The sequence below is a fragment of the Hyperolius riggenbachi genome, chromosome 3 (genome assembly GCF_040937935.1).
Source record: "Hyperolius riggenbachi isolate aHypRig1 chromosome 3, aHypRig1.pri, whole genome shotgun sequence".
NCBI classification, from domain to species: domain Eukaryota; kingdom Metazoa; phylum Chordata; class Amphibia; order Anura; family Hyperoliidae; genus Hyperolius; species Hyperolius riggenbachi.
Window position 1 is genome coordinate 137,779,010 of NC_090648.1, and position 288,358 is coordinate 138,067,367.

At 44.3% G+C, this 288,358-nt stretch overlaps 3 protein-coding genes across 3 annotated transcripts in view; 2 read left to right on the forward strand and 1 right to left on the reverse strand.

Annotated features, from left to right (window-relative positions):
* Positions 1-1,931, forward strand: part of LOC137562227 (circumsporozoite protein-like) — a 3,450-nt gene extending 1,519 nt beyond the window's left edge. The window contains exons 4-5 of the mRNA XM_068273559.1: positions 123-209; positions 1,868-1,931. Of these exons, the coding sequence (XP_068129660.1) occupies positions 123-209; positions 1,868-1,931 (151 nt within the window). The remainder of the gene's footprint in view (positions 1-122; positions 210-1,867) is intronic.
* Positions 1,932-37,089: 35,158 nt separating this feature from the next.
* ADRA1A (adrenoceptor alpha 1A) lies at positions 37,090-211,402 on the forward strand. The gene is made up of 3 exons (XM_068272419.1): positions 37,090-37,228; positions 170,022-171,649; positions 210,587-211,402. Exons 2-3 carry the CDS (start codon positions 170,755-170,757, stop codon positions 211,096-211,098), a joined length of 1,407 nt encoding a protein of 468 aa, XP_068128520.1. The 5' UTR covers positions 37,090-37,228; positions 170,022-170,754; the 3' UTR covers positions 211,099-211,402.
* A 72,173-nt stretch (positions 211,403-283,575) lies between these two features.
* Positions 283,576-288,358, reverse strand: part of FAH (fumarylacetoacetate hydrolase) — a 62,117-nt gene continuing 57,334 nt past the window's right edge. Inside the window, exon 14 of the mRNA XM_068272420.1 lies at positions 283,576-283,889. Within this exon, the coding sequence (XP_068128521.1) occupies positions 283,819-283,889 (71 nt within the window). The 3' untranslated portion in view covers positions 283,576-283,818. The remainder of the gene's footprint in view (positions 283,890-288,358) is intronic.

Sequence of the window (288,358 nt, forward strand, 5' to 3'; positions counted from 1 at the left end):
TTATTGAGCATCTGTTGTCCATGTATGGGATCTGCCTACCAGCTGGTTATACAGGATAAGAATTGTATTATAACCATCAAATATTTCCACAGCTTTCTTACTTACCTGTTTCCCTTTTCCAGGCCACCCACTCCAGGACCAGAGGGATCACCACCGGAGGCCCCACCGGCAGAGCCAACACCAGCTCCTCGGAGGACTCTGAGAGCAAGGTAAGTAGTCCTGTAACCTGTCTTTGGGTGTGGCCACCTGTAAGGCTTCCTATAGGCTCCCTCCTTGTGATGTCACTTCCTGATAGACCAGGTTTTAATGTATTGCTGCCCATCCACCCCAGTTCTACCTTCCCAGTCTGCTTCTGTACAGTACACAGTGGAGCTCCTATAGCAAAGTGCATGCGAAAGAGCAACACTGACTACCACAGATCAGTTTGGAGAGTTGGTCCACAATGGGTGACCTCTGCTAAAGGCACTACTATTATGCAAATTGGGTGTGATAAGCTCCTCCTCTTGAATGCTATTCCCCACTGGAATTATCAGGGACAGTACAGGAAGCCTCTGATTGTGTGGTGGGGTGATGGTGGTGGGGGTATTTATTCCTCCTATTAGGGCAGATCTGGACATACTGGCCCTGGGGTGTTTTTTAGCTGTCTAGATGAAATCTGACAGAAAGGTGACAAGTCACATTTAATGGATAAGGGGGCTTTTTCCATCCTAATTTAATCCTAATTAAAAGAACTATGTGAAGAATTCAGTAAAAGTGTTGCCCAACTTTAGTTACTGTAATTAATTTTCAAATACTTTTTCCTTAGCATTTAAATTGCTTCCAAAGATCACTTAAAGCTGCTTTTTGTGCCCATAAAAAGCTATCCTGTCTAAAGGTGACCATCTATCAGGCGACTTGGCGGCCGATCAACCATCTGATTCAATTATAATAATTGAAATTTGATGAAAATCGGTGCCACCAATTTCATTGCCCCCGGACGATTTGGGGGCTCTGTAGCCCTTGTTTTGCGGCAGGGACATGGCGGATTACTTGTAATGGGAGCACTGAAGCAAACTAGAAGGTAAAATAGGCAAAATAGTTCGCTTCAGTATGAATTTGATTTCGAAATAATACAAGGGTCGGGGGGAGAGCTGCTGATTGACTTTTTTTTTTTTAAATCCCTTATGCAGCCCAGCCTCATCCTGACTTTGCCTCCTGCGGCCCCCAGGTAAATTGAGTTTGAGACCCCTGCTCTAATGATCTTTCTAGCAGGTATTAGTCTGAATTATGACCAGAGATAGAATTTGAACTTATATGTTCACAAGTATTGCTGCTGATTATTCCTGAGGCACAAAAAAGTTCTTCCTGTTTAATTCCCGTCCTGGTAAATTCTCCTTTAAAGGGAATCGGAAGTGAGAGGGATATGGAGGCTACTATATTTACATTTATTAACCAACTGTATTGTGGTCCCGGAGGCCCCTGCAGAGTGTTTGGCAGTGTAGTGACCCACCTGTCCTGGCTGACGCACTCCCCATTGGTCTGTGGCTCTGTGAGTTCCCCTCTTCATCCTCACAGGGCTGCCTCTCCTCTGTGACCTGGTGCATGGTAATACATAATATGCCGCTGGTCATTGAGAAGATGCAGCCAGCGCAGATGAAGACGGGAACGCTGGAGAAGAGGAATAATGGAGGAGTGCCTCAGCCTGCAGAATAGAAAGAAAGCAGTGACTTCAGGTACACACATCATCCTGCGCTCTGCACCCACTGAAGGAACTGATGTACTTTTTATAGGCTCCGGAAAGTCATTATTTAGCTTTGTATCTGGGGCATATCCCTGCCACTTGTCCTTAGTCCCCCATGCGACGCAGCCTTCCTTATTTCTTTTTCAGACTCGGCAGGGCTTGGAGACGGGTGAGAGGCTTCCTAACCTGCAGTGCCACCAGGACAGCCTAGGTAAGTCAATGTGTGTGTGTGTGTGTGTGTGTGTGTGTGTGTGTGTGTGTGTGTGTGTGTGTGTGTAAAAGGGGGGGAAGGAGTGGTTAAAAAAAAAGAACACACAAAAAAGTTACTATTGTTATTATGTGTGTGTGTGTGTGTGTGTGTGTGTGTGTGCGCGCGCGCGCGCGCCATCCAACAGAGAAAAAAATGATCCGAATTACTTAGCAATTCCCGGGAGAGCTGATCCAGAGATTCATCTGATTGCCATCTGGAGTCGGGAAGGAATTTTTCCCTTTTAAGGCTAATTGGCCCTCGCCTTGAAAGGTTTTTCTCCTTCCCCTGGATCAGTGCCCACAAAATACACAGGCAGTTTAATAACAAAAATACAAAAAAAAGGAGTGGGTAAGAAAAAAAACACAAAAAAATTACTATTGTTAAAGGGGGGAGGGGGGGGAGGGTTTAGTCCCAGGCAATTTAAAAACAAAAATGCAAAAAAAATACAAACAAAAAAAAAGTACTATTGTTAAGTGTGTGTGGTGTTAGTTTCTACAAAAGGGAAAGAAGAAAAACAACCATCCAAAAGAGAAAAAAATATTAAAATATACAGCTATGGGAAGGGGGGGTGGAGGATCCGAATTACTTAGCAATTCCCAGGAGAGCTGAACCAGAGATTCATCTGATTGCCATCTGGAGTCGGGAAGGAATTTTTCCCTTTTAAGGCTAATTGGCCATCGCCTTGAAAGGTTTTTCGCCTTCCCCTGGATCAGTGCCCACAAAATAAACATAATCTGGTAGCAGTTTCCCCACAGATTAAACACGATCTGGCAGCAATTTTCCCACAAAATAAACTTGATCTGGCAGCAGTTTCACCACAAAATAGACATGATCTGGCAGCAGTTTCACCACAAAATAGACATGATCTGGCAGCAGTTTCCCCACATAATAAACATGATCTGGCAGCAGTTTCCCCACAAAATAGAGATAATCTGGCAGCAGTTCCCCCCCCCCCCCCCCCCCACAAAATAAATATGATCTGGCAGCAGTTTCCCCCACAAATTAGACATAATCTGGCAGCAGTTTTCCCACATAAACATGATGTGGCAGCAGTGTCCCTACATAATAAACATGATCTGGCAGCAGTGTCCCCACATAATAAATATGATCTGGCAGCAGCCCCCCCCCCCCAAAAAAAAATAGACATGATCTGGCAGCAGTTCCCCCACTTAATAAACATGATCTGGCAGCAGTTTCCCCATGTAATAAACATGATCTGGCAGCAGCCCCCCCCCCCAAAAAAAAAAAATAGACATGATCTGGCAGCAGTTCCCCCACTTAATAAACATGATCTGGCAGCAGTTTCCCCACAAAATAGACATGATCTAGCAGCAGTCCCCCACAAAATAGACATGATCTGGCAGCAGTTCCCCCACATAATAAACATGATCTGGCAGCAGTTCCCCCACATAATAAACATGATCTGGCAGCAGTTCCCCCACATAACAAACATGATCTGGCAGCAGTTTCCCCACATAATTAACACGATCTGGCAGCAGCCCCACCCCCTCCCAAAAAAAAATTAGATATAATCTGGTAGCAGTTCTCCACGAATTAGATATGATCTGGCAGCAGTTTCCCCACAAAATAAACATGATCTGGCAGCAGTTTCCCCACATAATAAACATGATCTGGCAGCAGTTTCCTCACATAATAAACATGATCTGGCAGCAGTTCTCAACAAAATAGATATGATCTGGCAGCAGTTCCCCCACGAAATAAACATGATCTGGCAGCAGTTCCCCCTCCCCCAAAATATTGAAAAATATAAAAATAGACATTATCTGGTGACAGTTCCCCCATGAGATAAACATGATCTGGCAGCAGTTTCCCCACATAATAAACATCATCTGGCGACAGTCTTCACACAAAATAAACATCATCTGGCGGCAGTTCCCCTGTACTGCTTTGATCTTCCACCTGTTCACCGTACCACTTACATCTGCCTGCTGCATGCTGTTCCTTCATGCCCTACTTGCTGCCACCTGCTCCCTGATGACATCAGAAGTCCAGCGACGCCTTTCATCTGTGTTCCAAGCACTTTTGTAGATATTTTAAATTCTCAATAAAATTAGGTACAAATAAAATAAGATTGTAACTTGTGTTCTTTGATATGAAAACTCAGTGTGTTACAGCATGTGGGTGCGTGTACACTGCCTGTGTATACAGGATGTGGGTAAGTGTACACCGTATCTGCCTACAGTGCTTGAGTAAGTATACAGCTGATGTGTACAGCATGTGGTTGAGTGCACTGTATGTCAGTATACAGTCATCGGGTAAGCGTACAACCGGAAGCACTCTGCACATGATGTAAGTAGTGACGTCATGTGCATGCACATAGCACTCACGGTTGCGCACTGTAGGACATGCGCAACCAGGGCAGCACAGGCGCAGTGATGCCCGACTTTGGCGACCAGGTAGAGGCTGCTGAAGGAGCTTCAGGTATGAAAGAAGGGGGGCAGAGGAGAACGGGGAGAGCTGTGGGCATCAGGACAGTTCCCCTTACATGCCTGCTCCCCCCATTTCTCCTAGTGTGCTGGGCTCTGGTATCCTTTAACTGTAAGTGGCATATGGTTTTACAGTGTGTGAATAAACAGTGTATTTGTTCACAGCACATCATGGGTAAAACTTCAGTGCATGTGTACAGTGTGCTGATAAATCTAGCTGTGTGTATAGCATACGGGTGAGGGCTCGTCTTCCATTATACAACACAGAGCCGCGTGCTCAGCGCGGCTCTGCATTGCACGTGACTTCCAGGGGGGGGGGGCTTATGATTCCATACATTATACTGAATGGGATCACGGGCGCAATTGCCCCGAAATGCAGGCAATCATGTGCTGTGGTTCAGCACTATAGAGACATGAGAGAGTGCAGTCTATGCCCTCTCTGATGTCCCTGCGATCACGTTTCCAATGGCGCGCCTGAAAGCACGCTATATGGAGACGAGCCCTAAGTGTACTCTGCATGTGTACACAAAGCTTCAGTAAGTATGCAGCACATGGGTGTACAAAGTGTAGGTAACACCTGAGTACACTTGTGCATTGCTGATTTCTGCAACAAATGTCAGTGTGCGATATGCAAGGACACCAGAAAGGACATAGAAAGCATTTAAAAAACGCACTGCAATGCACATTAACTCACTTCAATATACATGCTTTTTATGATGCATCTCTGAGCATTTTTGCTATAATGCATATGTGTGCTCAGACCCTAAGTGAACGCTGCATGAGTTTACTGAACTTAGGTATGTGTAAAACATGTGGATATGGATACAGCACATGGTTTAGTGTAGTTTAATATATACCATCTCACAAAAATGAGTGCACTTCAAACTTTTTTGAAAGTATTATATTTTTTCATGGGGCAACTCTGAAGACATGGCATGTTGATACAAGGTACAGTAGTCAGTATACAGATTGTATAACTTGTAAATTTGCTGTCCCATCAAAATAACTCCACACACAGCCATTAATTTCTAACCCGGTGGCAGCAAAAGTGAGTACATTCCTAAGGGAAGACTGTCAAAATGATGCCCAAAGTGTGGATATTTTGTGTGCCCAACATTATTTACCATTATTACTTATTGTATTTATAAAGTGCCAACATATTACACAGCGCTGGACAATAAATACATACAGTGATACAAAGGATAACAGATGTAACGTAACAAAGTTATACAATATTGGACAAAGTTATACTAGGCAAACAGAGTACAAGATACATGATCATGCGATTCTGGGCTGGTAGGCCCAGTAATACAAGTACGAGGCAGTCATAGGAAAGAAGCACATGATCATGTAGAATACACTAGGGAAGGGAGGACCCCGTCAAAGGCTTACAATCTAATAGGAGGGGAGATGGACACTCTAGGTAGGGCTGTAGAATAAGTATTCAGTAGACCTACCTCCCAACTCGAGATAAGACCAAACTAGGGTATAATCAGGGCCGGATTTACCATAAGGCGCTGTAGGCACGAGATCTCCCTTCAGTCAGGGGCACCTCTATCTACGTAATAATGAGGTTCTTCTAGTCACCTAATACTTGGGGGCACCTCTAGCTACTTAATATTGAGGGTACTACTGGCTACCTAATACAAAGGAGCACCTATGACGGGCAAGGGAAGCAAGGGAAAAGTGACAGCTGGGAGAGCCAGCATTCTTGTGGTGCAGTGTGGTGGGGTTTGTAGGTTCATGGAGGGTGAAATCTAAGGTGCCAGGACATCTGTGCCTATGGGCGCCTGTGAGGTAAATCCTGGCCTGAATATAATAGAAGAGGGGTGCACAGCAATCAAAATGCATAGAGTCAGAGTTGAATATAAAATATAATTTTGAGTAAACAAACTTTAAAAGAAAGACCTACAGGTTGGCCGGCTCACCAATACCTCACCGACCACTCCTACAGCGCAGACATGCAGACATGTAATGGTGATCACCATATAATCAAACACAGGCCTGTATGATGTCCAACTGCCCAACTGGTGTGCCTCAATAATGTTGCTCCGTACTGAACACCTGGAAATCAGAGTCCAAAAGACAAAGCAAACATCACATGCTGGTATAGCAACCGGGCCGTATCAAAGCTACAAGAAGCACAGTTAACAGTTAGTGTATTGCAGAAACTGTGAGCAGAAAGCAGTGACATGCAGGTCAAAGCTCACATAGCAAAAGCACATGAAGGGTGCAGGCAATGTCACAGTGGGAAACGTGATGCTGGCATACTGTACCCAATCAGTTGAACCAGTAAGGTGTGATGCCTGTGTCTTGCTGTAATCCCGATAGTAAGATGATCCTGTGGTGACAGGACAATGTTCAGAGGAATGTCCAGCATATGCGGTCCCAAGGCCGGTAACTGCATGCAGCATGGGTTTCATGGCACACTCCGTGTACCACAGCCCGAGTTGGGTAAATGAGACAAGCCACGACGTGGGAGGCAGTTGACAATGGGCGGATCAGAGTGGAGGAGGTCTGGAGTGGGAGCCGCAGCTCCGGCAAGCACGCCAAATGATTCCGACCTGTTTCGCCGGTACAACTTACAACTTCCTCAAGGGGGCGTGGACAAGTTCTGATGCCGCGCAGCCTTCAATCTCCTCCCCCACAGCAAAGACTCCAGCCAAGAGAGTTTGGACAGGAGGCGGGGTGGCACGGAGATCCGAATTGACCAAGGAAAGATACGAGAAGAAGAAGAATCAGTCAGCTTAGTGCCCACAAGGGCACTCATGCCCAGCATGACATCAAATATAATTTTTAGAGAAGAAAAAAGTGGATAGTATAAAAAATACATTGTACGCTTCAGATTATAAATAATAGGGGCTAATAGCAATATCGCCCCTCCTTCGCTAGTCAATTTCTAGTTGCCAGTAGTGTTGGGCCGAACAACAGTTCGCCTGGCGAACCTCTCTGGGCCTCTTACTACTTCCGGGTCGCAATGACCCGGAGTAGTACGCCTGCGCTGCCCGGCAGAGCGCGTCCTAGATCGCGCTCCTGTTGCCGGGCACTCTCTGCGCATGAGCGTGACGTCACGCACATGCGCAGAGAGTGCCCGGCAACGGGAGCGCGATCTAGGACGCGCTCCGCCGGGCAGCGCAGGCGTACTACTCCGGGTCATTGCGACCCGGAAGTAGTAAGAGGCCCATGGATTTAGAGATGTTCGCCGGCGAACGGTTCGGGAACCGTTCGCCACATCTCTAGTTGCCAGTAAAACTTGCTTATATATTTACTGTTGAGTGTATACTGGGGCCGCGATCCACTAAAAAGACGCCTCAGTCCCCCATACATACAAAAAGGGTAGTCACCGGAATCACGCTCGTGCGATGGTAAAACTCACATGTGATGGACCACCAGGGAGTGCAGAATATTTAGAGATAAAAAAAGAGGGACACTTAAAGGGAACCCGAGGTGAGAGCGATGTGGATGCTGCCATACTTATTTCCTTTTAAGCAATACCAGTTGCCTGGCAGTCAGTCATTTTACATGAATATCTCATGTAAAAATCTGTCCAATGAATTTCATTTAGCGATCCACCATGATAGATGATAAAACAAGGAATTAGCATGTTGTTCTCACTGCTGTGTGTCTCGCTGATCATCCTCATTCAGGGCTGGTGCACACCGAGCGGCTTTTTGGGCGTTTTCAGATCCGCTTGCGGCTGCGGATCTGCTTGGTCAATGTATCTCAATGGGGTGGTGCACACCAGAGCAGGGGGCGTTTTGCAGAAACGAAAAATGCCTGGGTGAGGCATTTTTTGGATTTCGGATGCGTTTCTGCCTCAATGTTAAGTATAGGAAAAACGCAAACCGCTCTGAAAAACGGCACTTCAGAGCGGTTTTGCAGGCGTTTTTGTTACAGAAGCTGTTCAGTAACAGCTTTACTGTAACAATATATGAAATCTACTATACTGAAAACCGCAGCAGCAATCCGCAAAACGCTAGCAAAACGCCTCATAAAAATAAAAAAAAGCGTTTAAAAATCTGCTAGCGTTTTGCGGATCTGCTAGCGGGTTTTGGTGTGCACCAGCCCTTAGTGAACGCTGGATAGAATTGGCTAATGTCGAGTAACGTGTCTGTGCAGCAATTGTTCTGAACTTTCAACAGTGATCAGTCATTTAGAATGAAAAATATTGCCCGTCTTGCTCTGCTGCTGACCCTTTGCAAAGAGTTACATTAATATTGCACACTTTTTTTAATGTCTGTGCGTTGAGCTCTTACTTTCCTATAGATGAATTTTGTTCTGCAGGAACCAGAATTAGCAGGGGCAGGGCTGGATATTTGTAGGGCCTAATCCGATTTGAAGATTAATGGATAATTTCAGTATTATTAATCATTAGCTTTCTGTATCAGATTATCTCCATGCATACTGTAGATCAGGGGTCTCAAACTCGCGGCCCGCGAGCCATTGGCGGCCCTCGATGCAATATTTTGTGGCCCTCGCCGGCAAAAGCTTCCTTATAGTTCGCTTCAGTGCTCCCAAGTCATCCGCCGCATCCCCGCTGCTAAACGAGGGCTGCAGAGCCCCCAAATCGCCCGTGGGGCAATCCGCCGGCATTCCTGGAAGGGGCAGAGCTTTCAGCTTCAGCTCTGCCCCTCCTGACGTCAATCGCCGCACGGATCGCCGCATCTCCCCGCCCCTCTCTGTGAAGGAAGAGTGAGAGGGGCGGGCAGAGGCGGCGATGCGCCGCGATTGTGAAATTCCTTATGCGGCCCAGCCTCATCCTGACTTTGCCTCCTGCGGCCCCCAGGTAAATTGAGTTTGAGACCCCTGCTGTAGATCCAGTTCAATCTCTATTAGGCCTTTTTCAGACGGGTAGCTCAGAATCACTGCTGTCCTGCATCGGCCAGCGGTTGTTAGGGCTCAGTACCAGCGCTGGACAGGCAGTCTCACAGAGTCACATTCGAGTGCAGCTGCAACCACACTCACATGCAGCGTTGTAGTTCTCTGCTGCTAGGTAACGTCAGTACTTGACATGTGGTGTCGCAACCGCTGCCATTCAGGTGCATTTGAATTGAACCCAAATGACGCTCGTAGGCGTCAGCCTGGGGGCTGAACTGCCTGACAAGCGCATAGTTCAGCCTTCTGTCTGAAAAAGGCAGGGCTGCGCTGGCTTCGACTTAGAAGTCTACGGCACGGAACGGAGTTGGCGGCGGGAGAAAATCGGCTTGGGCAGGACCGGCGCGGGACAGGGCGGCTGCTGGGGGCTTAGGGAAGCCCCAGGTAAGTGAAACTATTTGTCTAAAATAACTTTACAGTTCCGCTTTATTTCATCTGACAATTTTGTGCACAAGTGCAAACAGATATGTCTCTCAGAAACAGCCCAGTGATGCCCAGGATACCAGAGCTGAAATAAGCTAGAGAAACGGGGAGAGCAAGCATATACTTTTACCTGATGCCTACCGCTCCCCCATTCTCCTTCCTGCCCTGCTATCAACCTAAATGCCCCTTCGTCAGCCTCTTCCGGTCAGTAGTGACCATGTAATACATAGTCAGCACAATGGATGCCAGACTACATTTCCCAGAATGCTAGACTTTGTAGTTCAAAGCAGGAAGTAAGCATGTCCATTTGCAAAATCTCAACTCTTTACAAAAAAATATAGGCCAACGGTATCTTAAAGAAAACCTAAGGTGAAAATAAACGTATGAGATAATGACTTGTACGTGTATTACAGATAGGAAATAGAACATTTATTGCACAGAAAAGAGTCTGATTTTGTTTTCCCATAAAGGAAGAGTTAAAAAACTTCAGTTGTTATCTATGCAAAACAGCTTCTCTGAGTTATTTGACCCACTGGGTTGAATACAGTCCTGTTTTCTGAAACAGGATTGAAGCCTGATGAAGGCTATACAGCCGAAAGCTTGCTTACTCTTATTTTAAAGAGAACCCCGAGGGGGTGTAGGGGAGGGCGGTCTAGATGGGACACAGGCATGTTCTCTGCCTCATGACATGCCTCTGTGTCCCCCCTCTGCCTCCCCACCGTCATGCTATAGAACCCCGAAAACAATATTTGTCGCTATCTCGAATGGTAAAGGAGGGAGACGGATTGCCTGCTCAAAAGTCCCACTAGGGGCATTCCTGCAGGCTTTCCCCAGCTGCCATTAGGCTGCTCTCTCGCTCCCCGGGCCGCACCACCTGCCGCTCCCTGCATGCAGTGAGAGAAAATCAATCTCTCCTTCCAGCATCGTGACCCAGAGGTCAAAAGAGTGAAAGTGGGCCACTGTGGCCCACAGGAGCGGCGGAAAGAGCTGTGTGGATGGTGGCTACCTGATTCGCTTAGCTCAGGTACCATTATTTTTATTTTATTTTATTTTATGAGGCCACCTCGGGTTATCTTTAAGTTAGCCAATAAATGGTCTCATCCTGATTCAAAACTTCTTGCATTTTCTTAAACAGCCAAGAAACAGTGACAGCTTGTGATAAGGTTTTACTGCAGGAAGGTTCAAAGAGTCATTATTTCTGCTTTGTTTTGTAGCTTAAAGATAGTTTTGAAACTGCAACTGGGACAGAATGATCAATGTTATTTAAAAAAAAAAAAAAGCCATGACTGATAATAAAAATGTGAGACTTTTTTTTATGCTACTAATGTTCTGTTCATTATCTGTACTACACATACAATTCATAATATCATGTTTTCGCTTCAGGTTTGCTTTAAAGAGACACAGCAGCAAAAAAAAAAAAAAAATGACATAATGATTTGTATGTGTACAATAATACAATACAATACAATAACATTTGTAAAGCGCTTTTCTCCCATAGGACTCAAAGCGCATATGTGTAGTACAGCTAAGAAATAAAACATTAGGAGCAGAGACATAAGTCCAATATTGTTTCCAGTATAGGAAGAGTTAAGAAATTTCAGTTGTTATGTATGCAAAAAAAGCCATTGAGCTCCATGTCTTTCAAAGTCCATGACTTTCAAAGTCGCATAGAGCTCTGTCTTCGGAAGCTTATTATCTCAAGTGTCTGGCACTGTATGTTTTGAATGCTGAGTAGTGTGTAAACTGCAACTATTAGAATGCTATGTTATTAGAAAGCAATGTTCTATAATAAAAAAAACTATATAACTGAAAATAAAAATATGAGAAAATTTTCTTTACTACTAATGTTCTAGTAATTATCTGTACTATTCAACCAATTCATTATATCATATATCTCAGATGAGGGGGCACAGCTAGGTCTTATTTTCAGGGAATGTCTTATATTTCAAGCATGCTTGAAATATATAAGATAGGTCTTATTTTTGGAGGATGTCTTATTTTAGGGGAAAGACAGTAAATACAAAATTACAAACTGAATTGTGGAGAAAAAAATGTTGTTTGCTATTTGTGTCTAATTACATAAAAACTTCATGAATTGAAAATGACGAGGTGTCATGACGAGCAATGCTTTGCAAAATTTATTATAGAAACAAGACAACTACCAATTATAAAATAGAACTTCAGAAACTGGCAATAACATTGTACTTTAAAGCAGAGGTCCCGAACCTGGGGTCCGCAGGACAATTCATGGGGGGACGCGGCTTCAGACTCACTTTTAAGACTCACTGACGATATTTCACCGCGCTTGGGACGGCCGCAGCAGCGGTCGCGCACATCATCGGTCTCCAGCCCAGCCCCCTCAATCCGTGCGGCCAAACACCTCCTTCCTCAAGAGGCGACGACATGAATATCAGAGGCGCCAGTCCCGCCTCCTGCATCAGTGGCCGTGTATCTTGGAGGCAGTCAGAGCAGCGTCTGGGCGCCATTAGAATGAGGAGGTGACGCTGAGAGCCTGACATACATCAAACAAGTATGTAACATCCTCACACACACACATATATATATATATATATATATGTGTGTGTCGGTGTGTGTATATATATATATATATATATATATATATATATATATGTGTATATATATATGTGTGTATATATATATATATTTCCAGCCATGCAGGAGTTTTATTACCTCTAATTACTATAGTGCCAATGAGCACAACATGCTTGCTAGCAGAAAACCCTGGCTAGGCAGGTGCTGTCTTTTGACTTGGTCAAGATTAGATACTGGGCTCTATACTAGCTATACTGGGGCACTACCTACCCATAGTGGGACTATACTAGCTATACTGGTCACTATACTGGGGCACTACCTACCCATACTGGGACACTATACTAGCTATACTGGGGCACTATGCTAGCTATCCTGGGGCATTATGCTAGCTATACTGGGGCACTATACTAGCCATACTGGGGCACTATACTAGCCATACTGGGGCAACTAACCCCCCCCCCCCCCCCCCCCGGGTCCCCGGACAAAACATTTTTTCAGAAAGTGGTCCCCGGGCCGGAAAAGGTTGGGGACCCCTGCTTTAAAGCATCCCCGCATTATCTTGGTTTCAGCATGATACACACTATGTCTATATATTGCTGTATATTGTTATGTAGCTCCTCCCTTCCAGTGATGTCACAACCTAGGCTGTTTAGATATGCAGAATTCTCCTCCCAGAGCACTTTGGAACAAACAGTAAATAAACATTTTGCATGGATGCACCTGCCGGCAGTAAAGAATGTCTCTAAGAGAAATTCTCCTTAATAATAGAAGCAGAGGGGCCATAGCTACAGGTATCAAGAGCTAACAGTGTATAAGGTGCGGGATGGAATGTAAGGTAAAGCAGGTGGGGGGGGGGGGGGTAGAGGTAATGGCAGGAAAACTGGACGATAGTGTATAGTTCATATTTAATGTGTAACAGGTGTAAGGCCCAGTGCACACCAAAAACCTCTAGCAGATCTGCAAAACGTTAGAGCTTTTTGAAGCAGATTTTCAGAGGGATTCTAGACATGTTTAGAGAGGTTTTCTGAACATGCCTGGCATTTTTTGGAGCGTTTTGTGTAGTAGATTTTATATATTGTTACAGTAAAGCCGTTACTGAACAGCTACTGTTACAAAAATGCCTGGAAAACCGCTCTGATCTAGCATTTTTTAGAGCAGTTTGAGCTTTTCCTATACTTTACATTGAGGCAGAAACGCATCTGCAAACCGCAAACGTGCTGCAGGAGCCTTGTTTGCAGTTTGCTAAAAAACCTCAAACCGCTGCTGTGCACCATCCCATTGAGATACATTAGCCAAGTGTTTTCACAAGCGGCAGCGGTTTTGAAAACGCTACCAAAAACGATTGGTGTGCACCAGGACTCTCAGTGTGAATGTAAGAAGTTGTGCATTATATGAGCAGCTATACGGTGTGCAATAACTTTTAGCAGGTAAAACTATTTTTAATAACAAAAATAAAGTGATTCTTGTAATATATAGCCAGCGCTCCTCTATTTTTTTTATTTAAAGAACATACAGGATTATTTGCAGATTAGAAATAAGATCATTAAAAAATATGGACAATGATGCAAATATACTGGTGGTCCGGATCACAGAAACATAGTGAAGAAGCCATACTGAGACAGCGCTGCACTATGGATTAAGCTGATGTCCAAAAAATAAGAAAATAAAAAAATATGATGCCATTGAAATACATAGGATGCGTGGTGATCCCAATTTCGGGAAAAAAAGCATATTTGGACGCATATTCTAATAAGTGTGACCCCTGCCTAACTCAAAATAAAATGAACCACTGAATACACTGCAGTGATGCAGCAGGGCAGGCCCATTACCCCCAACATTTATTTCCCAGTAAAAAATAGAATAAACAGGCAAAATTGGATTTGCTGAAATACTTATGTTTAACATGATTCAAATTAATATAAAAAAAAAAACTAAGAAAAAAAAAAAACAATGATGAAGGTGTGACATGCATATTTGGTATTAGTATCAGCCGGTAGTCACACTGGTCAGAAGAAAAAAAAGACATACTGTATATCAGGGGTAGGGAACCTATGGCTTGGGAGTCAGATGTGGCTCTTTTGATGGCTACATCAGGCTCACAGACAAATCAGCAGGGGTTTATTCACTAAGCTACACCGCTCAAGCAGCACAGCTTATTGTGGCAGCGCAAGTAACATTTTCAAAGTAGGCATGCATTCAGTTCCCCTTTAAAGCTCAGATTTGCTTTAAAGGGGAACTGAAGTAAGGGGTATACGGAGGCTGCCATATTTATTTCCTTTTAATCAATATATTTCTCTGCAGTAGTATCTGAATAACACCAGAAACAAGCATGCAGCTATTCTTGTCAGATCTGACTTTAAAGTCTGAAACACCTGAACTGCTGCATGCTTGTTCAGGGGCTATGGCTAATAGTATTAGAGGCAGAAGATCAGCAGAGCTGCCAGGCAACTGGTATTGCTTAAAAGGAAATAAACATGGCAGCCTCCATATACCTCTCTCTTCAGTTCCCCTTTAAAGCAGCAGGAACAGCCATACTATCCCAGGAAAAAAAACACATGTAACCAGATAACTACTTACCATATTTTTCAGAATATAAGATGCTCCGGAATATATAAGAAACACCTAGGTTTAGAGGGCAAAAACCAGGGGAAATAAAAAAATATATATACTAAATCTGGTGCATCATGTTCCAGGAGCGTCTTCTAGATCATCTTCTTGTTTATCTCCAATCATTGTCCTCCTATATCCCTATGTTTCCTCCTTGATTTCCTTTGACAATCCTAGTGTATTTCCTCCCTAACTTTTTTTTTCTCCTAGAAACTGCACTGTCATAGCTAGCTTGCTTTGTAAACACATGTGAGCACAGCTTAGATCAGATTTCAGCAGCTCACTTAATTGCCAATCAGAGAGGAGCAGCAATGTGGGAGGGGTGGTGATGGCAAAAATAGAGCCAGGCTGACTGAGATAAGAATTAATATAGCAGAAACATTTATGAATAAATTGTGCTTGCAATGCAGGGTGAGGTTCCAGGCTGCATATTAAGCACAGAGTGGTAGGTAAATGGAATTTGATTTTGTGGCTGACAATCCCTAAAATAAGACCATACTTCTTAGGCATAGAACTGTCCCATTGCCTGGCTTTTGGTGACCAGTGTAGCAATGGAATATACAACTTAGTAGAGGAAACAAATATGGAAAAAAAAAGTAAATGTTAAATAAAAACACTTAAGTCACAGGCTAAACCGTGTGTCTGTGATAAAATGAAAAAGCTTCAGGGGAGAGAAACATTCACATACTGCATGGCTGACTGGTCTCCCATTTCTTGAATCTGAAACAATAACAGTAGCTATCAGCCGTTCACAGCTGCAGATTCCCGCAATGTTTTCTATTAGTCGCAGCCACATTTCTTCTAATGTAAGGTATATGGGACACTGGCTAGTGGAGAATTAGATGTTTAATAAAAGGCTAACTTAGGCCACTCCCCCTTCAACCTCTGGCCAAGTTGTACTCCTTTCTAGATGTAACCTAAAATCACACCGCCTCTATTTATACATAATCAACACTACCAGAGCAAGATTATCCACCAGGCAACCTAAGCAGGTGCCTGGGACCTAGTGAGTCTCAAGGGGCCCACCAGCCATCTTCTCTGACCTCTCTCCACTTCAGCTTACCTTGAAGACCACGAGGGGACCCTAAATCAACTGCCTTGCCTAGGGCCCCATTACATCTTATCTCTGTGTACTACATATTGCAAACTCACAAGGGCAGGGCTCTCTCGCCCTTTTGTGTCTTGGAATTTGCTATATATTTTTTTCATTATGTTATATTTGTTGCCGTAATAATTATCAATACAAATATATATTGTTGGGACTAAAATAACAAATAAATAACTATTAATCAGTGAGGTCTCTAGTTTGTGTATAGATGAAAAATGTGCTGTGACATTAAACTGATTTAACTGTGATTTTCCTGCTCTTTTCTTTTTTTTTTGTTTTTTCTTGCTTTTCTCTTTTTCTGTTTTTGTTTTTTTTTTCTTTTTTTTTTTTCTTTCTTTTTGTTCTCATTGCTTTCAGTAGGCATAATACTTCTTCACTAGTCATTTGTAATGCAGGCGTAACGTGTGCCTTGTACCATAGGGCTGCGTAATATGTTGGCGCTTTATAAATACAATAAATAAATAGGGCACAGCTTGTCCTCCATTAGGATGGAACTTGACACACCACAGAGCCAATGTGAATGACACTTAAAGAGGCAACATAGTGACATATTGCAGAATGTGATCTGTCATTTAGGATACCCACTTTTACACTGATTAACCAGGTTTCAGCATCTGTATACTGCTGTGTATTGGTATGTAGCCTAGCCCTCTCAGTGACAGCCTGGGCTATTTAGCTATGCAAAAGTCTTCTCCCAGAGAATTCTGGGAGACTAGCTATTATTTTCACTGGCTTTGAATCTCTCGATAAACAAACATTTTGCACTGATGCACCTGCAGTAAAGTTTCCGCCACCTGTGATAAATTTCATAATGTATATCAGGGAGAGAAAAGCGTTTGATCAGGGAGACTACACAGGAGGTAAGTATTATGTGCGTAGGTTTATTTTGACTTGTAATCTTCAGTTCAGGTTTGCTTTAAGGAATGTGAATGGGGTGGGGAAGAGGAGGGAACAGGAGGGCGATAGGAGGGAACATTGCCGCAAGCCTGCCTCTTCCTGTCTAAAAATTTGGCTTCAGCCAAAAGTCAAACTTTTCAGTGAGTGATTATGGGGGCCACGGGAAGGGATGAGGAGAGGAATGGATAATACTCAGGGTTATGTGGATCCTGCATGGACTAGAGATGGCACGAACCTCCGATTTTCGGTTCGCGAAAGCGAACTTCCGCAAAAGTTCGGTTCGCGTGAACCGCAATAGACTTCAATGGGGAGGCGACCTTTGAAAACTAGAAACACTTATTGTATGCTGGACAGAAAAGTGATGGAAAAGATGTTTCAAGGGGTCTAACATCTGAGTTTTTGCACGGAGGAGTGGGATAGACGCCAAAATCTGGATTTGACGCAAAGCAGAGTTTTAAGGGCAGAAATCACATTGAATGCTAAATTGCAGGCCTAAAGTGCTTTAAAACATTTTGCATGTGTATACATCAATCAGGGAGTGTAATTAGAGTACTGCTTCACACTGACACACCAAAATCACTGCGTAACGCACCGCAAACAGCTGTTTGTGTTGTGACGGCCGTGCTGGACTGGTGCGCACCATGTCGAGAGTGCAGGCGATATCGGTGTTCAAGCCCATATGGTCACCAGGCTGAGGTAGCTCAATGACAGAACAACAGTGATTGTCCAGCTGATCGTATTTGGTCTGTCCACAATGAAGCAACAACCTTATTATCTTTGGTGTGCCATCCCCCGAGACACTCATATAGCCGTCGATCATTGCTTCATTGTAATACGCAAGCCCCTTCACCTCGGCAAGGTAACGATCACGAAGGGGAATTGACACATGTACATGACTTTTGGTTTGTTGTTGCAGCCGCAGTGCAGCCAGAAAAATTAGGCAGGCATGTACACGCACCAGAAAAATTATAGTGGCCGCTGCTAGCAGTGTGTGTGGGGACTGACTTAGTCTTCGGGCAGGCCTGAGCGTGCTTTGCAGACCAGGCATCCATGGTCAGATGTACCCTTGACCCAATGCTGTGTGCCAGAGATGTCACCACTTGCCTTTCAACATCACGGTACAGTTTAGGTATCGCCTTTTTTGAGAAAAAATTGCGGCCTGGTATCTTCCACTGTGGTGTGTGGCTTTGCTTTTGTGTGCTGCTTTTCCTCAGATGGTCATCCCATTGCAGTTTGTGCTTTATAATCATGTGCCTTCGTAAGGTAGTCGTCCCTACGCGGGTCTTGGTCTTTCCACGGCTTAATTTTCGGTGGCAGAGAGTACAGATGGCATTGCTCTCATCTGAGGCAGACACACAAAAACATTTCCACACCGCTGAGCCCTGGGGTGATGGCACTTTGGTGATGGCGGCCGACTGAGTGTTAAGTGGGGTGCCAGAATCAGAGCAGGAGGAGGAAGATATGTCACGCTTCTGTGCGGAAGCTGAGAAAGATGAGGTGTTCTGTGTTAAATAGTCAACTACGTCCTGACAATATTGGGGGTTGATAGCACGTGCCTTCTTCTGAACACTGTACTTTGGTCGAGGGCCGCACAAAATCACGACAGCGCGACCTCGAACAGACCTGCCAGGTGGCCTGCCTCTGGCTCTGCCTTTTGTTTTTTCCATATTGGGGGGATGAAGTGAAAGGTATGCACTGACTTGACTAATACAATGTACGTTTACACAGGTGCAGTGAACAGGTATGCACGGAGTGGTATATCACACTGCGTGCGCTCACATAGGTAGGTGGGTGCATTGAACAACAGGTAGGTATATGCAGTGATGGGTATTACAAATTTTCACCTGTCACACACACGCACCATGAACAGGTACAATGACTGGTGGTATTAAATATCACACTGCGTGCGCTCACGTGGGTAGGTGGGTGCACTGAAGTCAACAACAGGTATATGCAGTGATGGGTATTACAATGTGCACCCGTCACACACAGACAGGTACCGGACAGGCACAGTGACACTGCGTGCGCTCACGTAGGTAGGTGGGTGCACTGAAGTGAACAAGAGGTAGTAGGTATATGCAGTGATGGGTATTACAATGTGCACCTGTCACACAAAGACAGGTACCGGACAGGCACAGTGACACTGCGTGTGCTCACGTAGGTAGGTGGGTGCACTGAAGTGAACAACAGGTAGTAGGTATATGCAGCGATGGGTATTACAATGTGCTAGTAACAATGGAGGGTACAGCGACTGGCACTACGGCGGCACTCAAAATATATCACAGCTTGCAAAACAAAAAGGCATAGATTCCACCAGGTATCCGCACATGTACAGCACAGCGTGCTCAGGATCAAGAAACGAAGATATCAAGCTCATTCACAACATAGATGTATGAAGATCCGGCACTGCTTCTAGCTTTAAAAAGAGCTTTATTGCCAGCGGCTCTTTCAATATGCAAAAAAGTTTCCAACAAGTTTCCAACAAGATAGTCAAGAAATATTCATGCGGTAAAAACATGCAAGGTGCACATACCCGTTGTGGTTAGTGAAGGCTGTGGGGCATGGTGGTAAGAACGGCCCGCCTAACGTCCGTTTCGCTTCAGTAGCGTCTTCAGAGGCAGTGTGGCAATTCACGACTGTCCGTTTCCGGGTTAAATACTGCATGAGGAATCATATCCGGGTCGCATCGTCGCTTCTACGCGTAAAAAAGTACGCATGCTCCCACTAACGTACGCGTGAATGCGTAATGACGTCAATGGAGCATGCGCACACTACCGGAACTTCCCTGCGTCGTTTCATGCTTACGTAATTACGCATACAAGCATCGATGTACGCATGCAAGCGTATGGACATCGATGGGAGTATGCGAACCATGCTTAAGATTGCCATTTACAAGTCGGATCTAGCAATCTGCTACATGGCCACAAGGTGGCAGCACAAACGGGTATGGGCTGGTGTGTTAACAATTTAAAAAAATATAAAATATATAGGGGAATAAATCTGCACATCAAGAGATGCAAAAAGCTCCCACCAAAAAATTGTTGAGGGCTTCATGGAGCTAAGACTGGGCAGCGTGCCCCCGCTGTCAGAAATTCGTTTCAGAGAATATTTTCTACTAATTAACATAGTCAAACCAAGTCGGAGACCCACGTCCCAATCAGCCCCATTATAGCACTCCCGATGCGCAGAAATCGCCCATACTCTAAAAACAACAGTACAGACATACAAATGGACCTACTCTATACTCTCAAGTTTTAAAGCTAAACTATACTTTAAGGATCCAGGAAGCATGCCATTTCTATATTTTCGTTCAGGCCTAAAGGGCCCATCGCATCTGTTTTTATGATCCAATTGGATTCCTTCCTTAAGAGTAATCGTTCTCTATCTCCTCCTCTATGTGGCACTGGCATATGGTCTAAGCCAGCAAAGGTTAGGCAGTTCGCATTGCTTCCATGAGCCATCCTGACGTGCTCTATGAGCCTTGGGCATCCTTTCCCTGAATCCACAGATCTGAAGTGCTCCAACACTCTCGTTTTCATTTCTCTAGTTGTCATACCTATATAAAACCGATGACATGTGCATTATATTATGTAAACCACGAACTTTGTTTGGCAAGTAAAAAAGTGTTGTACTTTCGTGTCCACAGGACCTACTCGTACGTTTCTCCCTCTGCCTAATTGTGGGCAAATTGAGCAATGCCCACATCTATAATTACCTTTGGTCTGTCCTCTTTCTAGCCAGTTAAGTTCCCTTGGCATCGTGAACTCACTGGAGGTGACTTTATCGCCTATGGTTGGGGCTCGTCTAAAAGTTATCAGGGGTGGCTCTTTGTAAATATCTTTCAGGGATGGATCCTGTTTTATTATATTCCATTTCTCTAAAATATTGCGCCTTATTGCGTCTGCCATTGGATTATAGTCAAATGAGAACACTAACCTCTCTCCTATGTTTTTATTTGTTTCTTTCCTCTTTTTCTTTTTCACTATATCTTTCCTATCTATCAAGCTAGCTTTTTGTATTGCTTGGTCTAGTTCTATCTGAGTATAACCCCTATCCAATAGCTTTGCTCTAAGGTCCATTGCTTGTTCAAGAAAATCATCAAATGTGGTATTGTTTCTGCGCAGGCGTAAAAACTGTCCATACGGTAGTGATTTGAAGACGTGAGATGGATGATAGCTGGTCCGATGCAAGAATGTATTTCCTGATACTGGCTTCCTGTAGCCCTTTGCTACTAGTTGGTTCTCTACTATGCATAATTCTAGATCTAAGAAGGCTACCTTGTCCTTACTGAATTCATGCGTAAATTGCATGTTTTCTTTACCATCATTCAAGTAGCCCATAAATATTACGCATTCACGCGTACGTTAGTGGGAGCATGCGTACTTTTTTACGCGTAGAAGCGACGATGCGACCCGGATATGATTCCTCATGCAGTATTTAACCCGGAAACGGACAGTCGTGAATTGCCACACTGCCTCTGAAGACGCTACTGAAGCGAAACGGACGTTAGGCGGGCCGTTCTTACCACCATGCCCCACAGCCTTCACTAACCACAACGGGTATGTGCACCTTGCATGTTTTTACCGCATGAATATTTCTTGACTATCTTGTTGGAAACTTGTTGGAAACTTTTTTGCATATTGAAAGAGCCGCTGGCAATAAAGCTCTTTTTAAAGCTAGAAGCAGTGCCGGATCTTCATACATCTATGTTGTGAATGTATTACAATGTGCACCTGTCACACACAGACTGGTACCGGACAGGCACAGTGACACTGCGTGCGCTCACGTAGGTAGGTGGGTGCACTGAAGTGAACAACAGGTAGGTATATGCAGTGATGGGTATTACAATGTGCACCTGTCACACACAGACAGGTACCGGACAGGCACAGTGGCACTGCGTGTGCTCACGTAGGTAGGTGGGTGCACTGAAGTGAACAACAGGTAGTTATATGCAGTGATGGGTATTACAAATCTGCACCTGGCACAGTAGTAATTATACCACCAAGGGGCCAAAGGCCAGCTGCGACTGACTGACAGGGCTGTATAATGCAAGTGGGCCACACACACAAAAAAAAAATAGATCACAACAACAAGATTGGCTCTCAAAAGAGCTGTTGAGGGGTGCTTTTTTTAGCAATGAGAATCAGCAAGGAGCAAGCTAACAAGCCTACAAGAGCCTAACTAACCTTTCCCTATGAGAGTCTGCAGCAGCTCTCCCTTCTCTAATTACTGCAGGCACACAAGTGAGTGAAAAGCCTGACACTGCCTGCCTTTTATAAGGGGGGGGGGGGGGGGCTCCAGGAAGGAGTGTAGCCTGATTGGCTACAATGTGCCTGCTGACTGTGATGTAGAGGGTCAAAGTTGGCCCTAATGATGCACTATGGGGGTGAATCGAACTTCCGGATAAGTTCGCGGTTCTCCGCAAACGCGAACCACAGAAGTTTGCCGGGAACCGTTCGCCGGCGAACCATTCGGCCATTTCTAGCATGGGCATACCTCTATGCTCCACCACACATCGTTCCAGTATAGTGCTAGACCAGGTCAGCAACGCCCATTTGGCACAACAGAAGAAAGGGAAGTCCGCACTTATCCAAAGTCTTACGTATCCAAAGTTAAAATTCCACAAACATCAACACGGCTTGGCTGTGTTCTGTGTTGATGTTCATGGAATTTTAACTTTGGATATATCCAGCAATAAAGAAGTCTTTGGATAAGTGCGGACTTCCCTTTCTTCTGTTGTGACATACCTCATACTAACCTTATATAGCTTTGCCTCAGGTCAGGTGTCCTGTAAATAACATCATTCTTTTACTGCTGCCATGTACATAGCTCCCAACTTTTTGAGATAAGAAAGAAGTACAACAAAGGAGAAAAAGCAGTGAGGCTGACACTCAACGGACTGGACTCAGCAGCTGGACCTTGGTTGCAGTACACCGTGCTCCAGATCACATACAAGTAAGTATCTCCCAATAGAACAAACAGCAGACCTGGCACTGGTTTGCAATAATTCAAAGTTCCTTTTAATCCAGCAGGTACAAGCAATACATTAGGAGCATAAAGAGGCCGACCTCTTTATGCTCCTAATGTATTGCTTGTAAAAGAACGTTGGATTATTGCAAACCAGTGCCAGGTCTGCTGTTTGTTCTATTGGGAGAAGAAAGAAGTACACTTTAAGGCACGCCCCTGCCACACCCCTAACCACACCCCTCTCCATGCATATCACAAAGAATTCAGAATCGAAAAATGTAGTTTTATCACTCAATCCACTCTGGTCATTTTTTTTGTTTCAATTGTTTTTTATTAAAGAGTTTTGTAAAGAATACAGATCAATTTACCAACAAAAACATGTTTCAACATTAGTAAACAGGAACAGTGTATACAGTTGACAATAGGTTCATCATAGATTGAGCAAAGAACATATGACGCTAGTAGTCGTATTGTACGTAGCTGTGAGTAGAGCAGCTATTGCAACATATAGTCAGACAAGAATTTCTTATACGCTGTCTTACCGGATAGTCCATCAACCATCTCTAACCCCTAAGGGGTCGGAAGAGGACTAGCCTACAATAACTTGTCTAGTACCCGTAGCTTTGAAACCTAACATCCAGCGAGGTCAAGTTTTGCTAGTTACCTAGCATAAGCTAGGAACAGCTCAGTTAGGTTCTGACTGCAACAGAAGTGCCAAGGTGTGCAATAGAGAAAGGAATACATGCAAGTACAATCAATTTCACAGTACACTCTGGTCATTTTTATCATCATTAGTTTTTCTTCAATAAAACATTTGAAAATAAGAAATATATCAACTGAATTGATAATACTGAAGTTTAGAGTCATTTTTCAGTAGAAAAATAAGGTTCTTTTCCGTTAGCCGGGCGCATACGGCAGGTGGCGACAAAACTCCACCAGAGTTACATCTTTCCCTACTATCCATGGCGGCCTGGAGGGGGAATAGTAATTAGCGCCACCTGCCGGATGCGCCCGGCTAACGGATAAGTACCAAAAATACATATATGAACACAAATCTGTACATCAATCCAGAAAGAGAGACAAATAAGGTAGACAAATGGTTTAGTTTCCAAAGAGGGACTGTCCCTCTAAAAGAGGGACAGTTGGGAGCTATGCATGTATACATAGCTGATCAGTGGCTGGTTGCCTGGTTAACTTGTTGCTATTTGCCGTTGCTAGGGCCAGAACACTTTGTGTAATTGGCCCAGGAAGAAGCATGTAATACTTTGCTGAAAATTTGAGTCAAACAGATCCCTAGATAATTGTGTTGCAAATTGTTAATGACAGTCACATCTACTGAACAGTGTAACAGGAGAGAGCTACATAAGCTGGTTATAATTCTGCTAGGAAATCTGCAAAATATTAAAATATTATCAAAATATGAAATGGCATACTTGGAAATCCCATTCTTCAGATAGTCGCCATACATGGAACTATAGGCACACACTGCACTTCACCTAAGGCAGAAAGCCTGATGAATTCCATCATAGTAGCTCAGCAAATCCAATGTAAATATTAATATGGAGAAGGGCGTGCAAACAGCATATGTCACAGAACATTATTATGGCTGCATGTGGCTGACACAGATAAAAATAGCAAGAAGGCTGTAAAGGACATGTAAGTTCATGATTATATAGAATGCATATACTTCAGGCCATTTTCTGGATATGAATAAAATATTTTGCATCAGTGTTGTAGCTAGAGATCATGGGGCCCCATAGCAAAACTTTCATGGGGCCCTCAGATGGAGGCAATGTTAAGCAATGCCACCTGCCACTACCCTATGAATATGAGTTAATGGGGCAATTTACATTGCCGTGCGATCAACGCTGCACATAGTTCATGGGCTCTGAGACAAAGTTTGAGGGTGGAGGAACACATGAAAGTTAATGGTGAATACATTAAAGGATACCCGAAGTGACGTGACATGATGAGATAGACATGTGTATGCACAGTGTCTAGCACACAAATAACTATGCTGTGTTCCTTTTTTTCTTTCTCTGCTTGATAGCGTTAAATATCAGGTATGCAAGTGGCTGACTCAGTCCTGACTCAGACAGGAAGTGACTACAGTGTGACCCTCACTGATAAGAAATTCGAACTATAAAACACTTTCCTAGCAGAAATTGGCTTCTGAGAGCAAGAAAGAGAGATAAAAAGGGGAATTTTCTATAAGTGAGGGTCACACTGTAGTCACTTCCTGTCTGAGTCAGGACTTAGTCATTCACTTACATACCTGATATTTAACTATTTCAGACAGAGAAAGAAAAAAAGGAACACAGCACAGTTATTTGTGTGCTAGGCACTGTACATACCCATGTCTATCTCATCATGTCACATGTCACTTCGGGTATCCTTTAAGTACCACCTGGGCTCCCTGTTTTGCATCATGCTGTTGGCCTTGTGCATCAACCATGTGACTAGTATATGTGACTATGACTGTGACTATGTAAAATGAGGGACTACCTAATGTATCCATTCAATGTATTTTCACTCAGTTTACCCTTCTTCTACATTGTATGTATCACTCATTTTACATATTAGTGGTAAGATTGTATAATCAGGACATTAGAGGCACCTACACTCTAATCCCTATGCTATCAACGCATTTTGTATTGACCTGAGGAATCGGGCCATGACCCGTGAAACGCGTTGTCAGATTGCTTTTTGAATAAAAACTTTTTTCCAGTTGAACTGGTGTCTATATCTTCTGGATAGGTAAGCAATTACCCCTCTTTTTATTATATTATTTTTTATTTGTATTTAAAAATACTAAAATAGAACGCACATTGGGTGCCTCCATCCTACCCACTACCAGTCAGACCTCCTTTGGAGATAATAGCTTTGCAGTTTTTCTGGAAAGTCTATCGTACTACAGGAGAGCGACCATCCTGTACCCAGCGGGACCTAGAGTACCAAGCAGGGATGGTTAATTCCCTGCAGGTCTATACGGCGGTTACAGGAACTGCAACCCACCTTTGTGAGTATATATCTATATAAGTTTATCCTCCCTATACCTAACAATACTGCACCATTGGGCTCCCGGTATCTCCCTACTTCTCACCTAGCTATTCTTGGCCCTTACAAGAATCACCAAAGAAAAAAAACCTAGTGTACAATCAAGACTGTATCATTGATGGACATATTCTCCTGCACTCACATACTGTAGTTAAAGTGAGAGCTACTTACGAAGTTGCATATTTGATTTGTGCATGGAGTGGCATCAAATCTGAGTTTGAATAGCGTTTCAATACCATTTAGCCATATCCACTCACTGAATCTAAAACATGCAGCAAAGCAATTCAAACAAAAGTTAATAGGACAGGCTGTGTTTAGATGAATGCAATAAAAGTATCGAGCAGTTAATTAGGACACATGCGGCAAGTGAACCAATTGGGCGCTACCAACTGCACCAATGTAAAATGTCGGTATTTTTGCGACTGAGCAAAAATTTGGTTTAGGTAGCTAGAGTATGGAAGGGGGTGGGGGGGTTAAGGGTTAGGTGTTAGGTAGGTAGTTAGTGCAGGAGGGGGTTAAGGGTTAGGCGTTAGGTAGGTAGTTTGTGCTGTGGGGGGGTTCAAAGGTTAGGCGTCGGGGGGGGGGTGTTTTGTATGAAAGTAGCATTAGGTTTGGCCATGGTTAAATATCGGTATTTTACTATCGGCTTTACTGGGCACCCAAATTTCCGGGCTCCTTTATTTGATGTATGGTAAAAGCATAGCTTGCTAAAAGCATGTACAGGCACATAAATTGTGCAAGCAAGTGGCATACAGACTCAGAGTCTAAGGGTCCTTTCCAACTGTGTCCATTGTGTTCCATTGCGTTGGACAATATCATTACGCAATGCAATGATATTCCTATGGGGCTTTCACACTGAATGCAGTTCTACTTGGGTGGAGTAACGCAGAGGTTGCTGCAGTATTAGTTGCTCCGCACACTGTGGCATAACTACAATTCATGGGGCCCCCTTACAAAAGTTTGATGAGGTCCCCCAATGTTCACAGCCCTTTCCTTGCCTCCCCTTGATGCCCTCCACGGCCTTGAAACCCTTCTCACAAGGGTCATAAAACAAGTGTGGCCATCATGATCTTCACACCCATAACAAGTGTAGCCACAAAAACACCTTATTTGAAGTACAGTCCCCTGTATCGGAGGAAGGTAAGGTTGGTAGTTGCCCCCCCCCCCACCACAGCTCTGGGCCCTGCTGCGTTTACAGGTGCTGCTTCCCTCTAGTTATGCCCCTGTCCACACGTCTTATGTGTGGTGCAACTTTTAGGCGAAGTAACGTGCACAGTGCGGAATGACCCTAAAGGGACAGCAGTTTATTTTAGGGAAATGAGGAAGACTATGTACTTGTGCACGGTAACCTGAAGTGTTTACTATTCAGGGCCGGCGCTACCATAGAGGCAAAGGGGGCAATTGCCCCAGGGCCCCATAGCCTGTGGGGGCCCCAAAGTATGTGCCCCCTTCCTTCCAGCTATGGTAACCCACGAGAGCTGGGATGCTGTGTGTTTACAGCGTATAGGAAAAGGAGGAGGTGAATAATGGGAATCCCAAAAATGCTTTTTAGTGGGTGGACACCTAGTGATATTGTGCGACCGGGGGGGGGGGGGGGGGATTGGATCGGTCCTGAAAGATGGCTCAGGGGCCCTGGGGATGATTTGGTTGCAAAAGGAGTCTCCCAAGTGATTTTTGCCCCGGGGCCCCATTGTGGTTTGAACCGGCCCTGTTACTATTATCAGACAGCCAGAATCAAATGGTTTTCACCCTCTCTCGGTCACACAGGAGAGCTGCAGTGACAGTTTGATTCACTGCTGCATTCTGCAATCATCATTAGTGCGAGGCTAAGTGAAGGAAGTGCAGCACGAGCATTGAGCCACACAGCCAAAATATAAATGTCCTGCAGCTAAATGTAATGATGAGCACTCCATAGGCAAGTGCAACTCATACAACCTGTGTGCGCTGAAGCCCTGCGGATCCCAGAGGATCAGTCAGAACACATTATAGAACCAGCAAAACAGATATATTCCTGTGTACACAAACAGACAAAATACTGCCTATCACGGCCACTGCAAAGTCATTTCACTTCTCCAGTACCTTCTGGGAAAGGCAGGAAGTATTACATATAAATATTTCTCTTGTATATGGTCCTTTGCTATTTTGGTTCACAGCTGTTTATTTGTGTTTTAATTGTGTTTTATATTTGTTTATGGTTAATTTGAGAGAATAATCTGCATTTGTCACAAATGCACACAGGCACCATTTTCCCAATGCAGCAGTTATACAAGGAGATCTATTATAGGCAAAGCACTGTTTAATCTATAATATCATTTGAAGGGTAATAAAAAGCCAAAAGATATATGTGGCTGTGAAAAGCTGGATCAGTGGAAATAGAATGGCTGTGAGCCAAATCATGCAGGGAAATACTCCACCCGTCTATGTGGACTGATTGTCCGCCAAATGGAACAGAGTGGTTCTTATTATTATTATTCATTTATACTGCACCAACATATTCTGTGGTGCTGTACAAAATAAGAAACAAACTTGGGGTACATAGTTAGACTGTGGTATACACAAAATATAGACACTGGTACATCATTGACAATTGATAGACATTGCAATTACAGTGACAAATGTAACATGATGAACAAAATGTATAGAAAATTACAAAACACAAATGTGTGAGAGAGCCCAGCTCAGCGAGCTTACAATCTAAAGGAAAAGGGAGAAATCACGAGGTTACACTATGCATACCTAGGAGAAGTGTGTTTTTAGGTTGTATTTAGTAAGGAGCACACCTTAAACAGAGCTTGAAGGGGAAATGGCCTAAGAGCTTATGCTTGTAGGAAGAGTGAGGTTTGTGGGAGAGCTTAAATAATTTACAGGTTGGTGAGTGATGGATGTGTTTTGGAAGGGGGTCCAGAAGAGGGGTGAGGCTCTTGAGTAATCTTGCTTACGTGAATGTGAGGAAGTGATGCCGGGGAATGTAAGAAGGAGGTAATATGCAAAGCTGAGAATGCAGTTGGACTGGTACCTGGAAAGTAGGGGAGAGAGATTGTGGAGAACGTTGTAAGTCAGAGTTAAGAGTTAAAGCCGAATTGAAGATCATTTTAAAACAAACAGTTTCACTTACCTGGGGCTTCTGGCCTCGACTTGTAAGTCGAGGCCAGCACAGCCCTGCCAAGCGTATCCTTTGTACAAGTTTCCGTCTGCAATAGCGCTTGATTGAGCTGTTACAGAGTGACAGTCATTTGGCTCGTGACCAACTAAAACCAACCTTTGTGACCACCTATTCAGTGGAGTACAGGCGTGTGACCAACATCATTTCTAAATACCTCCCTATTTTGGAACGGGATGTTGGTCTTTCGCCTGCCCTGAGGGGTGGCATGACATTTTCCAGCAGACGGGCTCCCACTTTGGGGCAGATGCTCTCTCCTAGTTTGTTTACATCCGGTACCACTACGGACACTTGGTTGGCAGTTAAGGGGTCCTTCAGATGTGCCGTTGCGACATGTAGATATTGCCACCTACACTACAAAACAAGAACGGCTGTCTCTGCCTCAAATGGCTGCCGTTATGATCTTAAAGAGGAACTCCAGTGAAAATAATGTGATAAAAAAAGTGCTTCATTTTTACCATAATTATGTATAAATGATTTAGGCAGTGTTTGCTCATTGTAAAATCTTTCCTCTCCCAGATTCACACTCTGACATGTATTACATGGTGACATTTTTACTGTGGGCAGGTTATTTAGCTGTTTCTAGCTGTTCTGGCCTTGCAGACAGCTGTAAACAGCCATTTCCTGTCTGTGAACATTGTTACATTGTGGCAGTTTGCCCAGAGTACCGCGTACTCAGAGCTTCTTGTGGGAGGGGTTTCAGCACAAAATCAGTCATACAGCGCCCCCTGATGGTCTGTTTGTGAAAATCATTTTATTTCTCATGTAAAAGGGGGTATCAGCTACTGATTGGGATAAAGTTAAATTCTTGGTCGGAGTTTCTCTTTAAGCAGTTTATTAATTGTGGCACCCGCTATTTATATATTTTTAGACTGCCTTTTTCTCCACCTCCATGTGGCGGTGGAGTTTTGAGTGGCAAGAGTAGGACATCCCACTACTTATAGGGGGTTGTGGCCATTGTTCAATCAGCTATGATTAAGAGCTGAGGTAGCTCGAAACATGTTAGCTTATTGATGCATGTGTGTATTGCTATACTGGATATGTCCTAAATAAAGACTTTGAATCCTGGACAAGTGCGGACCTTCTTGCTGTGTATTGCAGACTGGAGCGCGAAGAAGGATACGCATGGCCAGAGCCGCGCAGGTGCAGTGGCCCGGCAGCGAAACCGAGCTGGATCCATGGGGGGTGAGTGATGTGCAGGTCTGCCGCAGATCTATCTACCGGTATGATTTTTAGAGTCTAAAAGCGTGAGAATAGACTGCACTGCTTTCAAACCCTAAAATGCAGAAATAATCATACTGCCAGGGAGGTTAATTGGCAGCCAGTGAAGAGCTTTAAAGACAACTGAAGCAAAAGGGATATGGAGACTGCCATATTTTTTCCCTTTAAGCAGTTGCCTGCCAGCTCTGCTGATCCTCTGCATCTAATACTTTTAGCCTTAGACCCTGAACAAGCATGCAGCAGATCAGGTGTTTCTGATATTATTGTCAGACCTGACTGGATTAGCTGCATGCTTGTTTCTGGTGTTATTCAGACACTACTGCAGCCAAATAGACCAGCAGGACTGCTAGGCAACTGGTACTGTTTAACCAGCTGAGTGGTCTGGACGAGCTCAGCTCGTCCAACACCGCCAGCGGCTGCCGCTCAGGCCCTGCTGGGCCGATTTTAATGAAATAAAAAGCAGCACACGCAGCCGGCACTTTGCCAGCCGCGTGTGCTGCCTGATCGCCGCCGCTCTGCGGCGATTCGCCGCGAGCAGCGGCGAAAGAGGGTCCCCCCAGCCGCCTGAGCCCAGCGTAGCCGGAACAAAAAGTTCCGTCCAGCGCTAAGGGCTGGATCGGAGGCGGCTGACGTCAGGACGTCGGCTGACGTCGATGACGTCACTCCGCTCGTCGCTATGGTGACGATATAAGCAAAACAAGGAAGGCCGCTCATTGCGGCCTTCCTTGTTTATTCTGGGCGCCGGAGGCGATCGGAAGATCGCCTCCGGAGCGCCCTCTAGTGGGCTTTCATGCAGCCAACTTTCAGTTGGCTGCATGAAATAGTTTTTTTTTTATTTAAAAAAAACCCTCCCGCAGCCACCCTGGCGATTTAATCAGAACGCCAGGGTGGTTAAAAGGAAATCAACACGGCAGCCTCCATATTCTTCTCACTACAGTTGTCCTTTGAGAGAGAGGAACAGCAGAGGAGAAGCAAGAAGAAAGGCAAATGAGTCCAGCAGCCAATTTAGGGTCCTTTCATAGTTAGCATGTTACATTGCAATGACATTGCAATAACTTGTTATTATGTATTTATATAGCATTGCTTTTTAAGACAGGACTTTCCAGAGCCCAGTCATGTCACTAACTGTCCCAATCTAATCCTCACCACATACTTCATCTAATGTCCCTACCATAGCCTAAGGCCAATTTGAATGGAATCAAATGACTTATCTTATGTTTATGGGATATGAGACTAAATTGAAGTGCTCTGCTCAGAAGACTTCTTCCTCACACTAGCCAAAGCCAGAATTGAACCTGAAATGATATTTGGGTTGAATCTCGCTACCGTTATTCAGTCTCTCAGAGACTCCAGGGGCAGTACTTGCACTTGATTTCCCCACTGCAATTTGCATCCGTCTGTCTACCTGTCAAGCCGCAGTGATATGACATCACATTTCATATTTTAAAACTAAAGACTTCTTAATAGCCTGAATCTGAAGGTACAGTATGACTGACTGCTGGCCTTTAAAATGCAAAACCAAAGGTCGATGATTCATTCTTTCCAGAGAAAAATGAAAACCTATTTTCAAACAGCTGTATTAGCTGGTATCTAGAAAATTCTTCCTTGTGCACACGTTTCTTAATTCCATTAATATCACGTGAGGATATACAGTTCAAAGACATGAAAACATGGTGAAATATTTTAAACAACTTCTGGACAGCGACTCTTGAGCAAAGTCTTCTCCACCCTTTGCACAGTCCACTTTTATTATTGACACTCATTAGAAACCCAACTATACAGTGGGTGAAGCCAGACAGTGCTATGAGGTTGCATTCCTACAGAGTGCCGGGCAACTAACAGTAACTAGATTTCTTCAGCCATGGAGAAGCACACCAAATCCTGATACAAGTGCACCAAAGGGGACCAAAAAGGGCTCCAAGCAGGCACCAAACATGGCCTCTGGATTGGAACAACACCTAACCCAGTTCCCAAGTTATTTTCAGGCCTGATAATTTGCAATGCGAAGGCAAAGCCCCCACGGTCTTCAAAACTGCCAGATAAATCCTCAGCAAATTTAGCTTCCAAAAGGTTTGAGGAAATTTGAGAGTTCATGAATGATCTCCCAACTGAACAAGATGTGCCCAAAGAGATGGGCCTGATCTTAACCACCACGAGGCCTTAAAGGAGGACATTACTGGCATCACTAGCAGATTCTCAGCTGTGAAATACCACATTTCTTTATTGCAACAAGAAAACTTGAAAGAGGTGGCTGAAAGACAAACTGTTCTCAATGGCATCCACAGGGTGCACCTAGAGAACCTGCAGAACAGGAGCAGATGTAACAATGCCCACGTGTGGGGTCTGCAGCCAGGTCCGTCTTTCATGCACCACCCTGCATATATTGGATTTCCTCACGGGGTTATGCACATCCAAATGTACTTTTGTAGCTCAGAAATGAACTACCAAAAGCATCTTGACCCTGCATTCAACTCCTACAGCTAGGGTCAGGGCTGATGGTTAGTTTCTGAGGGTCTTTCTATAACCAATGGTACAACCCCCCCCCTCCCCCTCCTAAATATTTGCCTTAACTCTAGAATCGTTCCTGCAAACAGTCCTCAAGAACATGGATATTAGGACAACAGAAGTGCATAGACTTCACTTTCGGATGTTTCCATAATTCGGTGTGGAATCACCGTTTCATGCATTTTCGTGTGTACACGCTGTGATTCCATCCATCATAAATGCAACGGCATTGGGGAGAATGGCATAGCAATGCCTTGATGTGCATTGCAATGTCTACCTCTGGCATGCATCAAAAACAGGTGCCTGGAAATTTAGAGTGCAAATGATGATAGAATAGTAGCGATAAGTAAAACAGATATTTGACTTAAGCTAAACATAACCCTATTCTCACACTGAACCCTCACTTTAGTAATGCCTACCTTAACAAGCCCCCCTCCCGCGACTAACCTTAACCACCACCCCCATGGCTAACTTTAACCCCCCCCCCTCCACTGCTGAACCTAACCACCCCCACCCCCTGCTCCTTAACCCCCCTGAAGCTCTCCTTAAATTTCCCTTCATTTCTGTATTTTGGGGAAATTTGGGAATTTAGGCACTGGGGCCACTCGCAATGTTAAATACGGCTACAAATTTCCTGTTTCCCATCTCTGTTACATGAGCTCTGACATGGAAGTGAAGCCTAAGAAGAACAGAGAATGATGTAACTGATAATTTTACAGTTCTCAGATGAAAAAAAACAGATCAAGGTGCATATCAACGGTACATGTTATAAGTATGTGAGTGTACAAATACAGAGAAATATGAAATGAATCACCATTGGCAATACACTTTGATTTATCTTTCAAGACCATATTATTTTCAACAATAACTCTTAGCGCTATGTTTAAATGTGACATAGTAATGTAGAACCTCATACAATAGAAAGTGATATCAAGTTGGCAAATCAAAGTGAACCAATTGCTGTGTAATCATAGAATAGGCCAAGATTAAATAATAAAAACAGAAAATTTAAACTTATTATCAAAAATAAAGAAAATAGTTATTATCAGATAATCCAGTTTATATTTAGCATCGAATGAGTTAGGATAAGTTCGACAGGTACCCTTAGTGACGTGTAACTATTAAACTTAGCATTTCCTTTTTGTTCTAACAGATTATTTACAGCATAAAATCTTTGAGTCCTGTGGGAGAAAAGCGCTTTACAAATGTTATTGTACTGTATTGTATTGTACTACCACGAATAAAAATTGTATCAGACCAGCATTCAAACAGTTAAACACAACACTTTGTTCTTCAGTGGAAAGCTCCTTGTTTCATTGGAAGGCACTGTTCCCACCTGCTGCCAGATCACGTCCAAGCAGTCAGCGGGAGCGGACAGTGTGGTGTCCGCTCCGATGGTCCACCGTGATCCCACTGGAGTCCAGGGTGGATGTGCTCCTCAATAGGCTATATGAGGGAATGCATCCACCTGCCCAGGATTTTCGTGGACCACACAGAAGTGCTGTCCACTTACTGCTACGGATGTGGGATCAAGTGACAAGTGACCGCATTGGAAGAGGTGATAACATTATCTTTTGTTTACATTCCTTTGGCAGATACATTTAGCAAACATTAGCAAACTGCCAAACTCAGCTGTACTGAGCTGAGAAGCAGAAATAGATGTTAACATATAAATATAGCATCTATACAATAAAATGCAATGGCAACTTTCAGAGCAGATAAACTGTACTTTGGGAATTTGTAAACAGACAATATTAACCACTTAAAGAGGAACTCCAGTGAAAATAATGTAATAAAAAAGTGCTTCATTTTTACAATAATTATGTATAAATGATTTAGTCAGTGTTTGCCCATTGTAAAATCTTTTAAATCCCTGATTTACATTTTGACATTTATTACATGGTGACATTTTTGCTGTTGGCAGGTGATGTAGCTGCTGCATGTTTTTTTGGCAGTTGGAAACAGCTGTAAACAGCTATTTCCCACAATGCAACAAGGTTCACAGACAGGAAACTGCCAAGAGTACGTACTTTTCTTGTTTCTTGTGGGAGGGGTTTCACCACAATATCAGCCATACAGAGCCCCCTGATAGTCTGTTTGTGAAAAGGAATAGATTTCTCATGTAAAAGGGGGTATCAGCAACTGATTGGGATAAAGTTCAATTCTTGGTCGGAGCTTCTCTTTAAGTACCAGCAGTCTCTACTCCCTTAAAGGATACCAGAGCCCAACGCTCTATGATTAAAAAACATGTTGTACACGTGGAAGGGTGTCATAGTTCACTTACCGCTTCCTCTGTTTTAAGCTGCATGGCTCCCTTCCCCCATTTTAAAGAAAACCTGTAACTAAAAAAAGTTCCCCCGGAGGGTACTCACCTCGGGTGAGGGAAGCCTCCGGATCCTATCAAAGCTTCCCCCTGTCCTCCTGTGTCCCACGGCGGTCTCTCTGTGCCCCTCCGAACAGCGGGGATGTACATATTTACCTTCCCGGCTCCAGCGCAGGCGCAGTATCGGCTCTCCGCTTGGAGATAGGCGGTACTAGCCGATCACTGTCGGTGCACTCTACTGCGCTGGGAAAGTCTCCTGCGCCTGTGCAGTAGAGTGGACCTGACGGAGCTCAGCTATTTCCGCCTATCTCCATGCTGAGAGCCACAACAGCGCCCCCGCTGGAGCCAGGGAAGGAAAATAAATCAGCGCTTGTCAAGCTTGTCGAGCCAGGATTGCGGGATGCTTCGGGGGAGCCAGCCCTGGACTGCCTGCAGCTACAGCGGAGGGGGAAGCCTCATTGGGACCCTGAGGCATGCCCCTCCTGAGGTGAGTACCCCCCAGGGGAACTTTTTTTTGTTAACCCCCCCGTTGCGGCTCCCGACCAGAGTGTCCAGTATGGAATTTCTGTGCCGCACATGCACAGTATTTCCTTTTTTCTTCCCGTGAACGTGCTCCTCCTTCTTTCCTAGTCATTCCCGCTCGCTCCCATCCTGCAGGCGTCCTGGCGTGCGCGCGCCACAGCCCTCTGCAGTAGCGAAGTTCACGGGGCAGAAGAAAGGAAATACTGCGCATGTGGGGCGCAGTATGTTCATACTGGACGCTCTGTTCGGGAGCCGCAACGAAGGAATGGAGCTGCACAGCTTGAAACAGAGGGAACTGAACTATGACACCCTCCCACCTGCACAACATGTTTTTTAATCATAGAATGTTGGGCTGTGGTATCTGGTACCAGAAACCGCTGAATACCGACGAATCACCGCACATACCCGCCGCTACTGTCATCCACGCTGCACACCCGGAGCCTCAGGCCACCCACTCTGCCATCTCTATGACCGCAGAGCTCTGTGAGCCGGTCAGGAGCTGCTTCCATTGACTCCTGACCAGAGCAGGGATAAGGTCCTCCAGCACCCAAGGCTGAGACACCAAAGTGCGCCCCTCCATCCCTCCCACCTCAACTGTCACACACGAATTGCTATAAGACTAAGAGGGCCACAGGGCCCACAACCTCCCCAACACTTTACTATCTAGTTATCTGGCTTGCAGTCACTGCTATTTATCCTCTTTTCTTATTTCTTTCTGCTTCATACACAATTAGGAATGACAGCTGAATAAATTGTGCTCCCCCTCCTACACTGCGCCCTGAGGCTGGAGCCTCTCCAGCCTATGCCTCGGCCCGGCCCTGCTCCTGACTGTATGATCTATGTAAGTCAATGGGAGTTGCTTACATTGATGAGAGGGTCTGGAGCCAATGAAATCAGCTCCTGACCGACTCACAGGGCTCTGCCATCATACAGGCGGCAGGGCGATTGAGCTGCGGTGGTGAGACGGCAACCAGATTGGCGGTAGCGCCGAAAGCGTCAGTGATGTGAAATCCATGCCCTGGCAGGTATTAGACAAGCATCAAAACAGGGCATAGACTTCAATCACCGCCGCCCGGAAGTGGTACGTAATTTCAGGGTTTTATCCAACTTAAATCGATTCCATTTCCTGAGCTACTGCAGCTTTGAGAGTAAAAGGAGTCTTGTTCTGATTGAAATGTCTGTTTCCTACTGGTGGATAAAACACACAGTTCACTAGTGCATATAGAGCAGTGGTAATCCTAAATGTTAGTCCTTTGAGTTCCTAAAAATCTGGACATGTGCAGACTTCCTAGCAGCATGTGATAAGCAGAGACATGAGCAGCAGGCAGGCATGGAGAGCAGAGTGCCCCTATACACAGTGTAATACGGCAGCAGCCAGGCTCCGCTCTCCTCTCCTCTCTGTTTTAGCTTCTGGTGGGGATGAGCAAAGTTGCATTCACATAATGCGGGTGTTAATGTGAGCATCAGGCGGAGTCCTGCCACTGTTGGACTATGCACCATGCTGACTGGACTAGCTGCTATCCTACTGAGGAATGGAGGACTGCGACAGAGCAGGTCACATCTGAATAATGGCATCAGGCTTGTGATGATAAGGTGAGTGGCAGATTCTACTTACTGATCTTTAGCATAAAAAGGCTCCAGGACATTGATTTCTGGAAGGTCATTAGTCTTCCAGTGAGCTTTTTTTCTTCTCTTTTACTAAAGCTGTGATTTTTTTTAATTGTTTGGTATGTGGGAGATGCTATCAGATCGCAGTGACAAGTACAGTAAACTGTTGCATATCTGTAGTTTGGTAAAGTGTTGTGTCTTTGGAGCATCAGTCTTTATACCTCAATTGTAACCTCAGCTCTGCATTGCTCTGGTACCTCCTGAATAACTTCAGCTCTGCAGAGCTCTCTCCTCAAGGGCTTACTGGACATTGCATTTTAACAAAATTGTAACAATTGCGATGTGTATTCTAATGGGAATTATTTATCTGGATTACTTAAAAGAGAGACACACTGGTATATTTTCATGGTAAAAATATTTTAGTGGCACAGTAACCATACACATATTACCACATTTGGTCATATAAAGGCATAACTACCAGTTCCATGGCTGTGTGACTCCAACTTTACCCTTGTTCTAAAGCATGGTATAACTGTGAGACCTGAGGACTCCTATCTTTCAGAACAGTGTCCCATAAGGACCATTCTGGTTTGCAGAGCTGTTTTATTAAAGAGCTAATCCCCTGTGTCTCCTAAGAGCTAAACTGCTATTCTACAGTACTGTCTCCTTTAGAACCATACTCCTATTCTGCAGTCCTGTGTCCCCAAATAATTAAACTCATATTTTACAGTTCCGTATCCTCTAATAATTAAAGGACAATTGTAGTGAGAGGATTATGGAGGCTGTATTTATTTCCTTTTAAACAATACCAGTTGCCTGGCAGCCCTGCTGGTCTATTTGGCTGCAGTGGTGTCTGGATGACACCAGAAACAAGCATGCAGCTAATCTTTTCGGATCTGACAATAATGTCAGAAACATCTGACCTGCTGCATGCTTGTTCAGGGGCTGTGGCTAAAAGTATTAGAGGCAGAGGATCAGCAGATCAGCCAGGCGACTGGTATTGTTTAGAAGGAAATAAATATAGCAGCCTCCACATACCTATCGCTACAGTTGTCCTTCAAACCCCTATTCTGCAGTGCTGTGTCCCCTAAGAACTAAACCCCTATTCTGCAGTACTGTGTCCCCTAAGAACTAAACCGCTATTCTGCAGTACTGTGTCCCCTAAGAACTAAACCGCTATTCTGCAGTACTGTGTCCCCTAAGAACTAAACCGCTATTCTGCAGTACTGTGTCCCCAAGTACTACAGCAGTACTGTGTCCTTTTGAACCATACACCTATGCTTCACTCCCATGTCCCCTAGAACTGAATTCATATTTTGCATTACTATGTCCCCTAAGACAGGATTTCTCAGGGTTCCTTGAGGACAATGCAGGGGTTTCTGGGCATTTTCCCCTCTGATGAGAGTGGCCTCAGTCTGTAAAGTTAAAAAGTACCTTTTTGGCTCCTCTATTAAAAAATGGGCTAAATTCTGGGTCAATCAATATAATAAGGAGCACAGTAATGAACAACAGTATGTCAGTGGGCAGTATAAAAAAGATTCCTTTTATAGGGGGGCATTATAATTGCGGGAGCTATAAACACTAAAACTGGCTACCATAATAGGGGGTACTATGGAGGAACAACATGGAATGGGGGCTAAACAAGGAGGTTGTTACAGTTACAAGAAGTTTTCATCCACATCTTCTTTTAAAGACTGCGTTTCCTGCCAAATAAATCCCCATTCCCTCCACTAATGTAGAAGTTCCCTGAGATCAATTATCTGTAGGGTTCCTCCAGGGTGTAAAAGACGCGTATGTTAAAAAAGGGCGCCGGGAAAAAAGGGCGCAGGGTTTTAAAAGTTAATCATGAATAACGTTTAAAAAAAATTGTGTTATATTTCGTTTAAAAATAATGTTTTATAAAGTTATAAATCATTAAATAATGTGTATAAAATCGGCAATTTTAAAAACGTTAATCTTCCCTGTTTAAAAATTGAAATTTATAATAACGTTTTATAAAACATTAATAAGAATTTTACTAAAGCTATACCTAACCCTACTCTCACACAGAACCCTCCCTGTACCTATCCCTAACCCCTAGATCCCCCTGTTGGTGCCTAACCCTAAGACCCCCCTGTTGGTGCCTAACCCTAAGACCCCCCTGGTGGTGCCTAAACCTAAGACCCCCCTGTTGGTGCCTAACCCTAAGACCCCCCTGTTGGTGCCTAACCCTAAGACCCCCCTGTTGGTGCCTAACCCTAAGACCCCCCTGTTGGTGCCTAAACCTAAGACCCCCCTGGTGGTGCCTAAACCTAAGACCCCCCCTGTGATAAGCATTAATAACGTTTTAAAAAAATATGGTGCGGTTTTTCGTTTAAAAATGAAAAAAAAAAAAAAAAAAAAATATTGTACGGTTTTTCGTTTAAAAGTAATGTTTTAAAAAATATTGTACTGTTTTTCGTTTAAAAATAATGTTTTAAAAATTATAAATCATTAAATAATGTGTAATCATGAGAAACAGTTATAAAACATTAAAAGTCTCCGGGCGCCGCTTTTAAAACGTTATTTTTCTCCGGCGCCCTTTTTTCCTGTTGGGCGCCGATTTAAACGATATTTATTATGGGAGTGAATGGCGGCGCCCTTTTTGTCCACCTGCCTCATGCGCCCAAATTTCCTGCTTCCGTAAAAGACTGCCCTAAGAACTAAACCCCTATTCTGCAGAACTGTGCCCCCTAAGAGCTAAACCCCTACTAATTTGTTACTTAAAAACTATACCCCTATTTAGCAGAACCATACTTATGTTCTTCAGTCCTGTGTCCCCTAGGACTAAACCCCTATTCTGCAGTAGTGTGTCCCCTAGGAACTTAACTCCTATTCTGCAATCCTGTGTCCCATACAAACTAAACCCTTATTCAGCAGTACTGTGCCCCCTAAGAACTAGACCCCTATTCTGCAAAACTGTGTCCCCTAGGACTAAATGTCTGTTCTGTAGTAATGTGTCCCCCAGAACTGAACCACTATTCAGCAATTCTGTATCCCATAAGATCTAAACCCCTATTCTGCAGTACTATGTCCCCCAAGAACTAGACCTCTGTTCAGTAATACTGGATCCCCTAAGAACTGAGCACTCTAAAGAACTGAACCCTTACTCTGCAGTCCTGTGTCCCCTAAGAAAAGCTTAAATAGCTTGGATCTTAATATATTTTTGAAATAGTAGATCTAATAACGTATGAATACCTTTTAGACCTGTTACCTAAGGACGAGTCCCTGTTCTCCTTTAATTCCTGGTCTACATGTGGGATAAAAACTTACATCATGCAGGATTGCTCTGCACACCGCGAGCCTTATCTCTGTGGTCTATTCAGTTCAATTAGATCTGAAAGTTTCTACTCTTTCATTCAGTAAAATGACTGCATTTGATTAAAATCAGTCGCAATTGTTCTGCAGTTTGATATTTCACACATGCAATTGTTTGATTAAATTGAAGAGCTGCAAGTGAAAGGCTAGGTTCACACTAGGGCGTTGCATTACTTACAGGCCTTGTAAAAACACAATGGAGGGAGAAAGACACATTATGGTGAACCTGAGATTTATTTGATTTATTTTAGTATTTATATAGCACAGACATATTACGCAGCGCTGTACAGGGTATATCGTCTTGTAACTAACTGTCCCACAGAGGGGCTCACAATCTAGTCCCTACCAAAGGCGCATGTCTATGTATGTATTGTGTAATGTATGTATCAATAGTCTGGGGCCAATTTAGCAGGAAGCCAATTAACTTATCTGTATGTTTTTGGGATGTGGGAGGAAACCAGAGAGCCCAGAGGAAACCCACACAGACAGAACATACAAACACTTTGCAGATGTTGACCTGGCTGGGATTTGAACCAGGGACCCAGCGCTGCAAGCCACCGTGCTGCCCAACCACTACACCACTTATATGGCTTATATTGGTCTCTTTATACTTGCCTGGGGCTTCCTCCAGCCCCATGAAGTGTTCTCTGTTCTCTTGGAATCCTGTCCGGTAATTCTGCACATGTGCGGCTCGGGAACGTGTGCTTTCCCGATCATGCTTCCCATCCCCGGAAGCATTCTGCACCTGCGGGAGTGCGCCAGGGGTGTGAGCTTTGCCGCGCATGCACAGAAGTGCGTTGACTGGCTGGATTACCAGGAAGGATTCCAAAAGAACAGACCGGCTAGAGAAGATGGCGAGGGACCCCACACACCTCATGGGGCTGGAGGAAGCCCCAGGTAAGTATAAATAGAACAATTTAAGCCATCTCAGGTACACTTTAAGGGCGCCATGTGTTCCATACAGTGAAGCATACAGTTAATGAAAAGTATGCTTCACTGCAACTATAAACATGCAACTATGCGGTACCACACCGCACTGCACTGCTAAAACGCCAATGGGAACGTACCTGTGCAGTATCGATGCAACGCAGCTTGCCAGTGTGAGCCTAGTCTAATGTATGTGGCCGAAGAGTGGCGTTACCTAAAAGTGGCCACACATGCTACAATTTTACATGAACCTTAAAAAGGAACATTTTTTTTTAATCTAAGGGGAATATTGATTGTATCTGAAACAGTTTACCAGCAGATCAGGTTAAACTGATGGTTATACTACAATTCAATTAACAATTGACAGAAAAATTCAGACAGAAGGCATAATTTGATTATATGGTCGTTCATAAGCGATCTATAGCACCAATGCTCACATTTAGTTAGATTGAGTTCATCACTATCGATCACTCATACTGTAATTTACCCCAATGTGTCATATCTAGTTTTTCTGCAACATTAAAAGGAACCCAAGGTGTGAGACCTATGGAAGCTGACATATTTATTTCCTTTTAGACTATACCAGTTGCCTGGCAGCCCTGCTGATCTTTCTGGTCAGTAGGGTCTAAATCACATACCTGAAATAAGCGTGCAGCTAATCTTGTCATAGATTTGTCATAGACATCTGATTTGCATGGTTGTTCAGGGTCTATGGCTAAAAGTATTAGAGGCAGTGGATCAGCAGGACAGCCAGGCAATGTGCAAGAAAAGAAACATGTCAGCCTCCATATCCCTCTCACCCAGGGCCGGATTTGGGCCAAGGCCACCTAGGCCATGTCCTAGGGCACCACATAAGTAAGGGCACCAAAGCAGCAGGCTAAACTGGTACAGCATTTGCAAGCTTGCGAATGCTCCAATGCAGGGAGATCAGGAGAGATGGAGGGGAAAAGGAAGCTTCTGTGTTGGAGACGAGCGGAGAGGTGACACTGATAGCTACTGTGGTTTAGAGGCGAGCTGGCTACCTATACTGAAAGGTGGGAATGGGAAAGAAGGATTAAGGGAGTCATCTAGCTACCTATACTTGAGGGGGAGGGGTTATCAGGCTACCTATACTAGAGAGTAAGGGGGAGGGGTCATCTGGCTACCTATAATGAAGGAGGCAGCTGGTTACAGTGGCCTTGGGCGGTAAAGAGTACAAATCCAGCCCTGCTCTCACCTCAGGTTCTTTTTAAGGTATAACTATCTGTAAGGGATATATTGACTTCCTTGCTTCCTAAAGTACGATCAATGGTGGTGAAAGTGGTAAACATTGTAAGTGGGCATTATATACAGACTATTCTGTTCTCCATTGTTCCCAATCAGTCATCCACTATGAATGTGGTGTACTCAATGGGCCTCATATAAACTGATCGCTTCTTTGTGTGGAGAATAGAAATGTGCAGTTATTTCTGCAGTAATAGGCCCGTTCACACCATGTAAGTTGCATTGTGATGAGATTGCAAAGCAACTGATCCAAAAAGACACACCGTGTGGTATTGTTGCAGTGTGGCCATACAGTAAGGCAAACAGTACAGGGAAGCATGCCTCACTGCCAGTGTAACTGCATACGTTACCCAGGTAAAGCACACATGCTGTGTGTTACTGCTTTGCAACTGCCCGCTCCAAACTTAATGTGAAAGCCCCATAAGAATATTGTGTTGCAATGATAATGCCCGTTGCGCCGCAATGCAACAGACTAAAGCTACATACACACATCAGATAAAAGTCGTTCTAAACCTAGTTAAAATGAACAATTAACAATTTTTCTACCGATAATCGCACTGTGTGTACATTGACGACTGACCATCAACGACAGGATTTACCACTTGAGGACCGCAGTGTTAAACCCCCTAAGGACCAGGCCTATTTTTGTAAAATAGGCCACTGCAGCTTTAAGGCCAAGCTGCAGGGCCGCACAACACAGCACACAAGTGACCCCCCCCCCCCCAGTGGCGTAGCTAAGGAGCTATGGGCCCTGGTGCAATTTTTACATGGGGCCCCCCAAGCACTCTATACATAACAAAACACCAAGACCTGCCAAGGATTTCCACAGTGTCAGAGGGGCAAGTAGGGGATGGGAAACGGTTTGTTAATGATCACTACCATTTAAAGCATATATAGAAGTGATTATCAACAGCACAGGGCCAATAGAGAGCTAATATTGTGCCTGAGGGAGGGCCCCTCTGACCCAAGGGCCCCGATGCGGTCGCTACCTCTGTAACCCCTATTGCTACGCCACTGACCACCCCCTTTTCTCCCCACCAAACGAGCTCTCTGTTGGTGGGGTCTGATCGCCCCCAGGTTTTTTTTTTTTTTTAAATATTTATTGTATTTTTTTTTTATAAATATGTTTATTTTTGTTTTTTCTTCCTTACCCTCCCTTCCCTGGCCAGCCTATCACAGCAATCAGCTTCAGCCTATCACAGCGGATTGCTCCTGTGGGACACAGGGGGACAGCCGTGTCACACGGCTGTCCCCAGTACAGTGCTGCTGCAGATCGCAGCACTGTACAGGTAAATAGACGTCTGTTTCGCCGTCTAACAGTTTCCAGAGCGGCGATCGCCCACCAAGCAGGAGATGCATGCACAGCCTGCGCGCGATCTCCTGAAAAACAGAGCCCCAGGACTTTACACCGATCGGCATTAGGCGGTCCTGGGGCTGCCGTCGCGGCCATGCCCATCGGTGTGACGCAGTCAGCTAGTAGTTAAGCGACCGACATTGGGAGTCGGTCATGATCCGACCTGTTGGATACTTTCGACCGACGATCGCTAAGCAGAGACTGAGTATTGAAAATTAGGCAACGGATAACGATCATTTTGTGTGATGTGCAGGTGCAATTATGGCATGTGCGTGTTCCATCATTCATGTCAAATAATCTTCTTTTGTACAACAGCGTATGCGCTTTACAATTGTTCTTTTGTTTGTTCATTTTTCATATTTAATGAAAACCAGCGGTTTATGCAGTGCGTGCTTCCACCTCTCCCCATGTATTAAACAATTGCTGTTGGATTTGCTGATGGTTTGTTGTTGCACAGGTTTGTACAGGCATCGGTCATTCCCTTAATTCACTTCCACATTCTTTCAGGATCCAATCATCTTACAATTGTTCATGTGTGCATGCGGTCGATCAGCCATTCTCGTACTGCTTAAACAGCTGATCGTCGGCCAACGTTCATTTCAACCAATTTTAATCTAATATGTGTACGTAACTTAAGTGTAAAAGGGGCCATAATGGCACTTTCTGTCCATTTGCTTTATCAACAAGAAGCAGTTCAACTCAGCGCACGCTGTGCTTCGCATAATGCCCGGTATCAGTGCGGCTATAGCTGCAATGCCATGGACCGTGGGCATGTACCGGTAATGCGGGTGCCAGCAGTAGCAGGACCCCGAATTACGTCACGTTGGAGGGGAAATAGCATTTAATGCCGCTGGGAATTTTGGTGCCAGCAGGGTGAGCAGTCATTTGGCTCACCCTGCGCCCAACTGCCAGGCGGCGTAATAATAATTTATGTACTCGTCTGAACATGGCATGCCTATATGAGTCACTGACTGACAACAACTATGCAGATTAGGTGTTCGGACTGACGGCATGCTTGTTCCAGGCTTGTGACTCAGTCGTTACTGACGCCAAAAGCATGACAGGTGTGTTGTGTTATTTTTAAATAAAATAAAGATGCCAACCTGCTTATTACTGTCACTTCAAATTTCCCTTGAAGGCTAAGCTCTGTTCTACATTATTGTCTCTATTCCCTGCTGTGCCACTCTCTGTCCTTTACAGAATAAACCCAATTCTGCAGAGCACTGTGTCTAAAACCAGCTGTGAATGTATACTGTAGTGCTGTGTGCCTACGAAGCCTTCGTCAGTGCTGTCCCCCAGGAGTGCCGTCACTTCTGCAGTCTGGAGGGGTCTGCAACATATGTCAGACCTGTAGGACCTGGTGCTAGCTAGAGAGTGTGCTAGCGTCTCTGCAATGTCACTTCTTGAAAGTATGTCTCTTCCGGACGTGTGTACGTGTACGTGTGTGTGTGTGTGTGTGTACTTTGTGTTTTTTGTTTGGTTGTGTGTGTATATGTGTGTGTGTATGCGTGTGTGTGTGTACAAGTTTGCGGTATGTGTGTGGTATGTGTGCGTGGTGTGTGTGTGTATTGTGTGTGTGTGTGTGTGTGTGTACTTTGTGTTTTTTGTTTGGTTGTGTGTATATGTGTGTGTGTGTGACTGTGAATATAGATGACATAGGGCTCTTATTGCTGCAGGCAGTCTGGCTTTCAGATAAACTTACAGCTTTTGCCATCAGTACTTTGCCTATTCATTCTGACACCTGATGTGCTGTCACTGCGCCCTCTAAACTGATTTATTTTGATTCTGCACAGATGCTGAAGCATACCGGTCTGCACATTGCTAACATACACACCACCTATATATACAAATACACCAGTATGTGTCCCACACTGACAGGCATCTGCACAAGCACAACATTATCTTGTGAAGGCACAGCTATATACTGTATACTGTAGCAGCTGTTTTTAGTGAGGTGATGGAGAAATAGCTTTTATATGCCAAAATATGGTAGGAGAGTGATTGCTCTGGAGACTGGCAATTCAGGTGAATTATCATATATCCAGCTTTAGTGATCCAAGGTAGTAGGTGGCCACAATGTGTGCTACATACACTGACTGTATAATGAAAGAAAATAACGTTTATATCATTATATGGATGCAGTTCTCCCCCTGCTTACTTCTGCTCATTCTTCTCCTATTCATTCTTCTTCTGTTCATCTTTTCCTTCTATTCATCTTCTCCTAGGCATTCTTCTTCTTATTCTACTTTCTTCTTCTCTTTCTTCTCATCCATATTCTATTTTTATTCTTTTTTTCTTTCTCCTCTTTCTTCTTCTCATTCTGTTCATTCATCTCCTGCCTCTAATAATTGTTTTTCTATGTGTTCTTCATTTTCTGCTCATTCTTCTACTTGTTCTTCTTCGTTTTCTGCTCATTATTCTACAGGATCTTCTCAAAAAATTAGCATATTGTGATAAAGTTCATTATTTTCTGTAATGTACTGATAAACATTAGACTTTCATATATTTTAGATTCAAATACACACAACTGAAGTAGTTCAAGCCTTTTATTGTTTTAATATTGATGATTTTGGCATACAGCTCATAAAAACCCAAAATTCCTATCTAAAAAATTAGCATATTTCATCCGACCAATAAAAGAAAAGTGTTTTTAAAACAAAAAAATTCAACCTTCAAATAATTATGTTCAGTTATGCACTCAATACTTGGTCGGGAATCCTTTTGCAGAAATGACTGCTTCAGTGTCGCGTGGCATGGAGGCAATCAGCCTGTGGCACTGCTCAGGTGTTATGGAGGCCCAGGATGCTTCGATAGCGGCCTTAAGCTCATCCAGAGTGTTGGGTCTTGTGTCTCTCAACTTTCTCTTCACAATATCCCACAGATTATCTATGGGGTTCAGGTCAGGAGAGTTGGCAGGCCAATTGAGCACAGTAAAACCATGGTCAGTAAACCATTTACCAGTGGTTTAGGCACTGTGAGCAGGTGCCAGGTCGTGCTGAAAAATGAAATCTTCATCTCCATAGAGCTTTTCAGCAGATGGAAGCATGAACCCACTTTTGAACCAGAAACAGAGGCAGAAGTGCCTGACCTGGGCTACAGAGAAGCAGCACTGGACTGTTGCTCAGTGGTCCAAAGTACTTTTTCGGATGAAAGCAACTTTTACATGTCATTCGGAAATCAAGGTGCCAGAGTCTGGAGGAAGACTGGGGACTGGGGAGAGGGAAATGCCAAAATGCCTGAAGTCCAGTGTCAAGTACCCACAGTCAGTGATGGTCTGGGGTGCCATGTCAGCTGCTGGTGTTGGTCCACTGTGTTTTATCAAGGGCAGGGTCAATGCAGCTAGCTATCAGGAGATTTTGGAGCACTTCATGCTTCCATCTGCTGAAAAGCTTTATGGAGATGAAGATTTCATTTTTCAGCACGACCTGGCACCTGCTCACAGTGCCAAAACCACTGGTAAATGGTTTACTGACCATGGTATTACTGTGCTCAATTGGCCTGCCAACTCTCCTGACCTGAACCCCATAGAGAATCTGTGGGATATTGTGAAGAGAAAGTTGAGAGACGCAAGACCCAACACTCTGGATGAGCTTAAGGCCGCTATCGAAGCATCCTGGGCCTCCATAACACCTGAGCAGTGCCACGGGCTGATTGCCTCCATGCCTCGCCCCATTGAAGCAGTCATTTCTGCAAAAGGATTCCCGACCAAGTATTGAGTGCATAACTAAACATAATTATTTGAAGGTTTACTTTTTTTGTTTTAAAAAACACTTTTTTCTTTTATTGGTCGGATGAAATATGCTAATTTTTTGAGATAGGAAATTTGGGTTTTCATGAGCTGTATGTCAAAATCATCAATATTAAAACAATAAAAGGCTTGAACTACTTCAGTTGTGTGTAATGAATCTAAAATATATGAAAGTCTAATGTTTATCAGTACATTACAGAAAATAATGAATTTTATCACAATATGCTAATTTTTTCAGAAGATCCTGTATTTGTTCCTCTTTGTTTTCTTCTCATTTTTCTTTTCATTTTATTCACTATTCATCTTCTTCTGTTTATTCATCTTCCTCCACTCATTCCTTTTTCTTTCTCTTCATTCTTCTTCTCCTTCTTTTCATTCATCTTCTGCTTCTGTTCATTCATCTTCTGCAATTTGTTCTTCTCCGCTTTCTGCTCAGTCTTCTTCTCATTCTATTTACTATTCATTTCCTTTGGTTAATTTATCTTTTTCTAGTCATTCTTTTTTATTTCTCTTCATTCATCTTCTCCTTCTATTCATTCTTCTTTTTCTGTTTGTTGTTCTTCTCTTTCTGCTCATTCTTCTTTCCTTTCTCCTTCAATCGTTGCTGTCTTTATAACAAACCTGAAGTGGAAATAACCTTAAGAGATAAGTCATTGTATTTGTAGGAGTAATCCTGAGTGCAACTTTCTTTGACTCCCATACAGGGGCGTAGCAATAGGGGGTGCAGAGGTTGCAACCGCATCGGGGCCCTTGGATCAGAGGGGCCTTCTCTCAACTTCAGTATTAGCTCTCTATTGGTCCTGTGCTCATAATATTCACTTCTATAGATACTTTGAACAGTGGTAAGCATTAACAAACTGTTCCCCATCCCCTTCTTGCACCTCTGACACTGTAGTTGCCATTGGCAGGTTTTGGTGCGCCGTATGAATTGTTATGTATAGAGTGCTTGGGGGGCCCCAATGTAAAACTTGCATCGGGGCCCACAGCTCCTTAGCTACGCCATTGCTCCAATACTTTCATTTTGTATGTAAGGGTTGAAAATGCCATTCTGAAGTATGAGCTATGTTTAACATCACACTTAAATTCCTGCTTTATAGCTTTAACGAGCTAGACAAGCTGGCGTATTCTTATTTTTTATGGACTTCTGACTTTGTCTAATAAAAGAGCTTTTACTTCACTGTTGATGCTGATCTAAACCTTTTTTTTTTTTTTGCATCTTCCCTTGTAGTCCAGGGACTGCAGGTCTTGTCACATCTTTGTCCCCTTGCATGAGTGCTGCCCTACCCCCTATCATACCTCCCAACTTTTTGAGATGAGAAAGAGGGACACTTAAGCCACACCCATGCCACACCCCTGATCACGCCCCTGCCATGCCCCTAGTCATGCATATCATAAAGAATTCATAAGAAAAATATGTTGTTTTATAATTCATAACCACACTGGTTCTTTCTATCCTGGTTCATTTTCCTTCATAGTAACATTTTAAAATTAGTAGTATATCAATTTAATGGATGGAAATAAAGTTTAGAGTCAATCAAACATATTTTTTAGTAGAGAAATATATATATATACATAAAAAGAGGGACAAATGAGGAGGAAACAGGGACAGAGGAACAGGGCCCCCAAAGAGGGACGGGCCCCCAAAGAGGGACTGTCCCTCCAAAAGTGGGACAGTTGGGAGCTATGCCTATCTATTTTAACTCCAACACACAGAGATACATTTTCATTAATGTCTTGCTATCTCTTTAAAGTGTGCCAGAGACAACAGATACTTACCTTTTTATACATACCTGGGGCTTCCTCCAGCCCCATGTGCTCGGATCGCTCCCATGCCGCCGTCTTCCGCTGCCCGCAGCTCTGGTACTGGGTCCTGCAAATTCCTCCAATCGGGGCCAGTCTGGCGCAATTTAAGTGCGATATTTACGTATCTCTCCAGCAGCTGCTTCAGAGATACGTAGAGAGCACACTTCCTCTTGCGCAGACTGGCCGCGACTGGAGGAAGTTACAGGACCCGGTACCGGAGCTGCAGGCGGCAGAGGACGGCGGAATGGGAGCGATCCGAGCTTATGGGGCTGGAGGAAGCCCCAGGTATGTATAAAAAGGTAAGTATCTGTCGTCTCTGGCTTCCTTTAAAGAGGAACTGTAGTGAAAATAATGTAATTAATGAAATTGCTTATTTGTTTTCACAATGTTCATTTATAAATTATTTAGTCAGTGTTTGTCCATTGTAAGATCTTTCCTCTCCCTGATTTACATTCTGAAATGTATCACTAGTGGTGACATCTTTAGTTCTGCCAGGTGATCTGTATGGAATGTTCGTTACTGAGAGTTCTATGCACAGAGGGAGATATTGCTTGCTTGGCAGTTGGAAAAAGTTGTTATTTCTCACAATGCAACAAAGTTCACAGACAGGAAACTGTCATGACCGCGGTCATGAAATCAAAGTCTGGGAGGGGATTCATCACAATATCATCCATACTGATGTCCATAATGATCTATTTTGTGAAAAGGTAAAGATTTCTGGTGGGAAAGGGGATATCGGCTACTGATTGGAATGAAGTTAAAGTTCCTTTTTAAAGAGACTCTGAAGCGAGAATAAATCTCACTTCATGACTCATAGTTAGCAGGGGCATGTGTGCCCCTGCTAAAACGCCGCTATCCTGCGGCTAAAACGGGGGTCCCTTCACCCCCAAACCCCCCCACAAAATCAACGACCAACTTGGTCATAAATTTTGCTCTTCCTGGAGGCAGGGCTAACGGCTGCAACCCTGCCTCTCAGCGCGTCTATCAGACGCGCATCGCCGCCTCTCCCCCGCCCCTCTCAGTGAAGGAAGACTGAGAGGGGCGGGGGAGAGGCGGAGGTACGCGTCTGATAGAGGAGGGAGGAGGCAGGGCTGCGGTGGTTAGCCCTGTCCCAATGCGGAAGCGCTCCCCCGCTGCACGGAGGGGATTTGGGGGATCAGGGACCCCCGTTAAGCCACGGGATAGCGGCGGTTTAGCAGGGGCACACATGCCCCTGCTATCTATGAGGTCTGAAGCGAGATTTATTCTCGCTTCAGACTCTCTTTAAGTATTTGTTTAATCACCAGAGGTTTTCTGGCATCTTAGTTTTCTGGAAAATCTCAGTGCAGTACTTATATTACATAGACAGTACTGGTACTGGTTTAACCCTCGACATGAAAAAAAATGAAAAAGTAAACATAGGAAAGTTCTAAGTAAGATTGCTACTACTATATGTTCACATGTTAATCTTATCATTCCACATGCCACTTCCGGCACCCTTTAACAATATAGTAAATCAGTACTATGAGGAAATGAGATGGTAATAATTCTGAGTTGATGCAAGATTATGCACATCCTGTATGCAAATGTAAGCAGCTTGAAAATAGACCAATTGAATTCTGATAAGGTGGAATGCAATATGTCCACGTTCAAGCTGCATAAATGTGCATGCAAAGTTTGCATAATCCTGCATCAACTCAGAATCAATGGTGAAAGAGGGATACATGAGTAAGAAAGAGGGGCAGGGGAATTTTGGTCCCATAGAGGGAATGTCCCTCCAAAAAAAGGACAGTTGGGAGCTATGATTATATCTACATAGCAGTTGCCACTATTAGCATCTCAGCAAGGGCTCTTGGATTTATTATTCCATACTTTTTAGGGACTATAAAAGCTCTTTTCACCGAATCATGAAAATAAGGAGAGACCCGAGGACATTAATCACTCCTATTATTTCATCGTATTGATTGAAAAATGCCTTCAAAGGCACATTTTCCAAACAGTGCTCCTGAAAATTACCAGAGGCGTCCCTGACTAAGCGAGAAGTCGTTCCCCTTCACTGTCAAGGATATGGAAAAATCAAGGTCACCTACAAAGGAGGACTGTAGTATGCACATAAATATAAACTGGGATCACTTTGTTTATTGTGCCCTGTCTGTCCACCTCTGCAGCATGATGTAGATACCACCATATGCTATGCGTGAGGTGACTTCTCAGATGGCTGGGCATGGAAATGCAACTGCTTTTATGTCCTCAGCCTGTACGTGGCATGTAAAGAAGGTACAGTTTGTATATCGTGTTTTCTCCAGTCTGTGAGTTTACACCTTATTAAATGTCCTTCAAGTGCAGTACTTCCCAAAGCTCATAAATCAATATTCTGTGCATTGTAAGACATAAGACGTATGCGATTCATGACTTCAGGAATTGTGATAGTGCTGCACTGGTTGTATGAGCTATGCGCACCTCTTGTCCCTGAAATACGATGAGCCCTCATTTGTCACTGCAGTCAGCAGCATTGTAGAGCTATCACATGAGTTTTAAGTTAGTGGTGCATATTTAACCTGAAGACATTCATACGGGCACATTGTGATCCATGGTGTGAATACAACAAGGTCACATTGAGGCTAGACCTTTAAGGAGAGGCATATGGAGATGCTTATGGAACTGAAAGATCTTACTATAAATAGACATTTGTTTTATTTTATTCCTTTCATGTGAGTGAGTGAAAGAGTGTGTGTTTGTGGTGAGTGAGAGAGTGAGTGTCTGTGGTGAGTGAGAGAGTGTGTGTCTGTGGTGAGTGAGACAGTGTGTGTCTGTGGTGAGTGGGAGAGTGAGTGTCTGTGGTGATTAAGGCAGTGTGTGTCTGTGGTGAGTGAGAGAGTGAGTGAAAGTGTGTGTGTCTGTGGTGAGTGAGTGAGTGAGTGCCTGCGGTAAGTGAGAGAGTGTGTGTCTGTGGTGAGTGAGAGAGTGTGTGTCTGTGGTGAGTGAGAGAGTTTGTGTCTGTGGTGAGTGAGAGAGTGAGTGTCTGTGGTGAGTGAGAGAGGGTGTGTCTGTGGTGAGTGAGAGAGTGTGTGTCTGTGGTGAGTGAGACTGTGTGTCTGCGGCGAGTGAGAGAGTGTGTGTCAGTTGTGTGGGACAGTGTGTGTCTGTGGTGAGTAAGAGTGTGTGTGTCTGTGGTGAGTGAGAGAGTGTGTGTGAGACAGTGTGTGTCTGTGGTGAGTAAGAGTGTGTGTGTCTGTGGTGAGTGAGAGAGTGTGTGTCAGGTGTGTGAGACAGTGTTTGTCTGTGGTTAGTGAATGTGTGTCTGTGGTGAGTAAGAGAGTGTGTGTCTGTGGTGAGTGGGAGAGTGAGTGTCTGTGGTGAGTGGGAGAGTGAATGTCTGTGGTGATTAAGGCAGTGTGTGTCTGTGGTGATTAAGGCAGTGTGTGTCTGTGGTGAGTGAGAGAGTGAGTGCCTGTGGTGAGTGAGAGAGTGTGTGTCTGTGGTGAGTGAGACTGTGTGTCTGTGGTGAGTGAGAGAGTGTGTGTCAGGTGTGTGAGACAGTGTGTGTCTGTGGTGAGTAAGAGTGTGTGTGTCTGTGGTGAGTGAGAGAGTGTGTGTGTCTGTGGTGAGTAAGAGTGTGTGTGTCTGTGGTGAGTGAGAGAGTGTGTGTCAGGTGTGTGAGACAGTGTGTGTCTGTGGTTAGTGAGTGTGTGTCTGAAGTGAGTGAGAGAGTGTGTGAGACAGTGTGTGTGTCTGTGGTGAGTAAGTGTGTGTGTCTAGTGAGTGAGAGAGTGTGTGTCTGTAGTGAATGAGACAGTGTGTGTCCGTGAGTCTAACCGCGCTCCCACTACACCCCTAGCCACGCATACTACTAAAAATTCCTAAGCAAAAGATGTAATTTTAGAATTCAAACCACTCTGGTCCTTTCTATCATCACTAGTTTTTCTTCATATTAACATTTGAAATTAAGAAATGTATCAACTGAAAGATGGGTATAAAGTTTAGAGTCAGTTAAACACATTTTCAGTAGAAAATTACATATTTGTATTTACATAAATGAGGAGGAAAGAGGGACAGGGGGATTTGGTTCCCAAAGAGGGACTGTCCCTCTGAAAAATGGACAGTTGGTCGCTATACATATACCTGTGTTGTGTATATGTGTGTCTGTGGTATGTGTGTGTCTGTGGTGTGTATGATGTGTTGTGTTTCTGTTGTGTGTGTCCGGAGTGCACGCGCTCACGTGTGTGTGTTGGGCGTGCACGTGTGTGTGTGTGTGTGTGTGTGTGTGAGAAACTAACTTTGTAAAAGAAGTCTAGTGCCTGAACATGTGGAGCTGATCTTGTTTCCTTCTGCTATTTTAGGATGTTTCATTTACATTTTTATATTAAATTCTTCTTCTTTTACTTTTGTAAAGTGTTATTTTATGTTTAATTTACAGTTCTATATTAAATTATTTTTTCTTTAAGCTTGCAAATCGTGCAATTAAAATCACTTTTCCTTCTAAGTTCCTCAACCAGCTTTGATCGTTTGTATCTGCCAAAAAATACATTTTGTCTTTTCTGTAACTATAGCAACAGTGATATATTTGTAGACATCATTTACCAGAAATCTCAACCTCTTGCCCCTTAGATTGTCATAATCCTTTCTCTAGAAGTCTACCTGGAGCTTCAAGGCTAATATGATGGGTGGCAGACAGGCTGGGATGTGCAGCATTTGCGGACAGCTGCAGTTTCTCTTGGTATAGCAATTAAAGGGAGGCTGAAGTGATAGTAAAACAAAAAACACAGATACTCTCCTAAGGAAAGAGCACAGGTCCCCAAACCCCGGGCCGTGGGATGTTTTGCGCCGGGCCGCGAGTCTAGCATCTTTTTACAGCAGTAGTATAGTTTAGTTACACCAACAAAAATCTCTGTTGGTGGGCAGAAAAGGGGGGAGGGGATTCATTTGTTTGCTCGGTTGTGTGGCTCTGCAGTGAGTCATTAAGGCTGCAGAGCACATATTTGTAAAAAAAATAGCCTGGTCACTAGGGGGGTGTAAGCCTGTGGTCCTTAAAGAAAACCAGAGCTAAAGTAAAGAAAAGATTCTATACATACCTGGGGCTTCCCCCAGCCCCATACGCGCTGATCGATCCCACGCCGCCATCCACCGCTGCCTGCACCTATGAGAACCGGCTCCCTGCTCTTCCGTCAGTCGGAGCCAGTCTAGCGTACCAGAAGTGCGCTCTTTGCGTATCTCTGCAGCAGCCGCTGGAGAGATATGTAGAGGGCGCACTTCTCCAGCGTAGCTCGGCTCCGATGACGTCAGTGACGGGAGCCGGTTCTCGTAGATGCAGGCAGCGGAGGACAGCGGCGTAGGATCGATCAGCGCGTATGGGGCTGGAGGAAACCCCAGGTATGTATAGAATCTTTTCTTTACTTTAGCTCTGGTTCCCTTTAAGTGGTTAATTAGAAACATATGAATGGATGCAGAAAGTATCAATTCTGAAGCTTCACCTCCTGGTTTCACCAGTAAGGTTTTCCAATGAAAAAGCATTATACAGTAAAGAAAAGGCTCTGATATTACAAAAGGCAAATCTGTTTCCTAGGGCTGATAATTAAATTCCGTTATTCTCTGTGGAGCTACGCAATCTTCCCTACACAATGCTTGCCAGTCAGAGCAGCGCGGGAGGCTCCATCAGAAGGCACATTTTCATTTAATATTCTCCTGATACAATTATCTTTTAAACATTTTACTTCGAAACTTTCTAAATGAATAAAACAAACTAAAATATCACTGTAGATTATATATATAAGGCTATAGCAGATAGAATACACCGCTCAACAGTTTAAAACACAAACATCTCAATAGAATAAATAGTACTACTTTATTCAAGTATTTATATAGCGCCAACATATTACACAACGCTGTACAGAGTATATTGTCTTGTAACTAACTGTCCCTCAGAGGGGCTCACAATCTAATCCTTACCATAGTCATATGTCAATGTATGTATCGTGTAGTGTATGTATTGTAGTCTAGGGCCAATTTAGGGGTAAGCCAATTAACTTATCTGTATGTTTTTTTGGGATGTGGGCGGAAACCCAGAGGAACAGTCACAGGGAGAACATATAAACTCCTTGCAGATGTTGACCTGGATGGAATTAGAACCAGGGACCCAGCGTTGCAAGGCGAGAGCGCTAACCACTATGCCACCATGCTGCCCTACTGCTAGATATCTATACTGATATGGATTTGGTAATGTGTTGAATGAAAGAATGCCACATCATTTGATGGATATTCCAATTTTGTTATTGGCAAATGCCAGTTGAGCTCCACAGAGAGGTCAGATCCTCGGGCCACCCTTGTGAAGTCTGTTTCTGATTGATTGGTCAAAGACATTCCTGTAAGTGGCCTGCTAGAGGCCATTGCCCAGAGAAGACCTTCTACGAGCCTATACAGTTCTCCTCGAGTAATTGCCACTTTTCTGGAATACTGGAATCTCTCCCATGCCCTTCAGAATGTACTGGGAGGTGCAGTAAACCTTCTGGTAGTGGGAGGTATTAATGTGCCATCCTGAAGGAATTGGACTAGCTGTGCAATCTCTGTATGGTCCAAGTATTGTCTCATGCCACCAGTGGTGACACATAGCCAAGTGCCAAGTAAAGAAATACAGGAGTTGAGGAGGGAAAATGACAATGGCCTCCACTTGTTAAACCATTCTTGTTTTGGTGGTTGTGCCATTGTTGCCCCTGTAATGCATCTGCCGTTGAGACACCCACATATGAAATGCAGCAATCTTTATCCACACATATGAAATGCAGCAATCTTTATCCACACATATGAAATGCAGCAAATGATAACCCCCATATGAAATGCAGCAAACATTTTTCCCACATGAAACCCCCACATATAAAATGCAGTAAACATTACCTCCCACAAATGAGCTCCACCGAACTTCCCCCTCCACCCTTGGTCCCAGAACACACTGTATGCTCCTTTTGTACTAGAAGTGCCTGTAGTTTACAGCAGCATGCCAATAATAGCATTTACACAGTACATATTCATTAATACCTATACATAGTTTCAAAGTCAAACTCCCCATCACCTGTTAACTACTAGCTGATGCTTAGTTCCAGGGCCGGCGCTACAATTAAGGCAAAGGAGGCAGCTGCCCCAGGGCCCCAGAGCTTGTAGGGGCCCCCAGTGGCTACAAGAGGAAAAAACAATTTTCAAAATTGGCCTTATAGTTTTTGAGAAAATCCATTTTAAAGTTTCAAAGGAAAAAAATACACATTTAAAAACCTGCCGACTTTAATGGTTAATAGCAAATCCACCTTAAATGCTAGAAACCCTAAATTTGCAGGATATGTTAAGGAGATCATTAGGAATAAGAGGAAAAAACAATTTTTCAAAAAGACCTTATAGTTTTTGAGAAAATCGATTTTAAAGTTTCAAAGGAAAAAAAGTATATTTTTAAATGCGGTAAATGTCACTTTTAGTAGCAAACCTAACGGTAGTGTAATTTTACATGCATCAAACGAAAGCGCAATAAATTTCCTGACGGGGTTTCCAGGGGGTCTATACGCAGCCGCAGCGCTTTGGCCAGGGATCGCTATACAGCCGCAATATGGCTGTATGAAGATCCCTGGCATGTTTTCCTATTTTCCCAATTTTTTTTTTTTTATGTTTAGAGTGTGGGAGTTTAAAAAGAAAATTGTGGGGTCCCCCCTCCTGAAACTTTTTAACCCCTTGTCCCCCATGCAGGCTGGGATAGCCAGAATGTGGAGCTCCGACCAATTGGGACTTCACACCCTGACTATACCAGCTGCAAAAAAGGTCCCCTAATGCCGATTTTTGTTCCGGGGTATATGTTGGGGGGGCCCCCCAGGTTTATTTTGCCCTGGGGCCCCATTGTTGCTTAAACCGGCCCTGCTTAGTTCTACTGGGCACGTGTAGACCGTAATTATGCATGACCAGTTCAGACATTCTCCTCCATTGCTGCACTCACACACTGAAGAAACCTACCCAACCTTCTGGGTTAAATTGGTAGGGACCCAGAGCTGGAATGATGGCGTATAAGAAGATATGTGAAGCCACTGGACTAGATTGCATTAGCAATAGCTGGCAATATACAAGATGTTGACTGAAAAGGTGTGGTGGATGTGAATGTGTGTAAAAAATGAATAATACATCTGAGTATCATAGTCTCTTCATCTAAAGCTAGGCATAAATTACATGATGATAACTGCAGAGATAGCGCTACACCAGAACCCCTAATCTTATTTGTGTTTTAGTACACACCAAGGGCCTGATTCACAAAGCGGTGCTAACCCAGTTAGCACGCCTAAAAGACTTTAGGCGTGATAACCATTGCACCACACTGGTGAAAAGCCAGTTTAGGCGTGATAAGTTTAGGCGTGATAAGTTTAGGTGTGATAAGTTTAGGTGTGATAAGTTTAGGCATGCTAAGTTTAGATAAGTGTAGATAGCGTGAAAAGTCCCGCACGCAAAGCAGCGCCATTAAACTCTATGCAAAGTGCACCAGACTTTGCTAGCGCAAAACTTTTGATCAGCTGTGCACTGCGGTGCTAACCCAGTCGGTGCTTAAACTTATCACTCTTAAACTTATCACACCTAAACTTATCACACCTAAACTTATCATGCCTAAACTGAGTTTAGGCGTGATAAAGGGCTTTTCACCAGCGTGCTAACTGTTAGCACCACTTTGTGAATCAGGCCCAAAGTACCCTAAAAGATTTAGCTAAAAGATTGTTGGAGCAGCTCCTTCTATATACATATACATATATATATATACAGAGATAAATTACATGATGACTGATTTGGCAAACAGTCAGTACTGTATTTCCCTGATAGTGAATCAATCAGTTTACTCGCACCACTTCATTCTCAAGCAGATTTCAGTGCTGCTCCTTCTAGCTTTGTACTTCCAGATGCAGTACAAAGCTTTGTAATTGATGATCGCCCCCTTTCCATGCAACTAGTCCCACTGTTTTAATCATTGAGTGGCCTTTTTCTGAGCAATCCAAGAAAATACTTACCTAAAAAGCGGGAAGCCTAAGGATCCTATAGAGGTTTCCCACGCCGTCCTCTAGTCACCCCTCCCCCCCCAGGTTTACCCACAAAAGCTTGTCAGTTGAAACCCCGGTACCATGCTCCTCTTCAGGCACAAGCATGACCTGGGCGAATACGACCCTGCCTGCACAGTAGGCACCATGCTACTGCGCAGGCGTGCCCGTGCTTGCGTGGGTACAGCACAGCCGTGCTCATGCCAGGGGAGCGCAGCCCAGAAGTTAAGGAGGGTCACGGGCAGTGGGGGAGGACAACATGGGAAGCCACTAGTGGCGTCCCTCTTCTTAGGCAAGTATCTGTTGTTTTATTATATATACATTTTTTCCACAGGTTCTCTTTAGTAGATTGTCATTGAAATTGATCTTTTTACTAACGTTGAAAACATCTTTGTGTGTATGATAACATAACATACTTCCAAACACTAATCCATTGTATCAAAGTTCTCCTTGTCCAATAATAGTGTCATTATTATTATTATTATTGTTATTATTATTATTATTATTAAAGCGGCAGAAAGAAAGATGCATACAAATTGGTCCTTACCTTTATAAACATATCTCTGATATGGGCCCTGTGTCTGGGTTTATAAACTAGTATGAGTATTTTTTCAGGAGAAGGTAATTCATTTTAATTTGCTATGCTAGTCCTCACCTCACAAAATATTCCGTTTTCCCTTCTGTTTCTCTCTCTCTTGAGCAGTCATTAGGCTTTGTGCAAGCGGTGCTAGGAGAGATTTCTGGAGCTGTGATACACAGGAATCACTTCTACAAATCACCACTGTAAGCATTCCACAAACCACAGCTTTCCAACGAAGTTCTCTGACCAGTATTGTCATGTTATATTTACTGTATTTAATGATCTACTATCTGTATATGGCCAGGCTATCCTCACTTATAGATAGTGGTAATGCAGCCTGCTTGGGAAAGGGGGTGTTGTGTCAAAACTAAACCCTCATACACAAACTAGACACTGGTAATTATTGGCCAAGATAAACATTTAGGGGCATTTTGGCCTGATATTATTATTATTATTAATTTAAGTATTTAGCGCCAACATCTTCCGCAGGACTGTACAGAGTATATTGTCTTGTCACTTAACTGTCCCTTAGAGGGGCTCACAATCTAATCCATGTCTATGTATGCATCGTGTGGTGTATGTATTGTAGGCTAGGGCCAATTTAGGGGGAAGCCAACTAACTTATCTGTATGTTTTTGGGATGTAGGAGGGAGCAGAAGTGCCCAGAGGAAACCCATGTAGACACGGTGAGAACATACAAACTTAGGGGCGTAACTCGGGGGGAGCAGCTCCTGAGACTGCAGGGAGTCCGGAGGTGTGGGAGGGCCCCAACTACTAACTTTCCCTTTCTCTGATACTCTATATGAGTTGGTTTTGGTATTGTGGCAATACATGTTATGGGTGTGAAGATCCTGATGGCCACACTCTTGTATGATGGACCCCCATGTTGTGAGGGTCATCAAGGGAGGCAAGGAAAGGCTTATGAACATTAAGGGGGCTCCATCAAATGTTGCTGGAGGGCCCCATGATTTGAAGTTACACCCCTGTACAAACTCCTTGCAGGTAGTGCCCTGGCTGGGATTTGAACCGCTGCAAGGCGAGAGTGCTAACCACTATGCCATCGTGCTGCCTGAGAATATTGTTTGTGCGCAATAGCTTGCAATTTAGCGATTGAGTAGTGATAAAATGCGAAACGGAAAGCAATGACCAATAGTTATTGTCTTTTACTTCCTGTGTTGTGAGACATTGCTCGCTCATGTTATGCCCATCATCATTCCTTTCATCCCAGATTGTCATCTGTAGTCATGCAGCATGTCTGTACAGTTCTTGTTCCCAAAAGTGTTGATCTGATGATTGATAGTCTAAGATGACAAAAATTGAGTGGCTGTTAAAGCCTTAACCTCTTGAGGACCACAGTGATTAACCCCCTAAAGACCAGGCCTTTTATTGTGAAAATGGCCACTGCAGCTTTAAGGCCAAGCTGCAGGGCCGCACAACACAACACACGAGTGATTTCCCCCCCCCCCCCCTTCCCCCCACCAACAGAGCTCTCTGCTGGTGGGGTCTGATCACCCCCAGGTTTGTTTGTTTGTTTATAAATAAATATTTGCTGTGTCTTTTTTAATAAAATTTTAGGTTTTTTTTTATATGTAAATTGCCCTCCCTCCCTACCCCCGTCTGCCTATCACAGCGATCGGCTGTAATAGGCTTCAACCTATCACAGCGGATCGCTTCTGAGTCCCCCAGGGGGACAGCCGTGTCACACGGCTGTCCTCAGTGCAGCGCTGCTGCTGATCGCAGCGCTGTACTATAGGTAAAGACGCCGTCTAACAGTCTTCCAAGCGGCAATCAGCGCTCGGAGACTGAAGGCGGCGCGGAGCTTCGCCCTTCAAGCAGTAGATGTGCGCGCAGCCTGCGTGCGATCTCCTGCAGTAGCCGGCCCCAGGACCTGACGCCAATTGGTATTAGGCGGTCCTGGGGCTGCTGCCACGACCACGCCCATTGGCATGGGGCAGTCTTTAAAGAGAGTCTGAAGCGAGAATAAATCTCGCTTCAGACCTCAGAGTTAGCAGGGGCATGTGTGCCCCTGCTAAACCGCCGCTATCCCGCGGCTTAACGGGGGTCCCTGATCCCCCAAATCCCCTCCGTAATGTGGGGGAGCGCTTCCTGGTTGGGGCAGGGCTAACCGCCGCAGCCCTGCCCCACGCGCGTCGGTCAGCGCGTATCTCCGCCTCTCCCCCGCCCCTCTCAGTCTTCCTTCACTGAGAGGGGCGGGGGAGAGGCGGCGATGCGCCGCTGACAGACGTGACTGGAGGCAGGGCTGCAGCCGTTAGCCCTGCCTCCAGGAGTGACCAAGTCTGCGACCAAGTGTCGCAGTGGGGGGTTTGGGGGTCAAGGGACCCCCGTTTAGCGGCGCTATTGCGGCGGTTTAGCAGGGGCACACGTGCCCCTGCTAACTATGAGCTCTGAAGCGAGATTTATTCTCGCTTCAGAGTCTCTTTAAGTAGTTAAAGGACATCCGAGGTGACACATGACATAATGAGGTGTATAGACAGTGCCAAGCACACAAAAAACTATGCTGTTTTCCTTTTTTACTTTCTCTGCCTGAAAGAGATAAAAATCAGATATGCAAGTGACAGTTTCTGTCTGGGTCGAGATTGGGTAGGACTATAGCATAACTTTCACTGATAAGGAATTGCAGCCATAAAACACTTTCCTGGCCGTGAATGGCTTCTGAGAGCAGGAGAGAGATAAAAAGAATCAATAGTTCATAGATTTTAGCTCTGGCATACTTCAATGCATGTGTCATTGAGAAGAGGCAATGAAACAGTAAAAACTTAAAAAGTAGATTTAAATATAAAATAAAACTACAACTACAAAAACAAAGGTCATTTTTAGAAGAAGGAGGATATCCTTTAAGGCTAGGGTCACAGTGAGAGTTGTATTGCATTTCCTGTACTGTAATAGCAATAACGCAACAGAATGGGAAAGCGATGCCGCACATCAGACGCGGGTTGCATCACACACAGTGAAGCATACAGTCAAAAAAAAGTATGCTTTACTGTAAACACTTGCATTTTGCAGTAACGCAATTCGTTGTTGCGCTAGGATGCAGCACGCCATTATACTGCAGTGCACCCGCCGCATTGTGAATGTCACATAGGTGGTGCATTGCGGTGCAGCAAGCTGTGTTACACAGTGGAAGTTACACCGCATCACACTACTGTGGCTGTAGCTTTAGTTTCCACTGAGCTTGAGTATCCATGCAGCAGAACGAAGTAAGGGCTCTTCCACACTGAAAAGCTGCAGGAAGCTTAAATACCTCAAGAAAGGTCAAGAAATTGCAATTCACAAAGTTTAAAGCATTTGGTAAATTAAGTAAAAGTGTTCGGTATTCATCTCCAGCTCTGACCAGATGGTAACTCACAATCTCTGTGTGGTAACATTGACAGATGTAGCAGACAGCCAATAGGGAGAGCCACACAGCCCTGCTTCTCACCCAATTGTATCGGATACTCTGGAGGACGGGACTTGAGAACAGCAGAGCAGGAGAAGGACACATTTAACAAGGCTCTTCTGTATCCCTTTAGATGAGGCTATCTATATGCGTACAGTCAAAAATGGCGTGGGGAAAAAATGGCGCAGTGATAAATCTTTTAAAACGGTATTTATAGTTTTAAGGATATGCAGTAACTTTATTTAAAACGCTATTTATCGTTGGTCTGACCCCCGCCCCTCATGTCCTGCGGTGTCCCCCGGTTCCTGTCTTCTGCCTCCCCCGCACGTCCAATTTTGTCTCCCAGTGATTTCATCTCTGCCCGGGACTGGAGTGTAATGCTACAACAGTCCTACCTAAGCAGATCTTACGAACAGCTGATGGATGTATCTGCTCGCTGCCGCTGATGACTTTCTGATGCACCAATCACGCTGGGGGCGCTGCTCCAGAACTGCCAATCACCGCTGCTCATGTCTCTGCTCCGTCTGCTAATTGGACGCGATGGTCTCGGAGGCGGGAGCATTGGGTCCAATTAGCAGACGGAGCAGAGAAATGAGCAGCGGTGATTGGCAGTTCTGGAGCAGCGCCCCCAGCGTGATTGGTGCATCAGAAAGTCTTCAGCTGCAGCGAGCAGATACATCCACCAGCTGTTCGTAAGATCTGCTTAGGTAGGACTGTTGTAGCATTACAGTCCAGTCCGGGGCAGAGATGAAATCACTGGGAGACAAAATTGGACGTGCGAGGGGGGGCGGGGGAGGCAGAAGACAGGAACCGGGGGACACCGCAGGACATGAGGGGCGGGGGTCAGACCAACGATAAATAGCGTTTTAAATAAAGTTACTGCATAGCCTTAAAACTATAAATACCGTTTTAAAAGATTTATCACTGTGCGCCATTTTTTCCCCACGCCATATTTTCCTGACCCGATCTATATACAGGTACACAGAACAGCTCCCTCTAGTGGCTGCAGCACATCTAAAGGGATGCACTGGAGAGAAAAACCCAAGACTCGTGCACCCCACTTGTGGAAAAACTCACAGCTTCCTGCAGATTGGCTGCACAGCTGGTGAGAATTACCGAGCAGGCCTTAGTGAATTGATGTTTTTTCGATATATTACCAAACTTCTACCGCTTGCAGGAAATCTTAGTGAATTTAGAAAAAAAAAATGTAAAATACCGAATGTGGTATTTTACCAACCTAAATTATTTAACCGAACTGCCCTTAGCGAATTGAGGTCTATGTCTCCCAATCCTGTATTGTGTACCAGTGTCTGTATTATTAGGTACCCCATGTTTGTTTCTCACTCTGTGCTGCGCCACATTAGATGTTGGTGCTTTACAAGTCAATGATAATAATAATGCACAATTTGCATGAAAGATTGCTTATCACCAGTTATCACTCACATGAACAGCTGAGTCCTCTTCCCTTTCTCTGTCAGGTGTTCATTAATGTTCATTCTGTGTTTATAATCTACACCCCTTACTAATTCACTGCACAGCTCTGCACAATATGCAAATGCTTTATATAGAAAGAATGATTATTATTCACATTTACACAGTGCTGACACATTGTCCGCAGCCGCTTACAAAGTACAGGACAAGTGACAGCGCTAATTGTCCCTCAGCAGGGCTCTCAGTCTAATGGCCCTGCGATGTGCAGGGGCTAGTTATTTTTCTCTAATTGCAGGTGAAAGAGAACCAATTAACCTACCGCTATGTGCTCATGCAAACATGGGGAGAACATACAGACATATGGCATCTTGACCAGAATCTAAACATTCCCGCTAACAGTGTAAGCCAAGCCCACAATGCCAACCAAAAGGTAATAACAAAATCATTCCCAATTCACTTCTCATTATATATTAAAAGACCACTCCAGCAAAAAAGTAAGCATTCAAAATCTGACAGTTCTGACAGGTCCATCTCCTCATGGGGGATTCTCAGGGTTTTCTTTGTTTTCAAAAGCATTTCCTGAATGGCAGTGTAACTGCCAAAATAGTAAGACACGGGCCAGCCTCCCTACATAGTTACATAGTTATTTTGGTTGAAAAAAGACATACGTCCATCGAGTTCATCCAGTATAAAGCACAACACCAGCCTGCTCCCTCACATATCCCTGTTGATCCAGAGGAAGGCGAAAAAACCCTTACAAGGCATGGTCCAATTAGCCCCTAAAGGGAAAAATTCCTTCCCGACTCCAGATGGCAATCAGATAAAATCCCTGGATCAACATCATTAGGCATTACCTAGTAATTGTAGCCATGGATGTCTTTCAACGCAAGGAAAGCATCTAAGCCCCCTTTAAATGCAGGTATAGAGTTTGCCATAACTACTTCCTGTGGCAATGCACTTATTATTTGCACACTATTTTGCCAGTTAGACTTAGCAACTGCCGTTGAGGATATACTTTTGAAAACAAAGAAAACCCTGAGAATTCCCCATGAGGATATGGTATATGTACCTTATTTTACACATACAGCATACATCAGGGGTGCCCACACTTTTTCAGCTCGCGAGCTACTTTGCGAACTATCCGGTCACCGTGATCTACTGCGCTACAGCATGCCACCATGCCCCCGCCCGGAAAAAACATTCATTAGTAATTAGGCAGAGTCCCCTATAAATATTTAAATATTCAAATGTATATCAGAGTCTCCCCTAAATCCACATATATATTTAAGAAGTATCCCCCTTGATAAAAATAATTGGGTTAGCTACCTCTCAAATCAATCAAAAATAAACATAGTCATAGTTTCCCCATCCCAACATAGATGCAATCACTCCCCCACAGTCACCTTTCTCAAGCAGAGCAGAGTCCCCCCTACAAAGTAGTTAGACCTCCCTAAACCACGTGAACTAGCCTGGAAGGGGGGAAGGACGGCTATCTCCACAGGAAGTGCTGGAGGGGGAGACGCTGTCTCTCATTCACTTGCATCTCTCCCCTTGCCACGCCTCTCCCCTCCCCTGGCTTTTCCGATTGGCCGTGTGCTGCTCTGCATTGCGCAGCAAAGCAGCACAATATAACAGAATGCGGCGGCCGCGATCAAGAGCAGCGAGCCGGCAGTAAAATATGACAGGCCGCTGCCACGCCACCGCGATCTACCAGACAGTCGTTCGCGATCTACAGGTAGATTGTGATCTACGTATTGGGCACCCCCAGCATACACATTACATTCAGGCTGGGAGCACACTAGGCAGTGCAGAAAACCATGCGTTTTCTGCACTGTGTGGTTATATTTTTTCAGGACAGTACATTTTTGTATGCGTTTGTGATTGTGTTTCAATCAATCAAGAACTTTTTCAATAGTTTCCCTTTATAGATGGAGTAAAATACAGTATCATATTTAAAAAAACAGTCCTCTATGTCTCAATTAAGATACATAATGTGCGTTCTGCATGTGTTTTTCAAAATTATGCAACAAGTTGTACATTTTGAAAAACGTACACTGTTACGTGACTTTCATTAACGGCAAAAACGATGGCAGAAACAAATTGCATTATAGAGTATGACTGAACATCAAACTCTACTAACATCAAACTCTACCTAACGAGACCCTGAGGCCTGGAACTCACTACAAAGCGCAAATCACTATCGCAATCGCTAGCGTTTTTAATGAGCTTTTTGTAAGCGATTTCATGAGCGTTTTCTGGCGATTTTGGTAGCGATTTTAAAAAGTGTAAGCTTTTTGCCAGCGATTGTGTAACGATTTGCGATTAGCGTTTTTAATTCTGATTGGTCCTTTCAATTAATTTAAATTTTTTTTACAGTGTGCAGTAATTTAAAAATAGTAGCAAATCACTCTGTATAATGATTCATGAGCGATTACTCCAGCATTTATATACTTTACATTGCAAAAACGCTAACACTCATAAAATGCTGCATGTCCTGCAATAACAATTTTGCTAATCTCAATCGCTCGAGTGGAATTTGGCCCGTCCATTAACATTAACTGAGCGTTTAGGGAGATCACTAGCATTTTTAATCGCTCCCTAAATGCTCAAAAAATCGCTCTAGTGGGTTGTAGCCTTGAGGCTGTAGACACACCAGAGAGAAAAAAAATATGCTTTCATTGACTTACATTAAAATCACGGTCATGGCAATTTCTTTATAGAGAACCCGAGGCGGGGTTCTCACAACAAAATCCCCATACAGAGGCTGGCTCTGCCTATCGAGCCCAGCCTCTGTTGCTAATCAGATCCCCCCTGCACTCAGCCAGACCCCATAAATCACAGCCGCGCTGCAGTCTCGGCGCTCCCCCCGCCTCCTGCAAAGCTCCGGTCCCCGCCCGCGTCCCTTCCCTCCAATCAGCGTGGAGGGAAGGGACGTGGGCGGGGACCGGAGCGATACAGGAGGCGGGGGAGAGCGGAGACTGACGTTAGGAAGCTAAACACAGCCGCTGCTGACACGCTGCGTGTCGGCAGCGCGGCTGTAATTTATGGGGTCTGGCTGAGCGCAGGGGGGATTTAGGGGGATCTGATTAGCAACAGAGGCTGGGCTCTATAGGCAGAGCCAGCCTCTGTATGGGGATTTTGTTGTGAGAACCCCGCCTCGGGTTCTCTTTAAAAATTACGATCGTGGCTATTTTGCCCCCGATTTTAATGCAAGTCAATGTAAGCGTCTTTTGAAAAAAGAAAACGACCTGAAAAATAAGTGTCCTGCACTTTTCTCTCAATTGTTTTTGTGTTGTTTTTTCCCCATAAGTCAAATACAATTATTAAAATAAATGTAACTTTATTTATAAATAAAAACAGAACATAGTAAAAAGTCAATTAGACAAAAGAAAAAGAAAGATCATCTATGTTGAAAGGTCTAAAAAATGAAATAGGTACTGTATTTGTGAAAAAAATGGTTGTATAAGTTACAGAAAAGTTTATTTATATAATAAAATAATGATCCAAATATGAAATAGTGCCGGGACTCCTACTCCCCTACCTATGTACATATATTCAGAGCAGAAGATCACACATACCAAGTCCAATTTTTGTTGATTATGCAATCCTTTTTCTGAGATTTTTGGAAAAATTAATTAATCGTGTATGGTACCTCAGAACGGTTTTTAGATGTATTCAATCAAGCAGAATAATCTATCTGATTTTTGTGATTGATAAGAAAAAGTAAAAAATTGGACTGTTTATGGCCACCTTATGAGTGATCAGTTTTTAAGAGGCCATACATGGTACAATTTTTCATTTTTTTTTCAATAAGATAATTTAGTACGATTATTCCGTTAGATCGAATATAAAGATTTTTCCAGCATGTCCAATCAGATTTTTCTTGAAAAAAAGGGATAATCGTTGGAATTTCTTGATAGAAAAAAAAATATTTTCTACTTAAATTTGATTCGATCATTTAGATTGAAAAAATGGGAAAATGGAACGTTTTTATTGTATCGTGTATGGGCACCATTACAGAGATTTGTCTGCTACCATGATGTAAAACGGACAGAAGTCAAGATTTCTCTTTAGCCGCTTTGCAGGAAGGCATCTCTGATTCTCCCGATAATCGTTTTTTGTGCACATGAGTGGGGGAAGGGACTCCCCACTGACTACATATCCCTCTGCTACATTGCTTCCATACCTTCCAGTAATATGGAATAATGACTTCCTCCAATCCCCCCTATACATGTCATTTATCACAGCAGCAAGCATCTGTTTTGTGCTTCTTGCAGCTTAATATACTGCAGTCAATACATTATGTCAGTTGCTGTAATTGACCTCACTCGCCAGTAACGTTTAGTTTAGCGAGTGTAAGGGTTATGTCACCTGTAAGAAAACCTTTTGTTATGGGGCAGCCGTAACATTTTCGGCAGTAATTCATTGAGGCATGCTGTCATTTCGTAACCTCAACTCTAAAAAGCCTACTGTGATAGTTTCCATCCCTTCAGTCTGCTCTCCATTCCAGTATAAAGTAAAAGATTAGCAGCTTAGAACTATAGCTTGATCTTTTAATCTGACATTTATGCCTTAATGCCTTATCAAAGGTTCTTTGTAAGTTTAATAATGTAAATGGATGCACAATCATTTACACGTACGTTTTTATATAAGTGTTATGTCTAAACCGCACTACAGAAATGTGTAGGGCCTCGTTCATGCTATACGCAATGCCGTGCGCATTTCAGCAACGCGTATGGAATGCGATCAACAAGAACATCATTCTGATGTCCAGACTACATGCACTAAGCAGCAGTGCGATGCGCTATCACACTGCTGCACGTGCTTTTCAGCGAAGCACAGCACTGCCCCATTCACTGTAGTGTGTGGAATCAGCAACACAATGCACGGCGGCGCAGATGGCGCGCACGTTGCATTCCGATCCAACGGCCATCTGATTTGCCAGTGTGAACGACAGTGTGTCTAGGCAGGGACCCTAATCTCTAACTAATTTCCAAACAAACTTAGTGTGAACCTGGGAGCGGTTAGCCATAAAATGGTTTACACATGGTTTACAGCAGGGCAGAGATGGCAGCGCATCCTAAAATCAGGCCGCATCTGAGTGACTACCAACAGAGGCCCGCCGCTACCAGGTACACTTTATGTTTGTTTGGTAATTAGTTAAAGGTTAGGGTCCATTCCAGAAGCAAAACCTCATCGTGGTGGAAGGGTCCAGTACGGAACACTCTGCATGTAAACTGTTTTTGGAAGCAAATATCCTACATTCATGTTAATTTGGTGCATCTGTTTTGAATGTAAAATAGTTATCCTCCTTTTCCTTATGCTCTGCACACCTATGCTGTTACTAGTCATTCAGATGCAGCCTGTTTTGGGAAGCGCTGCCACCTCTCACATCTGTCCAAATAAATGTTACTTTACCACGTGGCTAGATGCTCCTATTTGTCGTGTTTGCATTCCGTTTTTATTCAGAGTTTAGGGATCCAGTGCGTAGTTAGCATCTGTTTTGAATACAAGGTGTGTTTTTGCCTCTAGGAGGCTCTGCACGTCTCTGTTGGTAGTCACTGAGATGTGGCCTGGTTTTAGGATGCGCTGCCATCTTTCCCCGTCTCCTAAGCATTGGCATCCCTACTGGCAGCATTGTACCATGAGTTATGCTATTAGACAGTCCGCAATACTGGAGTAGCACGAATGTTGCTACAGTATTGCGTGCTACTAACAAGCGTTACCATGTGCATTATCATAGCGACACTTGTGGTACTCGAGTACCCCAGGTTGTGCTAATGGTGTAACTGGTGGTACAATGCTGCTGGGAGTAACAGTAATATTGCCATGCGCTGTCTATGCACAGCAATATTCCACACTCTAGTGCATCAACCCTGTGTCCCATGTCATTTCAGGTACCCTTTAAAAATACTTTGCATTACGGTAAGTCTGTACTTATACATTACCAGCACTGCTATGAGTCTGCCTGGCTGTCTACAAGTGTCTCTGCTCAGTGGCGTAGCAATAGTAGATGCAGAGGGTGTAACCACAGCACGGCTGTTGGCCCAGATTTGCCCACTAGGGACCCCTTTTTCATCCATCTTATTAGCTTTTTATTGGTGTTATGCTGATAATGAACACCTCTGTATGTGCTGTGAATAGTGGTTATCCTTAAAGGACTTACGAGGCGAGACTGTGAAAAACAGTTAAATACCTGGCTGGTAGCTGTAGCCTTAGGGGACGCCATTCGCGTCCTCCGTTCCATTCTGCTGTGGTGTTTTCCCAACTTACACCCTCTATTCTGACATTCAAATCCCTGCACAATCTGGGCCCTGGATACATGAAGGACTTGCTGAAGCTGCACCACACCTCTCACAACCTCAGATCAGCAAGTTCTATAAACTTGGTCACTCCCAGAGTGCACCTCAAAAAATCTGGAGACAGAGCCTTCTGTCATGCTGCCCCTACTCTTTGGAACTCCCTACCACACCCAGTAAAGACAGCACCATCCCTGGAGCTATTCAAATCCAGACTGAAAAGCCACCTGTTTAGCCTGGCATTTCCAGATTTATAAAATTCTTCCTCTGTACCACGATGGTCGGAGCCATGCTTATGCGCTTTGAGTCCCACGGGAGAAAAGCGCTTTACAAATGTTATTTGTTGTTGTTGTTGTTGTTGTTCTGGCCCCGACACCGTCCCTCGGGTCGTCCTGATTTTCCCCAATAAATATGGCCGCCGGTCTCATTGCACGTCTCGCCACACCTGCGCAGTCCATATAACTGCGAGTGCGGCTGCGCAGCCCTAAGTACTCCTCCAGTCCCATCCTCACTCCCAGCGGTCTCTTGGACGTAAAGGCTACAGCTACCAGCCAGGTATTTAACTTTTTTCACAGTTTTTCCTCGTAAGTCCTTTAACAAGCTACAGTGGCTTGCAAAAGTATTCGGCCCCCTTGAAGTTTACCACATTTTGTCACATTACTGCCACAAACATGAATCAATTTTATTGGAATTCCACGTAAACGATCAATACAAAGTGGTGTACATGTGAGAAGTGGAACGAAAATCATACATGATTCCAAACATTTTTTACAAATAAATAACTGCAAAGTGTTGTGTGCGTAATTATTCAGTCCCCTTTGGTCTGAGTGCAGTCAGTTGCCTATAGACATTGCCTAATGAGTGCTAATGACTACATAGAGTGCACCTGTGTGTAATCGAATGTCAGTACAAATAAAGCTGCTCTGTGACTGCCTCAGAGGTTGTCTAAGAAAATATTGGGAGCAACGACACCATGAAGTCCAAAGAACACACCAGACAGGTGAGGGAAAAAGTTATTGAGAAATTTAAAGCAAGCTTAGGCTACAAAAAGATTTCCAAAGCTTTGAACATCCCACGGAGCACTGTTCAAGTGATCATTCAGAAATGGAAGGAGTATGGCACAACTGTAAACCTACCAAGACAAGGCCGTGTACCTAAACTTACAGGCCGAACAAGTAGAGCGCTGATCAGAAATGCAATCAAGAGGCCCATGGTGACTCTGGACGAGCTGCAGAGATCTACAGCTCAGTTGGGGGAATCTGTCCATAGGACAACTATTAGTCGTGCACTGCACAAAGTTGGCTCTTATGGAAGAGTGGCAAGAAGAAAGCCATTGTTAACAGGAAAACCATAAGAAGTCCCGTTTGCAGTTTGCCAGAAGCCATGTGGGGGACACAGCAAACATGTGGAAGATGGTGCTCTGGTCAGATGAGACCAAAATGGAACTTTTTGGCCAAAATGCAAAACGCTATGTGTAGCAGAAAACTAACACTGCACATCACTAAGAACACACCATCCCCACTGTCAAATATGGTGGTGGCAGCATCATGCTCTGGGGGTGCTTCTCTTCAGCAGGGACAGGGAAGCTGGTCACAGTTGATGGGAATATGGATGGAGCTAAATTCAGGGCAATCTTGGAAGAAAACTTCTTGGAGTCTGCAAAAGCCTTGAGACTGGGGCGGAGGTTCACCTTCCAGCAGGACAACGACCCTAAAGATAAAGCCAGGGCAAAAATGGAATGGTTTAAAACATATCCATGTGTTAGAATGGCCCAGTCAAAGTCCAGATCTAAATCCAATCGAGAATCTGTGGAAAGATCTGAAAACTGCTGTTCACAAACGCTGTCCATCTAATCTGACTGAGCTGGAGCTGTTTTGCAAAGAAGAATGGGCAAGGATTTCAGTCTCTAGATGTGCAAAGCTGGTAGAGACATACCCTAAAAGACTGGCAGCTGTAATTGCAGCAAAAGGTGGTTCTACAAAGTATTGACTCAGGGGGCTGAATAATTACGCACACCCCACTTTGCAGTTATTGATTTGTAAAAAATGTTTGGAATAATGTATGATTTTCATTCCACTTCTCACGTGTACACCACTTTGTATTGGTCTTTCACGTGGAATTCCAATAAAATTGATTCATGTTTGTGGCAGTAATGTGACAAAATGTGGAAAACTTCAAGGGGGCCGAATACTTTTGCAAGCCACTGTATCTTATTACTCTGATTACACCTCTCTGACGCTGCAGCTGTCCTTGGTATGTTTTTGGGCTCCATATCAATAGAGTGTTTGGGTCCCCATGTAAAACTCACCCCGGGGCCCCAAGCTCCTTACTTATTTTACTGTCACTGCCTATCCCTGCTTCCTGCATACAGTATGGTGTGACAGGATTATTCACATATCTGTAACATGTTCTCTGTGTATCAGGACTGGTTAGGGCTATCTGTAATCCATTTGTTTCCTGTCTTTGCCCAGATCATTCATTATCAGATCACAGGTGTGATTAATCCTCACACACAGCATTGGGGAGGGTGGGTGTTGCAGGGAGAGCCAGGGAAGCTGTGAGATAGACAGGCAGCTCTTGTACAGAGATGTACTGGTAATTGGCCAAATCAGTAATGAAGTATAATAGCATTATTGATCAGGTAACAGATTGGGATTGTCACGGTCAGTTACCTGTTCAGAGGAGGCGGCCAGTACGCACGGATACTGGCGGTTGTCCTGGTGGGTCTCGGCGGGGCGACCTGTCGATGCTCACCAGTGTGCGCTGCATCGCACGGCGTAGGCGTTGGCGTCTGGAGGCGCTGGCGCAGACTTGTTGTCTGCCTGCTTGTTTGTTCCGGAAACCTGACCTCGGCTTGTCTGACTGCCCGCCTGTTGATGACCTCTGCTTGCCTGACTACCCGCTCTGTTGCCGAACTCTGCCCGTCTGAGAAACCGCTCCGTTGCCGACCTCTGCCTGTTCTGACTACCCGCTCTGCTGCCGAACCCTGCCCGTCTGAGAACCCGCTCCGTTGCCGACTCCTGCTTATCCTGGGATTTGCCTTGCTACTATCCACACTGGTCGTTGAGTCCTTGCACCACCCGACTCAGGCCAGGGGAGTGCCGTGGTTCCAGTCTGCTCAGCTCACTACCGGATCCTGCGAGCACTCCTGCCTCCTGCACACTTTAGTGCTCCTGTTCCCACTCCAGGAGTACTGGGTGTCAAGCTGCAAGAGTTGCTACCCTCAGCACAACGGTCTCCTCTGCTACCAGGTTTGTGACAGGGATTTTTCTGTCTACCTAAAGCAGTCACATTCTATGCGGAAGCCCTCCAGCATTAGAGCAACTGCAAGCAGATTAATCTGAGAGCTAGTACTTAGCAAATAAACCTGTTTATACATGCATTGTCATTATTGAATGCTGATCTATGGAAAATGGGATTTCTGAAGCGCAAATCTATGATTGGAAACTTTCCAAGATATCCGGGAACAGTCTCAGTTTCTGTAATAACATTGTTGGGGTTATTTTGTAGCAGCTGACCCACTGAGAAGCCTTGCAAAGCACGGTAAACCTAGGTTCTCAATGCATGGTGCGGGTACCCCGGGAGTGCTTATGTTGGCCTCAGGGAATACATGAAGTTGCTGCAGCACATTTTGAAATTGATAATTGTTATGTCCTGCATAGACAAATCTTCTTGCATAAAGCAAGAAGTTTTGAATCAGGATGTTACCATTTCTTGGCTAACTTAGAGGAAAACATAAAGTAAGCTTTTGGCTGATAAGCCTTCTTCAGACTTTGTTCCTGTATATTAACAAGACGTTAAAACACACAGTTTACTGTATATTCACTGGACATTCGGAGGCGAAACATTATTTTGCATATGTGTATATTCTGTCAGCTGTGTGTTTTAGCGTCTTGATAACATTCAGGATCTAAGTCAGAAGAAGGCTTATTAGCCGAAAGCTTACTTTTTTTTACCTCTAAGCAAGCCAGTAAATGCTATCATCCTGATTAAAAACGCCTTGCTTTTACTGATGGCTAACACAGTATAACACTCTACTGCTTCTAAAAGCATAAAGGAAAGCTTGAAAAGCATTTATACACAATGAAGGAGTAGTACTAACAAATATACACACATCAAAGGTTGCGATAATGTTACCTACAACAAGATGGTATTGAGCAATCCTTGTATTTCATAATGGGATATGTGCTGTAAAAATACTGAGAAACACCAAACTAGAGGATCAGAATCAGGGGTTTAACTATATATTATGCCTCCCACCAGCACAACTTTGAAGGGGCACCCAATATTCACACCCTTTACCTTGCCAACCCCTTGTGACCATCACAGCCTGGAGGCCCATCTTGCAAGGGTCATAAAACAAGTGTGGACATAGTAATCTTTACACCCATAACAAGTGTAGCCACAAAACATCTGGATGGACCCCTTTATCAGAGGGAGTGAAGTAGTAATTGGGCCCTCTTACAGCTCCATGACTGTCAGACTGGATGGTGGAGTAACAAAACCTCCAAGTTTTCAATAATGATTTATAAATGATTTAGTCAGTGTTTGCCCATTGTAAAATCTTTCCTCTTCCTGATTTACATTCAGACAATTATCACATGGTGACATTTTTACTACTAGCAGGTGATGTCAGTGGAAGTAGCTGCTGCTGGCTTTTTTGGCAGTTGGAAACCGTTGTAAACAGCTATTTCCCACAGTGCAACGAGGTTCACAGACAGGAAACTGCCAGGACCATGGTCCTCACAGTTTCCTGTGGGAGGGGTTTCACTACAATATCAGCCATACAGAGCCCCCTGATGACCCGTTTGAGAAAAGGAATAGATTTCTCATGGGAAAGGGGGTATCAGCTACTGATTGGGATGAAGTTCAATTCTTGGTTACGGTTTTTCTTTAAGGTTAGGCATAAAGTGAGGGTACAGCAACTGGTGAGACTGCAGTTTGTAAAAGGTCCTGTCCAGTCTACAGTATAGGTTAGGGGTACTAAGTGTGAACATTAGTTCAATGATGAAGGTTTTTGTTTGGAGTGGGTTAGGGAATATGGTTTGTGTAAAGTTTTGCTTATGTTTCTAGCACCACTAGAGTGACACCGTTTAACTTTATCCTAAACCTTACTGTTAACCTCATCCTAAACCATAACCTAGACTGTCTTAACCCTCACTCCTATACCAAAAATTATAATGTTGCTCCATTTGGATATCTGCATAATTGTTAATGCTCTATACTATTGACTGCTGTAAGTGGATTACTTGTACTTACAACTGCATAGCTATCTCTGTCATCCGATAAAGAAATTGTACGTTTTGCTAAACATTTTCCAGAACATAAAAAGGTGTCTAATGTAAGTTACCTTATTATCTTTACTTGGATAGAATAGCAGAATAATTGTGAACCATGCTAAGGTATAGAGTAGTTGGTCAGGTACACGAGGTCTTCTTGCTTTTGTTGATCTGTAGAGTCTTTCCTGCCTTCTCCATTTACAAAGATGATATTGGCCTCAATTATTTAAGATCATGCTGGAGATAATAAGGCAAGAGAAAACTTACCACCACACATCATCTTGCCTTATTAAGGTGTAGAGATAAGCTTAGTTTTCACTGTGAGAGAGTTATCTTTTCACTTCCTCTGTAGTTATTTTAACACGCAGTTAATTAACAGCCTGTGTTTAACTTTAGAATTCTGTAGTTATTTTAAGGATTGAAGAGTTAACTTTAGTTATCTCACCTTAACTTAAATACAGAAGTTAACTTTAGGTTTGCCTGAGGTAAAATGTTTCCTGAATACTGCATGCCTTATCACCATGATGAGAACTCTAGAAACGTTATTAACGACAGGAGATAAGCTTAGTGAATTGAGGCCAATGGGCAGTTTATTGTTAAAGCGTGGTGTCGCTATTGTTAAAGTGTGCTCGAGGCGATGTGTGACATGATGAGATAAACATGTGTATGAACAGTACAAAAGATATTAATAATCATGCCTGTTTTACTTGTTTATTTTGCTGCCTGAAAGAGTTCTAGGCATGGAAGTGACAGCTTCTGTCTTGTTGGTAGCTTGAAGGGAATATAGTAAATATCACTGACAAGTAAATTACAGCCATAAAAGTTTTTCTGGCAGAATACAACTTCTGAGGGCAAGGAGAGATGAAATACATGAACTATTGACTTTTTTTTTCTAACTCTGGGGAACTTTATTGGCTGCCACTGATTAGAGACCATCAATCATTCAACCTACTTTGTAAATGTTTAAATATACCGGTAAATGAAAACCCTGGGATACTTAAAAAAAAAAAACATTTTTAGGAGTAGGAAGATAAATACTGTGTAAGTGTTTATCTCATCAGTTTATTTTCACCTCGGGTTCACTTTAAGATATATTTGCATGGGCTGGGGCTGCGTGACGAGATCTTTCTTACAATTTTATAAATTGATATGAAAACACCTCATGCACGAGTGTTTTACATAACGTCATCATTTTTGATAGCTGCAATAACCAGTTAGTAAAGGGTGTTATAGGTTGTTATAGGTACTGATCAGTGGCGTAGCTAAGGAGCTGTGGGCCCCGATGCAAGTTTTACATTGGGTCCCCCTATGCACTCTATACATAACCATTGATATGGGGCACCAAAACCTTCCAATAGCAACTACAGTGTCAGAGGTGCAAGAAGGGAATGGGGAACAGTGTGTTAATGATTACCTCTATTCAACGTATCTATAGAAGTTATTATTATGAGCACAGGACCAATAGAGAGCTAATACTGTGTTTGAGGGGTGGGCCCCCTGGGACCCCTCTAGCCCAAGGGCCCCGATGCGGTCGCAACCTCTGCACCCCTATTGCTACACCTCTGGTACTGATGAGCAGATGGCAGAAAGCTGTTGCTTTTGTATCTTTCCCACTTCAATAAAAATCAATAATGTTTTCTTCTTTCAAGGACAGCCAGATTTAGAAGACAGCACTAGTGGACACCAGCAAAGTACATTTATGGCAATGACTGGCACTGCCTGCTGATGACAGCCTATGATAAATAAAAACACTCAGTCACATTTGAACATACTTGTCAAGTACACACTGTCTAGTATGCTGTATAGTTTGGCACAACATGATCTTTATTTGTGCCTAAAGCTATGGACAGACTGTTTACCTCAAAACATTTGCAGCTGGACACGTAAGCTTGAATTGTCTGAACAAAGTTTTATTTCTTGGAAAGAGGGAAAGGTCATGAAACCTCCAACCGTGGCTTTACCTCAGGGAATAGCGATGCTGATTGGTCAACAGAGAGAACATTTACTATAAATAGTACACAAGCATGCCCTATAGTTCAACTTTAAAGTGGAAGTTCTCACAGCCACAGAATAAAAGTTTTTTAAAGCCATTCTCGATCATTTTTGTAGGTGCAGAGTCCTATTTGACAGAAGGAAGTGTGTTTTCAGTTTGACCACTCCTGATTGGTGTATGGGTAAACAGAGCACTCCAATCAATTAAGGTCTTGCACTTACAGGAATGGTCTGCAGCCCTGGAAGCTGTTCTGTTGCTACTCTTTAACCTCCCTGTTGTTCAATCTCTGCTGGATTTTTTGCAATAAGTGGTTCAAATAATTTTCATGAAATGTTTGCCTATAACTTACCAAAATGTGTCAAGCAAGGGTCTGGTATACATTTTGAGTATAATAAAATTTCGAACACTAAATCTTGTCAATAAATACATTTAATTTAATTTCCCTGTTCTGCCAGGCCACAATTTTCCCACTTTTCAGCTTTTTGGCAGAAAACGTGCAGTTTTTTGCATGTGTTTTTTCTGAGTAAAATGTGCGTTCTTATGCAAATTTTTGCATGCAGATTTCCAGAACATGAGAGAGTTCACATCCTCCTACACCAGTGCTTTTATGGAGAAACCCTATTTTTTAGCTATGGTTTTTAAACAGTTTCAGAGCATCATTACAAAGCATTAAAGAAAGAGGATCATATTGTTTAGTAGTACAGTTTATGGAAATACTAAAAAAAAAAAGCTAAAGTTTTAACTTTGTTTCACTTTGCAGGGAGCACTGAAAGGGTTAATTGTATGAGGAGAGCTGACTCTGCAAAGCTCCTGCAGTCTATTCACAGTTGCTGATGAAAACTAATTAGACATTTTGCTCTTGCACATAGAACACAGAGCAGTGAATTTCTTCAGCAACTATATATGGATTAAATACTGTGCTGTGCAAGAGTTTGGGTCCGCTTTAAACATAAGCTCCGTCAACATGTCCCTTCAACCATTGTGGTCCATTCTGTGTTAACCAAGCCATAGTGTTAACCAAGCCTAAGGGGGGTGTACTTTAGAGCCTGCACAGCAATGTTGGAAGGTATGATCATCATAATAATGCACATACCATAATAGTCCTAGCTTGAAGACCAACCCATGAAAAAGACTTGTAGTATCTATAAGGGCTGTGGAGTGGAAGTCAAGGAGTCGAGGAGTCGGTGGTTTCATAAACTGAGGAGTCAGAGTCGAATGATTTTTGTACCAACTCCACAGCCCTGGTAAGTATTAGATTAAGGAGTCGAAGTCTCAGAGTCAGAGCAGTTTTGGGTACCTGGAGTTGGAGTCAGAGGTTTCAGAAACTAAAGAGTCGCAGTTGGATGATTTTTGTACCAACTCCATAGCCCTGGTAAGTATTAGACTAAGAAGTGTGATGAAATGGGTGTGAACCCGACTCCACTTGGGGTAACCCAAACGGACCATGATGCGGTCGCTCTCCTTGGTGAAACTAACAGGTGTCCACTGTGGTCGAAACCACTTGTGGTCTGTCTGGACCCCTCCAACAGACACTGTTGGGGGATATATAAGCACAACTGTGGGAAAGAGGCACGCTGGTGTTGATAAAACTAATTAAGGCTCCCTATGCTGGATGGCCTTTTTTATTTGGCACTGTTATTGGCCTGATAAAGCCAGCTCAGACCCGCGAGGCGCGTTGCCTGTGCTAATAAAAACTCTTTGTTTACACAAAGATCTCATTACTGAGGTAAGCCACCTCAATTTCTTTATTATATCTGTTTTAAATAGTTTTATCAACACCAGGGCGCCTCTTTCCCACAATTGTGATTAGACTAATGCTGGCCACCAATGATCCAATCTTACCATTTCTATGTAATATTAGGGAGTGCTTAAACAATCCATTCAATATTTTCACTCAGTTTACCCTTATACTACATAGATTTGGTAAAATTGGATGAAAAAGATTGGTTCGTTAGTGGTCACCATTAGGGGTCAGAGCAGTTTCGGGTACCTTGAGTCAGAGATTTCATAAACTGAGGAGTTGGAGTCGTATAATGTTTGTACCGACTCCACAGCCCTGATATCTATGCAGAAAACTCTCTGCCCTGAGCATGATTGGTAAAATAAGCAGATGCACCAGCCTTTGTGCATACAGCGGCATATGGCTGGAGGATTTCTCTGAATGCTAGTTCATTAAGTAAGTCATCTCTAGTGATAAATTGGTACTGTGTTGTCCTGGTGCTCTGTGTATAGCAAAGGCTGAAATGAGCTATGTCTTTCCAGGAATACTGGAATTCATCCACTTATATGAGAAATCATGCATAGCTAAACATCTTCTGCAAACACTGCCACGCTATTTCTTCATGCCATGCTTCTTCTCAGGTAAATTTTGCAGTTTAATGTGCATTGCATATACTTCATCTTCACTTTCATATTACTTCACTCTGAGTTTTTAGAACTAATTAATACATCAGTCTTTGCTACATGTTGCTGAATTCAAATTGTCCTCTCTTTAACCACACTATACTGTATTGTATCGCATCAATGTAACTGCCATGGTATGATGGGAAATATGTATTGGGATTGGCCTATTTGTACAGCATGCAAAGTTAGTTTTGCCAACAAAATTTCATTTAGATGGGTATATTGTCTAGTGACCAATCTTGTTTAAAAGGACTGTCCCTATTCTTTAACTATATCCTCCTTTCTGTGCTTCCTCTTCAAATGTCCCTCTGGAGTCATTTGTATTAGTCTATATCAGGGGTCTCAAACTCAATTTACCTGGGGGCCGCAGGAGGCAAAGTCAGGATGAGGCTGGGCCGCATAAGGGAATCAATCAATCAGCAGCTCCTGCGCCCCCCCTCCTCCCGTCCCTTTTTATTGATTTTTATTTCAAAATCAAATTCACACTGAAGCAAACTATTTTGCCTATTTTACCTTATAGTTCGCTTTAGTGCTCCCAAGTAATCCGCCGCAAAACAAGGGCTGCAGAGCCCCCAAATCGCCCGGGGGCAATCCGCCAGCATTTCCTGGAAGGGGCAGAGCTTTCAGCTCTGCCCCTCCTGACGTCAATCGCGGCGCATCGCCGCCTCTGCCCGCCCCTCTCACTCTTCCTTCAGAGAGGGGCGGGCAGAGGCGGCGATGCGCCGCGATTGACGTCAGGAGGCGCAGAGCTGAAGCTGAAAGCTCTGCCCCTTCCAGGAAATGCCGGCGGATTGCCCCCCGGGCGATTTGGGGGCTCTGCAGCCCTTGTTTTGCGGCGGGGATGCGGCGGATTACTTGGGAGCACTGAAGCGAACTATAAGTAAGCTTTTGCTGGCGAGGGCCACAAAATATTGTATCGAGGGCTGCAAATGGCCTGCGGGCCGCGAGTTTGAGACCCCTGGTCTATATGAATATCAAAAGTAAGTATTTCTAGTCTACAATGTATTATTATTATTTAGTATTTATATAGCGCCAACATCTTCCATAGCGATGTACAGAGTATATCACCTTGTCACTTAACTGTCCCTCAGAGGTGCTCACAAGCTAATCCCTACCATAGCCCTACGTCATTGTATGCATTGTGTAGTGTATGTATTGTATTGTATGTATTGTAGTCTAGGGCCAATTTAGGGAGAAGCTAATTAAGCTAATTAACGTATCTGTATGTTTTTGGGATTTGGGAAGAAACCAGAGTTTTTGGAGGAAACCCATGCAGACACAGGGAGAACCAGGCCCGTTTCTCTCATGAAGCAAGGCGTGTTTGTACTGTGTTTACACTAACAGCATGCAACCATGTCATGTAAGAACAATAAATGAAACAGAGTAAATTGTCGGGTGCTGTGTGATCATTCCAAATCGGGAGGGGGGGGGGGGGGGCATCCTCACAAGTTTGCCTCGGGCAGCGAAAAGTCTAGAACTGGCCCTGGGGAGAACATACAAACTCCGTGCAGATATTGTAATATCTTGTAATATATTGTAATAATTGTAATAATATAATATTGTAATAGTCCGTGTTACAAATTGATGTATACCCACTGATATTGCTGGAGCAATAAGAAAGAAAAGCCTGTCAGACAAGTCTAGCAGTGCAAGAAAGTTTAGGGGTTTGCACAACTTTGCAGTAACATCAATTTAACATGACTCATATCACTATAAAAGCATTACATATTTATTTAGCATTCCAATAACACAATAGGTCATTTTTACTTTTCTTCTTAAAACCTTGGCTATATCAGTACAAACGTAGTGCGTAACAACAACCACTGTCTGAGTCATGTTTTGCGGCTGCACTGCCGCTTCCTCATAGGCTCAGCAAGAAATACAGCTCCACAGGTATAGTATTCTAGCCAAGTGACCATGTATAAAGCATCCCACGAGGTTGGCAGAGGAGGCTGAGCTCGGACCGACCTGACAAGTGTTCGTTTGGGCAGCTGTTTCTGTTGATATGGGGCTGGTATGAGGGTGTGTGTTTGTCGATGGTATGGCGTAAGATGGCTTTTGACTGAGTTCTTGGCTCAATGAAGCTAAAACATTTACTTGTCATCAAGACAAACTCCCTATTTTTATATGTGATTTTATACATGCGTAGTTGGCTAAAATATTATATCTGTGAAACTCTGAGGAAGCGGCGGTACAGCCACGAAAAACATGCGTCAGGCATTGGTTATTGTCACATGTTGTTACGCACTTTGTTTTTACCCTCCTAGCCAAGGTTTTAAGAAGTAACAAAGAAAAAAGAACCTATTGTGTTATTGGAATTCTTAATAAATATGTAATGCTTTTATACTGATATGAGTCATGCTAAATTGATGTAACGGTAAAAACCCTAAACTTTCTTGCGCTGCTAGACTTGTCTGCAGGGCTTGTTTTCTTATTGCTTCGGTCTATATGAATATGTCTACTTTTTCATTTTTTCAGTATTTTTTATTGAAAGTGGGAGGTCCTACAAAAATTCTTAATGGTAGGATTTTCATAGGATGATTTAAATGATTACAAGCCAGGAGCATTATAATCACAATAACAGCTCTCTTCTGGCATATTCATCCCATCCTGCACCTTTGGTGTTATGTTTTTATGTGAGAGCTCCATCAGAATGGTTTCTTTTCTTTTGTGTTATTCTAGACTTCCTTTAGCAATCCTGGGCCCATATGCAATAATTTTTTCACCTGAGTAATCTCCTAGGAGATAATTTTCATAGTCTCTTTAAAGGGACTCCGAGCAGTGCAGAAACTATGGAAAGATGCATATCGTTTTAAAGCTCTCTTTCTCCTCTTTCCAATGATATATAAACCGCTGCCCTACGCCTTTCAGTCTTCGCTATTTTCGCGATTGAAATTGCCGCGGCCGCGATTTCAATCGCGAAAATAGAGAAAACTAAAAGGTGTAGGGCGACGATTTAGGTGTCGCCAGAAAGAGGAGAAAGAGAGCTTTAAAATGATATCCATCTTTCCATAGTTACATTGTATTACACAGGGCGACTTTTTCCTAAAGTCAGCAGCTCCATTCTGCTGAATGGAGCTGCTGACACTGGGGAAAGTGTCGTCCTGTGTAATAAAAGCAACTATGGAAAGATGGATATCATTTTAAAGCTCTCTTTCTCCTCTTTCTGGCGACACCTAAATCGTCGCCCTACACCTTTTAGTTTTCTCTATTTTCGCGATTGAAATTGCGGCCGCTGCAATTTCAATTGTGAAAATAGCGAAAACTAAAAGGCGTAGGGCGGCGGTTTGTATATCATTGGAAAGAGGAGAAAGAGAGCTTTAAAATGATATGCATCTTTCCATAGTTTCTGCACTGCTCGGAGTCCCTTTAACCGTTTTTTCAACCACTACAGTATATCTACATCAGTGGTGCTCAGCAGAGCTCGAATATTCGAGTAGCTCGAATATTCGAGCTCTTTTTCAGCTATTCGAGCTCGGTATTCGAGCTCCGAATAGCTGCAGCTATTCGAATGGGCTATTCGCGTACACTCGCCCATTCACTATTCGAGCTATTCGAGCAAACGGCGCTATTCGAGCTCGGTACCGAGCTCGAATAGCGTCATAGCCCAGATTGATGTCCTTAGAGCCAATCAGAGGGCTCCCAGGCCCTCTGACGGCAGCCAATCACAGAGGGGGACCCTGGCCAGCCCCTACCCTATAAATAGCGGCCGCCATGTTACGTTTCTCCGTCCTTGCCTGAGACTTGCATAGAGAGAGAGTTGCTCCTTTGTGCTTTGGCTTAGCAAGAGCTTTATTGTGGTCATTTACCTAGCGTTTTTGCTCACATACACCTCCTATACACACCTATATTGTTGTTAGTTAGTTAGACATTGTATTTTAGTTAGTAGCTTTTGTGTTACATAGAGACAGACACAGCTGCTGCAGGCTTACAGCTTTAGGCCTCAGGGCCTGCCTGTGTGGGCAGCTGTCCTCCTGTCCTCTGTTTATTTCTCTCTATTCTATACCAGTATTTCTGCTGTCCTTTACTACTGATTGTATTAGTATTGTAGTTATATACTGTAACTGTACTAGGACAATCACTGTCACTGTTCATAGGCTACTAGCTGCTCCTGCGTGTGTGCACTCACTGTCTGTGTACACACTACACACACTCTATTTCCAAGTTCTGATAACTGATTGATTATTGTAATTGAATATTGTAATTAGTTAGTTGTACTCACTGTTACTACTTACTGTACTAGGAGTCTCGGACACTCAGTCACTGTTCATAGGCTACTAGCTCCTGCGTGTGTGCACTCACTGTCTGTGTACACACTACACACACTCTATTTCCTTCTGATAACTGATTGATTATTGTAATTAGTTAGTTGTACTTACTGTTACTACTTACTGTACTAGGAGTCTAGGACACTCAGTCACTGTTCATAGGCTACTAGCTCCTGCGTGTGTGCACTCACTGTCTGTGTACACACTACACACACTCTATTTCCTTTTGATAACTGATTGATTATTGTAATTAGTTAGTTGTACTTACTGTTACTACTTACTGTACTAGGAGTCTAGGACACTCAGTCACTGTTCATAGGCTACTAGCTCCTGCGTGTGTGCACTCACTGTCTGTGTACACACTACACACACTCTATTTCCAAGTTCTGATAACTGATTGATTATTGTAATTGAATATTGTAATTAGTTAGTTGTACTCACTGTTACTACTTACTGTACTAGGAGTCTCGGACACTCAGTCACTGTTCATAGGCTACTAGCTCCTGCGTGTGTGCACTCACTGTCTGTGTACACACTACACACACTCTATTTCCTTCTGATAACTGATTGATTATTGTAATTAGTTAGTTGTACTTACTGTTACTACTTACTGTACTAGGAGTCTAGGACACTCAGTCACTGTTCATAGGCTACTAGCTGCTCCTGCGTGTGTGCACTCACTGTCTGTGTACACACTACACACACTCTATTTCCAAGTTCTGATAACTGATTGATTATTGTAATTGAATATTGTAATTAGTTAGTTGTACTCACTGTTACTACTTACTGTACTAGGAGTCTCGGACACTCAGTCACTGTTCATAGGCTACTAGCTCCTGCGTGTGTGCACTCACTGTCTGTGTACACACTACACACACTCTATTTCCTTCTGATAACTGATTGATTATTGTAATTAGTTAGTTGTACTTACTGTTACTACTTACTGTACTAGGAGTCTAGGACACTCAGTCACTGTTCATAGGCTACTAGCTCCTGCGTGTGTGTACTCACTGTCTGTGTACACACTACACACACTCTATTTCCTTCTGATAACTGATTGATTATTGTAATTAGTTAGTTGTACTTACTGACTGTTACTACTTACTTACTTACTGTACTAGGGACACTCACTCAGTCACTGTTCATAGGCTAGCTCCTGCGCGTGTTTGCGCGTGCGTGCACTCACTGTCTGTAGTGTACACACACTAAATTTACTTGTGATTACTACTGATTATTGTAAGTTGTAACTGCTAGTTGTACTTCCTGACTGTTACTACTTACTTACTGTACTAGGGACACTCACTCAGTCACCTCACCCACCAACCCACTCCATTAAAGTACCCCACTTTTCACCCGCCCTTTTAAAAAACTTTTGTCTATACGCCCAAAACATCGAAGATGTCTGGAAGTGGCAGCCAGCGCGGTTTGGGCAAGGGGAAGGGCAGCAAGGGAATCAGGAGGAGAGGGAGCAGCATTGTGGCAAGCCGCGGGCACGGGCGCGCCACCATGCACAGTTCCGCAGCAGCAGCAGCAGCGTCAGTGGCTAACATTCCTCCCATAGCCACTGGCCGTGGACGCCTTGGGCGCCGCCCAGCAGGAGCATCTGCAACTCACGCTGCAGAGACACAGCAGCAGCAGCGTGTAGCACCTGCTCCGATTTTCCTCCAGCCGGGTCGGAAACGTCCCATTGAGGAAAAGCATGCAGACACTGTGGTGCAACTCATGACGGAGGATGAGCAGCCCGCCATCAGCTCTGCATCTGAGGCCTCCACCCTCACCACCACCACCACCACCCCTGTTCGCAGCAGCCGCCCAGCAGGGTCTGGGGAGGAGGCCAGTTCACCGTCACTCGCCGACCTGTCATTCAGCAGTCTTTTGACCCCAGGCATCATGAGTAAATTGTCTGCTGTTGTTGGCGATCTTGAGGAGGAGATGCTGATGGGCACTTTGGGGGATGAGGGATTGGACAGCAAGACTGTGGCGACAGTCAAGCAGCCCATCCATGCATCAGGAGAGGAGTTTGGGGGGTCCTCATCCCAGCAGGACATGTTTCAGGAGGGGGAGGATGTTGATGACCCGGTGACAGACAGAGACTGGGTGCCACCACCTCCAGGGGATGTCGTCCTCAGCAGCTCTGAGGAGGAGGAGGAGGATGCTCTTGTGGGCCTTGCAAGGAGGCGCATCATTGCAAGCATTGGCAGCAGCAGTAGGCAGGTCCCACAGCCTGCTGGTGTCTCAGGCTCAGCAGCAGCAGCAGCAGCATCTGCCAGTACCACCACCAGCCGCACCCAAGCCCCCCAAGCCCCCCCCCCCCAAACCACCACAGGGAGACAGGCAGCAGCGCTTCCATGCCGTAGGGGGATGTTTCTGTCACCAATCTGGCGCTTTTTCACCATGCCCACAGTGTACAGCAAGTACGCCACTTGCAACCACTGTCAGCGGAAGTTGAGCAGAGGTGCAGACCCCTTAAAGTTCTGCACCAGCTCGCTCATCAACCACCTTGCTGCGAAACATTTCCACCAGCATCAGGAGTTCCAGAGGCTGAAGGCATCTGGTGCTGGCAGTGGCACCACACCCATCACTGCACAGCCTTCAGCAGCAGCAGCAACAGCAGTCACCCGCCCTCCTGCTCCTCCAGCAGCACCAGCAGGAGTGCGGAAACGCACTGCTCCTCCCCCCTCTGCAACTCCTGCCGCCGACACTGAGGCCTGTTCTGGCAGCCAGTCCTCAGTGGCCTCCTCCGCTGTGTCTGCTGATTCCCGTGCCAGCAAAAGGCCACGCCAGAGCCTTTTTGAGCGAGTCCTTCCAGGGGGTGGTTAGGGCTCTGCCTCCCAGCAGCCGTCGCGTGCGGCAGCTGAACGGCTTGCTGGCACGGGCCATGTGCTCCCAACTCCTGCCGTACACGCTCGTGCAGGAGGGGAGCGACATTCGTGCGCTGCTTGCTTGCGCAGCCCCAGACTGGCAGCTCCCCAGCAGACACTTTTTCTCCCGCAAGGCCATTCCTGCACTGCACCGCTTTGTGATGGCCAATGTGGAGCGAGGGCTGGAGCACGCGGTTGGTGAAAGGGTCCACGTCACCATGGACTCCTGGAGCAGCCGCTTCGGGACAGGCCGCTACCTGTCCTTCACTGTCCACTGGGTCAGCTTGGTGGAAGGGGGTGAGGATGGGAGAGCAGCAGCGGGCACAGCAGCAGCAGCAACACAGTGGGTGATGCCACCCCGCAGGGTCAGGGGAACTGCAGCAGGTTCCTCCGATCCTCTGCCATCCTCCGGCACACCTGGCCAAACCCCCCGCCTCAGCAGCAGCGTGAAGGCCCGCCACTGCCAAGCGCTGCTGCACTTGGTCAGCCTTGGGAAGACCAAGCTGACGGCAACCCATGTGTTGGCCAAACTCCAGGAGCAGGAGAGGATTTGGCTGACCCCCAGAGGCCTCAGAGTCGGAGAGGTGGTGGCCGACAATGGGGCCAATCTGGTTGCCGCAAAAGACATGGGAAACCTGACCCACATCCCCTGTCTTGCCCACGTGCTGAACCTGGTGGTGCAGAAGTTCTTGCGCACCTACCAGGGGATGGGCGAACTGCTGGAAACGGCAAGGAACATTGTGCGTCACTTCCGGCGCTCGGCTGCAGCCTGTGCGAGCCTGGAAGACGTGCAAAAGGAGCTGGATCTGCCACGCCATCGGCTGATCCTTGACGTTCCGACTCGCTGGAACTCCACCCTGGCGATGTTGGAGCGTCTGGTTGAACAGAAGCGCGCTGTCAAACAGTACCTTGCCCTGGCCACTGTTTCCGCCGCTCAGAGAAGGGACAAGACCAGCAACATCCCGTCCATCGTCCCCGATGATGACTGGAGGCACATGCAGCAGGTGTGCTTAGTGCTGGCTCCCTTTCTGCAGGCCACTAACATGGTGAGCAGGGACCATGCTATGGTCTGCGAGTGGGTGCCCCTGGTTTGTCTGCTGAACAGGGCCCTCGATGCTTTGCTGGAACAGGGAGCGGCAGCCTTGGACCAGCAGGAGCGGCAAGCAGCTGCACAGTCCACCTCTGAGGGGGAGGAGGAGGAGGACTTGGTGGAGGTCCCTGACCTTGCTGCTGATGAGGGGGATCAGCACAGTGCAGCTGAGTTGGTGCGGGGGTGGAGAGAGGATGAGGCTGACGAGGCAGAGGAGGAGGATGAGGACAGCAGCACTGCCGTCGATGTGCCAGCAGACGTGGCCCGCCTCTTCCCAATGGCAGCGCACATGCTGACGTGCCTGCGCAGAGACCCCAGGGTGATCCAGATGAAGCAGAGGGAGGACATCTGGATCAGCATGATGTTGGACCCACGCCTCAAGGGGAAGTTGAGCCAGTTCCTGCCGCCTGCAGGAGGAGACCCAGCGCAACAAATAAGGAGCTTGCAGCAGGCCCTTGTTGAGCGCTTGGAGGAAGCCTTCCCCCAGCCTTCCACCCCCACTGTCCAGCAGCCAGCACAGAGGCAGCAGCAGGTGCCTGCATCCAGCAGCAAGCGCCCCACAGACCTGCTGTCTCTCAGCCACGAGCTCTACAGGACTGTAGAGGCTCCGGCAGCAGTGACTAGAGAGGAGGTGCATGCAGCAGCATCCTCCACCGGTCACAGCCAGCGCCTGACCCGCATGGTGGCTGACTACATGGGGTCCTACAGCGGGCTTGACAGCGATGCCCCTGTTGATCCCATGGAGTATTGGGTCAAGCGCCTGGAGATCTGGAGCGAGCTGGCGCAGTACGCCCTGGAAGTGCTGTCCTGCCCCCCTTCCAGCGTGCTGTCCGAGCGCTGCTTCAGTGCAGCTGGTGGTGTGGTCACCGAGAAACGCTCACGTCTGTCTCACAAGTCTGTGGACAGACTGACGTTTCTCAAGATGAACCAGGCGTGGGTGGAAGGCGAGTTCCTGGCCCCTGTTGTCGGCGAGAGGGGGACATGAACTGGCTAAGAACCATCGTTAATGTGCCTTACCACCCTTTACCACCTCCTGGCTCCTGCTCACTAAGCCAGCCTGGTTCACTTTGACTATTACGTCGCCTGCAGCCACACATTTTACACCTACAGTGGGCTGCTGTGTACTGCCCTTCTGCTGTCTGTCTGTGTTTCCCACTGCCAGGGTACACAGATTTACCTTCTGCTGCCACTCTGCCACCAGCTATTACGTCAAACAATAGCTATATATCTGTGTAATTTGTTTTACAAACAAAACCAAAAAACCATAAAAAAAAAAAAGGTTTAATTTTTCTGAGGTGCCCGGGTTGAAAACTGTGTTGTCCCAGTTGTGTATTGGACACGATGTGGGCTGCACGACCGCTGTCTGGGACCTCCTGTTGTGTTCATTTACGGCCTGGTATCACCGCTAGGTACCAGGGCTATTATGTCACGCTGCCTGCCTGCTGCCACACTCACACTACTCCTCCATTCCTCCTGCTGATGCTGCTGTCTGTCTGTGTTTCCCAACGCCAGGGTACACAGATTTACCTTCTGCTGCCACTCTGCCACCAGCTATTACGTCAAACAATAGCTGCTCACATTACTCCTCCATTCCTCCTGCTGCTGCTGCTGCTGTCTGTCTGTCTGTGTTTCCCAACGCCAGGGTACACAGATTTACCTTCTGCTGCCACTCTGCCACCAGCTATTACGTCAAAAAATAGCTATATCTGTGTAATTGGTTGTAAAACCCAAAACTACAAAACCATTAAAAAAAAAAAAAAAGGTTTAATTTTTCTGAGGTGCCCGGGTTGAAAACTGTGTTGTCCCAGTTGTGTATTGGACACGATGTGGGCTGCACGACCGCTGTCTGGGACCTCCTGCCTGCTGTGTTTATTTACAGCCCTGGTATCACCGCTAGGTACCAGGGCTATTATGTCACGCTGCCTGCCTGCTGCCACACTCACACTACTCCTCCATTCCTCCTGCTGATGCTGCTGTCTGTCTGTGTTTCCCAACGCCAGGGTACACAGATTTACCTTCTGCTGCCACTCTGCCACCAGCTATTACGTCAAACAATAGCTGCTCACATTACTCCTCCATTCCTCCTGCTGCTGCTGCTGCTGTCTGTCTGTCTGTGTTTCCCAACGCCAGGGTACACAGATTTACCTTCTGCTGCCACTCTGCCACCAGCTATTACGTCAAAAAATAGCTATATCTGTGTAATTGGTTGTAAAACCAAAACTACAAAACCATAAAAAAAAAAAAAAGGTTTAATTTTTCTGAGGTGCCCGGGTTGAAAACTGTGTTGTCCCAGTTGTGTATTGGACACGATGTGGGCTGCACGACCGCTGTCTGGGACCTCCTGCCTGCTGTGTTTATTTACAGCCCTGGTATCACCGCTAGGTACCAGGGCTATTATGTCACGCTGCCTGCCTCATTGACTGCCTGCTGCCACACACTCATCCTCCTCCTCCTGCTGCTGAATTTACCTCCTGCTGTCTGTGTGTTTCCACTGCCAGGGAGCACATACAATGGCGCTTCCAACATGCGTGCGCCACCAGCTATTTGTTACGCTCAAAAATAGCTGCATTTCTTTAAAAAAAAAAATTTGAAAAGAGAAATAAGTGAAGAAGAAGACGATATAGAAGAAGATGAAGAAGATGAAGAAGAAGAAGATGAAGATGATGAAGAAGAAGAAGATGAAGAAGAAGAAGATGAAGATGAAGAAGAAGATGAAGAAGATGAAGAAGATGAAGAAGATGATGAAGAATAAGAAGATGAAGAAGATGAAGAAGATGAAGATGAAGAAGATGAAGAAGATGAAGAAGAAGAAGAAGAAGATGATGAAGAAGAAGAAGATGAAGAAGAAGATGAAGATGATGAAGAAGAAGAAGATGAAGAAGATGAAGAAGATGAAGAAGATGAAGATGATGAAGAAGATGAAGAAGAAGAAGAAGATGAAGAAGTTGAAGATGAAGTAGATGTAGAAGAAGAAGAAGAAGAAGATGAAGAAGATGAAGAAGATGAAGAAGAAGATGAAGAAGAAGATGAAGAAGATGAAGAAAAAGAAGATGAAGAAGAAGAAGATGATGATGAAGAAGATGAAGAAGAAGAAGAAGAAGATGAAGAAGATGAAGAAGATGAAGAAGATGAAGAAGAAGAAGATGAAGATGATGAAGAAGAAGAAGATGAAGAAGAAGATGAAGATGATGAAGAAGAAGAAGATGAAGAAGAAGAAGATTATGATGAAGAAGATGAAGAAGAAGAAGAAGATGAAGAAGTTGAAGATGAAGTAGATGTAGAAGAAGAAGAAGAAGAAGAAGATGAAGAAGATGAAGAAGATGAAGAAGAAGATGAAGAAGAAGATGAAGAAGAAGATGAAGAAGATGAAGAAAAAGAAGATGAAGAAGAAGAAGATGATGATGAAGAAGATGAAGAAGAAGAAGAAGAAGACAATATAAAAGAAGAAGCTATAGAAGAAGATATAGAAGAAGAAGATATAGAAGAAGAAGATATAGAAGAAGAAGAAGAAGATATAGAAGATAAAGAAGAAGAAGAAGAAGTATATACAGTACTGAACAAATTTCTGGACACAATTTCTCTTTTCAACTTTTTTTTTTTAAAGGAACATCCCCACATAATCACTTGCTGTTGTTACTTGGAAAAAAAGAGGTTTCTTGCATCATTCACCCTCAAAACAAGTGTTGGAAGCTATTTAAGGCCATTTCGAATAGTCAGCTCGAATAATGAGCTCGAATACCGACTCGAATAGTGAGCTCGAATTCCGAGGTCGAATCGAATAGTAAAAATTATTCGACTCGAATATTCGACTGATCTCGAATAATTTACTATTCGAATTCGACCTAACTCGAATTTTGAAAAGGGGTATTTGAGCACCACTAATCTACATCCTCTGAGACTTCATCCAAGCCACAAGGTCGTGTAGCTTAAACACAGCTGTGCACAATTGGGCTTGCTCCTGTGCAAAGCCTCCGGCACTATCTGCTGCAGCACTAATTGGTGAAAGGGAATTTATGTTCCCTGAGCTAATAAGATTGATTTTTACTATTAAAAATACTTTTATTTTCTCAGTTTATAGTGAAAAATACACAATGTAGCATTATTTGAGAATTAAATATCTTTACCATAAATTGTGACAGGAAGTATTTTAAGTTAGTGATAAACAGTAGAAATAGCAAAACAAAATTTGTGTTTTTTTTATCTACAATAGCACTTTTTATTTTGAAATCGGAATTGGTACAATGGAGAAATAATGTGTTTTTCAATTTTTTCCGCTTTTTCCTAATAAAATGCAAAGACAACAAAATAGAGGGGAAAAATGCCATACAACGAAAGCCTGGTTAGTCTTGAAAAAAATCAATATATATTTAACTTAGGTATCATAAGTAGGGATAACGATATTGCTGATTAAATAGGGACATAGCTAAAATGTCAAACTGCTCTGGTCCATAAGGGGGAAACAAGATCTGGATGTGAAGTGGTTAAAATAACTTTTAAGCAAGTTACAATTGAAAAAAAGTACCAAAAAGTAGGGGAAAAGTACTATCAAAATAATTTTGAGTATTTTTTTTGCTTGCTGTTGGTTTAAATGGCATTTGACAAGATGTGAAAATATCACCTAGAAAAAAACTCAGGAGAAAAAGTGAATTGCATAGGGGCCCTGATGTTCACTGAAGTTTCTGGCCCATATGCAATTCACTTTTTCTCCTGAGTTTTCTCCTAGGTGAGATTTCCAAACTTTCCAAAAAATGCTTGAAATACTTTTGATAGTACTTTTTTACTTACATTCGTAAATTTTTCCATTGCAAAGTGCTGAAAACTTATTCTAAATCAAAGGTGAAAAATTTAAAAATGATCTCCTATGAGAAAACTCAGGAAAAAAAGGGAATTGCATATGGGCCTCTGTGTTTGTCAGTCTTTTATATTCCTCAGAATCCCAGAAGTTCAACAAGACTGCCCATCCTAAGGAGAAATTGGTGGCTTCTCTCCTGGGATTCAAGCATTAATTTTTCCATATTTCAGGAATCTCCCTCCTTGATCTCTATAGCAAGACTCCACATAGTTTCAACTCTTATGTAATATAGTGTTAAAGAGGAGTTTATATAAATTGGAAATAGTACACTTAGTGGGATTTTTTAGTTTCTGTACATTTTAAGCACTAATGTGTTTAGAGTTTTCATTCTACCTATATATTAACATTACACTGCTTATATTTGTTCCCTGGACATCTTTCCAGGTATTGGACATCTTTCCAGGTATTTAATAATTTGTTGCCCTACAATCTTCTCCTGCCTCTTCATTCCTATCTCTTGCCCCCAGACAGTCTGAAGCCATGATGGGCTGTCAGTCAACAGCTGACAATGCAGTCTTGCCCATAATGCCCATGTGACTAAAAAAAGGGTGTTCCAGGCTGAATGAATGTAAGCAGACAATGGTCAGTAACTAAGGTTCTACTATGTTTAAACTAGAGAAGAGGCACTTCCTGTCCATTTTGATTGATCCAATTCCAAGTGGCATAAAATTTGAATCACATTTTCTTGTAAGACGGACTTATTTACATATTATTTACCATCTCTAGTCCAGGCTCCATGCCGGAAAATGTCAGCTCCCTAAAAGGCTGCACTGGCTGGAAGCATTTTTTAACCGGCGTGAACTTCACCAGGTTAATCAACTTCAGTCAGAAGGCTGTAAATAAAACCGGCGTGTTTAGCTTAGCTTCTGCTCTTAGACCTCAGAGGAGTTCAGAGGAGGCAGTGATGCTGATATGTAATTATTATTGCTCCACCAGACCCGTTGTTGTACTGCAATTCCCTGTAGTGTGCTCATATTTTATCTGACCCCATTTTTTATACTTTTTGACACATTATAGTAAGGATCCAGTATTGCTTCTGTACTCCTTGAGCAGCCTTCAGAAGTACCCACATCCTCAAGGGCTTCTGAAAATGAGAGCAAAATGAGAGCGTGAGCATGGACTCACGTGTGCGCAGTACAGATGCACTCATCTTTGGAAGTAGGGAAGTAATTGCTTCTGAAGGGCCAGCTGCCGAGGAGTGCCAAAGAGGTATTTGAACTAGTAGGTTGAATAAGTTCAATGGAGGACATCGATGGATCAAAGGACGGACTAATGTCTATAAGGGAAAAAGCAGTGAATTTCATGACTCCAAGCAGGGCCACCTGCAGGTCAGTACAGGAGGTACTGCTGTGTGAGGCCCCAAGGCAGTCTGGGGCCCAAACAGTGGCAGTTCCACATGGGCCCCAGCTGTCAATCACTCCCACGGCATTGCCCTTTTCAGCCACATGAACTGTGTGGTGAAACGCCATTGATGCCAGCTGCTGTATGTCCCCTCTCCCCCTCCATTCATGCCGCAATGCAGGGGGTAGGACTACAATGCAATGTTGCCCCACCCCTGCATGTGGCTCCACCCTCTTGTGAGTCTATTATGGCAGATGGAGGAGGCCTGCTACACCAAGAGGCCCCGCTTCCTACACCTGCTGGCCACTATGGTGTGCTTGGTTTTAACGTGACTTTATTCTTTCATGAGTTATTTACAAGTTTCTGATTGTTCAATGTGCTGCCTATTGTGTTGGATTGTCAATGCAACCCTCTTCTCCCACTCTTCACACACTGATAGCAACACCACAGGAGAAATGCTAGCACAGGCTTCCAGTTTCCGTAGTTTCAGGTGCTGCACATCTCGTATCTTCACAGCATAGACAATTGCCTTCAGATGACCCCAAAGATAAAAGTCTAAGGGGGTCAGATCGGGAGACCTTGGGGGTCATTCAACTGGCCCACGATGACCAATCCACTGTCCAGGAAACTGTTCATCTAGGAATGCTCGGACCTGACACCCATAATCTGATGGTGCACCATCTTGCTGGAAAAACTCAGGGAACGTGACAGCTTCAGTGCATAAAGAGGGAAACACATCATCGCGTAGCAATTTTGCATAGCCAGTGGCCTTGAGGTTTCCATTGATGAAGAATGGCCCCACTATCTTTGTAACCCATATACCACACCATACCATCAATTTTTTTTGTCCAACGGTCTTGGAGGGATCTATTCAATGTGGGTTAGTGTCAGACCAATAGCGGTGGTTTTGCTTGTTAACTTCACCATTCACATAAAAGTTTGCCTCATCACTGAACAAAATCTTCTGCGTAAACTGAGGGTCAAGTTCCAATTTTTGTTTTGCCCATTCTGCAAATTCAGTGCGCCGATCTGGGTCAACCTCGTTGAGATGCTGCAGTAGCTGGAGTTTGTAGGGATGCCATTTGTGAGTAGCTAATATCCCCCGAAGGGATGTTCGACTAATGCCACTCTTCAGTGACATGTGGCAGTGCTACCCTGTGGGCTCTTGCTGAATGAAGCTAGGACAGCCACTGATTTTTCTTCATTAGTGACAGATTTCATGCGTCCACATTTTGGCAAATCCAACACTAAACCAGTTTCACGAAACTTAGCAATCAGTTTGTTAACTGTAGCATGGGAGATGGGTGGTCTCGTAGGGTGTCTTGCATTGAAATCTGCTGCAATGACCCAGTTACTGCGTTCACCAGACATCAACACAATTTCTATTCTCTCCTCACGTGTTAATCTCGGCGACATGTCAATGGCTGTAAACAAAGAGAAACTTGTACATAACTGATGAAAGAATAAAGTTACTTTAAAACCAAGCACACCGTTGACTTTCTTGTGAAATTCCCAATAAGTTTGATGTGTCACATGACCCTCTTCCTAGTAAAAAAAAAAGTTGGATTCAAAATGGCTGACTTCAAAATGGCCGCCATGGTCACCACCTATCTTGAAAAGTTTCCCCCCTCACATATACTAATGTGCCACAAACAGGAAGTTAATATCACCAACCATTCCCATTTTATTAAGGTGTATCCATATATCTGGCCCACCCTACACCTATCACTATCTACACAGACACAGAACAGGACAGAGAATATCGTGCTTTTCTCCTGGTGGACTAAAAGCGCCAGAGCTGCAGCCACTAGGACACGCTCTATAGACAGTAGCAGTGTTAGAGACACTTGCCCAAGGTTTCCTATTGAATAGGTGCTGGCTTACTGAACAGGCAGAGCAGAGATTCGAACCCTGGTCTCCTGTGTCAGAGGCCTTAACCAGTACACTATCCAGCCACCTCTACCTCCTTCTACAAGCTACCTTTCAGATTATGATTTGTGAGGCACAGGGGCGTAGGTTTTCCCAGTATGGGGCCCATAAAATTTTGATGGCGGCCCTGACTCCAAGCACTGCACTATGGTCTAGCCTTTTAACACATGCTGGAAAAGATTAACTACATGTATATTCTGTTTTAGAAAGGCATTGCTGTGTGCAGTTTAGATACCTTTTAGGTACTTTTACATCCACTACTTCAAATGTTGATAGCTCTGTTACTCCACATGCTACCAGCTGTTACCAGAATATGTATAAAAGCTTACATGAATTAAATAAATCCTTCTAAATCTTAAATCTGTTGCAACACTAGGCTACTCACTGCAGTCTAATTTCCTCCTGTGCCGCATCTGTTTGTACGGAAGGACTCCCTGCTGCCTACATTAAAATTGGAGGAAATTTCCAGAAGACATGCAATATTTCTTTCCATAAACTCACTAACATACACATAACATACCGGTAAGCTATAACACACTATCATTTTGTCACAGTTTGCCATAGATAGCAGAATGATAAATAGCAGGCTATATCCAGTCATGGCTCTCTTAAAGCTTCCGGAGGAGTGTAGGTTGTAAAAGGTGAGAGATTGGTTCCTGAATGATCAGAGTAATTCTTCAGCAAGTGAGGAAAAAATCAAAGAGGGAAAACCAGGATGCTGTATAGTGTAGTTAGGTATTAAGTAGGGATGGGACGAATCCACAATTTCTTTGAATCCGAATCCGGATCCGAATCTAAAAAGGTTCTCGAATATCTCGAACCTTTCGAATCCCGAATCTAACGAATCCTGCGCATAAGAAGTGTGCGATCCATGGTATAGTTGCCCGCAGTATAAGGTACCCAGGCATAGGTGCCCGCAGTATAGGTAGCTAGGTAAAGGTGTCTTCAGTATAGCTACCAAGGTATAGGGGCCCTTACTATAGGTTGCAAGGTATAGGGGCCTTCACTATAGGTTGCAGGGTATAGTGGCCTTTAGTATAGGCAGCAGGCTATAAAGGGCCTTCAGTATAGGCAGCAGGGTATAGGGGCCTTCAGTATAGGCAGCAGGGTATAGGGGCCTTCAGTATAGGCAGCAGGGTATAGGGGCCTTCAGTATAGGCAGCAGGGTATAGGGGCCTTCAGTATAGGCAGCAGGGTATAGGGGCCTTCAGTATAGGCAGCAGGGTATAGGGGCCTTCAGTATAGGTAGCAGGGTATAGGGGGCTTCAGTATAGGTAGCAGGCTATGGGGGGCTTCAGTATAGGCAGCAGGGTATAGGGGGCTTCAGTATAGGTAGCAGGCTATGGAGGGCTTCAGTATAGGCAGCAGGGTATAGGGGCCTTCTGTATAGGTAGCAGGGTATAGGGGGCTTTAATATAGTTAGCAGGCTATGGGGGGCTTCAGTATAGGTAACAGGCTATGGGGGCTTCCGTATAGGTAGCAGGCTATAGGGGGCTTCAGTATAGGTAACAGGCTATGGGGGGCTTCAGTATAGGTAGCAGGCTATGGGGGGCTTCAGTATAGGTAACAGGCTATGGGGGGCTTCAGTATAGGTAGCAGGCTATGGGGGGCTTCAGTATAGGTAACAGGCTATGGGGGGCTTCAGTATAGGTAACAGGCTATGGGGGGCTTTAGTATAGGTAACAGGCTATGGGGTGCTTCAGTATAGGTAGCAGGCTATGGGGGGCTTCAGTATAGGTAGCAGGCTATGGGGTGCTTCAGTATAGGTAACAGGCTATGGGGGGCTTCCGTATAGGTAGCAGGCTATAGGGGGCTTCAGTATAGGTAACAGGCTATGGGGGGCTTCAGTATAGGTAGCAGGCTATGGGGGGCTTCAATATAGGTAACAGGCTATGGGGGGCTTCAGTATAGGTAGCAGGCTATGGGGGGCTTCAGTATAGGTAACAGGCTATGGGGGGCTTCAGTATAGGTAACAGGCTATGGGGGGCTTTAGTATAGGTAACAGGCTATGGGGTGCTTCAGTATAGGTAGCAGGCTATGGGGGGCTTCAGTATAGGTAGCAGGCTATGGGGTGCTTCAGTATAGGTAGCAGGCTATGGGGGGCTTCAGTATAGGTAACAGGCTCCGGGGGGCTTCAGTACAGTGAGCAGGCTATGGGGGCTTCAGTATAGTTAGCAGGCTATGGGGGGCTTCAGTATGTAGGGCTTCAGTATAGTTAGCAGGCTATGGGGGGCTTCAGTATAGGTAACAGACTATGGGGGCTTCAGTACAGTAAGCAGGCTATGGGGGCTTCAGTATAGTTAGCAGGCTATGAGGGGCTTCAGTATGGGGGGCTTCAGTATAGTTAGCAGGCTATGGGGGGCTTCAGTATAGGTAGCAGACTATGGGGGTGCTTTAGTATAGGTAGCAGGCTATGGGGGGCTTCAGTATAGGTAGCAGGCTATGGGGGGCTTCAGTATAGTTAGCAGGCTATGGGGGGCTTCAGTATGGGGGGCTTCAGTATAGGTAGCAGGCTATGGGGGTGCTTTAGTATGGGGGGCTTCAGTATAGTTAGCAGGCTATGGGGGGCTTCAGTATGGGGGGCTTCAGTATAGGTAGCAGGCTATGGGGGTGCTTTAGTATAGGTAGCAGGCTATGGGGTTGCTTTAGTATAGGTAGCAGGCTATGGGGGGCTTCAGTAAAGGTAGCAGGCTATGGGGGGCTTCAGTATGGGGGGCTTCAGTATAGTTAGCAGGCTATGGGGGGCTTCAGTATGGGGGGCTTCAGTATAGTTAGCAGGCTATGGGGGGCTTTAGTATGGGGGGCTTCAGTAAAGGTAGCAGGCTATGGGGGGCTTCAGTATAGTTAGCAGGCTATGGGGGGCTTCAGTATGGGGGGCTTCAGTATGGGGGGCTTCAGTATAGGTAGCATGCTATGGGGGGCTTCAGTATAGATAGCAGGCTATGGGGGGCTTCAGCATGGGGGACTTCAGTATAGTTAGGCTACGGGGGGCTTCAGTATGGGGGGCTTCAGTATAGGTAGCAGGCTATGGGAGGTTCAGTAGAGGTAGCAGGCTATGGGGGGCTTCAGTATAGGTAGCAGGCTATGAGGGGCTGCAGTATAGGTAGCTGGGTAATCCTCCTCCCTCCCCCCGCAGCCTCCTCCACTCGTCCCCGTGCATAAATAAGGAGAAGCAGCCTCTCACCTCCAGCATCAGCGTGGAGCCCGGAGCGGCAGCCTTCTCCCTTCACTTCCTGGTTCCCCCTAGTGGCCACCTGACCGGCTCTTACTGATGACGCGTAGTAAGAGCCGGTCACTAGGGCAAATAAGGAAGTCTGGAGGAGGTCTGCCGCTCCGAGCTCCACGCTGGAGGTGAGAGGCTGCTTCCTCTTATTTATGCGGCGGGCGAGCGGAGGAGGCTGCAGGGGGAGGAAGGAGGACAATTGCGGACGGGTAAAGCGGCGGATGCGCGGCGATGCAGCGTCGGGATGCGGCGGATTCGGCGATCAGAAAATGGCGTCGGGATTCGAATCCACGAATCTCGAATATTTCCTAATATTCGAGGGATTCGTGGATTCGCCGGATTCGTCGTCCCATCCCTAGTATTAAGTGCATATATATATATACAGTGCTGCCCATAATTATTCATACCCCTGGCAAATTTTGACTTAAAGTTACTTTTATTCAACCAGCAAGTCATTTTTTGACGGGAAATGAGTGACATAGGTGTCTCCTAAAAGGTAATACGACGATGTACAAGAGCAGACATCAAAACAAATGACAGCGCTCATAGGCTGCAACTGAATTGTAGACCAACAGAGGCATGCAGAGCCCCACAGGGCTAAATACATGCCTTCAGTGCAAATCAGATGCAAATCATGTACTAGTCTTAATCTATAATTTGAATGCAAATTGAAGCACATGGATGCAGCTAGCCATAAGTATACTTACATGAGTTTTGTACAGCAGGAGACATTGGCAGCGCTTCCAAACAGAGGCTGCACCCGAATTGACTACATGCAATAGATGTGCAGAGCTCCACTATGTGGACAAAAATACACAACTTGCATTCAAAACAGGTACAGCAAAGGAGGACGTTAGCTTCAGTATAAATAATATGTGCACAAATTATTCCCTACTAGACTTCCCCACGGCAATGACGGGTCCTCTCGGGGAAGACCTACCGCTAGTCTAATGATAAAAACACGATTTTTTCCTAGTGCTGCTAGTCATAAAATGGTATACACATTTCTCTCAAACAGACATCAAACAAATGACAGCACTCATAGGCTGCAACTGAATTGTAGACCAACAGAGACATGCAGAGCCCCACAGGGGCTAAATACATGCCTTGAATGCAAATCAGATGCAAATCATGTAGTAGTCCTAATCTATAATTTTAATGCACATTGAAGCACATGGATGCTTCCATGTACAAGAGCCATTATTGTGGACAAAAAAATTATCATCTTTTATTTACATTTGAGCAAAAAGTGTCCAGTCCAAAATTATTCATACTCTTCTCAATAATCAATATAAAGGCCTATTATAGCAATCAAACGCTTCCTATAATTGCAGACCAGCTTTTTGCATGTCTCCCCAGGTAGTTTTGACCATTCCTCTTTAGCAATGAGCTCCACATCTTTCAGTTTGGAGGGTCTTCTTGGCATCTCCCTGATTTTTGGCTCTCTCCACAGATTCTCAATTAGATTCAAGTCAGGACTCTGGCTGGGCCACTCCAAAATGTTAATAATGTTGTCTGCTAACCATTTCTTCACCACTTTTGCTGTGTGTTTTGGGTCATTGTCATGCTGAAATGTCCACTTGTGCCCAAGGCCAAGTTTCTCTGCAGACTGCCTGATGCGGTCATTGAGAATCCTCATGTATTGCTCTTTTTTGCATGGTGCCGTTTACTGTGATTAGGTTCTCTGGTCCATTGGTTGAAAAACACCCCCAAAGCATTAGGTTCCCACCACCATGTTTGACAGTGGGGATGGTGTTCTTTGGGTTGGAGGCTTCTCCTTTTTTATGCCAAATGAAGGAAACATCATTGTGACCAAACAATTCAATTTTTGTTTCATCTGACCATAACACAGAAGACCAGAAGTCTGCTTCTTTGTCCAGATGAGCATTTGCAAAAGCCAAGCGAGCTTTTGTGTGCCTTATCTGGCGAAGTGGCATCCTCCTTGGTATGCATCCGTGGAACCCAGCAGTGTGCAGTGTCCATTGGATTGTCTGCCTTGAGACATTGCCAACAGCGGAGCCCACATTCACTAGGAAGGCCTTGGTGGTAATCCTTGGATTCATTTTTACCTCTCTCACTATCCTGCTGGCCAGCACAGGTGTCACTTTTGGCTTCCGACCACGTCCTTTGAAATTTCCCATAGTACGGAACATCTTGAATTTTTTATTAATACTTTGCACTGTAGCCACTGGAACTTGAAAATATTTAGAAATGGTCTTGTAGCCCTTTCCTGACTTATGGGCAGCCACAATGTGCAGCCGCAGGTCCTCACTGAGCTCCTTTGTCTTAGCCATGACTAAACCAACTGCAGAAAGCTGCTGTTTTTCACCTGTTGAGTTGATTAAAACAGCTGTTCCCAATTAATCAGGGTAATTAGGATGCTTTACAACAGCTTGGACTATTTGGAATGGTATAGAACTTTAGATTTTCCAAGAGACTGTGGCAGTATAAATGATTTTGGATTGGACACTGTTTGCTTAAATATTAAAAAAAGCGGAGAATTTTTTTCCCACAATAATGCCTCTTGTATATCGTCTTATTATCTTTTGGGAGACACCTATGTCATGTTCCCTCAAAAAATGACTTGCTGGTTGAATAAAAGTAACTTAAAGTCAAAATTTGCCAGGGGTATGAATAATTATGGGCACCACTGTAGATGGGGTACTCACAAAATTGGGTTACCAATAAAGCAACTCCCTTCACAGCCTTGTAAACACGCTTGATTAAAACAGTTAAAAAATGAATGGTGGCCTAACGATAATTGTTGCAACCTCATTGCAAAATTAGCACTGAATGACCCTGACAGACCACCAGGGGCGTTGCTAGGATTCTAAGAGATCGGGGGCACTTTTGGTCACCTCAGCCAGAAAATAGGTGTGGCCATGCACCAGAATGTGGGTGTGGTCATTGGTGGAGCTAAATTTACATGAACTTAACAGCGGTCAAAGTAGGCCTGCCCACATCTCCCAGCATGCCCCCATAGAAGAACCACAACTTCCAGCATGTCCCTAAAAAAGGCATCAAAGCGCCCAGCATGGTACCACAGCACCCAGTATGCTTACATAGAGGCATCACATCACCCAACATACCCCCAATTAACACACCACAGCTGACTCTGCCTGGGAGACATTCGGGGCACAACAAGCATAGCAATCCCAGTAAGGACTCAACCCTCAATGGATAATTATCCAACAATGTTTATTGCATATTACTTGCAGTAGTACAGAGCATAGTAGCCAGCACAATGTTTCTGGCAACCGCCCTTTCTCAAGTGCACTTGCCCGAAACGTTGTGCTGGCTACTATGCTCTGTACTACTGCAAGTAATATGCAATAAACATTGTTGGATACTTATCCGTTGAGGGTCGAGTCCTTACTGGGATTGCTATGCTTGTTGTGGAACTCAGGGAGAATTGATGGACCTCCAGCCCTATTAGGACTCCCCAATACAATTATTATTCACCCTTGAGGCGGGCAGACTCAACTTTTGCTTCAGTGAGACATTCGGGGCACCCCAGAATAGATCCGCGGCACGTGCCGCTGATCTTTAAAGCTAGCAACGTCCCTGCAGACCAGGATTATCGTCCAATATAGTGAACCAACCAGACAGATCCGTTCGGAGTCGGACGTTAATCAGTGGTAGTGGGTACAAAACACAGGTATCGGATTACATTAAATGATCATTCCACTCAAAACCTTTGTGCTACATACTTCCAGATCCTCAGTTTTAAACGTCCGCTAATGATCCATTGGTGGACCATTGTAATGTGGTTGTGGACTTCAAATGTGTTATGGTGTCATCAGATGCCGATAGTTCATCAGTGATTGTTCATTTTTGAATGATGGTTATCAAGTGTGTGTACTAAGACATATGTGCTTGGTTCCAGACCACTGAGACTGTGGGTCAGATGGTCACTCTCCTGAAAGTTTTTTAGGACAACTGTACCAAGAGGGATATGGAGGCCGCTGTATTTATTTCCTTTTAAACAATACCAGTTTCCTGGCTGTCCTGCTGATCCTCTGCCTCTAAAACTTTTAGCCACAGACACTGAACAGGCATGCAGCAGATCAGGTGTTTATGACATGTTTGTTAGATGTGACAAGATTAGCTGCATGCTTGCATCTGGTGTTATTCAAACACTACTGAGCCAAATAGATCAGCAGGGCTGCCAAGCAACTGGTATTGTTTAAAAGGAAATAAATATGGCAGCCTCCATATACTACTTCTCCCTTCAGTTGTCCTTTAAGTAATATTAAAACTAAAACAACCTCCAAAAAAAGGCATGGTGATTAGAATACTTGAAGCCACATTGTATTGAATGGCAATTTATGATTATTGGCCCATGAAACCCCCCTCGTGCTGGGTACACACAATGAGATTCTCTGGCAGATTTACTGTGAAATTGATTATTTCCAACATGTCCGATCTGATTTAAGATCGATTTCCGAGCATTTTCTGATCGATTTCCGACCGTTTTCTGTTCACTTTAATAGGAAATCGATCGGAAAATGTTTGGAAATCGATCTTAGATCAGACATGTTGGAAATAATCGATCTCACAGTAAATCTGCCAGAAAATCTCATAGTGTGTACCTAGCATGAGAGGTTACTTAACTTGGTCTCCCCATCAGCCGGGAGCACCTCTAGCTACCTAATACTTGGGGATACCTCTAGTTACTTAATATCGGGGATAGCTCTGGCTACCTGACACTAAGGGGCACTTGTAGCTACCTATGATGGGCAAGGGGAGTAAGGGTGAAGTAACAGCTGGGACAACAAGCACACTTGCAGTGCGGTTCGGCAGGTGTTTGTTGGTTTGTGGAGGACAAAGTCTAGGGTGCCAAGACATCTGTGCCTATAGGCTCCTGTGATGTCAGTCCGGGCCTGACTACCTGTAAGCTAAAGCCTCTTTCCCAAAACATCCTGCCAAGGCAAGGGATCCGGCAGGGTCGTGTTGCTTGCTGGGACAACTACTACACAGGCTCCCAGAATCGCAAATGCAAACAAAATAGCATATGTTTGCGGTTTGTGTTTGCAAATTCAAGATGGTGGTAGAAAACTTCCCACATTTTTTCAACAGTGAGTGAGGTTTATCGAGATCGAATTGCTGTATTTTCTATTTATATTGCTGCAGGTGCAATATTTTTAAAGTTCTTTTTTAATTCAGTTCCTCTTTAACAGAAAAGCTGCATAGCAGAACAATTAACCATTTAGTAGTCAGTAGCTTTAAAGAGGAACTTTAGCGAACAGAGGGAAAAAATGAATCAATACATTGCAAAGTGAGAAGTTACAAAATAGAAGAGAGATCTAGAAATGATTGATATTTGCCATGTCATTTGCTTATGTTGTTTGATCCACAATGAGCCTGCACGTAATCATCTTTACTACTGGCAGGCATGAAAAAGAACAGACAGCACCAACTGCTATTATTTATAACCACCACACCCGCTAATATTGCGATAGCATAAAATATCGTTTTTTTGTATAGCTATACATATGCACAGAGGGAGATATTGGTTGCTTGGCAGCTGAAAACAGCTGTTATTTCCCACAATGCAATAAGCTTCACAGGCAGGAAACTGTCAGGACCTTGGCTATGACATCACACTGTGGGAGGGGTTTCACCACAATATCAGCCATGCAGATGTCCCTGATGATCTAATTGAGAAAATATATGGTTATGTGACCCCTGTAGATTTGTGGAGCTAGTCGTCTTGGATGCCCATGTCAGAAGCAGCACAATAGGTAGGTCCTAATTTCTGACTCTGAAGATGGTGGTTTTGGGGCTACATTATTATTTTGCAGCTTTCCTGTGATCAACAATAATTAACTGTTAATAGATACTGCTAATAACAACAACAACAACAACAACAACAACAAATAACATTTGTAAAGCGCTTTTCTCCCGTAGGATCGTGGTACAGAGGAAGAATTTTATAAGTCCGGAAATGCCAGGCTAAACAGGTGGCTTTTCAATCTGGATTGGAATAGCTCCAGGGATGGTGCTGTCTTTACTGGGTGTGGCATGGAGTTCCAAAGAGTAGGGGCAGCATGACAGAAGGCTCTGTCTCCAGATTTTTAAGGTGCACTCTGGGAGTGACCAAGTTTATAGAACTTGCTGATCTGAGGTTGTGAGAGGTGTGGTGCAGCTTCAGCAAGTCCTTCATGTATCCAGGGCCCAGATTGTGCAGGGATTTGAATGTCAGCAGTCCTAATAAATACTATTCATGAACTAGATGCTGTCAATACTTGATACTTTTAATAAAATGATTTACCAACATGCCGACTGTAGTCATTGTTTCTCTGCAGTTAGGGCCCTTTTCCACAAGCTACGATCCGTTTTAACAAGTGGATCGCTGGTGCTTTGCTGATCGCTAGTGCACCGTGATTTACATGTAAATATCGGTGCATTTTTTCCATTAGAGAGTTTTGATTTTTCTCTGAACACAATCATAGTGCTGTCTGATTATTGCCACGATTGCGTTTCGCACCCGATGGTGAACATCGCAATCAAGTTGAGTGGAAAAAGAAGCTTTCACAAGCGCAAAGGCATTTGCGATTGCGCTTGCAAGTGGGAAAGGAGCCTTTCTTGTTTTGTCAGAATTTTTTTACAGAGGTTCATCAATCAAGGATCTCTGACAATCTCCCATTTTCTCTTATTCCCAGCTAGTATCTACGGTCAGCTATTTGTATAATTCATGTTTTTATGGCAACCCCCCAAAAAAAAGAGAATACAAAAAACACTGTAAATAATTTAGCAAGCCCCGTTACAGATACACTGGCTTGTCCTGCAGAGCTGGCTACGTGATGGATTGGAGAAACTTTGAAGCAGGAAGTAGCAAGGAGAAGTGATTAGCACAGAAAGAAAAATACAGCTTACGTGGCATCCCCTCAGATGAGCAGGCGTGTTATTTTTGTAACAAATGGGCCATTGCAGTAAAGTTACAGACTATGGGGCTCTGGGAATTATACACCTTGATTAGTTGTTGATGAAGTTGATAAGTTGTCTCGGTAAGCCCTGAACTTATAAAGGTGGCCATGCATCTAGCTATTTTGGCAGCCGAACATCCAAGAGACAGATCTCTCTCTGATTGAATCTAATTGGTCGCCATAAACTGCAGGCTAATTCCTGATCAATTTCAATATAAAATATTTTGGGAATCCGCCTTGTGATGCTGCCACGCCACCTCGACCGATGTCCCCCTAATGTTTTAGGTTCCTCCGCTGGTGCCTGTACAGTTATACTTCACCTGTCCACTGTCCTCATTTGCGCCCCCACATGGTTGCCGGTGTTATAGCACATGTGGCGCGTGTGTGATGTCACAAACGCACCCCACATGCTATATGGCTGTAATTGCGTGGTGCCGGAATGCAGAAATAGGGCACGGACACTCAGCATGGATGGCAGACAAGTAAAGTATAACTACACGGTCGGGGGGGCATACTACATTAGAACGGACAGTGGCCAAGGGTTTTTGTTGTGTTCGTCATCCGCAATTATCGCACGCCATTACCACGGCGCACCCGATCAAGCATGTCGGCCTGAGATTTGCTAGCATATCCGACAGCTACATGCGACCAATTTTTGCCTGAAATTTGACAAATTGCTGGTCGGCCATGCTCTTGGTGGCACCGATTTCCATCAGATTCGATAATAAATATGAAATCTGATGGTCCATCGGCTGCCAAGTCTACAGATGTATGGTCACCTTTACGGAAACCAAGAAATGAGAATTCTGAGACATCCTGCAAACTGATCACTATACTTATGCCCTTTATTCAAGAATGCTTACATTACATTGTTTATCCCTGTTACAACATTAGAGCAGCTGCAGACTGAAGTGTAAAGGTAATTGTTAACAATATTAAATTACAAAATGGTTTGTGTGGCAACAATGTAGGCTAACTAATGTAAACTCACCCTTTGTACTGTAAACCCCCTGTGGCCCCTGCAGTATATGTTTACTTTAGAGATTCTGGGACAGTAATAGATTTATTTCAGAAGGTTTTCTTCTGCAAAGCAGAACAATTCTGTTCTAACCAGGGACCCACTACGTATACAGCAATTTGTATGGTAAATCTTATTTCCTCTTTAAAGAGGAACTGTAAACATGGATTGAACTTTATCCCAATCAGTAGCTGATACCCCCTTTTCCTGGTGAAATCTTTATTTTTTCTCGAATTGATCATCAGGGGGGTCTGTTTGGCTGACATTGGGGGGCTGTTTGGCTGATATTGTGGTTAACCCCCCTCGTGACTTCGCACTTTGCAATGTATTGATTGTTTTTTTCCACCCTTTTCACTAAAGTTCCTCTTTAAATTACATTTTGCCAAACCGGACCTATGGGGTATAGTCAATAGAGTGTGGTGGGGAACGGGGACTTTGGATTGTAAATTATACTGGGAACAGGGAATGATAAGAATGTTTCTACGTACTTAATAAGACACTGGGTAATATAGTGTCGCTATTTAAAGGATGGAAATAAAATACAAGAGGTACAGAGAGTTCTACTAACTGAACTGGTAGCACTGGGATCTTGCACAAGAGAGTCTGAGAGCTGCACATGAGTGGCGCCAAGTATGGCCAGTAATGTGAAAAACAGCACAAATACCAGATCGGGCTCCATTCTTATTCCTGTTCTCACAGACATAAGCTCTAGAAACACAGAAGTTGCCCAATGGTGGAATATGATTTCATCACACAAATCCCTATTTAACTGCATTGTCCAATCTAAACTTAAACCGCACTGAGATCTACTTACATCTAAACAGACCATAATATACTATAATAACCTTGTTCAGACAATATTGTCATATTCTATGAAAACAAGCCTAGATATTGAACTATGGGGAAAAAAACATAAATTGTGGTTTGCTAAAACTATAAAAATGGCAGAATACTTTGTAACATCATAAAACTGTAGCAGATTAAAGATAATTTAATGTCCACAAACAAGTAGATATATAGAGCATTTTCCATTTAGTGCCTTTTCAAAACAGTGTGGAGATATATTAGTCACGTAGCAAGTTGAAAATCGTGTTTAAATTCCACCAAAGAAAGCCATTTTAAACTCTAAAAGTGACTTGCCTTGGGATAGCGTACTGGTCAGGGTGTGGCCTTTGATGTAGGGTTCAAGCCTTACCAGGCTCAAGCCAGTACGTAAAACACTAAGTAGTCTTTCGGCAAGGCTCCCTGATGCTCCTGGTTGCCCATGGAGAGTGCCCTAACTGGCTGCAACTCTGAAGTGCTTTGAGTCCGTCAGGAGAAAAGCGCAATAAAAATGTTGTTTGGCTTGTCTTATCTATTTCATTCCCTCGCATCCTGTTGGCTCCATAGTGCAGCTGGTTTCCCCAAACACCACATGTTGTCTAGGCAGGCAGCAACAGACTGTGGTTGTCAAACACAAAATGTCCCTCATTTCTGTGAACATAAACTGTAAATGTGTATCATTTTATAGGATAAATGGGCATATTTAACTTGGAACCCCCTCCAAAAAACCCAACACATTTTTGCTCCCCACTTTTGTACTTACAATTGCCAATTCTATCAAGGGGTGATAATATTTTGGTCACTGGCAATCAGTTCTTTTTTGCCAGTACTGTAATTTTTCGAAATTGGGGATCTGGTTCCTGAGTATGGAATAATGGATCACCACAAACAAATGTTGTCTTTTTCTGGAAACATTTTTAGTACATGGACCAGAGTTTCATTATGACATATTAGCAAACAGGGTGTTTGACTCAAATAGTATATTTTACATTGTAGTCTGTGGCGTGTTCGTCACAATGCCAGTGGTGATCAGGCTGATTGCCAGTTTATAAATATGGTAATCATAAGTAATAGGCAAGTGGTAATCACTGATAACTGGTGTTTTCGTATAAAATATTTGTTTTTTGACTGCCAAGTTTATAAACCTGGTGGTATAAAAAGAGCTGTTACTTTACCAGAAATAACAATCTGGTGATCAGGCTGATAGCCAGCTTCATACGCGGTGTGGAGATATATTGAGGTGCTGATGATATTAAGGATAACAGGAACATATTCTTTCATTTTTTTCTGCCAGAAGGGAGCAGGTTACCTTGAGTTGCTTGGGGCAAGGAAATGGGTGATTGTCTTGACCATATCAGGTGCTTTGAGTCTGTATGCAGTTCCTCTGAGAGTGCTAATGGGATTATCTGCCTGACTGTTTGAACTCAGGAGACGGCCCATTGTCTCAATACACAAAGCCAGAGGACCAGAGTCTGGAGACATAAGGCCCATACACACGTCGGATTTGCGCGAACGACGGGTCGTTTGAACGTTCCGTCGTTCGCACGTTTCCGCATGAAATCCGGCGTGTGTACAGACTATCGTTCGGGAGATAAGACTGGTTACCAACGATCCGCCGGGCGGATCGCTGGTAACCAGTCTTATCTCCCGAACGATAGTCTGTACACACGCCGGATTTCATGCGGAAACGTGCGAACGACGGAACGTTCAAACGACCCGTCGTTCGCGCAAATCCGACGTGTGTATGGGCCTTAACACAGGAACGTTTGAAATGTACATGACAGGCTATTAGAAATGGGTGAAGTCCTGTTGATACCATTTTTTACCTGTGGAAATTAAATCATTAGTGGAGGTGCTATAGTACCCTTTTCATGTATGTGGATCTCTGGAAATCCCATTTATGTCTGAGAACTGAGACAGGAAAAAGCCGTAATCAAGTTTTCACCTGGAGTTGAAAGGCTCACTTCACAATCTTTGATGTATGGACTTTTACCTGGAAATGGAATATGTCTGAGATTTAATTAAAACCTAGTTCCTCCCCTCCCCAAGGAAGTTGCAGCCTACAGGCGTAGCTCAGAGTATAAAAAGCAGAGGCGGATGCCTAGTGACTGACTTCTCTCGGAGGTAGCGAATAGCTAGGGAGGATCGCGACTCCTGGTCGAAACGGCGTCCTCCCGTCAAACAACGTTTTAACCTAAGCTGGTAACGTTCTTTTTTCCCCCGTTTATTTTTACGCAAATATCCGTGTGTGTTATCTTTGTAACTTTTATCTTGTAACTATTTTTACTTTGTTTTTTGTAATCTTTTTGTATATATTAAGTTCTGCATTGTTCTATGTTTTTCTAGAATATTAAATTATTATTTAATAAGTTTGACTTCTGCCGTACTAAACTAACACTCATAGCCTAGAAGAGACTGAATTGTAACCGTGTATAAGTTCATGCCTAATTGTACGCTTGAGCAACACTACCGTATGAAATTGTAATTGCATTGTGTGTGGGGGCGTTTGTCATACGTTGGCCTAAGCGCGCAGCTGACCCAACGTACGAACAACGCCAGTGCGAGTAGCGACAGCAGAGTGGCTAACAGTATCGTTCGGAACGACTGTTAGTGGGTCTTTGCTTCACGACAGTGTAAGATTGCAACTGTGTGTGTGTGTGGGTGCGTGGCGTTCCCGTATTTGGCCTAAGCGCAAAGCTGACCCAAATACGAAAACGCGGAGTGCGCGCTGCGGACTCGACAGCAGAGTGGAAGTGTCTAGCGAACCGCTAGTGGTGGCAGTGAGAGGTGTTCTGAGGGGTCCCAGCCGTGTTTTAGCTTGACTAAGGCTGCTTCCCCTCTCAATCTGTTCAAACCCGCAGTCGGGAACCGTATACGCAGGCGTGCCGCGGGCCGGTTCCTGACACGCGGGCCTCACAAAACTATAAAGGGCACCCGATGCAAGAGGACAGGATAGTTTCCACTGAGTGCATTTCGCAATCGCTCTTTAATTGCAAACTGAGTGGGTACAACAGAGTGGGTACAATTTTTCCTGATCGCAAACTCCAAACTTGCCGCATTTTTCCCATGATTGGCCTCCTATACAAAGTATAGGGATCACTTGATGCTGGACACATGTACTTGCCAGTTGCAACTGGCCGAAAAAGCAACCGCAACCCCCCCCCCCCCCCCCCAGAAACACTCACTGAGCCTCCAGCGATGTCTTCTAGTCTCCCTGCGGCTCCTAGCTGCTTTCCAGCGGTCTCCATGAACGTAGGCCGGTTTGTCACCTGGCCCACATTGGGTCAGGCGACACGCCAGCTTCTGTGCACTGGGCCGGAAAGCCGCTAGGAGCTGCAGGGAGACTACAAGACATCGCTGGAGGCTTTGTAAGTATTTTAAATGCCTCCAAACCCCCTAAAGACAAAGGTCCCCGTTATCCATCATCAGGCATGCTGGTTAGTTGAGACTTCCAGTTGCCAGAATTCCAGATTACGGGGACTCTGCTGTAATCTGTCAGAAACTTGTTACATGCTAGAGCCACAACAGCCATTGAGGGAGACTGTAGGCCCTTCTTTTGCCTTTTCCATTACAGAAAGTTATTAGAGTTACTCTGCCTTGTGTATGGAATGCTTTCCTTATCTGACTTCACTCCTGCTTTAAGTCATTAGTATTCTTTGCGTCAAAAGAGAGTGATTTATTCACAAAGCCCATCTGGCTCTCCCCATTCGCTTTGGGTCTCACACACGGAAAATTGCATTTGGTTCTTATTGTAAGCTGCATTACAGAAATGTCACGGTACACAGCAACAGATGATATTTCTGGGGAGCAATACAAACACACGCACCATGTGCTGTTTGGGTGGTGTGTGGGGAACATCCATCACTGTATCCAGAGGCAATCCAACTGGCAGAGCTGAAAAAATAATGATCTTGCTCTTTGTACATTAAGAATCAATCTTAAAGAAGATGTGCAGTGTACAGTTGATCTGTATACCTGTTCTGGGTCAGTAACCAAGAAACAAATCGGAGGCTGAAAATTAGCATGAAAGCCAGGAAACTATTAAGAAAGACTTCAGTGACGGTCATCTCTACACTCTTCAAATGACCCTTAAAGGACCTCTGTTGCGAAAATTTTAAAATTTAAAATACATGTAAACATACACAAATAAGAAGCAGGTTTTTTCCAGAGTAAAATGAGCCATAAATTACTTTTCTCCTACGTTGCTGTCACTTGCAGTAAGTAGTAGAAATCTGACATTATCGACAGATTTTGCTGGCCACATTACGATTATTTTCTGGTGAACGCTGCCCACATTACGATTATTTTCTGGTGAACGCTGCCCACATTACGATTATTTTCTTGTGAACGCTGGCCACATTACGATTATTTTCTGGTGAATGCTGGCCACATTACGATTATTTTCTGGTGAATGCTGCCCACATTACGATTATTTTCTGGTGAATGCTGGCCACTTTACGATTATTTTCTGTTGAACGCGCCACAGGTTTTCTCGCCTGGAGTGACAAAATGGTTAGAGACGCCCCTGCTAAAGAATGTTTCTCCTCTGTCAGTGTATATAAGCTGTGTTTTTCAGTATTTGTCAGGAGCCAGTCCGACGAAGCCTTTTTAGAAGCGAAAGCTCACTGTTTATCCATCTCTAAGTTAGCCAATAAATGGTATCATCCTGATTCAAAACTCCTTGCTTTTACTGATGGCTAACACGGTACAACAGTCTACTGCTTCTACTATACATAGGGGATGAAAATAGATGTATTCCCATGATGTGGGATGTGGGAGTTTGAGATACGTCTTTCCTCTGCATTGTGATCTATATCTTGATATTAGTCATATCCCAATGCCAACACTGCTTGTTTTTAAACTGTGTAAACTTTGCAGTGTATATGTGTGTTTGTTTTTTAGTATGTTATGTACTTGAAGTTTAACATTTTAAAACAACTGAGTGACTGATGTGTGCTTGTCCATTTTAAATATTTTTTATTTTGATTAGACAATATACTATCTGTGATAAATCCTGAATTGACTTCTATTGCTAGAACACCTGGTATTAAAAAGGGAGGCAGATTGTTAACATACTTTCTCAATATTCAGCTAGATTTGATTTACCTTAGCCCTTTTAGTACAGAATATATCATTTTCTTCTATAAGACCAAACTGGTTCCTAACCGCTCTCCACTCAAGTACACCCCACGGTGTAAATAAGAAGCTCTGGGCCCCATCCGTAGTGTCAAAGAAGTTTATGCAGGAGGAGAATAGATTGTTACTGATTACCACTATTCGGAGCACATATAGGCAAAGCACCAATGAAGGCCCTCAGGTTCCAGGGCCGTTTTGCAGTCACAACCTCTGTATCCCTTTTGCTACACTGCGTATCCCCATAGCTCCCAACTGTCCCTCTTTTGGAGGCACAACCCCTGTTTGGGAACTAAATCCTCCTGTCCCTCTTTCTTCCTCATGTTTCCCTCTTTCAGGGCTCATGTACAGATCTATGTAAATATATGGAATTTTCTACTGAAAAATGTGTTTATTTGACCCTAAATGTTATTCTCATCCTTTAAATTGATGCATTTTTTATTTTCAAATGTTAATATGAAGGAAGATGAATCAGTATAGAAAGGACCAGTGTGGTTTAAATGATAAAACAACATATTTTTCTTAGAGATCTTTATGGTATGCATAACTAGGGGTGTGCCGGGGGCATGATTAGGGGCGTGGCTTAATGGTCCCTCTTTCTTATCTCAAAAGATTGGGAGGTATGGTATCCCTGTAGCTCCTTAGTGCAATAGGTGGCTAGCCATGATATTTTGCCTTTCATTATCAGCCCATCATAGCAGCCGGGATCTATTGTGCTGTGACATGACATATTCACATAAGATAACCTATAGTTGTACATTTTTCTTCATTGTATTTTTCCTGAGACTGTGACAGGTTTGATTCTTATCTCTTCTTCTCCACAGAAAGTAGACCATCCTTTCAATGCACAACTAAAAATAAATCAAAACTTTAAACCCAGGGGAAAAGTTGTATTGAGTTTAGTTGCTTGTCAATTAAATTATGGGCAGTTCCCTTTCTCTTTTCAGAACTCGTGTCTGTGAGTTCCTCGAGTTACTCATCTGCAGGATAGATCACTGCTGTTTGAAAATATTGCTGTTATTGTGCTGCTATATCTGGCTTTCAGAGGTAGCGTGGAACCACACACACATCTTACACTACAGCAAAGCAAAGGCGCCGGATGTTTTTACACTGCGTTACAGGCTTGTTATCCAATACACACGGGAATACATTTCCTCTATTTTCAAAATATTAATAATCCGTATTGACTTAAAGAGGCACCGTAACGACTTACAGCTGAGCATCATCAATTATTCAGGATACCTATTCTTACCTTAATTATCCTGGTTTCAGCACCAGAAAAGCTCTAATATCTACTGTATATATTGTTGTACATTGGTATTGATTGAACTTCCAAATTATGTTTAGCCTAGGCTATGATGTTACAGATCCTTCTCCCTCAAAGCACTCCTGCTCACTTCACAGAGGGAATAAAACCTTGCAAGCAGTAAAGACACCTGTGTCTCTGATTAAAGTACACCTGGTGCGAGGCAAAGCTAACTAAGATAAGCAAAGAGGTATGTTCATGCTGGATCCACATACCTTTGTGCATTGTCTGTTCCTCTCCTCGTTCCTCCTGGTCCCATAATCACACCTTGAAAAATGTAATTTTTGGCATAAGTCAAATTTTCAGACAGGAAGAGGCAGGCTTGCCATAGTACTCCTTCCCATCACCCTCCAATGTCCTCCTCTACTCTGCCCCATTCACTCCCCATAAGCAGTGAAAAATAGGAGGGTGATAGGAGGGAACATCACAGCAAGCCTGCCTCTTCCTGTCTGAAAATGAGACTTTAGCCAAAATTCAGATTTTTCAAACAGTGATTATGGGAACCATGGGGAACGAGTAGAGGAACGGAAAATGTACACAGGTACATGGATCCAGCACTAAGATATCTTTGTACTTACCATAGATAGCTTACTCTTGGTTCAGATATCCTTGAAGTTAAAAGTGTAAATTGGTGTCTTGTAAGAGTTTACAATGAGCAAACAGTCACTAAACAATTTATAAATGAATATTATACAAGTAAGCCATTTTATTCATTAAGTTATATACAGTAAAGATCGTTTTTAACTTAATTCAGTGAACTGTTGTTGTATACAGCATGTTTGATTAGCATTGGACTCTTTTTCATAATTTATAGCAATCATTGTTTCTTACTGTGTGTTGCGTTTGTAAATGTGCAGTAAATGAGCTGCTAACCCAGACACAATTCTGAAGCAGTTAGGGGGTCAAGAATGGATTCCACGAGGCTTTAGGTCAATGTAAGGGCAAGGCTTAGGTTAGAATAGGTTTACAAGTATGTGTTAGGTGAAAGTCGGTTAGCTTTAGGAATGACTTACAGGATGAAGGTTAGACTTAGGGCAAACATTAGGTTAATGTGAAATGGAGAAAGCCATTGTTCTTCTTGGTACAGAGTCACACTGAAGCAATTACTGGGACTCTCCATTCTAACAAGTGAATATCACACATTTTTGTGGTTAGGAAAGTCGTGACACAGAATATCAGGACCCAAAATTATTGTGCGGTAGGCAAAGGGTAATGACACAAGATTCGTTTTAGAGCTATCAGGGCACTTCTGTGAAAAGGATTAAACTTCGGCAGAGCTGGGTCATCCTTAACGCAATTTAAACAAACACAATTGCTAACTTCCAGTCAGAGCAATATCCTGCCTCTATCTGGCCAGCAGACGCTAGTCAGCCAATCAGGTGCACTGTCATACACCCTTTGCCTGCTGTACCATACCTAGCAGGAATTACATAGATAGGCATTTAGGTGGGAGGCTTCGGTTGGACGCAATCGTGAATTGCATCGTTTAACAGGGAAGCCCCGTGTAGGCACATCTCCCACACGGTCCCCTCCCTAACCACTCACCTGTCAACCGCATCCTAAAAGCTGCAAAAAATAAATTTAAAATCACAAACACTGGTCCACATGACAGCCCAGGCTCTCTAAACTGAATACTAACTGCAACAAACACAATTGCTAACTTCCAGTCAGAGCAATATCCTGCCTCTATCTGGCCAGCAGACGCTAGTCAGCCAATCAGGTGCACTGTCATACACCCTTTGCCTGCTGTACCATACCTAGCAGGAATTACATAGATTAGCATTCAGGTGGGAGGCTTCGGTTGGACGCAATCGTGAATTGCGTTGTTTAACAGGGACCCCCCGTGTAGGCACATCTCCCACACGGTCCCCTCCCTAACCACTCACCTGTCAACCGCATCCTAGAAGCTGCAAAAAATAAATTTAAAATCACAAACACTGGTCCACATGACAGCCCAGGCTCTCTAAACTGAATGCCAACTGCAACAAACACAATTGCTAACTTCCAGTCAGAGCAATATCCTGCCTCTATCTGGCCAGCAGACGCTAGTCAGCCAATCAGGTGCACTGTCATACACCCTTTGCCTGCTGTACCATACCTAGCAGGAATTACATAGATTAGCATTTAGGTGGGAGGCTTCGGTTGCACGCAATCGTGAATTGCATCGTTTAACAGGGAAGCCCCGTGTAGGCACATCTCCCACACGGTCCCCTCCCTAACCACTCACCTGTCAACCGCATCCTAAAAGCTGCAAAAAATAAATTTAAAATCACAAACACTGGTCCACATGACAGCCCAGGCTCTCTAAACTGAATGCCAACTGCAACAAACACAATTGCTAACTTCCAGTCAGAGCAATATCCTGCCTCTATCTGGCCAGCAGACGCTAGTCAGCCAATCAGGTGCACTGTCATACACCCTTTGCCTGCTGTACCATACCTAGCAGGAATTACATAGATTAGCATTCAGGTGGGAGGCTTCGGTTGGACGCAATCGTGAATTGCGTCGTTTAACAGGGACCCCCCGTGTAGGCACATCTCCCACACGGTCCCCTCCCTAACCACTCACCTGTCAACCGCATCCTAGAAGCTGCAAAAAATAAATTTTAAATCACAAACACTGGTCCACATGACAGCCCAGGCTCTCTAAACTGAATGCCAACTGCAACAAACACAATTGCTAACTTCCAGTCAGAGCAATATCCTGCCTCTATCTGGCCAGCAGACGCTAGTTAGCCAATCAGGTGCACTGTCATACACCCTTTGCCTGCTGTACCATACCTAGCAGGAATTACATAGATTAGCATTCAGGTGGGAGGCTTCGGTTGGACGCAATCGTGAATTGCGTCGTTTAACAGGGACGCCCCGTGTAGGCACATCTCCCACACGGTCCCCTCCCTAACCACTCACCTGTCAACCGCATCCTAGAAGCTGCAAAATTTAGGCAAGTGCCTGGGGCCTGGAGAGTGCCAATTTAGGCAAGTGCCTGGGGCCTGGAGAGTGTCCACCAAATCTTACCAAAACCGCCAGGTGGCCGTCAACGATGGGGCCAAAGTTTTTACTTGCTTAAGACCCCTTTTCAACTTAATCCATCTCTGCGTCTTGGGCACAGTAGAATGGAAAGTCTAGAGCCAGTTAGAGGAGAAGGGAATTAAACTAAGTAAGGAAGCCAGGCTCTGGAGAAGTCGGCCCGGTATAGGAGAAAGGAATAAAACTAAGTAAGATAGGATCTGGAGAAGTCAGGTCAGGAATAGGAGAAGGGACTAAAACTAAGGGAGGGAGGCAGGATCTGGAGAGGTCAGGTCAGGTTTAGGAGAAGGGAATAAAATTAAACAAGGGAGTCAGGATCTGGAGAGGTCAGGTCAGGAATAGGAGAAGGGAATAAAACTTAGTAAAGGAGTCAGGATCTGGAGAGGTCGCGTCAGGTATAGGAAAAGGGAATAAAGCTAAGTAAGAGAGTCAGGATCTGGAAAGGTTGGGTCATGTATAGAAGTAGGGAATACAACTAAGTAAGGGAGTCAGGATGCACCTGTAGAAGTCGATGCTACAGGAAGTGACTGGAAAAAGGGGCATCTTCAGATAAGATGCTTTAATAGTGATTTATCGGATATTTGCGAATCAAGGGGATTTTATATAGACTACAGGCCCTGCCAAAAAGTGCCTATACAAGACCAAAAATCATTTTTGACTGGATTTGGCCTTTACACGTCTGGGAACACCAGGAGTTAACCCTGGATCAACGTTTCCCAGGGGAAATAAATAGTAGTTTAAGAAATCCAAAACCGGAGGATTGTTATTTCCCCCTGAGCAGGGTCAGCCAGGGAATTTCACAGAAGTTAAGAAAACATTGATGTTTTACAACCAGCTTGGGAAGACTCATCGATGTCTCTTGGTACATAAAGAACTCTAATATGCCTTGACCGTTACAGAACATTACAAGTGCTTATGGATTTAATTCAAGGTGATCTGTCAAAGGATAAGCCTTGAGTTTGGGTGAACCAACCTTTTAAATAGTCTTAGTATTTGCTTTCTAAAGGTTAGGAGGATTTTTAAATGGTAGCCAGGATGACAAAAGAGCAATCAGTCACAAATGTGAGTGCAGCCCCGTCTGAAGCTCCAAGGATAATGGTGCAATATTAAGCAAGAATGGCGTGAGGTAAGATTCATTCTGTCCTTGGTGGGCTTATAGGCATGAGCACTGGGTTAGTCTCTCCTTGGATTGCTGAACTGTACCCAATTGTGACTAGATGATAACAATCAGAATAAGAAGCATCAGTCATTCTTCCTGGGTAGAAGGTTTCCTGCCCTTTGTGAATAACTGGTATTTACATCTCTTTCTGTCCCTGTGACCATGTGACATCGAGGAATAATCTATATTATTTATCCTGTCACACGTGATGGCTGTTGCTTGTTCCCTTCTGTTTTCCTTTGAAAAAATGTCTCATCTCAGCCAATACAGTAATAATGGAATATACAAGTCAGCTGTGTGTCATTCTCCTGAATTACCTCCCCACATATTTGTATGGGGAGATTACGGGAGATGATCAGGTTCAGATCAGAGAGGGATTGATCTGTTTGCCACATTGGGTGGCAGTCTCTAAATGTGTATGACCACCTTTAGGGTGCCCATCAATGATAGTTTTGATTGTGCATACTTTCCAAATCCATGTAGTAGAAGGGTAAACTGAGTGTGTATAGTATGAATGGATACTTTAGGTAGTTTCTGATGTACAGAAGTGGGGATGCTCTTTTGGATTCCGCAGAACTGAAATGTCCTCATCTCCGATCGGAAAACAGCATTTCCACTTGGAAATCGTAATTCCATGGAATAACGTGTGCAGAAGAGCTGACTGGTGAGACTGAGCCTGGTTACCGGGAACGATACCAGGAGAATGGAAGCACTCGGGAAGGTGGGGAGGGACGCATCGCTGCTCAGGGGCTGGAGGAAGCCCCCCGGATAAGTATCAAATATTTTTAATAACCCATCTCAGGTTTCCTTTAAAGAGTACCTGTAGGGGAAAAAGCGCCCCATACGGGTACTCGCCTCAATAGAGGGAAGCCTCTGGGTAATCCCCTCCACCGGCGCGTTCCAGAGCTATTCACTCTGCAAAACTGTCAACAACTCGTAAATGTGCAGTAGCATGAATTCGATTGATATCAGCTTTTCCCGCCGAAGCCCAAGCAAGTCATTGCTCCACATGCACAGTGCGGCCACACTTTCGGGGTCCCAGCACTGGAATGCACTGGTGGAGAGAGACGGGGAAATCCTCTGGAGGATCTAGGGGTTTCCCTCTCCGAGGCACGTATCAGACTTCTGGGGGATCCAGAGGTTTCCCTCTCCTAGGTTAGTGTCAGACTTCTGGAGGATCCAGAGGTTTCCTTCTCCTAGGTTAGTATCAGACTTCTGGGGGATCCAGAGGTTTCCCTCTCCTAGGTTAGTATCAGACTTCTGGAGGACTCGGAGGTTTCCCTCTCCTAGGTTAGTATCAGACTTCTGGGGGATCCAGAGGTTTCCCTCTCCTAGGTTAGTGTCAGACTTCTGGAGGATCCAGAGGTTTCCCTCTCCTAGGTTAGTATCAGACTTCTGGGGGATCCAGAGGTTTCCCTCTCCTAGGTTAGTGTCAGACTTCTGGAGGACTCGGAGGTTTCCCTCTCCTAGGTTAGTATCAGACTTCTGGAGGATCCAGAGGTTTCCCTCTCCTAGGTTAGTGTCAGACTTCTGGAGGACTCGGAGGTTTCCCTCTCCTAGGTTAGTATCAGACTTCTGGGGGATCCAGAGGTTTCCCTCTCCTAGGTTAGTGTCAGACTTCTTCCTTTAGTAATCTCAAAGGTTTACTTTCTGTTTGATCTTACATGCAACTGTTCTCAAATCAATCACTTCACTGTATGATCATAGTGTTACAGAGACACAGCAGCAGTGAGAGTTGCAGGGCTACTCCTAACTGATAGAAAGGCTAATATAAACTATCTTCTTAGTGTGCAGCAATGTAGAATGCAGGAGAAATAGATACTTATCAGCCTCATAGCTAACGGCTCTCTTGGCTGTTGCACACCATGAATCCAAACAAGTTTTATTCAAAGCTTCCTTTACAGACACAGAATGTAGTAAAATCTTTGTTACTAGAGCACACTGCCACCCTGACTTTTGTTGCACTGACACACTTTGATTTATGGAATTTAACCTCTAGTTCCAGGAAAACCTCATACTCACAACTACTGTCACCAGCAGGTTTAAGGACTCGATCTCCTGGGTGATAGATCAGAGCAGATTGCTGTACAGATGTGTCAGTGGTTGGATTGTGTAATAGTGGCTGGATAGTGTACTTCTTTAAGGGCTCTGCCTCTGACACAGGAGACCTAGGTTCAAGTCTCCTATTCAACAAAGAGTCCTTGGGCTAGACTCCCTAACACTGCTACTACCTACTGAGGGTGCCCTAGTGGCTGCAGCTCTGGCGCTTTGATAAGAAAAGAGGAAAATGAATGTTATTTGTCTTGTCTCTAGCCAACAGGCTAGCAACACGTTTGTTGCTATAAAGTGAGGCACAAAATAGAGCAGCTTTTGGCAGTAGATCGATCAGTCATCTTTGTTGCTGAAGATTCTTTATGAACACTACTGACTCCAAATCAAAAGGAAATCACCTATTGTCAGCTCACAGAAGTGCAACTTATTCAGCAGCAGCAGCATTGTATGAACCCAGCTGTGTCTGGCTCTGCATGTCATTTACAAGTTCCTCCTGTGTGCCTACAGCTTTCTGTAAACAAAAGCTGTTGTGTGACCATTCCACACTTACCAGCACCTCTGCAGTGCTTGGACTCCTGAACTTTTCACCTTGTAAGTGTGACAGGAAAGAGTAGAGAGTATCTGTCTGCATCTCCAGCAGTAAGAGAATCAGAATCACTTGTATTTGCCAAGTATGACAATGTCATACTCGAATTGCTTGTGGCTCACATGGCATAGGCAAAAGTACTTATGACAGGCATTAACAGATTTACAATAGTACATTACATTTACAAGAGATATATAATTGTGGCAAGCATGTGGAGCATATGTTTAACCATTTAAAGCAATTACACGCCAGGGCGTGGGGAGTACTGCCCAGGGGGTGCTGTGAAGGTCATAGTGAGTGGCTGGGAGTTATGCTGACTATGGGGTTAGAATCACAGTGGAGGAGGGGGGAGGGGGGGGACTGGCGTTTAACAACAAAACTGCTTGGGGGAAGAAGGTGTTCTAGTGGCTCTGAATGGGATAATTCTATAACGACAGCCATACGGGAGGAGCAACTGAGAAGAAAAGCAACTTCCTGGGTGGGAGGGGTCGTGGGAAATCCTGGCAGCCCTTGTCTTCATCCTAGCAGTGTGGAGGTGGCAGTAGCGATCTGATGACCTTTTCCACATTACTAATGACTCTTTGCAGTTTATACCTGTTGCTAGCGGTGGCAACAGCATACCAGATGATGACTGATGAGCAAAGGATAGATTCCATAGTAGCGGGGTAGAAGCTGGTTAACAGCTCCCTCAGCATACCAAAGTTTCTTCAGTTGGTACAGGAAGAATAACCTCTGCTGTGCCTTCTTCTGAATGTTGGTGGTGTTCTGCCCCCATCTTAGGTTATTAGTTAAGGTTGTGTCAAGAAACTGCACAGATGGTACCCTGGAGAGGGTTTTTCAGGCTATTTTATGTTGTTTTCTGGTGAGCACTCCAGAATGGAGTTGGGGATCACTTTTAACATTTGCCAGTCAAAGCACTGATTTTCCTTCATAAAGGAAAACACAAAAAACAGACCAACCATTTATGAATATGGTGATCATAAAGGGGTATCCGTATCCGATCTTAAAAAAAATGATGAACAAATAAATGGCAGTTTGTTAGCAGAAGCAGATCCACACTTCTTTGGGAGCAGGCCCTTCAGATGAGCTGAGGTTGTTGCAGTGAGTAATGGCAGCAATGTAGACAGCAGTGAGTCACTGGGATCTTTTTATCCTATGTGACGTTCTTTTCATTCAAAATATGCATGATTTGTAGAAAGGACACAGAGACCTTGGTTTTTGGCAGCGTAACCCTTGCTTCATTTTTTTTTTCTTTGCCATCATGTATTAGAGCTCACGTTCTTTTTCTTTGTTTCGATATTACTTTAAATAGCATATATTCATTTTTTCTATGTCTACCTTAGTTCTGAATTTAAAAAAAAGAAAAATATCAGGTTAATAGGAAATTGGTCAAAACAACAAAAGAGGTTGCGGAAAGATGACTGCCAAGCAGGGTGCCTGCTAGCCAGTACAGTGTGCTTATGCTGGACTCTGCAAAACATGGTAGAATTTTTTTTCTGCCCTTTTGCTTTTTCTTCATCAAACTACACTTTAGACCCTTAGAATAATGGGTGCTAGAACTTGTGGCAGCGCTGTCTCCTCACCATGAGGGTAGCTGCATCACCCTCCACCCATCTGTTTGCTTTTCTCCCCCACTCCGCACACATTCCACTCTCATTCCCATCCCCTGCTCTCCTCGGCATTGTACTGCCCCCCACTGCCCGGGCAGCCAATCAGGAGCTGCAAGAACCCCGTAGCCTTCAGTGGCCGTACTGTGCGTGTCACGCATGTGCAGAATAAACCTGACACGGATGCAGCAACACAGGGATATTATATAGGATGAGTCTTGTTCCTCTCTCTCCCCGCTCTTAGTTAAAGAGAACTGGTTGATCAGTGTGCATGCTGTGTACTTGCCAATAGGTATGACTGGCATTTGTGTTTTGTAAACCAAGTAACGTGGACACACATTGCTTCAGGATCACCATCATAATTTTCTGGTCCTTAAAAAAGAAAAACTTCCCATCCTTAACGCTTCCCAGACATCCACAGTGCTTACAGTGCATTCACTTACTATGTGCCCCAGCCTATATAGCCTGCAGCCTATAACCCTCTCTGTGTTATGTCCCAACGTTCCATTGTTCCCCAAAGTGTGACCCAGCTTCCCTGCTCACCTATATTTTATCCAATCTTTCCAGTATCACCCAGAACGTGTCCTAGCTTTATATTATTTCCTGCAGTGTGTCCCACCTGTACCATTCCTCCCAAAGTGTGTCCCAGCTTTTCAGTACCTCAGTATTGTGCACCTTCCAGGACCCCCATTAGAATACTCTCAGCTTTGTAGGCCCCCTGTACTGCTCCCTCCTGAAGATGTGTGCTGACTAGCAGTGCAACCCGCGTACATAAAAAAAGGGCGTCGGGAAAAAAGGGCGCGTGGTGTAAACGATAAACAGTATTATCGTTTATAGAAATATTGTGTAGAATTTTGTTTAGAAATAGTGTTTTAGGAATTTATAAATCACTAAATAATGTGTATGAGATCGGCAATTCTTAAAACGTTAATCTTCCCTGTTTGTAAACTGAAACTTATATTTACGCTTGTTAAAAACCCTCCCTGTACCTATCCCTAACCCCTAGACCCCCTGTTGGTGCCTAAACCTAAGACCCCCCAGTTGGTGCCTAAACCTAAGACCCCCCTATTGGTGCCTAAACCTAAGACCCCCCTGTTGGTGCCTAAACCTAGTGTTGGGCGAACAGTGTTCGCCACTGTTCGGGTTCTGCAGAACATCACCCTGTTCGGGTGATGTTCGGGTTCGGCCGAACACCTGATGGTGTTCGGCCAAACTGTTCGGCCATATGGCCGAACTAAGAGCGCATGGCCGAACGGTTACCCGAACGTTCGGCTAGCGCTGTGATTGGCCGAACGGGTCACGTGTAGTGTTGGGCGAACATCTAGATGTTCGGGTTCGGGCCGAACATGGCCGAACTCCGAACATAATGGAAGTCAATGGGGACCCGAACTTTCGTGCTTTGTAAAGCCTCCTTATATGCTACATACCCCAAATTTACATGGTATGTGCACCTTGGGAGTGGGTACAAGAGGAAAAAAAATTTAGCAAAAAGAGCTTATAGTTTTTGAGAAAATCGATTTTAAAGTTTCAAAGGGAAAACTGTCTTTTAAATGCGGGAAATGTCTGTTTTCTTTGCACAGGTAACATGCTTTTTGTCGGCATGCAGTCATAAATGTAATACATATAAGAGGTTCCAGGAAAAGGGACCGGTAACGCTAACCCAGCAGCAGCACACGTGATGGAACAGGAGGAGGGTGGCGCAGGAGGAGAAGGCCACGCTTTGAGACACAACAACCCAGGCCTTGCATGAGGACAAGAAGCGTGCGGATAGCAATTTGCATTTTGTCGCCATACAGTCATAAATGTAATACAGATGAGAGGTTCAATAAACAGGGACCGGAAACGCTAACCCATCACAAATGTTCATTGTTCATGTTACTTGGTTGGGGTCCGGGAGTGTTGCGTAGTCGTTTCCAATCCAGGATTGATTCATTTTAATTTGAGTCAGACGGTCTGCATTTTCTGTGGAGAGGCGGATACGCCGCCGATCTGTGACGATGCCTCCGGCAGCACTGAAACAGCGTTCCGACATAACGCTGGCTGCCGGGCAAGCCAGCACCTCTATTGCGTACATTGCCAGTTTGTGCCAGGTGTCTAGCTTCGATACCCAATAGTTGAAGGGTGCAGATGGATTGTTCAACACAGCTACGCCATCTGACATGTAGTCCTTGACCATCTTCTCCAGGCGATCGGTGTTGGAGGTGGATCTGCACGCTTGCTGTTCTGTGTGCTGCTGCATGGGTGTCAGAAAATTTTCCCACTCCAAGGACACTGCCGATACCATTCCCTTTTGGGCACTAGCTACGGCTTGTGTTGTTTGCTGCCCTCCTGGTCGTCCAGGGTTTGCGGAAGTCAGTCTGTCGGCGTACAACTGGCTAGAGGAGGGGGAGGATGTCAATCTCCTCTCTAAAGTCTCCACAAGGGCCTGCTGGTATTCTTCCATTTTGACCTGTCTGGCTCTTTCTTCAAGCAGTTTTGGAACATTGTGTTTGTACCGTGGATCCAGAAGGGTATAAACCCAGTAATTGGTGTTGTCCAGAATGCGCACAATGCGTGGGTCGCGTTCAATGCAGTCCTAGGCCGAAGAGGTCATAGCCTAGGGTCACAAAACCTGTTTATTTGGGCAATTTCAATGGTGGCGAGTCTGACGTACATAAATCACAGCAATGGCCGTTAGCAACGTCTGAATCTCACGAAATGTCTCATGCAGGTAGAAGACATATTGTTAGACTTGGGCTCCAAAGATGGGTTCCCTACATCTCTGCAAACCAGAGTTACAGGGCTCCAAATTTGATAAAATCACCCATAGGCTTTCATTGGGCCTCCTATTTACAGTTCCAAAATCTCACATCTTTTCAAAGGGCAATTACGCAGCAGTGGCAAATTTTCTAGCATTGTAGGGACCCTTAGGGGGAACATGACTGGTGAGTTTCGGGCCCCTAGGCCAAAGAGGTCATAGCCTAGGGTCACAAAAACCTGTTTATTTGGGCTATTTCAGTGGTAGTGATGGTGACGTACATAAATTGCAGCAATGGCCGTTAGCAAAGTCTGAATCTCACGAAATGTCTCATGCAGGTAGAAGACATATTGTTAGACTTGGCTTCCAAAGATGGGGTCCCTACATCTCTGCAAACCAGAGTTACAGGGGTCCAAAATTGGTAAAATCCCCCATAGGATTTCATTGCCTCCCTATTTCACTTTCCAAAATCTCACATCTTTTCAAAGGGCAATGGCTCAGCAGTACCAAATTTTCTAGCATTGTAGGGACCCTTAGGAAGAACATGACTGGTGAGTTTCGGGCCCCTAGGCCAAAGAGGTCATAGCCTAGGGTCACAAAAACCTGTTTATTTGGGCTATTTCAATGGTAGTGATGGTGGCGTACACAAATCTCAGCCATGGCCGTTAGCAACGTCTGAATCTCACGAAATGTCTCATGCAGGTAGAAGACATATTGTTAGACTTGGATTCCAAAGATGGGGTCCCTACATCTCTGCAAACCAGAGTTACAGGGGTCCAAAATTGGTAAACCAGTCATGTTCCCCCTAAGGGTCCCTACAATGCTAGAAAATTTGCCACTGCTGAGTAATTGCCCTTTGAAAAGATGTGAGATTTTGGAACTGTAAATAGGAGGCCCAATGAAAGCCTATGGGTGATTTTACCAAATTTGGAGCCCTGTAACTCTGGTTTGCAGAGATGTAGGGAACCCATCTTTGGAGCCCAAGTCTAACAATATGTCTTCTACCTGCATGAGACATTTCGTGAGATTCAGACGTTGCTAACGGCCATTGCTGCGATTTATGTACGTCAGACTCGCCACCATTGAAATTGCCCAAATAAACAGGTTTTGTGACCCTAGGCTATGACCTCTTCGGCCTAGGACTGCATTGAACGCGACCCACGCATTGTGCGCATTCTGGACAACACCAATTACTGGGTTTATACCCTTCTGGATCCACGGTACAAACACAATGTTCCAAAACTGCTTGAAGAAAGAGCCAGACAGGTCAAAATGGAAGAATACCAGCAGGCCCTTGTGGAGACTTTAGAGAGGAGATTGACATCCTCCCCCTCCTCTAGCCAGTTGTACGCCGACAGACTGACTTCCGCAAACCCTGGACGACCAGGAGGTAAGCAAACAACACAAGCCGCAGCTAGTGCCCAAAAGGGAATGGTATCGGCAGTGTCCTTGGAGTGGGAAAATTTTCTGACACCCATGCAGCAGCACACAGAACAGCAAGCGTGCAGATCTACCTCCAACACCGATCGACTGGAGAAGATGGTCAAGGACTACATGTCAGATGGCGTAGCTGTGTTGAACAATCCATCTGCACCCTTCAACTATTGGGTATCGAAGCTAGACACCTGGCACAAACTGGCAATGTACGCAATAGAGGTGCTGGCTTGCCCGGCAGCCAGCGTTATGTCGGAACGCTGTTTCAGTGCTGCCGGAGGCATCGTCACAGATCGGCGGCGTATCCGCCTCTCCACAGAAAATGCAGACCGTCTGACTCAAATTAAAATGAATCAATCCTGGATTGGAAACGACTACGCAACACTCCCGGACCCCAACCAAGTAACATGAACAATGAACATCTGTGATGGGTTAGCGTTTCCGGTCCCTGTTTATTGAACCTCTCATCTGTATTACATTTATGACTGCATGGCGACAAAATGCAAATTGCTATCCGCACGCTTCTTGTCCTCATGCAAGGCCTGGGTTGTTGTGTCTCAAAGCGTGGCCTTCTCCTCCTGCGCCACCCTCCTCCTGTTCCATCACGTGTGCTGCTGCTGGGTTAGCGTTACCGGTCCCTTTTCCTGGAACCTCTTATATGTATTACATTTATGACTGCATGCCGACAAAAAGCATGTTACCTGTGCAAAGAAAACAGACATTTCCCGCATTTAAAATACAGTTTTCCCTTTGAAATTTTAAAATCGATTTTCTCAAAAACTATAAGCTCTTTTTGCTAAAAAATTTTTCCTCTTGTACCCACTCCCAAGGTGCACATACCCTGTAAATTTGGGGTATGTAGCATGTAAGGAGGCTTTACAAAGCACAAAAGTTCGGGTCCCCATCGACTTCCATTATGTTCGGAGTTCGGGTCGAACACCCGAACATCGCGGCCATGTTCGGCCTGTTCGGCCCGAACCCGAACATCTAGATGTTCGCCCAACACTACCTAAACCTAAGACCCCTCAGTTGGTGCCTAAACCTAAGACCCCCCTATTGGTGCCTAAACCTAAGACCCCCCTGTTGGTGCCTAAACCTAAGACCCCCCTATTGGTGCCTAAACCTAAGACCCCCCTGTTGGTGCCTAAACCTAAGACCCCCCTGTTGGTGCCTAAACCCAGGGCCGGCCCGCTCATGAGGCGGGGTGAAACTTTTGCCTCAGGCGGCAAATTTCTAGGGGCGGCATCTGCCCATCGGTGGGTGCGGGGAGCCGGCCGCCCAGCTGGAGGGGTAGCGGGCAGGACGGGGGTATTGGGCCTAGCGGTGGGGAGGGGGGTCGGACCACCCCCCTCCCTCGCCTGGGTCCCCCGTCCTCCGCTCCCCTCCAGCCTTAAATAGATAAGAAGCGCAACTCGTAAGAGGCAGTGGGCGGGAAGGACTCACCTCTTCCTCGCTCGATCCAGCGTGCGCTCCACTGACGTCACATCCTGCAACGCCGCCCACTGTATTGTAAGTGGACGGCGCTGCAGGAAGGGACGTCAGTGGAGCGCACGCTGGATCGAGCGAGGAAGAGGTGAGTCCTCCCCGCCCACTGCCTCTTACGAGTTGCGCTTCTTATCTATTTAAGGCTGGAGGGGAGCAGAGGACGGGGGACCCAGGCGAGGGAGGGGGGGTCCGACCCCCCTCCCCGCCGCTAGGCCCAATACCCCCGCCCTGCCCGCTACCCCTCCAGCTCGGCGGCGGTGGTCCCCCCCGCGGGGGAGGGGGGGGGGCGGCGGCAGCATTCATTTTCTCCTCAGGCGGCAAAAAGTCTAGGGCCGGCCCTGCCTAAGCCTAAGACCCCCCTATTGGTGCCTAAACCTAAGACCCCCCTGTTGGTGCCTAAACCTAAGACCCCCCTGGTGGTGCCTAAACCTAAGACCCTCTATGGATAATAATGTTTTACAGACATTAATAAATAAAAAATGTAAATAAAAAAATGTAAATAATTTTTTTGGGTGGATAATAATGTTTTAGAAATGTTTTAGAAATAGTGATTTAGTATCTTTATAAACGTTATTCGTCACAGGCTCATTTTGTAAAGTTAAATCATCACAAACATAGTTATAAATCCTTAAAAATCTCCGGGCGCCGTTTGTTAAAACGTTAATAATCTCCAGCGCCTTTGTTAAAACGTTAATAATCTCCAGCGCCTTTTTTTCCCTGTTCGGCGCCCATTAAACGATATTTATAATGGGAGTGAATGGGGCGCCCTTTTTGTCCACTTGTCTCATGCGCCCAAATCTGCTGCTTCCGTGCAACCCACACGTGACACCCTTCCTCACATACATGTATAAGACATTTTAGCCTGGGAAATAACAGTTGCTCTTCCCTGCTCAATTATTCATGACACAGTAGGGCATACCTTCCAACTTTTTGAGATCAGAAAGAGGGATACTTAAGCCACACCCTTGCCGCACCCCTAATCACACCCCGACAAACCCCTAGTCAGACATACTAATAATAATTTCACAAGAAAAATATGTTGTTTTATAAATCAAACCACACTGGTCCTTTCTATCCTGGATGATTTCCTTCATATTAACATTTGAAAATAAGAATTATATTAATTTAAATGATAGGAATTAAAGGGACACTTAAGTCAAACAAATAAAAGTGAGTTTTACTCACCCAGGGCTTCCAATAGCCCCCTGCAGCTGTCCGGTGCCCTCGCCGTCTCCCTCCGATCCTCCTGGCCCCGCCGGCAGCCACTTCCTGTTTCGGTGACAGGAGCTGACAGGCTGGGGACGCGAGTAATTCTTCGTGTTCCCAGACACATTAGCACCCTCTATGCTGCTATATGGTATATGCTATAGCAGCATAGATGGCACTATTGTGGCCAGGAATGCGAAGAATCACTCGCGTCCCCAGCCTGTCAGCTCCTGTCACCGAAACAGGAAGTGGCTGCCGGCGGGGCCAGGAGGATCGGAGGGAGATGGCGAGGGCACCGGGTGAGTAAAACTCATTTTTTTTGTTTGACTTAAGTGTCCCTTTAAGTTTAGAGTCAAGTAAACACATTTTTCAGTAGAACAAAAAACGTATATTTTCATAAATCTGTACATCAGTCCTTAAAGGGAAGGTTCAGGGAGGGGATTAAAAAAATAAAAATAAATTTCCACTTACCTGGGGCTTCCTCCAGCCCGTGGCAGGCAGGAGGTGCCCTCGCCGCCGCTCCGCAGGCTCCCGGTGGTCTCCGGTGCCCGACCCGACCTGGCCAGGCCGGCGCCAGGTCGGGCTCTTCTGCGCTCCATTTCCTGGCACTTCTGCGTCCCACGCCGGCGCGCTGACGTCATCGGATGTCCGCCGGCCTGTAAGTGGAAATTTATTTTTATTTTTTTAATCCCTTCCCTGAACCTTCCCTTTAAAGGGGACAAATAAGGAAGAAAGAGGGACAGAGGTCCCTTCAAAAGAGGGACAGTTGAGAGCTATGCAGTGGGATATTTATATTACTAACACCACACAGTTATAACGACAATCACAGCGGTTCCACAGGCCGTGACCAAATAAGCTGACTTTTAAACCTTTGTGTGTTGCAGCAAGCACCTAGTTGATGTTCCCTGCTCCTACATCCACATTGTATTTGGTGAATATGTTGTAGTAGTTGCTGGCATGTATTGACTGTGTTGAAGAAAAGCAATGAGCAGCACAAATGCTTTATCCCTGGCGTGCACATCAGTCTGGCTTAGTTTATCCATTTACTTTCCTATTGTGGTGAGTTTGTCACACTTCTAAGACCTTGTTGCCCAGGGCAGTAGACAGCTCATGACCTTTGGATTGCAGCAAATACTGAGGCTATTTATTACTTGGATGCGGTTACACTTTATTAGCGAGGGCAGTACTATGCATCATGTTTTTAACTTTATTTACTGATTATGTCAACAGATTTTGTTTTAATGTTTGTGTGGGTTGCTTGCAGTGGTTTGCAGCAAAGTTTGGATTTAAAAAAAGATACATTTTATACTGGATTAACTCAGTCTTCCCTGTTCTTTGCAATCTGCATGTGCAGCCCTATGATCCCAGGTCTGAAGCACAGGCAAAACACTGTCTTCATGGAGTTTATACAGTATATGTTTTCTACCTGGGTGTTTTTCGGGTGCTCTGGTAGTTTAGAGGTCGTTTTAACTATATCACAAATTCTCATCGACTTTAGCCAATTTTAATTTGCATCTTTTTGTGCAATTTTTAGCAATACCTATGACATTTTTAAATTTGCTATTGGGGTTTTCATTTTCCAGTTTGGAAGCTACCGGTAAGTAAATTACCGTACATTAAAACAGGGAAAGTACAAGAATATTACATAGCACCACATTTTGTATGTTAGACTTGAGCACTGTCTATCTGGATGACTATAGTCGTTCAGTTAGACTGAAGTGGTTAAAACATATTATTGGTTTCCAAGTTAGGTGAAGGGTTACTTCTCAAACTTTTCACTTCACTTATAAGCTAATTAATAAGCTTGTGTTTACTAAGATGAGTAAACAATGCAGAAAAGTTGTGTCTGCTGTATCTAGGAGGAAGCAGAGATTTTTTTCTCCTTTATTTGCTCAGTAATTACTTAAATTATACTTGACAGTAAGAGATTTCCTCCTATCACCTTGCAGCGTGATAAAAGGGAATATTGCAGCGAGCCTGCCTCTTCCTGTGTGAAAATTTGACTTTTTAGCCAAATTGTTGAGATTTTTTATGCAGATCCAGCATAAACTAAATTTGTGCTTACCTTAGGCAACTTTACTGCGGTCAGGTATACTTTTATTACAAGTCAATCTGATCATTTGTCCTGAAACTGGCGATGGTATTAATAGGGATGGCCCAGCCTTGGAGAACTCATGGAGAAGCACATGATCAGTTTAATCAGCTGATAGATTTGTAAGGCTCTGATTTGCTGGTCATGATCATGTGTTAAACTAGGAAGTCATCACAGCAAATCAGAGGCTTACGAATCTATCAGCTGATCAAACTGATCATGTGCTTCTCCATGAGTTCTTCAAGGCTGGGCCATCTCTAGTTATCAATTAGCTTCAGTGACGTGTAAATATGCCTTCAAATGACATTAGTGCAGTCTTATGTTGTTTCATATTTGTTTTGTTTTTACTGTATTTAATGTTGTAAGCAACAATTTATGAGCAAAAATGTTATTTATTATATTTTGAGTTTCATCCCTTGTTAACAGTACCTTTGTGAATATTTACTTTTATGAACAGTATATAAATACCAACCAAAGCTAGGTTGCTTTCTATATTTGACTTAAATTCTGCATTAACTTTTGAATGTTCAGCATTTACTCAGCATCTGCTGTTACCTGGGATTTTATATTGCAAAACAGAATAATCCAATTACTCCTTCTCAAAATAGTTATCAATCAGTCAGCAGCTGTTGAGTCATGTGGAAAGTGCTTTCACCACAACGCACAGTGATAGACTGGGAGCTGGAATACAAGTCCATTATTTTACACCCTCTGGGTGATTGCTATATCGTCACATTTCAGAAATTTCCAGCTTGTGTATATTGCCACGAGGCATCTGTATATGAATCCATTTCTACCTAATGCTCCCAGGACCTGTTGTAATCAAGCAAGGAGAATCACATGACCTCCCACAGAAACTTCAGAAGTGCGAGAACAATTAAGTCTTTCAAGTCAGTCCATCATCTTGCAGCAAACAAACACCATGCCTCCGCTAGATTATTTTTATGTTTAAAAAAGATTATATTTTCCTCATGTATTGCTGGTCTCTTCCTTAACTTTTTGGACAGATTTTGGCAAGAGCCACACAGAAAATGTTGCAGTCTTGCAGATGGGAAAAAAAGCAAGGGGGGGGGGGGGGGGGGGGGCGGAGCAGCACATGGATACAAGGCTAAAAGGCTAAAATACTGTAGGAAGGCTGTGTATAAAGAAACTCTAATGAAAGAGGCAAGCTGCTCAAAATGAAAGGCAGTATGTGGATGGGAGAATGCTGCTGTAGCATAAATATTGCTTAATATGAGGACTTTCACATAGAAGTAGAGGTGCACATGGAACTAGGGGGTGCATAATGGGGACAGTTACACATTTGGTTCCACAAATACAATGAGTATTGGGTCCTTGGAGTTAAAACTGGAATTGTTGGGTTTGGCCAGCATCTACATATTATGTATATGAATTGTGTGGTGTGTGTGTTTGTGTGTGTGTGCGGGGGGGGGGGGGGGGGGAGTTGCTCATTGCAATTCTATTGCAGGCCACAGTACTGCAATGTAACTGATCGCGTTATTCTAACTCGCTGCATGTATGCTTTGTATTAAAAGACAACTGAAGTGAGAGGTATATGAAGGTTGCAATGTTTGTTTCTTTTTAAGCAATACCGGTTGCCTGGCTATCCTGCTGATCCTCTGCCTCTAATACTTTTAGCCATAAACCCTGAACAAGCATGCAGCAGATCAGGTATTTCTGACATATGTCAGATCTGGCAAGATTAGCTGATGCTTATTACTGGAGTTATTCAGACACTACTGCAGCCCAATACACCAGCAGGACTGCCAAGCAACTGGTATTGCTTAAAAGGAAATAAATATGGCAGCCTCCATATCCCTCTCACTTCAGTTGTTCTTTAAAGTCTATGTCCAGTCTCCATTGCAGCTTACACTCATAACATGTGTGTTATGCAAGAGACCACTGTGAACCTAGCCTGAATTTGAGCTGTCAGCCTCGATGAAAAATTCTGATTAATTTAAGATTAAAAAAATGGAATGGTGTATAGTGGATTGGTTTTATTATTCCAAAAATATAATCAATCAAGAAGAAGGATTGAGGCTAAGTTCACAGTAGGACGTTGCGGTGCTTCGTTATAAAGTCTCACAACACAGCATATCGCAATGCAATTAGAAGTCAATGCGACGTTCGCAGTGCGACATTAGCGTTATAGTGAAGCACTGCTGCAGTGCATTGCCTCTAAATGCACATTTTACCAGGTACAGGAAAGCATACTTTACATTGCCTGCATGCTTTACTGTACCTACTTTATGTGATGGTAACACAGCGTTAATGTGTATTACCACTTTTTTGTTGCGCTGCATTGTTAAGTTGCGTTGCAACTTTAAAGTGTACCCGAGGCGACATGTGACATGATGAGATAAACATGTATGTACAGTACTAAACATATTAATAACCAGGATGTTTTACTTGTTTTATTTTGCTGCCTGAAAGAGTTCATTTTTAAGGATGGAAGTGGCAGCTTTTCTCTTGTCAGAACCTTGTCAGGAATATAATAAACATCACTGATAGGCAAATTACAGCCATAAAAGTTTCCCTTGAAGAATACATTTTTCTACATACAGGGCATTTCTGAGAGCAGAGGTTGAGAGAAGGGGTCAATATAGTTCATGTATTTCATTTAGGGACCCTTAATAGACTGCAACTGAGCAGAGACAACAAAACATTCAATCTACTTTATAAATGTTTGAAGGGGTTCTTTCGTGAATGAGGAAAAAAATAAAAAGTGGTTTAACATAAACTAGTAAACATCCTTCTAAAATAGTGTAAAAAGTTTTTTTTAAAAAATGAATGGTTTCATCAATACAACATGTATGGTAAATAGTGACGGATGACGGCTGGGAGGCTAATCCATTTGTTAGGGGTGGTTTTTTTTAACTTTCTTTTCACAACCATAAGTGCTGCCAACATAGTTTTTAGTGGTATAACCCACTTCTAGCAGGAATCGCCGTTATAACCCTAATAGCTGAGCTCCACTGAGCTGCTGAATATGTGTTTACATTGTTGCTAGGCAACCAGACCCCGGTGCAGAGACTGGTTTTGTGAAAAGAGTCATAAGCTGCTGGGAGAATCAGTCCCATCTACACCACATGATTCTTTGTCAGATTCGATTCAATTTGATTTGATTCATTGATATGATTTGATTCAATCTGACATGTCCGATTCATGATTCGATTCGATTCAAATTGAATCGAATCAATTTTATTTTTTTCCTTAGTCGTGAAAGAACCCTTTAAATATAAAATAAAATCCTGGGATGTCTAAAAATACATTTTTAGGAAGAGGAGTATAACTATAATTGTTTATCTCATCAGTTTATTTTCACCTCGGGTTCACTTTAAGTTTGCATCACAACACAACGTCCTACGGAGTGATATTAATGAATAAAACAGATAAGGAGCGATAATCATCAATTAAGTCAAATAAGGACAGACAAACCATGAGTTGTCAGTTACGGAGTCATAAATCATGAGTTAAGTTAGATGCACTCCGTCTGTACTAGCCTCAATTTCAATGAACTAAGAAAAAAGAAAACAAAACGGGCTTGATTCACTAAGACAAATAGCACGCCTTATAAAAGTTAACACGCCTTATAAAAGTTAACACGCCTTATGAGAGTAGTATAGCGAGCTCTGCGAACTCACAGGGGCTCAGGGCAGGACGAGTGGAGCTCTCGTCATTGCCATAACTTCGTAGCGCTCACTATGCTACTCTGATAAGGCGTGTTAACTTTGATAAGGCGTGCTATTTGACTTAGTGAATCAAGCTTGATGTATGGTTTAGGGCCACATGTATGCCAAGAGACATGAAAAGACTTGTTGTGACTGATACATGACTGGTCTGTATTTCACTCCTCTCACTCGGCTGCAACTACATTTATTAGACAATTCAGTCCACATAAAGTAATTGATTTTTTAGAAAGACCAGAGGGTTAAATCTATTCCCTAATGTAATTGGTAATTGCCATGTCTGTTATTTTTTTTTCTAATAAACCACTTTTGATTTTCTTTTTTTAAATGGCTAGGTCCGATGCTGAGTGAATAGAATGTTAAATATCCAGAGAGGAATTTAATAAAATGCGTATTACTGTGCCGGAGGAAACGCCAGGGCTTAGCTGACAACCAAGAAATCAGGAGTTAGACAGCAGAATGCAGGACCTGGTTAAACTGATTTCCATTTGTTATTTTAATCTGGCTGATTACCTCCATGCCGACGACGTGCAGTGAAGAGCAATGCGTTATGCCCTAGACCAGAGGTAACAGTTGTGCTGTGACAGCACTGTAGAGTAATTTGCAAGACCTCACCATTTAAAGAGAAACTCCGACCAAGAATTGAACTTTATCCCAATCAGTAGCTGATACCCACTTTTACATGAGAAAAATAATGATTTTCACAAACAGACCATCAGGGGGCGCTGTATGACTGATTTTGTGCTGAAACCCCTCCCACAAGAGGCTCTGGTACCGTACGGTACTCTGGGCAAACTGTCACAATGTAACAATATTCAGACAGGAAATAGCTGTCTGTTAAAGCCAGACCAGCTAGAAACAGCTCCATAATCTGCCCACAGTAACAATGTCACCATGTAATACAAGTCAGAATGTGAATCTGGGAGAGGAAAGATTTTACAATGAGCAAACACTGACTAAATCATGTATACATAATTATTGTAAAAATGAAGCACTTTTTTTATTACATTATTTTCACTGGAGTTCCTCTTTAAAGGTCCTGGAGAGACATTCTAAATGGCATGTAGAACGGGTACATTAGCACTAAGCATTAAGGCAATTAGCAGGGTGGAAGAATGTTTTCAAGAACAAATCCACAACTTGAAGCTGATCCCTCTTTGAAAGCAAAGCAAAAAAAAATGGGGGCATGGGGTTAATTGTAGTAAAAATAACATCCTCTTATATAAAACCCCTGTGTCTCTGCATCCTAGGGGTGTGTGCATGGGTCCGTGCTTTGCGCAACTGCGCATGTGCGCAGAGACACGGAGGGGGAGTGACCGCAGCTTGCAGGGGAGGACGGGGCCAAGGGGTGGGCGGGCGTGTGCGCACGGGATGGGCGTGTGCGCATGCGGCGGGCACGTGAACGGCGGACGTGTGTGCTTAGCAGGCCAATGCGCTACGACACACCTAGAGCCCATTTTGAAACAGGCTTAGGTCAGCTAGTAATGAATAAAAGGGCTTATTTTTTTTACAATATTAATTTATGAATGAGATCTAATTAACATGTATAAATACATCAGAGGGCAATATAAAAGCTTGGGGGATGAGCTTTTTGTCCCTAGGCTTTTACAAAGGACCAGGAGACATGATCGACGCATGGAAGAAAAATGTTTTAGCCATTTATTTAGGAAAGGGTTCTTTGCAGTAAGAGTGATTAAGATGTGGAATGCATTGCCACAGGAAGTAGTTATGGCAAAATCTATATCTGCATTTAAGGGGGGCTTAGATGGTTTCCTTGCGTTGAAAGACATCCATGGCTATAATTACTAGGTAATGCCCAGTGATGTTGATCCAGGGATTTTATCTGATTACCATCTGAAATCGGGAAGGAATTGTTTCCCTTTTGGAGCTAATTGGACCATGCCTTGTAAGGGTTTTTCACCTTCCTCTGGATTAACAGGGATATATGAGGGTGCACGTTAGTGTTGTACCTTATTTTCTGGTTGAACTCAATGGACATATGTCTTTTTTTAACCCAAATAACTATGTAAGTATGTAACAATTTACTCAGGCCCCTTTCATACTGGGACGTTTTCATTTACTGCAAGGTAACTAAAGCAATGAAAACCTACTGCGGTGTGATGCGCTGGAAGTATCGAATTTACCACAAATTTACCACAATAACAAAAGCAGTGCGCTTCCAGCAACCACCCGCAGCGACATACGGAGATGTTCAGCGACCGGAAGTCGTGTACATCTATGGCACTGCAGATATTTTAAACTGTTTGCCGCTGGCGTTGTGCATGTATGGAAGCGTATTTTGACAATACACTTCCTTGCACTTCCTATTTCAGCCACAGGAAGTGAGTGCTAGATATCCTCACTTCTTGCTTGGCTTGCAGCCACAAGTTAAATTACCGTGCATTGCCGCAGTAATCTCCGAAGCCTGTTTTTGACTTGCAGGGAGCAAAACAGCTGGTTTACAGTGTGAAACCGGCCTCAGTGTGTGCCCATTGTAAAATCTTTCCTCTCCCTGATTTACACAGGTGGCAACATCTTTTTTCCTGCCATTCGCTTCAGAATGTTTGGTTACTGAGAGTCACTGAGAGATGCACAAAAAAATTCCCACAATGCAACAAGGTTCCCTGTGTGCACATGAGTTGACTCAGGCCTCACCCTCCTCCCTGCTGATGGACAGGTTACCTCGAGGTAGATACCCTACCAGCCCCTCCTGAAACTGCACAGGCGGGGCATCCCCGCTGATGGACAAGACGTCTCGTGCTGACTCAGACCCCCTCCCTGCTGATAGACAGGTCACCTCAAGGTAGATACCCCGCCAACCCCCTCCTGAAACAGCTCAGGCAGGGTATCCACATTACCCAACCCCCCACCCCCGTACAGTGAACGTAAAATGAATTGTGGAAAGAGATGTGGGTGATCTACAAAATGGATTGGTAAAGGTTAAAGTAATTCCAGAGATCCAAAGTTAATGAAGCACTTATGGTCAAGAGAGATCAAGCCTTGACATACTTCAATACCAGATCTAATTGTTTCTGGTCTTAAATACATCTTAGCTATTTTTATTGTGCACAAATGAGAGAAACAGGCAAATTTAGCTTAATGGAAACGGCTTTTCATGTTATGCTCTCTGAGGTCCGGGGTGTTTAGGTGAATGTTTAATTACCTCTCTTCATAACAGAACACGGACCTTTTACAGTACAAAAGCCTTATTATTTTTTATCATGTTTTTCTTTTTATGTTGTATTTGCTCATCATGAAACTCTTGAAAAGATTTTTATGATTGATTTAAAAAATACAGTATTAGCCAATTTAATCTTGTACTATAGTGAATATGTAGGATTTCTTCCTGTGATCTGCTCTCTTTACTCCATGTGTTTTACTTCTCCCATTTGGTGGACCTGTCTGCGTCTGATCCAGCTACGAAATTACACTAACATTTTCATTATTAACTCTGGGGAGAAAATGGCTCTATCAAATATCTGTAATCACCGTAAGTCTTCAGCATCAATGGGACTTTATTTAAGCCTCATGTATTATTCTGTTTGTGTAGAACTGATGCTGTGCCTAGAGGCTACACTAAGACAGCAACATAATGCAAAATAAGTGTTCAGAGGAGAGGAGGAGGACCTGTCTCAGCGGGATCCTTCTATGGATAATGCTAAACCATTCTCGGGGATTTTCCAGGCATTAGTTCTCTAAACTAGCCGCAAAGGAGCACCGGTTATCTCCACTGAGCATTTACTACACAGCTCACCTTCTGACACAACATGTGGAACTGATAAGACATAAATGAAATTACAATATAAAATACTGAATAGGTATTATCTGTTGATCTAACATGTTTTCTCAGAGTATAAAATATCCTAGCTCTATCCTCAATTGGCATTTGCTAAAATAAGACGGCCGATAACAATCGCCTCAGCTGACAATCAGGCGTGTGTACAGCAGCCAGTGACCCCCGACCCGCGGGTGATCCGCTGAGTGGATCCACTCAACCCCAGTGACGCCGATGCCCCTGCCGATCCCTTTGTTCGCTGGGTGAATCCACTCAACCCCAGTGATGCCGATCCCCCTGCCAATCCCATTGTTGCCGCGTGAAGTCATGCATTTCGACACTCGTCGTCCCTTCATCGCCCCTCCCGCATAGCAACACAGCATGTTGTCAGCTGTTGGCAGCCTGGTGCAGCGGTGTCATCCAAAGGGATCAGGTCCTGATCCCTGATGGGTGACATGAATTTTGTGTGTGTGTATGCGCCCTTAAGGCTCATAGACACGTCCAATATAATGCACGACCAACCGCACAACATGACCCACCACACAATAAGTTATACATGAAACGTACGTACGTACACACGCACCAACCAACTAGACAACCAACTCACTAAAGTCCTGTCTGTGCAAGCGAAAGGACAAACTGCACAACATGTCTGCATAACTGGCGTAGCTAAGAAGCCGTGGGCCCCAGTGTCAAGTTTAGCATTGGGTGGGGAGCAAGCATGCTATAGATAACAATTGATACAACATACCAAAACCAATCAAGGACAACCACAGTGTCAGAGGTGCAAGAAGGAGACAGGAAACTGTGTGTTAATGATCACTGCTATTCTAATCAACTATAGAAGTGAATATTATCAGCACAGGACCAATAAAGAGCTAATATTGTGTTTGAAATATGGGCCCCGATGTGGTCGCTACCTCTGCACCCCTTATTGCTGGTCTGCATTCACAACAACAAAGTTGTTCAAATGGCTTGTCCACAGGTGGCCAACCTGCAAGTTGAGCAGGTTGATCCGCCAGATGGATCTGGCAAACCACTTGTTACCAGTTGGTCGTCTTGTTGTCTGCCAACGGTACACATGCCCAACTGTCTTCCAACAGACCAATACGTTTAGATAATCAGAGACAAGGAACTGAGGGCCAGATTCACAAGGCTACTACAATGATCTAGCAGTCCAGCAGTGGCAGAAGCAGCCTTAAGGTGCATACACACGTCTGATTTTTCCAAACGACCGGTCGTTCAGACCGGTTGTTTGGATGTCAAATCGGGCGTGTGTACAGACGATCGTTCAGTTGATAAGACTGGTTTTGACCGAGCGGATCCCTCAAAACAAGCATTATCAGCTGAACGACCATTTGTATGCACGCCTGATTTGACGTCCAAACGACCAGTCGTTTGGAAAAATCAGGCATGTGTATGCACCTTTAAATGTGCTGCTCGTTGGTCATGTGACAGTCTGGAATGATCACAAGGTTCCACCTACAGGTGAACTGAAAAGCATGGTTTCAAAATGCAAATAGAGACAATTGCTGATGGACAGCAGAAGTTCTCTAGTGCTCCCACCAGCAAGAAACAAAAGGCACAGGTCATGACTCCCCCTTATATTTTTTTACTTCAAGTCATGTTCTCTTTAAATAAGGGGATGATTTTGGTACCGTTTTGTTGTTCTGTAGATGCATTAGTGCACTTCCAAGTCTGATGGAGTACACAGAGCTTTTCTGCCTTTTTCAGGGTGCAATACAAAGATTAGGATCCCATTGCCTTCAGTGGTGATTTATTCCAAATAACAGCAGGTCATCAATGGAGGACTTTTAATATTTTCTTGTAAAAATTAGTCATCCACTTTAGAACCTTTTTGGTCTATACAAAGAGATGTGGATTTAGTATGCTTTAGAGAATTAGGTTGGGTATTTGCCAGTAATCTCTTCAAATACTACAGCAGGACTACACATTGCACATGAGTGTGTATCTATCATTTGCCCTATGTCCTGAGCCCTCAATGTGACAGTGTGACTCAAGCTCTACATGCCATGTTTTTTTGCTGAGCCTTATGATATGTGACAACAACTTTAGTCAAACCTGTTTTAGACTGTTTACTTCACAGTGAGAGACATTATGGGCGCTGAAGGCCAATCATACATGTCAATGCTTATACAGCAGTAACACTGTGCTAAGGAAAAACATCGCTGGATTTATTGGGCAGTCCAGTGGCATTTATAGCTGAGGTAACTGAAATCCACAAGCTATGAAGTGTGAATCCATGTAATCTCACAGGTGGGAGGCAAAGAGCAGGAGCAGGTCACTCTGCGTGTGTTTTCCTGTATATCAAGCCCGTACATCTCCTGTAGCTTTTTCTACTATTTTGTCACTAGGCAGAACAGGGACATGAAATTCATTGTGATTTTAGCCAACATGTTTAGCAGTCTAGCAATATGTCACCACTCCGTAGAACAGGCTTTCTCAACCAGGGTTCCCTGGAACCCCAGGGTTCCTTGAGTACTCTGCAGGGGTTCCTTGGCATTTTCCCTCAATGTGAGGGAAGTATAATAGAGCACACTATAATAGGTGGTACTGTAACAAAAAGCACTAATTTGGGGGGTCAGGAGACAGTAAAATGAGTGGCAGTGTAATAGGGGTAGTGAAATAAACAGCCACACATACTTTTAAAGACCATTCTTCCTGGTAAATAAATGCAGGGGTTCCTCAAGATCAAAACATTGTTTGCAGGGGTTCCTTGAGATCCAAAAGTTATTTGCAGGGTTCCTCCAGGGTAGAAAGGCTGAGAAAGGCTGCTGTAGAAGCTCTGAATAGGAAGTAAAACAATAACTAATATTGCTCACAATAATTTGTATAGCATCAATATTGTTCCTGTGCTGTACAAATAAATATTTTAAAAATAATTTTTTTTAAAGTATTTATTTTTCTATGTAATAGTGTCTATGGGTGTTTTTTTTTTTGACCACAAGATGGTGCTACACTAAATTCTTGAGTACTGTAAACAGCACAGGAGAAGTAGTAAGTGTAACTGTTTGCTTTCACTTTGTAAATAAAAGCTGATGTCTTGCTGACCTCGGCTTTCATTTATCACAGGCATTGTGATCGGATTTGGGAACCGCTTTTTTACCATTCACCGATCACGGAGCGGCAGGATTGCAATGAAGATGAACGGGGGAGGCACAGCGATGGTGAATGGCGGCTGTCAAAAACAAATACGCATATATATGCTGCTGCTCCGCAAGTGAAGTTTACAGGGGCTTAGATATATGTAGCAAGGATCCGGAAGTGGTTAAAGCGCACCCGAACACTTGCACAGCACTCAATGAAAAGCCTTTATTTCACATATACTGTAGTTACTGAAGAAATGCACTTGTCTGTATTCTGTGTTTGTTTACTCCGATAAACCTGTCTAATTAGTTCTTATCAGCAACTGTGAACAGGCTGTAGGAGAGCTCTGCTAGGGCAGCCCTCCATAAAATAAACACTGAAGCTCAACCATTTCAGTGCCTTCCCCAAATGTGAAATTAAGTAAAACTTTTGTGGGTTTTTTTAGGATTCCCAGAAATTGCAATGATTTTTTTTTAAATAAAATATACTGAAGCAGTATATAGAAAAAGAAACAGAAAAATGAGAGATTGGTCAGTTCATTTATGAACCTACTGCAGTTGTAAACTCCTTGCTAACATTTTACCAATAAAACTGAGAGAGTCAGAGAACCTAAACTGCATGCAGAACTGCAGAAAGAGGAAGAGAGAGAGGGGTAAAGGCAATGGTAACTCCAGGCTGTGTCCTCTAGTAAAAAAAAATATATCTGAGCTTTACTATTTGGAGTCTGTGCTTTAGGAACAGCAAGAGATTTGTTAATATTTGTCATTTTCCATTAATCCTTGTTGACGTAGAAGCATTAAAGGGAACCCGAGGTGAGAGTAATATGGAGGCTGCCATATTTATTTCCTTTTAAACCATACCAGTTGCCTGGCAGTCCTCCTGATCCTGTGTCTAATACTTTTAGCTATAGACCAGGCATGGGCAAACTTGGCCCTCCAGCTGTTAAGGAACTACAAGTCCCACAATGCATTTCAGGAGTCTGACAGCCACAGTCATGACCCATAAAGGCAAATGCATTGTGGGACTTGTAGTTCCATAACAGCTGGAGGGCCGAGTTTGCCCATGCCTGCCATAGACCCTGAACAAGCATGCAGCAGATCAGGTACTCTCGACTCAGCTGACTCAGGTTTTACTGGATTCGCCATATGCTTGTTCCAGGGTTTTTACTCAGACACTACATACAGTATGCCAGAAGATTAACAGGACTGCCAGGCAACTGGCATTGATTACACATAAATAATTATGGCAGCCTCCTTATCACTCTTACCTCAGGTGTCCTTTAATAAGCCACTGAGGCTGGAGTTACATACTATTGTGCTGCTGTGGCCCTTGATGTTAAGTACTTCTCTGCTCTATGTACTTCCCAAACAAAATATTAAGATTTGCTTTTTAAAAGCCTTGCTGAAATATTGTTGGTATGTAGGGCCGTTCTGGGGATCGGCCATCCAAGTGTGCCCTCTTGTGTACAGGACACAATATTGCACCCTCACGCCCATCTAAAAAGGGCACAGGGAGAAAAATTTTGCACCGTTCTGCCGATAAATGTATCATAAAACGCTATTTACGTTTTTTTTTAACAAATCAATTTTTATTTGTAGGTGGCTATTTACGGTTTTAATGTTAATAAATACAAGTAAATAGTGTTTTATGATACATTTATTTCAGAACGGTGTGCCATTAAAAAATGCAGGGGGCTAGTATAGGCAGCAGGGGTTGGGGGGAGAGAGGCAGCGGGACACTGGAGGGAATAGGCATAGGTGGAGGATGTGTGTAATATGCATACATTACCTTGTCCCGGCCGGCGATCGCTCCTTTCCTCCGCTCCTTCACTTCTTCCGTTAGTTTGCTGTAGTCCTGCAGCCAGCCAATCACCATGCGGGGACTGAAACCACATGGTAATTGGCCGGGTGCAGGACTACAGCAAAGTAACGGAAGTAATGAAGGAGCGGAGTGAAGGAGCGATCGGCGGCCCAGGACAAGGTAATGTATGCATATTACACACATCCTCCCCCGATGCCAATTCCTTCCAGTGTCCGCTACCTCTCTCCCCCCGACCACCTCTGGCCTCTGCATTTTTCTGCATTTTTAAGACTTATAACGCTATTTAGCGCTATAAGTGTAAGGCACATTGCCTGCGCCATTCTTTAACACTTATAACTATATATAAATTATATATAGCTAAATAGCGTTATATAATGTAAGTCTATGTGGCGCCATTATCATTCCCCTGGCGCTGTGCTCCATTTATCTGTCACGTGCACCCTCTGTGTAAATTAAATTCTGTTTTATCCACCCAATAGCAGACATTTAAAATAAAATCCAAGACTGGCTTGCTGGATGTTCCATAGCCCTGGAGAACTTTAGAAAATCAACCCTTTTGCATTTTGCATTTCTCCTATGCATTTTCCTTTTGCCCACAGGTCTGTTTTAATATATTGTAGATATTTCCCAGTGTGTGAGAATCTGTCAGTGACAGATGGAGAGTATTTCACCCACTCACAGATGCCTGCTTAAAGGGGTTCTTTCGCGGAAAAAGTAGGCAGTTAAAAAATGTGACAGATGACAGGTTTTGGGCCAGTCCATCTTTTTAAGGGGGATTCTCAGGGCTTTCTTTGTTTTCAACAGCATTTCCTGAACAACAGTTGCAAAATCTAACTGACATAATAGTGTGCAAGTGATTAGGGAGGCCGGCTGGTATCTTGCTATTTGGGCAGTTAAACTGCTGTTCAGGAAATGCTGTTGAAAACAAAGAAAGCCCTGAGAATCCCCCTTAAAAAGATGGACTGGCCCAAAACCTGTCATCTGTCAAATTTTTTAACTGCCTACTTTTTTCGCGAAAGAACCCCTTTAATCAATACTCCGCTGGCATTATGGCTGGTGGTAAACAGGAACAGACATATTGCTAGACATATTGCTAGCTTTCAGTTAGTTCTGTGTGGACACTGAATAGTATTGATGTTTGCATTTGCTGACACTAAACAGAAACAACCTTACCTTATGAATAGCTGCTTTAAAGCAGAACTTTACTGATAGCAATGGGGGAGCGGAGGGGGGGGGGGGGGGGGGGGTCAAGACTTTGCAAAAGTAAAAAGAAAAAAGGAAAATAGTGACATGATTGATGCTTGCTTTCTAATTTGTTTGTGTTGCTTGATCCACTGTAAGCAGCAGGTCAGCATCTTTACTGCTGGCTGACATTAAAATAAAAAGACAGACAGCAGAAACTGCCCTTATCTATAAATACACCCACTAACAATGTGATAGGGTAAAAGGTTGTTGTTGTTTTTTTAATGCAAATATGCACAGAGGGAGATAATGCTTGCTTGGCAGTCAGCAACAGCCATTATTTCCTACAATGCAACAAGCTTCACAGACAGGAAACTGTCAGGGCCATGACCTGATTGGCTGCCAGGTCCCCGGAAGAAGAGCGGGGCTATGGGGATCCCAGCGAGAATGAAGCAGGCACCTGGGGGGAGCCAGGGAGAGATACTGGAGTCCCGTTGTGCAGCGCCAATCGTGTGCGGGACTCCAAAACAGCATGAAAACCAGGTATTTTGCTAGCCCAAGCTGAGCTCGGGATTACCGCTCCCAGCTAAATTATACCACCCCGAGCTCAGCTCGGGCTTACCGCCAGGGAGGTTAAAGAGGTATTGTAGTGAAAATAACATAATGAATAAAATTGCTTATTTTTTACGATATTTTTTATAGGTTATTTAGTCAGTGTTTGCCCATTGTAAAATCTTTCTTCTCTCTGAATTATATTCTGAAATTTATCACAAGTGGAGACATCTTTTGTTCTGCCAGGTGATCTGTACGGAATATTCGTTACTGAGAGTTCTATGCACAGATGGAGATATTTGCTTGCTTGGCAGTTGGATAAAGCTGTTATTTCCCACAATTCAACGAGGTTCACAAACAGGAAACTGTCAGGACCATGGTCATGACATCACACTGTGGGAGGGGTTTCACCACAATATCAGCCATACAGACCCCCTGATGATCTATTCGAGAAAAGGTAAAGATTTCTCCTGGGAAAGGGGGTATCAGCTGTTGGTTGGGGTGAAGTTCAATGCTTGGTTACAGTTCCTCTTTAAACTCTGCCTGACAACCGCAGTTAGGATGCAGCTCACTCATTTTACAAGGTTTGTAAACGCTGCTTCAGTATGCATGGAGTCAATAGTGGGCTAAATCACAAAATAGCGGTCACCCACCTGTCACTAATGACTTCAGTTTGTGAACAGGAAAATGTACACTACAGAAGACTCCTGCATCCCTTTCCTGAGCTACCAAAAACACCATAATCTGCTCCACGGCATGCAGGGATTGGTTGCAGGGGATTTTTGCCATTTGCCATGTAAAATATACCACAACTACATGAAAATATTTCATTCTTAACTGATGGACCGGAAGCTCAGTGATGAACAGTTACGGTAATTACATTCCACAGCAGATCGGTAACAATGGGTCTTGATCTTTTTATCTCATACCTATAAATAAGGAATGTAAAGAAGATTGGGGTGCCGCGTAACAATAGTCCCTGAAACCCCGCCGTAGGGGGGCTGGCTTGTGTAAACAGGGACGTAACAATAACCACTGCAAGGGATGCAGTGGCAGGGGGGCCCTGAAGCTGCAGGGGACCCCGTGGGGAAGAAGTTTCTTTTCCCTGTCCTGAGAGACTGACAAGGGCATGGAGAGGAAAAATCTTCTGCTCTCTGCACAATTGTTCTAATGACTGCATCTGCTCAGCTACTGATAACGAATCTTTGTAGACAATGATTTGTAGACAATCCCAATTGAGTGTGCAGCAGGCTTTTGTGTACAACAACCAGCCCCCAACCTCTCTACTCCTTCCCAAGTGCTTTGTACTGCTGTCTATTTTTAGCTGCATGGGGAAAACACATTCAGGCTCCCTGCATTCTGATTCCGTTTTCGATTCCAATTTGTGATTTCGATTTTCCCTGAATGCTATCAACAGAAAAACGCCGAAAAAAACCGCAGCATGCAGTAACAATTAAAAATCGGAATCGCATGTAAAGAACGATTAAAAATCAAAATCGGAATTGCATGCAGTGTGCACTAGCCAATTGAATAACAATGGCTCTCAGTTTACCTGTGCAGAAAGCGAGGGGGAGAGGGTGCCCCATCCAAAGTTTCGCAGGTGGGCCCTATGACTTCTAGTAACGCCTCTGTGTGTAAATGCAGCAGCGGGGCCATACATTACCAGGGACAGCTCTTATGCTCTGCTCTGTACCAGGGGAGTAACTACAGAGTGGAGCCTCTACAATTGCAGGGGGCCCAGAGCTGTAAGGGGGCCCTAAGTACTATTTCAATCCCTCTGATATAGGGGTCCATCTTTCAGATCAGGTGTTTTGGTGGCTACACTTGTTATGGGCATGAAGGTTATGTTGGCCACATGTCTCTTATGGCCAGGGGTGTAACTAGAGGGGAGCAGTCCCTGCAATCACGGGGGAGGGGGCAGAGCTAGGGGGGGGGGGGGGGGCAACTACTAACCTTCCCTTCCTCAGATACAGGGGACAATGCTTCAGTTTAGGCGTTTTTATGACTCCCCTTGTTATGAGTGGGACGTTACTGATGGCCATACTTGTTTTATAACCCTTGTGAAATGGGCCCTCAGGCCGTGAAAGGCAACAAGAAGAGGCAAGGGAAAGGGTGTAAACAATGAGGGTAACCCTTCAAAGTTTTGCTGGTTGTCTCTTGAATTGTGGCTATGGCACTACTTGTGACCCTTGCAAGTAGGACCCTAAGGCTGTGAGGTTTACAAAGGTAGGCAAAGGAATGGGTGTGAACATTGGAGGCTCCATCAAAGGTTTCTTGGGGGGCCCCATAATTTGTAGTTACGCCACTGCTCTGCACAGTACAAGCGCCATATAGCTCCAGGCGGCTCCTGTCCCTGTATGTCACATGAAATGCAGGGGAGAGTTGCATGGTGCTGTATGGCACTTGTACAGGAGAGGATAGCATAGGAGCTGTTCTGTCACCAGAAGATGGTAATGTATGGTGCTGCTGCTGCTCTGCACTTACCCCCGCTCCCCCATGACGAAGGTTAACACCGGGGGAGGGGGCGTGTCAGGGCCCGGCTCGATGTAGTTACCCCCCTGTATTAGCTTTTTAGATGAGGCAAGGCAGAAATTAATTATTTAGCAGGGACAAAAGATAATATACAAGATGTTGGTACCTCTCAGAGGCGTCTGAGCCATTAGGCAGCTATAAATTTTCGCCTAAGGCGACAGGAAGAGGCAAGGGCGCTTCTGCACTGAGTAGTGAGAGAAGAAATGCCTCTCAGCTGACTCAGGTGTCAGTTTACACAGCAGCAGCAGCAGCGGGGCTGACTGGACTTCAGCTCAATGATTCAAAGAACCACAGTAATGAATGAGTCAGTGAGAGAAGGCACTCATCCTAGTCAGGGATCCGAGGAGTACAGCATCATCAGCTCCTGAGTCCGACTCCTGAGAATTCAGTCCCTCTCTCTCTGCTACTGGTAACTGCTTGGATGTAGAGACTGTGTAGCAGCCAGGCATTGACTTCCCCCCAGGCCGCCTTTCATTCAATGATTTAGGGTTGGTCCTGTGTCTGCTGTATTCAGGTTTGTTGATGTAAGGCAATGTAAAACACTAGGCTAGCTGATAAAAGTGCAATTAGAGGGCAGGCAAGCTGGTAAATATACACAGCATGATGTAGAACTTGTCTGGAGGGTCAGTGGGAAAAAATCTGTCTGGTCTCTCCCCATTGTTATAATGACTGCAAGTGCAGATAAAGTCTTAAACAGGTTGAAAAGTTTTGACAGTCCCTAGACTCCAGGAGGGCTGCTTGCTGACTTGTGTAAGAGACTGGCAGGGACAGCAGTCCTATTACCAGCAACTAGTCTCTGTGTAATGTGGGACTGCAATACAGATAAACTGCTCCATCTCAGGTTATTCTCAGTCTCACTCCACTCCTCCTATCTCTGTATGTGTATAGTGTATGTCTACTGTGTGCTGTGTATAGTGTGCTCTGTGTGTGCGTGCTGTGTGTGTGTGCTGTGTGTGTGTGCTCTGTGTGTGTGTGCTCTGTATGTGTGTGCTCTATGTGTGTGTGTGCTCTGTGTGTGTGCTCTGTGTGTGTGTGCGTGCTGTGTGCGTGTGCGTGTGTGTGTGTGTACTGTGCTGTGCGTGTCTAAAGTGTGTGTGTGTGTACTGTGTATAGTGTGTATGTTGTGTGCAGTGTGTGTACTGTGTGTGTGTGTGTGTACACTGTGTGTGTGTGTATAGTGTGTGTGTGTACTGTGTGTGGTGTGTGTGAGTGCATGCCGCAATAAGTATATTTTATGGTGAAACGCTCTGCTGCATAACAACTATTTTCTGGTGAACCCATGCCGCAATAAGTATATTTTCTGGTGAAACGCTGCTGCATTATGATTTTCGGGGGTCTTGGGGGTGGGGTTCACCACAGGAGTGGTGTTCACCATGTGGGGTGCGGGGTATGGGACTGGGGGCAATCACAGGGGGGTGCCACAGGATTTCTCGCCTGGAGTGACAAAATGGCTAGAGACGCCCCTGGTACCTCTTAAGTCACTGCAGTATTCTGGAAGATGATCATGTGTGGCTGCACCTCTGTTTTGAGACCAATGTGTCATTGGCGTATCTAGAGAATCTAGCTCCTGTGGCAAGCATTGGGTTTGCACACCTATGCAAAATATCTGACAGCCATCTCTTAAAGGAGTTATCAAGGCTTTATAACAGAAAATAAGTACTACTTACCCGGGGCTTCATCCAGCCTCAAGCTCCCAGCATGTCCTTCGCCTCAACTCTGCCCGCAGCCATTCGTCGGCGCTGCCTCCCGGTCCCCGGCGATGACGTCAGGCCGACCTAGAGGTCGGCCTGTACTGCGCCTACGCGAGCCGCGCTGTCAATCACTGCCACGTGGACCGGAGCATACTGCATACAAGCCTGATAACTCCTTTAAGCTGGCCATACATAACTTCATGCATGGCCAGATCGAGCATTAGATAGATTCCTGTCTGGTAGAATCTGATCAGAGAGGGACCTATTGCCTGACCACACACTGCATGCTCATTTCCATTAAGCTGGCCATAAATCCATTAAGCTGGCCATACATCTATCAAGTTTGTGGGCTGATCAATGAAAATCTGTGCCAAGCATGCCTGATTGACCGATTTCCGATCGAAAGTATGCTGGGAACTCTCGATCTGATGTGGTCGATCTGTGTGCGCTGCTAACCAGTGCAATATCACGACAATTGATGAACGTGACTGAACCCCCGGCCACTGTCACCCCAAATGTAAATGTGCACGCCCCCCTCACCCTACCCCCCTCCCCACACCTCCCGTGTCTGTACATCAAAATCTCACATGCTGCAGCTGCTCCTGGTCACGTTCGCTGGTTCCCCACTGCCAGGTGCGTGCGTGTGATGTCAGCGGAGGCGGCGTCACGAGGCCGATTCCCAAGAGAGTTCATGCTGAAATCAATCTTGAATTGGCCAGCGGTGTATGTGCAGCCAACAGATCTATGTCTGATCAGATTCAAGCAGGTCGATTCTCTTGGTCGATCTGCCCGTACACCTCTAGATAAATGGGCATCTTTAGTCTCACCACTGCGCTGGCGCGACTCCACTACTGCAAAGTAGAACGTTCTCTATGCCATTCCACAGCTCCTAAGAGATGTGAGAGGAGAAGAAGAGAAAGGCGGAGCCACACACAGAGAATCTGCTGGGCTGAAATGGCGCCCCCTAGATATCAGGGGCCAGAGCAGAGGCTAAACTGTGCCACACCATAGATATGCCACTGGCCATACTTGCCAGAGGGCGTTGCTCAGAAACAGACTTCACTCTCATCTAGTTGGTTTTAGCCTCTCTTGTTTTCCCCAAAGAAAAAGAAAAAATACTCCAGTAATAAGCCTGATAAGTTTCATTCTGGACAATACTAGCTCCTTTTTCGTCGGTGACAGTGAGGGCAGAAAATAATAAAAATGAAATTGAGCCCTAGACAAGGAAGTAACTTTGACTGCCTTTTATAGTCCTTTTGGTAAGCTGAGGTGGAAGATGGATTACAGAAGCTGGTATTCTAACACCCAAGTCCAAGGCACTTGCCTAGGTTGCCATGCGGATGATCCTGCTCTGAGGGCTGGTGCACACCGAGCGGCTGTTTCAGCGTTTCTGCAGCCGCTTGCGCCTGCGGATGCGCTTGGTCAATGTATCTCAATAGGGGGGTGCACACCAGAGCGGGAGGCGTTTTGCAGAAACTAATCCTCCCGAGGTGAGGCATTTTTTGGATTTCGGATGCGTTTCTGCCTCAATGTTAAGTATAGGAAAAACGCAAACCGCTCTGAAAAACGCCTGTTCAGAGCGGTTTTGCCGGCGTTTTTGTTACAGAAGCTGTTCAGTAACAGCTTTACTGTAACAATATATGAAATCTACTACACCAAAACCGCTACACAAAACCGCAAAACGCTAGCTGAAACGCTACAGAAAAAGAAGAAAAAGCAATTCAAAATCTGCTAGCATTTTGCGGATCTGCTAGCGGTTTTTGGTGTGCACCAGGCCTAAATGAGGGTTTGCTCTGAAAATAGCACAAACCCAAAATAACCACTTGTTATCTCGATAATTTACATCATTGTGCATTAGAAAGTGCAAGTGTCACTTTATCCTTTTTTCCCATTAATCCTCCGCCTCTGGTTCCTGCGAAACAGGAATTTGCATATCTGGTGGAGTTTTTTTCCTCATTACTGGTGTCACTCAACAATAGCGGTGTTATGATCAAATAAACTTTTGCATGCTTGTTACTCACATAGGCTACGCAGCGGCTGAGGATCGACCAGGCTCTGAGTTTTCTGGACTCAAAGTGGGAAAAAGAAAAGTAAATCAGACTTAAAGAGGAGCTGTCAGCCATACTATCTCAGAAAAAAACACATATATAAGTAGATAAATACTTGCTCTACTTACATAACATACTGTGTATTGCACTGTCCACATTTTAATTTGAGTGATTTTTCTACAGTAAAAAAAAGAGAAAAGTCTTCTTAGCATTTCCCATTTTAACTGTGGCTATTTTGAAGCTAATGTCATTTCCTCCCTTACTCTCCTCTGCCTGATTGTGTATGCATTGCCCGCCCTCCACTATAGAAAGTGCATTGTCTCAGCATGAGAAATATTGGCCAATCACAGAGGAACAGAGGTGTGGGAGGGGAAAACATGAGGGAAAGAGGCTTCAGCCAATCAGGCGGCATTAGTTTAGTCTGAGGGGAAAGTATAGAAGCAAAAAAAGGACAACCCAGCATGCCCTGCAACTTCCTTTGTGTGTACCAAATTTTGTGTGTACCAAATAAAGAGTCAGGTAACCTGGGGAATGATCATTTAGCAACAAGAAAAGTAATAGTGACGTTAACTTTTGAATTGCCTGGTTAGCATCCTTATTACTTGTTTACCAAATAAAAAGGAAGAATTGATTTTTTATTTTATGACAGTTACACTTTAAATTCTTTGCATTTATTTATTTATTTAATTTTCATTAATATTGCTTATTTTTATATAAAAACATAGAGAGTCAACAAACTGTTTTTAAAGAGAACCCGAGGCGGAACGTTACAGTAAAATAAGATACTTACCAGAAGCAGCGTTCCTCCCTGAGAAGATTGAGCCGCTTCTCGAAGTCTCACTTCGCTCCATTTGGTCACCAGCAAGCAGTTTCACTTTTTTGGTCCTGGGGTCATGACGCTATACACCCAGCTCTGTGTGTACAAAGCACACAGAGGAGGGAAAGGGGGTGGGTGAAAGGCAGGGAGAGCCAGTAGGATGGCCTGAGGGGATAGGGAGAGCCAGTAGGATGGCTTGAGGGGCGTGGAACAGTCGTTACGCAGGAGTGCCTCTCCTGCTAAGCACGCCCCTTCCCCTCTAGGATTGCCAACAAGCTCCTTGTCACTAGAATCCGGAGGTGGGGCTGCAGGGTGCAGGGGGCATAGAGAGAGGCGCGGAAGGGACACCGAGGCATGTCCTTTAGATGGGAACATGCCTTTGTGTCCCATTTGGGCCTGCTAATCTGCCTCGGGTTCACTTTTAAAATTCTTCATAATCACTTTTAATGCAATCACAATTGTTTGGGGGTGCATTGGCTTATTTGTTAGAGTTTTGGATTTGTTCAGCCTGTGCAGATGATGATTTATGCAGTGAACAACAGGGGATAGCTTTACTAATTAGCCGGGACCCACATCCAACAAGCCTTCTGTCAGGAAGGTCAAACAGTTATCAGAATAAAAGAGAATTATGCCAGAAAGTGTACAATCAAGCGGATTCACTAATTGCATTTCTCAGGCTGTCTGCTGCAGAATGTGTGATTAATACATAAATAATAGACACAACAGATCAGCTTCATTTGCCTTATTAGCTGTGTCATATTGTCAAAACTTAGGTAGACTTCGAAAGCCTATTAATTCTGTTTGCCGGTTTGAATAGAGATGTTAATGTGTTGACAAGTTCCATCAAAATGGAACTATTGACCTTCAAATTTAACTGATCCATAGATATGGCTTTACATGTCCCACACTATGGGCTTGATTCACTAAACGGTGATAACTCAAATTTCACACCTTATCAAAGATCACACCTTATCAAAAGATATCACACCTTATCAAAGATATCACACCTTATCAAAGTCAAAGCCTTATCAGAGTAGCATAGCGAGTGCTACGAACTTATGCTTGCTAATTGGCAATGGCACTCGTCCTGCGCTGAGCCCCTGCGGGTTCGTAGCGCTCACTATGCTACTCTGATAAGGCGTGCTAACTTTGATAAGGTGTGATATCTTTCATAAGGTTTGATATCTTTGATAAGGTTTGATATCTTTTCATAAGGTGTGATATTTGAGTTATCACGGTTTGGTGAATCAAGCCCATTATGTGCTTGATTTCTTGGCAGTTAAAGGGCTCCTGAGCAGAGGAATGAAATTTGAACTTACCTGGGGCTTCCTCCTGCCCTCCGGCACCCATGAGTTGCCTCAGTGTCCTCTCGGTCCCCTCTGTGGTCCTGCTTGCGGCTCCGTTAGGTGCATGACTTTGGCTGAAGTTGTGCGCAACTGCGCATGCCTGTCCCATTTGTGATCGAGCTGGACACATTGATGGGGTCCCTTAAAAGAGGAAAAAGTTGATGAGTGCCAAGGGTAATTCATTTGCTTATTAATCGGGCAGCATTGTGGCAAAGTGGTACATGCTTCTGCCCCATGGCTGGATTTGCATATAAGTATAAGATGTAACATTTTTTTACTGCAAAGTTACAGAGACCCAGCAAGCTCATGGTGAACCAGAGCTCCTAGGATAAGGTAGTAAGATAGTAAGTACAGTATAAAACTAAGTATAGTATAAAACTAAGTTGGTATAGTATAAATAGCTCTCTTACCATATAATAATTTGCATATTCAGCAGTGATGCATTATGGGAGACATACTGTACAGCCACTCCAATCTGAATAATCGCAAATACTTTCTGTTTCAAGAAGGCAAACTTGTTTTTACAGCATAGGTTTGATACAAACTCATAATGGCGTGACAGCAGAACACCATTCGTCACCACTTCAAATGTTTTGTACCTAAACTAAGTTTACAGTGGTGCAATGTGGTGTGGCATTATGCCAGCTTTGCAACGTGGCTTGCTGCACTGCAAAGCACCACCTATGTGATGTTCACAGTGCGGTTGGTGCGTTGTGGTGAAACATGCGCGTTAACAGTAAATTGAAGCATACTTTTTGACTGTATGCTTTCCTGTGACCGTTGCAACGCGCGGGTTACGTGTGGTGCAGCTTTCCCATTCCGTTCCATTGTTCCTGGTGTTACCCGCTGTGATCGTAGCGTTAAAGTGGCGTGAAATACAAATACAATTTTTGCTCTAACTAAACAGAGTACCACATCACCAGAAACGTGTATGAAAGTCCAGTTGAGCTCTAGTGGGTTCCACGAGTCCAATAAAAGTCTGACTAAAGTTAATATACCCCATCCCCACTCCAGTCCGTTTTGACGCCGATTTACCACAGCATTGGTAGAGCGACACAATAATGTGTGAATGGACTTCCCTACATGGAGATCCAGCCAATATCAGGGCTCTGCCAGGTACAGAAGTGCTATGTTTTAAGGCACAATTGTCCTGGCAGGGCCGAGGCAGAGGCGAGAGAGGCTCCAGCCTCAGGGCACAGTGTAGGAGGGGGCGCACAACTCACTCAGCTATCAGTCCCCTATTGTGTTTGAAGCAGAGAGAAATAAGAAAATGGGATACATGGCAGTGACTGCAAACCAGATAACTAGAGATCAAGGTGTTGGAGGGGTTGGGGGCCCTGGGGTGCCTCTTAGTCTAATAGCAATCAGTATGTGACGGCTGGGGTGGGAGAGATGGAGGGGCGCACTTTGGTGTCTCAGCCTTGGGTGCTGGAGGACCTTGTCCCGGCTCTGTGTCCTGGTACCTTAGATTTCGCCCTCCATGAACCTACAAACCCCCAACAAACTGCACCGCAAGTGTGCAGGCTGGCCCAGTGGTTGCTTCTCCCTTACTTTCCTTGCCCGTTATAGGTAGCTACAGGTGCCCCTTGGCATTAGGTAGCCAGAAGTACCCTCAATATTAAAGAGAATCTGTATTGTTAAAATCGCACAAAAGTAAACATACCAGTGCGTTAGGGGACATCTCCTATTACCCTCTGTCACAATTTCGCCGCTCCCCGCCGCATTAAAAGTGGTTAAAAACAGTTTTAAAAAGTTTGTTTATAAACAAACAAAATGGCCACCAAAACAGGAAGTAGGTTGATGTACAGTATGTCCACACATAGAAAATACATCCATACACAAGCAGGCTGTATACAGCATTCCTTTTGAATCTCAAGAGATCATTTGTGTGTTTCTTTCCCCCCTGAGGGGGGAGTTCATAGCAGAACCACAACACTGAAGAACTTGGCAGCCTTCCAGACACAGGCTGACAAGTCTGACAAGGGAAAGATACATTGATTTATTACAGAGACTGTGATAGTACAAAGTGCTGCAGTAAGCCAGAACACATTAGAATAGCTTTTGGAACTTGTAGGATGATAAAAAACAGGATGCAATTTTTGTTACGGAGTCTCTTTAAGTAGCTAGAGGTGCCCCTGACTGAACAGAGATCTCATCAGTGGAATGCAGAGAGCAGGGTGAATAACCTCTCATTTAAACTCTCATCAGGACTGCATAGGGAAGGAGGGAGACAGGCCCTCGGGGAATGGACTGAGCCACTTTACCATCATGAGGCACCAGTCTACAGTGCCTTATGGTAAGTCCGACCCTGGCTCTTTCAGACGGATAGCTGAACCGCACACTTGTTGGGTAATTCCAGCACCCATCTGCAGGCCATGAGCACCTTTCGGCTGCAATTTAATGCAACCAAATGGCAGCATTTATAACCTCACTCATGCCAATGTTTGACACACATTGGGGTCACCTTGCAGCTCCACTGCTATGCTCAAATCTGACCCATATGGCAGCCACCTGTGCGGAGCACAAGCAGCCCCCAGATGGTGCACGAGAGCAGCTGACAGACTATGAACTCAGTTAAACTGATTAGTAAGGTTGCCTAGAATACAGTTCCTCTGTATAAAAGACAGGTTTGTTTTATATTCACATCAGAATCAGAATCACTTTATTTCGCCAAGTACAGCAGGAGCTGTAATCGGAATTAGTTGTGGTTCACATGGCATAGACAGAGTATAAGACAGAAGCACAGCACGTACAATTTAAGATGCAGCAATCAGTTCATATCGTCCATTTCACTGCTGTGCAACTACAGCCCAGTAAAAGACACCATAATAATAGTAATAATAATAATGATGGTAATAATAATAATAAGGATGCAGGTAGTAACCCCAAGTCTATCTGGAAAGGCCAGGCAGGCAGCAGCGGGGACTGGTTGATCGACCCAGCTAGAGCGCAATGGTATGCGAGCCCATCAGGGGGAGGTTGGAGTTCAGTAACCGGACAGCTTGGGGGAAAATGTGTTATAATGAACTTGTTTACACATTTAAGGATAGCAAATGACATTGATTGGACAACCGACATGGGAAGGCTGTGAAAGAGAATTAGGGCATGATTCATTAAAAACCAGGAAAGCAGGCCTCTAATTATCCATCAACATCTCATCTTAATTACTGCTTCATCCTGAACAAATCATTCAGTATAAGATTGCATTTAGTGTGGTGTGATAAATATAAGTGATGCAAATACTGCTTGTGCACCTAATTCTAAGCCTTTGCCAGCTATTAAATGAATGCTGTACAGCATAGTTCTGTATTCTCATCATTATTGATTGAAGTATGTGGCACACTCCAGCGCTGGCCTTATATAGCTGGAGGCTGTCTAAGAAAAAATCCCCATTGATTTATTAATTTCTTGTATTTATATAGCACCATCGCATTGCACTGTGCTTTACAGAGTGCATAAAAAGATTTCCAGTCCAAGTCAAAGGGTCTCTCAGTTTGATATTCCTACAGTAGTCTAGGGAAAATCTGAGAGACAGCCAGTTAACTGACATATATATTTCTATGATGATAAAGGAAAGCAAAACAGCACCTGGATGCAAAGTAGATAATAAGGGTGCGTAGCATAGTTTGGTAACTTGAGCTCACCATAGACCGAAATGTAAAGTGTGGCTGTAGCAGAGCCGAGCGTACAATCTGAGTGCCAGACGTGCTGGAGTTTAGCTACTATGGCTATCATTCATAAAGCATTCCCGCATGTGGAAATGCTAAAAACAGCCGACTTTACCGAGCACTGAGCAAAATATGTATTCATAAAGGCTGTTTCCGCATGCGAAGCTGACTTTTCTGAGCAGAGCGATAAATCACCGCATTCGGCGGTGATTCTATGCGGAAATGTAACAAAATGTCAATTCATAAAAACTAACGCAGGCGGTATGCGGAATTACCGCTCCCCTGGATGCAGCGATAGGCATGCGGAGTACATGTAAGTGAATGGGACAAACCTCCCAAGCAGCAGCAGAGAGAACACCGCACGGAGGGATTCCGCCTGCTTCTCCTGTTTCCGCATGCCTACCGACAGCCTACCGACAGCCTACAGCGGGATATCTCCGCACTCCTACCGCAACAAGCAACATTTTTATGAATGACCACCCAGAAGGCTGAAATACCGACAGCGGTATTTTCCCGCACGGATTTTGGGTACCGACAACACTTTTATGAATGATAGCCTATGTAGCCAAACTCCAGCTAACATCGGAGGTCAGTGGCGGAGCAGAGAGTGCACAGAGTTTGGCCCATACCCAGCCCCCCCGCGCTAAAAAAAATAAAATACACACGATTGTTTCGCGCATGATGTGGTGGGTTGGTGGCATCAATAATGTGCAACCGATAAAATTGCAAAACCTGCATGATTCTATCATGTCAATTGTCAATATGAAGAATTAAGGCAGTTCTGATGGTAAAAATAAGTCCAACTCAGTACTAGTGCGATGGACCCTATAAAGTGATTAGGGAAATAAATCAATTTTCTGATCATTGTGATTCTTTTGGTTCATGTGTTAGCATACCATTTAGTAATCATGGCAAATACTGCAAAAAAACAAAAAAACCTCAAAGTATCAAATGTAGCTATTATGACCATCAAATAATAAATGCATCAAACACTGACCCCATGTGAAGTGCAGCAAACATTACGCTTCATAAGAACTATAGTAAACATTATGTCCTGTATGAAATGCAGTAAACTTTATGCTCCATATGAAAAGCAGAAAACATGATGCCAAATATGAAATACAGCAAACATAACCCACATAAGAAATGCAGCAAATATGACAACGCTATGAAATTCAGAAAATGTTACCCTACATATGAAATGCAGCAAATATGACAACGCTATGAAATTCAGAAAATGTTACCCTACATATGAAATGCAGCAAATATGACAACGCTATGAAATTCAGAAAATGTTACCCTACATATGAAATGCAGCAAACGTTACCCTACATATGAAATGTGGCAATATATGTAGCCCTCCCCACCCATAGATAGTCAAAGGTGTCCTCCCCATATAGGTAGTCCCTCTCATTGATAGTCAAAGGTGTCCCCAGTGTAGGTAGTTCCCCCCTCATAGGTAGCCAAAGGTGTACCCCAGTATAGGTAGTCCTCCCCCATAGGCAGCCAAATGTGTCCCCCTGTATAGGAAGCAACCCCCATAGGTAGCTTAAGGTGTCCCCCAGTATTGGTGACACCCTTTCGGCAATCAAAGGTGTACCTCTGTATAGGAAGTGACCCCCCCCCCCCCCCAGGCAGCCAAAGTATAGGAAGTGACTACTTCCCAATGGTAGCTAAAGGTGTCTCCAGTATAGATAGCAACCCCCCATCAGCAGGTAAAAGTGTTCCCAGTATAGCTATTGACCAACCCCCATAGGTAGCTAAAGATGTCCCCCAGTATAGGCAGTCCCCCCTCTTCCCAGAGTCTCCTATGAGGCTTGCAGTTCAGCGGCAAGACCCCCCACCCACCGCAGCGTAATGCAGCAGCAGGAAGACTCTCTCACCTGATCCAACTGGCTTATTTTAGATGTACACCCTGGATGACACTAACCAAAACAGGGGGACGTACAAACTCCATGCAGGTAGCGTCCATAACAGGACCTGCAGTTGCAAGGCAAAAAATGTCTAGGCAAAAGAAAAATAAATAGATGAGACATTTGATCTGATCAGAAAAGTAATTTGCAGATCTGTGAAAGCTGCCATTACTGACCTGGTTCACAAAACTACTATTTGCTGGGTTGTCTGCAGCCTTCTTCATTTTCAGTCACACACCCAAGCATGCAGCTGATGTAGGCGCAGGTGGGCATAGTGAAGTCAGAATGCCTGATCTGTATAATGATGCTTTTTTCCCATAATTTTTCTTGAGTATTGTTTATAACACACTGTCATGCTGTTTGCACACAGGTGTATGAAAGTGCTCACTGGGCATTGAACTGCATGGCTGCAGCACATTTTTATTAAATAATGTGTAGCTAGGAAACTGTGCCGTTGCCTTCCAAAGATGTTCTACAATGCCTAGTGATGAATCAGTTTAACTCGAGCATTTAAAAAACAAGGGTTTTGTGTACACAGACACTTATATTTGCATTTGAGTTGTATTTCTGAAGGATTATGAGCACATAGTAAATGTAGGACTTACATTTTGAAAAAAGTATCATATAGCAATACTAGTTTTAATTTAAAGGGGAACTTTAGCAAAAGGGGAAAAAAATAAATCAATACATTGCAAAGTGAGAAGTTAAAAATAGAAGAGGGATCAAGAAATGATTGATATTCGCCATGTAATTTGATTATGTTGCTTGATCCACAGTGAACCTGCATGTAATCATCTTTACTACTGGCAGACAAGAAAAGAACTAGACAGCACCAACTGCCATTATTTATAACCACACCCACTAACATTGCAATAGGCTAAAAGGGTGTTTTTTTTTTTATAGATATGCATATGCACAGAGGGAGATACTGGTTGCTTGGCAGTTGGAAACAACTATTATTTCCCACAATGCAACAAGGTTCAAAGACAGGAAACTGTCAGGACCTTGGTCATGACATCACACTGTGGGAGGGGTTTCACCACAATATCAGCCATGCAGACCCCCTGATGATCTATTCAATAAAAGGTAATGATTTATCATGGGAAAGGGGGTATTAGCTACTGTTTGGGATAAAGTTCAATACTTGGTTATAGTTCCTATTTAAAATGTATTTAGAGTTGCATTTGACGTGAGTATTTTTCCAACTGCAGCCTTTGAAGTCAGTTCCTGATTATTATAAATTCGGTGGGGGGGCTGTCTGACTGAAATGTGAATTCACCGCCCGTCAGCTGCTCTTGTGCACTGGCTGGCCACATTCTAGTGCTCAGCATGGGTGCTGAAGAGGCAGCCACTGTCCAGAGGCACATCTGAGCGTGGAAGCGGCCGTGCTCAGAAAATACATGTAGCATTTTTTTTTCCACCAGGTAACCCCATATTGTGTCAAAAACTGACACACATAGGGCTACAAACGCTGTCAATTGGCTGCATTAAGTAGCAACCGTGTGGCACTATTGGCTATACTCAGAATATATATAGGACTGTTTCAGGAGGCAGCTGAACTGTGTGCTCTGTGGGCAGTTCAGTTCAGCCGCCTGCAAGAAAGAGTCCTAAATGTATTCTGATTCCATAGTGTTTTAAAAACCACCAGTGTAAACAGAGCCTTGAAGCAAACCTGAACTGAAAAATAAAAGTCAAAAGAAACATACACACATCATACTTACCTCCCGTGTAGTCTACTATTGGATAGCAGCTTTACTACTGTTAGAGGGCCTGAACAAACATTCTGATTGATATTATGGTCAAATCGGAGAATTGATCGTCCAAAGAATTTTACTGTTAATGGCCACCTTTGGGCTACTAATATAAGATCGCTATGCAACGGTGGCAAGGATGCATTGCGCATTAGGAATGCAATGCGCCACATACAGTGAAGCATACAGTACATTGTAAGTATGCTTCCCCATTACGCATGTTTTCTCTGCAGTTAAAATGGTGATAACAAAAGCTTAGAAGTGCCCTACACTCTGCTTCAAGTAAGGGAAGGTATATTTGAGCTATGCTATGTTCTGCGACAAACTAAAGGCCATTATAGACGACAAGATCCTCAGATACGAAAAATATTGCAATCCATATATACTCTTTATTATCATTGTCTAGCAAGCACCTAATGTGAACTGGAATTATGCAAAATAAATGCAGATTACTCCTTGGGATTGTATGTAATGAATCTGTTTACAGTTTAAAGTACTGTAATGCTTCACTGCCTTCTTTGTCCAGTAAACACACAGTATGTTGTGTGTCATTCCGACAGAACCCACTGCACTGCACCAGTGGTGGGTCGATGTGAATGTACAATGTAAATATACTTTCATTGCGTTATGATGTGATTATATTGTCTGGACGAAGCATGAAAGAGCCTCAAGCTTGCCAAATATGTTGCAACCTGATTGCACAAACTACCACCATAGTTGAGTAAGTAAGACCGCACCTTATGTTTATTTTATTTCCCTTTAGAACAGTTAGGACCACTTTAAGGCTAAGCTTTTTCACCAGAATTTACTTTCCCACATTTTAAAACAGTTGGGACACCACGTTCTGTCAAATCAAAGCCTCAGCAAGCAAAAAGGAAGTTTGTTTTGACATACTTTATACTTTATATTTATGCTTGACTGTTTTGTCATATCTTTCATAACAATATTTCAGACACAGATTGGCGCACCCTGCAGATTTATGCTGGTTTATGCACAAAATACTGGAATCTGCATATACTGCTAGTTTTCAGCCGCCAAAGCAGCTTATACACTGCATGCACCTCAACTAAAACCTGAGTACACAAGGCACTGAAAGATAGCACCTGATCATTCAGGCGGAAGCAGGAAATTTGGGCGCATGAGGCAGGTGGACAAAAAGGGCGCCGCCATTCACTCCCATAATAAATATCGTTTAATGGGCGCCCAACAGGAAAAAAGGGCGCCGGAGAAAAATAACGTTTTAAAAGCGGCGCCCGGAGACCTTTAATGTTTTATAACTGCTTCTCATGATTACCCATTATTTAATGATTTATAATTTTTTAAACATTATTTTTAAACGAAAAACAGTACAATATTTTTTTAAAACATTACTTTTAAACGAAAAACCGTACAATTTTTTTTTTTAAACATTTTTAAACAAAAACCCGCACCATATTTTTTTAAAAACGTTATTAATGCTTATCACAGGGGGGTCTTAGGTTTAGGCACCACCAGGGGGGTCTTAGGTTTAGGCACCACCAGGGGGGTCTTAGGTTTAGGCACCACCAGGGGGGGTCTTAGGTTTAGGCACCAACAGGGGGGTCTTAGGTTTAGGCACCACCAGGGGAGTCTTAGGTTTAGGCACCAACAGGGGGGTCTTAGGTTTAGGCACCACCAGGGGGGTCTTAGGTTTAGGCACCACCAGGGGGGTCTTAGGTTTAGGCACCACCAGGGGGGGTCTTAGGTTTAGGCACCAACAGGGGGGTCTCAGGCTTAGGCACCAACAGGGGGGTCTTAGATTTAGGCACCAACAGGGGGGTCTAGGGGTTAGGGATAGGTACAGGGAGGGTTCTGTGTGAGAGTAGGGTTAGGTATAGCTTTAGTAAAATTCGTATTAATGTTTTATAAAACGTTATTATAAATTTCACTTTTTAAACAGGGAAGATTAACGTTTTTAAAATTGCCGATTTCATACACATTATTTAATGATTTATAACTTTATTAAACATTATTTTTAAACGAAATATAGCACAAATTTTTTTTAAACGTTATTCATGATTATCGTTTAAAACCCTGCGCCCTTTTTTCCCGGCGCCCTTTTTTAACGTACGCCATTCAGGCAGCCCATTCACAGCAATACAAATCTCCTTATTAACGGAGCTAACTGTGTAATATGGTAACAGGAGAAACAAAATAGAAGTCCGGGCACCAGCCAGCAAGATATGCTGCCTAACAGCCGTTTCACAGATAAAACTGCTTCTTCAGAGGCAACAATAACACACATAATGGCAAAAAACAAGATTAAATACATTTTCAGATAGAGAGGGGAAGGCTTACCGCACTTCCTGAACGCCTCACCGCCGAGCGCGCACCCAGTTTCGAGTGCCGCCCCGAGCCGCTGATTCGCAGGCAGACAGTGACCTCACCCTTTCGGGAGCATCTAACAGGACATGCCTGATTGGTCTGCGGGGATTCCTGACGTCTCCCTTTCGGGAGCATCTAGTAGACGGAGCCTCATTGGTCCTCAGAGGGTCAGGTGACTCCGCCTCTACTTCCCTATTTACATCTTGCGCAGCGGTATCGACTCCCCATTGATACCGCTGCGCAAGATGTAAATAGGGAAGTAGAGGCAGAGTCACCTGACCCTCTGAGGACCAATGAGGCTCTGGGCGGCGCTCGAAACTGGGCGCGCGCTCGGCGGTGGGGCGTTCAGGAAGTGCGGTAAGCCTACCCCTCTCTATCTGAAAATGTATTTAATCTTGTTTTTTGCCATTATGTGTGTTATTGTTGCCTCTGAAGAAGCAGTTTTATCTGTGAAACGGCTGTTAGGCTTTTGCAATAATCTGTCAGGAATCTTGGGGATGTATTAAAGGTGTTGTGTGCAGCATATCTTGCTGGCTGGTGCCCGGACTTCTATTTTGTTTCTCCTGTTACCACATTGTATGCTGTTTGATCCGGAGGCACAGCTTCTAACTCCTGCTACCCCCTTGGGTCTGCCCACCAGGGCATTTAGTGCCACTCTACGTGTCTACTCTTAACTGTATAATATGGTCGCCAGGTTACATTACGGTTTTACTGCTGTCCTGATTAGCAGCTTTACAGCCACTCGGGTACATTGCGTAGGGGGGGGGGGGGGGGAGGGGGTTAGTGTTCAGATTAGGAGGGGGGTTAAGGCATTTATAAGGGGGAGGTTAGTGTTAGGATTAGGTGGGAGGAGGTCAAGGCATGTATAGGGGGAGGTTACTGTTGGTAGTAGGTGGAGGGAAGTTAAGCAATATGAAGGGGGTTGTTTTGTGTTGGGAGTAAGTTGGGGGAGGCTAGTGTTAGGCATATATAGGGGGAGGTTAGTATTAGGAGTTGTGGGGGCGGGGGAGATTGGTGTAAGGCATATGTAGGAGAATGTTAGTGTTAGGAGTAGGTGGGGGGAAGTCAGTGTTAGGATAGATTTCTACTAGCGCCGTCCGTCTCTGAGATGGATGCCGTCACTTGTGCTCACCAGAGATGCTCATTACGTAATTATGAATGATTCAAATTATGCATTTTCTGCCTCATAATCCTCACTCGTGATTGGCCGCGATCACGAATGGCGATATCGACTGCGCATGCATTTGAATTCGACTCATGATTCTGTATTACGAGTCGTGATACCAAATGGACTCAGGAAATGCAGTTTTGTATAAAAATTAAATATATATATATATATATATATATATATATATATATATATATATATATATATATATGTTCAGAGTGTGGGAAATGAAATAAAAATGACATGAGGTCCCTCCTCCTGAGCCTCTTGCCCCCCCCCCCCCCATGCAGGCTGGGATAGTGTGGGGCTTTCCACCCTGAGTTATACCAGTCTGCATAGTCCATGCTGGGGGGGGGGGGGGATCTCTGGAAGAGAGGGGTGGCCAAGCCTCCTTGCTTGGGTCTGTACATCAAGAAATGAATAATTTATCCTTCAACATTACATTTTCATAAAAATGCACCACTCCGATCAACTGACAGTATTTTAAAGAAAAATGGGAAATTAAATCAGATTTCTCGCAAACTAACAAAAAAAAGCTTACAACTTTTCTGTACAACCAATTGTTTTTAACAAATTCCAGTAAAATTGGATCATTTCATTGTATTGTGTGTAGCCAACGTAATTGTTAGATAATTGCTCAAATGTATTCATCAGAGCAATCTGAAAAGGTCCTATCTTACTTCTGGAGATGAGCAAATTAAACGGCATTGGTAAGGTAAAAAGACATTGGCCATGAAAGAAGCAATCATTGACAGCTGGGAATGGAGACATCATTAGACCGATATTCCCCCACTCCGTAGAAAAAGATCACTGAAGTACTGTGCAACGATTTTCAAAAGTTTGAAAACTGTATAATTTGTACAATTCTCTTATGGACTTTTCAAGGAAAACAACTCATAAATAGGTGTTGCAGATCATGCACTGACCTGGGGCATCACTTACCGATATATTAATCTGTATTGAGCTGCCCCAACTGCTGCCCTGGGTGCCATTAGTCTAGTCTGCAAAATTATTCAGAATAGCTGAATAGCGCGGATTCCCTGCTATTCCAATGTATAAACCTTTACATGCAAGGTCCAAACCATGATTAGAGGTTATGGCTTGCAATAAAGTTTTACTATTAGTGCCATATAATTAGAATGCTGAACAGCTGTTTTTGAAGAAAATTAGATGACTGTAATTATCTCTCTATTATATGACCTTGCATCATTAAAAGCGATTAGTATAAATTACATTTTTTATTTTATTCCTGCAGTAACTGAATATGTTGACCTATAATTTTTATGCTGTCATAGAGCCCATTTGATAGAATATTTGATAAAACTCTTCTAGATTGCAAATACTTATTTAATGCAGCTTTCAATAAACAAGTAAACTAAAATAAGTGCTGAAAAAGAAAAGTGCCAACATTTTCCTTTAAAAAAAAAAATATCTTCACTGAAGAGTAAGAAAAAAACAAGATTGTGATAGCTTTGACGCTTGCTTACCAACTTTGATGCCCAGGATGTTGTCACAGTTTTTAACTCCCTAATGCTATTATAATATGTTTAATGTTTTTACCCTAACGGACCAGAGCAATTTTCAACTGCCAGTGCTCCTCCCTATCATTTGCCTATAACTTTATCACTACTAATCACACCAAAATGATCTATACCTTTTTTCACCACAAATCAGGCTTTTTGGAGGGTGAGATTTGTTTTCAGTAAATACTTTATTAAAACCAGGGAAAAAAATACATTACTTCTCAAATTCCATCCCCTATAGTTTTAAAATAAACTATGATACTGTAAATAAAACCCACACATTTAATTTGCCCATGTGTTCTGGTTATTTAAATTATGACTGTAGTACAATGAATGGCAACAATATATTATAAAGAGATTTATTTTTTTCTGCTTTTAGTTTTTTTGTACTTGATCAATAATTCTAAGCCCTTATTGCAAATATAACAGTAATATACCCTCATCACATACAGAGAAAAAAAGCTGAGTGCCTAATGTAACTATTTATGTAATTTCTTTTAAAAGCTGTCCTTTCGAGTCCCTCCGGCCAGCAGCAGCGACCCTTCAAAGCTGGCCGGCCACGTGCCTCCTCACCCTGCTCTCTATTCCCGGAGCTTTCTGCACATGCGCAGTAACCTAAAATTGCTACTACCCATACGCAAAGTTCTCCCGTCAGCAGTAGCGTGACCAGGGTGCGTGCACAGTACCACCGACTGGCAGCTACCGGCCAGCTTTGTGGGGGGTCACTGCTGCTCGATGGAGGGTCTCAGATAACTTGTTGGGCACAGGATGACTACAAGGGGCTGCAAGTAGCCCCACATAAGTTAAACTGATTTTTTTTTTAGCTTTAAAAAAACCTTTAAAGGGATGCTTAAGCCTTGTACCAGCCCCTTGCAGCCATCCTGTGCCCTTGCAGTCTCGATTGGATCGTTCTGTCCCCCACCGCTAGCTACTTTCGTTTTCGGCGACAGGCCCGACCATGCGCCTGCTTCTACACGTTCCTGTCTGCAATAGCTGGTGACAGGAGGATCCGATCAAGACTGCAAGGGCACAGGGGGCTGGTAGAAGGTGAGTGATACTGTTTTTTTTTTCAGGCTTAAGTGTCACTTTAAGACGTACCATAATTGTGTATATTGTTCAATTACAAAATGGTATATGTAGCACTGATATATGTAATTTTTTTTACATGAGTGGAATTGCCCTTTAAAGGAAAAGTAAATTGTAACATAAATATGATAAATCGACCCCAAATGTTTTTCTAATCAGTAATGTAATTACTGTCTCAGCATTCTGTACATCAGCCTGATTCGTATTCTCTGTAATCCATCCACTTCCTGTCTTTCCCTAAATTAGCCCTGATGTACACATAGCAGATCACAGCCTTTGGATTCAGATCACAGATATGTGAGTAATGCTGAGTTGTTGGAGTGGTTGGGTGGTTTGCAGGATAGGAGAGGCAATGGAAGCTGTTAACACTAAAGAAAGTATCCACAACATGCTGCATGTGGCTTAGAGATTGCTGCTGAAAAGAAAGCACAAATGGGAATTTTTCCCATTTGGGGCTAATTGGACCATGCCTGGTGGGGTTTTTTTCGCCTTCCTCTGGATCAACAGGGGTATGTGGGGGACGGGCTGGAGTTGTACTTTGTACTGGTTGAACTCGATGGACGTATGTCTTTTTTCAGCCAAAATAACTATGTAACTATGTATATGTAACAGTAGCTAGCCGGAGGAGTCTCTAATCTTTCTAGAGGATAAAATAATTAATGCTTTGCAATTGCATTATTGTTGGGGGCAATTTGGGATTAAGGGATATTTACATTTATTTATACATGTCCCTTAAAGGACAAATGGAGTGAGAGGGATATGGAAGCTGACCTATTTATTTATTTTTAAAGGGACTCCGAGCAGTGCAGAAACTATGGAAAGATGCATATCATTTTAAAGCTCTCTTTCTCCTCTTTCCAATGATATATAAACCACCGCCCTACGCCTTTTAGTTTTCGCTGTATTTGCGATTGAAATTGCCGTGGCCGCAATTTCAATCGTGAAAATAGAGAAAACTAAAAGGCGTAGGGCAATGATTTAGGTGTCGCCAGAAAGAGGAGAAAGAGAGCTTTAAAATGATATCCATCTTTCCATAGTTACTTGTATTACACAGGACGACACTATCCCCAGTGTCAGCAGCTCCATTAAGCAGAATGAAGCTGCTGACTTTAGGAAAAAGTCGGCCTGTGTAATACAATGTAACTATGGCCGCGGCCGCGGCAATTTCAATCGCGAAAATAGCGTAGGGCGGCGGTTTATATATCATTGGAAAGAGGAGAAAGAGAGCTTTAAAATGATATGCATCTTTCCATAGTTTCTGCACTGCTCGGAGTCCCTTTAAACAATGCACATTGCCTGGCTGCACTGCTGATCCTCTCTGCCTCTAATACTTTTTACTCATAGAACCTGAGCAAACATGCAGACCAGGTCCTCTGACCTCCATCTGATGATCTGACAAGATAAGCTGCATGCTTGTTTTAGGTGTGTGAACCAGACACTACTGATGCCAGAAAGATCAGCAGTTCTGCCAGGCAACTGGTATTGTTTAAAAGGAAATAAATATGTCAGCCTTCATATCCCTTTCACTTGCGGTGTCCTTTAATAAGAACTGTCTGTGCTGTCGCTAAGCAATGAATCAAATCCAAACTTTCATTCTCATTTTCCAGTACAGATGCAAATTCGGTTGGTTGCTGAGTTGTTATTTCAATATTGCCTTTTGGTCATTTTTTTCTAATGTTGTAAAGGAAAATGTATAGCTTTATGGAAAGTATTGAAAATTTACATGTACAGATGTTTATGTTTATCCATCTTTTGCATCTTTAATTGAAGGTAACGGAAGCCTTTGGAATAACATGAGAAGACAGAATTATCACCGGCACTATGTCTATCAGCGTCCACCAATCAAAGTAAAGGCGGTTTGTTATCGAAGGCTTAAAACACGACCTGTAACGATCCGGGTTGAGCACTGGCCTTTGGAAGATCCTTCAGAATGCTCCACTGACCTCCACGAGCACCATACCCAGAGAGAGTCATCTCAGTTAATGGACATACATGAAGTATTTTTAACTGTAAATAGAAAACTCTCAAGGCAAGTTGTTACAGCACATCATATAAACCACATTTTGCTGGTCGCATGCTGGGTTTGGTCACAACCAATCATAACCAGGGAGCTATTTGACCAAGAACGTAATTGCAAAAAGAGAGGCTTATTTGCACAAGAAATGAGAAATGATAAAATATCTTATTCCTCAACAAACTGTCTGCAATGAAATATCTCAACATCTGTAATTCATCTAACTGGTAACTGTCCAAAGCGAATGAAAACATTTCAAAAATAAGTTTGATTTACAAATCTTTTACTCAATCACTAAAAAACAGGAATGTAAACATTGCATTGGTTACATGCAAATTTTTGCATGCTAATCAGTGGTGGAGTTTTTGTTCAGCCAGAAGAAATATCCAGGGACCTCACGTTGAATTGTAAAACAAATCATTAATCGGCTTTCTTGCATCAAAACATTGGAAAGACAGTTTGTGAAACTACTCCTCACCCAAGCTGATCATGGTCTTACTTAACCAGAACAACACCATAGAAAGCATTCCACTGTGTATAAACTGCACACACCCACCCCCCACCAGTATTTCCAAAACTATTATTATTGGAGTCATCTTTGGAGTTTTTATCACTTTCGGTGTCCTTGGCAATGTTTTGGTCATTCTTTCAGTGGCGTGTCATCGCCACCTCCAAACCGTGACTCATTATTTCATTGTTAATCTTGCTGTGGCTGACCTACTCTTAATGTCCATGGTGCTTCCATTCTCTGCTACTTTTGAGATCCAAGGATATTGGCTGTTTGGTCGGATTTTCTGCAACATCTGGGCAGCTGTGGATGTTCTTTGCTGTACAGCATCCATAATGAGCTTATGTGTCATTTCTATAGATCGATATATTGGTGTCAGCTATCCATTGAGATACCCTAGCATTATGACTGAACGGCGAGGGCTTCTTGCTCTGCTGTGTGTATGGGTCTTGGCGCTCGTTATCTCCGTTGGACCTTTATTTGGCTGGAAAGAGCCAGCTCCAGAGGATGAGACGATCTGTAAAATCACAGAAGAGCCGGGATACGCACTCTTCTCAGCTTTTGGATCCTTTTACCTTCCTCTTACAATTATTCTTGTCATGTACTTCAGAGTTTACATTGTGGCCAAAAGGGAGGGCAAAGTCCTAACCTGCGGGACAAAATGTGATAAATCAGATTCTGAGGAGGTGACTTTGAGAATTCACCGAAAGAGCACCCCCGACAGTCTAAGCTCCAACTCCAGCGCAAAGCACAAAACTCAGTTCTCAGTGCGGCTTCTCAAGTTTTCCAGGGAAAAGAAAGCTGCAAAGACATTGGGTATAGTCGTGGGATGTTTTGTTCTATGTTGGCTTCCATTTTTTCTGGCTCTGCCTATAGGTAAGCAATAACATTTATTACTTCATGATGTTCTGTTGCAGAAAAGTGATTCTGAAGACAGTTGGTGTAATTTACTCAGTCAAATTGTTTCCCAAGGTTAAAGAGGAATTCCTGGATTCCAAGAGAGATATGGATGTCTGCCACACCCCCTTAAAGCATGACAGATGCTAAAGCCTGGTGCATCCAATTTTGATTGGCGAATGATTGCCCAATTTTACCACTTCCATGTATTATGGTGGTCCCATACTTCATGAAGGTGGTAAATGTACTCAGTGCCAAAGTTGGATGTTTATAATATACACCTTTAATACCTGAATTGTGTCGCTAAATTGATCGCTATGACCTTCAATTGTGGTCTAGACTGCCAAATGTGGCTCAGCAAAAAAGTGGCCCAAGTCTCAACACATTCTTTAGAGTACTGGGCAGGCCACCTAATTAGTGTTATCATTAGTAACTGTCGGGGTGGGCTGGGAGCAGTAGGTTTTCTGGGGTCAACTGAACTGTACCTTCAGCCACAACATTCAGGGGCATTATTTCTTTACAGCTCCCGTATCTTCAGGAGAGCAGAAGACATATAGGTTTAAAAAAAATGTAGAATCCCTATTTAAAGTGGCTGTGTACTTATATAGCTGTGTGCTTAAAATAACTTCAATCCTTATCAATAATGTAAATAATTGCTTTATTTATTGTATACTTTTATTTTGGATACAACCATTTAACCCCAGTATCTAGTGTAATCTGTTAAATTGTGCTTATAATAATAGTAAAAAAGCTCTTTGCTAGAGTAAAAGTTTCAAATTTTCTACACTACCTCTATCAGGCTAAACTGACTCTGTACACTCATAATGATGTCTTTATCCAAGTGCTGAAACAAGTGTAAACACTGTGTATGTAGACCAGGGGTCTCAACCCCCGGTCCTTGGCACACTGCCGGTCGTGGGCTGTTTCCTGCCAGGTCTGGCCTGTCCACCCCCCCCCCCCCCCCCCCCCGCTCGTGTTATCTTAGCTGGTGGCCGCTTCCTCTTTTATATCCTCTGGTCGGCCCCTCTTCTTCATGCTCTGTCTTCTTCTTTCACAGCAGTGCTTCCCACAGCTGCTGTGAAGAGGCAAAGGCAGGAGAGCAGCTTCCTGTAAATGTATATCGCTGTTACCAGGGGAACCGCTGTCCTGCTTCCTTCCTCTTCACAGCAGCTGCGGGACGCGCTGCTGTAAAAGAAGATGACGAAGCATGGAGAAGTGGGGCTGACCAGCGGAATATAAAGAGGAAGTGGCCACCAATAAGGGCAACTATACTACCTATACTGGGGTAATTATACTACCTATACTGGGTAAACTATACTCTCTATACTCAGGGCAAGTATACTACCTATACTAGGGCTACTATACTCCCTATATTGGGGCAACTATACTCCCTATACTGGGTCAACTATACCTCCTATACTGGGGCAACTATACTGGGGGCAACTAGACCTGGATACTCTGTACCTGTACCTGCCTACCACATACCTATGCACTCCAAATCGCTTTGCTGTCGCACTCGACCCCCCTCACCCCGGTAACCCGCCGCGCACGACCACCACCCCCATCTCGTTGCCCCCCGATCCCCAGAGAAAAGTTTGGTCTGGATAGTGGTCCCTGGGGCAAAAAAGGTTGGGGACCCCTGCCTTAGACCATGAGACCATAAAGTCATTTCTGCTCATCAACTGAAGATAATGTGTATGTTGAAACATAAGCGAAAATAAGAAATTAAGTATGTTGCATTATCTGTTCTTTAAAAAAAAAAAAAAAAAAAAGCACACTAACACTTTAAATTTAAGACATATAAATATTAGTACTATGACCAATCAGCGATCAGTAACATTTATTTCTTTATTCCACTTAAAACATATCAATCACCAAGAGCATAATTTGGTATCAAATTGCATAAGCTTACATCTTATCTGTTCACTTATTCTGTTCCTCGACAACTGCAGCTATTTAGGAACATTTTTTATAACTCTGCTATAGTGTTGGGCGAACAGTGTTCGCCACTGTTCGGGTTCTGCAGAACATCACCCTGTTCGGGTGATGTTCGAGTTCGGCCGAACACCTGACGGTGCTCGGCCAAACCGTTCGGCCATATGGCCGAACTAAGAGCGCATGGCCGAACGTTCCCCGAACGTTCGGCTAGCGCTGTGATTGGCCGAACGGGTCACGTGGTTCGGACCCGAACGCGCTCTGATTGGCCGAACTGTCACGTGGTTCGGGTAAATAAATACCCGAACCACGTCATATCTCCGCCATTTGTCTGTGGGTTTAGCTTTGGGTAGGCAGGCAGGGTAGTTCGCGCTCCAGCCACGCTAGCCAGGGTCCCCCCTGTCATTGTGTCACTGCTGGGAACAGTAGTACACCGCTTGCTCAGCCACACTATATAGCATTCTGTTTACTGCCACTCTGTGTACCTCGCTCAGCCACACTATATAGCATTCTGTTTACTGCCACTCTGTGTCTGCTGGGAATAGTAGTACACCGCTTGCTCAGCCACACTATATAGCATTCTGTTTACTGCCACTCTGTGTACCTCGCTCAGCCACACTATATAGCATTCTGTTTACTGCCACTCTGTGTCTGCTGGGAATAGTGGTACACCGCTCGCTCAGCCACACTATATAGCATTCTGTTCACTGTTCTGTGTCTGCTTGGAATAGTGGTACACCGCTCGCTCAGCCACACTATATAGCATTCTGTTTACTGTTCTGTGTCTGCTGGGAATAGTGGTACACCGCTCGCTCAGCCACACTATATAGCATTCTGTTTACTGTTCTGTGTCTGCTGGGAATAGTGGTACACCGCTCGCTCAGCCACACTATATAGCATTCTGTTTACTGTTCTGTGTCTGCTGGGAACAGTAGTACACCGCTCGCTCAGCCAGAGTATATAGCATTGTGTTTACTGCCACTCTGTGTACACTGCTCAGCCAGACTATATACCATTGTTTACTGACACTCTGTGTACACCGCTCAGCCAGACTATATACCATTGTTTACTGACACTCTGTGTACACCGCTCAGCCAGACTATATACCATTGTTTACTGCCACTCTGATTCTGCTGGGAACAGTAGTACACCGCTCGCTCAGCCAGACTATATACCATTGTTTACTGACACTCTGTGTACACCGCTCAGCCAGACTATATACCATTGTTTACTGCCACTCTGATTCTGCTGGGAACAGTAGTACACCGCTCGCTCAGCCAGACTATATACCATTGTTTACTGACACTATATAGCAGACTATATAGCATTGTGTGTACACCGCTCAGCCAGACTATATACCATTGTTTACTGACACTCTGTGTACACCGCTCAGCCAGACTATATACCATTGTTTACTGCCACTCTGATTCTGCTGGGAACAGTAGTACACCGCTCGCTCAGCCAGACTATATACCATTGTTTACTGACACTCTGTGTACACCGCTCAGCCAGACTATATACCATTGTTTACTGCCACTCTGATTCTGCTGGGAACAGTAGTACACCGCTCGCTCAGCCAGACTATATACCATTGTTTACTGACACTATATAGCAGACTATATAGCATTGTGTGTACACCGCTCAGCCAGACTATATACCATTGTTTACTGACACTCTGTGTACACCGCTCAGCCAGACTATATACCATTGTTTACTGCCACTCTGATTCTGCTGGGAACAGTAGTACACCGCTCGCTCAGCCAGACTATATACCATTGTTTACTGACACTCTGTGTACACCGCTCAGCCAGACTATATACCATTGTTTACTGCCACTCTGATTCTGCTGGGAACAGTAGTACACCGCTCGCTCAGCCAGACTATATAGCATTGTGTTTACTGCCACTCTGTGTACACCGCTCAGCCACACTATATAGCATTGCGTACTCTGCCAGTCAGTGTGTATATTGCTGGGATCAGTAATACTCCACTCACCGTCAACCACTATATGAGCTCAACATGAGTTCCCCAGAGACCTCCGCTGTGAGCAGCACTCCCAACAACAGCAACAGCCAACGCCCCACGCAAGCTATAACATCCACCCCAGCAGCCAGTGGTCAGCAGCAGCCCTCCCCGGAGGAGAACGTTGTGTCCATCAGTCCGTCGCCAGAGCGATTAATGAGGGCTGCCATTGAGGAGATGATGGGGCCTGATGTGGAGGAGGAGGTCTGGCTCAGGCCAGCATCCCAAGTTAATGTTGAGGACGATGAGGGGTCTGTGTCTGGGGATGTTGGGGTGGCAGAGGTGGTGGGTGGGTCAGACTCAGGAGAAGAGTTGTATGATGAGGATGATGATCGGGACCATCTGTATGTGCCTCAGAGTCCGACCCCGGAAAACATGTTGTATCGTGTGTTTAGGTACTAAAATCTGCATTCCCTCCCAGTAGTGTTGGGCGAACAGTGTTTGCCACTGTTCGGGTTCTGCAGAACATCACCCTGTTCGGGGTGACTATATAGCAGACTATATAGCATTGTGTTTAATGCCACTCTGTGTACACGGCTCAGCCACACTATATAGCATTGTGTTTACTTCCACTCTGTGTCTGCTGGGAACAGTAGTACACCGCTCACCCGCCACTGTATAGCATTGTGCTCTGTGTCACTGCTGACAATAGTGGTACACCGCTCACCCACCACTGTATAGCATTTCTGTACTGCCACTGTACTGCTGCCAGTCAGCGTGTACTTTAAGGATAAGTGAAATGAGGAAGAAATCCGGTGAAAGAGGGAGGGGCAAGGGAAGAGGTGTTTCCCCTGACGGTTCACGTACAGGCCACAGGGGAGCACCCAAGAAAACCCACTCAATACTGCCCATGTTGTCCAGGACAACAACCCTCACAGATCCAAAAGAACAGGACCAGATAATTACTTGGATGACCTCTCAAGCGTCCAGCAGTGGGTTAAGCAGCACCAGCACATCACGCACGAGGTCCGAGTCCTCAGCCAGTTAAAGTCTGGGCTTTCTTTGAAGACTGCACTGAGGATGTTACCATGGCGATTTGCAAGGTGTGCAAGACCCGCCTGAGCAGGGGGAAAAGTATTAACAACCTCTCCACCACCAGCATGAGCCGCCACATTCTATCCAAACATCCCACTCTGTGGGCAAACGCGGCAGGACAGGGTACCACCAGCAACACTGCCTCCCTTGGGTTCACCAGACTCACCACCAGACCCGCCTCAGCAGCAGCAGTAGCCCAGCCATTGCGTGGTTCACAACATTCACAAACATCAGACGATGCTGACACTGTCACTTTCCGGACTAGTGCTCTTGAGGTCTCCCAGTGTTCATCAAACACAACAACCAACAGCCCTTCGGTGTGCAGCGCTACGGTTGAGTTGTCTGTCTCTGAGATGTTTGAGCACAAGAGGAAATTGCCAGCAAATGACCCCCGGGCCGTGGCAGTAACAGCCAGCCAGCATAGCCAAGCTTCTGGCCTGCGAAATGCTGCCATATCGAGTGGTGGAGACAAACAGCTTCAAGGGCATGATGTCAGTGGCCATCCCACGTTACGTGGTTCCCAGCCGCTACCACTTTGCGCGCTCTGCAGTGCCTGAGTTGCATGAGCACGTGGTCAGCTAAATAACCCGAAGCTTGAAGAATGCCGTTGCCTGCAAGGTTCACCTCACCACTGACACCTGGACGAGTGCGTTCGGCCAGGGTCGATACATCTCCCTTACCGCGCACTGGGTGAACCTTGTGGAGCCTGGCAGCGATTCCTCACCTGCTACGGCGCGGGTGTTGCCCACGCCGCAAACAGCTGGATAACAACAGCAGCACCTACCTCTCTGACTCCTTCTCCTCCAACGCATCTCAAAGCTGTACCTCATCCGGAAATGCTAACCCAGCACCAGCAGCAGTAGGATCGTGGAAGCAGTGCAGCACAGCTGTTGGCATGCGTCAGCAAGCGTTGCTGAAGCTGATCTGCCTTGGGGATAAGCAGCACACAGGGGAGGAAATTTGGAGGGGAATAAAGGAACAGACGGATTTGTGGCTGGCACCGCTGGACCTGAAACCGGGCATGAAGCTAGACACCTGGCACGAACTGGCAATGTACGCAATAGAGGTGCTGGCTTGCCCGGCAGCCAGCGTTATGTCGGAACGCTGTTTCAGTGCTGCCGGAGGCATCATCACAGATCGGCGTATCCGCCTCTACACAGAAAATGCAGACCGTCTGACTCAAATTAAAATGAATCAATCCTGGATTGGAAACGACTACGCAACACTCCTGGACCCCAACCAAGTAACATGACCGATGAACATCTGGGATGGTTTAGCGTTTCCGGTCCCTGTTTATTGAACCTCTCATCTGTATTACATTTATGACTGCATGGCGGCAAAAAGCATTGCTGCTATATCCGCACGCTTTTTGTCCTCATGCAAGGCCTGGGTTGTTGTGTCTCACAAAGCGTGGCCTTCTCCTCCTGCGCCTCCTCCTGTTCCATCACGTGTGCTGCTGCTGCTGCTGCTGCTGCTGCTGGGTTACCGTTGCCGGTCCCTGTTTATGGAACCTCTTATCTTTATTACATTTATGACTACATGGCGGTACAAAGCATGCTATCCGCACGCTTTTTGTCCTCATGCAAGGCCTGGGTTGTTGTGTCTCACAAAGCGTGGCCTTCTCCTCCTGCGCCTCCTCCTGTTCCATCACGTGTGCTGCTGCTGCTGCTGCTGGGTTACCGTTGCCGGTCCCTGTTTATGGAACCTCTTATCTTTATTACATTTATGACTACATGGCGGTACAAAGCATGCTATCCGCACGCTTTTTGTCCTCATGCAAGGCCTGGGTTGTTGTGTCTCACAAAGCGTGGCCTTCTCCTCCTGCGCCTCCTCCTGTTCCATCACGTGTGCTGCTGCTGAGTTAGCGTTGCCGCGTGGTCCCTGTTTATTGAACCACTTATCTTTATTACATTTATGACTGCATGGTGGTACAAAGCATGCTATCCGCACGCTTCTTGTCCTCATGCAAGGCCTGGGTTGTTGTGTCTCAAAGCGTGGCCTTCTCCTCCTGCGCCACCCTCCTCCTGTTCCATCACGTGTGCTGCTGCTGGGTTAGCATTACCGGTCCCTTTTCCTGGAACCTCTTATATGTATTACATTTATGACTGCATGCCGACAAAAAGCATGTTACCTGTGCAAAGAAAACAGACATTTCCCGCATTTAAAAGACAGTTTTCCCTTTGAAACTTTAAAATCGATTTTCTCAAAAACTATAAGCTCTTTTTGCTAAAAAAAATTTTCCTCTTGTACCCACTCCCAAGGTGCACATACCCTGTAAATTTGGGGTATGTAGCATGTAAGGAGGCTTTACAAACCACAAAAGTTCGGGTCCCCATTGACTTCCATTATGTTCGGAGTTCGGGTCGAACACCCGAACATCGCGGCCATGTTCGGCCTGTTCGGCCCGAACCCGAACATCTAGATGTTCGCCCAACACTACTCTGCTATAGCAGAAAGAGGGAAATACAATATACAGGTAGAAAATAGCATAAGTACGACAAAGCAGCTTGCTCAAACGAGGAGCACTTATCGATTATCTGCAATGTCAGCTACAAATGTCCAGTTATCTTCCACATACACCTTGCTGGAATAGACGAGACAAAAAGGATAAAAACAAAAGATTTAACCAGTTTCACAGTGCCTGTCTCATAGCACACTGTCAGTCTGCTGAAAAAAAATAAAAAAAAACAACCAAAATAACCAAAGAAAAGAGAACTGAATAAACAAAAACACAGATAAACAGAACATTGGTACTGGTATGCTGTAACTGAAAAGGCAACCGAAAGTTACCACAAAGCACTTAGTTCCGAGTATCAGGCCGTTCCTGAAGTACACCCCCATACTGTTATTGTCTACGCACCCCCCCCCCCCCACACACACACACACACACACACACACACACACACACACACACACACTTCTCAATAAACATCCTTATACTTGAGACTACTACCCTTCGTTTTGCACACAATTTACGTCACAGAACTACTTTACTTTCTGGAAAGGAACCAGCCTTTCATACACCAAGGAAGTCAGATATTCCATTGTCTTCACCCATCTGTTCCTTGGTACCACATCCTCTCTCCGTGGGGGCACCTCTTCTTCCAAAATGTGAGGATATGGATGAGCATCTTCTAGGTCTAGGAGATCTAAGGCCCCTCCTAGGTTTCCCCAAACAAAATATCCAAGAGTCTAGGGGTATATGCTGTAAGATTACAACCTTACCCTCCCCCCCCCCCCCCCCCACACACACACACACATATTCTCCAGCACCGATCTGATGTGTCTGGGTACACAGTGTAGGAGGAGTCAGATACCAAGGAAACATTATTTTGTAGATATTCTCTTTAGTTTGATTGTAGATAGAGGACTTGCTAGCATTACTCCAGATATCTACCCCCTAGGTCTAATGTAGTGCCTAACTTGGTTTCCCAATCAGACAATCATACATTTATGTTTTACAAAAGTTGCAGGGCTGGAGATAGGAACATTTTTAATGGATAGTTATAGGATGCTTACTCCTCCTTACTACACATATTGGGGATCTCTCTTTCTTTAGGGTTTGTTTAAACTACCGTAAGTATGTATTGTAGTAATGTGTTATACCACAACACACAGCCATTTCTGCCATAGCCTCTGAAAGGGCCAGTGTTAGGTGGCCTTTTCCCATGCACACCTTGTTGAGGCCTAACGTGGACACAAGGACAGATAGCACTGAAAGTGGTTGTCTATCAACAACCAAACATTATGTATACCATTTCACCTACATTCACTATGACACATCTAGCATTTGAGGAAGTCTCATTTGCAAAATGCATCCGAACACTCAGTGGGCAGCATTGTGTGGTGAACGTTTTCCACAGTGGCCCACAACTCATCACTGTCCAGCGAGTGTTTGGGTGCATATTGCCGCAAGGGGACTTCCCCACATCGGAGTGAGCCCTGACTCTGCAGACAGACTTGACTTTGACTATTATTTGCTTTGATAAAGAGATCCCCGATGATCTTGAAGAATTGACTTCATGGTGTATGTCTATTCAATTCTACGCCATGACAAAGTGTATTTATTAACCAGGCATGGCTAATCACATTGGGGTAAAGAAGTATTATGTAAATATAAACCAACACAGTTTTGGTCTTTGCACAAGTTAGAGGCTCCATCCATTGAATCTGGAAATAGCTGTAACAGTTTTACCTTTTTAATGAAGGTTGAGAAAACATTATTCTTCATTAGTATTCAGGTTTATTTTAAGGTCAGTGAAAGTAGAAGATTGATAAAACCGTTGTGTGCAATTTGTATTGTGTAACAAAAAACATTGCACCGCTGTATAACTTTCCAACAAAAATATCACAATGAGATCAGTTGCCTGTTTCTCTGTAACATGGAGTGATGAAAGCGTTTAATTGCTGGAACTGATCGGCTCCCTGGAACACTTTAGTAAACAAGACTCAGGTCTCTTATTCATCATTTGTCAGACAGTTCCAGGGCTGCTCAAGCAGATTCCAATATACTGTGGTCTGATTCTAGGTAGAACTCACACAGGTCTGTCAACGATTCATGGCTTTATAATGCGGCATGGTTACCAAAGTCCCCAAACACAAAATCCTGATTTCTAAACATAGTCCAAGAAATAATTAAAAGCAGAAACACAAATTGAATGTGTTGCACATCATTCTGTAAAATTCTCCTTTCAGCAAATAACAAGGAATAAAAGCAATCGTGGAGGCAATGTGTTCAATTATTAATAGAAACTACATTTTTTTAAGAGTTATCTGAAAAGGAAGAAAGCTTGTACACTACAGTTGATAACACTATTACACTTGGACATTTTTATGGGTAAATCCTTTTATCTTATAACTGAATCTACTTTAGAAAAAAGTGGTTTTAAAGCCCTACTTCAGCCGTTTTTTGTAGCGATATTAAATTTGCGTTAATTTGCAATTCAAAAAGATTTTTGCATTGCAATAAATATAAAGTTAAAATACCTGCTGGCTAGCTCCTGCAATCCCTTCTTGCTAGCAGAGTGGGAGTTCATTCCCCATCATAGGAGGCAGGTCCACCTGTCCTCACCTGCCTCCTCTTTCTAATGAAAATCGTTAAGTCTTTGTAGCCAACACTGCAGGTATTGTATGTTCCTGCTCAGTGTGCAATAAAGCATGTAACCCTTCAAATGCTTTACAAAATGGGAGGTTGTGTATAGTGTATACAATGTTAACTATTGTTCGCTTTAAAGAAATATACTTGAAAAGGTTCAAAAGAGCTTAAAGAGAATCTGTACTCTAAAGTGTTTACAGCAAAGAGCATACTATTCTATTCATTATGTTCTCCTGGCCCCTCTGTGCTGTTTCTGCCACTCTCTGCTGCAATCCTGGCTTGTAATTGCCAGTTTTAGGCAGTGTTTACAAACAAACTAACCAGCTTGTGATAGGCTCACATAAGCAGAGTGTGTGAGTCATACAGAGCCTGCAGGGGGCATGCAGAGGGTGTGTATCGCTTCTATCCAATCACAAGCAGCCCTGCACATTCCACACATTTAAGCATTAGCCCGACAGAGCCACAGAGCCGACAGAAGGAAACAGATTAGATCATATAACAGAGATAACACAGCCACTGTGCAATTAGGAAAGGCTGCAGTTAGCCAGAGCACATTAGAACAGGCAAAGGAACTTATAGGATAGAAGAACTAAGGCTGAAAATTTTGGTACAGAGTCTCTTTAAAGTAAAATTATACAGGTAAAATGGTATGATCAGTAGTGATCTGTAGTGATGATCGTAATCTGCTAATTACGATTACACAAAATTTGTATAAAATTTCGCACACATAAAACGATTTTGAAATGTAACTAATTATGTGTAATTTTGCATCATTTCATGTTGACTTTAGAGGTTACTAGCAAAGCCCCCATACATGCTTTTGTCACCAAAATTGCTACATTTACACCATCTGCAAGGAGTTTGTATGTTCTACCCATGTCTGCGTGGGTTTCCTAGGCACTTAACGTAGAAATTCAAAAACGGAGACTGCACACAAAGGGCTTTAGCAACAAGCTGTATTAGTGAGCATGTCGAGGCACATACACAACATGTTTCGGGCGGAGCCCTTCCTCAGGTGTGTCACACACCTGAGGAAGGGCTCCGCCCGAAACATGTTGTGTATGTGCCTCGACATGCTCACTAATACAGCTTGTTGCTAAAGCCCTTTGTGTGCAGTCTCCGTTTTTGAATTTCTACGTTAAGTGAAGCAGGAGTGGTGTACCTGCAGGAGAAGTGCACCGGCACGAGGGTCTATCCTGGGCCCAGAAGGTGGGTGAAGTGTGAATTTTTGGAGTTACGTTTCCTAGGCACTCCAGTTTCCTCCGACACCCCAAAACATACAAATAAGTTAAAGAGGAACTTCAGCCTAAACAAACATACTGTCATTAAGTTTCATTAGTTATGTTAATTAAAGTAGATAGGTAATATAATCTCTTATCCACCCTGCTTTTAAAGAACAGGCAAATGATTGTGATTTCATGGGGGCAGCCATCATTTTCATTAGGGCAGCCATCATTTTGGTTGAAAGGAGGTGACAGGCAGCATCAGACACAGTTCCAACTGTCCTGTGTCCTGATCACCCCTCCCAGTTGTGCACACTAGGCTTCAAATCTCAAATTCAAAATAAAAAAATTGCACCAAAACAGCAGAAGGAGAACAACAACATCAGAAATCCCATCATGCTTTGCACAGCATCATGGGAAAAATGTCCGGGCAGTTTTCTTCTGTGCAGTTAAAAATGAGGTTTGGGTAAGAAAAACTGTTCTGATGCTGTGAAACTGTTAAAGAAACACCAAGTCTTTTCAGTGCTGCTGAGTAGATTTTTAGTCTGGAGGTTTACTTTTATTGGCTTCCCCCTAAATTGGCCCTAGACTACAATACATACACTACACGATACATTCATAGACATATGACTATGGTAGTGATTAGATTGTGAGTCCCTCTAAGGGCCCTTTTCCACTAGCAATCGCTAGCGTTCACGCTGAACGCTGGCGATTGCTGAATCGCAAAGTGCAGGGAAGTTCCGGCGATTGTGTTCACGATTTTGCTATGCTGTAGTGTGCATAGCAAAATCACGGCAAATATCGCTCCGCAGCACGATCGTGTTTGAGGCAAAAACGAATCGCGGTAGTGGAAATAACCTACCGTGATTCCTATGTTATTTAGCAAACCGTAGCGATTTAAAAAATCAGTAGCTGTTTTTGATTTTGCGGTTCAGCATCGCAAACTCCGCTAGTGGAAAAGGGCCCTAAGGGACAGTTAGTGACAAGACAATATACACTGTATAGCACTGCGAAATATGTCGGCACTATATAAGTACATAAAATAAATAAATAATATAATGTATATTAAAGAGGGTAGTGACAACAAGTTCAAAAAAACAATGGTCTCTATTCACAAAACTTCTCATAAATGACTTACTCATCACTTAATTGATAAAAATAACCTTTCAACACATTTACAAGCAAAAAAAATCACTCAAAGTAAGTTGTTCCTGATTAACTTCATTTCAATTTTACTTTTCTTACCTTACTTGGTCATATTGTTTTTTTTTTGTTTGTTTGTTTGTTTGTTTGTGTGTTTGTTTTTTGCTCTTTGAGAGCTTAAAGAGAACCCGAGGTGGGTTTGAATAATATTATCAGCATACAGAGGCTGGATCTGCCTATACAGCCCAGCCTCTGTTGCTATCCCAAACCCCCCTAAGGTCCCCCTGCACTCTGCAATCCCTCATAAATCACAGCCACGCTGCTGACAAACAGCTTGTCAGAGCTGGCTGTGTTTATCTCTATAGTGTCAGTCTGCTGCTCTCCCCGCCTCCTGCAGAACTCCAGTCCCCGCCTGCATCCCTGGAGGCTGCTGATTGGAGGGAAGGGATGGGGGCAGGGACCGGAGCTATGCAGGAGGCGGGGGAGCAGCTGAGACTGACACTACAGATGTAAACACAGCCTCACAGCACGGCTGTGATTTATGAGGGATTGCAGAGTGCAGGGGGACCTTAGTGGGGTTTGGGATAGCAACAGAGGCTGGGCTGTATAGGCAGATCCAGCCTCTGTATGCAGATAACATTCTTTAACCCATTCAGGTTCCGTCGTTTTCACGTGAGAAATGTTCACCTCCCATTCATTAGCCTATAACTTTATCACTACTTATCACAATGCACTGATCTATATCTTGTTTTTTCTGCCACCAATTAGGCTTTCTTTGGGGGGTACATTTTGCTAAGAGCCACTTTACTGTAAATGCATTTAAACAGGAAGAATAAGAAAAAAATGGAAAAATTCATTATTTCTCAGTTTTCAGCCATTATAGTTTTAAAATAATACATGCCTCCATAATTAAAACTCACGTATTGTATTTGCCCATATGTCCCGGTTATTACACTGTTAAAATTATGTCCCTATCACAATGTATGGCGACAATATTTTATTTGGAAATAAAGGTGCATTTTTTCCATTTTGCATCTATCACTATTTACAAGTTTAAAATAAAAAAAATATAGAAATATTTCATCTTTACATTGATATTTAAAAGTTTAGACCCTTAGGTAAATATTTACATGTTTTTTTTTTTTTATTGTAATGGATTTTTTTTTTATAGTAAACATTTTATTTAGGTACTTTTGGGAGGGTGGGAGGTAAACAATAGATTTATAATGTAAATGTGTGTTAATTCTTTTTTTTTTTTTCAGGTGTAGTATTACTTTTTGGCCACAAGATGGCGGCCATGAGTTTTTTTACATGACGTCACTCTAAGCGTGGCACGCGCTTAGAGTGACACATCGGGAAGGGAACGGCCAGAAAAGGCGCAGCTTCCGAGAGAAGCTGTCGCTTTGTCAGCGGGGGAGAGGAATCAGTGATCGGGCTTCATAGCCCGATACATTGATTCCTTGGCTACCGAATCCGCGGCCGGGCGTGCGCGTGCACGCGCAGGATCGGCCGCGGGAGCGCGCGGCAGCGCGCATGGTTCTTGGACGTAGAAACTACGTCCAGGAACCAAAATAGGTTAAACACACCTCGGGTTCTCTTTAAAAATGTAACATAGATAAGGTGAAAAGAGAGGAAAAACAGGTGAAAAAGCTTTGTGAACCATGCCCATTGTAATTTTTGAGAAAATCTATTTTAAAAATTCAAAGGAAAAATGTATTTTAAACTCAGTAAAATGACATTCTGTTTTGCAAAGCGGAGTTTAAAAAAAAATAATTCCCTGAAATTTTTTAAATGGATTTTCTCAAAAATTACAAGACCTTTTTGTTCTTGGCCCACTATTCCCCTAAACATACATAGCAATTTTGGTGATGATTTGGGGGCTTTGCTATTGACCTCTTAAGTCGACACAAAATTACAGATAAGTGTGAAATTACGGTTCCTCTTTACAGGTACAAACGAGATTAATTAAAATAAAAAAAATTGCATTACGATATAATATCATAATTGTGAATTATGATGCGAAATTACGATTATGCAAATTTCACACTCATCACTAATGATCAAAATGATTATATCCTGCAAAGGCTGTTCAAAAGGGCATCATTACCTCTGACAGCTGTCCCAACCTTAAAGGGGAACTGAAGTAAGAGGTATACAGAGGCTGCCATATTTATTTCCTTTTAATCAATACCAGTTGCCTGGCAGCCCTGCTGGTCTATTTCTCTGCAGTAGTATCTGAATAACACCAGAAACAAGCATGCAGCTAGTCTTGTCAGATTTGACTTTAAAGTCTGAAACACCTGATCTGCTGCATGCTTGTTCAGGGGCTATGGCTAATAGTATTAGAGGCAGAGGATCAGCAGGGCCGCCAGGCAACTGGTATTGCTTAAAAGGAAATAAACATGGCAGCCTCCATATACTTCTCTCCTAAGTTCCCCTTTAATTTTTCACAAGCAGACTTTCTACATGTAAACTGGCCAAAGTTCAAATCCTATTGGAGCACCATTGTACAAATTATCCAATTTATCCATCTCATGCAGTGTTTCCCTTATACCCTATTATACAAAGCTTGCTTGTTAGAGATAGTGGGCAAATTGTCCATCAGTTCCCATGAAAGAATACTAGTCTGCCTGATGTTTTACAGTGATAGGAGGGGACTCAGGGGAGTAGTCATGAAATAGAAGCTTTTATCTAATCCCCATATCACAAGTTGGGTGGTACCATAAATCGTAGTCTTCTCCTGTATAATGTAAAGGTGCCCATAAACTGGCAGATGGCTACCAGATGTGACGATTATATAAATCCTTCTCTGGCTGAATATGATCAGAGAAGGATCTATTGCCAATGTTATAATCTGGTCCTGTACATTCCTGCAGTTTAGAGTGCTGTAGTTGAAGCTTCCAACTGTGAAAACTATAGCTATGTCTATGGTTGGCACACTTGTGAGCATTGCGTGTAATTGCGCCTTAGCTACAGTCATCTTCAAAAGACTATACAAAACTTCCCATTATTGTGCGACACGAGATTTTCTAGCGGTCGTACGTCTTTTGACATTTCTATGTGTCTTTTTCAGTTATTTATGAGTGCTGATTCTAATTTAAAAGTACTGATCGCCAAAGAATTGTCTTATGTTTTAATTATGTCTCTGATGGAGAAAATGTTCTTGTTAATTAAGTTGAACTTTCTTGTTCACTGTGGAGATTTAGAGAGTTCCTCTTTCCATCTGTTTTGCTGCGCTGCTGATAAGATGGCCTGACTGCTGGTGGCACATGTTCATATCACTCATTGTTTGCTCCCTGTTCAGCTTCGTGGCAGATCTGACAGAGTTCTATGAATGTGTCTTCATTGATTCGTTAGTCGCTGTCAATCTCTTTTATGAATGACTCCACTTAATTACAGTGGGAATTTGTCACATGCTTCTGGAGACAGTTTACTAAGGCAGTGACTGACAACCACTGGTAGACATATAATTCCAGAAATAGCAAAGAAGTGAACAGCGCTACTTAAAAACAGATAAGTGCCTACCTGCAAGAGAGTGCAAGCCCCACTTGTGGTATAAAATACACACCTAGCATACACATAACCTGTCTACCACTGGAGGATGTTGGTTTCCTGTAACAGCTTGCATGCAACTTGTTAAGTACTCGTCCCTAGCACTGCGGAGAAGTCATCCCCCTATGGGAGGGGACCTAACACTAACTAAATCCTAACCTATGCATATGCATAGCCTGGGTGCGCTACCAAGTAAAATCAAAAATTGCGCAAAAGGTGGATCAGCGCATCACTAGGCTGCCTCCGAATGGCCTAAAATTTAGAGGAGCGCTGAGCCCCCCCAGAAACTGCAAACGCACCTTGAACCCAAACAGAAGCTCTGCATATACACCAAAAGCAATGCTGCTAAGCGGGAGCAGCTGACCAAAAATGAATTCAATTAGTACATAGCAAAGAAATGAACAGTGTGACCCTCACTGATTCCAAACATAAAGCACTTTCCTAGCAGAAAATGGCTTCTGAGAGCAAAAAAAAAAAGAGATAAAAAGGGGAATTTCTTATCAGTGAGGGTCACACTGTAGTCACTTCCTGTTTGAGTCAGGACTGAGTCAGCCACATACATACCTGATATTTACCTCTTTCAGGCAGAGAAGGAAAAAAAAGGAACACTGCCTAGTTATTTGTGTGCTAGGCACTGTACATACACATGTCTATCTCATCATGTCACATGTCACCTCGGGTATCCTTTAAGAATTAGTGACTAATTCTTTAGTCAGTATTTGCTCAGGGGACAGCATCTTTACAGCTGGCAAGGTGCATCACTGCGCATCAATGCAGAAGTGATCAGATCTCCCAGAGTGCACTAGGGTAGAATGCTGGGGAATCATAGCTGAGGCTAAGTATTACTGGGAGGGCAGGGTTACACACCAATATACAGCAATTTATAGATATAGAAAATGTTTCTGATACTAAAACCAGGATAACTAATATAAAATTTTGTATTCTTAATTATTTACTTATTTAAGTATTTATATAGTGTCGACATGTTACGCAGCACTGTACACAGTATATTGTCTCGTCACTAACTGTCCCTCAGAGGGGCTCACAATCTAATCCCTTCCATAGTCATATGCCTATGTATGTATCGTGTAGTGTATGTATAATAATGCATTACATTTGCTATGTGTCATTATGGTGCCTCCCTAAAGGATCACTGCACTGTTAAAAACTGAAAACGCATATAGCCTTTTGGATGGTCATCCCTGAGCTGCTCCGTGTTACTGTGCAGCCGTACTCACGCAGGCACACTATGGCCATGCTCCAACATGGCGTAGAGCGCAGCCACGGGAACATATGTAACCCGCTTTATCCGTTAGCACTGGGCTCCGGCTGAGAGGAATCCACCAGACACTGACTCAGATGAAATTATCAAAGATTTATTTGTGACCTAACAGTGGTCACTGTAGTTTCAATCAACCCATAACACTTCAACAACACAATACACCTCCCTTGCACATCACAGGTCAAAATACACAATCTCCTAGTCTTCACAGCCGGTGCACCGGTAAATGCTGCAGAATAAAAAGGTTAAAGAGACACTGAAGCGAAAAAAAAAATATGATATAGTGAATTGGTTGTGTACTATGAATAATTACTAGAAGATTAGCAGCAAAGAAAATATTCTCATACTTTTATTTTCAGGTATATAGTGTTTTTTCTAACATTGCATCATTCTATAATATGTGCAGATTACACAACACTCAGCATTCAAAATGAGTCTTTCAGAGCAGTCTGTGAAGTAATGACATCTCCTCTGGCAGAGGAAAAGTTAATAGTCCAGGTACAGTTGAGATAATAAAAGTCAGATAACAGCCCTCTCCACGACTAACTTAGTCGGGTGAGCTTAATGGCTTGTTTGCATAGAGATAACAACTGGAGTTTCTCAACTCTTCCTGTACTGGAAACAATTACACTGATGTATCTGATCTTAATGTTTTATTTCTTAGCTGTGCTACACATACAAATCATAATATCATCATTTTTTTTCGCTTCAGTGTCTCTTTAAGTTACATACAAATTATAGATAATATTTGAGCTACAAAGGTCTTTCTGTACAACAGTCAATCGCTTTACAGCATGTTTACATCACAGTACCACTGTTGGGGCGTGGGCTGGGAAAGGGGAGGGTCTACTGAGCAATTTCAGTTCCTAAACAGTGCTCAGTCCCTTCTAACCAAGTCCAAGCTATATTGCTCAGCAAAACCTTGGGGGGACCCGTGACAGTTCTTAATTAAGATGGTACCCTATAGGTGCACATTTCGTTGGATAATCCTAAAAAGGATCCCAAAGATCTCTCAGACTCTTTACCCTTGATAATCTACCACAAACCCACTTTACACTTAACACACCTTTCTGGACTGGGCCTCCCAAAATAAGAAACAAAATAAAATATACATCAAATAATCAAAAAGGATTAGGAAAATAAAAGTGAACAAAACAAAATATAAAGTGACCAATGCACCCAGCTAGGCCACCCAAACCACTCTCCCACAATATAACTCTCTTTTAGTGCACTTTGGCCCATATGCAATTCACTTTTTCTCCCAAGTTTTCTCCTAGGTGATATTTTCACAACTTGTCATAACATGCGTTTTAAGCCACCAGCAAGCAAGAAAATAACCAAAATAAATTTGATATTGCTTTTTCAACAACTTTTAGGTACTTTTTCAATTTTAAAATGCTGAAAATGTAATTTTAAAAGAAGTTGAAAATTATCTCCTAGGAGAAAACTCAGGTGAAAAAGTGAATTGCATACAGCCCTTTGACTTTTAGGCTGAATAAGCTCTAATTTAGAGTTGTTGCAAAACTTTTACTCCAAGCAAGTGGACTCTGTATCTTGGTCAAAGGTCAGTTCACTCCTTACTGTAGCACACTTTTAGTATCACAAGACGCAATGAAACTCCTCCTCTTTCACTTATCTTCTTTAATACTGACAAGTTCTTTTTACTCTCACTGCCTTAGTAATTTCCGACTTCTGTAGGACCATGTACTTAGGTAATATGCATAAATCACACTTTGGTTCACTTCTTGTATCAAATTCTCAGTAACACTTCAGAACATAGCACAGAAGAACACATGAACTTTATCTCTTGACTTGAAACGGACTTGACAGGAACAATGTCTCTATAACAGGACTTAATGCAAGCTGGGGGCTGTGTCAGCTCTGCGGGGTACTTATGGAGCTGTTAATTTCTCTTAGTGACAGCAAGGCCTTTACACTCAAAACACTTTATACAAGCGGCAGAAGATTTCGTCACCTTAGCAGGGCAGCTCTATCTTGCATCAACAACTGTATCATCAACACAAGGTCTCTGTATCTTTAAAGCTTTTGCACACAAACAGTCTCTAGTAACAGCACTTTTAACAGACTTGGCCTCTTCAGGTTCTGGGTTGCTATATTTCTATCTCAGCAAGCAGTGGCATAGCTAAGGAGCTGTGGGCCCCGATGCAAGTTTTACTATGGGGCCCCCAAACACTCTATACATAACAATTGATACGGCGCACCAAAACCTGCCAATGGCAACTACAGTGTTAGAGGTACAAGAAGGGGATGGGAAACAGTTTTGTTTGCCCCTCCGGCCCAAGGGCCCTCATGCGGTCGCAACCTCTGCAACCCCTATTGCTACGCCCCTGTCAGCAAGCCCCTGCTGAACACTGGCTACTAACTGAACTCACACTTTAACTTGAAGTTGGCTCTAAGGCCTAATACTCATCTGGCTCCCGGGGTCCTTTCTGTCCAGACTAGCTCGGATGGACTCTGCCTCTGGTCTCCGGTCACTGTCTAGGCCAGGTTGCCTCTGCCTTACTTGCTCCACTGTAGTCTCTTCGTGACCGCCGGGTCCCCTCTTAGTCTCCGGGGTGACTGCTATAGCCGTTCTCCTCGTGGCCTCCTTTCCCGCTCCTCACCGCTGCTCCTGTCTTTCAAGTTCTGCTCTCTCTCGCTCTCTGGCGCGCTCTGGCTGGCTCTAACTTGTTCCGTCCAGCTACACCCTTCTAGCTCTGCCCCTTCGTGTCTGTGCTGTAGCTTCTGACAGGCCACGCGGGGCTTCTGGAAAGTTCCACTGCTCTGTGTGCTTTGGTCTCTTAGCAACAGTCTATGTGACCATTACAACGCCTCCACTCCTCTCCCATGCGCCGTTTTGGTTCGACAGACAAGCATCTAAGGCGAAAGTTAGTCTTAGATGCCAAAGTTACCTCACACATAAGAAATACATATATGCGAAAAGCTGTTAACAGGGATATGTTCAGAGAGTCCATGTGCAGCAATGGTGGGGTCAAGGAGGACACTGGAAGCCTCTGGACTATCTAGCTATCTATCCTATTCTTTTTCCTAGGTAAATATCTTTTTTTTTAATTTGCCTTGGGTTCACTTTAGACTTTCACTGTTATTAGAGGCGTAAAGATACAGCGAGCAGTTCCTGCAGCAGAACACCAAGCTGTGAAGGCCCCTCCTTCCAGTGCAGGTACTGTCCCTCCAGATCCAATGTTGTTGTAGCCACACCTGTTATGGGTGGGCAAATCCATGTTGCTTGCACTTAATATATGGTTCCTGGCATAAAAAGCACCTTGATCATCAGTGTCCCCCTGGGTGAAAGAGGTCTGACTTTTAGCTGGGTAAGATCAAATTTTTGCTTGGGGGTAAGCCATGATTTTTCAGTACACCTCTGAGTGCCATTGTAGTCACTCAGGGGCTACGTTTTTGTTTTTGGAGAGCAATGCTGTCACATATCTGAGGAATCGTCTGTTTGGCCGGATGGGTGCAGTCCTGGAGACCGGATGGGTGCACCTGAGGGCGACTGCTGAGTGCGGCTGGATAATCTGATGCGACGTACACGTACAACAGACAGAAGATGTAGGGATAAGCCAGGGGTTCGTTATTAGGAAACCAGTCTGAGTCAGATGAGATACAGGTTACGAAGGACAAACAGGTAGTCAGAATATTGGTAAGGTTTAAATGCAGTGGCAGTCTGGGAGCTGGAAAAGCTGATGAAATCCACTTACTGGCCAAGCAGCAGTAATCATGTGTTACTTCTAATGGTGAAGACTTGCTGCAGGTTTCTATTGGGTGTGATAACACACTGCTGCTTGGCCAGCAGGTGGATTTCCTCAGTTTTTCCATTTCTCAGTCCAACACTGTTTAAAAGCCAGGATATCCGTTCATAAAGGTATGAGTCTCTCAGGAAACAGAAATACCTGTTGCTCAGGCAATGAGCCACACAGGTCCTAGAAAGGAAAACAGTTCTGTAGGAAGAATCCTGAGTTGGTGGGTTGCCATGAGCAACCACTTGCTTAGGTTATGACAAATGCCTTCCGGTCACTAGGGATCCAGAATTATGGTACTTTCATGTTTGGGAATTGAAAAATATGCTTACAGATATGGATTTCTCTGAATAGTAAAAGGCATACATATCATCAGTGATGTTAATAGCCTATAAAATCATTCCAATATCATATAATATATTTGGAAAGCTGCTGACACAAAAGAAATGCTGATGTAACATTACAGAGGTTCTGATGCCAGCAGATCTGATTGACAGCAGGTGTGTGCATATCATTCCAGGTTCACATTGTGACCAGCCGCAGCACAAAACAGATCAATGGTGCCTGAAATAGATGCCTTCAAAGTCAGACAAGTGGGGCATCGATGCTACAGCATAACTGATTTATTTAACGCCTTTGGTTTCCTGCTGGGAGCACTTTGTCTGACAACAGCAAGCAAATGAAAAAGGACTGTCAGGCAATGTCAAATCTGGCATGCTGAAGTACGTCACCGCTAAGCTTTTCCCGGACTTCCAGGCTAGGGTGTATAATGGCCAATAACAGGGAACTCTTCCCTTCATTGCTGTATATAAAAAGCAAGCTGAAGAAAGACAAGCAGGAAAGTGATCTGGCGATAAGCCTGTTTTCTATATAGACTAATGTGATTGTGCATCCTGTAGTGCTTCCATTTTTAACTCTGTATTGTCATGCTGGACATCAGAAATGACTCAGCAGTGTACTGGGGATGACATAAAACATTCAGAAGGGATTTGCTATTAAAGGGTTACTTAAGTGAAATAAAAATGAGTTAAACTTACCTGGAGCTTCTTTCAGTCTCCTGTGCCTGCATTGTCCTTCCAGAGCCTCAAGTTAGCAGCGCCAACCCCCTCAAAGCTGGTTGGTTGTGGACAGTCGGAGGCTACTGCGCATGCACGGCCTTGAGCTGTGCACACCCTGATCGCTCTCCTGTTGCTGGGAGCATTCTGTGCACGTGCAGTAGAGATTTTCCCATACTGCGCATGCACAGAACGCTGCAGTGCATGGGGACGCGGCAAGGTGGCGTGTGGCCGGCCAGCTTTGAGGGGGTCTCCGGCTCTCCGCTGCTGGCCAGGGGGTCTTGGAAGGATGGGGTGGGCACAGTATGACTGCAGGGGGCTGCAAGAAGCCCCAGGTATGATAAACTGCCTTTTTTACCATTTAGATTTCCTCAGTAGATTCTAGTTCTGTGCAGTCCGCCAGGAGAAAAGCGTAATATAAATGTTCTGTGTTTTGTCTTACTGAAAGATAAGGCAGGGCCCATTTCTGCCTGTATGCCCCATATCCTTCCTTGGACATTGGGAAGGTTCTGCATTCTTTGAGTATTTCAGCAGTGTGTAAAATGTGTATTCAGGAGGTTTTTTTTTTTAGAAACATATGGACTCTGATATGTGTAGTTTATTTATTGGCACAGGATCAGGTTTGTACATTGACAACATGCCAAACAAGTAAGCCTGCCATACATCCAGCATCCACTGTGGGACTGCATGGTTGTCTTACTTGTCTGACATGTTGTTACTGGGTTATTCTGAGTTTGCCTAAATAGACTACACATATGTAACACATTTACAAATTCCACAGCCTTATCTAAACCTGAACTTGAACTGAAGACAAACTTATCAAACTGGTTCAGCCTCTGATGTTCTGAACAACTTACACATTGGCCACAACTCACAAAGCTCATCTCCTGCCTTTAATAAAGATTCTGTGCTGTTTTTACTGTAATCACCCTGGGGATAAAGCATTTAGTATTCACTAAGAAATTTACCTCAGGAAAACCTTAAAATAAGGATTCTGTCCTTAACCACTTGGCGACCAGAGGTTTATACCACCCTAGTGACCAGGCAATTTTTTACAATTCAGCAGTTCACAACTGTAACGGTTTATTGCTTGGTCATACGACTTAGCACCCATATAAATTTTACCTCCTTTTCTTCTCACATATAGAGCTTTTTTTGCTGGTATTTGATTGCTGCTGCGATTTTTAGTTTTATTTTATTAATTAAAGGGGCACTATGGCGAAAAATTGTGAAATTTAAAATATGTGCAATCATATACAAATAAGAAGTACGTTTTTTTCCAGAGTAAATTGAGACATAAATTACTTTTCTCCTATGTTGCTGTCACTTACAGTAGGTAGTAGAAATCTGACAGAAGCGACAGGTTTTGGACTAGTCCATCTCTTCATAGGGGATTCTCAGGGATTTATTTATTTTCAAAAGCACTTAGTGAATGGCAGTTGCTCTGTCCAACTGCCAAAAAACTATGTAGCGGGCAGGGAAGCTGACCAGCATCATTGTTTAAATCCTTTTTAGGGAATATATTTGTAAAGAGTAAAAGCCTTGCTGAGAATCCCCTATGAAGAGATGGACTAGTCCAAAACCTTTTACTCTGGAACAAACATACTTCTTATTTGTCTATGTTTGCACATATTTAACATTTTACAACTTTTTGCCATAGTGCCCCTTTAAAAACATAATTTTTTTTCAGTTTCAACAAGTTTTATTAAGGAATAATACATAAGATTACCAGACAGTATCAAAGCGGTACAAAAAGTATAGTAAAGTAAGAATAATAATGTTGGACAATTTTTGTTTTTTAATTTTTTTACTCATGTCAAAGTTTAGGACATGATTAAACATTGAAGGAAATTCAACAGAATAGCAGTTAGGGATTTGGAACGGAAGAGCTCCAGAGATGAGAGACAGAGTTAATAAGAGTTAATAAGTAGTATTAAAAACTGTATGAGTTTCTTAGATAAGGGAGTGCGGCCACTATTATCTCCCCTATAACAGTGCATCCAACATGACTTCCTCTACTCATAAGAAACATGGCCACAGCAACACCCACTCTTAAAGCAAACTTGAACTGAAAAATAAAAGTAAAAATAAACACACATCATACTTACCTCCCTCGTAGTCTACTCGTCAATCTTTTTCTCCTTTCCCATGTCCTGTTTGTCCACTCTAATCAATGGAGTTCTCGGTTTTAAAAATGGTGATGACCCCGTAACAGCTTCTAGGTCACCACTCCATTGAATTTTGATAATGCCTACTTGAGCCATAGGGAAACATGGAGATTACTTGGCATTTCAGTTATCCTTTTGGTTATAACTGACAGTCACTGATATAGTGGAAAAGGGCCCTAAGGCTTTTAGCTTCCTGAGAGACAAATATGACTAGATCTAGTCAAAACTGTAAGGAATCGTTGTTAGAAGAAAATGGTGAGCTTCTGAGAGGAACTGACAGCGAGGTAAGTTTGTAATATTCAGTATACATCATGTGTTTATCTTGCTAATATTATAAATGCGACAGTTTGGATGTTTGTTACTCTATCACGCAACAATGGCTAAACGGATTTGAATAAAATTTGGCACACACATAGTACATTACCTGGAATAAAGTATAGGATACTTTTTATCCCCATATACAAATTTCACTGGGAAAATGTAAACTGCAGCTATTCTTATACTGTTAATGGTAGGATTTTCAGTAGGTGACTGGCATTAATATTCAGAAAAGTAAGTGGAGCCGATAAAAGCCAATCAAAATTCACCTATTGATTTTCAAAGGGAATATTTAATTGCTGTCATTCTTGCACTGTTAATGGCACAAGCCTCAAACCTGGTACAGTTGTTCATTGGGTGACGGGTTCAAATTCAGAAAAGGGGGTGGAGCCAGAAACAGCCAATCAAATTAGTTTCATTTCAGTGCAAATTATGGATGCAAAGACTGCAAAGCTCACAAACTACCGTAGGTCATTGAGTAATTGTGTCTTGGGGTTAGAAAAAGTGGGTGGAGCCAACACCAGACAAATACATACCTGGGCAACGCCGGGCCATCAGTTAGTTTTAAATAATTTTACCCGGTTCAGGTTCCCTTTAAGGGTGGCCCTATGCCAGCTTCTCTTCCCTACAGAAAGCACATGCAGCCTTCCACTGTTGATTGAGGCCAAAGTTTAGGTAAAGGATTTCTTTTTCCTTCTTGCTCTTCTCCTGTTTTCATTAGGCAAACATTCTAGGGTGCCTCTCTAACCAGAGGGAAATATTTAACACACGTTTGAAGCACTCGTAATTTAAGCAGGCCAGCTAAGCCCCTCTGTCTCTGTTTGGTTAAAGGAACAGCCACTTGAATCGGGAGATTGGCTCCCTTGCTTTTCTTTTCCGTAAACTAAGTGGACCTGAGTGTTTGTCATTTCTACATGGCGCAGAGCTGTGAAAGTGGTTTAAGTTAAAGCAGATCTGGAGTGTCTGAGATAATCTCCGGCAGATTAGTCCTAGTATGTATAAACTGTTTACATTAATCAAATGAAGTCAGTGTGCATTAAGGAGACACAGGTCAATAGAAAAAGGATTTAAGAGCACTTATTAGATAATACGTCTGCACTGAATTGGTTAACCAATTTTGCAGATCTGCAGTATATAAAGCTGCACTTCCAATCCAGGCAACAAGTAAAAATGCTGCCAAGTAAACACTGACGTTGAAGTGGAGCTAAACTTTTAAAAATAATGTTTCCCACATTATTAAAGTTAAAGGCAAGATTGTCAGCCATAAAATAAGATTCCATTTACCCACTGCTCTGTGTTTATTATGCAGTCTACAACCTGACCCTGGATTGCAAGCATTCCAATATAATCATAAATGTAATTAGTGATGCTGTAATTAATCTTATCGCAGTCAGCCTGGCTCTATTTGGTACATTGCCAAGGATAGGGAAGCTTGTCATCTCCCCTCCCACATTCCTGCTCCTCACTGACTGGCTGAGGGCAGTTCAGTGTGAAACAAGGCTGAGAAGGGAAATACACCTCAACCCTCTGCAGAAGCTGCTGAAATACGATCTATGGTGTGCTCACATGTGTTGACAGAGCAAGCTAGTGCAGTTTCTAGGAAGAAAAAAAAGTAAGGGGGAAATGACATTGGGATTGGCTTCAGTCAGATACAGTAAAGACAGAAAATGCCTGGAACCATTTTCTCTTTATTCACTGAAATCAAACCGTGGACAGTACAATAAATATGTTATGAAAGTAGAACAAGTATTTATCTACCTATTTATGTGTTTTTTCCCTGGGATAGTATGGCTAATTGGCTGTCCCTGCTGCTTTAATCCCCCAGTAAAGGTGCCCCTACCCTTATAGATGGGTACCAGATGTGGCCAAAAGATCAATATCTCTAAGATTAAATCTGATCAGAGAGGGATCTATAACTGCCACACACTAGATATAGATAATTAATAGATTTCAGCATGAAATGTAATAAAAATCTATTGAACCGCAGTGTTGCACTGTTCGAAGCAGTTTGCCATCGATCTGTCACCACTACTTATCAGCCACCAATCAATATCTTCCATTCGATTGATTCGATCAGCACAATCGATATCTGGCAGATTTGATCTGCCAGGAATCGACGAGAATTTGAAATTGATACGATTTTTCTTTGCTACCTTAAAGGGACTCAGAGCTGGATTAAACAAAACGCTTTATATAGACCTGGGGCTTCCTCCAGCCCCATACGCCCGGATCGCTCCCATGCTTCTGCCCTCAGTCTTCCCACAGCTCCGATACCAGGTCCCCGCACTTCCGTCAGTCGGGGCAGTCTACACAGAAGTGCGCCCTCTACGTATCATTCCAGCGGCTGCTGGAGAGATACGCAAACAGCACACTTCTCTTACGTCAGAATGGCTCCGACTGACGGAAGTGCGGGGACCTGGTACCGGAGCTGCGAGAACACTGAGGACGGTGGCGTGAGAGCGATCCCTGCGTATGGGGCTGGAGGAAGCCCCAGGTATGTATAAAGCGTTTTGTTTAATCCAGCTCTGGTACAATTTTTAAAGGACATATATGGCAAATAAATAAATATAGCTTTACTTACCTGGGGCTTCTTCAAGCCCCTAGAAGTCATGTGTTTGCCTTGTGGCAGCTCTGAACTTCTCCGGGTCCCGCTGGCTGCCTCTGCAGTATCGCCCACCCCCGATGGGGGACTTTAAAAGGAACTTGTAGGACCACCAGCATGATGTGGCAGTAGAAACATGGTAATAAAGAAATACTATGAAAAGGTGTACAGGCTCATATGCGCTCAGACCTCCCTGTTATTATTCTGAACAATATCTTAACTTGAGGAGGGTTTTTTTTTGTTTTTGCTTTTGTTTTGTGGGGTCACACAGCTATGCTAATTTCAGAGCCCAGTGTTGGTCTTAATTAAAAGATAGCATGCAATGTCACCGCCTATACAACACAAGAATGTGCATAACATCTAGTCTCAAAAATGAATGTAATTTGCATGAAATGAGCAGATGACCAAAATAGCAACAGCCCTTGTAATGACCGAAAGGAAACCATCTGTTCTTCACACATTCAGTGATATGGGAGAAATGTCATCTATTTTATGCATTTAGAGGAATGATGTCTTCTGCTAGCATTTGAGAAAAGAGAACATCAGCTGGAGATGTGGGTGTGTCTGATACATGGAATATTCAGAAGAGATGCGGAATCCTACCACTATCTGGAAAGTTTACATAGGGGCTTTTTTTTCTATGGAAATGAGCTTAGGATATCCCAAGGTTTCCTGCACCTCTTCAAGGGAACCCAAGGGGATGGACATATGGAGGCTGACATATTTATTTCCTTTTACACAATGCACATTGCCTGGCTGTCCTAGCAATCCACTGCCTCAAGTGTTTTTCGTCATAGACCCTGAACAAGAATGATTAGCTGCATGCTTATTTCCAGTATGTGATTCAGACGCCACTGACCAGAAAGATCAGCAGGACTGCTGATTGTTTAACAGGAAATAAATATGGCAGCCTCCACATGCCTCTCACCTCGGGTTCCTTTAAGTTCATTTTCATGGATTTTGCTTTTTGAGGCTGTTTTTACAAAATGTTCAATGGAAACTCGAGCAAAAGTGAAGCCATTTCTTTGAGAATCCTGTCATATTTTAGCTGTTAAATAATTAAGGATTCTGACTGTTCTGGGCAACTGCTCCTACTGTGCTCCCTCTTAAGGAGGAACTCCAGTGAAAATAATGTAATAAAAAATGCTTCATTTTTACAATAATTATGTATAAATGATTTAGTCAGTGTTTGCCCATTCTAAAATCTTTCCCCTCCCTGATTTACATTCTGCCATTTATCACATAGCGACATGTTTACTGCTGGCAGGTGATGTCAGTGGAAGTAGCTGCTGCTTGCTTTTTTGGCAGTTGTAAACAGTTATTTCCCACAATGCAACAAGGTTCACAGACAGGAAACTGCATGTGAACCTTGGTTCTCACAGTTTCCTGTGGGAAGGGTTTCACCACAATATCAGCCATACAGAGCCCCCTGATGATCAGTTTGTGAAAAGAAATAGATTTCTCATGTAAAAGGGGATATCAGCTACTGATTGGGATGAAGTTCAATTCTTGGTTACGATTTCTCTTTAAATCCATTGATAGATACAGTAGATCAGGCTTCCCAAGTCATGTTTCACATCAGAACAAGTTTGAGGATTTCGGCAATGGTGTTGATCCATTGCTTTGGGAAATGAACTGATCATGACCTGATAAAGGGGTCCTTTGAAACCTTTATTAGTTCATCTTCCCACTGCTTTCCACCTACAACAAGAAGCCCACAATCTGTCCTTGGCTAGTACTTGTTGTAAATGTTCAAAAATTGTTGTAAATGTTCAAAATCATACTGATAGGTTAACAAGCCTAGGATATGGAGGGGACATTAGATAGTGAGCCCCTCTGAGGGACAGTCAGTGACATGAATTGATCATTGTACTCTGCAAGGTGATCCGAAAAGTCAGTCAGGACTAAATAACAAAATAACAACTATGTTCCCATGGTCTGTTCCTAACCTGCTCAGCCTTCCTAACCATTTCACCAGGAGACTCTCTTCACAGACTTCCTTCTAGAAATCTGGATAGATAGAATAGAAGGTGCCTTTTTCTGCACTGCAAACAATCTTCTTCAGTATAAAGTCCTTCAGAAATGTATTCAGTAGCAGATAACCATTATTTAGGCAACAGCTGTCATAACATCATAAAGGAAGCCACCATACTCCTGACAATTTACATCTAGACAAATGCATTTTATGTCCGCTTTTATGTGGTTTTTTCACTCATGAAAGCAGATGAAACTGTTGTATGCATCATTTGTCACCACGATAATGACCTTTCTCACCTTCACCATCTACCAGCCAGTACAAGCTGATGCATAAAGTGCTTTTCAAGGAGACGCGGCTGTAGGGGCTCGAGATTGAACTCAGTCTGGCTCTTTGCATCATAACTGCTTATTAGTACTACTTCAACAGATTGGATTCCAATTTGCCGACCTATCCACTTTCATTGATTCCAGTCTTATTTTACAGCACACCTGAAGTGAGGAGGATATGGAGGCTGCCATATCTATTTCCTTTTAAACAATACTATCTACCTGGTAGTCCTGCAGCGCTTTCTGGCATCAGTAGTATCTGTATCACACACCTGAAACAAGCATGCAGCTAATCTAGTCAGACTTCAGTCAGAGCACCTGATCTGCATGCTTGTTCAGAGTCTATGGCTAAAATGATTAGAGGCAGTTGGGAAGCTGAAAACTTGACATTAATTCTGCTTCTATATCCAATTCACAGTTACCAAATGGGAACTTTCAGAGTTACATTGCTTGAGACTCTGCAAAAGCTTCATAATCACCCGGCAATTATCTGCTGGATCTCTGTCAGCCGACTGCACGGCAACAGAGCTCTTGCAATGCTGTACACATGAGTAATCAGCCAGACGCGTATGTTGCTATTTGGGGGGGGGGGGCAAAGTATTGAGGGACGGAGCGGCTTCCAGCGGGGACGAGGGCGGCAAGAACAATGGTGTCATGCTTTGCTAATGATCCGACATGCCAGATTTTTAGTGATCGCTGTACAGCCAATGTACCCATGCTAGTGTGACCACCCAATCCTCAGCCATGGCGGTCATCATAATCTACCACGGCCGAGTTCAGACCAGCGTGGGCATGGGCCTTGAAGAGGCACTTTAACCAAGGATTGAACTTCCTTCCAATCAGTAGCTGATTCCCCCTTTCCCATGAGAAATCTTTACCTTTTCTGGAATAGATCATGTCAGCCTGTATGGCTAATATTGTGGTGGAACCCCCCCACCACCACCACAGTATGATGTCATGACCATAGACAGTTTGCTGTCTGGGAGCCTTGTTGAATTGTGGGAAATAACAGCCAAGCTAGCACTATCTCCCTCTTTGCATAGAACGCTCAGTAACAAACATTCCGTTCATAACACCTGGAAGGACTAAAGATGTCACCACCAGTGATAGAATTCATAATGTAAATCATGGACAGAGAAGATTTTACAATGGGCAAACTCTGACTAAATAATCTATAAAATAATATACATAAACCCCCGATCACCTATTTGAGAAAAGGTAAAGTTTTCTTGAGGGAAAGGGGGTATCAGCTACTGAGTGGTGGGATAAAGTTCAACCCTTGGTTACAGTTCCTTTTCAAAGTTTCTAATTCAGAAGATGTATGAACAGAGATTACAATATGTTGTAATATAAACTACAAACCTAGAGTTCTACTTTAATATATAAGCCTTCTAGCGTGCTGCTGTTATGTTCTACCACAAATGACAGAGTGTAAGAACAAAGCTGCACACAGAGGGGGGTATACTCAGAAGACAGCCAGCCGCTACATATGATAAAATATTACTAAATGGGACCAACGCTGATAATAAACATTATGTAGTACGACACTTTCCCACTCCTAATTTCCATGATTGCCAGCTTCACTTCCTCTAAATGCGATTTTGTGCCATTATATAGATTTTGTGCCATTATACAGCATGCGACGCATATTCTCCTCTGTGCATCCACCTCAAATTATACCACCATGTCCTCAATTTCTCAAATCAATTCAATATGAAACTCCACAGAAATGATGATCCACTTTAAAAGAATAACATGACTATAAGAATGTGGCGGCTGTAATCCATGCGACCCTCTGCAGTAATTTAATTGGGAGATAATGCTGCATTTTTATAAGGTAGCATCGATCACCAAATGTCTAGTCTGTCTGGTACAAGAGTTTCTCTGCGTGGGCTAAAGAAACGCTGATTACATTTCCCTGTTTAGTGAATACAGCCTGGAATGTAATGTTCTGTAAGTCAGGCAGAAATAGCCAGCCATTTCCTTGGCCCAAAAGAAAGGAAGGGGGTAAAAGGGGAACTAAACTCAGAACATCCTCCCTGCCAGGTAAGGACTAGGACCTTTTGGCCTGGAGGGAAAACACAAACTAGAGGCCCATTTTCACGGCAGCCCGGGCCCAAATTACATCACACACGTGCCCCTCCTGCTATATGCCAAAAGTCACATGGGAAATACAGCAAGGACACATGAGGGACAGCGTGACAGGTAAAGTATAATGCACTGACAATGGGGGGGGGGGAGCACATAAAACATTTTGAGTTATAGTGGCCAGGGATTCCGTCGCGTTCATTGTTTGTGATTATCGCACTGGATCGACCACATCAGCCCGAGATTTCCCAGCATCTCAGATCGATACTTTCAACCAATTTCCACCCGAAATCAGACCGATATATTCCCACGGACCCTGCAGGCAAGCCTTTGCTCTGCATCATGCTGTTTATATTTACCAACTTGCCCACCCTCTAATTACTCTGTAATTAGGCATTGATTTCCCTCGGCCAGCCTAGTGGTTCACATTGCCTTATACAAAAACATGTACCAGGTACTGTACCAGCCCTAAATCATTAAATGAGAGGCAGCCTGGGGGGAAATTTTCCCCCTTCCCCCTGGCCAGTCCTCCCCTGCTCCCTGCTACAGATTAGCCACAGCATGATAAGCTTTATGGAGGAAAAAAAATCTTCAATACAATTTATGGAAGTCTAAAAAATAACTGGAGTTTCTGGTTTCACTTTTTCAGGAAGCACTTAAAGGGTTGTTTGTTTGTTACAACCTATTTTGTATGCTTAACTGGGAGGGGAAAGCCTCTGTATCCTCCTGTTATGATTTCAGGATGTCGTTGTCCGTGCCACCAGTGGTAGGCGTGGGCTCTCCCAGGGTGCGGAGTCTAAGTGGCTACGGGTCTTCACCAGAGCACCCCGCAAGGGATGTTGGGTCGCTACCCCTAGTGAGCAATGGACTACATTAGCTGCCTATTAGCCACCAGGTTGTGGCCCCTGGGATTGCTCCACCGGAGCCAGAGAGAACAACCGTCCACTTGAGAGGTTCAGACAAAGGCGTAGTCGAAGACAAGCTGAAGTCAGGTCAGGCAGCAGACAGGCAAAAATGGAAGTCAGGCAAAAGGTTAGGGCAGGCGGCAAACAATCTTGAGTGGTAAACAAGCTGAGGTCGGGACAGGTGGCAATTATCATAAGTCAGGAACGGGCAGGATCGGCAACGGATAATCAGAAATCAAGAAGACTAGGCTCCAGCGGTTACTGGCACCAAGCTGATCAGAAGAAACCGCACAGAATGCCACCAGCAGTTCACTTAAATACTTAATTCAAAATTGGCACTAAGTACGTGCATGCGTGCTAATGCGGACACCCGTACATGTGCACACACTGTAACAGCCAACAAGGAACCGCCTAGATAACATAAAAGATAACGTAGACGTACGCGCACGCAATCGCGGGCGACAAGTACTGTAACGTCTCCAGAGGCTTTGCCTGTCCTCCTCAGCCAGGCTGATCCAGCAATGAGACTCCTAAAAAGCAGGTGCAATGCATCTGCACAGCAGCACGGTTTCGCTCGAGCTTCAGCAGAAACAGCTGAGCCCGATCGTGTCCGAGCAACTGCGCATGTGGGAGCGGCTGACAAATATTTTTTTCGGGGGTCTCAGAGCTGGTGGAGGAGGACATGAGATGTCTCTGGAGGAACTAGAAGCTCCCCCCTCTTGAGGTGAGTCTCCAAGATAGGCCGTAGCAAACCCTCCAGAGGTGAGTACCCCTTAGAGGCACTTTTCTCCTACAGGTAGACTGTAATTGCCAACTTATTATAAACGCTTTATACACAATTGTGCTTTATAGGTAAAGACAACTGAAGGGAGAGGAATATGGAGGCTGCCATATTTATTCCTTTTTAAACAATACCAGTTGCCTGGCAGCCTTGCTGGTCTATTTGGATGCAGTAGTGTCTGAATAATACCAGAAACAAGCATGCAGCTAATCTCGTACGATCTATCAGTAATGTCAGAAACACCTGATCTGCTGCATACTTGTTCAGGGTCTATGGCAAAAAATATTTGAGGCAGGGCTGCCAAGCAACTGGTATTGTTTATGTTTAAAAGGAAATAAATCTTGCAACCTCCATATCCATCTCACGCCAGCTGTCCTTTAAATCGCGGATTAATGAAGCCATTTTGTCACTTTCTCTGAAGAACATTCTACCTGCAAAATGAGGCTATAAAAACGTCAGCCTGTTTGGGTTCAGTGAAGGTTAGAGATTGCATGCAAGATATCTACAAGGTATAGAGAAGAGTGCAGTATAACTGGGTATGACGCACTGACAGGACTAAAGTACAATGAGATGAGACAAACAAAGAGGGTGGAACTGTAATAGGCAGTGGCACGTATGGACACAGTGCATGTCAAGGAAGATATGCTTAGCAGGACTCAGGAGGGGATTAATGTTAGAGTTCCAGATTAGATTGGAATATGATGTGATATGAAGCACTGAGAAGATTAATGTTTAATGAGGGGCAGAAATGTCTGAAGTATAATGAGGTTTAGAGATCCTTGAGGTCTACCGTCTAGATGAGACATCATTTGATCAGATGACTGTCAGTTTAAAGAAAACCATGGCAAAGATTACCTTGAAGTGCCTTTCCACTTCCCAAAGAAAAAAAAAACATAATAAGATCATCTCTACATATTTAAAGTATTTTAACAAACTGACATGCCTCAGGTCATTGCTAGGGATGGCGAGAACGCTCTTGTGAAAAGAGAGGGCATCCTGCAGTGTGCTGGAAATTACTGCGGGATCTGCAGGGGTTAAGTCACCTGGCCCCTCCTGCATTCCAATGAGGTCTACGGTGTGTTCCATTGGGTTACATTTCAGCATTGAGAGCCGGAAGTTCCAGCCCTGAATGCGGAAGTGTAAGCAAGAGCATTCTCACTCACTCCTAGTCATTGCTCCTTGCCTCTACATCATACATGTCAAACTTCGGCCCGCAGGCCAAATCTGGTCCTCAAAGCCATTAAATTTGGCCCTTAAGGGGTTTCACCACTTTGCATTATGCTTGGCCCACTCTAGACCACCAAGGGAAGCTATATTGGAGGTGAAGCCCTAGAAAACCAGTGAATCCATATGGGGGAGATAGGGGGAAAACACTAAACACTAGGGAACTGTATAGGGGAGGGTGGGGGCCACTAGACACCAGGAAACTGTATAGGGGAGGCAGGACCACTAGACACCAGGAAACTGTATAGGGGAGGGAGGACAACTAGACACCAGGGAACTGTATAGGGGAGGGAGGGGGGCAATTAGACACCAGGGAACTTTATAAGGTGGCCAGTAGACATTGAGGGAGGCTCATGACTTGGTAACAAATGTTCTGTTTCGGCCCACTTTGTATTTGAGTTTGACACCCCTGCTCTACATGTTATATTGTGAGAGTTGTATTCCTTTGCAGTCAGATGCTAGTTAACCACTTGAGGACCCACCCTTTACCCCCCCTTAAGGACCAGCGCTGTTTGTTTGGATCTGTGCTGGGTGGGCTCTGCAGCCCCCAGCACAGATCCTCGGCCACACAGAGCGATCAGATCGCCCCCCTTTTTTCCCCCCTATGGGGATGATGTGCAGGGGGGGTCTGATCGCTCCTACCTGCAAGCATTTTGCGGGGGGGGCACCTCAAAGCCCCCCTCCGCGGCGACATTCTCCCCCCTCCCTCTCCTACCTGCTCCCCCGGGAGATCTGGGCTGCACAGGACGCTATCCGTCCTGTGCAGCCAGTGACGGGACGTCCCCTGTCACATGGCGGCGATCCCCGGCCGCTGATTGGCCGGGGATCGCCGATCTGCCTTACGGCGCTGCTGCGCAGCAGCGCCGTACAAATGTAAACAAAGCGGATTATTTCCGCTTGTGTTTACATTTAGCCTGTGAGCCGCCATCGGCGGCCCGCAGGCTATTCACGGAGCCCCCCGCCGTGAATTGACAGGAAGCAGCCGCTCGTACGAGCGGCTGCTTCCTGATTAATCAGCCTGCAGCTGGCGACGCAATACTGCGTCGCTGGTCCTGCAGCTGCCACTTTGCCGACGCACGGTATAAGCGTGCGGTCGGCAAGTGGTTAAATGGGAGAAAACATTTCTCCAAATGCTGAATATGTAGAGTAATGCCTATAACTGTAGTAATGTAGAATAATCTCCGGCGCTCCAATTAGTCACTGAGCGCTGCTATATCTGTAATTCTCATCACGACCTGTGTCTGTGCCCAAATGATTGGTACATCGCGGTGCTGAACTTAGCTGATCCCCCACTCGCCGTGAAGACTTGTGTAACTTTATTCCATCAAAGGCAATGATCCATAAGCATTATTGTTTTTAAATCAAGTAGTAAAATGAAGGGATATGATGAATTTAGCTCTTATTTTGTATGAAATTCCAGCTCTCTTCTATTCGAGATAGAGAGAGAAAAACAGAGAGAGAAAATATCGTTGTCATTAAATTGACTGAATGTGAAGGTAATGGCCGTGTCTTTTTCAACCTGTTTCTGTCGCCTTGTCGCAGTGTTAACTTAATCTTCTTTCTGCATTCTTTGATTGAAGGTAGATATAGGATTTGGGAAAATGATTAATAACCAAGCAAAAACCGTTCCACATGCAGATGCCAAAATGATAGTAAATGTATTATCCTGTTCCAGTGTGAATAAAACATGAGTTACTTCAGTCTCTGTTACACTAAGTCTGATGGAAGGAGCTGAACTGTCTCAAGCATTTTCAGCAGTAATCTATTTTGTTAGCCAGTAAGACGCATCATTTAACTTTATTTGTCTGCTTCTGCAAAAGGCTCACATACTACAACAATCCATTTCAGCCTTTGAGGTAACATAAATATTTGGCTATATTTTGAAGGCCCTGTGAATATAAAGCACCTGAAATAATGGACACTTTAACCACTTGCCGACCGCACACTCATAACGTGCGTCGGCAAAGTGGCAGCTGCAGGACCAGCGACGCAGTACTGCGTCGCCAGCTGCAGCCTAATTAATCAGGAAGCAGCCGCTCGTACGAGCGGCTGCTTCCTGTCAATTCACGGCGGGGGGCTCCGTGAATAGCCAGCGGGCCGCCGATGGCGGCTCGCAGGCTAGATGTAAACACAAGCGGAAATAATCCGCTTTGTTTACATTTGTACGGCGCTGCTGCGCAGCAGCGCCGTAAGGCAGATCGGCGATCCCCGGCCAATCAGCGGCCGGGGATCGCCTCCATGTGACAGGGGACGTCCTGTCACTGGCTGCACAGGACGGATAGCGTCCTGTGCAGCCCAGATCTCCCGGGGGAGCAGGTAGGAGAGGGAGGGGGAGGATTTCGCCACGGAGGGGGGCTTTGAGGTGCCCCCCCCGCAAAATGCCAGCCAGGAGGAGCGATCAGACCCCCCCTGCACATCATCCCCCTAGTGGGGAAAAAAGGGGGGCGATCTGATCGCTCTGAGTGCCCTTTGATCTGTGCTGGGGGCTGCACAGCCCACCCAGCACAGATCACCTAAAACAGCGCTGGTCCTTAAGGGGGGGTAAAGGGTGGGTCCTCAAGTGGTTAAAGCAAATCTAAAGCATGCTAAGTGTTAGCACGCCAGTGAAAAGCCACTTAGCACGTGCAAACTGGCTTTGCATGCGCTAATATGCGCGCAAGAGTTTGCGCACGTAAAGTTTAACAGTGCGCGTGTAAAGTTTTGCGCACACCGTTTCGCGTGCAAAATAGTAGCGTGATAAGCATACTTTGCACGCAAAGCAGCTGATTTTGCACGCTGAGTGGTGCGCGTAAAACTTTACGTGCACAAACTTTTTCCGCGCGCTAAAATAGCAAGGGATCAGTAACAGCTTTGCCGTGCAAACTACTTAGCACCCTAGTTTGCACGTGAAAAGCTTTTAGGCGTGCTAACTGTGTTGGCACGCTTTAGTGAATCAAGCCCCATATGTAGCAAAGAAAAGGGTCTCATACTGTTTTCCAGAACAGGAAGAGTTAAGAAACTTCAGTTGTTATTTATACAAAAGTGCTTCTCTGACCCACTGGGTCGTATACTGTCCTGTTTTCTGAAGCAAAAGTGAACCAGAGACGAGGCACCCTCATGTATTTTACCATATATATCAGTGGTAACATTAGAGAAAACACTTACCCAGCTTTCTGTTACATTCTTCACTGCTCAGCTTGCTTGTTAGCAGCCCTGATAAAATCCCTGACTGAGCATTCAGTCTGGCTTTGCTCAGGAATCATTATAGCTGAGTCTGTCTTCTCTGATGTCTTTTCAAGTCCAAGCCTGGTGCCTTCTGGCTCTGCTATAATGACTCAGCTATAATGATTCCTGAGCAAAGCCAGACTGAATGCTCAGTCAGGGATTTTATCAGGGCTGATAAGAAGCAGGCTGAGCAGAGAAGGATTAAACAGAGAGCAGGGTAGGTGTTTTCTCTAATGTCCCCACTGATATATATGGTAACATACAGGAGGGTGCTTTATCTCTGGTTCACTTTAAACAGCCAAGAAACAGTGAAAGACAAGCTTCAGGTAAGGTTTTACTGCAGAAATATTCAAATGGTCATTATTTTTTCTTTATTTATAGCTTAACCTCCCTGGTGCTCAATTTCCCCAGGATTTCTGTGCAAAATGTGATCAAACTAATTTTCTTAACCTTTTTTTTCCTGTAACTTGTCAAAATGTGTCAAGCAAGGGTCTAGTGCACAGTGCAAGAGAGTATTAACATGTATGCACGTCAATACCGTTTGCAGCATGGTTTGTTACATAGTTATTTGGGTTGAAAAAAGACATACGTCCATCGAGTTCAACCAGTTTGTATTGATGTGCATACCGCCAATGTCAACACCACCAGGGAGGTTAAAAGACAGAGTGTGGTTTCTAAACTGCAAATATGACATAATGTTGCAATATTATAAAAAAAGCTATATAACTGAAATTAAAAAAATATGAGACTCTTTTCTTTGCTTATAATGTTGTATTCATTATCCGTTCTACACGTACAATTCATTATATCATAAGTTTTTTTTGCCTCAGGTTTGATTTAAAGAGTAAAGTGCAAGCTAGACGAAAAAATAAGATCCACTTACATGGGGCTTCCTCCAGCCCCTGGCAGCCTATGTGTGTGTTCTGTGTTCCAGGTCTTCCTGCACTAGGCCCCATCCTTTATTATATAAAGTTCCTTTGCTAGAGCCTGAGTGGTTTTATACTGGGATTGGAAACAGGGGTGTGGCTTAATACAGGAAGGGTGAGTATGTACACAGCAAGGGACTGAATGTACATGTAAGACTTACTTGTATAGCGTATGAGCTAGGTTTAAAAAAAAAAAAAAAACATAAATAGATGGAAATTGTTTAGTTCTTGTTCTTATCTGTTAAATGTGTTTTTTGACATTTCTTAATGCTCACTTATTTTTATTTAATTTACAGGCTCCATCTACCCTCCAGCCAAACCTTCAGTTACTATTTTTAAAATCACATTTTGGCTGGGCTACTTTAATAGCTGCATTAATCCTGTCATCTACCCGTGCTCCAGCCGGGAGTTCAGAAAGGCCTTTCAGAACATTCTGCATGCTCGCTGTTCACATCGGAGGCAGGCCTCCAGTAAATACTTAGCAGGGGGCATGCTGAGCAGCCCGGTTCACCGAAGTCCAGATGAACAAAAAGACGTGGTGAGGATTCCAGTGGGCTCCGGGGAGATGTTCTACAAGATCACAAAGTCTGAAGGAGTCTGCGAATGGAAGTACTATTCTCCAGTCCCTAGTCCATCTTCTCCGTACGGGCCACCAAAGGACTTCACAAACTGTTCAACAGCCAGAGTCAGCAGCAAATCCATTTTACGGGCCTGTTGTATCAGCACAGAACAGACACAACCGTGCCGTAACATCCCTACCATAAAAATACATAAGATTTCTGTGAGTGAAAATGGGGAGCCTGTCTGATTTTGGAATTGAAACCGTTCAACCTCATTCCTCTACCTTAAGACATGGGGTGCATGCCAAGCTGAAGTTATATGAGTCTCCATCACCGTCAGGTTCAATATCAACCAGCACCATTTACATTCCATTCTACTCTATCTGAGCCTCAGTTTATTGCTTCTTATTGACTGAATAATTACCGTAACTTAGGACCTCAGCTGATGGACAATGCTGCTAGAACAGCACCTTGGATGTGGATGCATGCATTGAAGCTATATTTAAAGAAATGTCTTCATGGTGCTATGTCAATGCAGAATAAAGTGATGAGGATGTGATGAATGAAAAGCAAATGTCAGATATAGTCACATTTATATGCAATGTTGTCTGTGCAAGTTCTATGCATATTTGTTGTGGTCACATTGGGAGTGGTTAGGATGATAAATCTTCCATGGTCAGAGTCCTCATAACACTTACACCATACATACAAATGTTATTGTAACTGCAGCAACAAGCCCACTGTACAAAGCAAGATCCACCAAAGTTACTTTTGTTTTACATGTTATGTCACAGATTACCCAGCAAGCTCATGGTGAACCATAACTCCTAGCAGTGTGTAAGGGGCTACAAAATACCAAAAAGACCTCTTACTAAAATGTTATGCAAAACTGGAGACGTGTATCGTTTACGGGGACAACAAAGGATGATTTGCACATTTAGCAGTGATGCATTGTGGGAGACATCATATGCTCACTCCAACCTGATTAATCACAAATATCTTGTTTGTTGTTAATATGTTTTAAGAAGGCAATCTTTTGTTTTGCATGTTATGTCAGAGAGAAATCATATTATTTATGAATATAATGCATGGCAATTTTATCAGTACTTGCGCAATTGACGTAGCACAAGTTGCACAAACCTTACAACCCATTTTTTTTAACACCTTTATTATAAGCGAATGTCAGGATAACAATTTGTTGGTCAAGCATGACCCATTACATTGTACATCTCTGAGTCAGAATAGAGACATAAATACAGATAGTTGTGATAAATATTAGTTATCACTTTTCTGCCTCAACATATGCATATCCAGCTGGTGGCTGGATAGTGTAATGGTTAAGGGCTCTGCCTCTGACACAGAAGACCAGGGTTCGAATCTCGGCTCTGCCTGTTTAGTAAGCCAGGACCTATTCTGTAGGAGGCCTTGGGCAAGTCTCAGGAGACAGATGCAGACAGATGCAGAGTCTAAAGGCGAGCCGGGGTACGGCAACAGGGTATCAGATTAGCAAGGTACAAGATCAGAGTTCAGAAGAATGGTCAGACAGGCAAACAGGTCATAACAGATAATCACAATCAAACTAGTACTTTAAACTATCAACAGACTCTAACTAAGTGTAGGATTACAGCTCCAGCTGGTCCCGGCACACTTTCGGATCTGACTCAGGTCTGCGTGCTACCACGTAGTGATCGCAACGCCAGACAACCAGCAACTGAACAGCCAGCAGTATATATACACAGACACTCTCCAGCACCTCCCTAAGTGCTGGACCAATGGGAGGACACAGAATTGTCAGCTGAACAGCTTGGTCAGCTCAGCTGACCTTCTTCTGGTTGCCATATAGGCTCTGCCTCTCTGCGCGCACGTGCGTCATTCTGAATCTTGGTGGACTATCAGTCCCAGCCACACCAGTACTGTCTTGCAATGTATCCAGCGAACCGAGCGTGGGAGCCGCCGCACCACTCACTACACCAGCGGCGGCTTCCCCACGCTCACCCCCCTTGTCAGGGACACTGCCATGCGGCAAGTCCGCCACCTCCAATGTGGATTCCGCCGCTCCCAATGCGGATTCCGCCGCTCTGCCTATGCGGCATGCGGCGGTTTTTCCGCGTTGTGACGCCATGCTGGACGCGGAAACAGCCGCCTCACCATGAGAAGCGGCGGCTTTTCCCGTCTCTTCACAGTACCCCCTCCCCCCTCCTGAGGAGTGGACTCCGGACAGCTCCTACCCGGTTTCTCGGGATGTACGGCATGAAACTCCTTTCTTAATTCGTCCGCATGCATGCGACTCCCAGGTACCCATGACCTTTCCTCAATGCCATACCCTTTCCAATGCACCAGATATTGTACTGAGTTATGTACAATGCGTGAGTTTAAAATTTTCTCTACTTCGTACTCAGGTCGGTCATCCACCATCACAGGAGGAGGATTGGGACCCACATGAACTGCCGGCTTAAGCAGGGACACGTGAAAAGATCTTACGCCTGGCATGCTGGCCGGAAGATCTATGGCATAAGTGACGTTGTTGATTTTCTTAGTCACAGAAAACGGACCTACAAACCTGGGGCCCAGTTTGGCTGATGGCTGCTTCAGGGTCAAGTGACGTGTGGACACCCAGACTAAGTCCCCTGGCTGAAACTTCCATTCCAAGGAACGTTTCTTGTCAGCTTGACCTTTCTGACTTTGAAACGCCTTCTCCAAATTATTCTTAACAATTCCCCAATTGTCCCTGAGTGACCTCTGCCAGACCTCCAGTGCTGGAAACGGAGTGGAGGCCACTGGCAAAGGAGAGAACTTAGGCAACCTCCCGGTCACCACCTGAAACGGAGAGAATTCCGAGGAGGAACTTTTCAAGTTATTGTGCGCAAATTCTGCGAATGGCAAAAACTTGACCCAATCGTTCTGCACCTCAGCAACATAGCACCTCAAAAACTGTTCCAAAGACTGATTGACCCTCTCCGTTTGACCATTGGTCTGTGGGTGGTAGCCCGACGAAAATGACAGCTCCATGCCCATTTGATGACAAAATGCCCTCCAAAATCCAGACACAAATTGGACTCCCCGATCTGACACGATGTTTTCCGGAATGCCATGCAACCGGAAAATGTGGATGATGACCAAATCGGCCAGTTCCTGAGCCGAGGGGAGTCCTTTTAGGGGCACAAATTGGGCCATTTTGCTAAAGCGGTCGACCACCACCCAAATGACCGACATGCCTTCAGACCTGGGAAGTTCCCCCACAAAATCCATGGACAGGTGGGTCCATGGCTCACTCGGGGTGGGAAAAGGCTGTAACCTTCCCACAGGTGCCAGCCGGGAGGGCTTACTTTTAGCACATACCGCACATTCCCTGACATACTCCATACAGTCTGTTGCCAAGGAAGGCCACCAAGCACACCTGGCAACCAGATCCTGTGTTCTGGAAGCTCCAGGGTGACCAGCATTCTTATGGGCGTGAAACATCTGCAGGATCTGAAGACGAAATGGCAGAGGAATAAACATAACCCCCTCAGGTTTTCCCTCAGGAACATCCTGCTGAAAGGGACTTAAAACCTCTGTCCAATCTTCCCAGGTTTCTGTTGCTGCTAACACTAACCTCTGCGGGACGATGGACTCAGGGGCAGGGGCTTGTGCTGTCTCCGGCTCAAAACATCTGGACAGGGCGTCCGCCTTAATGTTTTTGCTGCCTGGAGTGTACGTGATTATAAATCTGAACCTCGTAAAAAATAAAGACCATCGGGGCTGACGGGGACTTAATCTCTTAGCTCCATCGATATATTCAAAATTTTTGTGATCCGTGTAAACCGTGATTGTATGTTCTGCTCCTTCTAACCAATGACGCCATTCCTCAAAAGCCAACTTAATGGCCAGAAGTTCCCGGTTGCCTATATCATAGTTCCTTTCTGCTGGTGAGAACCTGCGGGAAAAATAGGCACATGGGTGCAATCTGCCCTGTAACCCTGAACGTTGAGACAATACAGCCCCCACCCCAACCTCTGAGGCATCAACCTCTACAATAAAGGGGTAAGAAGTATCCACGTGTCTCAAAATGGGTGCTGAGCAAAACAACTTCTTTAGATTGGAGAAGGCTGCGACAGCCTCAGGGGACCAGTGGCTGGTATCTGCCCCTTTTTTTGTGAGACTGGTAAGGGGTGCGATGATCTTAGAGTACCCCTTTATGAACCTTCTATAGTAATTCGCAAAACCCAAAAATCTCTGGAGGGCCTTCAGCCCCACTGGCTGCGGCCATTCCAGGACAGCTGTGACTTTAGCAGGATCCATTGACAGACCTGAGGTAGAAATCACATACCCCAAAAACGTGACGGATGTCACCTCAAAAATACACTTCTCCAACTTGGCATAAAGCATATTCTGTCTCAGCTTGTTCAGCACAAATTTAACATGGATCCTGTGTTCAGAGAGGTTGTTAGAGTAGATTAGTATATCATCGAGGTATACCAGAACAAATCTCCCCAACACCTCTCTGAATACCTCATTGATAAATTCCTGGAAGACGGCCGGCGCATTACACAACCCGAAGGGCATCACTAAGTACTCGTAATGCCCGTCGGGTGTGTTAAAGGCCGTCTTCCATTCATCGCCCTTTCTAATGCGGACCAGGTTGTATGCACCCCTCAGATCTAACTTCGAGAAGATCTTAGCGCTCGTGACCTGCGTGAATAAATCGTCTATCAAGGGTAACGGATAGCGATTCTTCACAGTGATTTTATTCAGACCACGGTAATCGATGCAAGGTCGAAGGCCTCCGTCTTTTTTCTTAACAAAAAAGAAACCGGCCCCTGCAGGCGACCGAGAAGGGCGAATGAACCCCTTGGCTAAATTGTCACGGATGTACTCCTGCATAGCCCCTTTTTCTGGACCAGACAAATTGTATAGATGACCTCTAGGGGGCATACAACCAGAACGAAGATCGATGGGGCAATCGAAAGGGCGATGAGGAGGTAACTTATCAGCAGCCTTGGGACAAAATACATCAGAATATTCAGAGTATTGCTCGGGAGCTCCTTCCACATGAATCTTAGTCTGACCCAATGTCACTTTCCCTAAACACTGCTGAGAACAGAAATCTGACCAACTAGTTAATTGCCCCGCAGCCCAATCGATCTGTGGTGAGTGGAGATGTAACCAGGGCATGCCTAAGACAATTGTGGAGGTGGCCATGTGTAACACAAAAAAACTCAGTCTTTCCCCATGCAGTACCCCAATAGTGACCTCCACCTCTGGTGTCTGAGACAGAGGACGATCCCTTTGCAGTGGGGAATCGTCCACTGCCGTAACCTGGATAGGTGGTTTTACTGGGGTAAGTGGAATACCCAACTTCTCTGCAAACTCGTAATTCATAAACTTAGCCGTTGAGCCTGAATCAATAAAGGCCTCAGTGGCTTCAGATTTGTTTCCCCATGTAATCGTACAGGGAAGAAGCAACCGTTTTTCTTTCAGGGGTATGAGTTGGGCGCCTAGGGTGTTACCCCTTACAACTCCTAGGCGGTAGCGTTTCCCGGCTTATTGGGACAGTTTCGTACTCTATGCCCCCCCTTCCGCACAATACAGACATAGTTGCTCAGTCATTCTCCGTCTTCGCTCCACCTGGGTCAGTTTTGACCGACCAATCTGCATTGGCTCTGATAGAGGCAAGACCGGAGAGGATGAGACAGGAGGCGAGGGAGTCACGGGAGGTGCAGCGGGAGGTGCAGTGTAAGAGGTCACCCTGACACGATGGCTGCCCCTGGTCTGTCTCTGATAACGCAACCTGCGATCAATGCGAATGGCCGATAAAATGGCCTCATCGATCGTTCTGGGCTCGGGTTGACTCAGCATCAGATCGGAGACCTCATCTGATAGGCCTGACAAAAAGCAATCCAACAGGGCATAGGTGTCCCACCTAGCTGTAACTGACCACCTTCTAAATTCAGCCGCATAGTCTTCGACCGGACCTTTGCCTTGACGCAAAAGCTTGAGCTTCTGCTCAGAAGTCGAGGCAAGGTCCGGGTCGTCGTAAATTATTGCCATGGCTTTAAAGAATTCCTCCACCGAGGTAAGGGCTAAGTCACCGGTAGGCAAATTGTACGCCCAGGTCTGGGAGTCACCAGATAGCAAGATTTTAATAAATATGACCCGAGTCCTCAGTCCTCAGTCCCCGAGGATCGGGGTCTCAACTCGAAATACGATAACACTCTACTCTTAAAATTCCGGAAGTCAGACTTGTGGCCGGAAAATTTATCAGGTACGGGCATACGTATGTCATCACTAGGAGGGGATCGCACCTCATCAACTGACGTCTGGAGGGTTCGCACAGAGCCTGATAGGGCATCAATTAATGCTTTGTGCTGGCCCAGTGCTTGATGGATGTTATCCACCGAAGTGGCAAGCACACCCAGAGGGTCAGCGCGTGCGTCCATCTGTTTTTTGGTCTGGCGTTCTGTAACGATCGGTGTAACACAGAGAGGATCTGATTACCGGTGATCTGCAGTATCACTGGCAATGCAGATATATACCCGATTATTGATGATCTGCAGTATCACCGATAATCAGATACACAAGCTAACCTCTGGACACCTGAGGAGAGTAGGAGTGTTTGGTGCAACAGTAATACTAGAGGACTAGGCCTCAGTACAGTAAGGAGTACTGCACTACTTCCTTCCGTGGACCAGAACTCTCCCGGGAGGAGGAGTCAGGCTGTGAGTAGGAAGGACAACCCGAGAGTGACACTCAGGAGGAAGTGTCACCACCAGGGCTGGGAACCACCTCTAACAATAAGGTCGGTTCTCGAGGTCGGACAAGCCAAGTCGTAAACACACGGACAGATAAGGTACAGATTCAGAAGGCAGAGGCGGAGTCTAAAGTACAGGCAGGGTTCGGCAACAGGGTATCAGATTAGCAAGGTACAAGATCAGAGTTCAGAAGAATGGTCAGACAGGCAAACAGGTCATAACAGATAATCACAATCAAACTAGTACTTTAAACTATCAACAGACTCTAACTAAGTGTAGGATTACAGCTCCAGCTGGTCCTGGCACACTTTCGGATCTGACTTAGGTCTGCGTGCTACCACGTAGTGATCGCAACGCCAGACAACCAGCAACTGAACAGCCAGCAGTATAAATACACAGACACTCTCCAGCACCTCCCTAAGTGCTGGACCAATGGGAGGACACAGAATTGTCAGCTGACCAGCTTGGTCAGCTGACCTTCTTCTGGTTGCCATATAGGCTCTGCCTCTCTGCGTGCACGCGCGTCATTCTGAATCTTGGTGGACTATCAGTCCCAGCCACACCAGTACTGTCTTGCAATGTATCCAGCGAACCGAGCGTGGGAGCCGATGAGCGTAATGGAGTAATTACGATTTCGCGAAATTTCGCGTAATTAGTGTAATTACGTTTATGGCCGTAAGTACATAATCGTAATGAAGAAGGATTTCGCGTAAGCGTAATTTTCGTGTAATTTTCGCATTGCAACGGCTATTACGAAATTAATGCGTATGGTCATGCTCCCGAAGCGGAAAAGTTGACGCATGTATCAATGTTAGGTAGCCACCGACTTTAAGGGTTAATAGCAAAGCCCCCTTAAATGCTAAGAGCCTCAAATTTGGAGAATATATTAAGGAGATCAGGAGGAATAAGAGGAAAAAAATTTTTTTTCAAAAAGACCTTATAGTTTTTGAGAAAATCGATGTTAAAGTTTCAAAGGAAAAATGTAAACATTTAAAAACCCGCCGACTTTAACGGTTAATAGCAAAGCCTGCTTAAAGTTTAGGAACACCAAATTCCCAGGGTATATTAAGGGGAACAGTGGGAATAAGAGGAAAAACATTTTTTTCAAAAAGACCTTATAGTTTTTGAGAAAATCGATTTTTAAGTTTCAAGGGCGAAAATGTCTTTTAAATGCAGAAAATGTCAGTTTTTTTTGCACAGGTAACAATAGTGTATTATTTTCATAGATTCCCCCAAGTGGGAAGAGTTTTACTTACTTCGTTCTGAGTGTGGGAAATATTAAAAAAAAACGACGTGGGGTCCCCCCTCCCAGACCTCTTTAACCCCTTGTCCCCCATGCAGGCTGGGATAGCCAGAATGCGGAGCACCGGCCGCGTGGGGCTCCGCACCCTGACTATACCAGCCCGCATGGTCCATGGATTGGGGGGTCTCGGAAGGGGAGGGGCAGCCAAGCTTTCCCCTCCCCCTCCGAGCCCTTGTCCAATCCAAGGACAAGGGGCTCTTCTCCACCTCCGATGGGCGGTGGAGGTGGAGGCCGCGATTTCCTGGGGGGGAGGTTCATGGTGGAATCTGGGAGTCCCCTTTAAAAAGGGGTCCCCCAGATGCCCACCCCCCCTCCCAGGAGAAATGAGTATAGAGGTACTTGTACCCCTTACCCATTTCCTTTAAGAGTTAAAAGTAAATAAACACACAAACACTTAGAAAAAGTATTTTAATTGAACAAAAAACATAACCACGAAAAAAGTCCTTTAATATTCTTAATTAACCATTAATACTTACCTGTCCCTTTAAATAAATGATCCCTCGAAATAGCCTCGGAAATGTTCTATCAGTTACAATGTAACAAAGTTATTACAATGTAACAACTTTGTTACATTGTAACTACGCCGCACCCGACGTCACTCGCCGCCGCCGCATACGCGTCTGCGCTGCACACATTCCCGACAAAGCTCTGAGCTATATAGCTCAGAGCTCTGAGAAGCATCTTTGTATTTTGGCTCCAAGGAGCCCCATTGGTCCTTAGCAGACCAATGGGGTTCCTTCAAATCAAAAGGAACCCCATTGGTTTGCTAAGGACCAATGGGGCTCCTTGGAGCCCAAATACAAAAATTGTTACATTGTAATAACTTTGTTACATTGTAACTGATAGAACATTTCCGAGGCTATTTCGAGGGATCATTTATTTAAAGGGACAGGTAAGTATTAATGGTTAATTAAGAATATTAAAGGACTTTTTTCGTGGTTATGTTTTTTGTTCAATTAAAATACTTTTTCTAAGTGTTTGTGTGTTTATTTACTTTTAACTCTTAAAGGAAATGGGTAAGGGGTACAAGTACCTCTATACTCATTTCTCCTGGGAGGGGGGGTGGGCATCTGGGGGACCCCTTTTTAAAGGGGACTCCCAGATTCCACCATGAACCTCCCCCCCAGGAAATCGCGGCCTCCACCTCCACCGCCCATCGGAGGTGGAGAAGAGTCCCTTGTCCTTGGATTGGACAAGGGCTTGGAGGGGGAGGGGAAAGCTTGGCTGCCCCTCCCCTTCCGAGACCCCCCAATCCATGGACCATGCGGGCTGGTATAGTCAGGCTGTGGAGCCCCACGCGGCCGGTGCTCCGCTTTCTGGCTATCCCAGCCTGCATGGGGGACAAGGGGTTAAAGAGGTCTGGGAGGGGGGACCCCACGTCGTTTTTTTTTTATATTTCCCACACTCAGAACGAAGTAAGTAAAACTCTTCCCACTTGGGGGAATCTATGAAAATAATACACTATTGTTACCTGTGCAAAAAAAAACTGACATTTTCTGCATTTAAAAGACATTTTCGCCCTTGAAACTTAAAAATCGATTTTCTCAAAAACTATAAGGTCTTTTTGAAAAAAATTTTTTCCTCTTATTCCCACTGATCCCCTTAATATACCCTGGGAATTTGGTGTTCCTAAACTTTAAGCAGGCTTTGCTATTAACCGTTAAAGTCGGCGGGTTTTTAAATGTTTACATTTTTCCTTTGAAACTTTAACATCGATTTTCTCAAAAACTATAAGGTCTTTTTGAAAAAAAAAATTTTCCTCTTATTCCTCCTGATCTCCTTAATATATTCTCCAAATTTGAGGCTCTTAGCATTTAAGGGGGCTTTGCTATTAACCCTTAAAGTCGGCGGCTTTTTTATATTATACGGAGCGTTACGGTTTAACGCGAAATTACGGTAGCATTTAATGCGAAATTACGGCATGAACGAAACGCGAAATTACGCGTTGAAAATTACGCTTACGGTATTTTCAATTACGATTTTAATGGCAATTACGCTACTGTCATTTCGCATTGTAATCGCAAATTTCGCATGCGTAATTTTAGTAATGCGAAATTACGAAAATGTCAGCTCAACTCTAGCCTCACCGCTCACTACACCAGCGGCGGCTTCCCCACGCTCACCCCCCTTGTCAAGTCCGCCGCCTCCAATGCGGATTCCGCCGCTCCCAATGCGGATTCCGCCGCTCTGCCCATGCGGCATGCGGCGGTTTTTCCGCGTTGTGACGCCATGCTGGACGCGGAAACAGCCGCCTCACCATGAGAAGCGGCGGCTTTTCCACGTCTCTTCACACATCCATAACACAATGCTGATCTCCCCCCCCCCAACTACTCGCCTAGTATATACTCACACGTTATGGGGTGTGTTTGTGGTGAGTCTTACCATTTACTCCATGCTGCTATATATTTTGCAGTACACCCTCTATGCACATATTTTGCAGTACAACCTCTATGCATATATACCAATTTATGAAATGGCAGAGCACTATTGATAAGTTGCAACCATTGAGATACACTTGTAAGAGTGGTGGCCATCCAGTAAAGCACAATAGTCTTTCTGGCCATGAATAACATCTCTCTAAGTAATGTTTTCTGAAATTTTCCCTTCTTCTAAAATGCCCAGGGCACACAGTTTTGACTCATTGGGCTACTTGAAGGTCTATCACCTGAGACAGAAACCTTGTAACCTATGTATCAATGTACATTCCCACAGTAGATGCCTGAATGAGACTCCCTGGAAGCCACACTTAGGGCAATTCAACTAATTTTTTGTGCAAAATATGCACATTGCTATGCAAGTTATGCCATTTGTGTAATGCATTATACAGTAGCAACAACACGTTGTGTACATAACTCGGGGTGTGCTATTTGTGCGATGCACGCTATGTCACTTGCGTGAGTACTTGTAAAATTGCCATACCTTTACCTGCGCACGGCAATTTCACCATTGCTTCATAAATATGCCCCTTTAAAGCAAATGTGTGATTTTGCTAAACCTACAGAAGAAACATCGTGTCTGAACCAGGACGACTTTGAGACTTCTGTCCCATTTTTGCCACTCCCCGTAATATTTTTTTATAAATCTAAAATCAGTGTGGCAAATTTGATTTTATCTGGGAAGATGGCTGCGACCCCTGAACTACTTTCAGGGTCCCGGACACACCTAAAAACCTTTAAACATCTTTAACCATGTCATACATCAACATATACTGATTTCACAGTGTGTGGACCCTGGTAATCAACCATATCCAACTCAAAAAACACCATACACTTGTCTCTTATAGTGTAGAAGACCGCCTCCCCCCACATCTAGCAGATGATGACAAAATACTTACTCTAAAGGTAGGTAGGAGGGGGGGGCAGCTCCTACCAGTGACCCGATTGGCAGAGCATCAGAGGAGGGAAATGCCAGAGACCATTCCTTCACCAATCGAAGCTCTCCGGAACAGACTCTTTAACCTGCACTCTTCTGTAAGTACACAGACAGATAGCCATTACCACAGTACAAAACACACAAATGTTATTTCATATTCCGGTTCTGAGCATCCATGTGTGTGCTTCAGATCTATTCGAATTACAGATCTTCCAGATCACTGGAATCAGTACTGAACTGCAACACTTGAACATCTGATCATCTAAATATACAGAGGTGTTTCCTTTTTTTATATAGTGGTTGGATAGTGTAATGGTTAAGGGCTCTGCCTCTGACACAGGAGACCTGGGTTCAAATCTCGGCTCTGCCTGTTCAGTAAGCCAGCACCTAATTCAGTAAGGAGTTTCTTGGGCAAATCTCCTTAACACTGCTACTGCCTACTGAGTGCGCTCTAGTGGCTGCCTCGCAAGCGCTTTGATTCCGACAGGAGAAAGGCGCTATACAAATACTGCTATTATTATTATTATTATTATTATTATTATTATATGAAAATATACCTTAGTAGAAGTATAAATGAAAATTTTTCCAATCAAAACCATTTTAATCAGTAAATTGTTATGGTTTTTAAAATCAAATAACGATGTACTGGAAGGTAAAGCATCTGAATTCGGACTGATAAACTTATGACCTGGGCCAATCATCACCACCTGTAGCAATATTTTGTAAATGCGTGGTTGATACTAACACAGAGAGAATCAGAATCTTTATTGTCATTGTACAATGAACATTGGTCAACTGCATTTTTAGTGCCAATTTCCAGTACAAAATAAACAAGAAAGTATAAAAACAACATAAAGTGCTGCCCATAATTATTCATACCCCTGGCAAATTTTGACTTAAAGTTACTTTTATTCAACCAGCAAGTAATTTTTTGATGGGAAATGACATAGGTGTCTCCCAAAAGATAATAAGACGATGTACAAGAGGCATTATTGTGGGAAAAAAAACATTTCTCATTTGAGCAAAAAGTGTCTAGTCCAAAATTATTCATACCCTTCACAAAATACCTGTGGAGACATGCAAAAAGCTGGTCTGCAATTATAGGAAGCGTTTGATTGCTGTAATAGCCAATAAAGGCTTTTCTCTTGATTATTGAAAAGGGAATGAATAATTTTGGACTGGACACTTTTTGCTCAAATGTAAATAAAAGCTTCGAAATGTTTTTTTTTCCACAATAATGCCTCTTGTACATCGTCTTATTATCTTTTGCGAGACACCTATGTCATTTCCCAACAAAAAATTACTTACTACTTGAATAAAAGTAAATTGAAGTCACAATTTGCCAGGGGTATGAATAGTTATGGGCAGCACTGTGTATACATTGTATTGTACTCGCCCCTTATCCAATATAATACATTACATTGAATGGGCTTCCTGAATATGTCACCTCTGTCACCCCTCCATGTCTGCACACTACCCAAATACTGAATCAACATGAATGGCCCTGTGTAAAAGGACAGGACAAGTCACTGTTCACCAACACTTCTAGTCAGGCCTGTAGGAAACTGTGGCTTGGCTTTAGCTCACCCTCTCTTCAATTGTTGTCTTCGGTGGGGTTACAACAAATAAAGGGGTACACTAATCCAGCATGTAGCTCCAGGGTATTGTAGAAGGTAATAACTGTTACTTCTGTTAATTTACTATTGGAAAAGGGTTGGGGCAAGGATGAATGCAAATAGATATTCTATAACATTTTTCAGGATAAAGGCTTCTGAGTCATGTAAAAGTTGTTTTCTTTTTTGCACTAGTAGTCATGTAACCCTTTAGCAGCCAATTTATTTAGAGGCTTGCAAGTGCTCCAGGCCAATTTATTTAAGCACATTTTTTATTTCTTCTTTGTTACATTTCCTAGCCTCTAATTAGTTTTGCTGTCATATGTATTTATGCCCACCTATCACTAGGGGGCAGTGCGAGGCAATAACTGAGGACTTCTGAATTCAGTTTCTCTGGTTTTTCCTAGTAGAAAGAGATCAAAAGTATTCCAAGAATTTGCAGCACAAGGAGTTCAAAAGCAATGCACTTATCTCAAACGAGATAACTCTATTGAAGCTGCTAATGGGTTAATAAAGGCAATGTCTAATAAAAGACAGGAAGGAATACTTGAAGGATGTGTCATAATGCCAACTATGCCATCACTCAGCCAATAGCCCCAATCTTAGCATGAGGGCAGCTATGACATCCTCCACTGTCATTCCTGCTCATGTTTATTTTGAGTTCTCTGGAGGAAATGATGAACAAAAATCAATGGAAACCTCAGACAAAATGTTACTAGATGGCAGAGGTTCACCTTAGACACCATCATTTTCCAGTAAAAGAAAGAAAACTGCTTCCCTTACAGTAATATCAGAGCTCTAAGATGAGCTCCTTATCTTTATGGTCCCATCCATCATCAAAGTAGGTAAGCTTCAAAAGCAGTGTTTGGAAGGACTTTATCTTCATAACCCGTCCTAAACTCAAGCCTGGCATAAGCTCTGGGAACATGAACTCCTGTTGAACTCAAAAGGTTCCTATACAGAGCAAAATTTCTTTCATATTTCACAGCTCACATTGGGGTTAATTCATTGGAATTATCTCATGAATTATCTCTTCTTCCTTATTCTTCACCTTATCTATAATACACATTTTAAGCACTTTTCAAGGTAAAGAAACACTCAAAATGTATTGTTCCTGATACATTTTACACTGATATTATTATTTATTTTTTTACTACTATTTTAGTACTAAAAAATTGATCAATGAGGAGCAATTTCTTCCCATTTGCCGCAATTTATATGCAGATTGAAACTGGAGCATTCAAAATTTGCATTTGATTGAGCCGGTTTCAAACTACACAACAATTACATAAAAGTAGATATAAAAAAGCTTTATCAGCGCCAAATGGGGTTACAATACTAGACCGCTGCTGAGAGAAGACAATGTCCATAGTCCACAAATAGTCAAATATATAAAAATTAGTGCAGATCACAATAATTATTATTATTATTATTTATTGTATTTATAAAGCGCCAACATATTACGCAGCGCTGAACATTAATTTAGGTTACAGACAATATTTACAATAAGCCAAATAGTGTAATATACAGTCCCTTAGAACTATAGCGGTAAGTGAGGTATTATGCATTCTGAATGCATAATAGTTTAATTACCACCATGGTGACATTCTAAGAGACTGTATATTGCACTATTTGGATTATTGTGATCTGCACTGATTTTTATATCCTATGTAATAATTTACAAGTGTCCCTGCGTCCTGTCTGTGTGTCTTTTGCGCTACTGCGCATGTCAAGCACTGACAGCCGTTGGGACAGGACGCATGACGGGCCGGCCGGCCGAGCGGGCGGACACATGGCGGGAGGCAGACGGTTGCGGGTGCGTGCGGTGGGTGTGTGCGCGCGCGCGCACTGACTGGCGGCGGCGTGAAGAGACCTAGAGCTCGTTTTTATAAGGGGTTAGGTCAACTAGTAATTACATAAAACTTGTCAGTTCAATAATCACCCATATTCATGAGAAATGTTTTGCGATTGAACCCCATTATGAGCAATCTACATTACACACAGAAAGGAATTCCTATTACGCCTCAAACTCACCTAAACTGTGACATCTACAAGCTGAGGAAAACACTTTAGACCACTTAGAGATACTAAAAATCTCAGCCATTGCGCATGCAGACTATGGGGCCCATATTCAATTAACTTTGCTCCTGACTATTCTCTGTTTTCTCTCTTTTATGAGTTTTACACCTTATCAATAAATGTCTTTAAAGTGCACCTGTAGGAAAAAAAAGTGCTCCTACAGAGTACTTACCTCTGGATCCCGGAGAAGCTTCCCCATCCTCCTCTGTCTGCGGCTGTTCGGCTTTTACCACCTGAGCCTGAACGGCTTTGTGCTACTGCGCAGGTGCAGTGCGGCAGAGCTTCAGGGTTCCCATCGCTGGATTGGCTTGGCTGAAGAGGACAGGAGAAGCCTCTTGAAGATCCAGAGGCTTCCCCCTCCCGAGATAAGTATTCAAATACGCCTGCAGCAAACCTTACAGGCTTAAAATCTTTCAGCAAGCCATAAAAACCTAAAAATAAGCTTGATATTACTTTTTTACCTACTTTTTAACACTTTTTCCAAGTGCCCAAAAATTAGTAGTTGAAAATAATCTTCTGGAAGGAAATTTAAGAGAAAGTTAAATGAATAAGGGCAGGGTCTGCACTTCCATAGAGGCAAAGGGGGCCCCAGATCCTTTAGGGCCCCCCCAAGATATGGCCCCCCTCCCCTCCAGCTATGGTGACCCCATACATGCCTGCAGGGAACGAGGAAGAGAGGCGTCATGGGGAGAAATCTGGAGTGTAGAGCATGGTGCTGCCTCCTGTGTCCTGTATAAAACCCCAATGTGTGTGCACTCTGGATTTGTAAGGAAGAGGAGGAGGAAAATAATGGGGTCCACAGCTATGCCTTTTGGGGACATATTATGGACACCTAATGTATTTGTGTAGCTGGGAGTGTGTTGGGATGGGTCCTCGGAGTTGGCTGGGGGGGGGGGGGTCGGGGCATTGCTAGAGGGGGCCCTCAAGTTAATTTTGCCCCGGGGTCCCATTGTAGCCCTGAATAGAAGCCCGTGAATGCGTACGAGAGGAGTCACCGCCGGGAGACTTGGGCTCAGGATACAGCCAGTATGGCTTATCCTGCTGCTGCACAAGTTCCCAGTGATGTTCAGGGCAGCCATCAGGGGGGTACAAGAGGGACAGTAGTATGGGGCCCAGGAAGGGTCTGGGGCCCAAACAGTGGCAGTGCCACTCGAGCCTCTGCTGGTAATTATTCTACCGTGGCATTACAGGAGTTGTGTGGTCATCTCCCTCTTCCCTGCTGCTTGATTGGTGAACACGCATCAATGCAAGGGGGAGGGTGTTATGGGCGACAGGCAAGCTACTTTGACTCTACCCCACATACCATGGCTCCACCACCACACAATCTGCCTATCACTTCATCTGCAGCTATAATGTACCTATCAGATTATTTGGTGTGAGGGGGGCCCTGTAGATTTGCCAAGTATGGGGCCCAGAAAATTCTGATGGCAGCCCTGGTGATGTTAATTACTATTCCCCCTCCAGGTCCACGTGTATGGTGGGGAATGATGTAATTAGGTTTCCAGCTATTGCTGGCGGCTGAATTACAGTATTTTAAAAGTAACTTCAGCTCCGTCTTCTGACGGCGCCAAAGTTACTCACTGTCTGCTGCTATAGCCGTAATTCCTATTGCGTTCTATGGTGACGCCGGCTGCGCCCAAGTCTCCGGCGCTGGATTGCCAGTGTTCGCCTGTGAATTCATTTATGCTGGTTAATAATATGCATTTATATACAGGCCCACACATGCAATTCACTTTTCATACCCTATGGGTAAGATGCCTTTACAACCACCAGCAAACAAGAAAATACTCAAAACAATATTGATAGTACTTCTTTCACAACTTTTTGGTACATTTTCAGTTGCAAAGGGCTGAAAAGTTATTATAAAGAGAGATTAAAACATATCTCATATGAGAAAACTCAGGAGAAAAGTTAAAGGAACACTATCACTAGCCAAGTATTCTAAAATGACAATGTACAAATAATGTCTAAGTAGCTGTGTAAACATGTTTCTACTTTTCACGTTAAAGCGGATCTGAGATGAAAAACTAATTATATCAAGTAACTTGACTATATATCTTATCTAAAGTTTAGATAGTTTACACAGCAAATCTAGCTGCAAACAGCTTCAACAGTTTTTGATTATTTTTTCCTGTGATACAATGAGAGTAACCATGTTCTGTTTGTCACATTACACACAGGCAAGCTGATCTGCATCTCCAGCCCTCAGCCTGTGAAAACTTCACTCCCCTCTCCTCCTCCCTCCTTACCTCTGCCTCTGAAAACTCTGGCTAGTAACCTCCTCCTCCTCCTGCCCAGACTGAGCTCCCATAAGCCCTTGCTACTAATGTTCAAAGTGCCAAGACACTCTGGGGAAGCTGTGGGCAAGGCTTGTTTAGTTTATAGGGAATTAGAGTATTAAAACAATACAAAAAAGTATTTGGCTTGAGGAATGCCCTATAAACTATATGAAAGGAACACAATTATACAATGAGTAAAAGTTTATCTCTGATCCACTTTAAATATCAGAGGCAAAAGCTGTAAATCATTGTGTATAGGTTGTAGCTGCATTGGAAGGATTCATTAGCAAAAGGGGAGTCTGTGCTTCAATGTTACACAGCCAGTGCTGTTCTTTGCATGTGAGACTACACAGTTATATGAAAATCTGTGGTGTCAGGTTTCACACACAATTACAAATGTTTATGCTTTACATAACAAGATTAATTTCCTCTGCTCTCCGTGTAGACTGCTCATTCAGAGATTCAAGCAGGTGCAGTTAAGCTAGTGAGACCTGTCGCACACACAGGGTTAACTAATGTAGGGAGAGGGATTCCCTCCTCCCCTCATGATTCACTGGTTTGTCACCCTGGTCATTCTGGTCCGTCAGTAAATTGAGGAAGGAATTTGATAACAGTAAACAAAGAGATAAGCAGTGAAATGTATACACCAGTAGTTTGGAGCACTTCCCAAACTATTCCCATCTCAATTTAAAAAAGTGTGTTAATCGATAGTGTACATTTAATATTGGCTGAAATATTTTTAGAGAGATACTAAACTGAACAAATATACATTCAATTCATTATAGGATAACGTTGCCCAGAGCCAACACAGCCATATTCTAGGCTCTGCATTGGTGCAGGGGCCGCAGTGGAATGTCAGTGGGTTCCATAACTGTACTATCAGTACACAGAAGTGCAGGTGATAATAGGATCCATCAGGGGAAGTAAAGCCTGGCCCTTATTTTCATTTAGGGCTCGTTTCCACCATAGCGAATCCGCATGCGGCACCGACATGCGGATTCGCTTGGTACATTGAAGTGGCCGGGGCTGTTTCCATATGTGCGGCGTGCGGGAGCGATTTGGCGGCGGGCCAAATCTGCACGACGGGACCCACAGAATTCGCCTGCGTCGGGAATCCATGCGAATCGCCGCTAATGTATTTAATAGGAAAAACGCATGCGTTTTTTTACATGCGTTTTTACCCGCGATTCGCGTGCGATTTCGCACCTTTTTCAATGTTATTTTGCCCTGGCAGAGTCATGGTTAAATGCGAAATCGCACGCGAAATCGCGGGTAAAAACGCATGCGGAAACGCATCCGCATGCGTTTTTACAAGCGTCGGGATGCCGGCGAAATCGCGTCGCAACAGTGGAAACGGGCCCTTATATTTATTCGGCTCAGGATCCCTTTAAATGAAAAAAGAATGTTCACATTGCAACATAGAATCTAGATTCCTTCCACAGTGTTTCTCCATTATCATTAGACTGTGACATTGCAGCCTCACATATATTACCTCATTATGGCATCCTGGCAGAAGCCGCATTCAGTGCATTTATTTATTTCAATGAATCTGTCACTGAAGATCTTATTTTTGCAAATGCTGAGCTAAAATTAAAACCAGTTCGGTAGACTGACAGTTGGTGTGAAAAGGTTTCCCTGACATTGGCAGCTGTCAGCACTTAGTAAACTGTCTGGGCCTTTTAACCCTGGAACAAACGCTGTCAATACTAAGTACAGCTAGCAGCTTCCTCTGGCATTGGATGCCCACAATATTGACACTAGCTTCATCATTGCTGCCAGCAGGACATAGATTTATCATTTTTCAGAATGCAGGGGGTTTTCTGGAAGCAATTCTGGTCTGGTGCTGATTCAGTGAGCATAAAACAATACTTAAGTACTCCAGGGAAAAAGATGTGAAAAATAATCTTTGATACAGAACTTGATACAGAACTTTGGGAACATCTAACTTATTTTGCAATTACCTTTTGAGGCTTAAAAGAACAAAGAATGTGATTTCATGAGGGCAGCCATCTTTTTGGTTGAAAGGAGGTGCTGGGACAGTTCCAACAGTCCATTGTCCTGATCACCCCTCCCAGCAAATCTCAAATTAAAAAAAAATTGTACCAAAGCAGTAGAACGAGAACAACAAAAACAGAAACCCCATCATGCTTTGCACAGCATCAGGGGAAAAATGCCCAGGCAGTTTTCTTCTGTTCAGCTAAAAATGAGGCTTGGGGAAGAAGAACAAAGTTGTGATGCTGTGAAACTGTTAAAGATACACCAAGCCTTTTCAGTGCTGATGAGCAGATTTTTAGTTTGGAAGTTCACTTTAAACGTGAATAAACATTAATACAAGTGCTTGTAAAAAAACAACAAAAACAAAAATTTGCTTTCCTAAAACAGAAAGAATTTGCGATAATTCAGGTTGGAGTGAGCTCGAGATGTCTCCCAGTGCATCACTGCTGAATATATGCAAATTAACCATTAAAAAAACAACAACATACAAATGCCAAATGGCGATACCAATGTGTAAACTACGCCTAAGTACATTAGCTCCATTTAGAGCATAACAGTTAACAATGTGCACAAAGCAGGGACTAACAAGTGTCATTGTATTTACAGTAGCTTGCCTCATATTTTTGGACAGGAGTTTTGCCTCCTATGGCAACTTCCATCTGATTCTCCTTCTGTTTTATTTCATTGCTGCCAGGAGTTTTAAAATAGGTTGAATCCCAGCCCCCATCCCTCTCCCACGCTACAGATCTGCTGCTAGAACACCATGTATCCAGACCTAATAAAGTCAATATAAAAAGCAAGAGGTCACCAAGGATATCAGCATGAGGAACTTTCATTTCCAGGATTTTGACATTCAGATTAATTACATATTTCCAATCTTAAATGGTCAGTTGGAAATTTACTCCTCACATTAATCCATGAACCATCGCAAAGGACTTACAAAAAAACCCAGAAAGGAACAAGATAAAATATTAGTGGTAAAGGATGAAAAATACATAAGTAGCCATTCGCCTTGGTCTGAGCACGGCTTCAGTCCAGGATACGTGGAGATGAGTACAGTTTTGGAGTTCAGAGTCCCTGACTCTCTGAGGTGACTTAGTATGAATTAGTATCTGTACACAAAGGGCTACCTGAAATTTTTAGTTCCCCAAAGAAACCCTTAAAAGACAGCTGAAGTGAGAGGGATATGGAGACTGCCATATTTCTTTCCTTTCAAGCCATACCAGTTTCCTGGCAGCCCTGCTCATATTTCATGCATTAGTAGTGTCTGAATCTCCCACCCACCTAAGTCAGATACATCTGATCTGCATGCTTGTTCAGGGTCTATGGCTAAAGGTATTGGAGGAAGAGAATCAGCAGGACAGCCAGGCGATGTTTATTGTTTAATAGGAAACAAGTATGGCAGCCTCCATATTCCTCTCACTTCAGGTGTGTTTTAAATGTATTCATGAATGTCTTTACATTTCATTGTGGTTCATTGAAATCAAAACAATGACCGTACTACCTGGGTTCCATTTCTGTACCAGTCTAACATGCATCCTAACCCCAGCTGGCTGTTCTTGACCAGACCGTGCTCTAATGGCTCCTGGCAACATTTCCCCTCCCGGTAGTACGGACATCATTGCCACGCAGCTCATGGTGTACATGGGGATGGTTTAGAACAAAGTGCATCCAAACAAATACATTATAAAGAGAAGACATGAATCATTGCTCAATAATAATATTATATAAAATGTCACTCTTGGCCAGTGACCTATATGGAAATATAGCGTATTTTCCGGCGTATAAGACAACTGGACATATAAGACGAACCCCCTCCCCCCAAACTTTTCCAGTTAAAATATAGAGTTTGGGATATACTCGCTTTATAAGAACAGAAGTCTGAAATTCCAGAAGTGAACCGGAGGCGGGGCCGGAGCATCGGTGAGCGGCTGCGCGGGCACAGGATGTCTGCGGGGGACCATTAGAAGCCCCGGGTAAGTTCAACTCATTTTCCCCCGAGCCCCCTACAGTATTCCTTTAAGTTGTAGGTAGATTTTAGGTTAGGCGCCAGTAAGTGGGGTTTTAGGGTTAGGCGTCCGATGGGGGATAGGTTAAGTTGTAGTAAAATATTGATAATATATACCGATATTTTATTACCATCATTTACACTACACTTAAAAGATAAAAAATATCAGTAGATATTAACGATAATTTTAATAACAAAAACAGTCAGGCGCCCATTTATCCTCATGCCCCTATTTCATGTATGCAAAATTACCACTGTATTTTATTCATATGGAATTACAATAATAAAAACCCACAGCAGACACGACAACTGCTCGCTTCTCTCTTCTATTAAACAATTTATTACATTTTTTGTGGAAATTTGTGTATTATAAAAGTTCACATCTCCAGGTAGCTGTCTCCAAATACCGATGAGAATCTGCAACTTCTCATTAAATAGTTTATAGCCGAACACATGCTAGGTGTGTGGATGCTTGGATATACTGGTGTGCGGAGGCGTGTATACAAATTGGTGTACGGAGACTTGGATCCATTGGTGACAGAGCATTTCCTTGGAGACTCTGTTGCCATTCATTAAAGGTAAAACGTAGAATAGCCGTGTGCTGGTTGTGTTATGTACACATTGGAGTTCACTAGGAAAATGTCACTGGAGATATTTCCATCAAATGGAAGAGAGTCATCAAAGAACATAAACAAGTCATAAATTGCCAGAGGGGAGAAATTTTAACTAAAGTGCAACATGAGTTAATAAATCAGGTCATAAAATTCAGCTGCTGACATGATTTAAAATAGCGCCTGCCACACGCAGCACTGCCCTATGTCACTGCCTGGTGCTACAGCTGTTAGCACACTGGTTACTTTGACTACTGTATAAGTTATAGTGTGTTTGATAATAGAGGCAGCTTGTTTTGCTCTCCTCTCTGTTGTCCATTCCTGATTGATCCTTGGGTCTATCGAATTGTCTATTCAAGAAAAAAAAGTATTTTCAGTGGTGTAGCAATAGGGGGTGCAGAGGCAGCGACTACACCTTGGACCAGAGGGGCCCAGTAGGGGCCCTCTGTCACAGGGCCCCTAGTGGCCGGACCACACATTGCCTCCCAATCGGTTTCAGCACACAGACCATGCAATCTGTGGTCGCAATCAGTGCGCAGAAACTGCTGGGATTTTGGCAGCAGACCGACTAGAGTGGAGCCGGTAGTACAAATTACACACTATTTCAGGGTATGACTGACTGACTCTAGACCTGCAAATAGAAGACGGTTAAACACACTCTATTTTATCTAGCTATCAACAATAGTAGCGACCAGGGTTCAGTTTGTGCGGCTGAATAATAGGGTAGCTAAACAAATAAAGGACGTTAGCGTTGTTTATTAAATATGCAATATAAATAATTAATATATACAGAAAATCGTTAAAATCAACAATTATAGAGACAAATAATAGCACAGTATGAAAAATAAAAAAATGGAATAAAATAACTAGGTTCGTGGAAATATGTCCTTTCTGGGAAAACTCATAAAGTTCTTGCTTTCAGTTCAGTTCAGGAGCAAAGTTCAGACAAGATGGCCGCCACTGTTCCTCAAAGTGGCAGCATGCTCCCATGAAGATGGATTTTGGAGGAATGAGGGAGGAGTCCCTGGCAAACACTTGACTGATCCCCATCTTTGGGTGGAGTCTCAGGTCCAGCCCAGGGGCTGGACAGGGTGCGGTTAATCCCCTGGGTGGATTCCTTGTGCTCACCAAATATGACATTTTTCATATCTCGGCTTACGCTTCCTGCACACACTTAACGGTCACAGATTCATGTTCCTCAGAATATGACAGTTCATATGACATCAAACTCAGGTGCTTTCGCATGCCCGGTTACGAAATAGCGGAATACCTCTGGTTCTGGGTATGTCAGTGGCCTCAATTTAATATTAAAATATTCACCAGATCCGGACCAGCAGAATGAGATAACTTTCATATCTCTCATATGAACGGTATTCCTTAAAACATGCTAAAAATCATATACAGCATTCATTTCTCTCTGCTGCTGAAGGAGTCAGCCCATCTGGTCTCCTGCTGTGAGGGAAGCTTCCTCTGGCTCCCCCTGGATGAAAGGACTTTGGTGTGTTAATTAACATGAGCATGACCAGCAGAACAACCTTGGAGTTGTACACCTCTGGCTAATTAACAAGTCACTGGCCAGGAAGGGGACTCTTTTATCAAGTTAAAAAAGAAAATGTCATTTTCTGATCGCTGCAAAGACTGAGCAAATCTAATGGCCCATACTCACGGGCTACAATTGTCGCCTGTGAGTATGGGCCGTCGCACAGGCGCGCACCCCGAACTGTCGCCCGTCGCTGATGTCGCCAGGCGATTGAAAGTTTCAATCGCCTGGCGACAGTCGCCGCCACACCTCCGCCGCAACTGTCGCTAGTCCGCGTGAGTACGCGGACTAGCGACAGCAACCTCCATTGAGGTATGCGGAGCTTCCTGTGGGGGTAGGAGGAACGTCGGCGACAGTTTCCGTCGCGCCGCTGGTCTCTCTTCCGCGTGTGTACGCGGAGGGACCTGGCGAGGAGCTGTCGCCCACACGCTCACGTGTGCTGGCGACAGGCCACTTTTGCTGCCCGTGAGTATGGGCCATAACCGGGGAGCGATCAGAAAATCGACTGCGCGAATCTTCCCGATTCCCCTGCGTTTCTCACGTATGTTCCGTGACACTCTCCTTCAAACAATGTATTAACTGTTTATTGGTGCTACACGGACAATGATCACCTCTATATGTGCTTTGATTAGTTATAACCATTAGTAGACTGCAGGGCCGAGGCAGAGGCTAGAGAGGCTCCAGCCTCAGGGCGCAGTGTAGGAGGGGGTGCACAACTCACTCAGCTATCATTCCCCCATTGTGTTTGAAGCAGAGAGAAATAAAAAAAGATGATACATGCCAGTGACTGCAAGCCAGATAACTAGAGATTAAGGTGTTGGGAGCCCTGGGGCACCTCTTATAGCAGTCAGCGTGTGATGGCTGGGGGGGGGGCGGATGGAGGGGCGCACTTTGGTGTCTCAGCCTTGGGCGCTGGAGGACCTTGTCCCAGCTCTGGTAAACTGCTCTCCTTCCCAGCCTGCACCTCTCTGACACCGCAGCTGTCCTTAGCAGGCTTTGGTGTTCCATATAAATTGTTATGTATAGAACGCTTGAGGAGGCCCATTGTAAAACTTGCACTGGGGCCCGTAGCTCCTAAGCTATGCTACTATGTCTATTCAAGCAAAACGTATATGTAAACTGCAATGTTCATATACCCTAAAGATTTTTGTGGCATTTATTCAAACACAGTATGATATCAATGGAAGTACATTTATAATGCAACATGTTCACAAAAGTGTTCACATTGCATTGGACTCACTCTGCCATCCATTGAGTTCATGGCAATCAGAGTGAACCCTAAAGCTGAATACTCACCTAACGACATAGGAGGATAGATCACAGCAATGTCCCCTGACGACAAGCTTTCCCCAATCCATCTTCCTGCCGGCAGGTACACGCGACGCCACTCGACGTCACACGATGGGAATGCGAACAAGCGAGAGTCATTGGGGATCTTAAAGATCCAATCCGCCATGACAGTCATCGCCGCGCATCGCCAAACATCATTCATGTAATCGCACGCCTGTATCCACGTTGTGAGATCGCAGAAAACAACCCTCGTCACTCAAAAAAAATTGACGGGCAGTGGAAAAATCTTCTGAATAATCACTTAGTGGGTACAGGCCTTAAGGCCTCTTTTCCAGAGGCAGCTACAGGCAGTGAATTCACCACCTGTCAGCTGCTCCCATTCACAAGCTGGCCCTCATAGAATTGCATCTGAGCGTGTGGTTGCCGTTCTCAGACGCGACATGAGACAGTTTTTTACTGGGTAACTCTACCTTGTGTCCAGTGTGACATGCATGGTGTTACCAAACTGCATGTGATTGCAGCCAAACAGCGCTAGCGGGCAGCAGCTGGGGGGTTGAACTGAAACGATCAGTTCAGCTGGCTATGGAAGAGGCCAAAATGCAGCAGAACAGAACGGACTGGGTTTTTTAAAAAAGGAGCCGGCGAATGGCAGCAGAGAGTGTTCTGCTGTGCAGGAGTGTCTGTAAGCAGGAAAAATTACACACACTCCTTCACACGGTTTTTGTAAGTGAATGGGGAGGGTATTTTTTGCTAATTGGCTGAAGTTGCGGTTTGGAAGGGGGAGGGGCCACAAAGTCTCTGCGATGGCAGGGGTCACAGGGGTGATTGCTACGCCCATGCAGAAAACACTCTGTATTTTAAACTTTAAAACAGAGCAGAGCTAATGACACTCTGAACTCCCCTGCAGTAATTCTTATCTGAAGCTGCCTCTGACTGCTTCTGTGATGTGTAAGTGCTTCAGAAAACAGCACTCCCAAGTTGGGTCAAAGATCTCAGAGAAGCTCTATTGCATAGATAACAACTGAAGTTTCTAAATTCTTCCTGCACTGGAAACAATATGAGACTCTTTCCTTTGCTACTAATGTTCTATTTCTTAGCTGTACTACACATAAAATTAATTACCGGTATATCATAAGTTTATTTTCACTACAGATTCCTTTTTTAAAAAAATCAAACCCTGTGTATAACGCACAATACGATTTTTCCACTTTGTTGTGTTGCAAAAGCAGGATTGCAATGGAGGGGGAAAGTCACATTAACCACTTACCGAAAATGAGGCAGTATATCTATGTCCCGCTGGTGTCTATTCATGGTTCCAGGAGCGTAGATATACGTACCTCACCACATCGCAGATTTGTGTGCTCCTGTGGAGGTTCTCGTTACCGTCCGCTAGTAGACAGATCAGTGAATGAAATGTTGTAATAAACGAGACAAGTGGGCAAATAAATTGTGTGGCTTTTATGCACAATAGCATGTTTTATTTCAGAACTATAATGGCCAAAACCTGAGAAATAATGATTCTTTTTTTTCAGTTTTTTACTTATTATACCCGTAAAAATGCATTTAGAATAAACTAATTCTTAGCAAACCATACCACCCTAAGAAAGCCTAATTGGTGTTGAAAAAAGAAGATATCGATCATTTTGTTGCGTATGAAAGGGAGGAGCGCCTATAAATTGCTCTGGTCCATAAGGGGAAAAAGCCCTCAGTGGTGAAACTTGTAATGTGACACATGCAGTAAAGCATACAGTACATACAAAATATGCTTCACTGCAGTTGTTAAAAGTGCTGATGATTTAAAGAGAAACTCCGACCAAGAATTGAACTTTATCCCAATCAGTAGCTGATACGTCCTTTCATGTGAGAAATCTATTTCTTTTCACAAACAGACCATCAGGGGGCGCTGTATGACTGATATTGTGGTGAAACCCCTCCCACAAGAAACTCTGAGGACCGTGGTACTCCTGGCAGTTTCCTGTCTGTGAACCTTGTTGCATTGTAGGAAATAGCTGTTTACAGCGGTTTCCAACTGCCAAAAAGCAGGCAGCAGCTACATCACCTGCCAACAGTACAAATGTCACCATGTAATAAATGTCAGAATGTAAATCAGGGATTTAAAAGATTTTACAATGGGCAAACACTGACTAAATCATTTATACATAATTATTGTAAAAATGCAGCACTTTTTTATTACATTATTTTCAATGGAGTTCCTCTTTAAGTTGGTTGTCACTTGTATAAATATGGTGATCAGCTGTTCTCTGGAAAAGTACAGAATTCCAGCAATGCATTGAAATCTAGATTTTCCTAATACAGTACATGCTGCATCTGCACCTTGTCAGCTGTGTTTTCCTCTACAACTAATATTGTTTCTATAGTTTCACACAAACTGGAACACATCTCTATATCATTTTTTTTAAATACTGTGAAATATGTTCTACTGTAAGCATATGAGGGTTGTCAGGAAAACAAAGTTCAAATAGCCATAAAATATTGTACAGAAAACTTACAGCAATGTGAGCTGATATATCCCTTTATGTTTCCCTGCAGTTACTTGAACATTTTAACATGAGGCTGAGCTCTACCTCACGAAAGTAATCCTGATCAGCCATCATTTTAAGTATTGCTTTATACAAGTGTACCTGTGCTTTCTCTGCTAATGCTCTGGAGCTCTAAATATGTTCCACGCAATAACTTTCTGGTGTTACTGTCCAAAGCAAGTATCGTAATTTGAACACCAGCGGCCAGCTCGTAAGAAGGGCCGCATCGACCGCAATGTAAATTGCAGCTGTACTGGCGACCAGTGTATTGTTTGGGTGCTAGTGTTTGGTGTTCAGCAATTGGCTGCGGCTGCAAGCGAACAGCTGTGGTGCAATGAGCGCTTGGCTATACTATAGCCACACGTCAATACATGAATTTGGGTGCTGGTGACTGGCTGCAGCAGGTGTAACAGAAATTGGTGCTAGGCTACATAATATATTCCCATTCCATGTGCAGCCCCTCTTCCAAGTGTATCATGCATTTAGTGTAGCCCCTCTATTACATGAACAGCCTCCCAGGGTATCAGTTTCCCTTTTTCCATTTGTTGCTCCCCATTTTCAGCCTCCTCTTTCCTATGTACAAACTCCTCCAAACACTAACCTCACCCCCACTCCTAACACTACCCTCATCCCTCCTACTTCTAATACCAACCTCACCCCCCCCCCCTTACCCACTACTAACAATGCCCTCCCCCCTCCCCCCAATACTAACACTACCCTCACCCCTCTACTCCTAACACTAACCTCACCCCCACTCCTAACACTACCCTCATCCCCCTTACTTCTAATACAAACCTCACCCCCTCTCCCCACTACTTACAATACCCTCACCCCTTACTCCTAACACTAACCTCACCCCCCACTCCTAACACTACCCTCAACCCTCTACTTCTAACACTACCCTCATCCCTCCTACTTCTAATACCAACCTCACCCCCCCCCTTCCCACTACTAACAATACCCTCACCCCCCCAATACTAACACTACCCTCACCCCTCTACTCCTAACACTAACCTCACCCCCCACTCCTAACACTACCCTCACCCCTCTACTCCTAACACTACCCTCATCCCTCCTACTTCTAATACCAACCTCACCCCCCCCTTCCCACTACTAACAATATCTCACCCCCCCCCCCCCCAATACTAACACTACCCTCACCCCTCTACTCCTAACACTAACCTCACCCCCTACTCCTAACACTACCCTCACCCCTCTACTCCTAACACTACCCTCACCCCCCACTCCTCTCACTACCCTCACCCCCAACTCCTAACACTACCCCCACCCCTCTACTCCTAACACTACCCTCACCCCCCCACTCCTAACACTGCGCTCACCCACCACTCCTAAAACTAACCTCACCCCCCCACTCCTATCACTAACCTCACCCCCTACTCCTAACACTACCCCCACCCCTCTAATCCTAACACTACCCCCACCCCTCTACTCCTAACACTATCCTCACCCCCACTCCTAACACTACCCTCACCCCTCTACTCCTAACACTACCCTCACACCCTACTTTTAACATTAATCTCACCCCCCACTTCTAACACTACCCCCACCCCCCTACACCTAACAGTATCAGTATCACCACACGCTTATTTTACCGACCACCTTTATTAGATGTCGGAGATGCTGCCAGCATTATTGAGATGAGAGTAATTATTCCTGCTGAGGTATACACATCCCTAGTATGCTCACAAATGCCTATGATCCCACCCAGAATAATGAATCATCTCAATTAAACTGGAGAATCTGCATGAAATTTTACTTCCTGCTTATTGCAGACTTCTGAATGTTTTGAAAACATCTATATCAGTTGTACACTGTTGTCTGGGTTTCCAACAAATGTGAAAGAAAATGATGGCATCTGCAGAGTGAATTTGGCATGCAATATTAAATTATGTATGGTTACAAATTGGTTTGTGTAATGATGCATGGCAGAGGATGAATGTATGCTCTATAACTTTTTATACTAAAGTGAAGTTACCCTTTAAATATTTTAAACCGGTATTGGATTAAAAAAAAAAAACTGTTGACCATTGGGGGGGGGGGGGGGGGGGGGGGTTGTGGGGTCATATCCGAATGCATGAAGGACAGCTGGAAATGAATCAGACTTTGTGCCATGACAGTTGCAAGCACTTTAAATATGTCACTCAGCTGGACTGGATTTTCTTTTATTTGTCTGCTACCAAGATTGGGAACATAGCAAGAATTGTTAGATGTCTAGGAAATTAGAGGACAATTTAACAAAGCATGATTTACTGTAAACTGGGTTATGATGACAGGTACATTCAGATCTCTGCCTTACTCAGCAGAGTAAGTGTGCAAATTTGGACAGAGGCGCCAGGCAGGTTAAAATGATCTAAAAACAACTAAAAAGGAGGAGTACAGGTGGACTTACCTCCTGAAATGATGGACAATCGAGATTGTTCAAATCGCAAATAACAATTTATTTTGGCACTCCGCAACGCGTTTCGCAGGTATAACCCGCTTCATCAGGCAAGGAGTGCAAGCTCAAAAAGGTCCAATAGTGGCAATGCGCCTTGCCACTATTGCATTGCCACTATTGGACCTTTTTGAGCTTGCACTCCTTGCCTGATGAAGCGGGTTATACCTGCGAAACGCGTTGCGGAGTGCCAAAATAAATTGTTATTTGCGATTTGAACAATCTCGATTGTCCATCATTTCAGGAGGTAAGTCCACCTGTACTCCTCCTTTTTAGTTGTTTTTAGATCATTTTAACCTGCCTGGCGCCTCTGTCCAAATTTGCACAGTATATAGTCCACCTTGGGTGGAGGGGACTGTCCCCTTCTTTCTATCTACAGAGAGCGACTTCTTAAACCTGAGTGGGGTCAGGTTCTAATGCTCCCCACCTGCATTTCAAGTGGTTGCCTATGTGGTAACCCGTGTTTGTGAGTATATCCACATCTGTTAATTATTTCGCCAACAATTGTTAGACTTACTGCACTATATTGGGCTCTCGGTTTTTCTTTTTGTTTCAAGTGCATCAGCAGAGTAAGTGTTACATCCACATACACCTCTAAGCCCCTCTCCCAGCAAAGTGAGTGTGACAGTCCCATGTACCTCTCAGCCTTTTTCCCAGCAGACACTAAAAACAGGGGTGGAGGTGCCCAATGCATAAAAGATAGGCTAATAAACTGTTAACCTTATAAACAGAGAGGTAATCTTACCTCTCTTGAAGAATTTAGACCAATTTATTGAACAAGGTCTTTTATTCAAGCACATACAATTGACAACGCATTTCGCGAGTGCTTGCCCGCTTCCTCGGGTCAGTGGAAAAACAGTTGCCTTAATTGCTATGGCTGTGTAGCAAGCATGAGCGCCTCTCTCTCCCTCCCCCAGCTTCCACAGTGACCTACCCGTCCTCCAGCACCCACACTGACCTCTACCTTCCCCAGCTCCCACAGTGACCTCATGATACTTGATACCCACCCATAAAGCCAGAACCCTCATGACACCCTGTGCCGGCACTTAGAACTCACATGGCACCCAGCATGTGTATTTAGCACCCACATGACCACCAATACCCCACTAACCACCACCCATCACCAACATGGCACCAGTACCCACTTGGTACCCAGTCTTTGCACCTAGGACTCACATGACACCCTATTCCCCCCATAATCAACACCCACACAGCACAGTACTCACACTGCACTAAGTTCCCAAGCCATCATATGCACCTAGTACCCTTCCATGGCCATCAACCAAATAGCAACCAGCACCCACCCATGGTCTGAACCCATATGAGACCCAGTATTTTCCCATGGCAGTCACATATCCAGACCTCACATTGCATGCCCTACTCACTCAAGTCCTGCCCAGTGCAACTACATACACTCAGTACCCTCTCTTGGCTCCCTGTTAGCACTCACATGGCATCCACTATTGTTTATCACCATCTGCTACTCATTCAGCACCCAATACTGCTTAGCACCCACTGCAAATAAACACCCAATACAAACTGGACCTTGGTACTCACTGCAGCTTGACACAGACTGTACTTTGGGACCTCAGCACCCACTGCAACCTAGTACAAACTGGACCTTTGCATCTTACCACCCACTGCATCTGGGCACCCACTGTACCTTAGCACTTACTGCGGTTTTGCGCCTACTAATAGTTAGCAACCACTGCATATTGGCAACCACATCTTCTTTGCCTGAAAAAAAAGCTTGGGTACTGATCAAAAGGGACTGAAGTTCCAGTAATGATAGGTGAGTCTGATAGTGGGCACCTATTACTCCTGATTTGAGGGTAGTGGAGCCAAAAGACTTGATTGGAAGGAGACCCAAAGTCTGCCTGATACTGCTATAAAGGGGGGGGGGGGCTAAGGTTGCCACTTTGTGGAGAGTGGGTATTATTACATACACAATTTAGCATGATTGATTGATTGATTGATTAGGACACCTTTTTCAAGTTTTAGCACCACCCCTTGAGGATCATCTGCACTGCCCTGCTAATTGGCAGCCAGGTTCTTTAAACCAAGCACTGCTGGCTGCAAACTGTAATGAAAACATAATTTTATTACCTTTCAAATACTGGCTCAGATACCAGTGGCACATTATAGCTATTTATCTACAGCCCTCCACTATTCACCAACATTAACCTCAAGCTCCTGAAAGAACTGGAGGGTAAAGCAGTATTCTCTAAAGCTCACAGGACTTCATATGCCCGGAATGCTAATATCTGGTTCAACCGGGCCCATTCATTGTTCAAGCGTGTCCTAAGATAGCAGTGTAGTTGGAGACATTGGCAGACTACTGCTGATCTCCCCCATACAGATTGATGAGTTGTAGTTAAAGAAAACAAAAAACTACAATGCTAAGAAACACATACTATAGGTTGTATACATAGATTTATTAGGTTATCATTTCAGTACCATTACAGTTGAAGGTAAAAAAGTTTGCCTCACGGATGGGCTCTTGGTTTCAGCGGGACAGAACAAGTTGATTTTTGTTGTCAACAAAACATCTCTTCCAATAGCCTACCATAAATGAAATCATCATTCATTACTTGGCCTTTTTTTATCCCATTACGTCATCGCATGCTCTGCTCGGCGACTCCAGCCTGTTGAAACGGAAGCCCAAATTAGTGTCAGCTAGATTAGAAGAGTTGTTGTAGTGCAGACAGCACACTTATCAGCCCATTGCTCAGCCTCTAATGCAATGACAGATGGTTCTTCTCTGCCTGTTCTCTCAGATTTGCAAATCCATTCATGAAGAGAACATTACGTGGCCTCTTTTTATAGACCTGTCATGATGGAACACTTGTAGATCAGTGATCCTCCCCGGGTCTTCAGCTTAACAAGCAGGAATCATTTTGGATTTCTTTTTTATGGAAGAGGCGAAGCCATAAAATCGTATTTACAACAGAACATTGATGTCCTTTTTGTTTCAGCCTTCTATAAATGTTTAGGAAAACATATGGCACAATTATTCCGCTGTTGATTCCCCATTACTAATATGTGAGGAAGCACTTACTTTTATGGCTCCTTCAAGAGGATATGGAAACAAATCTGAAAGGCAAAATTAGCAAAGCTCCAGCATGGTGAAATAACGTTTTGGGAAGAAATATTGCTAGGTGAGATAATGGAATTATATACAACAAGGGTTGTCAAAAACTGCTTGAAATTAGACATGAGACGTTGCTTTCTGTGCACAACTACAAATTAGTTTTCTCTCCAAGTCCATGTGGCTTTTGGCATCCCACTGTTTTGCAGGCAGCCTAACAATTACATGTGCATGCTGCGCAATGGAAATCATACCTTTGCTTCAGTGGGCAGGGCCGGTCCAAGGCAGAGGCACGGGCTGCACCGAGCCTCAGGGCACAGAGCCCTAAGCGCGTACTTGTGCCTCACCCATCAGGGGAGTCTCTTGGCTAAATTGCACCCTGGGCAAGATTGTAAAAATTGCATCTCATCTAGGAGTCAAGGAAGTTGGTCGCACTGGTAATCTTCTTTCTTCTTCCATTTGGCTGCACCGTGCATCACCAGCTCCCTAGCGGTTATGTCCTTCTCCCTGCACCCCCCTTCTTCTACTTGCCAGTCAGCGCCCAGGGTGGTCGCCCTGCCCACACTGCCCAAGAAACGGCCCTGTGTCCCATTGTAGAGTAGCGAGGGAAGTTCTGTAGAAGCCTGACATTTTGGTGCTCGGATCTCTTCAACCATGTAACTGCATCTCCTCTTTATGATTCCCTCCAGAGGCTCAAGTAATGAAAGTTGCCACAAGAGGGAGTCATAGTGAGTAGATGCTGCAACATTGCTGAAGAAATCCCAGCACTGAATGGTGAGGTAAGTAACTTCTGCAGCACTTCTACAGTGCTTTGCTTGCAACTCTCCCTCTGGAGGGAGTCATAAAGAGGAGATGTTGGGGGGGAAGGGGAGAACTAAGTAATTCTGGGGAACATCTGGCGATCTATACTGGGGGGAGGAATACCTCCCTAATACTGGGGCTCATCTGGCTGTCTATATGGAGGGACCCCCCTAATACTGGGGCACATGTGGCTGTCTATATTGGGGGGAACCTACCTAATACTGTTGCACATCTAGCTATCTACACTGAGGAGTGGGGCTACCTAATACTGGGCGCATACCTTGCTACCTGTACTGGGGGGAGGGCATCCAACTTAATGCTGGGTTCACATTTGCAACCTATACTGAGACAGGCACAAATCTAGTGCTAGAGAACCTTGCCACAGCCCTGTTTGTGGGTTTTTGTTTGGGTGCTTACCTAACAGGAAATCTGCTGGTGTTTTAACGGATATCTTACCAACGTGTTGGATGCATATGCATATTTAGGAATATTTTTAGGTGACAGAGAGGGATATGAATGTTTCTATGTACTCTGTGGAGCACATCCAGAATATGCAGATGCTATGCAAATGCAGGCAATACATGAATTAGTAACACCTCAATGGTGTCACCTAGAAGTATTTGGGATCTTATAACTGAAAGTGAATATATGAGACTCTTTTCTTTGCTACTAATGCTCTATTAATTATCCACACTACACATACATTATATCATACTTTTTTTTCGCTTCACTGTCACTTTAATAACATAGGATCCATCGGATGTCCGTTTTTGAGATCCAGCAAAATGGGCCGTTTTGCCTGGCAGTGTTAACCAAGCCTGGAACTACAGTATAATATCTTTGGTAAAGATGTTTATCTCCAAACTACAGTTGCGGTGTCTATTATTGCCCTGCTAACCCTGCTAGCCCATAACTCTAGAGATTCTGCAGTAGGTCCAATGTGTAAGAACCTATACGTTGGTTGCTATTGGCAACAGCACAACACACCTTTTACTCCGGCCCCAGCAACTCATTAGAGCTGCAACTCACAGCGACAGCATACAGGAGAGCGAAGACGGCCACCTTCACCTTTAAGGGGTTTATTCTGCAATCAGGCATCTTTTGTTACATGTTGATTTCTTCAGAGTATAAACAGTCTTTCCTATGTCCTATGTACATCACATATATTTACAGCATACAGACATGAAGCTATTATTCTAAATAGCACGCATAGAGAGCAGGATAGCATGCAGAAGACGAAGTAAAGTAAGGCTCTGCCATCCTGTGGCACCTCTTTTAGATGAACATCAAAGAGTTAAATTCTGACATCACCCGAGCCATACCCCCAAGCCTACAATTGGCGGGCATGGGCATGTGACCCACCTCATCATCTAATGTGCCAGTGCTTTATGCCCTAGATGCAAGGAATGCAATGTTTCCCAAATATCAGCTCTGTTTACCAGGGACGGATCTAGGGGGGGGGCAGGCGGGTCTCTTGCCCCAGGCGCAGTTAGTTGAATTCTTAAAAAGGCGGCAAAATTTGGATGGGGAATGGCAGTTCAGGCGCCAAAACCTGACCTTTAGGCGCCAAAACCTGACTTTGCCCCAGGCGCAACTTGGTCTAGATCCGTCCCTGCTGTTTACCGTTTCGTAGTCTAACAGTCGGAACATTTAGAACTGAAAACATATTATGTGTCCTTCTAGAGGAACATGCTTCTTGTAAATGACTGCATCATTTCTCTCAGAGAAACCCTGCATCTCAAGTCTTTACTAGACTTTAGTACCTGAGGACTAGAATTCAAGTATACTTACATTCTACCACAATGATGTGTGACAGTGTATGGCTTCTACTCTTTAGCCAGGCATTGATGAGGAAAATCAGCTGAACTGTAGGCTATCCAAGAACACTATTATGTTTATTAGTCAGCAGAGAAGTAGTAAATATTCATAAATTGAATGCATAGTTTGTAAAAGGTACCAATCCATACACAGGTAAGTTTGCAAATAAGGAAGCCACTGCAGACCGGTCAAATCCCCATTTTTGTTTAGAAATTTTGCACTGTTTGTCACTGCTGCCAATGCACCCAAATCATATTGCACACTCTATTAGCCAGTTACCCTGAATGATTATTAAACTGCACTATGCTCATTGCCAGGCCAGCAGAATAAAACATTTAGATCGATGTACTTGCCAGCTTCTATAAATAGGTAAGCTATCTGGTATACAGTGCTGCCCGTAATTATTCACCTTTGGCAAGTCACATACCTCTGGCAAGTCATTTTTTGACGGGGAATGGCATACAGTAGGTGTCTCCCAAAAGATAATAAGACAATGTACAAGAGACATTATTGTGCAAAAAAAACATTTCCTAGCTTTGTATTTGAGCAAAAAGTGTCCTGTATTCATAGTAAGCTACATAGTGGCTGTACTCATAGTAAAGCCAAAATGTAATAATTCTCCACAAAACTCCACAAAGGAGGCCAATGGATAAATGAGCTTGTCGATGGATCCTATATCATCTACAGGATCTGTTCAGACATGCCCATTTATAACGTATCCATTGAGGAAGTGGAACACTAACGTTTTGTACACAGGTACAAGGCCTGTTGCCCGGGAGGAATTGAGACTTGATGCCTCAGGGACCAATTCATCATCAGGCTAATGACATGTCTGTTGCTATGGAATTAGGAGAAGGCGTGTAATATGACGGAGAAGCTTACCATGTGCGAGGTAAGTAGGGGAACAATGGGCTCAGGGGCCGCTTTGTCAAAAACCTGAGCGGTTCTTGCCTTTTTCATGATTGCTAACTCAGTAAAGGACCAGCCTTTAAAGCGTTGCTGTCATATAAATCCAGCATAGCGGGGTTGAACCCTCTATAACAGTAATTATAGATTGATGGTATACCTTGAAATAAATCAGAGCACTCAGTATATGATTTTATATAAAAAGAATGTATTTACTTATCATACAGCATATATACAAAATATGATCAGTTCCAAGTAGTGTTTCCTTCTAACAGTATTCCATCTCATTATGGCCTATATAGCGAAGGGATCATCAATCTTCTAAGCACATTCAAAAAAGAATACCGTATATACTCGCATATAAGCCGACCCGCATATAAGCCGACCCCCCAACTTTTACCTAAAAAAACAGGGAAAAATGATTGACCCCCATATAAGCTGGGGGTAGGAAATGCTGGATTGGTGCAGGCCGCGTGATCCCCCAGTGTGTCCCAGTATAGCTAGTATAGTGCCCAGTATGGGTAGGTAGTGCCTCATTTTAGCTAGTATAGTGCCCAGTATGGGTAGGTAGTGCCCCAGTATAGCTAGTATAGTGCCCAGTATAGCTAGTGTAGTGCCCCAGTATAGCTAGTATAGTGCCCCAGTATAGCTAGTATAGTGCCCAGTATAGCTAGTATAGTGCCCAGTATAGCTAGTATAGTGCCCAGTTTAGCCAGTAAAGTGCCCAGTATAGCCAGTTTAATGCCCAGTATAGCTAGTAAACTGCCCAGTATAGCCAGTAAAGTGTCCAGTATAGCAAGTATAGTGCCCAGTTTAGCCAGTATAGTGCCCAGTATAGCCAGTATAATGCCCAGTATAGCTAGTAAACTGCCCAGTATAGCCAGTAAAGTGTCCAGTATAGCCAGTATAGTGCCCAGTATAGCTAGTATAGTGCCCAGTTTAGCCAGTAAAGTGCCCAGTATAGCCAGTATAGTGCCCAGTATAGCCAGTATAATGCCCAGTATAGCTAGTAAACTGCCCAGTATAGCAAGTATAGTGCCCAGTTTAGCCAGTATAGTGCCCAGTATAGCCAGTATAGTGCCCAGTATAGCCAGTATAATGCCCAGTATAGCTAGTAAACTGCCCAGTATAGCCAGTAAAGTGTCCAGTATAGCAATTATAGTGCCCAGTTTAGCCAGTATAGTGCCCAGTTTAGCCAGTATAGTGCCCAGTTTAGTGATCCCCGTCCGCCCGCAGCTCCCTCCGCGGCCGCCGCTGCTATTACCTCTTCAGCCGGCGGCCGCTTCCTCTACTGCGGGTGCCCCTCTCGCTCTGCTCTGCTCGCCGTGTATCACAGCAGCGCGCCCGGCGCTGCTGCTGTGACGAGGCAAGAGAGAGCGGTTCCCCTGGTAACGGCGACGTCGTTACCAGGGGAACGCTCTCTCCTGCCTCGTCACAGCAGCAGCGCCGGGCGCGCTGCTGTGATACACGGCGAGCAGAGCAGAGCGAGAGGGGCACCCGCAGTAGAGGAAGCGGCCGCCGGCTGAAGAGGTAATAGCAGCGGCGGCCGCGGAGGGAGGGAGCGAGCGGGGGGCGCCGCAGACCACCACCACCACCACAATAGAGACTCGCACACAAGCCGACCCCCCAACTTTTGACCCCCTTTTTGGGGGTCAAAAATTCGGCTTGTATGCGAGTATATACGGTACAACAGTTGTGTTATGTAGAATGAGATCAATAGTAGTCTCATCTGTATCAATAGCTGAGTATCTAGTAGCTGTGTAAAACTTGTAGTAATCTTCTTAAAGAAATTGCATAAAAAATAAAATAGGTTCTAAAAAAAAATTATTGCTAACATCTTAACAGAACTTAATGCTGAAAAATTAATAAAGTAAATCACCAGAATATTAAGCATATTACCCCTACCTCTGTCATCTCTTCAGCATCTAGAACCACGTGTGGGAAGGTAGCTTCTGCCTCGTGTGTCTTCTCAGGAGATTGGTAGGCTTGTGCAAACTATGAGCTTTCAGCTCCTACTTTTATAGTGATTGGATGCAATATGGCTGCCTAATCTGGAATTTCCCTAAATCCCAGGTTCTGATTGGCTGAAATTTCTGTGCGTCAAACGCCTTTATTTTTTGAATACTGTAAATAGTTGACATTTAAAATAACCATAACATTTTTGTTTATAAATTCCATAATTACCTTATCTTTTGAGAATTAACATCATTTGAAGTGTTTACAAATTCTGACATTTGATATCGGATCATATTTGACGCAGTTAATTAAAAATGGAGATCACAGGCCATCTTGTCTGCTGGTTGACTTATTTGCCCCAGATATTTGGACTTTCAAACATTAAACAATGCCATTCATGACACATTTCTGATAATGTGTCCTTCTGCTAATTAGTTTGGAATGTGTCTGTTCTTTTCCAAAAATAAAATTGGTCAGGTTGACACAGTACACAGGCCTGTAAGAGTCTTCAGAAATTTAAGGCTTATTGAAGCATAAAGGACTTCCCCCAATATACTTATTTAAATATAAAGTTTATTGTATAATTCTTCTTAAAACAATTAATCATATAAGATATAATTACACATTAAAATGTAATAATATAAAATCATGTTCTATATATTTGCCTTTCCACCGGCAGATGTCATCATTTCATCATGTAAATAACAAGCAGTATTAATAATATTAATTATAAGACTATGAAACCGCCCGGTGGCATAATTGTCCTAAATATTGGATAACCTTGCAAAGTTCTAATATTTACATTCCAGAATGTTTCATAGTCAAAACATGGCATTATATTTTTGCTAATATGCATCTCAATACTGTTACTAGCAGAATCCAGCTTTAAACTAATTCAAAATATTACATTATATTATATGTAATTATAGAGTTTAACAATAATGATTTCTTTCTTTAGAAGAACTGTATTGATTATTATTATTTAAATTAATAATATTTATGTGTAATAATTGAGCAAATGTGTATATATATGACTGCTGCAGTAATGTGACTTTTAATCTTGTTTCCAGTCTTCAGTACGTTTATCTATAACCTTGACAATTGAAAGATGCTTGTACCATAAACAAAAATGTTTTAGCTTCTGTAACTAAAATAATATAATAATTATGAGTTTCACTGCCTGGAATATGCTGAGATGTCCCAGAGCAATATTTTAAAGGAGTACTCTAACTTTACAGTTTACAAAAATGTAAATGAAATTTTGCATAGTACATTAAAACTTTAAACATACACATGTGACAGCTTTTCCTGTTCTAAGTAAACTGCTAGAATTCTGACAGCTTGGGTGTTGGGGTCCCTTAAGATCTGGCATTGTAGATTTTTAGTTACACACTCACCTGAGAAGAGGGAAGGCTCTGGGACCCTTAGAGCCTTCCCTGTCCTCTCTATGTCCCCTTGTTCCACCACTGGGGCCCCACTGCAGCAAATCGACTTTATTGTTGAAGAAGGCTTCTGGTCTCCACTGAAGGCTTCTGAATTACTCAGGTCTCTGGGTAACTCGGTCGGGTCTCTGAGTCTTTGGAAGTACTCAGAGATCCAAGTGCTTCTGAAGCCTTCTGAGGAGACCCAAAGACCCGACTTGCAGGAAATATGAACAGGCAACAGCTGGGGAATGAGGAGATGAGAGGACCGGTAAGGCTCTATAGGATCTATAGCTTTTCTCTCTTCTTAGATGAGTAAGTCATTTTTTTTATTTAGGTGGCTACAGGAAATTCTTAGCTATCCGAAATGTGAATTGGAAATGGAACTAATACTGTCTCTGGTTACATGTCTAATGATGTGAACCTTTCTTTTTCAAATCTGTTTCTGAACAAAAAGGGACAAGAAACAGATAAGAAAACCTAACAGAGGTAACTATAATTTGATCTGATATCAACACAAGACAATGTATGTTCCGAGGCTATTACAGTGAGAGTCCTCCCTTAAAGAGTAATGATGACAGGATGTACATTCTCAAGAAACTGAACTATGGTCACTGGCTGCCTTGGCACGAATAGTAGTAGAGATATCAAATGGGAAAGAGGTTTGCTAGATTAAGCATTCAGATGTTGATGGAAACATTTCCTCGTATCTGCCAGCCACCTCCTGGGAACCTTCTAAAAATATGTCTTCATCATATCATTAAGATAGATTATCCCATTGGGCACAACGGTGACAGTCCTTCTCATGCTAAATTATACCCTTGACATCCCATTATACAAACACAATCATGTGCAGAGGCATCACCTGCAAGAGTGGACAACTGTAGAATTAAACAGGACAGAACAGTCTGTGACATCTGTTCCCAAGCATGTCCTTAATAACAGAGCAGAAGATGCAGTAGGTTAAATCATGTGCCTTTTTTAAAGCTCAACTAGCATTGGTCAGTGAGACAAATATAGTTTTCCAAGTTATGCATATTTTCCATCCTTGTCAAAATCCTAAATAAAAGCCCATGGATGCTTTCACACAGCATGCGGTGCGCTGGAAGCCGCCGATCTACTGCAAGCGCATACCTAAATCCTAAAACTTACAAACATTCTTAAAGTGTATCAAGGTGACATGTCGTGACATGATGAGATAGACATGTGTATTTATAGTGCTAAGCATACAAATAACTAGGCTGTGTTCCTTTTTATCCTTTTCTGCCTGAAAGAGTTACATTCAGGTATGCAAGTGACAGTTTTTCTCCAACTGGACTAATACAGTGTAATTCTTACTGAAAATGAATTACAGGCATAAAACTGTTTCCTGGTATGGAAGAAGTAGATAGGCAAATAGGGTTCATTTCATCACCATACACTTTTTTTACTCTGATTCCTGAGGAATCTTTACATTGTCATGCTTATATGGATAAATGGGAACATGCTTTCTCTGGTTCTATGACTATAGTAAAGTGGTTGAAGCTCCGGGAAAATGGCCATTGCACCTCTATTTGTATCACAGTTAAGGAGAATATCTATAAAATACTGTTCAGGTGGTACCGTACTCCTGAACTTCATCGTATTTATCCATCTGTTTTGGATAGGTGTTGGAGGGGATGTGGACAGAAGGGGATCTTAGAACATATTTTTTGGGCCTGCTTTTGGGTCAATCTGTACTTATTTAAAATATATAAAAAGGTTGAGATTGGCGCTGCTTATGTCTAGACTTAAACCGATGCACCAACAATAATATTATATGTTAGTAAATATTACAAGCGAACAATATTTCTTCCTGCTGCAACCAACTAGGGTGGGTGATACCCCATCCCCTCCCCTGTAGATAAAGAGAACTGTTAAATAGAAAGACGGTGCACTGGATATTATGAACAGAGAATTCTTTTAGGGTCTATACATTTTATTTTTGTATTTATTAAAAAAATATATACCTATATGTGTACATACACTTGATAAAATAGCACAACCCACACACAAAGTCACTCACACTTAAGTAGCAGGCTGGTTCCCCCTTAAGAAAGGAAAAAAGGTTGGGCCGAATTAGGCTAAAAAATATATACTGTATATGTATGCACTTTTCAACTCCCGATAATTCAATTATCAAAAAAACCGATGTATTGATAGTACCCAAAACCCCCCAAAATTATAGGCATAAAGAATAGCGCTACACCAGTTACAGCCTGGGATTGGCTTATTGGTTAACGACACGTAGGTATTGGCGGACTAATGGCGTCAAAATGTTCTTTAGTCAAATTCCAAAGTGCAGGAATAATAATTCTAATTTATAGTCCCGTAGTATGCGGACATGAGGATCTACCAACCTCCTCACTCGCTGTTCAACTTGTGCTTCCTTGCGTTCCAAAGCTGCGTCTCGTCTACTCAGCCATCCTATGAGGTTGAAAGAGAGTGCAGTGTACAGTAGTAGCAAGGTTTGGCAATATCTGGGGATAAACAGGGTGCCCCTACAAATCCTCAGACAAATTAGATTGACATGTTTCGACAAACAAATCGGTCGTCTTCCTCAGAATCATACCTATCCGCAAAGAGATCGCTTTGGATCCGTGAATTTTATTACTAGGCCTTCCTATTCCGAATACTCGAATATCTACTCATTCTTCCTCAGAATCATACCTATCCGCAAGGAGGTCCCTTTGGATCTGTGGATTTTATTACTTGGTATCGCATGGTGGTTTGGGGGCCCCGGCCAGTGAGAGAGTCCAGCAATGCACCCCGTGTGTTTTTAGAGAGCCTGTCTAATTGGTCCTCATTTTCAAGTAATCGCAAGTGTAATTTGATCTCTCAGCTGTGTCAGCACATAAATTCGGCAGTCCTTGGCAGACACAGCTAATATATAAACACAGAATGTTAACCCTTTGGGCTCGATTCACAAAGCGGTGCTAACCCAGTTAGAGACTTTAGGCGTGATAACCATTGCACCACCATGCTGGTGAAAAGCCAGTTTAGGTGTGATAAGTTTAGGCATGATAAGTTTAGATAAGTTTAGATCGCTTGCAAAGTCCCGCACGCACAGCAGCGCCATTAAACTTTATACGAAGTGCACCAGACTTTGCTAGCGTAAAACTTTTGATCAGCTGTGCACTGCGGTGCTAACGCAGTTGGCGCTTAAACTTATCATGCCTAAACTTATCACACCTAAACTTATCATGCCTAAACTTATCACACCTAAACTTATCACACCTAAACTTATCATGCCTAAACTGAGTTTAGGCATGATAAAGGGCTTTTCACCAGCGTGCTAACTGTTAGCACCGCTTTGTGAATCAGGCCCTTTATCTGCTTCCATGAAGGCAGGAAGTAGATGCATTACAGATCTATTGCAGGAGTTCTGTAAGCTGTAACAAATAAATGTTTTCCTTTAAAAGGTTATTATGCAGTTACATATCTTTTAGAGCAGAGAGGGAGTTTTGAGTTCAGGTCCACTTTAAGTACATTCAGAATCTGAGCACCTATCAGCTGGCCTTGAATATCTGGAACAGCTCATATACAGCTTGTTCTAGCTTATAGTTGGTTTAGAAGGTTTATCTTGCCCAAAAAGATACTTCAGTTTTAGTAAAGGGAAATTAATTAAAGCTCAACTCCTGGAAGAAACAGCTTTGGACTGCGTGAATTGGTTGGAATCTTTTGTTTTGTTGTTTTTATCTAGAGAATTTCCGTTAATTCTTTCAAAGAGGAACAGAGATAATCAGATACAACTATTTTTGTGCTACAAGAAGAGACAGGGCCTCCTTTAAAGTGGACCTGAACTCTTGCACAGGACAGAAGGAAAACCGAGAAATGCAACCTGTATGTATTTAAAAAGTTTAGCCTGTCTAATTCAGGGGAGTTCCTAGGACCTCAAGAGATCCGGGGAATTTTTGGGCATACCAGCCGAAAGATGGGTGTGGCCATACATCGGAATGTGGGTGTGGTCATGGGTGGAGCCACATTTACATGAACTTAACAGCGGTCTAAGTAGGCCTGCCCACTAAAATGTTGGATGAAGCGCCCCTTTCCATGAATACAAAACAAAAATACACCACCTTCTAGTGGACCACCTCCCATGGATGTCCCATTGAGGCACCACATCTCCCAGCATAGAAGAACCACAACTTCCTGCATGCCCCCATAAAGTCAACACAGCATCTAGCATGGCATCACAGCACCCAATATGCCCCTATAGAGGCACCATAGCACCCAGCATACCAAGCATTGCTGTGTGCTGTGGTGCCATAGTGGGTGCTATGATGCCTCTATGGGCCATGCTGGATGCTGTAATGCTATAGTGGGTGCAGTGGTGCCATGCTGGGTGCTATGTAGTGCCATGCTGGGTGCTGTGGTGCCTCTGTGGGGCATGCTGGGTACTGTGTGGTGCCATGCTGGGTGCTGTGGTGTCTCTTCTCTGCCTGGGGGACATCCGGGGCACCACAGAATAGAACCACGGCACGTGCCACTGATCTTTGTGGCTAGCAACGCCCCTGGTCTAATTCCTCATCATCATGTCTAATCACCACTGTAATTTGATCTCTCAGCTGTCTCAGCTCAGGATTATCCTCTGCAGCACTACTTCGCATCTTCGGGTATGGGGTTTAAAGGGATATGGGAGTACAGTATTGACACTTGTTGAGAATGGGAGTGGGGGTGGGAAGGGATTATACTGACATACATGTTAAGGGGTGGGAAAGGGTGCTGTGCTGGACACACTTTCTGAGATCAGGGGTGGGGGGAAGTTAGAGTTTACTATACTGGTCACACTTTGCTATTGTAGTGTGGGAGGGATGTACTGGCCATGCTTAGTATGGGGACTGGACAGGCCACCCTTGATAATGTGTGTGTGTGTGTGGGGGGAGGGGGGGGAACTTGTGGGATGTTAAGGTGGTCCCCATGGGCCGACAGAGAGAGGGGTAGGGCTGAACATATGGTTCGGGTCCCCATGACATTTTTGCTCCGGGGTCCCATGGTTTAAAGTTATGCCCCTATACATATAGAGGGTTGCTTTTCCTCATGGTCATTGCTACTTTCCAGCTTCTTTCTAGTAACAGTAGTAGGAGAAAAAACAGCGCTGGGCACTCAAGGCTGAATGCTTAAGGTTTATTTCCACAGGTAGCGTCAGACATTACAGGCATACAGGGGAGAAAGAAAAGGTCTAACAGCCATTTCACAGGCTTCTTGCCCGCTTCCTCAGAGACCAAACATTGTGTTCTGTGGTGATTAGGTTTTACGTCTCTCTGTGGAAAAGAATTAATACAGCACAATTACTAAGGAATTGTTTACAGCTTTTATCGCATAACTAGAATTGTGTAAAGCTTTTATAGCACAATAAATTAGCAGCTACTGATTTCCTCTAAATAATATATGCAGCGCTGCCCATTTTACAAACTATTATTTGTGCTGCGTGTTAAGCAATGCCACAGAGCAGGGAAGCAAACACTATCTGCACAAACTATGTTTAAGTAGGCTTCTGATATAATCTTCTCATAGAGATTTCTTTCAACTGGACATTTTTTCCCAGCATTTACCACTAGTTCCTTTATGCAAAAAAATGATGTCTAGTGGTAATGCAATTGAAGTGCAAAGCAGCTGTTAAATTTAAGACTGTGTGAGGAGATAAATAGAACCCGAGCCAGGTACTCTTCAGGCACCAGCGCATCCATGCTGCAGCCATGTGATCATGGCCGCTCCTGTCCAGTAACAGAGAGCTATTTGTGCACCTACTCGTGCAGGCGTAGTACGGCCAAACTTGTGCCAGCAGTTTGATCAGATTACCGAAAAAGCCATTGTTTATGTCAGTTGTCTCTTAAATGCATATACTGTATATGTGAGACCAGGGCAGTTTCTAGGCTAGAACAATATGTGTTTTCTACTGAGCTCTATAATAAAGGAATGTGGCACTTTTCTTCCTAGATTAAACTCAGCCCCTGATGAGTCACGCCCCGTGACGAAACGCATAGGGCGGAGCTAGGACGCACGCATCAACATCACTGGACAGTGACTAGCAGCACGGAGCAGTGGGCATACAGTAGATACGGGCGGCGAGTATAAGAAACAGCTACACGCTATGTTAACAAGTATTTTCCCTGTATGTAGTACTTGAGCAGGGCCTTTATGTATAATAAAAACTGTTTCACACTATAATGAGCTTCTTGTTGGAAATAGGATTTCTGTGTATGGAGGCAATGGCTGCCGTTGCGCGCTGATATACAAGAAGTTGGAGGGTAAGCAGGCACTCTAAGGGGGGGGGCGTGCAGGCTTCCCTTCTCAATACTAAGGTGACGGGTTCACTACTTTCAGAGTGTGTATACACTGGGTGTCACTGTGTGCGTACGTTACACCCTATGTGAAGCCACATTCCTTTATTATAGAGCGCAGCAGAAAACACATATTATTCTAGCACTTTGAACAAGAGGAGACTGCTTGCAAGCTTTTACAACGTCAGTCTTTGAAACGCTATGTACTGTGACTGTTTGATATTCCGTTTTGAGCGCAACCATTTTAACCTTTTCTTTGCAGTTTCTAGGCTAAATTGCACCCAGGGCGAGACTGTTAAAAATTGTTCACTATGTGTATCTGCGGAAGGTGGAGGAGACTCCTCTAGGTTCACTATGTGTATCTGCGGAAGGTGGAGACTCCTCTAGGTTCACTATGTGTATCTGCAGAAGGTGGAGGAGACTCCTCTAGGTTCACTATGTGTATCTGCGGAAGGTGGAGGCTCCTCTAGGTTCACTATGTGTATCTGTGGAAGGTGGAGGCTCCTCTAGGTTCACTATGTGCATCTCCAGAAGGTGGAGTCTCCTCTAGGTTCACTATGTGTATCTGTGGAAGGTGGAGACTCCTCTAGGTTCACTATGTGTATCTGCGGAAGGTGGAGGAGACTCCTCTAGGTTCACTATGTGTATCTGCGGAAGGTGGAGACTCCTCTAGGTTCACTATGTGTATCTGCAGAAGGTGGAGGAGACTCCTCTAGGTTCACTATGTGTATCTTTGGAAGGTGGAGGAGACTCCTCTAGGTTCACTATGTGTATCTTTGGAAGGTGGAGACTCCACTAGGTTCTGTGACGGATTGCGGAGAAGCCGCCGCGCGTTCTGGTAGTGAGGCGGCGAAATCCGTGCACAGAGCGCCAGAATCCGCGCACAGAGCGGCGGTTTCCCCGCAACAACATGCTTCTGGTTTGTCTGGACCTAGTAGTGCACACAGATGGAGAGCTGCGCGCGCGCGCCGCAAGACAGGCTCTTTATGCCAATAGGAGAAGGGTCAGCTGATCGAGGCGGTCAGCTGATCCCAGCTCAGCAGGTGATTGGTTGATGGGAGCTGGGCGGCGCTGTGGAGCGCTTTACTATATATATCTCTTGCTGTTCAGTTGCTGGTTGTCCTGCATTGCGAATACCTATGTGTTAGCACTCAGACCTTAGTCAGATCCTTCAGTGTGGTGGAACCAGGAGGACCTGGGAATCCACACTTAGCCAGTTCACTGTATTATTATCTGTGTTATTCTCTAGCATAGGTCCAGGGTGTAGAGACCACGGACCTCACACCCCAGACTAGGAATATTGTATATCATCTGTGTTATTCCTTAGACCAGTTCCAGGGTGTAGAGACCACGGACCTCACACCCCAGACTAGGAATATTGTATATCATCTGTGTTATTCCTTAGACCAGTTCCAGGGTGTAGAGACCACGGACCTCACACCCCAGACTAGGAATATTGTATATCATCTGTGTTATTCCTTAGACCAGTTCCAGGGTGTTGAGACCACGGACCTCACACCCAAGACTAGGCATTGTTTGATATCAGTTGTGACCTATTGCATTCCTGACTATCCTTCTGCTTTCTGATTTGGTACCTACGCTTATCTGATTACCTGTTGCCAACCCTGCCTGTCCCTGGTTACCGAATCAGCCTTCTGTCTCTGTACCTTATCTGCCTGTGTGTTGCCGACCCGGCCTGCCCGACCCTTCTGGCTGTCACCCAACCTTTGGGTGTTCAGTCCTCCTGCAGGGGTCCCCTGCTCCTCAGAGGGGGGCCCTGCTGCAAAACCAGTCGGGGACTCTCCCTCCTGGAGCCCTTGACTGCAGTAGAGTCTTTTCTACTAATTGGACCACCTGCTACCCCGGTGTACTGTAACACCAAACACTTACACGCTTCAGGTGTCTAGAGGTTAGTACTATATCTGTATTATTGGTGATTCTGCAGATCATCCATAATCAGGTATAAATCTGTATTCTTGGTGATTCTGCAGATCACCAATAATCAGATTCTCTCTGGTTGCTGACACCTATCGTTACAGGTTCACTATGTGTATCTGCAGAAGGTGGAGACTCCTCTAGGTTCACTATGTGTATCTGCAGAAGGTGGAGACTCCTCTAGGTTCACTATGTGTATCTGCAGAAGGTGGAGACTCCTCTAGATTCACTATGTGTATCTGCACAAGGTGGAGGCTCCTCTAGGTCCACTATGTGTATCTGCAGAAGGTGGAGACTCCTCTAGGTTCACTATGTGTATCTGCAGAAGATGGAGACTCCACTAGGTTTACTATGTGTATCTGCGGAAGGTGGAGACTCCTCTAGGTTCACTATGTGTATCTGCGAAAGGTGGAGGCTCCTCTAGGTTCACTATGTGTATCTGCGAAAGGTGGAAGCTCCTCTAGGTTCACTATGTGTATCTGTGGAAGGTGGAGGCTCCTCTAGGTTCACTATGTGCATCTCCAGAATGTGGAGTCTCCTCTAGGTTCACTATGTGTATCTGCGGAAGGTGGAGACTCCTCTAGGTTCACTATGTGTATCTGCGGACGGTGGAGACTCCTTTAGGTTCACTATGTGTATCTGCAGAAGGTGGAGACTCCTCTAGGTTCACTATGTGTATCTGCGAAAGGTGGAGGCTCCTCTAGGTTCACTATGTGTATCTGCGAAAGGTGGAAGCTCCTCTAGGTTCACTATGTGCATCTCCAGAAGGTGGAGTCTCCTCTAGGTTCACTATGTGTATCTGCGGAAGGTGGAGACTCCTCTAGGTTCACTATGTGTATCTGCGGAAGGTGGAGGCTCCTCTAGGTTCACTATGTGTATCTGCGGAAGGTGGAGACTCCTCTAGGTTCACTATGTGTATCTGCGGAAGGTGGAGACTCCTCTAGGTTCACTATGTGTATGTATCTGCGGAAGGTGGAGACTCCTCTAGGTTCACTATGTGTATCTGCTGAAGGTGGAGGCTCCTCTTGGTTCACTATGTGTATCTGCGGAAGGTGGAGACTCCTCTAGGTTCACTATGTGTATCTGCGGAAGGTGGAGGCTCCTCTAGGTTCACTATGTGTATCTGCGGAAGGTGGAGGCTCCTCTAGGTTCACTATGTGCATCTGCGGAAGGTGGAGGCTCCTCTAGGTTCACTATGTGCATCTGCGAAAGGTGGAGACTCCTCTAGGTTCACTATGTGCATTTGCGGAAGGTGGAGACTCCTCTAGGTTCACTATGTGCATCTGTGGAAGGTGGAGACTCCTCTAGGTTCACTATGTGCATCTGCGGAAGGTGGAGACTCCTCTAGGTTCACTATGTGTATCTGCGGAAGGTGGAGACTCCTCTAGGTTCACTATGTGTAGCTGCGGAAGGTGGAGACTCCTCTAGGTTCACTATGTGTATCTGCAGAAGGTGGAGACTCCTCTAGGTTCACTATGTGTATCTGCGGAAGGTGGAGACTCCTTTATGTTCACTATGTGTATCTGCGGAAGGTGTATACTCCTTTAGGTTCACTATGTGTATCCGCGGAAGGTGTAGACTCCTCTAGGTTCACTATGTGTATCCGGGGAAGGTGGAGGCTCGTCTAGGTCCACTATGTGTATCTGGGGAAGGTGGAGGCTCCTCTAGGTCCACTATGTGTATCTGCGGAAGGTGGAGACTCCTCTAGGTTCACTATGTGTATCTGTGGAAGGTGAAGACTCCTCTATGTTCACTATGTGGAGAAAGCCAATAATACTTTTGTTCAAGGTAGCATCCTTGGATGTTTGCTGGGCACTACCAATTGATAGCAAAGCCTATTTAATTTTATTGGGGATGACAGCGATGTTACAGACGGTTAAACAGCCTGAGTCAGTTGTATTCATCAGAAGCTTCCCACAGACATTTTTATGTTCCTAGTAAAGGTACTAGGAAAGGTAATTTCAGTATAAATGAATGGGAAATAGCACAGGTACTTACACTATTTCGCATAGTATGTCATCTTGTGGTAAAATGGGTGTACTGCAAGTGTAGATCACTGAATAGCTTTTATAATCATCCCATAAAGATAATAGCCAGCCATGAGTAGCACTGGCACAAATGTCTGGGCCACATCCAGATACAATGGATGCTGTTTTTTTTTTGTTTTTTTTTTCTCGCTTTGTCATTTTTATGATTACTGCAGAAAAATCCTGAATACAGAAATACGAGTAAAATGTATCCCAGTTCAGTACATTTTAGTTAAGAATGTAGTAAAAATTATATTAATGGAGACAAAACGTAGTGAGGATGAGATGGTGGGATAATATGCTTCTTTAAATTATTATTATAAAATTGGACATAAAAACTGGAGCTGGAAGTTCTTCCCATAGCAATAAACAACAAAGCTAAAACAGTGCAAAGGCGCCTAGCTGACATACTGATTATTATTATTTTGTATTTATATAGCACCAACATCTTCCATAGCGATATACATAGCACAAAACAAATAGTGGGGAGGATAGATGTATGAGACGTTCAAAGCTCTGTACACTTAAGGCTCATACACACGTCAGATTTTTCCAAACGACCCGTCGTTTGGACGTCAAATCGGGCGTGTGTACAGTCGGTCGTTCAGCTGATAACGCTGGTTTTGACCAGCGTTATCAGCTGAACGTTCGACTGTACACATGCCTGATTTAACGTCCAAACGGGTCGTTTGGAAAAATCTGACGGCTGCGTTTTAGCAGCGGTTATACTGATTAACATTACTGCATGTTAAAAAAGTAAATTGATACTCTCTTCAGAGTCTCTTTAAAGGGAACTTTAACTGAGAGGGATATGGATGTTTCCTTTTAAACAGTACCAGTTGCCTAGCATCCTACTGATCACTTTGGCTGCAGTAGTGGCTGAATCACACACCTGAAACAAGCATGCAGCTAATCCAGTCTGACTTCAGTCAGAGCACCTGATCTGCATGCTTGTTGAGGGGCTATGGCTAAAAGTATTAGAGACACAGGATCAGCAGGAGAGTCAGGCAACTGGTATTATTGTAAAAGGAAAAATCCATATCCTCCTCAGTTTAAGTTCCCTTAAAGAGACTCTAAAGCGAGTATCAATTTACTTTTTTAACATGCAGTAATGTTAATCAGTATAACTGTTGCTAAAACGCTGCTATCCCGCAGCAAAACAAGGGGTCTTTACCCCCCCAAATCCCCCTGCAAAATCCACGACTTTCCTGGTCGTGGATTTTGCTGCTCATGGAGGCAGAGCTAGCTGCAGCTCTGCCTCCATGCGCGTCAATAGCCGCACGGATCTCCGCCTCTCCCCCGCCCCTCTCTGTGAAGGCAGATTGAGAGGGGCGGGGAGAGGCGGCGATCAGCGGGGATTGACACGCTGAGAGGCAGAGCTACAGGGCTTAGCTCTGCCTCTTCAGGAAGTGCTCCCCTCGAGCTTACATAGGGGATTTGGGGGGTACAGATCCCTCGTTTTGCTGCGGGATAGCGGCGTTTTAGCAGCGGTTATACTGATTAACATTACTGCATGTTAAAAAAGTAAATTGATACTCGCTTCAGAGTCTCTTTAAAGTGTTTGGATATACAAAGTGGAAGAAGAGAGCTGCACTAACCTTTTGTAACTGCTGTAATTTCTTCAAATGAGCAGAGAGCCCCAGGCACCTAGGTGGTCAGAAGCCGAAAAGCTTACAGGATTTTCAAAATTTGCACTTGTTCCGTTAATGTGTCCTTTGCATTCTACCACACAGATGCCTCCTTCTAATTAGTAATGGTGAAGGAGATGCTAGTAATTATGAGATGATGCACAAGATGATGCATATTTTATGTAAATCTTATGCAAATTCACACAACTTGAAAATACACCCATCAAATGCAGTAACTGGTGACTCTGATTGGTCCGTTCCAAGCTGCAGAAATTTGCAGAAGATTAGCATCAGCTCAGAATATTTAGCATGTCATTGACCATCCCTATTTATAATAAAATGGAAAAGAAAAATGAATGTCACCACTTTTATAATGCCATATTCATAAAATGGTGCCTACAGTGTCTGTCACCATGAAAGTGGCAAATGCTATTGGGTGACCAAGTAAGAGTCAATCATGCTGATATCTAGGGATGGCAATGCTTAGGAGAACTCATGGAGAAGCATGTGATCAGTTTGATCAGCTGATAGATTTGTAATGTTCTCATTTGCTGGTCATGATCATGTGTTAAACCAGGAAGTCATCAAAGCAAACCAGAACTGTAATGGATTGCGGAGACACCGCGGCGCGGTCTGGCAGCGGGGCGGCTGTCTCCGCGTTCAGACCGGCGGTTTCCGCACAGCAGCATGCGTCTGGTTTGTCTGAGCCTAGTAGTGTACACAGATGGAGAGCTGCGCGCGCTAGGAGGCAGGACCTTTATGTCAATATGAGAGGGATCAGCTGATCAAGACGATCAGCTGATCCCAGCGCAGTGGGTGATTGGCTGAGTGGGACTGGGCGGCACTGAGGAGTGCTGCACTATATATACTTCTTGCCTGTCAGTTGCTGGTTGTCTGCCGTTGCGAATACTAACGTGGAAGCACTCAGACCAGTCAGATCTCACAGTGTGTTAGAACAAGGAGGACCTGGGAATTCACACTTAGCCAGATTACGTTTGTGTTACTTTAGACCAGTTCCAGGGTGTTGTGACCACGGACCTCACACCCAAGCTTAGGAATACTGTGTCATTTGATGTGTTATACTGTAGACCAGTTCCAGGGTGTTGTGACCACGGACCTCACACCCAAGCTTAGGGATACTGTGTCATTGCTGTGTTATACTGTAGACCAGATCCAGGGTGTTGTGACCAAGGACCACACACTCAAGTTTAGGGATACTGTGTCTTTGCTGTGTCATACTCTAGACTAGTTTCAGGGTGTCGAGACCAAGGAACTCACACCCCAGTCTAGGACTTTGTTATACTTATATGTTATGACCATTTGCTCTGTCGACCTTTCTCTTGCTTTCTGATTCGGTACCTCTGCATATCTGCCTACCTGTTGCCAGACCCTGCCTGTACCCGGTTATCGAATCAGTCTCTCTCTCTCTGTACAATAGGTACGAAGGAGGCACTCCACTGGTGAATTAAACTTGCGTTTAATGAAGTAGCTTAACACGACATGTTTCAGGGTTTCCCCTTTCCTCAGGTGTATAAGCACCCTCCAGAACACAGCACATACATATACATCTCAAAGCACCACACCCATCTTCAAGACCCCACCCACTTGGTCACATGACCGTGGAGTCCAGTGATAGTCCAAATTAACCCTGAAACATGTCGTGTTAAGCTACTTCATTAAACGCAAGTTTAATTCACCAGTGGAGTGCCTCCTTCGTACCTATTGTCTGGAAATCGATTGTGGAAGTGGTGACCCACAGAGGGATTGTGCACCGGTGGACCAGGCTGTTAGACCTGGGAGTGGGGTTGTCTGGGAACTTTCGTTGTTGGACTCTCTCTCTCTGTACCTGATCTGCTCATGTGTTGCCGAACTGGCCTGCCCGACCACCCAAGCTGTCACTCACCCTGAGTGCTCAGTCTAACTGTACTAGCAGTAACACCATTCCACCAGGAGTTGGCTGCAGTATAGTCTGATTCCCAGTATAGCAGGGAATCATTGGCTCCCAGGTTATCTCTAACCCCTCTCCTAGGAGATAGTTCCCACACAGCCAAATAGTCCACCTGCTCCTCAGGTGGTCCATGCTCATTGTTGCTGCATCTCCCGCCCCACGGGAGATAGCCTACTGTTGCACTAATACACTTACCCATTACTAGGTGTCCAGAGGTTAGTCATACTTGTATTATTGGTGATTCTGCAGATCATCAATAATCAGGTATACATCTGTATTCTTGGTGATACTGCAGATCACCAATAATCAGATTCTCTCTGTGTGCTGACACCGATCGTTACAGAACGGCAGACCTGAAAAACAAAATGGACGCACTCCACAGCCGTCTTGATGCACTCACCTCCTCGGTGGAGAATTTCATCAGAGTGCTGGATGGTCATCAGACCCAGATCACTGCCTTGTCTGGGTCCATACAGGTCCTTCAGACGGCTGTGAATTCAGTGCGATCCCCTCCAGTTACAGACTTACATATGTCTGTACCCGAAAGGTTTTCTGGTCATAGATCTGACTTTCAGAATTTTAAAAATCGAGTAATGTTGTATTTTGAGTTGAGACCCAACTTGTCAGGAACCGAGGCTCAGAGAATTACATTTATTAAGACCCTGCTGTCAGGGGATTCCCAAACATGGGCATATAGCCTTCAGGTAGGGCATGAGGCTTTGAGGTCAGTCAGGGAATTTTTTAAGGCCATGGTCATAATTTATGATGATCCGGACATTGCCTCCACTGCTGAGCGGAAGCTTAAGACCTTGCATCAAGGCAAGGATCCGGTAGAAGTCTATGCAGCTGAATTCAGAAAGTGGTCTGTGTCAGCTAGGTGGGGGTCATATGCACTGTTAGACTGTTTTTTATCAGGGTTATCAGACGCTGTCACGGATTTAATGTTGGGACACCCTGAACCAAAAACTATCGATGAGGCAATCGCTTTAGCAGTACGGGTTGATCGCCGTTTACGGTATCAGAAACAAACCCGCGGTAAGAACACTGTAAGATATGTCTCCTACGCCTCTCCTCCACCTGTCTCACCTCCACCAGAGCCAATGCAAATTGGACAGTCCAAATTGACACGGGTGGAGAGGAATCGCAGGAAAACAGAACAGCTCTGTTTATACTGTGCAGAGGAGGGTTATAAAGTGCAGAATTGTCCCAAAAAGTCGGGAAACGCTGCCTCCTAGGTGTAGTCAGAGGTAATACCCTAAGCGCGCAGTCTTTACCTCTAAACAACAATCGTTTGCTCCTTCCCTGTTCTGTCACATGGGAGGGCCAGATTGTTACCACTGAAGCTTTCGTAGACTCTGGTTCAGCGGCTAACTTTATAGATTACGAATTTGCAAAAAACTTGGGGATTCCTATATTCCCATTAGACCAACAGGTTTTCGTCACTGCTGTAGATGACTCTCCTCTGCAAAGTAGACATCCTCTGTCTCGAACTCCGAATTTGAGGTTCAGTGTTGGGGTGCTACATAAGGAGAATCTGCAATTTCTGGTCCTGCGTATGGCAACCTCCACCGTCATTCTTGGCATGCCCTAGTTACAACTTCACTCCCCTCAGATAGATTGGGTTTCAGGTCAGCTAACGAGCTGGTCTACCCATTGTTATCATCATTGTTTAGCGAAAGTAACCGTGGGTAACACCAAGATTCAGATTAAAGGTGTGCCAAAACAATACGCAGAATTTGCTGACATGTTCTGCCCCAAATCGGCAGATAAACTTCCCCCTCACCGTACCTTCGACTGTCCCATCAATTTGAGATCTGGTTGTATGCCTCCCAGGGGTCACCTCTATAATCTGTCTGGGCCTGAGAAACTAGCTATGCAGGAATACATCAGGGAAACTTGGCTAAGGGGTTCATCCGTCCCTCCCGTTCACCAGCAGGGGCAGGATTCTTTTTTGTAAAAAAAAAAAAGAATGGAGGCCTTCGTCCTTGCATTGATTATCGAGGCTTAAACAAGATTACAGTGAAAAATCGTTATCCTTTACCCTTGATTGACGATTTATTCACTAAGGTTACCAACGCCAAGATTTTCTCGAAGCTAGATCTGAGAGGTGCATACTACCTAGTTCGTATTAGGTATGGTGACGAATGGAAGACGGCCTTTAACACGCCCGACGGGCATTACGAGTATCTGGTGATGCCCTTCGGGTTGTGTAACGCGCCGGCCGTCTTCCAGGAGTTGATTAATGAGGTATTTAGGGAGGTGTTGGGGAAGTTCGTTCTGGTCTATCTGGACGATATACTGATCTTTTCGTCCAATCTCTCGGAACACCGCAAGCATGTTAAGTTTGTTCTAGAGAAGTTAAGACAGAATCTGCTTTATGCCAAACTGGAGAAATGCCTCTTCGAAGAGACCTCGGTTGCCTTTTTGGGGTACATTATCTCTACATCTGGCCTCTCAATGGATCCAGGGAAGGTTTCTGCTGTCCTGGAGTGGCCTCAGTCTGTAAGACTGAAGGCACTCCAGAGATTTCTGGGCTTTGCCAACTACTACAGGAGGTTTATAAAGGGGTACTCTACAATAGTCTCGTCCCTCACCAGTCTCACCAAGAAAGGGGCTGATACTCACCACTGGTCAGCAGAGGCTCATGCTGCCTTTGCTACATTGAAAAAATTGTTCTGTTCTGCACCTATATTGAGACATGTTGATGTCACCTTACCCTTTATCGTGGAGGTTGATGCTTCAGAGGTGGGGGTGGGAGCTGTATTGTCTCAGAGATCAGGCTTGCAGGGCAAACTCCACCCATGTGCCTACTTTTCTTGTAGTTTTCACCCGCAGAGAAAAACTACGACATAGGCAACCGGGAGCTTTTGGCCATTAAATTAGCTTTTGAGGAATGGCGACACTGGCTAGAAGGTGCAGAACACACTATAACAGTTTATACAGACCATAAGAATCTGGAGTACATAGAGGGTGCCAAGAGACTTAGCCCCCGTCAGGCCCGGTGGTCCCTGTTCTTTGCAAGATTCAGATTTGTAATCACGTATACCCCTGGTAGTAAAAACATCAAGGCCGACGCCTTGTCCAGGTGTTTCGAGCCCGAGACAGTACAGCCCTCAGCCCCTGAGACCATTCTACCTCAGAAGGTAGTTCTGGCAGCCACTGAGACCTGGAAGGATTGGACAGTCACTTTGAGTCCTTACCAACATGATGTTCCAGAGGGGAAGCCTGATGGGGTCATGTTTGTGCCACTGCCTTTCCGTCTACAACTCTTGCAACTGTTTCATTCCCACAAGAATGCTGGTCATCCCGGGGCACCCAGAACTCAGGATTTACTGGCCAGATGTGCTCGGTGGCCTACATTGGCAACAGATTGTAAGGAGTTTGTGAGAGAGTGTGCAGTATGTGCTAGGAGTAAACCCCTATCGTCAGGCCCCTGTTGGTACCTTACAACCCTTGCCAGTCCCAAGTGAACCATGGACCCATATGTCCATGGATTTTGTGGGCGAACTCCCCAGGTCTGAGTGCAAGACGGTCATTTAGGTGGTAGTGGACAGATTCAGTCAGATGGCTCATTTTGTTCCTTTAAAAGGACTCCCCTCAGCCCAGGAATTGGCTGATCTCTTCATCCAGCACATTTTACGGCTGCATGGTATTCCGGAAAATGTAGTGTCAGATCGGGGAGTCCAATTTGTTTCTAAGTTTTGGAGAGCCTTTTGCCATCAGCTGGATATGGACCTTGCATTCTCATCAGGCTACCACCCACAGACCAATGGCCAGACCGAGACAGTTAACCAATCCCTAGAACAGTTCCTCAGATGTTATGTTGCAGATGCGCAATCCAATTGGGTTAAATTTTTGCCGTTCGCAGAATTTGCGCACAACAACCTGAAAAGCTCCTCTTCAGGATTTTCCCCATTCCAGGTGGTCTCGGGAAGATCACCTAAGTTTGCTCCATTGCCGGTGGCATCTACACCATTCCCGGCTCTGGAGGATTGGCAGAGGGCTTTAAAGGAGATTTGGGGAATGGTTAAGAGGAACCTAGGGAAAGCTTTCCAAACCCAGAAAAGACAGGCAGATAAAAGGCGGTCCGTAGAGTGGAAGTTCTCTCCAGGAGATTTGGTGTGGGTATCCACTCGGCATTTGGCCTTGAAGCAGCTGTCACCCAAACTGGGTCCTAAATATATAGGACCATTCCCAGTGTCCAAGAAAATTAATAATGTCACTTACGTGATTGATCTCCCAGCCAGTCTGAGAGGCGTGAGATCATTCCATGTGTCTCTATTGAAGCCAGCAGTGCACGTGGATTCCTCTTCCCCCCCACCCCCCCTGTGTTGGTTGATGACCAACCAGAATATGAGATTGAAAAGATCCTGGACTCTCGCTTAGTGCAGAATTCCGTACAGTATCTGGTCCACTGGAAAGGATATGGTGTGGAGGAAAGATCTTGGGTGCCAGATTGTCGCATGCTTGCGGAGGAATTAAAGAAAGAATTTCATGACTCAAATCCTGGGAAGCCTGGTGGGAAGTGGGGAAGTGTCCGGAGTCCACTCCTCGGGAAGGGGGGTACTGTAATGGATTGCGGAGACACCGCCGCGCGGCCTGGCAGCGGGGCGGCTGTCTCCGCGTTCAGACTGGCGGTTTCCGCACAGCAGCATGCGTCTGGTTTGTCTGAGCCTAGTAGTACACAGATGGAGAGCTGCGCGCGCTAGGAGGCAGGACCTTTATGCCAAAAGGAGAGGGATCAGCTGATCTCAGCGCAGTGGGTGATTGGCTGAGTGGGACTGGGCGGCGCTGAGGAGCGCTGCACTATATATACTTCTTGCCTGTCAGATGCTGGTTGTCTGCCGTTGCGAATACTAACGTGTGAGCACTCAGACCAGTCAGATCTCACAGTGTGTTAGAACAAGGAGGACCTGGGAATTCACACTTAGCCAGATTACGTTTGTGTTACTTTAGACCAGTTCCAGGGTGTTGTGACCACGGACCTCACACCCAAGCTTAGGGATACTGTGTCATTTGATGTGTTATACTGTAGACCAGTTCCAGGGTGTTGTGACCACGGACCTCACACCCAAGCTTAGGGATACTGTGTCATTGCTGTGTTACACTGTAGACCAGATCCAGGGTGTTGTGACCAAGGACCACACACTCAAGTTTAGGGATACTGTGTCTTTGCTGTGTTATACTCTAGACTAGTTCCAGGGTGTCGAGACCAAGGAACTCACACCCCAGTCTAGGACTTTGTTATACTTATATGTTATGACCATTTGCTCTGTCGATCTTTCTCTTGCTTTCTGATTCGGTACCTCTGCATATCTGCCTACCTGTTGCCAGACCCTGCCTGTACCCGGTTATCGAATCAGTCTCTCTCTCTCTCTGTACCTGATCTGCTCATGTGTTGCCGACCTGGCCTGCCCGACTGTAACGATCCGCTCAGCTGCCTGCGCAGGCAGGCAGCCTTTTGATCATTATTCAGGTCTGCATGCTGCAGGACTCTGGAAAGAAGACCTTCTGTCAGTTTTGCAGCTTGTGCTTGCTGAGGAATTTGCATACGTTGTCATGCAAATTGCCTGGCCACATTCATTGGAGGCGTGTACTATAAGTACTATGTGTGTCCCACAATGCTTCGCTGCTCATAGAGGTTTGTTCCTGCTGGACTCACCTGGAGTGTCAGCCACTGCTATCTTAGTATAGTTAATTCTTGGGGAGTGCTCCTTGCATTCCTAGTTAGTGCAGTCAGTTTGTGTATAATTTGTACTGCCTATTCTGTCTTGTCTTGTCTGTCGCGATTGCGCTGTCACCAGCGGCGGTTGATAGCGAATCGCTCTGTCTTGTTTGGATCGCACTAGCCTCTAGCGGTAGCGGCTGTGGATCCTTCTGATCTAGTTCCTGGAGTGTAAGCTGGAGCAGCGGTTGCTACCAGCTACCTCATCTGATCTGTCTTGTTTAGATCGCACTAGCCGCTAGCGTTAGCGGCTGTGGATCTTTCTGATCTGTGTTCCTGCTTGGATCACACTTGCTCTGGCGGAAGAGCGGTGGATCCTTTCTGCCTAGTTCCTGTTTCTCGTTTGTCTGTCTTGTCTGATACGGGCGCTTGCTGTAGGCTCGATGAGGTAACCGTTAAGCAAGCGTTCACGTTCTTTGTTTCGTGTTTGTCTGTTGATGGTTAGTTAGGCGTGCTTGTCTCTATTGTGCTTATCACGTGGAGACCGCGCATAACCGCGTGCACTGTTGCGAATGAGTGCGGTGTTCGCGGTTAGCTAGCGTTTATTATTTTCCGTATCTTCTCATTGTATGATTTGCTGTGCCTTTGCTATCCTCGTATTCTGTTCTGATCTGCCTTGTGTCACTTCTGGCAATCGCCGTTCTTGGCGGTTGCGTTTCTATTTCATATCTGCTGTTGTGTGTGCGCGGTCGCGGGGTGGCGACTGGATTGGCGCACACACATACAACCTGTCCCTTTGCTCAATCTCATTCGCAATCGCCTCTCTTGCGATTGCGTTCTGCGCTTCGTACAATTCCTGTCTGGCATTTGTGGAGGTACAGAGGATTGGTTCCTCTGCACTCCTCAGCGCCATCTGCCGACAGGAATTTCCCTCTACTGGTGCTTACACCAAAAGCTGGGTTCTAGTATCTTGACACGCTTGTGGAGGACCTCCGCAGTGTCAGCGCACATCTTTGTGCGCTGAACACGGAGATATCCCACAATCGTTACACCGACCACCCAAGCTGTCACTCACCCTGAGTGCTCAGTCTAACTGTACTAGCAGTAACACCATTCCGCCAGGTGTTGGCTGCAGTATAGTCTGATTCCCAGTATAGCAGGGAATCATTGGCTCCCAGGTTATCTCTATCCCCTCTCCTAGGAGATAGTTCCCACACAGCCAAATAGGCCACCTGCTCCTCAGGTGGTCCATGCTCATTATTGCTGCATCTCCCGCCCCACAGGAGATAGCCTACTGTTGCACCAATACACTTACTCATTACTAGGTGTCCAGAGGTTAGTCATACTTGTATTATCGGTGATTCTGCAGATCATCAATAATCAGATTCTCTCTGTGTGCTGACACCGATCGTTACAAGAACCTTACAAATCTATCAGCTGATCAAATTGATCACATGCTTCTCCATGAGTTCTTCTAAGCATTGCCATCACTTCTGCTAACCCATCCTAAATATGATGACAGATACACAACATTACCATTCAGTTCAATTTTTTGCCAGATTTCTTAAGATCCATACCCACAGCAAGATTTCATCTGTCAAAATGACATCATAATTAATACAAAAAAAGTTGTGCGCGCCAACCATAAATAATAATACTATTAATGCTGTTATTAATCAGTCTCACCAGGAGACACTTCTTGTTTGCGAATCTGGATCGCTAAATACCAAAAGGAGCTTTGTGCGGCTCCCCAAATAATTCTCTAGTATGTATATTAGTATAGCGCTCAACAGATGTAGTCACATATATAGTCCTGGAAGTAATAGTACTAAAATAAAAATAAAATTAAAACTAAACAAAAATAAAAATAACTGTTCCTGCAACTATGAAATGGACCTATGTTTAGTTTTAATTTTATTTTTATTTTAGTACTATTACTTCCAGGACTATATATGTGACTACATCTGTTGAGCGCTATACTAATATACATACTTTACAAAATGACATCATGGAACTATCTTTTAAAGAATAGGCCAATGTATAAAGATGTTCGTGAATTTTGAATGACCATCGTGATCAAATTGGATCATTTCGTTCAATGTCCCCCATGTGTACAGATCTTTAAACAATTTCTCTGCTAAACGCTACAGAGCTTCCCCCTGCATCCTTTTTTGTTTGACTACCCTATCTTTAGAAATCTACTTGTGGTCTGTTGTTGTTGTCCACATCCCATTGCTAAACATGTTTGGTATAAACATCGCAGACATTTTCTTTATCAGCAGTTTCCAGCGATTCAGTCTTCATGTGGGTACTTAGCTTCACAAACATGCTGCAATCTACTGCTGTGCAGACACAGAAACAGCCAAATGTTTGTAAAAGTAACTGCTCCAAACTTTTTGTTTTTGGAAACCCATTCCACTGTGTGGTAAAGGTTTTTAATTTTATTTTAACCGGTTCCAGACCGCATTGGTAGAAATCTACGTCCTGCAGGTGGCTGCACGGCTCTGACAGGACGTAGATTTCACCTTCCCCGCCACGCTGATCTTGCCCTGCCGTCTATAAGACGGCAGAGCTCTGTGAGCAGGTCAGGAGCTGCTTTCATTGGCTCCTGACCTCTTGATCACTGTGAGCCAATCACAATGGCCTACATTCAAAAACAGTGAGAGCAAACTGTGGCGAGTGCACTATATACATATGCCAATAGCCACATACCATAGGTGGTGCAACATCTGGAACAAATTCATAAGTCCATACACTGTACAATAGAAAAAAAGCTTTCCAGGAGCAGCTCAGCCGATAAAAAACTACTTTTAATCATCTTCATTTAAAAAAATGACAGTGGCAAAGCAATGGCATTAAAATGACAACAACGATGTAGCTCAATGGTACTTATCAGGTCACTGCAGCAACATGGCCTACATTGATAGACAGTGTCAGGAGCCAATGAAAGTGGCTCCTGACCAGCTGACATCACTCTGCCATTATAGAGATGGCAGAGAGAGGGGCCTGCGGGGATGGAAGCGTGTTGTGACCGGTGAGAGCGACGATGCTTTCCTGTTATGGTAAACCTCTGAGCACTGGCAGCTCCTGTCTGATGTAAGCCTCACACTCAGTTAACAGAGGAGGGATATTATGGTTCCACTGCAGTATTATGACTTTCTTAGCATAACAAGCAAGGTTCCTAAACAACAACCATTTAGTTTTCCGTCTGAGAGGAAAATCCTTGGTCCCATTCAGTGGCATAGCCAAGGAGCTATGGGTCCTAGTGCAAGTTTTACATTAACCCCTCCATATGGTGCATGTATAATGCAGGTTGTACCGCTGGTTTATATAGGTAATGTCATCTGTCCATTCACAGATCATATGCAGTCACCTTCAACCCCATTTCCTGTCATCACACCTACCAGCCCTGACACATAACAAAAGAAAGAGGTGCGCAATGTTTATGGAAACGTTAGTGTAGACGCATATTGCTGTCCTGAAGGGGAGGGGGGCTGTTTTTTTATTTTTCTCAAAAGTCAGTAAACAAATGACTTTTCCTTAGTTTGGCTGCCGTTTCAATTTCAAAACACTCTCTCATTATTTACATGCAGGGATGTGTTGACAAACTGCAGCAGGGAACGAGGGACAGAAACAATCCTCTCAACAGCAATTGTTTCCTAAAAACATTTTTCCATTGTTTACCCTGTAGGTTCCGAGAAGATAAAGCACTGGAAATGTTTGTTCTGCTAAATATATATGTACAAACAGTTTTATGCAGGTTGATACTTAAAGTACACTTCATCTGAATGGAGAGGAACATAGAGGCTGCCATATTTATTTCCTTTTAAATAATGCAATTTGCCTCACTGCCCTGCTGATCCTCTGCCTTCAATACTTTTAGCCATAGACCATGAATAAGCATGCAGATCAGATGTTTCGGACTGAATTTTGACTAGATTAGCCCCATGCTAGTTTAAGGTGTGTGATTCAGACACTACTGCAGCCAAAGATCAGCAGGACTGCGAGGCAACCGGTATTGATTAAACCGGGTGGCCAACATTTTTAGGCCAAGGGCCATATTGCTGTTCTTGAGAGTGCTAGAGGGCTGAAATAACTACATGAAACACAATTTTGCTATGAGATACACTATGCCTGTGACATTTTGTCAAATAAACCATATCCATGGGTAAAAACCCAACTACCATGTCCATTTAGCACAGTGACAGCTGCTAATAAGTGGCTGTTACTGCTGCTGCTGGCATAGTAGTAGCTGCAAATCAGTGGCTGTCACTGCTGTTGGCACAGTGGCAGCTGCTAATCAGTGGCTGTTACTGCTGCTGGCATAGTGGCGGCTGCTAATCAGTGGCTGTTACTGCTGCTGGCATAGTGGCGGCTGCTAATCAGTGGCTGTTACTGCTGTTGGTATAGTGGCGGCTGCTAATCAGTGGCTGTTACTGCTGCTGGCATAGTGGCGGCTGCTAACCAGTGGCTGTCTCTGCTGCTTGCATAGTGGCGGCTGACGGGTGCTAATCAGTGGCTGTTACTGCTGCTGGCATAGTGGTGGCTGCTAATCAGTGGCTGTTACTGCTGCTGGTATAGTGGTGGCTGCTAATCAGTGGCTGTTACTGCTGCTGGCATAGTGGCGGGTGCTAATCAGTGGTTGTTACTGCTGCTGGCACAGTGGCGGCTGCTAATCAGTGGCTGTTACTGCTGCTGGCATAGTGGCGGCTGCTAATCAGTGGTTGTTACTGCTGCTGGCATAGGGGCAGCTGCTAATCAGTGCCTGTTACTGCTGCTGGAATAGTGGCAGCTGCTAATCAGTGGCTGTTCCTGCTGCTGGCATAGTGGCAGCTGCTAATCAGTGGCTGTTACTGCTGCTGGCATAGTGGTGGCTGTTAATCAGTGGCTGTTACTGCTGCTGGCATAGTGGTGACTGCTAATCAGTGGCTGTTACTGCTGCTGGCATAGTGGTGGCAGTTAATCAGTGGCTGTTACTGCTGCTGGCATTGTGGTGGCTGCTAATCAGTGGCTGTTACTGCTGCTGGCATAGTGGCAGCTGCTAATCAGTGGTTGTTACTGCTGCTGGCACAGTGGCGGCTGCTAATCAGTGGCTGTTACTGCTGCTGGCATAGTGGCGGCTGCTAATCAGTGGCTGTCTCTGCTGCTTGCATAGTGGCGGCTGCTAATCAGTGGCTGTTACTGCTGCTGGTACAGTAACTGCTGCTAATCAGTGGCTGTTACTGCTGCTGGCACAGTGGCAGCTGCTAATCAGTGGCTGTTACTGCTGCTGGCATAGTGGCGGCTGCTAATCAGTGGCTGTCTCTGCTGCTTGCATAGTGGCGGCTGCTAATCAGTGGCTGTTACTGCTGCTGGCACAGTGGCGGCTGCTAATCAGTGGCTGTTACTGCTGCTGCAATAGTGGCAGCTGCTAATCAGTGGCTGTTCCTGCTTCTGGCATAGTGGCAGCTGCTAATCAGTGGCTGTTACTGCTGCTGGCATAGTGGTGGCTGTTAATCTGTGGCTGTTACTGCTGCTGGCATAGTGGTGGCTGCTAATCAGTGGCTGTTACTGCTGCTGGCATAGTGGCAGCTGCTAATCAGTGGCTGTTACTGCTGCTGCAATAGTGGCAGCTGCTAATCACTGGCTATTCCTGCTACTGGCATAGTGGCAGCTGCTAATCAGTGGCTGTTACTGCTTCTGGCATAGTGGCGGCTGCTAATCAGTGGCTGCTACTGCTGCTGGCATAGGGGCAGCTGCTAATTAGTGGCTGTTACTGCTGCTGGCATAGTGGCAGCTGCTAATCAGTGGCGGTTACTGCTGCTGGCACAGTGGTGGCTGCTAATCAGTGGCTGTTACTGCTCCCGGCATAGTGGCAGCTGCTAGTCAGTGGCTGTTACTGCTGCTGGCATAGTGGCAGCTGCTAATCAGTGGCTGTTACTGCTGCTGGCATAGTGGCGGCTGCTAATCAATGGCTGTTACTGCTGCTGGCATAGTGGCAGCTGCTAATCAGTGGCTGTTACTGTTGCTGGCACAGTGGTGGCTGCTAATCAGTGGCTGTTACTGCTGCTGGCATAGTGGTGGCTGCTAATCAGTGGCCGTCTCTGCTGCTTGCATAGTGGCGGCTGCTAATCAGTGGCTGTTACTGCTGCTGGCATAGTGGCAGCTGCTAATCAGTGGTTGTTACTGCTGCTGGCATAGTGGCAGCTGCTAATCAGTGGTTGTTACTGCTGCTGGCACAGTGGCGGCTGCTAATCAGTGGCTGTTACTGCTGCTGGCATATTGGCGGCTGCTAATCAGTGGCTGTCTCTGCTGCTTGCATAGTGGCAGCTGCTAATCAGTGGCTGTTACTGCTGCTGGCACAGTGGCGGCTGCTAATCAGTGGCTGTTACTGCTGCTGCAATAGTGGCAGCTGCTAATCAGTGGCTGTTACTGCTGCTGGCATAGTGGTGGCTGTTAATCAGTGGCTGTTACTGCTGCTGGCATAGTGGTGGCTGCTAATCAGTGGCTGTTACTGCTGCTGGCATAGTGGCAGCTGCTAATCAGTGGCTGTTACTGCTGCTGGCACAGTGGTGGCTGCTAATCAGTGGCTGTTACTGCTGCTGGCATAGTGGCGGCTGCTAATCAGTGGCTGTTACTGCTGTTGGTATAGTGGCGGCTGCTAATCAGTGGCTGTTACTGCTGCTGGCATAGTGGCGGCTGCTAACCAGTGGCTGTCTCTGCTGCTTGCATAGTGGCGGCTGACGGGTGCTAATCAGTGTCTGTTACTGCTGCTGGCACAGTGGCGGCTGCTAATCAGTGGCTGTTACTGCTGCTGGCATAGTGGTGGCTGCTAATCAGTGGCTGTTACTGCTGCTGGTATAGTGGTGGCTGCTAATCAGTGGCTGTTACTGCTGCTGGCACAGTGGCGGCTGCTAATCAGTGGCTGTTACTGCTGCTGGCATAGTGGCGGCTGCTAATCAGTGGTTGTTACTGCTGCTGGCATAGTGGCAGCTGCTAATCAGTGCCTTTTACTGCTGCTGGAATAGTGGCAGCTGCTAGTCAGTGGCTGTTACTGCTGCTGGCATAGTGGTGGCTGTTAATCAGTGGCTGTTACTGCTGCTGGCATAGTGGTGACTGCTAATCAGTGGCTGTCTCTGCTGCTTGCATAGTGGCGGCTGCTAATCAGTGGCTGTTACTGCTGCTGGTACAGTAACTGCTGCTAATCAGTGGCTGTTACTGCTGCTGGCACAGTGGCAGCTGCTAATAAGTGGCTGTTACTGCTGCTGGCATAGTGGCAGCTGCTAATCAGTGGTTGTTACTGCTGCTGGCACAGTGGCGGCTGCTAATCAGTGGCTGTTACTGCTGCTGGCATAGTGGCGGCTGCTAATCAGTGGCTGTCTCTGCTGCTTGCATAGTGGCAGCTGCTAGTCAGTGGCTGTTACTGCTGCTGGCATAGTGGCAGCTGCTAATCAGTGGCTGTTACTGCTGCTGGCATAGTGGCGGCTGCTAATCAATGGCTGTTACTGCTGCTGGCATAGTGGCAGCTGCTAATCAGTGGCTGTTACTGTTGCTGGCACAGTGGTGGCTGCTAATCAGTGGCTGTTACTGCTGCTGGCATAGTGGTGGCTGCTAATCAGTGGCCGTCTCTGCTGCTTGCATAGTGGCGGCTGCTAATCAGTGGCTGTTACTGCTGCTGGCATAGTGGCAGCTGCTAATCAGTGGTTGTTACTGCTGCTGGCATAGTGGCAGCTGCTAATCAGTGGTTGTTACTGCTGCTGGCACAGTGGCGGCTGCTAATCAGTGGCTGTTACTGCTGCTGGCATATTGGCGGCTGCTAATCAGTGGCTGTCTCTGCTGCTTGCATAGTGGCAGCTGCTAATCAGTGGCTGTTACTGCTGCTGGCACAGTGGCGGCTGCTAATCAGTGGCTGTTACTGCTGCTGCAATAGTGGCAGCTGCTAATCAGTGGCTGTTACTGCTGCTGGCATAGTGGTGGCTGTTAATCAGTGGCTGCTACTGCTGCTGGCATAGTGGTGGCTGCTAATCAGTGGCTGTTACTGCTGCTGGCATAGTGGCAGCTGCTAATCAGTGGCTGTTACTGCTGCTGGCACAGTGGTGGCTGCTAATCAGTGGCTGTTACTGCTGCTGGCATAGTGGCGGCTGCTAATCAGTGGCTGTTACTGCTGTTGGTATAGTGGCGGCTGCTAATCAGTGGCTGTTACTGCTGCTGGCATAGTGGCGGCTGCTAACCAGTGGCTGTCTCTGCTGCTTGCATAGTGGCGGCTGACGGGTGCTAATCAGTGTCTGTTACTGCTGCTGGCACAGTGGCGGCTGCTAATCAGTGGCTGTTACTGCTGCTGGCATAGTGGTGGCTGCTAATCAGTGGCTGTTACTGCTGCTGGTATAGTGGTGGCTGCTAATCAGTGGCTGTTACTGCTGCTGGCACAGTGGCGGCTGCTAATCAGTGGCTGTTACTGCTGCTGGCATAGTGGCGGCTGCTAATCAGTGGTTGTTACTGCTGCTGGCATAGTGGCAGCTGCTAATCAGTGCCTTTTACTGCTGCTGGAATAGTGGCAGCTGCTAGTCAGTGGCTGTTACTGCTGCTGGCATAGTGGTGGCTGTTAATCAGTGGCTGTTACTGCTGCTGGCATAGTGGTGACTGCTAATCAGTGGCTGTCTCTGCTGCTTGCATAGTGGCGGCTGCTAATCAGTGGCTGTTACTGCTGCTGGTACAGTAACTGCTGCTAATCAGTGGCTGTTACTGCTGCTGGCACAGTGGCAGCTGCTAATAAGTGGCTGTTACTGCTGCTGGCATAGTGGCAGCTGCTAATCAGTGGTTGTTACTGCTGCTGGCACAGTGGCGGCTGCTAATCAGTGGCTGTTACTGCTGCTGGCATAGTGGCGGCTGCTAATCAGTGGCTGTCTCTGCTGCTTGCATAGTGGCGGCTGCTAATCAGTGGCTGTTACTGCTGCTGGTACAGTAACTGATGCTAATCAGTGGCTGTTATTGCTGCTGGCACAGTGGTGGCTGCTAATAAGTGGCTGTTACTGCTGCTGGCATAGTGGCGGCTGCTAATCAGTGGCTGTCTCTGCTGCTTGCATAGTGGCAGCTGCTAATCAGTGGCTGTTACTGCTGCTGGCACAGTGGCGGCTGCTAATCAGTGGCTGATACTGCTGCTGCAATAGTGGCAGCTGCTAATCAGTGGCTGTTCCTGCTTCTGGCATAGTGGCAGCTGCTAATCAGTGGCTGTTACTGCTGCTGGCATAGTGGTGGCTGTTAATCTGTGGCTGTTACTGCTGCTTGCATAGTGGTGGCTGCTAATCAGTGGCTGTTACTGATCATGGCATAATGGCAGCTGCTAATCAGTGGCTGTTACTGCTGCTGGCATAGTGGCAGCTGCTTATCAGTGGCTGTTACTGCTGCTGGCACAGTGGTGGCTGCTAATCAGTGGCTGTTATTGCTGCTGGCATAGTGGCAGCTGCTAATCAGTGGCTGTTACTGCTGCTGGCATAGTGGCAGCTGCTAATCAGTGGCTGTTACTGCTGCTGGCATAGTGGTGGCTGTTAATCAGTGGTTGTTACTGCTGCTGGCATAGTGGTGGCTGTTAATCAGTGGCTGTTACTGCTGCTGGCATAGGGGCAGCTGCTAATCAGTGGCTGTTACTGCTGCTGGCATAGTGGTGGCTGTTAATCAGTGGCTGTTACTGCTGCTGGCATAGGGGCAGCTGCTAATCAGTGGCTGTTACTGCTGCTGGCATAGTGGCAGCTACAAATCAGTGGCTGTTACTGCTGCTGGCACAGTGGTGGCTGCTAATCAGTGGCTGTTACTGACATACTGGCAGCTGCTAAACAGTGGCTGTTGGGGCCTATTTCCACTCAAATTGGGCCGAATCCGCAGAGTTTTCCAGCAGGCAGAGGATAATGGTTCCACTGGCGGAATCGCTTAACATTGCGATTTGGCTGACATTGCTATCAGTTTTTGTCTGCGTGGCAGTGAATCCTATAGCCATGCATGGCACGGCTTCTGGGATTCAGCTGCATACTCGCAGAAGAGGAAGTGGCGCCGTGTGTCTTGTATACTTGATTGACATTGGTGGAGTTATATATTGTATTATCGTCTGAGCAACCAGCCTCCCTTTGATGGCTTATACCGTACACTAATTGCATCACACCGTCTCTGAAACCAGCCTTCAAGATGGCCACACACCGTACAATTTTTTTACATTTCTTTTCAACTCAAAATTTACGATCAGTTGCTCTGATTGATTGCAACATTTGAAAAATCTGACCAATGTACCACGCTTGTGTGTTCAACTTTTTTTTTCCAGTTATGAAAATATTATTGAAAGAAAAAATTGCTTGCGCCTCTACATTACAAAATTGTCAATCTAACACACACACCATAAAATCTTGAAAAAAATGATCTGATATTCTCCCAATCGAAAAAGTAAAAAAACAACAACTTAAAATCCACTCAGCTTTCGATTTTTCTGGAGAAACAATCGTTTTTATCGAATTCACACATCCTATATCCCATTGTGCCTATCATAAGGAAAAATCCTTCAGCATTGGTTCTACCTTGCCGCCTCTCCATCTGAAATAAATACAAGTCCTTCTTTTTCTATTGTTCTGCAAGTGAAATCTTCCCATTTCTATCTAGACACACAGCGGCAAGGCTTTCTTTATATGTGTAGGAGTTAGTTAATGCCAATAAATAATTTTCAATGCATCTGGTTTAGGTGACCTTTTCCCAGTTATTTTCTGCTGCACTGACTACTAGAACTGTAGGCAGCAGTCTTCTCAAAAGACCTATTTCTGTTCCCTGCCACCTTAAAGGGGAACTTCAGCCTAAACAAACATACTGTCATTAAGTTATATTAGTTATGTTAATTAGAATAGATAGGTAATATAATTTTTTTACCCACCCTGTTTTAAAAGAACAGGCGAATGTTTGTGATTCATGGGGGCTGCCATCTTTGTCATGGGGACAGCCATCTTTTTGGTTGAAAGGAGGTGACAGAGAGCATAAGACACAGTTCCAACTGTCCTGTGTCCTGATAACCCCTCCCAGCTGCACACACTAGGCTTCAAATGTCAAATTCAAAATGTAAAAAAAAAAAAATTTGCACCAAAACAGCAGAACGAGAGCAACAACATCAGAAATCCCATCATGCTTTGCACAGCATGAGGGGAAAAAAGCCTGGGCAGTTTTCTTCTGTGCAGCTAAAAATGAGGCCTGTATAAGATAAACAAAGTTCTGATGCTGTGAAACTGTTAAAGAAACACCAGGCCTTTTCAGTGGTGCTGAGTCGATTTTTAGTCCGGAGGTTCACTTTAACCACATTTAATACAGAACGGTTCGCAGTATAAGCCTCATTTCACACAAAAAAAAGTTACATATGAGCATTCTGCTATTGCGTAGTATATTTAGAATAGAGCCTGAATTCTTGTTGCTTCTTTATAGGCCATTTCAAACATCTTTTTGCAAAAAGATGCAGGGGACCTTACGCAATTAACTTTTCTCCCGAGTTTTCTCCTTGGAGTTAATTTCTCATCTACTATTTAAAATAACTTATTCTGAGTATTGTTCTTGCTTGCTGGGAGTTTAAAAGGCATTTTATTGACAAGTTTAAAAATACTTCCTACCTAGGAGAAAACTCAGGAAAAGGTGACTTGTATATGGGTCATAGCAAATAACCTAAGATACATTAGCTCATATGCTTTTTCTCCAAGTTGATATTTTCACCTTGTTAATAAAATGGCTTTTAAACTCCCAGCAAGCAAGAAAATGCATAACATTAATTTGATAGTACTTTTTCTACTGCTTATGGTAGTTTATTAATAGCAAAATGCTGAAAAGTCATTTTAAAGAACAGATGAAAAATTATCATCTAGGAGAAAAGGTCAAATACATATGAGCCATTGGTTGCAATCCAATTCACATTTTTTCCTAGGTGGTATTTCCACATTATAAATAAAATGTCTTCTAAGCCGCCAGCAAGCAAGAAATTGCTCTGAATAATTTTGGCAGTTCTTTTTCACCTACTTTTTGAATTGCAGAGGGTTAAAGTTATTTTAAACAGAAGATGAAAGATTATTTCCTAGGAGAAAAAGGGAATTGGATGTGTATAACTTTGATTACATTGTAGATTTGCCTCTCTCTTCCTTATTGCCATTGTACAGCTATGCCCAAGATAAGCAGAAGAGCCCATAAATTACAGGGAAGTAGTCAGCAATTCTCGAGTCGGAGAAACACTCACTATGACCGTAGCCCTGCCTAGCAATGACAGCACAGCAAGGCCATCCACATTCACTTCTAGGCATTCATCCATAATGCAGGGGAAGAGCGATTTTATCTACTAGTATGGGATATATATTATATTTTCAATTATTCATTAAACATCATTCTACAGTTCTGTTGTTGGACAGACATGGATAATATGTAAACCACCTGAATAAATGTAATCCCTCGAGTTCCCAGGTTATATGCACAGACACAACAGCCCGATTTCTTCTTCTCATGAGCTATTACTACTCATCTGTACAAAACAGGACCGATACGTCTAGAAAACAAACTACATGGAGCCATGCATTATTTTTTATTTCTCGAGATGATGTACCCTGTGAACAGACTTTGAAATATTTTATATAAAACAGAGAATGCGGTGTATTCACTGCCTGTCCGCTGCTCATGTGCACCAATTGGGCCCTTGCTAGCAGTTTAACTCAGGCCATGCTTAACCGGATGCACAATGGTGCTTTTTAAGGGTATCACTCAGGATACGTTGTGGTCCATTGCCTGTCCACACACATCGTTCACATTACCTTCTACTGTACATCCAGTCCGCTGTTGCCACCACTCGTCTGGCTTACCTGCTGCTGCTGGGGAGAAGCGCCGGTTTAAATATCTGAGTCCTAGCAGAAGCATACAGGGTTTCCCATTGGATTTCAAGAGACCAATAGGAATTCTCCCTCCACCAGGGAGAATTCTCATTGGTGCACCACTCAATGAACCAATGAGAATCCTCCCTGGGATTGGAGATTCGCATTAATTTGTTGTAATCCAATGGAAGTCTGATGATTCTGCCAGGGCTCCAATCTGTACACCGGTACTTCTCCCCTGTAGTCAGCTAAGCGAGGATGCCAGAAGCATCGTTGGAACCAAATCTACAGAAGATAGGAGAGTTTGGCAAAACGTATGCGGCTTTTGCTTCATCGGCGATCCATATTTAGAACGAATGGATCCATTAAAGTGATCAAATGTACATTTTTCCCATACTTAACATAGAAGCCGTTTGCTAATGTCCAATCTGGAAAATGCCATGTTTTTCCCTCAAGTGTGGACCGAGCCCTTAGGCAGTAGTATGGGCAGTGGAGAGATGTCCAGTGTATGGAGTCACATCTTACAGTCACATAGGTTAGAGAGAAACACGCAAAAAATAAAAAAAAACACATTCCTTTTATAAAATAAGGTTTATTTTTATTTTATGCATTGGTTTTAGAAAATGTATTTCTTAGTGGTCCTTCAAGTTCCATTTGTAGGTACACTTTTGAGGGTCACAAAGAACTCTAATTTATTGTCTGTGGTTCTACTTTTAAGCTGTAACTGAACTGCTGCTTTATATCCAGTCTGGTCTGTTCATTTGCAAATAAAAAACGGAGATGTTGTATGTTCTGCCGCTGCGCTATCCACAACCCTAGTGCGCTGGATGAATTGTTCCGGAGCATTCCCCAAATCCAACTCGATAGCCATCACCCTGGCAATAACCTGCAGGATGGAAGCACACAGCAAACAGGAACTTTCAAGGAAATCTATATTGTTTTTTTTCATTATGTTAATATGCAAGTATGCATTTTGAAACAAGTTAACATGAAATGTTACATTTAAAGGACAACTGACCTGAGTGAGAGCAATATGGAGGCTGCTCTATGTATTTCCTTTCAAACAATGCATATTGCCTGGCTGTCCTGCTGATCCTCTGCCTCTAATACTGTTAGCCGTAGACCCTGAACAAGTATGTTTGACTTACATTTGACTGAAATTGCTGCATGCTTGGTTCAGGAGTGTGATTCAAAAACTAGTGATGTGTGAAAGATCAGCAGGATGCCATGCAACTGGTATTGGTCAAAAGGAAATCAATATGGCAGCCTCCATATCTCTCAGGTCAGTTTTAAAGTGAACCTAAAGTGAGAGATAATAAAGACAGGCATAGCTAAACTTTTACTAGAAATGCTAGTTTCCTGGCTATCATGGTGATCTTTTGGTAACTTGCAGTCACAAGAGCTCAGTCAACAATGTCTGCCCTCATAATATCTCAGTATATATCCACTTTAATGTATATCAGTCACAAGAGACTAATAACCTCATCCTCAGCTTGCAGCGTGCTTCTCCGAGATCAGATTATACTGACTATAGAATGACGCACACCAGAAAGACCCATTAAAAATCAGAGACATTTACGCCTGTGTTTCGCGCTTTGCTGACCACCAGCAATCAGGAAAGCTCTGCAGCACAAATAATCCTATGGGAATATTTTACACACGATTGCCATGTTTGCAATTTCCGACGATCCCAAATGTTCTGCATGTAGCACTTTCCTGGCGATTGCATTGCTCATGCACTGGAATGTGAATTCCAAATGCAATTGCCCAAAAATCACAGAGCACAGCAATGCAAAATCACAATTGCTAGGCGAGTGTGATCACGATTTTTTGGCTCTGAGTGTGAATGGGGCCTTATGCAGTGTTACAGATGGTTCCCATCTTGGTGTCTAAGCAGTGATAGCCCAGCATGCTATGCAAGAATGGCTGCACCTTGGACTCAGTATTTAATTATTAAATGCAGATTTAACAGCATTAAATATTGTTTATTAAAAACAGCTTCTAACCTTTTATACTCTAGACTTTATTAAAACTGAGCAAATCTTCAGTACTTTAACTCTTGAGAAAACTCTTTTAAAACAACGTTTAGGAAAAGTTGAAAATTAAAACTCTTATCAAATTTGTTAGGTTGCTTTTACATTTATATATGTATATTCATTATAATTGTATAATATTGTGTATAACCTTCATTTATCGTTTCTTCATGTAATAAAATCTGCAAATATTGTTTGTAACAATAAAAAAATAACTGTAGCAAAACATTAGTAAATATTACTAACATTTTACTACAACTAAACCTAACCCTACTCTCGCACAGAACCCTCCCTCTACCTATCCCTAACACTTAGACCCCCTGGTGGTGCCTAACTCTAAGACCCCCCTGATGGTGCCTAGCCCTAAGACCCCCCCTGGTGGTGCCTAACCCTAATAATCTCCCTGGTGGTGCCTAACCCTAACCACCCCCCTGGTGGTGCCTAACCCTAACCACCCCCCTGGTGGTGCCTAACCCTAACCACCCCCCTGGTGGTGCCTAACCCTAACCACCCCCCTTGTGGTGCCTAACCCTAACCACCCCCCTTGTGGTGCCTAACCCTAAGACCCCCCCCCCCCTGGTGGTGCCTAACCCTAACCACACCCCTGGTGGTAGATAACCCTAAAGGGGCCCATACACCTAACGATTTTCCCGCCGATGTACAGCCGATCCGATCACAGTGATCGAATCGGCTGTGAAATCGGCGCGCACACCACTGACAGAACGATCGATTTCCATCCGAAATCAATCGTTCCCGTCGATTCCCGTTGATCCGTCTGTGCGGAGGATTTTTGTCGATCGCCGGCAGGTCGGGAGTGCGTCGATAGCGGCGTTCTAATGCCCGACGACCGCTGCAATACAGCGGGTATACATTACCTGCTCCGGCCGGCGCGAGTCCCCTGGTCTCTGCGGTCTTCTTTTCCGCTCCGGACCGTTCCTGCAGCTACACAGAACTTCCTGTCCCGGCAGGAAGTTTAAACAGTAGAGTGCGGCAGCAGTGGCAGCTCCACAGATTGTGATCGGTTTCAGGCTGAAATCGATTCACAATCTATTTGCAGTAAAAGTGGCCATACGATCCCTCCCTGATCAGATTCGATCAGAGAGGGATCTATCTGTTGGTCGAATCTGATGGCAAATCGACCAGTGTATGGCCACCTTAAAGGGAAGGTTTAGGGAACTCTTGAAAAAAATAAAAATCCCTATCCACTTACCTGGGGCTTCCTCCAGCCCGTGGCAGGCAGGAGGTGCCCTCGCCGCCGCTCCAGAGGCTTCCGGACGTCTTCGGTGGCCGACCCGACCTGGCCAGGCCGGCTGCCAGGTCGGGCTCTTCTGCGCTCCATGGCCGGGCTCTTCTGCGTCCCACGCCGGCGCGCTGACGTCATCAGACGTCCTCCGGGCTGTACTGCGCAGGCGCAGTAGTTCTGCGCCTGCGCAGTACAGCCCGGAGGACGTCCGATGACGTCAGCGCGCCCGTGTGGGACGCAGAAGAGCCCGGCCATGGAGCGCAGAAGAGCCCGACCTGGCAGCCGGCCTGGCCAGGTCGGGTCGGCCACCGAAGACGACCGGAAGCCTCTGGAGCGGCGGCGAGGGCACCTCCTGCCTGCCACGGGCTGGATGAAGCCCCAGGTAAGTGGATAGGGATTTTTATTTTTTTCAAGAGTTCCCTGAACCTTCCCTTTAAGACCCCCATGGTGATGCCTAACTCTAAATCCCCCTAGTGGTGCCTAACCCTAAGACCCCCCTGGTGGTGCCTAACCCTAAATCCCCCCGGTGGTGCCTAACCCTAAGACCCCCCTTAGTGATCGCTTTAATGTGTGGATAATGATGTTTTACAAATAGTGACTGTAAAAAATATATTACGATTTACTTACTGATCGCTTTATTATGTGGCTAATAATGTTTTACTAACAGTAAGTGATAAAATTATAAATAACGGTTTAGTTAAATCCAATATGTATAGTATATTTGTCAATGTGATTTGTCACGAGCGCAGTTATAAAACGTTAATCTCCGGGCACAGTTATAAAACGCTAACAATCTTTGGCGCCCTTTTTTCCTGTTCGGCGCCCATTAAATGATATTTATTATGGGAGTGAATGGCGACACCCTTTTTTACTGCTCCCTTCAAAACCTGTGAGATTTTGACCAGCTTAGACTTAGAACTAATTTTGAGTTTTTATTGAGGTCTAACTCTTTCCTGCTTTGCTGAAATCCATACCTATTTTAGCTTGAACTAGGCATTAAAAGGAACCTGAAGTGGGATGTGGAGGCTGACACAGTTATTTAATTTCAAACAATAACAGTTGCCTGGCAGTCCCGCTGATCATTTTAGCCATAGACCCTGAACAAGCATGCAGATCAGATGTTTCTGACAAAAAAATCTGACTGGATGAGCTGCATGCTTGTTTCAGATGGATGATTCAGACACCACTGATGCCAGAATGATCAGCAGGCAACTGGTATTGTTTTAAAGGTAATACATATGGCCTCAATTCACTATGCAGTTTAGACTAGTCTACTGATGGTTTTTAGTATACTGATGGTTTGGTCAGTTGCATCAAAGGGGAATTCACCATTACCAAACATTTTAGACCTGTTTTTAGACCTGGTCTAAACCATTCGGTAATTAGGTGGGTAAAGCAAGGGAAATGATCAAAAGCTGCAATTCACAAACGAGTAGCTATGATTGACATCCTTCTCCTCTGATGAGCTCTCCTCTGCATACAATTAAACTCCTGCATAATTAATTCAAAAGGTTCCATCCTCATGTCTAAAATACCTCACAGAATTAAGGTCCGTACACACGCCGGACTTTAGGCAACGACGGGTCCGTCGTTGCCTCCTTCGTTGCCTAAAGTCCGGCGTGTGTACGGACCTTTACTTTACCTACAGAAATCAGCTGGTCTAATCTCTGTCAGAAAAAGTGGGCGTGGTTACTCCTTGTTTGCCTTTGTGAATTGTGTCATTACTGAATGCTAGACCAGGTCTAAAAACATGTCTAAAACATTACACCAAACCATCAGTAGACGAAAAACCATCTGTAGACTAGTCTAAACTGCTTAGTGAATTGAGGCCTGTAGCCTCCATATCCCTCTCACTTCAGGTGTCCTTTTAACTGTGATACTCAGTGGAAGACTGTGTAGGATTAGTAGCCAGTTATATACTGCCTTAAAGTGACCCAGTGATGAGTCATGTGGCCGTTTTTTACCTACCCGGGGCTTCCTCCAGCCCCAGAAGCACAGATGCGTCCTTCGCCGTCCTCATGCGTGCCTCCCGCAGTCCGCCTGGAATCTTCTGTTCAGCCGCAATCAAACCCCGGTAGA

Bases quoted from the DNA above. Each gene is read 5' to 3' on its own strand.
- ADRA1A (XM_068272419.1), top strand. From the start codon at position 170,755: ATGGTCTTACTTAACCAGAACAACACCATAGAAAGCATTCCACTGTGT. The intron at 171,650-210,586 runs GTAAGCAATAAC...TTTAATTTACAG, and splicing joins TTTTCTGGCTCTGCCTATAG to GCTCCATCTACCCTCCAGCC.